This window comes from Oncorhynchus kisutch, linkage group LG4 (genome assembly GCF_002021735.2).
Source record: "Oncorhynchus kisutch isolate 150728-3 linkage group LG4, Okis_V2, whole genome shotgun sequence".
NCBI lineage: Eukaryota > Metazoa > Chordata > Actinopteri > Salmoniformes > Salmonidae > Oncorhynchus > Oncorhynchus kisutch.
In genome coordinates this window covers 50,550,616-50,838,973 of record NC_034177.2, presented here as the reverse complement: position 1 = coordinate 50,838,973, position 288,358 = coordinate 50,550,616, and the positions used below count along the sequence as shown (strand labels likewise).

The following is a 288,358-nucleotide window of genomic DNA, read 5'->3' as shown; positions in this document are numbered from 1 at the left end:
GACATGTTGATAAGAAGAAAACGTAAATCGGTGCCAGCGGTAAACTTCCTGGAATTCTTCCAAGAGAAGTTTCCCTCGACCAGCTAAGATGAGGGTAAATTTAGCAGGAAAATTGTTATTTTTTGTTGTTGATTGCATTGCTTTCTCTTAGTAACGTGTAAACAAACCTCTCGTTGCAGTTTGATGTCATTATAGTGGAGATTTCTGTGCCCTCTTTGTTTTACCGTTTCGTTCACATTCAGTCACAAGTGTCAGAATCCATTCCATAGACTTCCATACAGAACCAATTCCTCATGCCTCAATGGCAATTGGATTTCAAATTTGAATAATCCAAATATGTAAACTGTCAAAAACATATTGTGGACAGGGCATGACAGATTGATAACACATCGGTTGGAATCATCCAAACCAGGTTATGAAAAAATACTGAATATGAATGTAAATGTATGTAAATAGGTAATAACACTTCAAGAACTATCGGAGTGAAACGGATATAAGATGGACAATAAAAAGGTGTGATAAGATCTATGGAGAAGGAAGGAGACATTATGTTATTGAGGCTCTCTGGGGGAACCCAAGCGTATACAAGCAGTTGACTCCCACCTCTCAACCAGTCTTTTTCTAACATAAATGTTGTCAATTGTGGCTCCAACCATGAAGCGAAAGTCCACTCATGGATGACATGAATCTGCCTTGATGCGTGCACTGCAGATTACCATACATACTATAATATTTTAAGATGTTACAATTAGAAGTCTGTATCTTCTCACATTGTGTTAGATATTAACTCACGGAATCAAAAAAGCATCACGATCATCCTCATCTAAGACCAGGAAGTCCATCCAGTTTTTCCTTATTTTCAGAGTCAGCGGGGGGACAAACATAGACATACATTTACATATATATTCATACATATATTCATTCAGTGCTTGTATACATTAGGGACAACAGCTGTATAATCTTAGTTGAGATCTAATGAAGAACTCATATTATATTGGACTTTTACCATTAAACATTGACGCTCCCTGTGCGGTATTATAATACTTCTAAACCTCCTACACCATTCCCATCTGCGGCATGTTGTATTGCTGCCCTGGATGCCACAACACCGTGTCGGGGCTAGTCTAGGCTAATGAAATGCATCCAGCAAAATAAAAGTAATGAATCCTATTTCTCAGTGTGACAATCTGAACATGAGGGGTGATATAGGACAGCCCTGGCCTATCTCCATACCTGCATCCCAAATGGCACCTTAATCCCTATGTAGTGCACTACTTTCGAATGACACCCTATGGTCTGTGGACAAAAGAGGTGAGCTAAAATAGAGAATAGGGTGCCATTTGGGACACAGGCCCTCGCTGCATGGTGACCTTCTGCTACACTGAGGTTGTGTTTGACATGGCTAATACATCACGAAGCAGTCAGGAGCTATTTGCATGTGGCCTCGCCGCTACTCCAACACATGGGTAAGCATCCCAAATTGCATCGCCTGGTCAATAGTAGTGCACTATATAGAGGATAGGGTGCCATTTGGGCTGCAGCCATGGTGATATGTTAACTGCAACCGCTAACTCAAAAAGGGCTTACACATTTCAGCTGGCTGTCACATACTATTAACATTACCACCACAGCCTCAGAGAATGGAGCGTTTATTTATTTTTATTTTTTTCAGCCGTGGTGTCTATTTCCGCCGGTTAGGATAGCGATGGGGTTGTCAAACACAGCTCATCCCCCACGGGAGGCGAAAACAAACATGTTAACACGGCTCCTCCTGTCTTCTGTGACACCTTTTGGGGTTTCTCTTAAACACTGGCATGCTAAGTTTGTCTGCGAGAGACATTTTTAAAGATTCAACAGGGTCATATACTCTCAGCTGGAGCTCCCCGTCTGGTCTGGGGATGCAGGGGAGACAGCGAATGCTGTCATATCGCTCCGAAAAAAAATCAAAACACATTTGGAGCTAAACGAGCAAAGCTTGCAAATGACATTCACCTGCCCATCCAGTTGTGTTTGATCCTATGTGACTGTCAACCTGAATGACAGGGCTCGTCATAATAATTAGGGTCCTGTTGTCTTTGGTGTAGCTCGGGAGGCTGGTTACTGTGTTTGAGTTGTGCCCTTAGCTTTTTACCGATGCTAGTAACGTATTTATTTATTGCCTTTATTAACCAGGTAAGTTACTGAGAACGCGTGATCTTTTACAATAATGAGCTTACCAGGAGGGATGATATGGTGAACTACCCTTTTGGGTTAAAAGCCAAATCCATGGCTCAGTGTTCTCATTTGGCCCACTTGTACTTGGGAAGTCAATCAAGCATACTGACGTGAAATCATTGAAAACAAAAAGTCTCCTCGTCGACTGTCCTTTACACACAGGATACCACGAAGAGCCATTCTCAACCTTCAATTACTGTACGGTCTTCCCTTGGCTTCTTAGCGTCTTGCGTGATAGGCTATCATCTTGCCATGTCTGGAAAATGAAAGGAACAGAGTTTCGGTGACAAACACGGTTCAGCGATTGGTTCAAAATATAGAAAAATAGGTTCAGATGGGGAAGAAGTCAAATGCAGAAAGTAATATAGGTCATTGTATCTCCACATCAATAGTTGTGTTTCCCCTCTCTCCATAGGGGGTTTTCTCGCTCATTATCTGGTGAAATAGATCCTGGCACATGCCTACCATACATAACACAGTTTTGTCTACACTTTATAAAGTCAAGTACGTCATGAAAAGAAAAGATTCCTTCTTGTGGCTCTTTGATGGAAGGACATAAAATATGAATTTCACAACAGCTGCCTGCATTGGCACTCTTTGGTATTATGGCGTGGGTTGCTTCCCTGTCTGTCTGTAGGTCTTCTAATAATCTTCCTGGGTTGGTCTCATTTTGTGACACACACGCACACTCACACACATCCCTGTCGAGGTGTCTGTGTAATCTCCTTCATTATTAATCTCGCGCCGCGGAAATGTCATGTCGTCGTCTCGGCTCCGGCAGCCTCCTCCACGGCAATGGCAGCTTCCTCAGCGGCATCATTTAATTCTTGTTTACCATCTTCCTCTTTTGGCCTGGGTAAGCTGCCGCACAGCACACGCTTTCCCCTAAAGAATAGTATTTTCATTCTGTCAGGAGACAGAGGGAAATTTGCATTGAGATCTACAGGCTTCCCTCTACCAGACATCCCTCTCATCATTCCCCTAATGGATCACAACAGCCTTTGTGTGTGTGTGTGTGTGTGTGTGTGTGGTGGAGGTGTCAAGTGATTGTGAGGAGATATCTACAGTACAGGAGCAGCCCTTGAGAAAAGCTGACTTTTCTCTCTTGCCCTACTTCCCTACTGACCCTCTGTGTCTGCGCCTTTTCCTGTCAATCAGGCCTTAATGTGATACCACAGGGATTTCAAATAAAAATGTATTGACATTTTATTTTTCAGATGGTTCGCAAACAGTAAAATGCTTACTTATGGACCCTTCACAATAATGCAGAGAGAAACAAATAAAAAATAATAGCACAAGGAATAAATACACAATGAGTGAAGATAACTTGTCTTATATACAGTAAACAGGGAACCAGTATAGAGTCGATGTGCAGGGGTACGAGGTAATTGAGTTAGATATGTATGTACATATAGGTAGAGATAAAGTGGCTGGGCAGCAGGATAGATAATGAACAGTAACAGCAGCGTATGTGATGAGTCAGAGTTAGTGCAAAAAAGGCCAATGCAGATACAGTGCATTCGGGAATTATTCAGACCCCTTGACTTTTTCAACAAACAAAAAATATGTTACAGCCTTATTCTAAAATATATTAGTGTTTTTTACCCCCCTCATCAAACTACACACAATACCCCGTCATTTGTAGAAATGTTAGCAAATGTATCATTTAAACAAAACTGGAAATGTTACATTTACATAAGTATTCAGACCCTTTACTCAGTATTTTGTTGAAGCACCTTCGGCAGCGATTCCAGCCTGGAGTCTTCTTGGGTATGACGTTACAAGCTTAGCACACCTCTATTTGGGGAGTTTTAGCCCTTCTTCTCTGCAGATCCTCTCAAGATCTGTCAGGTTGGATGTGTCACTGCACAACACATTTTTTAGGTCTCTCCAGAGATGTTCGATTGGGTTCAAGTCCGGGCTCTGGCTGGGCCCCTCAAGGACATTCCGAGCCTTATCCCAAAACCACTCCTGCATTGTATTGGCTGTGTGCTTAGGGTCGTTGTCCTGTTGGAAGGTGAACCTTCGCCCTAGTCTGAGGTCCTGAGCACTCTGGAGTAGGTTTTCATCAAGGATCTCTCTTTACTTTACTCCATTCATCTTTCCCTCGATCCTGACTACTCTTCCAGTCCCCGCCACTGAAAAACATCCCCACAGCATGATGCTGCCACCACCATGCTTCACCGTAGGGATGGTGTCAGGTTTCCTCCAGACGTGACACTTGGCATTCAGACCAAAGAGTTCAATCTTGGTTTCATCAGACCAGAGAATCTGATCTCTCACGGTCTGAGAGTCCTTATGTTTTTGCAACTCCAAGTGGGCTGTCGTGCCTTTTACTGAGGAGTGGCATCCGTCTGTCTACGCTATCATAAAGGCCTGAATGGTGGAGTGCTACAGTGATAATTGTCCTTCTGGAAGGCTTATAAATCTCCACAGAGGAACTCTGGAGCTCTGTTAGAGTGATCATCGGGTTCACCTCCCTGACCAAGGCCCTTCTCCCCCGATTGCTCAGTTTGGACGGGCGGCCAACTTTAGGAAGAGTCTTGGTGGTTCCAAACTTCTCCAATGTGGATGTGGAAAATGTGGAAAAAGGGAAGGGGTCTGAATACTTTCCAAATGCATTGTAGTCCGGTTTGCTATTTGGTTAATTATTTAACAAACTATTTAGCAGTCTTATGGCTTGGGAGTAGAAGCTGTTCAAGGTCCTGTTGGTTCCAGACTTGGTGCATCAGTACCGCTTGCCGTGTGATAGCAGAGAGAACAGTCTATGATTTGGGTGGCTGGAGTCTGACAGGTTGTAGGGCCTTCCTCTGTCACAGCCTGGTATAGAGGTCCTGGATTGCAGGGAGCTCGGTCCCAGTGATGTACTGGTCTGTACGCACTACCATCTGTAGCCACCATGAGGTCGGATGCCAAGCAGTTGCCATACCAAGTGGTGATGCAGCCAGTCAAGATGCTCTCAGTCAAGATACTCTCAACAGTGCAGCTGTAAAACTTTCTGAGGATCTGAGGTCCCATAACAAATCTTTTCAACCTCCTGCGGGGGAAGAGGCATTGTTGTGCCCTCTTCACGACTGTGTTTGTGTGTGTGGACCATGATAAATTCTTAGTGATGTGGACACTGAGGAACTTAAAGCTCTTGACCTGCTGCACTACAGCCCCGTCAATGTGGATGGGGGCATGCTCGGCCCTCCATTTCCTGTAGTCTACGATCAGCTCTTTTGTCTTGCTGACTTTGAGAGAGAGGTTGTTGTCCTGGCACCACACTGCCAGGTATCTGACCTCCTCCCTGTAGGCATTCTCATTGTCGTTGATGATCAGGCCTATCGCCGTTGTGTAGTCGGAAAAGTTAGTCGTGCACAGCCTCACAATCGTGGGAGAACAAGTAGTACAGAAGGAGACTAAGCATGCACACCTGAAGGGCCCCCATGTTGAGGGTCAGCATGGCAGATGTGTTGTTGCCTACCCTCACCACCTGGGGTTGTTTTACCAATCATTTAATGGTTACAGATGTGAGTGCTACGGGGCTATAGTAATTTAGTCAGGTTACCTTGGTGTTCTTGGACACAGGGACTATGGTGGTCTGCTTGAAACATCTAGGTATTAATGACTGAGTCAAGGAGAGGTTGAAAATGTAATTGAAGACACTTGCCAGCTGGCAAGTGCATGCTCTGTGCACGCGTCCTGGTAATACTTCTGGCAATGCGGCCTTGTGAATGTTTAACCTCGTGAACCTTGTGAACCTGTTTAAAGGTCTTACTCACATCGGCCATGGAGAGTGTGATCAGTCGTCTGGAACAGCTGGTGCACTCATGCACGGTTCAGTGTTGGTAGCCTCGAAACGAGACCAGAACGTATTTAGTTCATCTGGTAGGCTTGCGTCATTGTACAGCGCACAGCTGGGTTTCCCTTTGTAATCCGTGGTAGTTTGCATCCCTACCACATCCGACCAGGGTCAGAGCCGGTGTAGTAGGATTCGATCTTGATCCTGTATTGACGCTTTGCCTTTTCGATGGTTTGTCAGAGGGCGTAGCAGGATTTCTTTTAAGCGTCCGGATGAAAGCGGCAGCTGTAGCCTTTATGTCAGTGCAGATGTTGCCTGTAATCCATGGCTTTTGGTTGGGATATGTACGAATTGTCACCGTAAGGACGATGACGTCAATGTACTTATAAATGAAGCAGGTGACAGATGTGGTAAACTCCTCAATGTCATCTGATGAATCCCAGAACATATTCCAGTCTGTGTTAGCGAAATAGTCCTGCAGCTTAGCATCCGCTTCACTGGATCACTTTTGTAATGAGCGTGTGACTGGTACTTCATGTTTGAGTATTTGCTTGTAAGCAGGAATCAGGAAAATAGAGTTATGGTCAGATTTGCCAAATGGAGGGTGAGGGAGAGCTTTGTATGCGTCTCTGTGTGTGGAGTAAAGATGATCTAGAGGTTTTTTTTTTCCGCCTCCAGTTGCACAGGTGACATGCTGGCAGTGGTGTAAAGTAAGTCGTCTTTTTTTACACATTTTGCTTTTACTTCACTACATTCCTAAAGAATATAATGTGCTTTTTACTCCATACACTTCCCTTGACACCCAAAAGTACTCATTACACTTTGAATGCTTTGCAGGATAGGAAAATGGTCCAATTCACACACTTCTCAAGTGAACATCCCTGATCATCCCTACTGCCTCTGATCTGGCAGACTCACTAAACACAAATGCTTTGTATTTAAATTATTAGTGTTGGAGAGTGCCCCTGGCTATTCGTAAACAAATAAGAAAATTGTTCCATCTGGTTTGCTTAATATAAGGAATTTTAAATGATTTATACTTTTACTTTTGATACTCCAGTATATTTTGGCAATTACATTTACTTTTGATACTTAAGTATATTTGAAACCAAATACTTTTAGACTTTTACTCAAGTAGTATTTTACTGGGTGACTTTCTTTTTTTATAACTAACCCAAGATAGGCCAGAGCCTGTCATTTATAATGGGAGCAAATTTGTCAGTGGGCAGAACAAGCAAGGAGGTGGGCAGAGCCAAGCACGAGCTGGTGAGATCCTATTGGCGAGTTCTTGTATTTATTTGCATATTTCCGTTAGGGAACAGCTACACTGTGAAGTGGGCGTGTGCAATAACTCAATTCACCTTTGCACTCTAATTTTAAAAAAAACTTTGGCAAAGAGTAAAGTCTACAAAATGCAGTCCACTCTGTTACAGATTCTGGTTTTGGAAACAGAAAACTGCATGGAAATCGAATGTTTAAATCGATGACAAAATGTGTAGAATGTTTCCAAAATCCATCTCACTCCATCTCCTCCCACTGCAGACCACTGGGCTTCCTCTCATCACCATATATGGTAGTGAGTGGAAACGCCAAGCGGATGCTTCACATTTATACATCCGGTGAAACATCTGGCTCATTGTTCTTTAACATTACTTTGTTACCTGGTTTCTACCTGGACTGGCCACCAATGGTGTTGGCTGCAGGTCTGAGATGTTGGGGGGGGGGGGATGTCTGAAGCTGTGTCTGTGGATGAGGATGAGAAAGAACCAGAGGCAGTGGCTGTGGTGGTGGCTGTGTCTCTGCCTCTGTGTCTATGGCAGAGGTTGTAGCGTGTGCCATCGGGGCTCTGGGTGGGCTGTTCTGTGGGCCTGTAGTTCGGCACATGCCAGCTGTGCTATACGCTGCTCCTGTGTTTACTCTGTTTACTGACAAGGCCCTCTGCAGATGGAGCACAGGGACAGGGAACGACACCAGTCAGAATTATACATGTGGCTACACAGCTCTGCAAACAACCTGGAGACAGATGGAGGCTGCTTGAATACATGAATTGGGTTCTTTCACTGCTACACTGGGTAGCACTTTGCCCTTTGTTTCTTTCTACATGACCTTGTGGCAAAATACTTTGGGTAAGACTTTCCATGACGCCCATATTAATAGTACATCAAATGCATTTCTTTTTTTCTTTTTTTTTTTTACATATGAGGGCATGAAAGTTAGCCTCAGGTAAATGGGCCTTTTCTGAAGATAAATGATTGAAAGCATGATGGACAGAAGTGTAAACTTAGTTCTCTCTCATAATTGACAGTTTAGATCATGTGTCAAACTCATTCCACGGAGTGCCGAGTGCCTTCGCTCCTCCCTTGTACTTAATGATATGAGTTAAGGTCACTAATTAGTAAAGAACTCCCCTCACCTGGTTGTATATTTTTTAATTGAAAACAACAAAAAAAACACCTGCAGACACTAGACCCTCCACGGAATGAGTTTGACAGCCCTGGTGTAGATATTACTTTAGACTTAATATATTCCTCTGCTGGTGAACACTAGAAAACACCCATCACTCAACGGCATATCCACCGACTAACAAGTAAACATTTATTTACATCAGGGATAAATTATTCACTTACATTACGGTTTTACAATATGTATTTCTGTCACCTTTTCCACCGCATCAACCTCTGCGTTGTTACATTAAAGCACATTGAGACCAATGTGTGTTTTTACTCACAAAAGTGCCTTTATGTACCATTTATAACAAGTTCCTCAATAGATCTTCTGTTCGGCGGTCTGTCTGAGTGATCCGCAGCCAGTGTTAGTACAGTGTGTAAGGTCCATCACAACCTCATTATCCCATTAACAACCTCTCTGAACTGGATTTACCAACTGGAAAATGAAAGAGAAATATTAAAACTCTCATGAATAGGCCTACATGTTCCACTAATTTAAGTGACTGTCAGACAGCCAAAATATACATTCTGAATAAGGAATAAGCAGGGAGAGATGAAGAAAAGTAAAGCATCTGGCAAATAATGAGCCCATTGTGAGCCTATCGAAATTCCGACGAGACAGGAGCTTTCATTTGTTGTCAGCTGAGGCCCAGTGAAGGAGAATGAGGCTGGATTCAGAGATATCATCATTTAATTCAACCGGTCGATTCTTATTCAGAAAACCTCAGGAGTGGAAGAAAGGATACGTACATGTGTTGGAGGAGGGAAATTACAGAAGCCTCGTCCAAAAACCATATTGGTATTTTCTGTCAAATTACATTTATACCACAATAAGATAGATACAGTGCCTTCAGAAAGTATTCACACCCCTTGACTTTCCTCATTTTGTTGTGTTACAGACTGAATTTTAAAAAGTATTACATTTAGATTTTGTGTCACTGCCACACACCCCATGTCAAAGTACATATATTTTTTTCAAATATTTTTACTAATGAACTAAAAATGAAAAGCTGATCTGTCTTGAGTCAATAAGTAGTCAGACCCTTTGTTATAGCAACCCTAAATAAGTTATAGCAACCCTAAATATGCTAAACAAGACACATACTAAGTTGCATGGACTCACTCTGTGCGCAATAACATAGTTTATCATGATTTTTGAATGACTACCTCATGTCTGTACTCCACACTATCTGTAAGGTCCCTCAGTCGAGCAGCGGAAACACAGATTCAACCACAAAGACCAGGGAGGTTTTCCAAGGCTTCACAAAGAGCACCTATTGATAGATGGATAAAAATAAAACAGACAATGAATATCCCTTTGAGTATGGTAAAGTTATTAATTACACTTTCGATGGTGTGTCAATACACCCAGTCACTACAAATATTCAGACGGCCTTCCTAACTCAGTTGCCGGAGGGGATGAAGCCAATAGTATCTTTTAAACTGTTTCAGAGTTTAATGACTGTTTTGGAAAAAACTGAGGATGGATCAACAACATTGTAGTCACTCCATAATACTAATCTAAATGACAGAGTGAAAAGAAGGAAGCCTGTACAAAATAAAAGTATTCCAAAACATGCATCCTGTTGCAAAAAGGCACTAAAGTAAAACTGTAAAAAATGTGGCAAAGAAATGTATATCCTGAATACTTTGGGGCAAATCCAACACAGCACATCACTGAGTACCAGTCTTCATATTTTCAAGCATAGTGGTGGCGGCATAGTGTTATGGGTATGCTTGTAATCTGCAAGGACTTGGGAGTTTTTTGGGGGGATAAAAATGAATGGAATAGGGCTAAGCACAGGCAGAATCCTAGAGGAAAATATGGTTCAGTCTGCTTTCTTTTGAAATGTTATTCTTATTTAACCTTTATTTAACCAGGTAGGCTAGTTGAGAACACCTTTATTTAACCAGGTAGGCTAGTTGAGAACAAGTTCTCATTTACAACTGCGACCTGGCCAAGATAAAGCATAGCAGTGTGAACAGACAACACAGAGTGTTCTAACAGGTACTGGGAGACAAATTCACCTTTCAGCAGGACAATAACATAAAACACAAGGCCAAATATACACTGGAGTTTCTTACAAGTACATGGAATGTTCCTGAGTGGCCTAGTTACAGTTTTGACTTAAATCAGCTTGAAAATCTATGGCAAAACTTGAAAATGGCGGTCTAGCAATGATTAACAATCAATTTGACAGAGCTTGAAGAATTTTAAAAAGAATAATGTGCAAATATTGTAAAATCCAGGTGTGCAAAGCTCTTAGACTTACCCAGAAAGACTCACAGCTGTAATCACTGCCAATGGTGATTCTAACATGTAATGACTCAGGGGTGTGAATACTTTTGTAAATGAGATTTCTACATTTCATTTTCAATACAATTGCTAAAATTTCTAAAACATGTTTTGACTTTTTCTAAACAGGGTATTGTCTGTAGATGGGTGAGAAAAATGTAATCTATTTTGAATTCAGCTGTAACACATTAAAATGTGGAATAAGTGAAGTGGTATGAATCCTTTCTGAAGGCACTGTATTACCTGTGACTGAAATGGTTTACTATGTTTTAATTAAGATACAAGCTTTTTCATGTGTTGGTTTTTACATTTCACAGCAAAATCAACAACACCCTTCAAAATGTTAAGCACATTTTTTTTTTGAATGTTGATGCATTTAATGAATTGGTCTTAGATTCAGTTGGGTTTGCTCATACATAAACCAAGCCCTAAGCTCTGGAGAGAGGGGTTACAGATGATCTCACAGAGCCTCACAGATGGTCTGTTGCTCCCCTCAATCACCATGAAGCCATAAGACGTGAGTGGCTAATGAAAATGAATGGCTGAGTCTACTCACCCTGATTGACCAACCGTTTCTCATCGATAGGTATAATCAAGGAGCAAAACCTCCAGGAAGAAGGCCAGAATGGAATGAAGGCTCCATGGTGCCAGAAGAATACAGCAGGCAGGGCTAACTATAATAAAAACATTGAATACAGGGGTGGAATTAAGAAAAGGTCATTTTCCTAAGTGATGCAATTGAATAAGCGATGTGATTGGAAGGTAAAAACCACCTGGGAACACACCAATGTAAAATCCTAGAATTCACCAAAATGATTTTCTCTCTAACATGTTCTGAAGACACAATGAACACAATGAAAGTCAAGGAGCTGCACCACACAGTAACAATAGGATGGCAGTTGCAACCCCTCTGGAATAAACACATCAATATGACAGTTGATATGACCTTCGATAAAAAAAAAAAAAAGATTTTACATGTTTATTCTCACCAACACTCCTTTTGATTGTGTGGAATAGCAGAACTATACATCTGTACTAACGTACAGTAACACTTCTATTGCAATGAGATACCTAGCACTAAAACACATTTGATCCATGAGAGAACACTAGACTATACATTTCCTGAAGCCTTTTGAAGCTAAAAATGTGCAATTTAAGTACAGAACATCCAGCTATGTAGGTTGAGTCTTTGGAGAAGACTCCATACATGTCATGCCTATAAGCCTGCAGCATTCCCCGCTATTGTCTCTCTTTCCTTGTGAGATAGTCTAAAAGACAGTATAAATGTAGGTATTACCATGAATACAATCATCCACTTTGACATGAACCTAACAGAAAAACACCAAAGAAGTCCATTCATGTGTCAGTGTAAAGAGGTGTAATCTAAATGCAAATGGTGAATTATCATCCATCCTCGTCTTAGGCTATGTCCCAAATGGCACTGTGTTCCATAGATAGTTATTGACTAGAGCCCTATGGGGCAATACATAGAGAGTAGTGTGCCATGTGGGTTGCTAGTGCTGTCCTTTGGCACTATTCCTTTCAGCATAATAGCTTGCATGTTGTTATTAGGCATTGGGAATGAGATAATGATGAGCCATGATCAAATAGTATAAATTGCGTTACATCCACCAAGCCTGTTATTATTGTCACTTAGTGCCTCTGGGGTTGGTGGGACTGGGAGGTAGGATCACCCTGTCATGTCTGGCTTGAATGTAGGTGAAGTCTGGGAATGAATGAAGCCGTTGACTCTGCTTATGGCACTCAATTCCATACATAGGGCTCTGGTCAAAAGTAGTGCACTATGGGCCCTGGTCAAAAGTAGTGCACCAATATAGGGAATATGGTGCCATTTGGGATGTAGCCACTGTCGAGACTGTGACCATGTTCTTGTTTGATTGGACTGATCAGTCCTGTGATTTTATCAAAGTCCTTCACTGAACTGGTTCCACAGCCATTTATATTTTTTTTTAGCTTACTCAACATTCCTGTCAAAGTGTGACTTGAACTTAACATTTTAAGTTGGCCCAAATTTAGCCCAAATTTAGCTCCAACTTGAAAGACCAAAATTCTGTCAACTTAAAATGTGTTGGCTCAAATGGTCTCATATGTTCATCACTAGAAATTATTATTTGGGCATTGTTTTACACACAAAAAAAAGGTGTTGGAACTAGTTACACACACACACACACGGTACATTTGTTTTCAATTTACAGATTTGACACATGTTGACATATATGATTACATTGTTCTAGGTTTTTCTGTACAGTTGTCTGTTGTTGGGGCATAACACTTTTTAATTTGACTCCTTAATCACAATGATAAATAAAAGTACACTCAAGTAAAACTACTTTAACAGAACTGAGATTTGCTTGGAAGTGCAAGGTGAAGCGAAAGAGGTCAAATCAGTCATTGACACAGACATGGTGGCGTAGCAGAAAGATCGCTACGTCCTGAACCAGATTATTTTGTGTCCAATAGAAATGAATGGTAAATAGGGTATTGTGTCATTTTGGAGTAACTTTTACTGTAAATAAGGATAGAATATGTTTCTAAACACTTCTACATGAATGTGGATAACAGGATTACAGATCATCCTGAAATGAATCGTGAATAATGAGTGAAAACATTAGACGCACAAATATCATACCCCCCCAAAAAATATTATAACCTCCCGTTATTGTTTATTTTCGTTGTTTTTATTTAACCTTTGTTTAACTAGGCAAGTCAGTTAAGAAAAAATTCTTATTTACAATGATGGCCTACCGGAGGAACAGTGGGTTAACTGCCTTGTTCAGGGGCAGAACGACAGATCTTTACATTGTCAGCTCAGGGATTCGAAACCAGTAATCTTTCGGTTACTTGTAATAGAGAGGTTAGCATGTCTTGTAATAGAGAGGTTAGCATGTCTTGTAATAGAGAGGTTAGCATGTCTTGTAATAGAGAGGTTAGCATGTCTTGTAATAGAGAGGTTAGCATGTCTTGTAATAGAGAGGTTAGCATGTCTTGTAATAGAGAGGTTAGCATGTCTTGTAATAGAGAGGTTAGCATGTCTTGTAATAGAGAGGTTAGCATGTCTTGTAATAGAGAGGTTAGCATGTCTTGTAATAGAGAGGTTAGCATGTCTTGGGAGTATGATATTTGTTTATCTGTAACGTTCCCACTCATTATAATTCTCAATTCATGCAGGATTATCTGACAGTCTGCACTTGAACGTCAATGTCATTGTTTGATTTTAAATCCAAACTTTTTGGAATATAGAGCCAAAAGAAAAAAAAATGCTTCACTGTCCCAATAATTAAGGAGGACACTGTGTAAGACAAGTTGAGCAAACACATCATTTTAAATTGACTGAACTTTTTTCTCAAATTGAAGCTAAATTTGGGCCAATTTAACAAGTTAAATTCAGTTAACACATTGATCGAAAGGTTCAGTAAATTTAAAAAAAAGGCTGTGGAACCAGTTACTTAAAAGTGCAATATGGAGAACACGCTCGGCCATTTCCTGGCTGCTAAAATTACAATAGTTTGCCGAATTTAAGTTTGCGAGACAAAAACAAGCACTCAGAGTATAGAGAATCATTGTACCGTCTAAACCCTTGTGAAATATCTTTACAACTAAACATATTGTATTTCAGCTGTTTCAAGATGTACATTTTAAAAGCTACTTCGCCCCTTAGGGCATCTGTATGTAGTTGAGATCCACCAAGCAGCAGAGCAGAACCCATGTGGGAGGATGATCATGTACCACAGTTCCCATAATCCCATTGGAGATGTAAAAAGTTCAGAAGTTGCAGCTGGCCCAGTTATCAAAGTGCCTGAAAACTTCACTACTGATCTGATTGAACTTTTTCTTGACAGGAACAGGAAATCGTGTTCAGTACAGACTGGTCATGGGAGTACACAGTTAGTTAGCGACAAAACTTCCCTTCGTGTCATCATTTACATACCATCAGAGATCCTTAGCCACAGTAGACCAGTCAGGTTCACTTTTAAATCAGTTTTTTAAATTCAAAAACAAACCTCAAGATCTCTGCTCAGAGCCTGTAGGGTTTTAATGACAATACCCCTGTGCTAAAATGTAAGGCATTTACCAAAGTCAGAGTGCCTTTCATAATGATCAAAGTGCTCAAAAAAAAGGGGGGTCCTTGAAGAGTAGATCTTTTTTTTTCCAAGTTGAGAGAGGTAAGAAACATGATAATTCTCAGTTATTTTAAGGGTTCCAACATCCATTAGTTGGTCCTATCACATAGTAGAAATACGGATGAGAGAAATGGTTTACTGACATTGTCTTGTGCTTATTTTCAATAAGTGCTACAATGTCCCCAAAGTGAATATGTATGCCACTTTCTTCTCTCAAGCAGTATTTTGCCCCACATAAGAATTTAACCAATATAACATTCTGCGTAACAATGCCTTGAGTGGATCCAAAACACACTATATATTGTAGAGCTATTAGGACATTGACTGAATACAGTTCTTCTAAGATAATATAGCATTTTGAATTGAACATTTCCTTTCCTGAGTATCATTCTCAGAATTACCTTATTGAGGCAGCAAGCTGGGAACGTGTTTGTGCCTAAGATAATGTATGTGTGATTGGGGGAAAAAAAGGTGTACCTGTATAGGATAGGACTAATCCACACCAACATACTGTGTATATACTGTACAGTATCCCCTCAACCCTTAGGGTGCTGATTCTGGGCATTTTTTCTCACCGCTCAAACCTTGGAGTGCTGATGTAGGATATAGCTTTATGAATACAGGCCCTGGTCTCAGGATTGCTCTTGGTTGGATCAGGCCTGCTCTTTACAGCACTTAGCACTCAGACAGCAAATTGGCCAATGTAAATTTTTCAGTGTAACATTTGGAGTGTTGATTCAGGAGTTCAATTCACGCTAAGAGTGAAAATAACACTCAATGGTGTAAAACAACCTCCACTGTTGGTGTTAATAACCAGAGTTATTGTTTTACAAACAGCAAATCATCCAGTGTTAGCGCAACTCTGAGTGTTACATTTAACACTCGTCCAGTGTCTATACAGCAATTAACAAACTGCTTAGTGTAAATGCTTATTTGCATATTTCCCAGAGTGCCTTGCCTTTCGAGTGAATTGTAGAGTTACCACCCATGACTGTATTTGTTAGTGACAGAGACATGGTTGTTGCATTCATCAATTTTCAGCCCCCTGACTTTCATCAAGTGAGATCCTAAGCAAATACACAACGGGTGCAATAAGTAACATATGGATTTGTTTAGAAAAAGGTGTTATTTATATTTGAGCAGTATAATATTAATAAATCAATGTACATGCAAAAACAAAGATTAAAACAAACAATTCTAAAAATCAATCTGCAATAGAGCATGCTGGGAAATATGATAATGATGGGCATGGTTTTGGTTTAACACTGGTTATTAACACCAACACCAGGGATCTTTTACACCAATGAGTGTTAATGTAACACCTGAATCAACACTAGAAGTGTTACATTGAAAAATCTACACCTAAGTAACACAGGCCACTTTGCTGTGCCATCAAGACCATGCCCATAATTTTCATATTTTCCAGCATGCTCTACTGCAAATAGATATTTTAGAATATTTAATATCTGTGTTTTTGCATGTACAGTGGCAAGAAAAAGTAAGTGAACCATTTGGAATTACCTGGATTTCTGCATAAATTGGTCATCAAATTTGATCTGATCTTCATCTCAATCACAACAATAGATAAACAGTGCACTTAAACCAATAACACACAAATTATTGTATTTTTCTTGTCTATATTGAATACAGAATTTAAACATTCACAGTGTAGGTTGGAAAAAGTGTGAGAACCCCTGGGCTAAGGACTTCTCCAAATGCTAATTGGTGTCAGGAGTCAGCTAACCTGGAGATGTTGGTTAGAGCTGCCTTGCCCTATAAAAAACGATCGCAAAATTTGAGTTTGCTATTCACAAGAAGCATTGCCTGGTGTGAACCATGCCTCAAACAAAAGAGATCTCAGAAGACCTAAGATTAAGATGTGTTGACTTGTATAAAGCTGGGAAGTGTTACAAAAGTATCTCTAAAAGCCTTTATGTTCATCAGTCCATGGTAAGACAAATTGTCTATAAATGGAGAAAGTTCTGCACTGTTGCTACTCTCCCTAGGAGTGGCCGTCCTGCAAAGATGACTGCAAGAGCACAGCGCGGAATGCTCACTGAGGTTAAGAAGAATCCTAGAGTCAGCTAAAGACTTACAGAAATCTCTGGAACATGCTAACATCTCTGTTGACGAGTCTAATATACGTAAAACCCTTAACAAGAATGGTGTTCATGGGAGGACACCACGGAAGAAGCCACTGCTGTCCAAAAAAAACATTGCATGTCTGAAGTTTGCAAAAGTGCACCTGGATTTTCCACAGCTCTACTGGCAAAATATACCTTGGACAGATGAAACTACAGTTGAGTTGTTTGGAAGGAACACACAAAACTGTGTGTGGAGAAAAAAAGGCACAGCACACCAACATCAAAACCTCATCCCAAAACTTTGTGACGTCGGCTGATGTAAAAAGGGATTTATAAATACATTTTATGGATTACATTTGATTGATCCCAACTGTAAAGTATGGGGGAGGGAGCATCATGGTTTGGGGCTGCTTTGCTGCCTCAGGGCCTGGGCAGCTGGCTATCAGACAGAAAAATGAATTCCCAAATTTATCAAAAGATTTTGCAGGAGAATGTTAGACTGTCCACCAATTGAAGCTCAACAGAAGTTGGCTGATGCAACAGGACAAAGCACAGAATTAAATCAACAACAGAATGGCTTCAACAGAAGAAAATACAGTGGCTTGCGAAGGTAATTACCCCCCTGGTATTTTTCCTATTTTGTTGCCTTACAACCTGGAATTAAAATGGATTTGGGGGGATTTGTATCATTTGATTTACACAACACGGCTCCCACTTTGAAGATGCAAAATATGTTCTATTGCAAAACAAACCAGAAATAAGACAAAAAAAACTGAACTTGAGCGTGCATAACTATTCATCCCCCTAAAGTCAATACTTTGTAGAGCCACCTTTTGCAGCAATTTCAGCTGCAAGTCCCTTGGGGTATGTCTCTATAAGCTTGGCACATCTAGCCACTGGGATTTTTGCCCATTCGTCAAGGCAAAACTGCTCCAGCTCCTTCAAGTTGGATGGGTTCCGTTGGTATACTTAAGTCATACCACAGATTCTCAGTTGGAGTCTCCCAAACCAAACGTGTTTGCTTATTTTTTTCTTTAAGCAATGTTTTCTTTCTGGCCACTCTTCCGTAAAGCCCAGCTCTGTGGAGTGTACGGCTTAAAACTTCTTGACGCTACCCATCCCTTTAGCGGGATAATTGTCATCAACAACCGCTGAATTGCATAGCGCCACATTCAAATAATATTACTAAAAATACTTATATTCATGAAATCCTAAGTGCAATATAGAAAAACACAGTTTAGCCTTTTGTTAATCCACCTGTCCTGTCAGATTCTGAAAATATGCTTTACAGCGAAAGCAATCCAAGCGTTTGTGTAAGTTTATCGATCGCTCGACAAAACATTATGAACACCTAGCATCAAGTAGCTTGGTCGCGAAAATCAGAAAAGCAATCAAATTAATCGTTTACCTTTGATGATCTTCAGATGTTTTCACTCATGAGACTCCCAGTTACACAATAAAATGTTCCTTTTGTTCCATAAAGATTATTTTTATATCCAAAATACCTTATGTTCAGAAATCCACAGGAAAGAGCGGTCACAACAACGCAGACAAATTCCAAATAGTATCCGTAATGTCCACAGAAACATGTCAAACGTTTTTTATAATCAATCCTCAGGTTGTTTTAAAAATATATAATCAATAATATATCAACCGCAACTGTCTTTTTCAGTAGGAGAGGGAAACGCAATGGCTGCCCAAACTCTGTTGCGCCAAGCAAAACGCTGCTGGCACCCGGCCATACAATGACGCAATGTTATCTTTCTCGCTCATTTTTCAAAATAAAAGCCTGAAACTATGTCTAAAGACTGACACCTTGAGGAACCGATAGGAAAACGAATCTGGTTGATATCCCTTTAATTGGAGCAAAGGCAGGCTATGGAACATGTAGTTTTCAAAATAGAGCCACTTCCTGGTTTGATTTTCCTCAGGGTTTCGCCTGCAATATCAGTTCTGTTATACTCACAGACAATATTTTGACAGTTTCGGAAACTTTAGAGTGTTTTCTATGTCAATGTTATGCATATTCTAGCATCTGGTCCTGAGAAATGGGCTGTTTACTTTGGGAACATTATTTTTCCAAACATAAAAATAGTGCCCCCTAGCTTCAAGAGGTTAAAGTGGTCCTATGGACAGATACTCCAGTCTCTGATGTGGAGCTTTGCAGCTCCTTCAGGGTTATCTTTGGTCTCTTTGTTGCCTCTCTGATTAATGCCCTCCTTGCCTGGTTAATGAGTTTCGGTGGGCAGCCCTCTCTTGGCAGGTTTGTTGTGGTGCCATATTCTTTCCATTTTTTAATAATGGCTTTAATGGTGCTCCGTGGGATGTTCAAAGTTTCCGATATTTTAACCCAACCCTGATCTGTACTTCTCCACAACTTTGTCCCTGACCTGTTTGGAGAGCTCCTTGGTCTTCATGGTGCCCCTTGCTTGGTGGTGCCCCTTGCTTAGTTGTGTTGCAGACTCTGTGGCCTTTCAGAACAGAACATACTGAGATCATGTGACAGCTCATGGGACACTTAAATAAAGTCCACCTGTGTGCAATCTAACTAATTATGTGACTTCTGAAGGTAATTGGTTGCACCAGATCTTATTTAGGGGCTTCATAGCAAAGGGGGTGCCTAGTGGTTAGAGTGTTGGACTAGTAACCGGAAGGTTGCAAGTTCAAACCCCCGAGCTGACAAGGTACAAATCTGTCGTTCTGCCCCTGAACAGGCAGTTAACCCACTGTTCCTAGGCCGTCATTGAAAATAAGAATTTGTTCTTAACTGACTTGCCTAGTTAAATAAAGGTACAAAAATATAAAAAATATGCACGCACCGCTTTCCATTTAAAAAAAAAAGTTATGTTTTTCATTTCACTTCACCAAATTTGGACTATTATGTGCATGTCCATGACATGAAATCCAAATAAAAATCCATTTCAATTACAGGTTGTAATCAACAAAATAGGAAAAACTCCAAGGGGGATGAATACTTTTGCAAGACACTGTATGCCTTCTGGAGTGGCCCAGTCTGATCCTGACCTCAACCCGATTGAGATGTTGTGGCATGACCTCAAGAGAGCAGTTCACACCAGACATCCCAAGAATATTGCTGAACTGAAACAGTTTAGCAAAGAGGAATGGTCCAAAATTCCTCCTGACCGTTGTGCAAGTCTGATCGGCAACTACAGAAAAAGTTTGGTTGAGGTCATTTCTTCCAAAAGGATGGTCAACCAGTTATTAAATCCAAGGGTTCACATACTTTTCCCACCCTGCATTGTGAATGTTTACACAGTGTGTTCAATAAAAACATGAAAATGTATAATTGTTTGTGTGTTATTAGTTTAAGTAGACTATGTTTGTCTATTGTTGTGACCTAGATGAAGATCAGATAAAATTGTATTTCCAATTTATACAGAAATCCAGGTATTTCCAAAGGGTTCACATACTTTTTCTTGCCACTGTCATGACGTTGCCCTCTTTGGGTACAGCGAGCTCCATCCCCCTCTCACTGCCTCCTACAACCAGGCAGCTGTGGTCAGAGAGGTCGTAAATTCCTAGGGAAGATCCTGCCTCATGGCCACACAGTATAGAGACAGAGTGAAGTTTCATAGAGAACAAAGGAATTTCTTCCACCTCACAGAACTTGAGGTCCGAACAACATTTATGTTCCGGAGAAGGTATAAAAGATCGGTGAGGAATCCAGCTACGAATTGGTCCGTTTGGTAATCTTGGTGAAGCTCATGGGAGACGGTGCGGCCACATTACCATAACGCTGTTTATATAATAGCCCCAGATATGAGGTTTACATCTAATTGTATAAGATGTATGAGTGAGGATGATACGGTTTATAAAATTGTGTAATGTGATTTTTGGACTGTTTAATGAAGGAAACTCCAATTCCCTTTTGAGTTTAACTAAATCAGAGGACCGCCCATGAGCCCAGTTAGGGTCGGGCATCCTGGGACAGGCCCTTTTCTGCAACTCCCGAATAAAACCCTAACTTTGAGAAGTTCTCACTAGACCATGTTTTTCTCCATTACGAGAAGACAAAGGTTACAGACCATGTTTTCTCTTTTAACCATACCACGTGGTTAAACTCTTAGACTATCGATAATGACAGAATAAGAACAAGTCTTTGATATTAATTACTTGTCTGCAGCTAGGAATTCGGTATCATTGAACGCGAAGAACGAAGATCGCCGAAACATCTATAATGAAATGAATCAATGTCACTCTGAACAATCCATTCTAACCACGACAGAAAGAGAGCGAGGACATAAACTCTCCAACAGAAACTCTCCAACAGAAACTAACTTTCCGCAGGGATCCCGACGACACACTGAGCGTACATATATTGATTGGAATTGTTCCTGAATGAGTGAGCATTCATGTGCAAAGGATTAGCATTTCAATTGTTATAATTATCAACTCTGTAGTGACTTCTCAGCTGACCCCCACTCCCCTTTTGTCTAACAAGCCGCCATGCCGGTTTAGCCCACTAGGGCACATTCTCCTATAATTTTTTGTAACCATATTTATTTTGTTTGTTTGTGTGTGCACTTCTGTAATTGTTTAGTCCGTTAATAAATAAATAACTTAAGACAATTGATGACTCATAATGAAGACTGGATTTGTGCAGATAACCAACAATTTACGACGTTTGGAATGAGACTAACGTGAGGTAAAGTAAATAATTCATTAATTTGAAGACTAATTGATCAGATATTTTATATCTGATAAGTTATATTAGGAAATTATAACTTTGTAATCTGAATATTTTCCTTGATGCCCCGACTTCCTAGTTAATTACAGTTAGATGATTAATCAGTTTAATCGCGTAATACTAATTACAGAGAATCTTTGATAAAAAAACTAAAAGTCTTAATTAACTTAATGATAGTAAAGACACCACACCACTGTACATTGATAACTAACATACATTTTTCTAAACTGATCCAACCAGTTAGTTAGATTTATTGCACCATTACTGAAATGGTTGTTCCAGTTTAGATAGTCTTCCTATCCAATTTCCTAACCTTGACAATCATTCCGAATGCAGGTTGCGGGTGAATACAAATTCCAAATGTTGGATATTCTAAATCTGTCTGGATTCCAATAGGTATAGGTAGTGATGTTACATTAGATACCGGAGCTCCGAGGCAGGAGTCAAAATTGTTAAGCAGCTAACATTCGAAAGCAGTTTGCTGATGTGTGTATCACTATCAGAAGTACGTCATCATTGATATCCGAAGTCTTGTTTGATCATGTGCTTTTTCAAACCGTGTGTTGCAAAATGAGAGATCCCACTGATTTCAGCGTTGTTCCGGTGCTTTCTTTGATTCCAAGCTCCTTTCAAACTCTGACCTCTACTGGACACTGTACTTACAAATATAGTTAGGTGAAACTACATGTTCGAAATCCTTACTGGTAGTTTAGCAGGTCGAGTAAGGAACTATGGAACATTCAGGGACGTGCGGGTATGAGGTTGAATCCCATTGAAGACACAATAATTTGAAAATAGTTCTGTGAAACCACACTTTGCACTCCTGTTGAAATCATTTGTTTTATTTTATATTGTATAAGCTTCTGTCTTTATAAGCATCCTAAATAATGCCATAGATTCCGTTTTTGAAAAATAGTCAACTTGAAGACAAAAAAAAGGGAAGGATGATGCAAACATGGTATTCCAACTAATTATGGGCTAAAAAAAAGTCACCGACTTACTGTTGCGCCACAGTTTTGATGAAACATTGGAGAGAAAAAACCCCATCTCTGATCATCACACGCTGCTATTTATTGCTGACCAGCAAATGTCTCTATTGTGCATTGTGAGCAGATAATTAAGTGCCGAGTAATGAACCGGTTTTAGGCACATTTTGGTGAAAGCGCCGAAAGCCTTTAGAAAGCCTTGGTTTCCCATCACTACCAATAGGAATTACATATCACTTTGCAAGCCAGCATAATGTGACTTGCAGGCCTGATGCGGCCTGTAAACCAGGAGTTTCCTGACACCACTGTGTTAAAGTAAAACTAGACCATCAATGTAAGGCCTTATGATAAATGTATGGTATTTTCAGAGTTAAATTTCAATGATAGCATTTGCCTAGGTATTCACTTGGTTAAATCCACAGACCTTTAAAAGGAAAGAATTCAATAACAAGGTCTCTGTCACTAACAAATAAAGTCATGGGTGGTAAGTCTACAATTAACCCAAAGAAAGGGCACCGTGGGAAATATGCAAATTAGGCTTCACATCATACATTGTTAAAACAAGACCCCAAAATGATTTACAGTAACACTACAGGTGTTACAGTACTGTAACACTACAGCATCAGCACTAAGTAAGGTGAGTTCAGTTTACTTTAAGTCAAGTGTTATGTTTTACACTGCAGGTGTTGCGTATTACTCTACAGTAGAGCTATGCAAACACCACAATCAAATTAATTTGAACACTTTAAGAGTTGAATGGGGAACACTGCAACATCGTTAAACACTTATGTGTTATGTTAACACCAGTATGGTGGGACTCATATGTTCACTGAAAATAGTGTACATTTTTACACTCCCAGAGTTAAATGTACACCATTGATTTGCCTGTGCAGTGATCAATTTGCATCTTGTCTATCTGGTGGACAACTTTAAAAAGACATGAATGTAAGACGTCAGCTATGTCTGGAACCTTATTTTAAATCTACCGACTCAGAACTATGTTAGCTAAGCTTAGAACTAGCATTTAACCCTTTGGTAAGCTGCTGGTCTGTGGACAAAAAGATACCTTTAATGATCACATACTGTTGCGCTGAACAAAAATAGCATGGATAAGATGTTGGGTGTGCAGTGTGTCTATGACATTGTATATAAGACTTCCTGGTAAGATGAAAGAGTTGGCTTCCTACTGGAAATGCTTTTTCTGCACATTTTTGGGTGTCCAGTGGAGAATTGGGTTAGGGGATTTGGGAATGGGAATTGGGCGGGGAAAGCCGATTTGGTTAAGATGCTGAGGAGAGGAGACATGGGATAAGTGGTGGATTGGGAGGTCCAGAGGTACAGACCACCTAGTGAAAGAGATGACATTGTGAATTGGTGTGTTTGGCAGATATTGGGACAACCAGTAACCCTTAACTCTCAATTATACAATTTTAAGATGTTTAAGGGAGTTTTTTTGTTAGGTTTTACCAAAAACACCAATACTGTACAATGAGAGATTATGTTTTTGGTGAAAATGTCCTAATTGGGAGCATATCGGTAATACTTTGAATATCGTTTCATTAGGTTTTTACTTTATTTTAATGTATGCAAAAATGCCCAGAACCTTGTTCCCTTAACTGCATAATATATGCCTTTTATTAGTACTTAAACACCTGCCTGGTGGTATACATCCTTCCTTTAAATTATCTAGAACTATAAATATTAATATGTCTGCCCCGGGTCAGGGAGGGAATAGGATAGAGGAGGGAAATCGGAGAGTGGGTGGTTGATGGGGTTCAATGTTGAATTGAATCCAATCTGAAAATAGAAAGATTATAAATATATCTTGCAAAAATAAAAGTTGTAACTCACACTTTGCAAAAGTATTCTATCTAATAACAATTTGTTTTTTTAGTTGGATCAAAATCAAATCAAAGTTAATTTGTCACAGAAGAAGCCATATCAGAATGAGCAATGTCAGAGTCCGGGATATACAGTGCCTTCGGAAAGTATTCAGACCTCTTGACTTTTCCACATTTTGATACGTTACAGCCTTATTCTAAAACTGATTAAATAAAAATAAATCCTCAGCAAATCTACACACAATACCCCATAATAACAAAGTGAGAACAGGTTTTTAGTTACTTTTGCACATCTTAAAAATAAAAATAAAAAACGTATTTACATAGGTATTCAGAGCCTTTGCAATGAGACTAGAAATGGAGCTCGGGTGCATCCGGTTTCCATTGATCTTCCTTGAGATGTTTCTACAACTTGATTGGAGTAAACCTGTGGTAAATTCATCTGATTGGTCCTGATTTGAAAAGGCACACGTCTTTCTATATAAGGTCCCACAGTTGACAGTACATGTCAGAGCAAAAAAAAGGCATGAGGTCGAAGGAATGTCTGTAGAGCCCCGAGACAGGATTGTGTCGAGGCATAGATCTGAGGAAGGGTACCAAAACATTTCTGCAGCATTGAAGGTCCCCAAGAACACAGTTGGCTCCATCATTCTTAAATGGAAGAAGTTTGGAACAACCATGACTCTTCCTAGAGCTGGCCGCCTGGCCAAACTGAGCAATCGGGGGAGAAGGGAGGTGACCAAGAACCCCATGGTCACTTTGACAGAGCTCTAGTTCCTCTGTGGAGATGGGAGGACCTTCCAGAAGGACAACCATCTCTGCAGCCCTCCACCAATCAGGCCTTTATTGTAGAGTGGCCAGGCAGAAGCCACTCCTCAGTAAAAAGAACATGACAGCCTGCTTGGAGTTTGCCAAAAGGCACCTAAAGAACTCTTAGACCATGAGACAAGATTCTCTGGACTAATGAAACCAAAATTGAACTCTGGCCTGAATGCCAAGTGTCACGTCTGGAGGTCCCCCTAGTGGCAGGGGACTTTACTGCAGGGAAACTCAAATCAGTTTTACCTAATTTCTATCAGCATGTTAAATGTGCAACCAGAGGGAAAACAATTCTAGACGATTTTTACTGCACACACAGAGATGCATTCAAAGCTCTCCCTCGCTCTCCATTTGGCAAATCTGACCATAATTCTATCCTCATGATTCCTTCTGACAAACTAAAATTAAAACAGGAAGCACCAGTGACTCGGTCTATAAAAAAGTGGTAAGATGAAGCAGATACTAAACTACAGGACTGTTTTGCTAGCACAGACTGGAATTTGTTCCCGGGATTCTTCCGATGGCATTAAGTACACCACATCAGTCGCTGGATTTATCAATAAGTGCATAGAGGTCGTCATCCCCACAGTGGCAGTACGTACATAGCCCAACCAAAATCCATGTATTACAGGCAACATTCGCACTGAGCTAAAGGGTAGACCTGCCACTTTCAAGAAGCGGGACTCTAACCTGGAAGCTTATAAGAAACTCCGCTATGCCCTCCAACGAACCATCAAACAGGCAAATCGTCAATATAGGACTACGGTCGACTCGTACTACACCGGCTCCAATGCTCATCGGATGTGGCAGGGCTTGCAAACTATTACAGACTACAAAGGGAAGCACAGCCGAGAGCTGCCCAGTGACACGAGCCTTCCAGACGAGCTAAATAACTTCTACGCTCGCCCCCATAGACCACCATAGTCCCTGTGCCCAAGAACATTAAGGTAACCTGCCTAAATGACTAGCGACCTGCAGCACTCATGTCTGTAGGCATGAAGTGCTTTGAAAGGCTGGTCATGGCTCACAACAGCATTATCCCAGAAACCCTAGACCCACTCCAATTTCCATACCGCACCAACAGATCCACAGATGATGGAATCTCTATTGCACTCCACACTGCCCTTTCACACCTGGACAAAAGGAACACCTATGTGAGAATGCTATTCATTGACTACAGCTCAGCATTCAACACCATAGTGCCCTCAAAGCTCATCACTAAGCAAAGGACCCTGGGACTAAACACCTCCCTCTGCAACTGGATCCAAGTCTTCCTTGACGGGCCAGCCCCTTGGTGGTAAGGGTAGGTAACAACACATCCGCCACGCTGATCCTCAACACGGTGGCCCCTCCCGGGTGCGTGCTCAGTCGCCTCCTGTACTCCCTGTTCACCCAAGACTGCATGTCCAAGCATGACTCCAACACCATCATTAAGTTTGCTGATGACACAACAGTGGTAGGCCTGATCACCGAACAATGATGAGACAGCCTATAGGTAGGAGGTCAGAGACCACCACCAACATGTGGTGCACCAACAACCTCTCCCTCAACATGATCAAGACAAAGGAGATGATTGTGGACTACAGGAAATGGAGGACCGAGCACACCTCTATTGATGGGGCTGTAGTGGAGCAGGTTGAGAGCTTCAAGTTCCTTGGTGTCCACATCACCAACAAACTAACATGGTCCAAGCACACCAAGACAGTCGTGAAGAGGGCACGACAAAACCTATTCCCCCTCAGGAGACTGAAAAGATTTGGCATGGGTCCTCAGATCCTCAAAAGGTTTTACAGCTGCACAGTTGAAAGCATCCTGACGGATTTTATCACTGCCTGGTATGGCAACTGCTCGGCCTCCGACCGCAAGGCACTACAGAGGGTAATGCGTACAGCCCAGTAGATCACCGGGGCCAAGCTTCCTGCCATCCAGGACCTCTATACCAGGCGGTGTCAGAGGAACCCCCTAAAAATGGTAAGGTCTACACCTGTTGTATTCGGCACATGTGACAAATACAATTTGACTTGATGAAACCTGGCACCATCCCTACGGTGAAGCATGGTGGTGGCAGTATCATGTTGTGGGGATGTTTTAGCGGCAGGGATTGGAAGACTAGTCATGATTGAGGAAAAGATGAACGGAGGAAAGTACAGAAAGATCCTTGATGAAAACCTGCTCCAGAGCACTCAGGACCTCAGACTGGGGCGTAGGTTCACCTTCCAACAGGACAATGACCCTAAGCACACAGCCAAGACAATGCATGAGTGGCTTTGGGACAAGTCTTTGAATGTCCTTGAGTGGCCAAGCCAGAGCCCGGAGAGACCTAACATCTCTGGAGAGACCTGAAAATAGCTGTGCAGCAACGCTCCCTATCCAACCTAAGGATTTGCAGATAAGAATAGGAGAAATACAGGTGTGCCAAGGTTGTAGCGTCATACCCAAGAAGACCCGATGCTGTAATCGCTGCCAAAGGTGCTTCAACAAACAAAGTACTGAATAAAGGGTCTGAATACTTATGTAAATGTAATATTTCCATTTTCTTTCCCTAAAAAACTATTTTTGCTTTGTCATTATGGTGTGTAGATTAATGAGGGGGAAAACCATTTCAGAATAAGGCTGTAACTTTACAAGATGTGGAAAAAGTCAAGGGGTCTGAATATTTTCTTGAATGCACTGTAAATATGTGGTGTGCATAGACAGTATGGACAATATATACTGTAAGTAGGAAAAAAGGTATGTAAAGCAGTAGTTATATAGCATGGGCTATTTCGAGAATACCGTATAGATAAAGTAATCAAAGTTGAATCCTTCAAAGATCAACCTACATATAAAAATAACAATGTTGCAGGAATGGTAATCTTATCTGTTCCCAACAACAGAAATGACTTCAGAACAATAAACATTTTTTAAGTGACCCGTGTTCAATGACTATGTATATAGGGCAGCAGTCTAAGCTGCAGGGTAGAGTACTGGGTGGTAGCCTTCCTGTAACACCTGATTCTGTAGATGTCCTGGGACGGGAGACATTGTGCCCTCAGTGATGCGTTGGGCTGACCGCGCCACCCACTGGAGCCCTGTGGTTGCGGGCGGTGCAGTTGCCGTACCAGGCAGTGAACAGCCCGGCAGAATGCTCTCGATGGTGCATTTGTAGAGGTTTGTGAGGATCTGAGGGGTGAAGCCAAAATTCTTTAGCCTCCTGAGGTTGAAGAGGCGCTGTTGCGCCTTCTTCACAGGTCCTCAGTGATGTGCACACCGAGGAGCTTTTAATCCTCTCCACTGCAGCCCCATCTATGTGGATGGGGGATTTCTCTCTCTGCATTCTCCTGTCGTCCCCGAACAGCTCTATCGTTTTGTTTGACGTTGAGGGAGAGGTTATTTTCCTGGCACCAATCTGCCAAGGCTCTCACCTCCTCCCTGTAGGCTGTCTAGTCATTGTTGATGATTGAGTTGGAGATGTGCGTAGCCACGCAGTCATGGGTAAATAGAGAGTACAGGAGGAGGCTGAGCACGCACCCGTTGGGCCCCATGTTGCCTTCCTTCACCATCTGGGGTCGGCCTGCCAGGAAGTTGAGGACCCAGTTTCACAGGGAGGGGTTCAGAGCCAGGGTCCTGAGCTTAAGAGTGGTGAGCTCGGAGTGCACTACAATGTTGAAGGCTGGGCTGTAGTCGATGGCCAGCATTCTCACATAGGTATTCCTCTTGTCCAGGTGGGATAGGGGAGAGTGCAGTGCAATGGCGATTGCGTCGTCTGTGGATCTGTTGGGGGGGGTATGCAAATTGTAGTGGATCTAGGATGATGGGTAAGGTGGAGGTGATATGGTCCTTAACCAGCCTCTCAAAGCACTTCATGATGAAAGTAATTTAGTTCAGTTACCTTCGCTTTCTTGGGTACAGGAACAATGGTGAACATCTTGAAGCAAGTGGGGATAACAGACTGGTATAGGGAGAGATTGAATATGTCCGTAAACATTCCAGTCAGATGGTCTGCATATGCTCTGAGGACGCAGCTTGGGATGTTGTCTGGGCCAGCAGCCTTGAGAGGGTTAACATGCTTGAATGTCTTACGTTGGCCACGGAGATCGGGAGGACACAGTTTTCGTAAACGGCGGGGCCCAATTTGGCGGCTCAGTGTTGTTTTCCTCAAAGCAGGCAAAGGAATTTAGCTTGTGCGGGAGTGAGGTGTTGGTGTCCGCGACGTGGCCATCTTTCCCTTTATTATCAGTGATTGTCTGGAGTCCCTGCCACATGAGTCTCCACTTTGTTCCTGTACTGTTGTTTTTGCCTCTGACTGCCTTGCAGAAGTCAAAGCTGGTCTGTTTGTACATGTCCGTGTTCCCAGTCACCTTGCCGTGGTTAAATGTGGTGGCTTTGTGCTTTCAGTTTTGCGTGAATGCTGCCATCTATCCATGGTTTTTGGTTTGGGTAAGTTGTAATCATCACAGTAGAAACAACATCCTCTATGCACTTCCTGATGAACCCAGTCACTGACTCGATGTATACGTCGATACTATTCCAAAAGACAACCCGGAAAATTTCCCAGTCCGCGTGATCAAAACAATCCTGAAGCATGAATTCTAATTGGTCAGATCAACGTTGAACAGTCCTCACTACATATAGATGGTGGATTCATGCTTATAAAAGTGTTCCTAAAGATTTATACAAGTTAATTACTTTCAAATCAATAAGAGACTTTAACCTTTTGTGACCTCCAAGTTGTTGATTCCATTTAAGACCAACTCCAGGGAATAAAACCTACTCATAAGAGGAAGTGTAATTATTTTCTTAATAAAGGAGGAAATTGATTTCTTAAGTCACAATTTAAATGGAACTAATGTAAATAAATTACTTATAGCAGGACATTGCAATGTGTTTTTCAAGACTACATCGACAGTCATTACTTGACTGATGTATTGAGTTGACTCACTTCCTGTATCTCTGACCTTTCTACACCCACTCAAACAAACATAGAATTGAATTGGTTGAGAAAACCACAACTGCATTACAGAAAAACTATGACAGAAGTTGTGTCTTAAGTTGCTGTTATAAAGGCATTACGAATGTATAAACATGGGGATTACAGTACCCCAAAAATGAAGGCATCGTATGGTAAGGTACTCAATTCTAAATTCTGTCAAAGGAGGATTAAATGTTTTCATCACAGAACAAAGATTAGAAGGTGGCTTGATAATAAATTATTCGGATTGTTTAATGCCAAATCTTGTGATATTAGATTGTGAATTACTCTTCATGCTGGAATGGAAAAGCTCAAGGGGCAATTAATATTAATCCGAATTAATCAGTTGGAGGTGCAGAACAAATTCATGTGATTTTGGAGAAGAGGCACCATGCAGCATCAGGACCCATATTCATAAAGAGTCTCAGAGTCGTAGGAGTACTGATCTAGGAATAGGTCCCCCACTGTCCATATAATCCTGTTCCTTATGATCTAAATGGCAAAAAAATGAATATAGATCAGCAGTCCTACTCTGAGATGCTTTAGGAATATGAGCCCAGACTTTTGGTCAACATGACCCAGAAAAGGTTTCTTTGCCAAAACTCTTTTCTGCTGCTACTCTTCCTACCAACTCTCTTTAGCAAAACATTATTTTGGACGCACTTGCAAGTTTATAGTTAATAATTTAAGGTCTTGGCAGTTAGCAAAACAAATCTGAAAACATCAACATGTCAAACGCTGAAGATGATTTTTACTTGTTAGGTCAAGTTTTGCTATTCAAAAGACCTTTGTTGATATAAAATAAACCAAGCATAGATATACATTATTTCCACAAAATTCCTCCGTTGAGTCAATTCCAATAAATAGCCAATAGGAGAAAGGCAAGGCAATAAAGTATAAATTCCATGTAGGCATACTACATAATTAGTTGGGTTATTGATTTGACTTACAGGCTTATTTTCAGGTGTCACTCATTCCACTCCAAATGTAAATCGGCCAGGCAGCTTAATCAAGCATAGAAACTCTGTACATGGCAACTCAGTCGCGAGTCAAGTTCATGTGCATAGCATGACTTCATTGTAAACAAATCAGCCAAAGTGTGACATGCACAAGCAGGGGGAATTACAAACCTGATGTGTGCTGTCGCCCAAAACCAAACCATCATGATCTCCAGGCTCCGAAATATTGGATTTGGAAGATTTTTGCTAGCCTATGCTAGGCATATAGGTTCTGTTGTACTCTGCCTGGAGATTTCCCCAGTACAGGGGTTTAACGACTGAACGAGGCATTGTGGTAAAGTCACTGTGTGTGTGGTACTGGCTCTGTCTAAATCTAAATGAATGGTTGTCAACATAACGGTTGGTATTTGTTTACCACGCCAACAGCCATTCAAAAAGCCATTGTTACGTAGCCCAGACACTTTTTGGCAAACGGTCGTCTTTTGGCATGACAGTCGCTCTGTCTAACTCAGAGGCTGTCAAAATAGAAGTTGTTTTTTGTTAATGTTGTTTGCTTAAATGTAGCCCAGTGTACAGACTGAGGGTGCTCTGAACTCCACTGAATGGCTGAGGCAATGATGGAGCGATCCAGCGATGGGTTAAATAATCAATGAAATGTGGCTGTCTGGTTTATGCAGCTCTTTACAATTAAATTAGCCTCTGCTGTGCTCTTGAAATATGACGATGGGGGTAGTCCATTTTTCATAGCGCCAAAACTTTATGGTTAAATCATTAAAATGTATTCTAAAGGGGATCTAATTAACACACATTTGCAAGTACATTTTAAGAAAAATCATCTGGGCACACAAACAAAATAGGCACTGTATCGGTATGCATATATTTGGAAAGGAAGGAATCAACTTTAGTGGCAGACAAAATATGCTATTTAGTCTAATAATAATTTATTACATTTAAATAGCGTTTTTCATTACAGAAATAATCTAAGAGTTCAGTATCTGGTTTATTGTGTGCTATTGATGCTGAGAATGTTGCATTTCTGCATTTCATTGCCTTCCCATCTTTTCAACTAAAAAAGCCTATGGGCTGAAAAGCTGAAGATAACTATTTCAGTGAGGAATACATTGATGAAACAGGATCTACCTTGAGCATTGCAGTCTAGTCTAGCATCCTAGTGCAGAGTGGGGTTTTCTCTTTGTGCATTTCATGTTTAATAGACTCTCCCCAGATAACCTACAGTATATTCCAGAAGTCTGTTTGTCTAAAATATCAGTTGTCTTTTCTTAGGGATTTTTCCAAAATGTATCCTCCACACTCCTATCCCCAACGGAGCATCAAAGTCGGAGAGACGAAAACCTCATGGCTTGCAGGCATCTTTACATGAATAACTATTTCCTTTCAATAGCTTGTAACACTTTCTGGTTAAACTATTGTAAAGAGGGGTTTTTGAGGAGGGAGTCAGACGTGTAAGTGTTGTACTTTTACGCTGCGAGGTGATCGTCATTGATGATCACCAAACTCACTGGCCAGTGGAGGGGAGAAACGATTCTCTTGGATCAAAACATCTGCTGCCAAAGATGCAGATCAGTATTGGTTCCTCATGGGACCTTGTCTGAGCACAAAGAAACTCATGTCCCATTGCCGGTGCTCTACAGTTTTGAAATGATACATCATTTAAGAGCACTAAAAGTGTGGTTTTTGCTTCACTTATTTTACGTGCCTCCTCCACTAGATATGAGTCATAAACATGTTATAGAGCAGAAACAAACCAAAACATTGAGCCAGAATACATGAGCCGCAGCCTTGACAGCGGGCAAAACAATGTACTATACAGTAGCTTCAGGTAGGTGGGGGGGTTTAGCTATTCGCTTACCACTCTTCTCCCAACGGAGGACTGTAATACATCCACTGTTCTCGTCTCTCAGTAAAGTCCCCAGTGACAACAAGACCGCAAAGCTGAGAAAGCCCTTTCATTTTTACCCAACGACTACACCGTCTGAGACATCAGCACATGCGAGAGCATTAGAGCAGGCAGCGCTTGGTATTCCTCGTCATTGAAAATACAATCGGGGGGGAAATCAGTGTTGCAAAGAACTGCGAGAGATTTGTCAACATATTACGACGTAGAATAAACATGGAATAGACAGCCATCAATCAGTACTGTTTTCATCTCATTTCAACCAACGCTGTAAACATGAGCGTGTGTAAAAATGTCAACTGAAACACATTGACTTAACCTGACTAACAGGTTGTTACATCAAATTTGAACAATCACCACAACTATGGATACGTTGACATATTTTTATTTTTTCATCCTGCGTTCAATTGGCTGGCGAAAATTACATAGAATTTTAGATTTGATTAGCCATATTTATTTGACCTTGTTTCAATGTTAACAGTAAAATTGTATGTTTTCCAAGTACATCGTTTCAACGGCATGCTACCAACCTAAATAAAATAGTTAAATTAAAATAAAACACGAAGCCACCGTCCAGTGTTTTCTGCCTGAATAGTGACTCCTATTGGTATATGAGGGGTAACGCTCTTCAGTGAGAACGAGTCTTCCATCCAGCTGCCTACCTCTATGTACCCTGCTTAGCTTTGGAAACATGCTGTATATCATGTCAACACATTTAGACACTGACCAGCTTCCATACTAATTTCCATAGACTACATAAATAACATTAAATACACTACATGACCAAAAGTATGTGTGTTCGACTGCTCGTCGAACATCTCATTCCAAATTCATGGGCATTAATACGGAGTTGGTCCTCCCTTTGCTCCTATAACAGCCTCCACTCTTCTGGGAAGGCTTTTCCCCTTTCCACTAGATGTTGCAACATTGCTGTGGGGTCTTGCATCCATTCGGCCAAAAGCGCATTAGCGAGGTCGAGCACTGACGTTGAGTGATTAGGCCTGGCTCGCAGTCGGCATTCCAATTCATCCCAAAGATGTTTTATGGGGTTGAGGTCAGGGCTCTGTGCAGGCCAGTCAAGTTCTTCCACACCGATCTCGACAAACGATTTCTGTATGGACCGCACTTGTCATGCTGAAACAGGAAAGGGGCTTCCACCAAACTGTTTCCACAAAGTTGGAAGCACAGAATCATCTAGAATGTCATTGTATGCTGTAGCATTAAGATTTCCGTTCACTGGAACTAAAGGGCCTAGCCCGAACCATGAAAAACAGCCTAGACCATTATTCCTCCTCCACCAAACTTTACAGTTGGCACTATGTATTGGGGCAGGTAGCGTTCTCCTGGCATCCGCCAAACCCAGATGACGGTGCCAAGTTGAACGTCACTGAGCTCTTCTGTAAGGCCATTCTACTGCCAATTTTTATCTATGGAAATTGTATGGTTGTGTGCTCGATTTTATACACCCGTCAGTAACGGTGTGGTTGAAATAGCTGAATATACTAATTTGAAGGGATGTCCACATACTTTTGTATATATATATAGTGTAACTGAAAGGACCTAACTAACATGTCTTACACACGCTGTATATGAAAGTAAATTCGGCATGAGATTGGGATTGTGTACGCGACATTGACATCTGATTTTCCCAAAAAAGGAAACCATAATTTCAATGTGTAGCTAGGTCTACTATCAATTATCCATGGTTGATTGGATCTTTGGAAGTTTAGAAGTAGTTACCTTTTTCCCTTCATGATATTAATAATAAACTTTTAGCTTTGGATAGTCTTTATGTTGTTAATATGATTCATAATATGTAGTAGTATATATTCTATCCAAGCAGAACATCCATCTCCTTCAAATGTTGTCATTTGTTTGCATTCGCAGTTCAATATCTAGTTTGTTTACAAATTAATTATTGATATGTTGGATTCAAGTCTCCATCTCAACCCAAAATCTAGGTTATAGAATTGCAAGAAATGGACTTCACTAAATAAACTTGAGCAAATAAAGTTTGATTTGATTTAGTCTTATTCTTCAACTTAGATTTTTCGTTAAAATGGAGATGTGAATTTGACATAATATCTTGTAGATTAAATTTGAAATCAACCAACCATCTTTCATATACAAGACAATATATCCAAAGGTAAAAGTGTGTTATTAGTATCATGAATTTGGCATCATATTTATAGGGCTAAAAAAGTTACAGTGACTACTTCTAAACTTCAAAAGATACAATCAACCATGGTCGAATGATAGCATACCTAGCTTCACGTTGAAATGATGGTGTCCTTTGGGCAAATCAGATGTCAACGTAGCCTACATAAACCCAACCTCACTCCAAATGAACATGACGCTTCTGTAAGAAACCAAGGTTTCCATTGTGGTTATCAAATTAAACTATTTGTCACGTGCGCCAAATAAAACAAGTGTAGACCTTACTGTGAAATGCTTACTTAACTCTTCTTGAACGGCACTGTTGGTTAAGAAAATATTTACCAAATAAACTAAAGTAAAAAATAATAAAAAGTAACAATAACATAATAAAGAGGTTATATACAGGGGGTACTGGTAGCGAGTCATTGTGCGGGGGTACAAGTTAGTTGAGGTAATTTGTACATGTAGGTAGGGGTGAAGTGACTATGCGTAGATAATAAACAGCGAGTAGCAGCAGTGTACAAAACAAATCAATGTAATAGTCTGGTGGCCATTTGGTTAATTGTTCAGCGGTCTTTTGGCTTGGGGGCAGAAGCTGTTAAGGAGCCTTTTGGTCCTAGACCTGGCGCTCCGGTACTGCTTGCCGTGCTGTAGCAGAGAAAACAGTCTGACTTAGGTGACTGGAGTCCCAGACAATTTTATGGGATTTGCACTGACACCGCCTATTATATAGGTCCTAGATTGCAGGAAGCTTGGCCCCAGTGATGTACTAGGCCATACGCACTACCCTCTGTAGCGGCTTACGATCGGATGGCGAGCAGTTGCCATGCCAGGCGGTGATGCTCTCGATGGTGCAGCTACAGAACTTTTTGAGGATCTGGGGACCCATGCCAAATCTTTTCAGTCTCCTGAGGAGGAAAAGGTTTTGTCGTGCCCTCTTCATGACTGTCTTGGTGTGTTTGGACCATGATCGTTCGTTGGTGATGTGGACACAAAGGAGCTTGAAACTCTTGACCCACTCCACTAGAGCCCCGTTTATGTTAATAGGGGCCTGTTTGGCCCGCTTTTCCTGTAGTCCACTATCAGCTCCTTTGTCTTGCTCACATTGGGGGAAGAGGTTGATGTCCTGGCACCACACTGCCAGTTCTCTGACCTCCCTATAGGCTGTCTCAACGTTGTCTGTGATCAGGCCTAACACTTTTGTGTCGTCAGCAAACTTTTCCTTTTGTCCAGGTGAGAAAGGGCAGTGTGGAGTGCGATTGACATTGCGTCATCTGTGGATCTGTTGGGAATTGGAGTGGGTCGAGGGTATCCTGGAGGATGCTGTTAATGTGAGCCATGACCAGCCTTTCAAAGCACTTCATGGATACCGATGCGAGTGCTACGGGGCGGGAATCATTGTGGCAAGTTACCTTCACTTCCTTGGGCACAGGGACTATGGTGGTCCGCTTGAAATATGTTGGTATTATAGACTCCGTCAGGGAGAGGTTGAAAATGTCAGTGAAGAAACTTGCCAGTTTGTCCGCGCATGCTCTGAGTACACATCCTGGTAATCCATCTGGCCCCCAGGCTTGGTGAATGTTGACCTGTTAAAAAAGGTCTTGCTCACATCGGTTAGCAAGAGCATTATCACACAGTCATCCAGAACAGCTGGTGCTCTCATGCATGCTTCAGTGTTGGTTTTAGGCTACAACCGAGGTGTCCATGTAACGGTTCTCTTGTGGTGAAGGAGAGTCGGACCAAAATGCAGCGTGTAGATTGTGATCCATGTTTATTAAACTGAAGTAACACGAATCTAAATACAAACACTACAAAACAATAAACGTAATGAAAACCGAAACAGCCTAATACTGGTGCACATACACACAGAACAAGGACATCAAGACAATCACCCACGACACACAAAGAATATGGCTGCCTAAATATGGTTCCCAATCAGAGACAACGATAAACACCTGCCTCTGATTGAGAACCACTTCAGACAGCCATAGACTTAACTAGAACACCCCACTAAGCTACAATCCCAATACATACACACCACATACAAAAACCCATGCCACACCCTGGCCTGACCAAATAAATGAAGATAAACACAAAAATACTTTGACCAGGGCGTGACAGTCCATTGTGGTTATAGGCTACAACCAAGGTTTCCATTGTGGTACTCCAAGTGAACTGAAATACTTGAAGAAAGGAAAGAATTTAGATTCAGTAAAGACACTTTTGACCACAGATATAGTCATCTGATTTAACACACTTTATAGTGAAGAATCACAAAATGGTTGCATGCATCTCATGACTAAATACTCTAAATGTTGAGGAATACGATTTATAAGCGGAGGTCACCAGCTTAGGGTCCCATTGACCTTTTGGTATGTTTACATCACATGTAGATCAATGTGTCCCTCCTCAACTGACAATTTAACTGGTACGCTGAAATGACCGCTAATTATTGCCATCAGTTTGTCTTCGCATGTATAGTTCTGAGCCTATTTTTTTTGTTACTGTGCTGTAGTAGCAACATTAGAGAGAGCTAGGATTTCACATGGAACTAAACCTCTGATAAGTGACAGTCATTATCTAACGCTCTGCTTATCAGCTCTGTACCACTCAACCTGACCGCTGGAGTTGCACCTTTAATCCTGCTGATAGAGAGAAGAATCACACTCCATCCCCTTTAACTTCACACTCAATCAGACATATCCTCTTTAAAACTGTTCCCGAAGCACTTTCATAAGCCTGCTGTACAGCTGCCGATTAAACTGGGCATTGAACTTTACAGCTATGCCATGATACCCTTGTAACTGCCAGGTTCTATAATCATGGTGAGGGAGGAAGCGACTTCCCCCTTAAATGTTAATTGAATTGGAAAATTTGTCTGGAGTCATGATAAACTCGATGCTAAATGGGTGTGGTGGTTTGGTGTATGACTATGAGGGAGGGAGGACATGGTGGATTTAATTTGATTTGAATGTGAAGAACATTAAGTAGATGGCTCTGTTGAGTTACTCTATTTCCTTTCACCATCCTCATTTCTAAATGAAATTAAGAGGATGAACACCGTCGATGAGGGCTATTCAAAATGGAAACAAATTTCAAATGATGCTTTCATGGCTTTCCACTGTGATGCTGGAAATGCTCTCCTGTTCATTAGGGGTCTGTGACCAGACAGCGTGAGTAGGACTGGAAACTAAAGGACGATCAACTGTTGCTGCATTGTAATGCGGAATTAGGGAATGTGTATTAACTTTACAAACATGCACACCATTGCTGGACTCCTGATTACTGCAACACTTCTGTCGAAACCAATCTTCAAAGCAAACATACGCAAGTTGAAATTTTTTTCTACAATTTGCCACAAAATGAAAAACAGTTTTGTGCTGAAACAGCACATAGGAGGTCAGGCAACCATTTAAACTCTTGTGAATACCCTTCTCAGTGAGAATAATAAAATGAGTGGCCCCAACATTATAGGGGGAGTGATGAGCTCTACAGCAGAGTCTCACAACTCAATCGCTGGTTGAAAACTGTTTTCTGCCCCTCCCAAAAGTTAGAATTTGTAGATAATTGGCCCTCTTTCTGGGACTCACCCACAAACAGGACCAAGCCTGACCTGCTGAGGAGTGACGGACTCCATCCTAGCTGGAGGGGTGCTCTCATCTTATCTACCAACATAGACAGGGCTCTAACTCCTCTAGCTCCACAATGAAATAGGGTGCAGGCCAGGCAGCAGGCTGTTAGCCAGCCTGCCAGCATAGTGGAGTCTGCCATTAGCACAGTCAGTGTAGTCAGCTCAGCTATCACCATTGAGACAGTGTCTGTGCCTCGACCTAGGTTGGGCAAAACTAAACATGGCGGTGTTCGCCTTAGCAATCTCACTAGGATAAAGACCACCTCCATTCCTGTCATTACTGAAAGAGATCATGATACCTCACATCTCAAAATAGGGCTACTTAATGTTAGATCCCTTACTTCAAAGGCAATTATAGTCAATGAACTAATCACTGATCATAATCTTGATGTGATTGGCCTGACTGAAACATGGCTTAAGCCTGATGAATTTACTGTTTTAAATGAGGCCTCACCTCCTGGCTACACTAGTGACCATATCCCCCGTGCATCCCGCAAAGGTGGAGGTGTTGCTAACATTTACGATAGCAAATTTCAATTTACAAAAAAAAAAATGACATTTTCGTCTTTTGAGCTTCTAGTCATGAAATCTATGCAGCCTACTCAATCACTTTTTATAGCTACTGTTTACAGGCCTCCTGGGCCATATACAGCGTTTCTCACTGAGTTCCCTGAATTCCTATCGGACCTTGTAGTCATAGCAGATAATATTCTAATCTTTGGTGACTTTAATATTCACATGGAAAAGTCCACAGACCCACTCCAAAAGGCTTTCGGAGCCATCATCGACTCAGTGGGTTTTGTCCAACATGTCTCTGGACCCACTCACTGTCACAGTCATACGCTGGACCTAGTTTTGTCCCATGGAATAAATGTGGTGGATCTTAATGTTTTTCCTCATAATCCTGGACTATCGGACCACCATTTTATTACGTTTGCAATTGCAACAAATAATCTGCTTAGACCCCAACCAAGGAACATCAAAAGTCGTGCTATAAATTCACAGACAACACAAAGATTCCTTGATGCCCTTCCAGACTCCCTCTGCCTACCCAAGGACGCCAGAGGACAAAAATCAGTTAACCACCTAACTGAGGATCTCAATTTAACCTTGCGCAATACCCTAGATGCAGTTGCACCCCTAAAAACAAAAAAAATGTCTCATAAGAAACTAGCTCCCTGGTACACAGAAAATACCCGAGCTCTGAAGCAAGCTTCCAGAAAATTGGAACGGAAATGGCGCCACACCAAACTGGAAGTCTTCCGACTAGCTTGGAAGGACGGTACCGTGCAGTACCGTAGAGCCCTTACTGCTGCTCGATCATCCTATTTTTCTAACTTAATTGAGGAAAATAAGAACAATCCGAAATTCCTTTTTAATACTGTCGCAAAGCTAACTAAAAAGCAGCATTCCCCAAGAGAGGATGACTTTCACTTTAGCAGTGATAAATTCATGAACTTCTTTGAGGAAAAGATTATGATTATTAGAAAGCAAATTACGGACTCCTCTTTAAACCTGCGTATTCCTCCAAACCTCAGTTGTCCTGAGTCTGCACAACTCTGCCAGGACTCTGAGAGACGCTCAAGTGTTTTAGTACTATATCTCTTGACACAATGATGAAAATAATCATGGCCTCTAAACCTTCAAGCTGCATACTGGACCCTATTCCAACTAAACTACTGAAAGAGCTGCTTCCTGTGCTTGGCCCTCCTATGTTGAACATAATAAACGGCTCTCTATCCACTAGATGTGTACCAAACTCACTAAAAGTGGCAGTAATAAAGCCTCTCTTGAAAAAGCCAAACCTTGACCCAGAAAATATAAAAAACTATCGGCCTATATCAAATCTTCCATCCCTCTCAAAAATTTTAGAGAAGGCTGTTGCGCAGCAACTCACTGCCTTCCTGAAGACAAACAATGTATACGAAATGCTTCAGTCTGGTTTTAGACCCCATCATAGCACTGAGACGGCACTTGTGAAGGTGGTAAATGACATTTTAATGGCATCGGACCGAGGCTCTGCATCTGTCCTCGTGCTCCTAGACCTTAGTGCTGCTTTTGATACCATCGATCACCACATTCTTTTGGAGAGATTGGAAACCCAAATTGGTCTACACGGACATGTTCTGGCCTGGTTTAGATCTTATCTGTCGGAAAGATATCAGTTTGTCTCTGTGAATGGTTTGTCCTCTGACAAATCAACTGTAAATTTCGGTGTTCCTCAAGGTTCCGTTTTAGGACCACTATTGTTTTCACTATATATTTTACCTCTTGGGGATGTTATTCGAAAACATAATGTAAACTTTCACTGCTATGCGGATGACACACAGCTGTACATTTCAGAAGAGATCTTCTGTTGAATCTGACAATTAATCTTAATGGTTGTACAGTCGTCTCAAATAAAACTGTGAAGGACCTCGGCGTTACTCTGGACCCTGATCTCTCTTTTGAAGAACATATCAAGACCATTTCAAGGACAGCTTTTTTCCATCTACGTAACATTGCAAAAATCTGAAACTTTCTGTCCAAAAATGTAGAAAAATTAATCCATGCTTTTGTCACTTCTAGGTTAGACTACTGCAATGCTCTATTTTCCGGCTACCCGGATAAAGCACTAAATAAACTTCAGTTAGTGCTAAATACGGCTGCTAGAATCCTGACTAGAACCAAAAAATTTGATCATATTACTCCAGTGCTAGCCTCTCTACACTGGCTTCCTGTCAAAGCAAGGGCTGATTTCAAGGTTTTACTGCTAACCTACAAAGCATTACATGGGCTTGCTCCTACCTATCTCTCTGATTTGGTCCTGCCGTACATACCTACACGTACGCTACGGTCACAAGACGCAGGCCTCCTAATTGTCCCTAGAATTTCTAAGCAAACAGCTGGAGGCAGGGTTTTCTCCTATAGAGCTCCATTTTTATGGAACGGTCTGCCTACCCATGTCAGAGACGCAAACTCGGTCTCAACCTTTAAGTCTTTACTGAAGACTCATCTCTTCAGTGGGTCATATGATTGAGTGTAGTCTGGCCCAGGAGTGGGAAGGTGAACGGAAAGGCTCTGGAGCAACGAACCGCCCTTGCTGTCTCTGCCTGGCCGGTTCCCCTCTTTCCACTGGGATTCTCTGCCTCTAACCCTATTACAGGGGCTGAGTCACTGGCTTGCTGGGGCTCTCTCATGCCGTCCCTGGAGGGGGTGCGTCACCTGAGTGGGTTGATTCACTGTTGTGGTCATCCTGTCTGGGTTGGCGCCCCCCCCTTGGGTTGTGCCGTGGCGGAGATCTTTGTGGGCTATACTCAGCCTTGTCTCAGGATGGTAAGTTCGTGGTTGAAGATATCCCTCTAGTGGTGTGGGGGCTGTGCTTTGGCAAAGTGGGTGGGGTTATATCCTTCCTGTTTGGCCCTGTCCGGGGGTGTCCTCGGATGGGTCCACAGTGTCTCCTGACCCCTCCTGTCTCAGCCTCCAGTATTTATGCTGCAGTAGTTTATGTGTCGGGGGGCTGGGGTCAGTTTGTTATATCTGGAGTACTTCTCCTGTCCTATTCGGTGTCCTGTGTGAATCTAAGTGTGTGTTCTCTAATTCTCTCCTTCTCTCTTTCTTTCTCTCTCTCGGAGGACCTGAGCCCTAGGACCATGCCCCAGGACTACCTGACATGATGACTCCTTGCTGTCCCCAGTCCACCTGGCCATGCTGCTGTTCCAGTTTCAACTGACCTGAGCCCTAGGACCATGCCCCAGGACTACCTGACATGATGACTCCTTGCTGTCCCCAGTCCACCTGGCCATGCTGCTGCTCCAGTTTCAACTTCCACCTGACTGTGCTGCTGCTCCAGTTTCAACTGTTCTGCCTTATTATTATTCGACCATGCTGGTCATTTATGAACATTTGAACATCTTGGCCATGTTCTGTTATAATCTCCACCCGGCACAGCCAGAAGAGGACTGGCCACCCCACATAGCCTGGTTCCTCTCTAGGTTTCTTCCTAGGTATTGGCCTTTCTAGGGAGTTTTTCCTAGCCACCGTGCTTCTACACCTGCATTGCTTGCTGTTTGGGGTTTTAGGCTGGGTTTCTGTATAGCACTTTGAGATATCAGCTGATGTACGAAGGGCTATATAAATAAATTTGATTTGATTAATTGGTTTTCCTTTGGCAGCCATCAGTGTCCCCATGGTGACGCTATGTGTCAACAGGTATCGCATCTCACGCCGTCTTATAGATCCTTCAACTCTTCAAAAGATCACGTCTCTTTACTTTTTTACTTCAAAACATGGTTCTCCCAGACTACAGAGCCTTATATTTAGATATCAATATATTTGCCTATGCCGGACTCCATTCCTTAGGACTGTGTTATTTGAGCAACATCTACACAAGATGTCAGGACTGGGGACTTGGTTTACTTACAGATCAAAGTTCAGCGAGACTAAAGGAGGCTATAAGGAGATCTCCTCTGAAGTGAGGGGGACCTTAAATCAACTTCATTGAAATTCCGTGGAAACAACGTTGATTCAACCAGTGTGTGCCAAGTGGGATGTAGGTCTTCTCACATACGAAAGGTGTAGCGTCACAAGTAACCGTTTGAGGACATCAATCATCAATCACATCAAACATCTAAAAAGGTCAACTGTTTATTTCCACTTATTCCATTTTTCACCGTTAATCACCAGTTTTGTGAAAATAGAGAGGAGCTGAGAGGAGTTTTTCGACTTTGTGTTTAAACTCGGGATAATTCAGTTATGGGAACTTGGTAACAAACATTTTCCATAGTGTTTATTAGGAACGCACGATATAAATCGGTGAGCATATCGAAATCGGCCGATATCGGCTAAAAACGCCAACATCGGAATCATGTCTAGTTTAAGAGCGATGTGCAAAACCAATGTCAAAGCTGACGTGCTTACGTATATAATGTAATGACGTCACGAAAAATACAGTGACACACAAAACAAAAGCAGAAAAATACTAAGCACACACTTCCAACCTCTTGTTGGAAAGGTGGCATCCTATGATGGTGCCACGTTGAAAATGGGACTGGCTGAAATAGACAAATCCACTCATTTGAAGGGGTGTCCACATACTTTTGTATATATATATAATGTATTACACCTGAGCTTTAAAGAAATACTGCTTGAGATATTACAAAAGTAGCTCAAAAGATCATTTGACTTCAGACCAGGAGCATGGATGGATCCTTCAAAAGGTGATTAAATACCCTGGCGTTATGAACACTGAATTTTCTGGTGAAGTCATGCATGACTTAGCGCTTTACCTTAACACACAATCCATGAATTAAAATGAGGAGCATAGGTAAAAGAAACATTTAAAAGCTTCAGAAATGTCCTTGAAAAGGAGTTGAGATAGTAAGTGAAAAGTGGTGCATCAGCATCTCTATAGAGAATCTATGAATGACAAATTTTGGAAAGTCACAAGGTCCATGTTTTAATCCAGTTTATGAATTGATGAGAACTGGAGGACAATCAGGTCAACATTTATAAAAGGAGTCAGGTATTTGTTGTATTCCTTGTTTACATTCCTGGATAAAATAGTTTAAGGAAAACAGTGGGCTAAAACGGTTTGTCCAACCTGGAAGGCTTTGGGTTGGCTAATTCCGTCCGACGGTGATTTGTGCCAGCGCAGTGGCGTGTATTCAAGGATGCCAAGGGGAGCCAGGCTTCCCAAATATTTGACCAATAAATGTTTTTAAATGTGTTTTCATAATTTTCCGGCAATTCGCAAGTGGCTGAATCTAACCGGAGAAATCATCAGAGCAAGCCCACAGAGCTGTCATCAAGGCAAAAGGTGGCTACTTTGAAGAATCTCAAATATAAAATATACTTAGATTTGTTTAACACTTTGTTACTATAGGATTCCATGTGTGTTATTTCATAGTTTTGATGTCTTCATTCTACAATGTAGAAAAGAGTAAAAATAAAGAAAAACCCTAGAATGAGTAGGTGTGTCCAAACTTCTGACTGGTACTGTGTGTGTGTGTGTGTGTGTGTGTGTGTGTGTGTGTGTGTGTGTGTGTGTGTGTGTGTGTGTGTGTGTGTGTGTGTGTGCATACAGTTGAAGTCAGAAGTTTACATACACCTTAGCCAAATAAATGTCAACTCAGTTTTTCACAATTCCTGACATTTAATTCTAGTAAAAATGCCCCGTTTTAGGTCAGTTAGGATCACCACTTAAATTTTAAGAAAATTAAATGTCAGAATAATAGTAGAGAGAATGTATGACTTATTTCAGCTTTTATTTATTTTATCACATAACCAGTGGGTCAGAAGTTTACATACTCTCAATTAGTATTTGGTACCAATAAATTGTTTAACTTGGGTCAAACATTTTGGGCAGCCTTCCACAAGCTTCCCACAATAAGTTGGGTGAATTTTGGCCAATTCCTCGTGGCCGAGCTGGTGTAACTGAGTCAGGTTTGTTGGCCTCCTTGCTCACATACACTTGTTCCGTTCTGCCCACACATTTTCTATGGGATTGAGGTCAAGGCTTTGTGATGGCTACTCCAAAACCATGACTTTGTTGTCCCTTAAGCCATTTTGCCACAACTTTGGAAGTATGGTTGGGGTCATTGTCCATGTGGAAGACCCATTTGCGACCAAGCATTAACATCCTGCTGATGTCTTGAGATGTTGCTTCAACATATCCACAATTTTCCATCCTCATGATGCCATATATTTTGTGAAGTGCACCAGTCCCTCCTACAGCAAAGCACCCCCACAACATGATGCTGCCACCCCCGTGCTTCATGGTTGGGATGGTGTTCTTCGGCTTGCAAGTCTCCCCCTTTTTCCTCCAAACATAACGATGGTCATTATGGCCAAACAGTTCTATTTTTGTTTAATCAGACCAGAGGACATTTCTCCAAAAAGTACGATCTTTGTCCCCATGTGCAGTTGCAAACCGTAGTCTGGCTTTTTATGGCGGTTTTGGAGCAGTGGCATCTTCCTTGCTGAGCAGCCTTTCAGGTTATGTCAATATAGGACTCGTTTTACTGTGGATATAGATACTTTTGTACCCGTTTCCTCCAGCATCTTCACAGGGTCCTTTGCAGTTGTTCTGGGATTGATTTGTAGTTTTCGCACCAAAGTACGTTAATCTCTAGGAGACAAAACGCGTCTCCCTCCTGAGCGGTATGACGGCTGCGTGGTCCCATGGTGTTTATACTTGTTTATCTGTACAAACAGTAGTACGCATGGTACCTTCAGGCGTTTGTAAATTACTCTCAAGGATGAACCAGACTTCCAGTGGTTTACAAAGGTCTTGGCTGATTTCTTTTGATTTTCCTATGATGTCAAGCAAAAAGAGGCACTGAGTTTGATGGTCTGCCTCGAAATACATCCACAGGTACACCTCCAATTGACTCAAATGATGTCAATTAGCCTATCAGAAGCTTCTAAAGCCCTGACATAATTTTCATGAATTTTCCAAGCTGTTTAAAGGCACAGTTAACCTGGTGAATATAAACTTCTGACACACTGGAATTGTGATACAGTGAATTATAAGTGAAATAACCTGTCTAAAAACAATTGTTGGGAAAATTAGATGTCCTAAACTACTTGCCAAAACTATAGTTTGTTAAACAAGACATTTGTGGAGTGGTTGAAAAACAAGTTTTAATGACTCCAACCTAAGTGCATGTAAACTTCCGACTTCAACTGTATATAAACTCAGCAAAAAGAAATGTCCTCTTACTGTCAACTGCGTTTATTTTCAGCAACCTTAACATGTGTAAATATTTGTATGAACATAGCATTCAACAACTGGAGACATAAACTGAACAAGTTCCAGACAGGTGACTAACAGAAACGGAATAATGTGTCCCTGAAAAATGGTGGGGGGCGGGGTCAAAATCAAAAGTAAGTCCGTATCTGGTGTGGCCACCAGCTGCATTAAGTACTGCAGTGCACCTCCTCCTCGTGGACTGCACCAGTCTGTATACTTCTGTATACTTCCGGCCCTTCTTTGGACACTGTGTTAACAACCCTCCAGGCAAGCTTCAATGCCATACAACTCTCCTTCCGTGGCCTCCAATTGCTCTTAAATACAAGTAAAACTAAATGCATGCTCTTCAACCGATCGCTACCTGCACCTACCAGCCTGTCCAACATCACTACTCTGGACGGCTCTGACTTAGAATACGTGGACAACTACAAATACTTAGGTGTCTGGTTAGACTGTAAACTCTCCTTCCAGACCCATATCAAACATCTCCAATCCAAAGTTAAATCTAGAATTGGCTTCCTATTTCGCAACAAAGCATCCTTCACTCATGCTGCCAAACATACCCTTGTAAAACTGACCATCCTACCAGTCCTCGACTTTGGCGATGTCATTTACAAAATAGCCTCCAATACCCTACTCAACAAATTGGATGCAGTCTATCACAGTGCAATCCGTTTTATCACCAAAGCCCCATATACTACCAACCATTGCGACCTGTACGCTCTCGTTGGCTGGCCCTCGCTTCATACTCGTCGCCAAACCCACTGGCTCCATGTCATCTACAAGACCCTGCTAGGTAAAGTCCCCCCTTATCTCAGCTCGCTGGTCACCATAGCATCTCCCACCTGTAGCACACGCTCCAGCAGGTATATCTCTCTAGTCACCCCCAAAACCAATTCTTTCTTTGGCCGCCTCTCCTTCAGTTCTCTGCTGCCAATGACTGGAACGAACTACAAAAATCTCTGAAACTGGAAACACTTCTCCCTCACTAGCTTTAAGCATCAACTGTCAGAGCAGCTCACAGATTACTGCACCTGTACATAGCCCACCTATAATTTAGCCCAAACAACTACCTCTTTCTCAACTGTATTTAATTTTTATTTATTTATTTATTTTGCTCCTTTGCACCCCATTATTTTTATTTCTACTTTGCACATTCTTCCATTGCAAAACTACCATTCCAGTGTTTTACTTGCTATATTGTATTTACTTTGCCACCATGGCCTTTTTTGCCTTTACCTCCCTTCTCACCTCATTTGCTCACATTGTATATAGACTTGTTTATACTGTATTATTGACTGTATGTTTGTTTTACTCCATGTGTAACTCTGTGTCGTTGTATCTGTCGAACTGCTTTGCTTTATCTTGGCCAGGTCGCAATTGTAAATGAGAACTTGTTTGAGATCCGGATTGAGATCCGGGCTCTTCGCTGGCCATGGCAGAACACTGACATTCCTGTCTTGCAGGAAATCACGCACAGAACGAGCAGTGTGGCTGGTGGCATTGTCATGCTGTAGGGTCATGTCAGAATGAGCCTGCAGGAAGGGTACCACATGAGGGAGGAGTATGTCTTCCCTGTAACACACAGTGTTGAGATTGCCTGGAATGACAACAAGCTAAGTCCAATGATGCTGTGATACACCGCCACAGACCATGACGGACCTTCCACCTCCAAATCAATCTCGCTCCAGAGTACATGCCTCGGAGTAACGCTCATTCCTTCGATGATAAACGCAAATCCGACCATCACCCATGGTGAGACAAAACCATGACTCATCAGTGAAGAGCACTTCTTGCCAGTCCTGTCTGGTCCAGCGCAGGTGGGTTTGTGCTCATAGGCAACATTGTTGCCAGTGATGTAAGGCAGGTCATCACCAGACAACAGGCCTACAAGCCCTCAGTCCAGCCTCTCTCAGCCTATTGCGGACAGTCTGAGCACTAATGGCGGGATTGTGCGTTCCTGGTGTAACTCGGGAAGTTGTTGTTGCCATCCTGTACCTGTCCTGCAGATGTGTTCGGATGTACCGACCCTGTGCAAGTGTTGTTACACGTGGTCTGCCACTGCGAGGATGATCAGCTGTCCGTCCTGTCTCCCTGTAGCGCTGTCTTAGGAATCTCACAGTATTGGCATTGCAATTTATTGCCCTGGCCACATCTGCAGTCCTCATGCCTCCTTGTAGCATGCCTAAGGCACGTTCACACAAATGAGCACGGACCCTGGGCATCTTTCTTTTGGTGTTTTTCCAGAGTCAATAGAAAGGCCTCTTTAGTGTCCTAAATGTTCACAACTGTGACCTTAATTGGCTACCGTCTGTAAGCTGTTAGTGTCTTAATGACTGTTCCACAGGTGCATGTTCATTAATTGTTTATGGCTCATTGAACAAGCATGGGAAACAGTGCTTAAACCCTTTACAATGAAGATCTGATTTTTACGAATTATCTTAGAAAGACAGGGTCCTGAAAAAGGGACTTTTTTTAATCATACACACACACACACACACACACACATTAGACATTATGGACAGTATGTGGATAGAATGTAGTATATCTGAAGAATACATACTGTAGGATAGAATTGTGTACAGTAATAGTTCAATATGATGGCCTTGACTAGAACACAGTTTAAACATATGAAATGGGGAAAAGAACTACGTAAACATTAGTCGAGTGACCAGTGTTCCACCAGATGTATGTACTTGAGACGATTATTTTAAAATCGCACACAGAAAAGGTTAAGTATAAGTTAGTTGCTAATGGTAGCATGCAGTACCCTGATCGGCCTTCAAATGGAGGTACTCAATGAGAGAGGGCAGCTAGCCTGCAATGTCACTTCCTGGAGTAGCTCAAACTGCACATGTTATGTCTCCATGAGAGGCCATCGTAACCAACTTCATTTGGCTTCAATGTGCTATTGAGTCTTTACATAGGAATGATTGGTGTCACGGGATTAATGTCCATTCATATATGCAGTCATTGCGAAGACCACAGGACCCCGGGAGACTGTAAAGAGTTCCAGTGCCTTGCCCGTTTCTTGTACAGAGCCCGAGAACAGCTCTCTTTCTGTGTGTGTGTGTGTGTGTGTGTGTGTGTGTGTGTGGGTGTGCCTATTGTAGAGGATTCCATGCCACCCGGTAGACTGCCATAATGACTGTGGGGTGATTATGCTACCAGTTCAGGTCAGCCACAGAGCACCGCAGGGGTTTCACTGAAATCACTTAAAATGGTCTTGGACTCTGTTCCTCCAGCCATAATAGAACAAGCAGATGGCATTCATTAGGTCACACAGTAGCAAAACAGTTCTCACCGGTACAGGAAAACAATGGTTTTTATATACTACGATTAAGGAAAATATTGAGAAAAATATCTTGAAATAAGATAAACTACTGGTATTAGGCCTATTTAGGTTAAAATAAGCAAAATGATCTACCAGTTACATTAGATCGTTTAGCTTGGTACGGAAAAACAAGAAATACACCAGTTAAGTGAATCATCACTCAGATATTTACACTTGCTTAGATTTCACTTTTTGCAGTGTACTGCCTCACCTCACAGCTACCACCACTCAAGCATCCCGAAATGTCTCATTTTAATGTAAATATTGTTCTAGGTATCCAGGAGATTGTCCTTTCGGAGCATCTGAGATGAGTATTGAGGCCAATCCATCATGTTCAGACAGCTGTCAGGCTCACAGGAAAAACAATTAAAGGTTCCACATACAGGTCGAGCTCCACGGATAGTCAATGAAGCAACAGTTGGTTGCCTGCGTCCTAAATGGCACTCTATCGCCTACATAGCACACTACTTTTGACCAGAGCCCTATGGGCACTGGTCAAAAGTAGTGCCCTATATCGGCAATAGGGTGCCATTTGGAAAGCAGTGTCTGTGTGCGGTGCTGTGAACAATGGATTCATTAAAAGTTGCCAGGGACGAAGGAGAGGGATGGATGTGTGGTAGACTAGACACAATTAAAATGACCTATATTAGAAGGTTGAGGACTCACGGGACTATGTTGGAAGAGCGGGGAGATATTGAGCTGTATCTAATATGTTTCCAATTTGGATTGGCAAAAACATATGGTGAAGGTGGTGTGCTGGGTTTATCTTCCTATCTCCACAGATAGACACAAAAAGAGTGTCTCAGAATTTATGAAATCATTATATGGTAAGGAACCTGTGTGCTCAGATAATAGGGAGAGTCTCCACTCTAGGTTGTCTGTATTGGCTAGCCCATGATCCAGTCATAGTCCAGTCTGGCTCGAGGGAGAGTGTTCACATTCATGGTCCAGACCTATAAGATTCTGCACTCTGGCTAGCCATATAGTCTACACTCTGGCTAGCCATATAGTCTACACTCTGGCTTGCCCATGGTGAATCTTCACTCCTGGCCAGCTCAACCACAGCACACATCATCCAAAGCCACCAGCCATCATGTTTGGCTGAAATGTCGAGCAAACTAAAAACAGGCATGTGGGCCAAAACCACAGCTCAAAACACAGACACACATGGTCACATGTATGCATGCAGTACACACACACACATTCTGTAAAATCAAAGTGCTATAACATAATAAACCCAGTTGGCATTTTGACAAGTCAATACAATTTCTATCTCCTTCTGCTGCCAACTCTGCCAGACACTGGGGTATAAAACACATCAGGCTATCTGTAACATGTGAGAGGCATACATCACACACAGTCATCTCAAGTTATTCATATATTTGTGTTGTATTTCAGTACAAGTCTGCAATGACAATGCAATCAAGACAGTAGCAAGTATTGAATCATGGAGCATATTGTTCTCTAACAGCACTTGACAAGCCATTGATTCCAGTCAATAGTCTCTACCCCACAGGCTCTGGGATTGGGGGTGGCTTATTGACAAGCCACTTCGTCAGTAAAAAAAAGAAGAAAGAAAAATAGTCAATTGAAGTGATTGATAACCTCGTATGTGTGGTAATAGACAGTGCATTACTTGGTGCATTCTGTATGATGAATCAGGCTGACGTGTGGTACAATTGGACCATAAAACCCAAAGTGTGAGAGTGCAGTTATGTCCCCAATGGCACCCTATTCCCTATATAGTGTTCTACTTTTGACCATTGGGCTGCGGTCAAAAGTAGTGCACTATATAGGGTATAGAGCAGGGGTACTCAAGTACTATTTGAGAAGGTCCGGTAACACAAAATTCCTAGGTGGCAAAGGTCCGGATGGATATGGTCATTTTTCGTCATAGTAACAAACGCCCACCTTGCAACCCCCACACTGTTCACGCCCTCTAGTTTTGCTGTTTTAAAGCTAATTACCTGCAATTCCACAACATTATCCATGTCTTGTGTGTGTTTAAATGATACCAGGGGCCAACCAAAGCAAGGGAGAGAGAGAGACTGGTGCCCCCAGGTAGCCTATGGATAGATTATTTGCTGCTGTTGAACAATTTGTCATTCATCTATCCCACCAATGTTCTTTCAGGAATAAATTAATAGAACTTGCACATTGATGAAAACATTGAATGCAAGGACTCCAGTCGATAGGTGACAACTTGTGTTAAGTGAAAAAGACTGGCCATTAACCCTTATGAAGAAGAATTGAACACGCCAGGACAAGAGGTGAGGTAAAACTAAACTCAATACAGATACAACATGGGCAGGGGATCCCTGTTTTGTTCACAAACCAGTGCTCATGGTGAGATGAGATCTGCACGACCTCCATGCTTGTCACTGAACTGGCCATTTCATCACATTTGCATTATGCATATTTCAAACATGTCCTTGCTTACTGTAGGAGATTCCCAGATCAACATTACAGAAGAATAAGCCATGGATAGCTAATGCTTAAATGGTAAATAACCGATATGTCCTAAATGGCTCCTACTTCCTATGTAATGCACTACTTTTGACCAGGGCCCGGTTTCCCAAAAGCATCTTAAGGCGAAGATCCTCATTAGAACCTTCGTAGCAGCATCAATAAATCTCGGAGCTGTTTCCAAAAAGCATTCTTACTAAAGCCGCACTTGAAAACGCTCATTATTTACCAAATGCCTTAGACCACAACAGCTACAGTGCCTTCAGAAAGTATTCACACCCCTTGAGTTACACGTTTTTTGTGGCTTTACAGCCCTGAATTCAAAATGTGAAAACATGTTCTTAGAAATGTTAGCAAATTTATTGAAAATGAAATACAGAAATATCTCATTTACATGAGTATTCACACCCCTTTGCCATGACCCCGCCAAATTGAGCTCAGGTGCATCTAATTTCCTTTTATCATCTTTGAGATGTCGCTACAACTTCAATGGAGTCCACCTGTGACCAATTCAATTGGTTGGACATGATTTAGAAAGACCCACAGCTGTCTAGATAAGGTCCCACAGCTGTCTCGATAAGGTCCCACAGCTGTCTCGATAAGGTCCCACAGCTGTCTCGATAAGGTCCCACAGCTGTCTCGATAAGGTCCCACAGCTGTCTCGATAAGGTCCCACAGCTGTCTCGATAAGGTCCCACAGCTGTCTCGATAAGGTCCCACAGCTGTCTTGATAAGGTCCCACAGCTGACAGTGCACGTCAGAGCAGAAACCATAAGCTATAAAAAAATTAATAATAATTGGCTAAACCACCACCATTTTGGCATCACTGTGCCTTCTTCTGCTCTACACCATAACGTCCAAGGAACTGTCTGTAGATCTCCGAGATTGGGATGAGGCATGCAGTTGAAGTCGGAAGTTTACATACACCTTAGCCAAATACATTTCAACTCAGTTTTTCACAATTCCTAACATTTAATTCAAGTAAAAATTCCCCGTCTTAGGTCAGTTAGGATCACCACTTTATTTTAAGAATGTGAAATGTAGGATCACCACTTTATTTTAAGGATGTGAAATGTCAGAATAATAGTAGAGAGAGATTTATTTCCGCTTTCATTTCTTTCATCACATTCCCAGTGGGTCAGAAGTTTACATACACTCAATTAGTATTTGGTAGCATAAGTTGTTTAACTTGGGTCAAACATTTCGGGTAGCCTTCCACAAGCTTCCCACAATAAGTTGGGTGAATTTTGGCCCATTCCTCGTGACAGAGCTGGTGTAACGGAGTCAGGTTTGTAGGCCTCTTTGCTCGCTCACACTTTTTCAGTTCTGCCCACAAATTTTCTATAGGATTGAGGTCAGGGCTTTGTGATGACCAATCCAATACCTTGACTTTGTTGTCCTTAAGCTATTTTGCCACAACTTTGGAAGTATGCTTGGGGTCATTGTCCATTTGGAAGACCCATTTGCGACCAAGCTTTAACATCCTGACTGATGTCTTGAGATGTTGCTTCAATATATCCACATCGTTTTCCAGCCTCATGATTCAATCTATTTTGTGAAGTGCACCAGTCTCTCCTGCAGCAAAGCACCCCTACAACATGATGCTACCACCTCCGTGCTTCACGGTTGGGATGGTGTTCTTAGGCTTGCTCCCCCCCTTTCCTCCCAACATAACGATGGTCATTATGGCCCAACAGTTTTTATTTCATCAGACCAGAGGACATTTCTCCAAAAAGTATGAACTGATCCACGAGCAGTTGCAAACTGTAGTCTGGCTTTTTTTATGCCGGTTTTGGAGCAGTGGCTTCTTCCTTGCTGAGTGGCATCTTCACAAGGTCCTTTGCTGTTGTTCTGGGATTGATTTGCACTTTTCGCACCAGTACATTCATCTCTAGGAAACAGAACGCGTCTCCTGCCTGAGCGGTATGACGGCTGCGTGGTCCCATGGTGTTTATACTTGCGTACTATTGTTTGTATAGATGAACGTGGTGGTACCTTCAGGCATTTGAAAATTGCTTCCAAGGATAAACCAGACTTGTGGAGGTCTTGGCTGACATACTTTGATTTTGACATGATGTCAAGCAAAGAGGCACCAAGTTTGAAGGTAGGCCTTGAAATACATCAACAGGTACACATCCAATTGACTCAAATGATGTAAATTAGCCTATCGGAAGCTTCTAAAGCCACAACATCATTTTCTGGAATTTTCCAAGATGTTTAAAGCCACAGTCAACTTAGTTTATGTAAACTTCTGACACACTGGAATTGTGATACAGTAAATTATAAGTGAAATAATCTGTCTGTAAACAATTGTTGGAAAATTACTTGTGTCATGCACAAAGTAGATGTCCTAACCGACTTGCCAAAATCATAGTTTGTTAACAAGACATTTGTGGAGTGGTTGAAAAATTAGTTTTAATGACTCCAACCTAAGTGTATGTCAACTTTCGACCTCCACTGTATATCTGGGGAAGGGTATAAAACAACATTTCGAGAAAGATACGTTAAAAACAAAGAGCACAGTGATCGCCATCATTGGGAAATTGAAAACAATACAGAACCACAGACTCTGCCTAGAGCTGGCCATCCGACCAAAATGAGCAACCGGGCAAGAATGACCACTCTTACAGAACTACAGGGTTACTTGCCTGAGATGGGAGAACCTGCCAAAAGGACAACAATCTGGGCTTTATGAGAGAGTGGCCAGGTGGAAGCCACTCTTGAGAAAAGGGCACATGACAGCACGTCTAGTTTGCAAAAAAGACTCAGATCATAAGGCAAAATATTCAGTGGTCTGATGAGACAAAAATGCAACATTTGGACTGAATGCAAAGCGCTATGTCTTCAGAAAACCAGGCACAGCTCATCACCCGTCTAACGCCATCCCTACCGTGAAGCATGGTGGTTGGCAGCATCCTGCTATGGGGATGCTTTTCAGCAGCAGGAACTGGGAGACTGGTAAGTATAGAGGGAACAATGAATGAAGCCAAATACTTGAATCCCATTGAAAATCTGTGGAAAGACTTAAGATCATTGTTCACTGCCGCTCCCCATTTAACTGACTCCCCTAGTAGTCAATGTCCGGAAAGGAAACACTTTGAAGTTTGAGGATAAGTGAAATTATAGATCTGGTAAAAGATTTAAACAAATATGCGTTCGATTTTTATCGCATCATCTTTGAAATGCAAAAAAAAGGCCACTGAGACAGGAAGCTGTGGATTATTTAGATGATGTCCACAAGAGGGCAACAGTGGTGTGCAAAGTTTCAGACTGATACATTCAAGAATGAGAGGGCTACATAATACTTCTCCCAGGTATCCCTCACAAGTTTTCCCAAATGTACCCAAGTGGCTGAATTGATCAATCAATACATTTTTAAGTACATAACTATAGAGAACATACAAAATAAAAAATTTCAGTTTACACACTCCCAGGAATGTCATACATGACGGATCATTAGCCTCCCTACATAAAAGGTACTAACCTTCACACCTCTAGATGGCCGGGCGGAGGTGGGTGTGGAGCCAGAGACAGCAGAGGGGTCAGACTGGAGGAACCTGTTCCCACGTTTGAATGAGAGGGGGTTGGAGGACTTGAAAATGGTCTCTTTGGGGCTCCCAGATGTCATCTGTCTCTATCACTATTGAGTTTTTTATTTTTTATTCAGTTGGAACAAGTTTACTTTATTTATTTCATTTAACCTTTATTTTAGCAGGGGATGAGCCCTGCATCAGTACATAAAATACCCATCACTTATCTATAAACATACAGTACCAGTCAAAAGTTTGGACACACCTACTCATTCAAGGGGTTTTCTAAATTGTACAATAAAAGTGAAGACATCAAAACTATGAAATAACACATATGGAATCATGTAGTAACCAAAAACGTGTTCAACAAATCAGATTCTTCAAAGTAGCCACCCTTTGCCTTGATGACAGCTTTGCACAGGGTTACTTGGCATTCTCTCAACCAACTTCACCTGGAATGCTTTTCCAAGGAGTTCCCACATATGCTGAGCACTTGTTGGCTGCTTTTCCTTCACTCTGCGGTCCAACTTACCCCAAACCATGTCAATTGGGTTGAGGTCGGGTGATTGTGGAGGCCAGGTCATCTGATGCAGCACTCCATCACTCCCCTTCTTGGTCAAAAAGCCCTTAACTCACTTCCAGGCTGTGTTGAGTCATTGTCCTGTTGAAAAACAAATGATAGTCCCACTAAGCACAAACCAGATGGGATGGCATATCGCTGAAGAATGCTGTGGTAGTCATGCTGGTTAAGTGTGCATTGAATTCTAAATAAATCACTGAGTGTCATCAGAAAATCATCCCCACACCATCACACCACCTCCTCCATGCTTCACAGTGGGAACCAAAAAGGCACATGGAGATCATCCGTTCACCTACTAAAAGACACGGCGGTTGGAACCCAAAAATCTAAAATTCGGATTCATTAGAACAAAATACAGATTTCAACTGGTCTAATGTCCATTGCTCATGTTTCTTTGCCCAAGCAAATTTCTTCATCTTACTGGTTTCCTTTAGCAGTGGTTTCTTTGCAGCAATTCGAAAATGAAGGCCTGATTCACACAGTCTCCTCTGGAGGGTTGATGTTGAGATGCGTCTGTTACTTAAACTCTGTGAAGCATTTATTTGGGCTACAATCGGAGGTGCAGTTAGCTCTGCTGCAGAGGATTAGAGTGAACTCGGTCTTCCTTTCCTGTGGCGGTCCTCATGAGGACCAGTTTCATCATAGCGCTTGATGGTTTTTGTGACTGCACATGAAGAAACTTTTCAAAGTTCTTGAAATCTTCCAGATTGACTAACCTTCATGTCTTAAAGTAATGATGGACTATCATTTGTCTTTGCTTATTTGAGCTGTTCTTGCCAAATATGGACTTGGTCTTTTACCAAATAGCGCTATCTTCCGTATACTAGCCCTACCTTGTCACAACACAACTGGTTGGCTCAAATGCATTATGGAATGAAATTCCACAAATTAGCAAGACACACATGTTAATTGAAATTAATTCCAGGTGACTACCTCATGAATCTGGTTGAGGGAATGCCAAGAGTGTGCAAAGCTGCAATCAAGGCAAAGGGTGGCTACTTTGAAGAATCTCATATATAAAATATATTTGGATTTGTTTAACACTTTTTGGGTTACTACATGATTTCATGTGTTATTTCATAGTTTCGATGTCTTCACTACTATTCTACAATGTAGAAAATAGTTAAAATAAAGAAAAACATTGGAAAGAGTAGTTGTGTCCAAACTTTTGACTGGTAGTGTATATGATAGAGTATGGGGAACACAACCATAATGAAATATGTAGACCAATAGGCAATAAGACTATTGGTCTATCATAGCCAACATAACATACACTAATACATTGTATGCCTCAGGTCTATATGCCTCAGGTCTATATATATATATATATATATATATATATAAAAATCTAAGAAAAATCTTAAATGAATATGCAACCATTTAAACAACTGCATTAGCATGAGAAGCAAAAAAGGTATTTTAATTACTGATCTAAAAGTATCATCCTCCAAAAATCTTTCTTGCGTGTTGAACTCATCCTTTGTTCTGTGTCACTCTCCTGGTCTATTTCTGCAATAATCTCATCCAAATGTGTATACTTGGACTTATCCACTCTAAGTAGCCATGTTGTACTTTTTCCATTTTTAGAAAAGTTTGTAGAAGAAAGCGAACCACTGCGTAACGCAAACATTCCCTGCGTCCTGTCGATTTTCAATTGAGAATTAATTGTCTTATGCAGAGCTCCAGCATTACAGCCATTTCTCTTACAAAGGGCGATCACATACTCTTGGAAAGACCAGCTCATTGGCTATCTAGCTAGCTATGTTTCAAAACATTGGACCAAGACACTGTCAATCCAGTGAACAACGCTCATCTCATTGGTGCGTAATAATAGCTGACCTTCATGGGCTAATTGACATGTTGTGTAGCCAATATGTAGAATGATGAAACACGGTTTGGTTGCCTTCTAGAGTGTCTGAGGATTGCATAGAAACTGAACTTGACCTGGTGAGACAAGGTTTAGCGGATTTAGATTTCTTCATTTCTTTTGTTGCAAATTGAAAGAGTCGGATTTCATGTGAAACGCTGTATACAACATGAATTGTGTTAGGATATAAAAATAGATTTTATGAAACTACCCAACATTTTATCTCTGGGACCCAGAGATAAAATGTTTACAATGCCATTCTAGTCAAATATCGCATATTAGCAGCAACTGTCCGGATTTTGGGACACTGATCCAGTAGAGATTTTAAACTAGGCGGCCTTCCGCATCTGCGGTGGAAGGGGGCCGTGCTACAGCGGTATGTGTCAGAACATGAGACATCAGGAAAAATGGTCTTCTAACGAAAAGGTCTGTGGAGTCCGAACGGTTTGGCCTACAAAGTAATATGACCACTCTATGGAAAGGTGAGACTCTCACGAACACGTCGGCTTTGCTCTAGGATGCCCACAAGACTAGTCTGAAGGTAGCCCAGTACCAGTTTAAAGAAAATAAAATGGGTGTATATAAGTAGTTTAGTGCCCTTAACAAAATTGGTTAAAAATGGGTCAAACTAATTATAATAACCCTGATATTTCTTATCTCTCTCAGATATAGGACAGACACTTTAAAACAAATGTATTTGGTGTATTTTATGACTGTGTTTCTATGGGCTAATAAGCAGTAAAGCCAAATTCAATGTTTCAAATAATTTTTGTATATATATATATATATATATATATTATTATTTTTTTGACCTAAAAGGGGTCCTAACATTTAAACACAAATAGCTAAACGATCCTTGGTATGACCATCTTAATAACAATTCCATAGGTTAGTTTAGTAGAATCCTCCCCTCCTGGCTTAGACTCAGAGCTTGAGAAAAGCTGCAAGGAAGAAAATCCCTGAATCCAGATGTGAAAAGCCGACACAGACGTAGCCAAGACTGCTCAAAGCCGACACAGACGTAGCCAAGACGGCTCAAAGCCGACACAGACGTAGCCAAGACGGCTCAAAGCCGACACAGACGTAGCCAAGACGGCTCAAAGCCGACACAGACGTAGCCAAGACGGCTCAAAGCCGACACAGACGTAGCCAAGACGGCTCAAAGCCGACACAGACATAGCCAAGACGGCTCAAAGCCGACACAGACGTAGCCAAGACGGCTCAAAGCCGACACAGACGTAGCCAAGACGGCTCAAAGCCGACACAGACGTAGCCAAGACGGCTCAAAGCCGACACAGACGTAGCCAAGACGGCTCAAAGCAGACACAGACGTAGCCAAGACGGCTCAAAGCCGACACAGACGTAGCCAAGACGGCTCAAAGCCGACACAGACGTAGCCAAGACGGCTCAAAGCCGACACAGACGTAGCCAAGACGGCTCAAAGCCGACACAGACGTAGCCAAGACGGCTCAAAGCCGACACAGACGTAGCCAAGACGGCTCAAAGCCTATACAGACGTAGCCAAGACGGCTCAAAGCCTATACAGACGTAGCCAAGACGGCTCAAAGCCTATACAGACGTAGCCAAGACGGCTCAAAGCCTATACAGACGTACCAAAGACAACTCAAAGATGTATTTGCCGCCAAAGGTGCTTTTATAAAGTATTGGACTCAGGGGTGTGAATACTTATGTAAATGAGACATTTCTGTATTTCATTTTTAATACGTTTTCAAAAATATATGTTAACATTATGAGGTATTTTGTGTAGATTGGGGGGGGGGGGGGGGGGGGATACATATTTTATCCATTTTGAATTCAGGCTGTAACAATTCAATACTAGGAAGCTGTTCCATTTGATTTATGTTACCTTTATTTAACCAGGTAGGCAAGTTGAGAACAAGTTCTCATTCAAATGTTTGGTATCCTCAGTGTATTTGAATAAAATTGAAATACATGTAATTGTTGAATCAATTGAGATCTATTTAGCTAATTGTAGACTAGCGTACTATCATTTTTGCCTCAACACATTTCATTATGTTTAACGTGTGCATTGCTGTGCCAAATCTGTGATTTTGTGCATTATTATTGGGTTAGCATTGGAATAAGCTGCCTCAATATAGGTGGTAATATCTCTCTAGGAGCTGATCCATCGTCAGCATTGTGTAATAATTATAATGTTAAAAGGTAAGATTTGAATGGAGAAAGCTGAGCCGACAGCAGCGATATCATTCTTTCGATCCTATCAGTATGCTCCAACGACACACTTAGTGAACGTTATCTATGCATGGTGTTTTGGGAAACGCACGAAGCTTATTAAGTTCCATCGCTATCGGGAAACCGGGCCCAGGGCTATTGTCAAAAGTAGTGCTCTACATAGGAAATAGGCAGTCATTTGGGACACAACCCATGCATAGCTAATGTACAATAGTAAATTATATTAATTGTTCTAAGCCCTGACATATCAGCACAATTATACCTGCTCTCAGCAGCGCGATAGTAATGTATTATTGATCAAAACGTCTCTCTCTTCAAAAAAAAATGATATCCTACTACGCCTGGAGCAGGAAGGAAAGAAGGGAAAGAGGGAGACGGATGTGCTGCGGAGAAAACAAAATGTCCTCTTCCCGGGCCTGGCTGTGACAAAGTTTCTGTGTTTCCTCATCTCCAGTTTGTCACTTCAGCTCGTTGACACCGCAACAAGACACATGGCTGGCAGGGAGCTCTCTGTCTCTCTCAGCTAACAAGACTCCTCATCCTCCGAGAAAGAAAAGGTGTTTGGTGGGTGGATGGATGGATGGGGGAAGGTGTTTTCACATTACAGGAGGTCTGCTCTGTGACTCTCAAAGACAATTTTTTTTTTTTTTACTGACATTACATCCAACATCTCATCAACACTTTCTTGACCTTCCCATTTGATCCCAAACATCTTCTCTAAAAGATTCAAAGATCCTTTCACAGTAGTGTGCAGTCTTTTCTTGTAAAAGGTCAAATGAACCACAGTCCTTGTTGTGTACCCAATTGGTAACTAATAGCATGCATGACGATTCATTATTATATCCTTTTGTTAGGTTCTGGGCGGCAGGTAGCCTAGTGGTTAGAGCGTTGGGCCAGTAACCGAAAGGTTGCTGGATTGAATCCCGGAGCTGACGGGGTAAAAATCTGTCCTTCTGCCACTGAACAAGACAGTTAAACCCACTTAGGCCGTCATTGTAAATAAGAATTTGTTCCTAACTGACTTGCCTAGTCAAATAAAAAGAGAGAGAAGATCCTGTATCTAACCCTGTGAATGATAGATATAGTTTATTACATACCAGCTGACATTGAGGCCCCAGCCCCCACCCCTTTTACTTTACTGTGTTAGGCCATTTACCTCATACTTAACGTCTGGGCTTTTAAAGTGCTATTGAGCAGAAGGAAGGCAGGCAGGCTTCCAGAGCAGCTGGGGGCGGACCACAACGTGGTGTCTCTGGGCAATTGTGCCTCGTTGGCAAAAGCGGGCATAAGTAATCCATACCCAACAATCAAGTAAGTCGTGACGAACTAATTTACAAAACGCTGTTTTGGAAGAGACTGACATTACAATCAAAATGATTTTGTAGTCAATTATGACACTAGAATTCGAATGTTACGGGAATCATATTGATGCGACAGTCTTTTTAAAACCAGAGAAGTTGGTTCTGAAGGGGCAGTTGACCTTTAAACCCTTTATACTGGTACTCGTATACATACGGGTTGAAAATTGCAGATTTGGGCACTGATAAGTGCCTAAAATTGGAACGTAGTGGCTTTACAGGATAGACATGACGTCAGAGCTCTGGCTCTGTGCTTCAAAGCGGCGGTAATTGGAAAACTCTTGCACATGTTGTTGTCTTGAGTGAGGAAAATGCTGTAAATGAAGAAGACTCACTATATTTTGAAAGATGAAACATTGAGGATTATAATAAATACTGCTTTGATGTCATATAAGCAAGCCAAACACCCATAAGTCTTTTAACATCAATTATCTTTTTCATATTCACATAATGTTTCCCACAGTTGTGTTAAGTTGGCTGGATGTCCGTTGGGTGGTGGACCATTCTTGATGCACACGGGAAACGTTTGTGACACAAACTACCACACCCCATTCAAAGGCACTAAAACTTTTGTCTTGCCCATTCACCTTCTGAATAGCACACACACACACACACACAATCCAGGTATCAATTGTCTCAAGGCATAAAAATCCTTGTTTAACCCATCGCCTCCCCTTCATCTACACTGATTGACATTAACAAGGGATCATAGCTTTCACCTGGTAAGAAAAAGTATATGTGAACCCTTTGGAATTACCTGGATTTCTGCATAAATTGGCCATTAAATTTGATCTGATCTTCATCTAAGTCACAACAATAGACAAACGGTGTGCTTAAACTAATAACACACAACTTATTGTATTTCTCTTGTCTATATTGAATACATCATTTTAAACATTCACAGTGTAGGTTGGAAAAAGTATGTGAACCCCTAGGCTAATGACTTCTCTAAAAGCTAATTGGAGTCAGGAGTCAGCTAATCTGGAGTCAAATCAACAACAAGATTGGAGATGTTGGTTAGAGCTGCCTTGCCCTATAAAAAGAAACCTCACAAAATTTGAGAGTTTGCTATTCACAAGAAGCATTGCCAGATGTGAACCACGCCTCAAACAAAAGAGATCTCAGAAGACCTAAGATTAAGAATGGTTGACTTGCATAAAGCTGGAAAGGGTTACAAAAGTGGCCATCCTGCAAAGATGACTGCAAGAGAACAGTGCAGAATGTTCACGGAGGCTAAGAAGAATCCTAGAGTGTCAGCTAAAGACTTACAGAAATCTCTGGAACATGCTAACATCTCTGTTGACGAGTCTACAATACGCAAAACACTAAACAAGAATGTTGTTCATGGGAGGACACCACGGAAGAAGCCACTACTGTCCCCCAAAAAATAAAACATTGCTGCACGTCTAAAGTTAGCAAAAGAGCACCTGGATATTCCAAAGTACTACTGCCAAAATATTCTGTGGACAGATTAAACTAAAGTTGAGTTGTTTGGAAGGAAAGTACAGCACTGTGTGTGGAGGGAAAAAAAGGCACAGCACAGCAACATCAAAACCTCATCCCAACTGTAAAGTATGGTGGAGGGAGCGTCATGGTTTGGGGCTGCTTTGCTGCCTCAGGGCCTGGACAGCTTGCTATTGTCGACGGAAAAATGAATTCCCAAGTTTATCAAGCCATTTTGCTGGAGAATGTAAGGCTATCTATCCGTCAATTAAAGCGCAACAGAAGTTGGGTGATGCAAAACGACAACGACCCAGAACAGAAGTAAATCAACAACAGAATGGCTTCAACAGAGGAAAATACACCTTCTGGAGTGGCCCAGTCTGATCCTGACCTCAACCCGATTGAGATGCTGTGGCATGACCTCAAGAGAGCAGTTCACACCAGCAATATTCTTGGGAAGTCTGAACTGAAACAGTTTTGTAAAGAGGAATGGTCCAAAATTCCTCCTGACCGTTGTGCAGGTCTGATTCCCGACTACAGAAAACGTTTGGTTGTGGTTATTGCTGTCAAAGGAGGGTCAACCAGTTATTAAATCCAAGGGTTCACATACTTTTCCCACCCTGCACTGTAAATGTTTATAAGGTGTTCAATAAAAAAGACCTGAAAACCTATAATTGTTTGTGTGTTATTAGTTTAAGCAGACTGTGTATTGTTGTGACTTAGATGAAGATCAGATGAAATTATATGACCAATTTTTTACAGAAATCCAGGTAATTCCAAAGGGTTTACAATTTTTCGTTCCACTGTATATACTCCATATAATGATTGTAGCCTATAGACATGATATCAACTTTGAGGTAGACTTAATTAACAAAAATACCATGTCTATACCATAGACCATATTATATAACTAATTATCTCCCTCCATCTGTTTGCGAAACCCCAAGAAAACTACAAAAAAAAGACTGCTTAATTCCACCAACACTGTTCTATCGATTGTAGCCTTTTATATATGAAATATTGCACATTTACTGGTCGGTCAAGCAGCACAACCAAGTTCACAACCAGGTGTAATATTTATTATAAACAATATATGGCTATAACATCACAATGAACAAACTTGTTTTACCATAGATTGGCTATACTCAATAAAACATGTCATACACGGTCAGATTTTAACATTGATATTTTAAGACGTAATCCATGATCTGTACAATCAGTAGTGCAAAATCTGTGTTTAGCATCAGTTAGAAATGGAGGGAAAGAAAGAAAAAATCACTTCTTAATACAGTTTGGTTGTGTCAAGTCAATGTACAATTGGAGAAAATGTATGTTATTTCAGAATATATTCAATACATATTAAAAAAGGTATTTTCAGTATGTTTGCTTCTTTCGTACCTATAAGATTCACATGTGAATCCAAAAACATTAAGTTATAATGAAGTACAGTACGTACTTTTCAGATACAGCATAAACCTGGGGGATAAGTTCAATGCCCAGAGCATAACAACCTATCGCATGTCAACTTTAGCTAAAACCAAACATGTTATGATTAAATCTCTTTAGTAAACCTTCATGCCTAATTCCACACAAACATTGATTAATGGCTATTATAGAATTCTATCTATGTTTACATGGAGACTATGGACGTATTCTTGGATCATTTACTCAGTAGTTATAATCATTAGAGTTATAATATGGCAGACATTAAAAGTGCATTCTGTTGATAGATGTAATCTCATTTACAGTGCATTCGGAAAGTATTCAGACGCCTTCCCCTTTTCGCCATTTTGTTACGTTACAGCCTTATTCTAAAATTGAATGAATACATCTTCAATCTACACACAATACCCCATAATGACAAAGCAAAAACAGATTATTTTTTATTTTCCCGTTGATCATCCTTTCTTATGTTTCTACAACTTGATTGGAGTCCACCTGTGGTAAATTCAATTGATTGGACAAGATTTGGAAAGGCACACACCAGTCTATATAAGGTCCCATAGTTGGCAGTGCATGTCAGAGCAAAAACCAAGCCACGAGGTTGAAGGAATAGTCCGTAGAGCTCCGAGAGGATTGTGTCGAGAAACATCTGGGAAAGGGTACCAAAAAATGTCTGCAGCATTGAAGGTCCCCAAAAATACAACGGCCTCACACATTCTTAAATGGAAGAAGTTTGGAACCACCGAGACTATTCCGGCCAAACTGAGCAATCTGGGGAGAAGGACCTTGGTCAGGGAGGTGGCCAAGAACCCGATGGTCACTCTGACAGAGCTCCAGAGTTCCTCGTCGGAGATGGTAGAAACTTCCAGAAGGATAACCAGCTCTGCAGGACTCCACCAATCAGGCCTTTATGGTAGTGGCCAGACAGAAGCCACTCCTCAGTAAAAAGCACATGACAGCCAACATGGAGTTTGCCAAAAGGCACCTAAAGGACTCTGAGACCATGAGAAATACAATTCTCTGGACTAATGAAACCAAGATTGAACTCTTTAGCCTGACTCCCAAGCATCACATCTGGAGGAAACCTGGCACCATCCCTACGGTGAAGCATGGTGGTGGCAGCATCATGTTGTGGGGATGTTTTTCAGCGGCAGGGACTGGGAGACTGGTCAGGATCGAGGGAAAGATGAACAGAGAAAAGTACAGAGAGATAACTGATGAAAACCTGCTCCAGAGCGCTCAGGACCTCAGTCTGGGGCGAAGATTCACCTTCCAACAGGACGACCCTAAGAACATAGCCAAGACAACGCAGGAGTGGTCTTGGGACAAGTTTCTGAATGTTCTTGAGTGGCCCAGCCAGAGTACGGACTTGAACATGATCTAACATCACTGGAGAGACCTGAAAATATCTGTGCAGTGATGCTCCCCATCCAACCTGACAGAGCTTGAAAGGATCTGCAGAGATGAATGGGAGAAACTCCCCAAATACAGGTGTGCCAAGCTTGTAGTGTCATACCCAAGAAGTCAAGGCTGTAATTGCTGCCAAAGGTGTTTCAAGAAACTACTGAATAAAGGGCTTGAATACTTATGTAAATGTGATTATTATTTTTTATAAATTTGCCCCCCAAAATGTAAAAACCTGCTCTCTCATTATGGGGTATTGTGTGTAGATTGATGAGGAAAAAAACTATTGAATCCATTTTAGAATAAGGCTGTAACGTAACAAAATTTGAAAAAATTCAAGGTGTCTGAATACTTTCCGAATGCACCGTATAACACCAATATTGATATCCTCAGATTCTAACCTCAAAATACTTCCCTTTAGCATTTGTTTACAATCAAGTTTTGTACCAACAAAACTGCATTCATGGAATAGTTATGACAAACTTTAACCGGTGTGTTGTCATTCTTCATGACACTGCAGGTGTATATTTCAATCTAATTCTAACATTTAAATCTAATTGATATAATATTAACATATACTTTAAATAAAATATATACTTTTGGATCATGCAGGGCATATAAAGAACCGTGATGGGTTCTCTTCCTTGAATACTTCTGAGGATTGCAATGCGATCGTCAGACTGACATTCTCATCACAGGTGAAAAACATACAGCAACCCGATTGTGAAGTGTACCATTTTTGCAGTCAGATGATAGAAATGTCAAATTCTGTAGAGGGGAAAGAGATTTAATTTCAGCGCTTTCCCACACGTTTTGACTGCAGTTCCCTAACCTGATGATTATCACGTTCACGGGACAAAGTTTTTTGAGGAACAACGGCTCCACAGGAAAACAGACACGGTGTTACACTGATCATCTTCCCCTCGAAATTGTCTTTGGAGCAGTGTCGACGCGCCGGTAGCTGTTGCCCGTTTGTAAACAGAAGACGGATTCATCTAACTTTGGGCATGGACGGTTGAGGAAAGAGCGTGGGCTAAATCCCGCCCCGGGATCATATACACATGCCAGTAATGCATGCTCTTCCCTATACTCCTGGGGGCATAGTTTCGAGGTGTGCCACAGAGTGTCCGTCAGCCATCGATGGTAGTAGGAGAGTGGTAGGCTAGTGGTATACGTCACCTTCCCTCTATGGTTTCCTGTTGAAGTATGCCGATGCTCCGTTTTAACCTCTTAGTAAACATGTGGCTGGCTCTTCCACAGTAGGTGTGTTTGGTCTCCTGAAGCTTTGCCTCCAGGGGGAGGAGTAGGGACTGGACTAGGTTGTCCCCAAATGTGTACTGTGGAGAAGAAAACAAAATGTATATGATTACATGTCAGTGCAGGAATTTGGTCTAGTGGTAGCACTGCTGCGGTCAACTCTGGACGACCACAAATTGCCCCCAAAAGATCAGGCTTCGACCCTCGCTTTGGTTACTCATCACGGCATCTCCGACCTCATCTCTCAGTCACTGCAGACCCAATCTCTTCAGTCATAGCCATGAATAAAGAATCAAGCTTTTTTATGTTCCGTGGGTGAGCCGCACTTTTACAGCAGGCACAGTAGAGAGGAAATGACCTTTTTACGAGGGCTCATTGGAACCCAGTTTGGCTAAGCATTAGGTCACTCAAAGGATGCACACACACTTGCTTTATCATCTATCATACACAACAGCAGGCCATAAAGCAGCATTAACTGTCTCTTATTGATTTTTATGTGGATGCTGTTGGGTGGTGATGGCGGTCTTCTTGGTGTGTGTGTGCGTGTGTGTGTTTCGTGTTCCTTGTCCACAACATCCCATCATTGTGTCTCAACATAGCATCATCAGCACTAACCTTTTTACAACTCTTCTGTGGATTTGGCTCATATCAGTAATGGTGAGCCCGGGTTTATTGCCAAGCAGCCTCAGTGCAAGCTGGGATAGGTCGTCTAGGGAGAGACACTGACTGAGTTCTTTGTGTGCTGAGAATGAGAGTGTTCTCCAGAAATGCCTGCTACAGTATGGGCTTCAGGCCTGCTGTCCTCAAAGGACTTGGAGGGGAGGGAATGGGGGAGCAGGGAGAGAGGAAACTGAAAGAGGTGTAAAGGAAGAGAATGAAAGACAGAGCGGCAGCAAAGGAAGAACTGGTAAGAGCTTCTTCCAAATGCTCAACAGACGGAACACAAGCTGTTGAAAGGCTGGTTAAATACTAAACACAGCTTCAACTATAAGAAAACGGATAAATAATTCTCAACCTAAAGAGCACTATTGGCTTAAGTTAACACACAGCAAGTTTCAATAACAAACTATTTCCTTCTCAGTTGTTCGTGAGTGGACTCTGGGTTAGAATGCACCTGGGCATCCCCGCTGTAGGAGTGAGTGTGTGCTGTGTGTGTGTGTGTGTGTATTATTATAATCAATTATAATCACATGGAGCTGATTTGCTGGTGTTTTTACATTTTGTTTTTGCTCAGAAAACTTTGGGGCTAAATAAAAATCACCCATGGACCGCCAGTTAGGGAACCCTGCTCGAAAAATGCCAGTACTAGGAGTGATTGGTGAGTGGACACAGGTCTGGTTAGTAGGTAGGTAGGGATTAGCCTGGCTTTGGGAGAGCGGAGGCAGAATTACAGAGACGTTAAAGGGACTATCAATTTAGCATTTTCATCTGGATGGATGGAAGTCCACCAAATAAAAAGCAATGACCCGGAGTGCCCTGATGATGTAATCGAGCAAATGTTAAGAGGATAGGTTGTTTATTAAAAAAAGGTCCAACGCAGCACTTTTTTTTATCTCAATTTCAAATCATTTTTTAAATTAAAGTACCTTGCTGTGATTCTTATTTTGGACCATTTTAATGAAAATAAACAAAAATAGCTTATTTAAGAAGCTATATCTCAAGCCAGAAATTTTGAGTGGTTCGGAACTATTTCTTATTGGTCTATTGGCTACAGCCTGGTGATGTCACTAGGCAGGCCAAAACTCTATCGCACCAAATCAGGATGAAACTTCAGGCAGTCTTTTCAAACAGCTCATACACAAAAAAGGTATTATTAACTTTCTCAATTTCAAAGTAGTATTTCAACCTCAGTGTGGAAATGTATATAAAGACATAGGAAAATCATGTTTGACAGCACTGGGCCTAGAGGACAGAAAGACAGGAGAGGAAATGTTAACTCCCACACTAAGGGTATTTGACAAACAGCCCGACTGATCTCAACGCTGTGCGTTACAGGGAAGACATCCTCCTCCCCTCATGCGGTACCCTTCCTGCAGGCTCATCCTGACATGACCCTCCAGCATGACAATGCCACCAGCCATACTGCTCGTTCTGTGCGTGATTTCCTGCAAGACAGGAATGTCAGTGTTCTGCCATGGCCAGCGAAGAGCCCGGGTCTCAATCCCATTGAGCATGTCTGGGACCTGTTGGATCGGGGATGGAGGGCTAGGGCCATTCCCCCCCAGAAATGTCCAGGAACTTGCAGGTGCCTTGGTGGGAGAGCGGGGTAACATCTCACAGCAATAACTGGCAAATCTGGTTACTGCAGTACTTAATGCAGCTGGTGGCCACACCAGATACTGACTGTTACTTTTGATTATGACCCACCTTGTTCAGGGACATATTACTCCACTTCTGTTAGTCACATGTCAGTGGAACTTGTTCAGTTTATGTCTCAGTTGTTTAATGTTATGTTCATACAAATATTTACACATGTCAAGTTTGCTGAAAATAAACACAGTTGACAGTGAGATTACGTTTCTTTTTTTGCTGAGTTTAGTTAAATGCATCAGGAAGCACATCCTCCCTCAGGTCTGATGTTCTTTACTTCAATATCCCCCCCTGTCTGAATTCCCAGGTTACAGGCATAGCTGAGGATGTCGTTACCTTCTGGATGGCTTCATAGACGGCCCGGAACGCTGGCTGCTTGTCGTCATGGTAAACACCTCGATTTCCGTGGAGAATGAAGACGCCCTCTTGTTCGGCCTCGAGACAGTTGCTACCGTAGATACAGTGGTCTGGACGGTAGTTCCATTGGCACGGGAACACATACAGGCTCTCTGCACAAGGGAATACAGGAGGAAGAGAGGTAGCTGAGGGTTTCTGTTACACCATTGCGTGAGTTGTATACTTACAGAAAAACAGTTATTCCTCTAGAGGAAGAAGAATAGATTGTTTCAACAATAAAGCAATGTGTCTGTCTGGGTCATGTTCACTTGAATTAAACTAACTAAAAAGATCAGAAACATGGAAGTACTAGCTGCACCCGTCCAATAAGAAATGCACATTTTTGTTTTGGTTGCACAACGGTATGAGGCGGTGGGACCTAATGAAGGTGAGTTTCACCTGGGTTATGATGGAATATGATGTTGAGCAGGTCCTGGTCTCCCCAGGTGATGTTGAGTTTATATTTCTGGAGAAGTGGCATCAGCAGCTCCACCCATTTGAGGGGGACTGACGTCATGTCATTCTGTCATAACAAGTCATAGTAAAGAAAGAACCAAAAATATGTTAAATGACAGTGTGAACCACATTCATTCTGGGTAATGTGACACAATATAAATGGCAAGCTAAAAAAACAGCCAAACTCCTGACTGACACCAAACAATTAATACATTATTTCATCCTTTCTGTGTCTGAGGCATGGCAATATGTTTATAACAGTACACCAGCGTTTCCCAAACTTGGTCCTGAGGACACCAAGTGATTTTGGTTCTTGCCTTAACCCTACACAGCTCATTCAAAGCTTGATGATTAGCTGATAGGGGTCCCAAAGACCGAGTTGAGTTTGGGAAACCCTACAGTACACAGTTGGTGAGCCACAGCTGGTGAGCTACGCAGAAGAATGGCAACAGTGACCTCCTCTGGTCAATAATGGGGGTGCAGAAGACTTACAGAAAATGCCTTAGCCAACATTACAAATTGAAGAACACAACTACGATCATTTACAAATGACAGTACCAGTCAAAGGTTTAGACACACCTACTCATTCAAGAGTTTAATTGTACTATTTTATACATTGTAGAATAATAGCTAAGACATCCAAACTATGAAGTAACACATGGAATCAGGTAGTAACCAAAAAAGTGTTTTATACATTTTTGATTCTTAAAAGTAGCCACCCTCTGCCTTGATGACAGCTTTGCACACTCCTGGGATTCTCTCAACCAGCTTCACCTTGAATCAGTCTTGACGGAATTCCCACATATGTTGAGCACTTGTAGGCTGCTTTTCCTCGGTGGTCCAACTCATCCCAAACCATCTCATTTAGGTTGAGGTCGGGTGATTGAGGAGGTCAGGTCATAGAATGCAAAGCTCCATCACTCTCCTTCTTGATCAAATAGCCCTTACACAGCCTGGAGGTGTGTTGGGTCATTGTCCTGTTGAAAAACAAATGATAGTCCCACTAAGCACAACCCAGATGGGATGGCGTATCACTGCAGAACGCTGTGGTAGCCATGCTGGTTAAGTGTGGCTTGAATTCTAAATAAAAGCACTGACAGTGTCACCAGCAAAGTACCCCCACACCATCACGCCTCCTTTTACGGTGGGAACCACACATGCGGAGATCATCCGTTCACCTACTGTGTGACACAGCGGTTGGAACCAAAAATCTCGAATTTGGACTCAGACCATCCACTGGTCTAAATGCCCATTGCTCGTGTTTCTTGGCCCAAGCCGGCTTGGGCCCTATCTCTTTTCCTTATCGGTGTCCTTTAGTAGTGGTTTCTTTACAGCAATTCGACCATGAAGACCTGATTCACACAGTCTCCTCTTAACAGTTGATGTTGAGATGTGTCTGTTACTTGAACTCCGTGAAGCATTTATTTTGTCTGCAATTTCTGAGGCTGGTAACTCTAATGAACGTATCCTCTGCAGCAGAGGTAATTCTGGGTCTTCCTTTCCTGTGGCGGTCCTCATAAGAGCCAATTTCATCATAGGGCTTGATGGTTTTTGCGAAAGCACTTTTTTTGTTGTTGAAATTTTCCGTATTGACTGACCTTCACGTCTTAAAGTAATGATGGATTGTCATTTCTCTCTGCTTATTTGAGCTGTTCTAGCCATAATATGGCTTTTAAAAAAAAAAAAAAATACGGCTATCTTCTGTATACCACGCCTACCTTGTCACAACACAACTGATGGCTCAAACGCATTAAGGAGGAAAATCCACAAATAAACTTTTTAAAAGGCACACCTGTTAATTGAAATGCATTCCAGGTGACTACGTCATGAAGCTGGTTGAGAGAATGCCAAGAGTGTGCAAAGCTGTCATCAAGGCAAAGGGTGGCTACTTTGAAGAATCTGATTTGTTAAACACTTTTTTGGTTACTACATGATTCCATGTGTTATTTAATGGTTTTCACTATTATTCTACAATGTAGAAATAGTAAAAATAAATGTCTTGAATGAGTAGGTGTCCAAACTTTTGACTGCTACTGTACCTTCAACAGTTTGGCCTTTCTAGACACAAAATGCTTTAACAGAACATACAAAAAAATAAGCTGAGAAAGTTCAAGAGATCCTGACAACCTCTTCTCAAGCATATACACCTACACACAAAGACACTCATTCTCACTGACACAATCACCTTGAAGTATTTCTCTCTTATCCGGGTCATGTTCATGAGCATGACGCCAGAGTTGACCCCGGTCTTTCCATAGTAAGGGTGACGTGCGAAGCGGTTGTACCAGGCGATGCGTGGCTCCTCATGCTCAGGGGCCATGGCTGCCAGATGGGTGGAGTTGAAGAGGGAGAGCAGGGACCAGATCTCCTCTACAGGCTGGAGGAACAAGATATCCGTGTCCACGTACAGCAGAGAGTCTACGTCTTTTAGGATCAACTGGGAGAGGAGGCAAAAAAAAGGTTAGAATGCCCAAGAACATAATCAAACATTACACACATTACTCTGACAGCACGCCATTTTCCTGATTCCCTGACCCAGATTTCAAATGGAGAATCTTCAATGAAAGTTGTTGAGGTCCAGGAATGGGCTTAATCTGGGTCCAATATCTCATGAACAAACGTGTATTGTTCTCAGCAAGGGGGACACTGAACAGTTTAATTGAGTTTTTTTTTATTATGGCCAGTCTCATCAAACCCTGAGGACTCACCGGAAGGAAGAGCCTTTGAGAAGCACAGGGTTTGAAGAGTTTCTTCCACTCCTTGGCGTTCTCACTGGGGAAGGTGATGGGGTACGTGGTGTAGTTAAACCTGGTCTGGAAGACACTGGGCCACAAGTCCAGCTGAGGGAAAATACGCAGGGAACAGACACAAGTGAACTGGTTCGCTTTGACAGAGACAACCACACACCGGCACAGGTACAGACATATAGTTCAACAGCTTCTCTCTTCTTCTTCTAGTTCCATCCTCTTAACTGCTAGGGCCATATCACTTAGTACCAAAATTCATCCTGCCACTAATTCCTGTTCTCCATACTTACAGACTCTCCAAAGCTGCCATGCAGATGGTCCTCTGCGAAAATGTGAAAATGTAGCGGTTTGGCGCTGAAGAGGAGCGCAGACTTTAACATGGTAAGAGTCTCCTCTAGTCTGGGACCACAGGCCACTACAGCCAGATGGAGCCGCTCATCTCTAGTGGCCTCCTGGACGCTGGCGGAGGCTGGCTTCTCCCTGAGATAGTAAGAGATAAGAAAAGAGAGGAGGGCAGCATCTTAGGGCACTTTAGAAGGGCACCACTTGCACAGTCCCCGTCATGGATTTAAAAGCATTGGATTGTGGGAAGTATTGGATGGTGGGAATTCACAACATATTACTCTTTTGAGCTCTATGAACTTTATCCAACATGTTACTGAGCCCACCCATACTCTGGACCTGGTTATTACCAAGGGGTTTTCTACTGGGCCCACCCACAATCACACCCATACTCTGGACCTGGTTATTACCAAGGGGTTTTCTACTGGGCCCACCCACAATCACACCCATACTCTGGACCTGGTTATTACCAAGGGGCTTTCTATTGACATATCCTCTAATGTTGAAGTTGCTTTATCTGATCACCACTGTGGAGTTTTTTACTACCTCGTTGCCTATTGCACAGGGTAATACTGATCGCATTATTAAGAAACACTATCTTACCTCTGATGTTGCTACAGATTTTATTGAACTGTATGAACAATACTCCACCTATTCTGCCGATTTAGTTGATAACTTTAATAGCTAATTAAAGGGCAACCATTGATGCCATAGCTCCAGTAAAGCTGAAAAGGGCCTCATCCAAATGGAGTGAGGAAACTCCCTTGGATGAGTGAGGAAACTATAATCAATTAAAAATAAAAATTGCAGAAAGGCAGAGCGGAACTTGAGAAAATCAAAGTTGCAGGTCCTTTATGATATTTCATGGCAATAAGACATGCCAGGCGAGCTCATTTTTCTAACTCGATCACTATTAAAAAAAAATCTGAATAATTTGAGTGCTCCTCGACCATTGACTGCCTGATAGTTTTGCCAGGGTACCAATTTATGTGGACTTCCCTCATCTAAATGTGATGAGTTCGCAGCATATTTCAGAGATAAGATAACCAACATTAGGCTGGGTATCATTCAAGCAAGACCTGATGAGAAGAATGATGATATGTGCCCTAGACTACCACACAAAGGCACTATGGATTTATTTTCCTTGGTTGACATGCTCAGGAAAGTGAGATCACAACTTAAGCTGTGTACCTGCCTTCTCGATCCTATCCCCACCACCTTCATCAAAACTGTTTTTAAATTGTATATCTGAAGAAGTGCAAGCTATTATTAAAAATCACTCATTGTTCACAGGCACTTTCCCCACTGCACTAAAAACTGCTATGGTGAAACCCCTTCTGAACCAAAGTAATCTAGATTTTTTGGGGGAAACCCCCACCTTTCATTCTTAAGCTAAATTCCAGAGAAATAAAGCAAAATTCTGGAGAAATTGGTGTTCAAAACAAAATATTTGTTTAAGTGGCAACATTTTTAAAAACATTTCAAATCTGCTTTTTGTCCACACCACAGCACATAGACAGCCTTAGTTAAAGTTGCATTTGACACTGTTAACCATGATGTCCTTCTGGACAGACTGGAGAAGTGGGTTGGCCTCTCCGGTCCAGTTCTAAATGAGTTCAGGACGCATTTAACCGGTCGAGAGTTTGTCAAACTTTGAAGAACATAACTTAGAGAGAGAAACTACATATTACATGTGGCGTCCCACGTTGTTCGATTTTGGGTCCGGTACTGTTCAGTTTATATATGTAACCTCTTGGCAGCGTTATCAGGAAGCACTGCATTGATTTTCACGGCTACGCAGACGATACACAACTTTACATTTCTGTGTGACTGGAGGATTTTTAGCTCCACGGATAAATGAGACTGTATTGGGGATTTAAATACTTGGGATGGCTCACAACTTCCTCCAGCTAAATCAAGACAAGACCGAGGTACTTGTTGTTCGAGCCAAAGCAATGAGAGAGAATCTAGCTGCAAATTTTAATTCACAGGCCATAAAAAAAGAGAAAACAGCAGGCAAAACACCTAGGTGTTGTTTTAGATTCTGAACAAAATCTTGAATCACACATCAGGAATGTGACCAAAATAGCTTTTTAACCGCCTGAGGAACTTTGCCAAGGTGCGGCCGTTTCTCTCTCGGCTAATCCAGAGACTCATCCGTGCGTTTATTACAAACAGGCTTGACTGCTGTAATGCTCTGCTGTCTGGTCTACCCAGGAAAGCCGTTGGTCAACTGAAAAAAACATACAGAATGCTGCAGCACGGGTACTGACCGAGACCAGAGCACACATTACACCGCTTTCAATGTCTCTGCATTGGCTGCCTGTGAGTTTTTGAATACATATTTTTTTTTTTTTAAAGAGTCTTCTATTGGTTTTTAAAATCAATCCAGGATTGTGTACCCCAATACATGTCAGACATGCTTTTAAGTTATGCACCCAGTGGGTGCCTCAGGTCCTCTGGCACTGGTATTTTAGCCAAAGCCTAGGACCAAGAGGCATGGAGAGGCAGCCTTTAGGTATTATGCATCCAGCCTCTGGAATAACCTGCCAGAGAACCCGAGGGAGGCTGAAACGGTAGACATAATTAAAACGGATCTTCAAACACATTTTTAGCTTTGATTTTCCTGATTTTTAGTTCTCTTTTGTTTGTTTATCTTATGTTTGTTGTGTAGTAAATATTTCAGCTTTTATTTTTTATTTTATCTGTAAAGCATATTGCGTTGCATTCCATGTCAAAAACGTGCTGTATAAATAAAGGTTGATTTGATATGCTATCTTGCAAACTACTAACGGTCACTGTTTGTCACCCCGTTGACCATAGGAGTTGGCAAACTGAGACCAGGATCCGGTTTCCCAAAAGCATCGTTCATCGTTAGAACCTTTGTAGGTACATTGTTTAATCTAAACAACTCTTGAAGCAATTATCAGCAGACAAAAAATAAATCACTAAAAACAGAGATTACCCAAGAATAAATATTCGATATTGTTAAAATATTTGCACGGAAAAAAGTACCAGGAATGAGCGGCTTTCCCATAGAATTCCATTCAAGAGCAAGTTTCAGTTTAATACAATATGCAAATATATATATATATATATATATATATATCTCAAAAATGGCTGTTGATGCCAAAAAGGCTTGACCATCTTGAATGTCCTTTTCTACTAAAGACTTTGGAAGCTTTCAACTTTCCAGATGAAATAACACATTTTCCAAAAATATTGTATACATTTTCCTAAAGCTAATATGTACACAAACAATATCTGATTAAATTGCTTTACAAAGACGCACAAGACTGTGATGTCCCCTCACCCTCCTCCTGTTTGCACTGTCAATTCTACCGCATGCAGAAAGAACTAGACAGGACCCAAAACATAACAGGTATCAGTATTGGTAAAACATGAATATAAACTTAACCGTTTTGCAGTTGATCTCCAGATATACCTGACCAATATTGAAAACTCAATGCCCCCCTTGCTAAAATTATTTTCAGAATACTCAAAAATCTCAGGATATAAAATGAACGTGGGGGGGATCCTTTAAGTGGACCACAACAAATATTTAATTCTTAGGATGATTCATTTGACAAACAAATATATAAAGACGACTATATTCTAAACTCAGCAAAAAAAGAAATGTCCCTTTTTCAGGACCCTGTCTTTCAAAGATAATTTGTAAAAGCCAAATAACTTCACAGATCTTCATTGTAAAGGGTTTAAACACTGTTTCCCATGCGGTTCAATGAACCATAAACAATTAATGAACATGCACCTGTGCAATGGTCGTTAAGACACTAACAGCTTACAGACGGTAGGAAATTAAGGTCACAGTTATGAAAACTTAGGACACTAAAGAGGCCTTTCTACTGACTTTAAAAAACATCAAAAGAAAGATGCCCAGGGTCCCTGCTCATCTGCGTGAACGCACCTTAGGCACGCTGCAACAAGGCATGAGGACTGCAGATGTGGCCAGGGCAATAAATTGCAATGTCCATACTGTGAGACACCTAAGACAGCGCTATAGGGAGACAGAACGAACAACTGATCGTCCTCGCAGTGGCAGACCACGTGTAACAACACCTGCATAGGATTGGTACATCTGAACATCACCTGCGGGACAGGTACTGGATGGCAACGACAACTGCCCGAGTTACACCAGGGACACACAATCCCTCCATCAGTGCTCAGACTTTCCGCAATAGGCTGGACTGAGGGCTTGTAGGCCTGTTGTAAGGCAGGTCCTCACCAGACATCACCTGACAAGTCACAGTTTTGTCTCACCAGGGGTGATGGTCGGATTCATGCTTATCGTTGAAGGAATGAGCGTTACACCGAGGCCTGTACTCTGGAGCGGGATCAATTTGGAGGTGGAGGGTCCGTCATGGTCTGGGGCGGTGTGTCAGAGCATCATCGGACTGAGCTTGTTGTCATTCTCAACGCTGTGCGTTACAGGGAAGACATCCTCCTCCCTCATGTGGTACCCTTCCTGCAGACTCATCCTGACATGACCCTCCAGCATGACAATGCCACCAGCCATACTGCTCGTTCTGTACGTGATTTCCTGCAAGACAGGAATGTCAGTGTTCTGCCATGGCCAGCGAAGAGCCCAGATCTCAATCCCATTGAGCGCGTCTGGGACCTGTTGGATCAGAGGGTGAGGGCTATGGCCATTCCCCCCAGAAATGTCCAGGAACTTGCAGGTGCCTTGGTGGAAGAGTGGGGTAACATCTCACAGCAAGAACTGACAAATCTGGTGCAGTCCATGAGGAGGAGATGCACTGCAGTACTTAATGCAGCTGGTGGCCACAACAGATACTGACTGTTACTTTTGATTTGGACCCCCCTTGTTCAGGGACACATTATTCCATTTGTTAGTCACCTGTCTGTGGAACTTGTTCAGTTTATGTCTCAGTTGTTGAATCGTATGTTCATACAAATATTTACACATGTTAAGTTTGTTGAAAATAAACGCAGTTGACAGTGAGAGGACGTTTCTTTTTTTGCTGTATTCATTACTCAACGATATGAAAGCAGATCTAATTAAATTGAATAATCTTCCCATAAATCGTACAGGTAGAACAAACCTCTTTAGAATGGCATGACTGCCAAATCCAATACCAATTACCCCACCGAAGACATTCTTTAAAATTAAAAAAATTAAAAAACTATACTCTGTCATAACAGACATAAAAAAATGCTGCACATATTCCCGAAGTCTGAAGTGGTTGCTACACTTGACACTTACAATGCGACTTCTGCTATCAGAATACGAAGATCATATTGAAAACGCGGGTCTAGCACAAAAAAATCGCTTCGTGGACTGATTGTGTTTAGATCAGGAAGACCAGATTTCTCCTGTCTGGACGCAAATCAGGCTACCTACCGAAAGCGCACAGTGGGTGACGTGGGAGGAAAGTGTTTGCTGGCCTCATAAATGCTAACCAGTTAGCTAATGCTAACCCAGTTACAATCCCTTTAGCATCGCTTGCTAGCTAGCGAGGTTAGCTGGCTAGTTTGCCACAGTAGTTACCATCAGTGGTTGTGTTATCATATTTAGCCTATTACACCATTTGTTGAATGCATTCTAGGCATTTGAATATGGCGCGAGGAAAAGGGAATCTGGACAAGGTAGACACATTTAAATGTAGGTGTCGATGCAAGACGCGCTCAGAATTCCATTATCAGACCTCTATGATCAGAATACTAAAGCTGCATGAACTGTCAAGTCTAGACACGGCCTGAAGGTGATTTTAACCTTCCAGACTTGGAATTGTAGCAACTCGCTACCCAGGGCTTTTATTTGCGACACACAGTGCATTCGGAAAGTATTCAGACCCCTTACAGCCTTATTCTAAAATGGATTTAAAAAAATAAAATCTTCAATTTACACACAATAACCCATAATGACAAAGCGAAAAAAAAGAAAAAAAAATACCTTTATTTACATACGTTTTCAGACCCTTTGCAATGACTCTAATGAGACTCGAAACTGAGCTCAGGTGCATCCTGTTTCCATTGCTCATCGTTGAGATGTTTCTACAACTTGATTGGAGAACGCCTGTGACAAATTCAATTAACTAGCCAGCTAGATTGTTGCTTTATAAAAGGCCAAAGAAAGCTAGAAATCGTTTTTAAGAATTCCTCAAGCATTTAAATGGCTAGACAAAAATGGCTAATGTAGCCATCCAGCCAGGAGAATGTTGCTAACGTAGCCAGGATAACCTTGCTAAATAGCTAACCATGAGCTAGCTAGCTAACAGGCATTTTCCGTTTAAAAAAAAACTTGCTCAAGACAGTTAACAGAATTGTCCATTTAAACAACTTTAGCCAATTGACTAATTACTACATTTTTTCTAACATTAGATAGTTAATCCAGAGACTCTTACCTTTGCCTCGATTTGTCAGTCTCGTCCAGATCATCATAGCCCTGGTGAGTGATGTGAAGCTTGAGACAGGCATTTGTAGTTCTGTGTGATAGCCACATTAGCATTTCAATTTCGGGGATTAATACAGACAAATATTTATTTTTAAAAAGTCACAGTCAGAGAGATTTACACGGTTTTCAAAACGAACGAGAAACAGACCTTGTTTTGAAGTGTTTCTAAAAATCCACAATGGATCAAATGAATGGTGGAAAAAATTATTGGAACCATTTCTGTGTTTGACCGCTAGGTTTAATGGGTATTATGACTCCTACTGTGGTAGACTACACTACAAAGCCAGGTTTCCCGATGGAAAAATGGAATGGATGGAATTTACCAATGTTTTAATGATGCATCGTAAAAACAACGGGCCGAAAATGACACACCCGTTTCCAAAAACACCATGCTGTGCACTCGATACAAAGTTACATTTAACTGTCGTTACAGGAGCTGTCACGTTGAAAATTACTCCAGAATTTTGCCTATTATGTATTCATGTTTTTGTGTTATGTTTGCCGTGTATTCTGTTTTCTCCTGATCTTTTGTATGCAATGTTTGACTTTAGTAAATTATGTATTTCTTGAGTGTGTGCAAACTGGGAGCAAGCATGAATAAAGCCAAATTCAAATCGCTCGTTCCCTCGTTGCTATAGAAAATATCAACGTGACCTAAAAAATAAAATGACAATTGTTTTCGCAATTGCTGAACAAATCATTGTAGTCTAACGGCAGGCAGGAATTGGGCTTCAAGTAGGCCTACAGATATTAAACATTAAGTGCCAAGTCAAGCGACATTGGCATAGACCTAACATGGTAACCTTTAGATTTACAGTGTAATTTGTGAGCTTTTTGATGGTTGTAGCCTATAGGCCTAATAGATATAAATATTAACGCAGCTCAGATGTAGTCTAATTACAGGCTGAAAATGGCCAGAAACAAAGAACTTTCTTTAAATTCATTAGTCTATTCTTGTTCTGAGAAATGAAGGCTATTCCATGCGAGAAATTGCCAAGAAAATGAAGATCTCGTACAACGCTGCGTACTACTCCCTTCACAGAGTGCAAACTGGCCCTAACCAAAATAGAAAGAGTGGGGTGCACAACTGAGCAAGAGGACAAGTACATTAGTGTCACGTTTGAGAAACAGACACCTCATAAGTCCTCAACTGGCAGATACGTTAAATAGTACCCGCAAAAGACCAGTCTCAACATCAACAGTGAAGAAGCGACTCCGGGATGCTGGCCTTCTTGGCAGAGTTCCATTTTAATAATTTTTTGGGGGCCAGTCTGAGATATGGCTTTTTCTTTGCAACTCTGCCTAGAAGGCCAGCATCCCAGAGTCGCCTCTTCACTGTTGACGTTGAGATGGGTGTTTTGCGGGTACTATTTAATGAAGCTGCCAGTTGAGGACTTGTGAGGTGTCTGTTTCTCAAACGTGACACTAATGTACTTGTCCTCTTGTTCAGTTGTGCACCGGGGTCTCCCACTCCTCTTTTCTAACGATGCCTTTGCCTTAAGATGCTTTTGGGAAACCGTGTCCAGGTTGCAGTGGTGTGTATTCATGGACGCCAAGGGAAGCCAGGCTTCCAAAACATTTACCAAGAAAAAACAGAAAAATATATAATTCATCTTTCAACAGTGTTTCATAATTTTCCTTTAATTCGCAAGAGGCTGAATGTATCTCACCGGAGAAAGCATCAGAGCAAGCGAAACCGTGCCCCTCTGTCTCTGTTTGTGTAGCCCATCTATCTGATGCTGTCTGGTCAAAAAGAGTAGGACATTGTTGCAGCATGTATAATTAAATGCAATGGAAGCCAGCGAGCATTTGGCCTCCCTTGATACATTTTTAAAAAAAGTATAAAATAGTCAATCAGCGTTGAGCTAAACTGTGTGTGCGCTCAACTGTGAAATGGTGTCGAGGGAAGACTGTTTGGATTTGGCATCACACCAATCCCACCGAGAGCAAAATGTTATTTACAGAAAAAACTTGAATTGTTGCATCTCGTTGTGTTGTTGCTAGCTAAAATTAGGCCCTTTCCTAAACTAGCTGGCTCATTGTTGCCCATGAAAGGAAGTTAGACTACCTGGATAAAATTCTTGCTCGCTAGCCTATGACAAAAACTAAAAGCGTACTGTATGATGAACTCATAGACTGTTTAGTCAACATGAAAGAGGAAGGCATTGACATTTCTCATGATTCCCACAAGCAACTACAGCCCCTCAGGAGTTTTGAATTTTGTAGCCCCCACCAAAGTTTCCCATCCCTGCTCTACAAGTAGGGTGAGTCAAAATGTTGATCTACTTGCACAAACACACACAGACAAATCAGAACCATAGACAGCCAAATCATATTTAGCTTACATTGATTGGACTACATTATTTTTGGTATCTTTTAGTTTTAGACTAAGCATCTGTGATTTGATGGTGATGAAACGGTGCAGCTCCTGTTCTTTGCGATTTGCAGTTACTCTTCGTGTTTCTAACTCAACAGTTGTTTAGTAGTATTTTTTTTAAATGCCTTCCTAACCATCTTAAATAAACATGCCCCATTCAAGAAATTTAGAACCAGGAACAGATATAGCCCTTGATTCTCCCCAGAACTGACTGCCCTTAACCAACACAAAAACATCCTATGGCGTTCTGCATTAGCATCAAACAGCCCCCGTGATATGCAGCTGTTCAGGGAAGCTAGAAACCATTATACACAGGCAGTTAGAAAAGCCAAGGCTAGCTTTTTCAAGCAGAAATTTGCTTCCTGCAACACTAACTCTAAAAAGTTCTGGGACACTGTAAAGTCCATGGAGAATAAGAACACCTCCTCCCAGCTGCCCACTGCACTAAAGATAGGAAACACTGTCACCACTGATAAATCCACCATAATTGAGAATTTCAATAAGCATTTTTCTACAGCTGGCCATGCTTTCCACCTGGCTACTCCTACCCCGGTCAACAGCACTGCACCCCCCACAGCAACTCACCCAAGCCTTCCCCATTTCTCCTTCTCCCAAATCCGTTCAGCTGATGTTCTGAAAGAGCTGCAAAATCTGGACCCCTACAAATCAGCCGGGCTAGACAATCTGGACCCTTTCTTTCTAAAAAATTATCTGCTGAAATTGTTGCCACCCCTATTACTAGCCTGTTCAACCTCTCTTTCGTGTCATCTGAGATTCCCAAAGATTGGAAAGCAGCTGCGGTCATCCCCCTCTTCAAAGGGGGGGACACTCTTGACCCAAACTGCTACAGACCTATATCTATCCTACCATGCCTTTCTAAGGTCTTCGAAAGCCAAGTCAACAAACAGATTACCGACCATTTCGAATCTCACCATACCTTCTCTGCTATGCAATCTGGTTTCAGAGCTGGTCATGGGTGCACCTCAGCCACGCTCAAGGTCCTAAACGATATCTTAATCGCCATCGATAAGAAACAATACTGTGCAGCCGTATTCATTGACCTGGCCAAGGCTTTCGACTCTGTCAATCACCACATCCTCATCGGCAGACTCGATAGCCTTGGTTTCTCAAATAATTGCCTCGCCTGGTTCACCAACTACTTCTCTGATAGAGTTCAGTGTGTCAAATCGGAGGGTCTGCTGTCCGGACCTCTGGCAGTCTATGGGGGTGCCACAGGGTTCAATTCTTGGACCGACTCTCTTCTCTGTATACATCAATGAGGTCGCTCTTGCTGCTGGTGAGTCTCTGATCCACCTCTACGCAGACGACACCATTCTGTATACTTCTGGCCCTTCTTTGGACACTGTGTTTAACAACCCTCCAGGCAAGCTTCAATGCCATACCAACTCTCCTTCCGTGGCCTCCAATTGCTCTTAAATACAAGTAAAGCTAAATGCATGCTCTTCAACCGATCGCTACCTGCACCAGCCCGCCTGTCCAACATCACTACTCTGGACGGCTCTGACTTAGAATACGTGGACAACTACAAATACTTAGGTGTCTGGTTAGACTGTGAACTCTCCTTCCAGACCCATATCAAACATCTCCAATCCAAAGTTAAATCTAGAATTGGCTTCCTATTTCGCAACAAAGCATCCTTCACTCATGCTGCCAAACATACCCTTGTAAAACTGACCATCCTACCAATCCTCGACTTTGGCGATGTCATTTACAAAATAGCCTCCAATACCCTACTCAACAAATTGGATGCAGTCTCTCACAGTGCAATCTGTTTTGTCACCAAAGCCCCATATACTACCCACCATTGCGACCTGTACGCTCTCGTTGGCTGGCCCTCGCTTCATACTCGTCGCCAAACTCACTGGCTCCATGTCATCTACAAGACCCTGCTAGGTAAAGTCCCCCCTTATCTCAGCTCACTGGTCACCATAGCATCTCCCACCTGTAGCACACGCTCCAGCAGGTATATCTCTCTAGTCACCCCCAAAACCAATTCTTTCTTTGGCCCCGCCTCTCCTTCCAGTTCTCTGCTGCCAATGACTGGAACGAACTACAAAAATCTCAAACTGGAAACACTTATCTCCCTCACTAGCTTTAAGCACCAACTGTCAGAGCAGCTCACAGATTACTGCACCTGTACATAAGCCCACCTATAATTTAGCCCAAACAACTACCTCTTTCCCTACTGTATTTAATTTATTTATTTTGCTCCTTTGCACCCCATTATTTTTATTTCTACTTTGCACATTCTTCCATTGCACATCTACCATTCCAGTGTTTTAGTTGCTATATTGTATTTACTTTGCTACCATGGCCTTTTTTTGCCTTTGCCTCCCTTATCTCACCTCATTTGCTCACATCGTATATAGACTTGTTTATACTGTATTAATGACTGTATGTTTGTTTTACTCCATGTGTAACTCTGTGTCGTTGTATGTGTCGAACTGCTTTGCTTCATCTTGGCCAGGTCGCAATTGTAAATGAGAACTTGTTCTCAACTTGCCTACCTGGTTAAATAAAGGTGAAACAAATAAAAAATAAGTAGTCCAAAAATGTTAAAAACATTAACTTGCTGTACATAACATAACTGTTTGTTACATGCAATATGGTTTGTGGACTTCGCCGGACAGAGCTCGCTCACCGGTTTTGTTATGAAACAACATTTATTCTGCCACTGTCTTATTGTCTCGTCCTTTATATATCACGGTTTCAAGGCATATGAACTAACAGGTTATAGAGCAAACACCACAACTAGGTTGTAACATGGCTTTTTTTTCTGGCTTCGCTTCCCCAGTGATTTTACCCAAGCACAGCTACTGCCAGGTTTTAAAATGAATAAAGTGGCCACTGTCTGCCTTTTAAGGGGTTGCCCCAGCCATGCATACATGGGTCCCAATAATCAGTTCATTCCACAAACATCAGGAGGCAGTCTACAACAGGGATTTCAGTAAGACACTGACAATGCCTTACATAAGACTGAACAACAAGTTGAATGCCTTTTGGTTCCATGCTGATTTAATCATGATAGGGGCAGATTAGAGAGCTACTTGGTTATCGAGCAAACTGCTTGAGTTTCTCTAATATTTGCAGAAATAGATAACTAGTTAGGTAAGAACCCATCTTCTTGAACTAAGCAGGACATCTAATGATAGTTAACGTTACCTAACAGGGGGAAAAAAACTGAAATTGCAATGTGGATAATTGTGAATTAGCAAATTAACGGATTTATAGCAGGCAATGATGATCAACATCCTCCCCATGGCATTATGACTTTGGTTAGTTAACCCACTAGCTCATTGATCTGTGGTTGTACATCGTCATCCTTACGGTACGGGGCAATGTTTTATCTGTGAAGTCAACAGATTAGCTGGTTAGCTAACGTTAGCTAGTAATCCTGCTAGCGAAGAGTTGTGGCTATTATTTTACAAGTGTGGCTAGCTTTAGCGTGTTAGCTAGTTACTTGGCTGACTTCTGTAGCCAACTAACTACCTAGTTGGCTAATCAATTGTTATTTTACCTGGTCCTGTCATGTTCTTGGTGGGCAAAAAGGCTTGGCATTCCTCCACCATTCCTGACTATGTGCCCAGTGTCTTGGGCCCCAAATTGGGGTTGCCTGCCACTGGATTTTTTTGTTCTTCTGTCGGTCCATCCGTCCTCGTATTGCGACTCAAAAGACGAGGCTACCGGTAGTTGATTAAAAACATACAGCACCGAAAAGACAGCAAAGACCATGCACAGTAGAAGTGCATGAAGATAACATCGCATTTTGTGAATTAAAAAAAATGCACTTAACCGTGCTACCGTAACATTCTTTCAGATATGGATTTACATTGACTAACTAGGGTTGTGTTTACGTCAACTTTGAGCTCCACCTTCTGTCAAGAAACCAAAGCACAGGGGTGTATTCATTACGTCTTGCAAAGGAAATCGTTTACAGTTTAACCAAACGGAAGCAAACGGGACGAAACGGAGGGACTTACCTGCATTTGTCCAATAGAAACTGTAGTCTTCGTTGTAACACGTTTTCGGTTTGGAGTAAACCGTTTATTGCAAACGTTTTGCAACAGAATCAGCGTGATGAATACACCCCTAATTACTGTTCCAGATATTATTTAATACACACACGGTCAAAAGTATGTGGACACTTGCCCATAGAACATCTCATTCCAAAATCATGGGCATGAATATGGAGTTGGTCCCCCCTTTGCTCCTATAACAGCCTTCACTCTTTTTGGAAGGCTTTCCACTAGATGTTGGAACATTGTTGTCAGGATGTTCAGCCACAAGAGCATTAGTGAGGTCGGGCATTGATGTTGGGCGATTTGGCCCGACACGCAGTCGGCGCTCCAATTCATCCCAAAGTTGTTGCCACGAAGTTGGAAGCATAGAATCGTCTAGCATTAAGATTTCCCTGCACTGGAGCTAAGGGGCCTAGCCCAAACCATGAAAAACAGCCCCAGACCATAATTCCTCCTCCACCAGTCTTTACAGTTGGCACTATGCAGTCGGGCAGGTAGCATTCTCCTGGCATCCGCCAAACCTAGATTCGTCTGTCGGACTGCCAGATGGCGAAGCATGATTCATCACTCCAGAAAATGTGTTTCTACTGCTCCAGAGTCCCATGGCAGCGAGCTTTACACAACTCCACCCAAAGCTTGGCATTGAGCATGGTGATCTTAGGTTTGTGTGTGGCTGCTCGGACATGGAAACCCATTTCTTGAAGCTTCCGACATACAGTTCTTGTGCTGACTTTGCTTCCAGAGGGACTCAGTAGTGAGTGTTGCAACCCAAGGACAGTCAATTTTTACACACTTCAGCACTCGGCGGGCCCGTTCTGTGAGCTTGTGTGGCCTACCTCTTCGTGGTGAGCAGTTGTTGCTCCTAGACATTTCCACTTCACAATAGCAGCACCTACAGTTGACCAGGGCAGCTCTAGCAGGGCAGACATTTTACAAAGTGACTAATTGGAAAGGTGGCATCCTATGATGTTGCCACGTTAAAAGTCACCGAGTTCTTCAGTACGGGCCATTTTTACTGCCAATGTTTGTCTATGGAGATTGCATGGCTGTGTGCTCGACTTTATACACCCGTCAGCAAAGGGTGTGGCTGAAATAGCCGAGTCCACTCATTTGAAGGGGTGTCCAAAAACACACACAAAAAAAGTATGGCCAAAAGTATGTGTGTGTATCTGGGTGTCTGGAAAGCAGGTTCAACTTGCAGGACAAGTTGAACTATGATCAAATAGCTTCCTACTAGATACTAGCTAGCTAAATACCTTAGTAATTAGATATGAAGGAAAGATTAGCCTTATAAACATCTGCAATACAATACCACCATGTATACCAGTGTACACATTTCTAACATACATGAACTAAAATAAATACCTATTTATTATATAGTTTTAAAACATTTTATTTTACCCCCTTTTTCGATCTTGTCTCATCGCTGCAATTCCAACAGGCTTGGGAGAGGCATGCGTCGTCTGAAACATTACCCGCCAAACCGCTCTTCTTAATAACCCGGCCGCTTAACCCAGAAGCATCAGTGTCAGAGAAAACACTGTTCAACTAACGACAGAAGTCAGCCTGCAAGCGCCCAGCCCGCCACAAGGAGTCGCTAGAGCGCGATGAGCCAAACAAAGCCCCCCCGGGCCATACCGTCCCCTAAACCAGACAACGCTGGGCTAATTCTGTGCCGCCCTTTGGGACTCCCGGTCAAGGCCTGTTGTGACCCAGCATGGGATCGAACCCGGGTCTGTAGTGACGCCTCAAGCACTGCGACGCAGTGAATCATAGACCGCTGCGCCACTCAGCAGGCCCATAAAGACCCATTTCTAACAAAATTCCCAAGCATGTCAAGTTATCCAGACTCTAGCAGATACAGTACTTGTAAATAGGTTATAAAATGAGGGCTACCCATGAATATCCCGAATAGTCTCCTGTGTGAGGAGCTTAGGCTGCATTGAAGTAGGCAGCCCAATTCAGATGTTTCTTCCACAAATGTTTTTATACATCTGATATACATTTTTCAGAGCTGATCTGATTGGTCAAAAGACCAATTAATGGAAAAAAATATCAGAAATTGGTTACCCATGTAAACACAGCCATAAAAGTATATGGTTAAGACCCATCTGCCATCCACTGAGCACAAATGGAAGAAACTCAAGTCTGACTGATGAACCTATCAGTTTAGTTTTATTTAATATTTTCTATATAAACCACTGTTGGATGACAGCATGCTTGACTCTACAAACTGTGGAAGAGAAGCATACTTCTTAACAATATTCTCAATTTTGAATCAAACATTAAATAGTAACGCAATAATTGAGATGCTCATTGATGTACATATGACAACATGGCTGGCTATAACCAGTAACATAAAGCAGTGATATGATTCAGTAACATGTGCAGTAAAATTTTGGCCAAACTGAAATGCTTTATAAAACAATGGGCCTGTTTCCCAGACACAGATTCAGCCGACTGTTGGACTAAGAAGAATGAATGGAGAATCTCCATTGAACAAAGTGATTAGTCAAGGACTACTCTGTATCTGGGAAACTGGTCCAATATCTTCTCATTAATTAATGCACACCATATGCCAGCAGGTGCAATCTGCTGCTAACAAAATTAATCTTTGTCAATCTACAATCAAGAAATGGACCACTCGCTTCACATTTATTCTCTCATAATTAGGGTTGTTGCAAATGTTGGTAACTTTGCCAGAATTCCCAGGTTTTCCAGTTCTCTCAGTTGGAGGAATCCTGAATTTCCTACTTATTCTGAGTCGGGGAATCATCCAGGTGATTTCTGGAAAACCTATGGATTTTGGGTAAGTTACCAGAATTTTGCAACCCTACTCATAATGCATATTCGTATTCCTCTGTAGCTAAAGCACTCTCTTATTCTGCATTAGTCCACATTGGTAAGAGACAGAAACCAACCAACCACTAAGTGTGTGATGAGGGATGACACGATAACACTGAGGTGTTGTAAGTAAATACCATCAGATCCCGTGGCATCACTCAGCTAGCTGTGCATGCAAGGCAGGGTTCATTCAACACAGTCAAGACCCAGCTTCAGTTCAGTTCACTCAGGCCATGGTCGTTTTCATTAGGGCACACCATAACAAAATGTTTTCAAACTTTGTGCAACAGAAAACAAACATGATCATTTCTTATTTATTGGATAAGTCCAGTTATTACCTTCCAGTTTCAGTCAATTTTCTTCTGCTTGCTGCCGACTGAACACGACCCAGATATTGGCTGAAACCAATTCGTTGATGATACACAGCGTCCTCCCAGCACCAGCCTCATAATACATACGTTTTATTTGATTATTATTTCTTTTTTTACAATGTGTGCATGTTGAAATGTTGGGTTGGAGTGTGGGGTGATGGATATGGGGGACACATAAGTGTGTATGTAGCGTTGGGTGTAATCTTGCATGCCAGACTTGTATGCAATATTCAGAGACACACTTGTCTGGTTCCACAAGACTATGTTAGGTGAGGGAGGAAATGGGAGAGAGAGGGAGATTAGTGACTCTCGCTGTTAACTGAGGACCCCTCCCCCCGCGGCGAGGACGACCGGGACACCCCCCTTTCAGTGTTGTCAGAACTGGTGTTGCCGCTCTGGCTGTGCTGGTCTGCCGAGGCGGCACTGGAAGGAGTGGAGGCGGGCTTGGTTTTCTCCTTAAAGTCTGTGATTATGACCGTCAGGTCACCCACCGTTACCTCTAGGTGCTGGGCACTGCTCCGGTCCACGTTTTTTAACCTGGGCCTGGGATGGGGACAGAGAAGTATGGATGGATGGATATATAGTAGGTATCGTAAGTGTTCATCCCCTTGGATTTAGTCACATTTTACTGTCTTACAAAGTGGGAATGGAATGTATTTAATTGTAAAAGAACTACACAAAACTCTCAAAATATTAAAAACATCTTCCTAATACGGAGTTGCCTGCACGCACCCCACTAGGTATTTCAAAATAGTTTCCATGGCAAAAAACAAATACGAGGCAGACCAATCTTGGGTGGGTCCTTAAAAACCTGCTGTAAAATAGTGTGCTATAGCTTGGAAAATAAATCAAACGTGACTCTGGATGACAACATAATGAGGTTTGTTTCCAACATTAGGGCTGTTTTCTAAAGAAGTTTCAGCCTTAGTAAAATCGGTGCACAAATTACAAATCAGAGGTGCACCATCGTCAGCTATCGTGCATAGATTTATTTTGTCCCCCTACACCAAAGGCGATCACCACACGCAGGTTAAAATATCATGTATGGCATTTTAGCTAGTTAGCTTGCTAGCTAATTTGTCCTGGGATATAAACATTGAGTTGTTATTTTACCTAAAATGCACAAGGTCCTCTACTCCGACAATTAATCCACAAATAAAACGGCCAACCGAATCATTTCTAGTCATCTCTCCTCCTTCCAGGTTTTTTCATCTTTGAACTTATATGGTGATCGGCATCTAAACTTTCATAGTATTACCACGACGACCGGCAAAACAGTTCGTCTTTCAATCACCCACGTGGGTATAACCAATGAGGAGATGTACCTGCTTCTATAAACCAATGAGAGATGGGAGAGGCAGGACTTGAAGCGCAATCTGCGTCAGAAATAGGAGTTCTATTTTAGCCCTTGGCATCGTAGATGCTCGTTGGCGCAATAATTGAATAACATGGATTTCTACATGTATTTTGCGGCGCACGCGACGTGTCCGGTCTGGTCAGCATGTGAGCCCTAAATCTAAGACATTTTCACAATATTTATGCTCTGCCAAGGTGTTGGTGATCATAGCTAGACAGCCATTTTTAAGTATTGACATTATAGCAGATTTAAGTCAAAACTGTCTGAGCAGTGTCCTTCCTGTCCTGTCCTGTAGCTCAGTTCGATTGCATCTTTGATTTGTCTGGGTGGCTTAATACATCATCCACGCTTAGAGATATTCAGTGTCTGATTTGTTATTGTTACCCATCTACCAATCACTGCCCTTCATTGAGGCTTTTGAATAGCTCCCTGGTATTTTAGTTTAATCTTTGCTTGAAATGCAATGAGGGACCTTAGATGTACACTACCGTTCAAAAGTTTAAGGTCACTTAGAAATGTCCTTGTTACATTTTTTTTTTTTTAAACACGTTTTTTAGTCCATTAAAATATCATCAAATTGACCAGACATACAGTGTAGACATTGTTAACGTTGTAAATTACTATTGTAGCTGGTAACTGCTGATTTTTAATGGCTTACCTACATACGTGTACAAAGGCCCATTATCAGCAACCATCACTCCTGTGTTCCAATGGCACATTGTGTTAGCTAATCCAAGGTTATCATTTTAAAAAGGCTAAGTGATCATTAGAAAACCCTTTTGCAATTATGTTAGCACAGCTAAAAACTGTTGTTCTGATTAAAGAAGCAATACAACTGGCCTTCTTTAGACTAGTTGAGTATCTGGAGCATCAACATTTGTGGTTTTGATTACAGGCTCAAAATGGCCAGAAACAAGACCTTTCTTCTGAAACTCGTCAGTCTATTCTTGTTCTGAGAAATGAAGGCTATTCCATGCGAGAAGTTGCCAAGAAACTGAGGATCTCGTACAGACACCTCACAAGTCCTCAACTTTGAGCTTCATTAAATAGTACACGCAAAACACCAGTCTCAACGTCAACAGTGAAGAGGTGACTCCAGGCTGAGTTGCAAGGCAAAAGACATATCTCAGACTGGCCAATAAAAAGAAAAGATGGGCAAAAGAACAGACACTGGACAGAGGAACTCTGCCTGGAAGTCACCTCTTCACTGTTGACATTGAGACTGGTGTTTTGCGTGTACTATTTAACGAAGCTGCCAGTTGAGGACTTGTGACGTATCCATTTCTCAAACTAGACACTGAAATGTACTTGTCCTCTTGCTCAGTTGTGCACCGGGGCCTCCCACTCCTCTTTCTATTCCGGTTAGAGCCAGTTTGCGCTGTTGTGAAGGGTGTAGTACACAGCGTTGTACGAGATCTTCATTTTCTTGGCAATTTCTCGCATGGAATAGCCTTCATTTCTCAGAACAAGAATAGACTGACGAGTTTCAGAAGAAAGTACCTTGTTTCTGGCCATTTTGAGCCTGTAATCGAAACAATGATGCTGCAGATTCTCATCTAGTCTAAAGAAGGACAGTTTTATTACTTCTTTAATCAAAACACTTTTCAGTTGTGCTAACATAATTGCAAAAGGGTTTTATAATGATCAATTAGCCTTTAAAAATTATAAACTTGGATTAGCTAACACAACGTGCCATTGGAACACAGAAGTGATGGTTGCTGGTAATGAGCCTCTACGCCTATGTAGATATTCCATTAAAGAAATTCTGCCGTTTCCAGCTACAATAGTCATTTACAACATGAACAACGTCTACACTGTATTTCTGATCAATTTTCTGTTGTTAATGGACCCCCCCCCCCCAAAAAAAAGAGGGGATTTTCTTTCAAAAACAAAGACATTTCTAAGTGACCCCAAACTTTTGAACAGTAGCTTATGTATCGGGATGTCATTTGTTTAATCCGGATCTAATTTAGGCTTGCCTGAACAAAGAGGGTGAATACTTAAGCAAAGTCTATATAGCTGTTATAAAAAATAAATAAATATTAGTACACACTTTGAATGTTCTTTTCACTTCAACATTAGTGTATCTTGTGGAGATAGATCAATAAATAAATAAAAACAATTAAATATTTCAATCCCACTTTGTAACGCAACAAAATGTGAAAAAAATACAGAGGGGGTGAATACTGATACCCACTGTAAGGATACCCACTGTATATTGTCATTAATAGAACAGGATGAGAGTCAATAGTATGGCTAGTAGGATAGTCACTTGGAAGCTGTAAATGATTTTGATAGAATGTAATAATCATAATAAAATGAGATGGTTAAAATATTCGCCAACCTTCATAGTATCTTTGCGAATATTTTGTTCAAACAGTTCCCTCCTTACCTCGTCTTCTTGTGGCTGTTCTTTTTCTGTGTTGGTTCCTTTTCACTCTTTTCTTTCTCCGATTTCTCCTTCTTCTCTTTTTTGGGTTGTGTGGGTGAAGCAAACTGTGCAGTGACTTGCTGGGCAACCATTTGGGAGACAGGGCGAGGCTTCCTAGAAACAGATGAGTGATTATTAACATTGGATATTAGGCCATAAGCAGCAGGTACATACATATATGCACTGCATATTTATGCACACTGACTCATTTTTCTAGATTTCTAGTGTATGATGAATTGTATGTATGGGGAAAAACTATCATAAGGAAGCACACTGCACATAGACAAATGCTGCATAGCGACAACATATTGAGGGTACAGGAACGCATACACCTGACATTTGTGCTCAGTGGGTTAAGTTCTGTGCATGGTTCCGGACATCTTGAGAAATTTTACTTTTAGATGGGTTCAAACTTGTTGTTTTATCCCTTTATTGATAAAAACAACCAATTTGACACAATCTGTCAGACGAACTACACCATAGAATCTGTCAAATAATGTCCCCATAATAGAAATGTCTCACTCAAAATAACCACTTGAATTTAGGCAACAATTAGAATGATTTATGAATAATCTGCACAATAAGTTTACATCCAAAAGTCAAACTGTCTGGACATCATCTTTGATCTTCTTCCCAGTCATCACTAGTTACAACAGCCACAAAGTTATAAACCAGCATATTTCTTTAATACGTTCTTAAAATGTGATTTTAAACCTAATCTCAACCACACTGCTAACCTTTAAATTAAGACCAAAAAGCAAATGTTCATTTTCATAAATTGTTAAGATATAGACTATTTAGACTTGTGGCTGTGGTATCTAGTGGAAACCCTTCTTACCGTGTTGACGTTCCCTTTCTGACATCGCACATCATACACTTGAAAGCTTCGGCGGTGTTCCTGAAAGTACATACGCTACAGTCCCAGTAGGCATCGTCAGAAGAGGGCTTGGGTTGCCGCTTCGGCCTTCAAAACACACACACACACACACACACACACACACACACACACACACACACGATAAGGGGAGCGACACTGTCAGCATAGCCATTTTAGGTAACATTCATTTATGTGTATTTGTACAAAAACACAACAATACAAATGACTCTCATTTGAGCCGGATGGTCAGATTTACGAGGTAAAACTCTTCTATTTGACACACGGTGGCCCCGGCATAAAAGAGCCAGTCAGCCGCCATGAAGCTACAATGTAGCTAGCGCTACGCATCCATTGGTCGTACCCTATGTTTACAAGTGTTCATCACATTTTCTGGTCATTTTTCTAGATAAATATGTAATTTTACCTTGTGGGGCTCTTCTTGTCTCCCATCGTATAAAACCTTTATTTGTTTGAACTCAATATAGATTAATTTGACGGGGAAATGACCAACGCCGCTCTCTGCTGTCGTAGAACTCCAGTGGAAGGATGATGATCACGTGGCAACGCCTACCCAATCACTCTCTCAAGGCACTCAAAGTACCCCTCACCGACGCACTCTAAACGGACCAGTCCCGCCCATCACACGTTTTTATTGGTTGAGGTGCATTCGCATTTACCCACGCTCGACACAACGTAACCTGTTTGTGCAGCGTTCACAAAAACGGGGAACTCAGAAACATCTGATTTCCGACTTCAAATTGTTGAAGACACCTGGGAACTCGAAAAAAAAAAACAGTTCCGACTGGGAAAATTCGATTCAAATGGTCATCCATCTCGGAATTCCAACTCCGGACCTCGGGCCTCTTTCTCGAGCTCCAACCTGAAAATCACAGAAGTCATGATTTCACCTCGTATTTCCCGGTTATCTTGAACGAATGAGTTATGTACTTTGCTAAATATGAATTTCGAACGTATAATTACAATTCCATATATTTTTAAACACTTTTAAAAGTTTCATAAAATAAGAAAAAAAGTATCAGCTTTGCCACACTAACTAGCTAATTAGCAGTCTAACATTACATCACAGGTTTACAGAATAACGTATAACAATACACACAATTGTTTTCTAATCTATTTTGGGGTAAATCATTTTTGTTGACTGTAAAAACGTTTTATACATGCTTTTCACACGTTGAAATGTTTTGTTTACTCCGTTGCCATGGTCACGGTGATCGTCGTCCTCGGTGTTGAGTTTGCGGTTTGCCTTCAAAATAAAAGTCCCCAATTGAAAGCGTCGCAAACCGACACATACAGCGTAATCGTGCCATATTTGGACTAGACAAATTGTTGTTACATCATTTTTTTATAATTACATACAGTAATTAATTAGTTTGACAATGGACAGTCATCTGTCATTGGCTGTTTGGGAACTGACGGAAACATTGTATTGACGCTTACAATGAGTCTGAACAAAATGTATGGAGTTTATTCTTTTAATTTCTTCAAAACAGCAAAACTATTTACTGGGATTGCATAGGATACTATAAATAGCAAGAGACTAAACAAAAAAGAAATGTGTGTGTCAGTGAGTGAGTGAGAGTGAGAGTGAGACTGTGTGTAACATGACAGTGTTCATGATGTGGCCTTACTTTAAAAAGCACATGCTGTCCTTTACTTGGTTTTGTGACAGCAACCCTCCAAATGACTCCTGAGTCTTGCGTCTTCTGTAGCCACTCTTTAAATTGACTTACTCCTTCATTACGTACATTAAAATGATCAACAACAATATATTTATTAACTACAACTAAAACATTGTACAACTAAAAGTACAATTAAAACATTCAGCATTCCATTAATCAGTTGGTGTGTGTGTGTGTGTGTGTGTGTGTGTGTGGGGGGGGGGGGGGGGGGGGGGGGGGGGGGGGTTCTTTTTGACGGTACCAAAGATGTTTATAACTAACCCAAGACAGTTCATCTGTGTCGTTTACAGTGGGAGCAAATAAAGCATACTGGGCAGAACAAGCAAGGAGGTGGGTAAAGCCAAGCACAAGCTAGCGAGGTCCTTTTTGGGCTTTTTAGCATGTATTTGCATATTTCCGTTAGGGAACGCCACCTCTGTGAAGTATCTGTGTGGACAAACTCAATTCGACCTTCTAGTCTTTCTAAACAACGCAATTTTATAAAACGGTGTAGAATGCCTCTCCCATTGGACTTCCTCTCACTACCACATAGTCCCTGTGATGTATCTGGGTTAAAGCCCTTCTGTCTGTTAACCTGCTTTTGACCGCACACGCCTGGCTGAGGCTCTCTGACTCTATCCAATCACCACACTCAATGCTGTTGACCAATGACTAAATGGGGTTTCGGCTAACTCGTTTCGGGGGAAAAGACGAATTCTGGAACGAATGGCGGTTTGAGTTTTGAAGTTGAGTCTTTGCCCGGCAAAGGATATATAAGTTATCATGTACGAGCTTTTGTGCCGAATACATTGCAGTTGTCAAGCTTATGGGCATGTGGCAGCAGTGTGTAGGAGGCAATCTGCTAGGTGTGAGAAGTGTGCAGAAGATATTGATATGCCATGCATGAGACAAAGGAATGTGTAGCGGTATGTGTTAATTGTAGGGGTGCCCATGGGGCTGGGGATCACAAATGTTCAGTGCGAGAGGCAGGTTCAGGTTTCCAGGGTTAGAGTAGTGCAGAAGTTGTCAAATGCTGAGGCAATGAAGAATGTAGAGGGAGATGGGAGGGATCCTGCAAAGATTTCTACCAGTACAGAAGGATAAACCAACAAGTGATTAAAAAAAAAAACTTTATTTAACTAGTCAGTTAAGAACAAATTATTATGTACAATGACAGCCTACCAGGGAACAGTGGGTTAACGGCCTTGTTCATGGGCAGAACGACAGATTTTTACCTTGTCAGCTCAGGGATTCGATCCAGCAACTTTTCAGTTACTGGCCCAAGGCTCTACCTGCCACCCCAATATATGTTTCAGTCAGATTGGATTTTTAGCTTTAATAGCAATGGTTAGAGTCTCTGAAAATTGAGGTTGTGGTGGCAGCTGCAGAGGTATTTGGTTGTGCGAGACGAAGAGTGTGTTAAGTGGTGGTATCCCATCCTTTAAGGCTGTTGGCCCGAAGTAGGCAAAAAATATTTTGAAATTGTGGAGTATGATGTTTATTTATTTATTATTAAAAATAAAATAAAAATGTGAGTATAGTGTTAGATGGTAGGTTATTTTATTATTATATATATTTTTATTCAAGCTAAGTATAAGAGTGTTAAACTTTGGACACCAACCGCCGCCGAAGACAAAAAGGTCGAAGAAGAAGATAGGCGGCGGTAAACTCCGCGTAACATACTGCACTCCGCCAATCAAACACCGACGAGGAAGAGGTTGAATTTTACTCGTGGTGTTTGTTGTCAAATGTTGCACATGCAGAAAGGGTTGGAACTGTATAAAAAAAATCAACCACTTTATCGCAAAAAGTGCAAAACTACCTTTTAATACACAGAGCACGTTCAGCTGGTAAGTTCGTTTTTCCTAGCAACAACAGCTTCAGTGTACGCTAGCTAGCATTGGCCAGCATCTCTTTGCAAGCTAGCTAGGCTAACTTCAGTATCTATCCAATTGTTTGTACATTACTAGCTAGAGACACTATCATTGCAATTGACTTGGGATGTTCATATAGAAACATTATTAATCGTCAGGGTCGTATTCATTACACAGACTCTGTTGCGAAACGTTTCTTAAACGGAATCAAACGTAATTAAACGGAGGGCCCTAGCTGCCTGAATTCTGTCGTTAGAAATTGTGGTCCGTAATTATTAACGTTACACCCCATCGGTAATTCAGGTAGGTCCTTCTGTTTAAGAGACGTCGGTAATGAATATGCCCCAGTTGATTTTGTTTTACATGTGCAATTTTTCGTTCTGTGTCTTGTATCCTAGTTTTTGAATATCAACCACATTTGTGTCAATACACTCTATAGACAACTCAATAATTCCTAAATATTCATCAATATTTGCAGGTTTTACATTCTCCAAGTCCCACATCGAGGAGCCCTTCAGCAACTTGGAGTAAGTTAGCTACAGCTCTTCCACACTCCACTACAGTAACTGAAAAATCTGTGTGCACAATATGAAGGGACAGTCATACTGTAACCCTGATGCCTAGCTCAGATACTTTCATAGTTTGTCAGAGTATAAACGTTACTTAAGTCTCCCTAGTGCACACACTACACTGCCTGTACACACTGCACAAAGTTACTATCTAATGAGGCATTCATGTGCTTGTGGGAAACTGGGTATTCCGACATGATTGTGTTTAGTTGCTTTTGAAGTCGGACCAATTCTTCAACCAATAGGATTTTAGCTAGCTTGATCTCAGTGCAAACTCGGTCTCCAATTTAACAGTTCACAGGTGAAACGTCAAGGATTTAGTTGCCGACCTTAGGATTACAGCTTCTTGTCACACAAGTAGGGCTGTCGTGGTGACCGTATTACCGTATTCATGATCAAACATTGAATAAGTGAATCTTTTAAAGTTTTTTTTTTAATGAGAGATACAAATCTAACGAGAAATTTGAACAAACCTTACAGTTGAGCAAAGTATTTAAACAAATGATGCATGCATTCAAGTATGGGAAAAAAATCCCTCCTTGCCATTACGACCCAAACGACTAAAAGCCTAATCCTAATATATATCTGATATATCTTAAAAGCATTAAGACAAATTAAAGTTATGAAGAGTATTTTCCAAATTATTCCTATAAAGTGTTTATTGTCCTAAAGTTGCAGCTTTCTATGGGAATAATTATAAAAGTTGGATTCTATGCTATACTCATTCACAGATTTATATTGAGTGACAAATACAGTTGAAGTCAGAAGTTTACATACACTTAGGTTGGAGATATTTCACTTATAATTCACTGTATCACAATTCCAGTGGGTCAGAAGTTAACATACACTAAGTTGACTGTGCCTTTAAACAGCTTGGAAAATTCCAGAAAATGATGTAACCCTGATCCATTTGAGTCAATTGGAGGTGTACCTGTGGATGTATTTCAAGGCCTACCTTCAAACTCAGTGCCTCTTTGCTTGACATCATGGGAAAATCAAAAGAAATCAGCCAAGACCTCAGAAAAAAAAATGTAGACCTCCAAGTCTGGTTCATCCTTGGGAGCAATTTCCAAACGCCTGAAGGTACCACGTTCATCTGTGCAAACAATAGTACGCAAGTATAAACACCATGGGACCACTCAGCTGTGATACCGCTCAGGAAGGAGACACGTTCTGTCTCCTAGAGATGAATGTACTTTGGTGCGAAAAGTGCAAATCAATCCCAAAACAACAGAAAATGACCTTGTGAAGATGCTGGAGGAAACAGGTACAAAAGTATCTATTTCCACTGTAAAACGAGTTCTATATCGACATAACTTGAAAGGCCGCTCAGCAAGGAAGAAGCCGCTGCTCCAAAACCGCCATTAAAAAAGCCAGACTACGGTTTTCAACTGCACATGGGGACAAAGTTCATACTTTTTGGAGAAATGTCACCTGGTCTGATGAAACAAAAATAGAACTGTTTGGCCATAATGACCATCGTTATGTTTGGAGGATAAAGGGGGAGGCTTGAAGCACAGGGGTGGCAGCATCCTGTTGTGTGGGTGCCTTGCTGCAGGAGGGGGGACTGGTGCACTTCACAAAATAGTTGGCATCATGAGGGAGGAAATTTATGTGGATATATTGAAGCAATATCTCAAGACATCAGTCAGGAATTTAAAGCTTGGTTGCAAATGGGTCTTCCACATGGACAATGACCGCAAGCATACTTCTAATATTGTGGCAAAATGGCTTAAGGACAACAAAGTCGAGGTATTGGAATGGCCATCACAAAGCCATGACCTCAATTCTATAGAAAATGTGTGGGCAGAACTGAAAAAGCGTGTGAGAGCAAGGAGGCCTACAAACCTGACTCAGTTACACCAGCTCTGTCAGGTGGAATGGGCCAAAATTCACCCGCCTTATTGTGGGAAGCTTGTGGAAGGCTACCTGAAATGTTTGACCCAAGTTAAACAATTTATAGGCAATGCTACCGAAATTCTAATGAGGAGAAGAAAATAAAACTTTGGCTACAGCTGAGTAAAGCTTGTGAAAAAGATTATGCGTTGTTGGCTTAGGCCTATATCCATATTATTCTAGCAACATGCAACCTACCTACAACACCTATAGTAGCCTAAGCCTAATAAGGGAGGAGGCGCAAATGTGAATCAGTTTATAATGATCCAGTTCTGAGGACAGCCGAGTTGCTCTGCAGCCAATGATTTTTACAACCCATCATAAGAGCACAGTCAGTGAGGTTCGTTGACTGCGTTACTCGTTCCAGACTTCCTGGATGCTCCTGTGGAGCCCAAATAACTGTTTTGACTAGCAGTCGCTGCCATACGAAGGAGGAATGAGAAGTTTTTTTTAGTTTTACCTGCTCCTCAAACCCGTTTTGTTGTCTTTTGGTCAAAAAATTTGAAAGGTCAGCAGCGAAACGTCACAACTTGACAACTCTTGTAACAACATTTTCTTTGAGTTTCCCCACTTGTAATTATGACTTGGAGGGTCGTTCAAGTTAAACTTCCCAGTCGGAACGCAGAACTTGTGATTACTCCGTCATTATGTGAACGCCGCATTAGTTTACATACTTGTTTGAAATGACAGCTACTTGTGGACAATTAACACATTTTAGTTTGTGTCCCCTTGTGTTAATTATTGTCATGGCTGTGATTGTATGCTTGTTGTCCCTTACTTGCAGTGGCGTACAGGCGAGACCGAAGCCGAATCAGAGAGGCCACCGATGAGCATATTTCAGAGAGAGCGGTAAGTGACTGGTCATTCTAGCACTTTGCACAATGCACTCTTTGGGCAGACGGTGATGATTATTTTCACGTATGTATTGTCATCACATGAGTGTTTATTAGGCCATCGACCATCCTTCATGGAGTTGTCAATGTAAATAGATGTACAACTTATTCGATCATGCATAGAGTAGATTGTCTCTCTGCACTTGTGTTTTGAAATAAACTAATCAATGTTGTAATGCTTCTTGTTTAGGGAACGTACCAGAGAGTTGTGAATGTTGTCGAGAGGAGGACTGCTGTGACAAGACCGGAGCAAGAATATGACAGAGAATTTGAATATGAAACCAAGCGGTATGGTGGTGTTCAAAGTTACCATGACGATGACCAGATAGGATACCCTAGCGACAACATTCACACAGGAAGTGATCGTGGATACCATGGTGACGTGGTAGGCAGCATCCGAGGGAGGAACTCCCCATCTCCCCGACAGGTCGGTAAAGCTTTAACATGACCATTATCATATTGATCTCAGAAAAGTACGATTTAGTTTACTTTCTTTGCAGTTGGACTAATATAAAACGGACCATTTAGGTGGTAGCCTAGCTGTTGAATGTATGTTGATTATAAGTAGATTGTCTTTTTCAGCAGTCTGTATTATTCACACGTTTCAACACATGCTCTATCTTTGTATGCAGGAGGACTACAGGGATCCATACTACAGGGGATCCAGAGTTGATTCTCAGATGGGCCGTCAAGGAGGGATGAGGTAAATCCGGCTTGACCACATCTATAAGATTGAGAGACGTTGAGTAATACTTTGTTATTGACCTGTTTAAAATACTGTGGTGGTTCTATTCTATGAACCACCAGATGGCAGCAGAGTTCTACATTTCTGAAGCCACCATAATGATTAAGATTAGGATCACTTTATTGGTCAATTGCACACGAGGTCCCCTCCGAAAGACACAAGTATATACAGGTTTTGGAGTGGTGCGGGGGCCTGCCACACTGGGCAGCATTTTGAGCAGCATTTTTCAAATCATGTATGTGTCTTCGTTTATAGCACAACTTCTAGCATTGATTAAACTCTCAATGTTTTGCTTTTTAATTATTGCAGCTCGTTAGGCAGTGAAAACGTTCCACAGGATTGCTGGCCCATGTTGACTCTAATACTTCCCACGGTTGTGTCAAGTTGGCTGGATGTCCTTTGGGTGGTGGACCGTTCTTGATACACATGGGAAACTGTTGAGTGTGAAACCCAGCAGCGTTGCAGTTCTTGACACAAACCGGTGCCCCTGGCACCTTATACCATACCCTGGTCAAAACCACTTACATTTTTTGTCTTGCCCATTCACCCTCTGAATAGCACACATATGCAATCCATGTCTCAAGACTTAAAAATCCTTATTTAACTTGTCTCCTCCCCTTCATCTTCACTGGTTTGAAGTGGATTTAACAAGTGACACCAATAAGGGATCATAGCTTTCACCTGGTCAATCTGTCATGGAAAGAGCTAGTGTTATTAAGGTTTTGTATACTCAGTGTAAATCCCCACTCAAGATATTACATTTGACATATATCGCACAGTCACTGATTTTGAAGAGGGATTGAAAACACACTGAAGCTAATTTGCCAACCTGTCTCTGAGGTATTGGGTGGGAAAGACTGAGAGGAGGTTCTTGGCTCTCGTTTCATACCATATTCCACTTATCAACCACCAGATTCCTTGCCTTGGGGAGCTTGTCAGCCTGACCCCACACAGAGCACAGCTAAAGCCTGTGGATCTCCTCTGCCCCTGTGCTGCCGAGACAGCCGTCTAGCAGTGACCCAATACAGAGTGCCAACAGTTCACAGGCCAAGACCCACCCCTCCCCATTCACTCCTACCCAAGTGTCATACCAGACTCCAGACAGGGACAAAGGGCACCAGTGTCAACTCATTGAGCCAACAAGGCTAAACCCCCACAGGAAAACCATCTGGGCCACCAGCCACTCCCTCTCCAGCCAGACAACCTCCACCAGACTCTCGGCTCTCTTCAGACTCTCTGTACAGCGTACACGCTCTCTATGCTGTCTTCTGTGGGAGAGCAAGCTAACTATGGTCTAGTTTCTCACCTCTTCCTTCATTACTGCCACCAGTCCAGTTATTTTCACGGTCCATAGTATGACACCTCACACATTTATCACCGACATTTGCAATTCTGTCTCCCACGTTGGTTCTAGTTGGTTCACCATTGTCATTCAGCTCCCTTGATTTGTTGGCAATGGAGCCTAAAAGAGACTCGTGGTGTGGTTTTGACAGGGCAGCAGACGGGCATCTGGGTCCATTTTTCCACCATTAGTGTGGTAAGGAGGTTGACTGGAGGCCTCACCCTTGCAGTGTAGTCCACAAGAAGCAGCGGTCAGGAACTCTTTGTTGGGTCTCTCTCACCTGGCCGGAGGTGTTGAAGACTGAGGTGGCCAGACACCAGACAAACAGCAAGGCCTCTCCAGCACCACACCCTTATCCCTTTCCCCTCAACACAAGACAGAGTCCCGGGCCTGGGGGCTGCTGTTCATGGGCCTTCACTTGACTCCGACACATTTTGAGGGGGGGGGTGCACACTGCAGGTATGCCTTTGCAATAGAGGCAGGTGGGCGGCGGCGGGTGGATTGCTCAATCTGCTCCGTTGTGGAGCTCTTGACCTCATGCGATGATAGCAGATGAGTGAAATGGGAAGCCCATTAAGTGCACTCATATTATATTTGTGCACAGGGCTGATTGCAATGATATATTATTGATTTCACTATTCAGGAAGATGAGAGGGAGGCATTGGCTGTAATAACCTTATGACTAAAACCAATTACCTAGATTGATATTTGGGTTTATGTTATTTGTTTTCAAAATGAGTTAATTTCATGTTTAATTTGTTTGTGTAACACTTTCAATGTAATGGATTGGCTTTAATGGCATGACCTTGTAGAGGGAGGCTACGTATTCCCTGTGTAGAGTCTTTGGTCAAAGGTAGTGCACTATAGGGAATAGGGTGTCATTTAGGATGCTGACCTTGTAGAGAGACACATTCTCTCAGAACCTCTTGAATACTTTCTAGCTTAGTCAGGCCAGGGTCTCCTTTTCCCCCTCTGGTATTCTGCAGTTGTCTTTCTTTCTGGACCTGAAAGAGCTTGTGTTTAGTTTTCCTGTTATTGCAGGTGGGACTATGACACCCAGTTGCTTCGACTCTTGTTTTTTTTTTGGTTACTTTTGCTCTCAGATCAGCGTTTTCTTCTCTTTGGTTTGTAAGGATATAACCTGCGTTTAGAGAACCTGTTCTTATGCTTGGAAGAACAACTTTGAAGATGCAGCTATAGACATACTTAATCAACAATTACAACTAGGACTTTTCTTTAAGATTACATTTTATATATATAGCGACCACAGAATTCCTTTTTCATAGCTTTCTTATGGAAAGACGCGAGGTGAGTTTTTAAGGTGGAATCAATCACATTTATTTATTAAGCCCTTTTTACATCGGCAGAAGTCACGAAGTGCTAAACAGAGACCCAGCCTAAAACCCCAAACAGCAAGCAATGCAGATGTAGAAGCACTGCAGATGTAGGATCACTCACTGCAACGGTGGTAATAAACTTTATTTGGCAGGCTGAACCTTGGCTACTTCAAACGGGCCTGGGGGCGTAAATGCTGGAGGCCTTGTTAGGCCTGATCTTTGTTTGGGACATGGCCCTCGAAGTTCAAGCAGGGGTCATGAAAACCAGGTGCCGCTGATTGGTTAATTTATACAGTTGCGGCCAAATATATTAGCGTCTTTGCACTTTTCTTAAAGGCAGTGTATTAGCTATTTCTTAATTCCAGAAACGCATATAATAGTAACTTCCTGCACCCCAAGAAAACATTCCTAAATTACTTACTCTAAAATCAACAAAATGTATGACATCCTAAACCTGTGTTTACCACAGACCTTATTTGCGCCGTTCATCCTAAACCCCTACAAAGCCTCCCTTCTCTCATAGGCTTTGTCCAACGAACCGTGGCAGAGTTACAAAAAGACACCATTTACTATTGCTCTCTGTGTCTATGTTGTGAATATTGTATAAAAATCCTCACAGCCGTTTCCCATACCAAGTGCCTCTTGGTGCGCACCTGCTTACCATGTACAGTAGGCTACAGACAATATGATCCTCCACCTTGTGAATCATATAAATTACTATCTTGCATTCAAGGCTTTCTTTGTGGTTTTTATATGTGGGGAGCATAAATTGTACATTTGTAAATTAACAGACTTTTTCAAGTTAGAACCAAGTAAGGTCCATTATCTGCTACCTGGACATGAAATAATTCCCCATTTCTTGAAAAATAAGTTGAAATTGAGTCTCCACACCTTTTACATTTTCAACATTGCTGAACCAAATGTATTTTAGTAAATTTTGAAGTTTGCAATTTATTATTTAGAAAATAAAGACAGACGTCATGGGCAGAATTATTGGTGCCCCCGTACTAGTATTTGGTTGCATAGGCTTTGGCAAAGAGAACTACAGACAAACGGTTCTTGTACCCATCACTGTGCTTACTGCACCTTTTTATTGGCAGTTTGGCCAAGTTTTCAGCAGCAAACTGCTCTAATTCTTCAACGTTTGAGGAGTGCCCTCCGCCAACTGCTGTTTTCAGCTCTTGCCATAGTGTTTGGATGTGATTCAGATTTGGACTCTTCGCTGGCCACTGGTTATGAAAGTTATTTTATGCTCCGGGCATTTTTTCCCAATCCCACAAAAATCACAATAACGAGCCTTTGCAAAGCTTTCACTCTGTCACTCAAACTTATTCCAGCGTCTGCCTGCCAGCTGGAAATCTTTGCCAGTGTGTGTGTGTGTAGTCAACCTATGCTTCAGAGGGGAGGAGTAGGTCAACTGTAGCCTACTGACAACGTTACAAGTGTAATTCAGAAATTAGGGAGAGATTTTTTAATTAGAAGAAAGAGAAGAAGGAATTAGACTTTTTCAATGCTAGGTAGGGATACTATAGTTATCACGTTTTCACATTGGATTTATTAACTACAAAAAGGTAAGATGTGTTTTTAATTATAGTGCTGCTCTGCACACACAAGCTTGTTAGCTTGCTCTGGTCTAATGTTAAAACCAACTCGGAAGTTCGGAAGACATAAAAAAAATCCTCCATAGAAGCCGTTCCTCCGTAGGTATGACTCTGGCCTAATTCAGATAATGCATGTCATACAGTGCCTTCAGAAAGTATTCACACCCCTTTTTTTCTCCACATTTTAGTTGTTACAGCCTGAATTTAAAATTTATTGTAATTGAGATGTTTTGGTCAGTGGCCTACAAAAAAACATAATTCCACTTTGATAATATGGGGTATTGTATACCCCATATTATCAAAGTGGAATTATGTTTTTTTGTAATTTCCAAATGAATTAAAAATGAAAAGCTGAAATCTCTTGGGTGAATAAGTATTCAAATAAGTATTTAAGTCTAGCCTATATAAGCAGGAGTAAACATCTGTGTGCAATAGTAGTGTTTAACATAATTTTTTTGAATGACTACCTCATCTCTAACCCAAACATAAAAATAATTGTAAGGTTGAGCACTGAGTTCATATTCAACCACAAAGACCAGAGGTTTTCCAATGCCTCGCAAAGAAGAGCACCTATTGGGTAAAAAAAAGACATACAGTACAAGTCAAAAGTTTGGACACACCTACTTATTCAACGTTTTTCTTTATTTGTACCATTTTCTACATTGTAGAATAATAGTGAAGACATTAACTCTGAAATAACACACATGGAATAATGTAGTAACCAAAGAACTGTTAAACAAATCAAAATATGTTTTAGATTCTTCAAAGTACCCACCCTTTGCCTGGATGACAGTTTTGCAACGCTCTTGACATTCTCTCAACCAGCGTCATGAGGAATGCTTTTCCAACCGTCTTGAAGGATTTCCGACATATGCTGAGCACTTGTTGGCTGCCTTTTCTTCACTTTGCGGTCCAACTCATCCCAAACCATCTCAATTGGGTAGAGGTCGGGTGATTGTGGAGGCCTGGTCATCTGATACAGCACTCCATCACTCTCCTTGGTCAAATAGCCATTAGCTGACAAGGTAGAAATCTGTCGTCCTGCCCCTGAGCAAGGCCGTTAACCCTATGTTTCCCAGACGCCGAAGACGTGGATGTCGATTTATGGCAGCCCCCTCGCACCTCTCTGATTGAGGGGTTAGGTTAAATGCCAAAGACACATTTCAGTTGAATGCATTCAGTTGTACAACTGACTAGGTATTCCCCTTTCCATTATACAGCCTGGAGGTGTGTTGGGTCATTCTCCTGTTGAAAAACATGATAGATCCACTAAGCGCAAACCAGATGGGATGGCGTATCGCTGAAGAATGCTGTGGTAGCCATGCAGTTAAGTGTACCTTGCATTCTAAATAAATCACAGACAGTGTCAACAGCAAAGCACACCCACACATCACACTACCTCCATGCTTCACGGTGGGAACCACACATGCAGAGATCATCCGTTTACCTACTCTGTCTCACAAAGACACAGTGGTTGGAACCAAAACGCCTGATTCATGCAGTCTCCTCTGAACAGTTGTTGAGATGAACCGTCAGGGTGCCATAAATAAGGGAAGTGTATACCACAAGGAGAAAGAAGAGGCACTGTTGCACTGCAAACGGTTAACCATGACCTCTGTAGTTGGTCCCTGTATGGTGACAAAGTGTCTGCTGAACCAAGTGTGTACACGGGGAAAGAAGAAACGCACCCTTGCGCTGCAAACGGTCTGCCCCCATCTGGTCCCTGTACTGTCACCAAAGAGTGTCTAGCAGATCCCAGTCTGACCTTTGATGTGCCTGTACTGCACTCCAGCGCACCGGGACACTTTAGAGAAGACGCACCGCAGATACTGCCTAAGAAGTTCTAGCTAGCTGTAAAAGAGGATCAGTTCTCCACTGTAATGTCCATGGAGAGGGAGAGAAGTGAGACATCGCCAGATCTTCCTCCCGCTGTCCTAACCAGAAAGGACAGTGTTTACCTCGAACCCCCATTGCAAAGGCAATCCCTGGGCCCTTAGCCCTCCCTCCCTGACCTCCATGAGGTAACCAGAAGCTCCTGGGATCGTCCATAGTGCCTGTATGGTCATGGACAAAAAGACAGAGGAAGGATACATAGCCAGAGGAAAGTGAACACCCTCCAAAACCAAATGACAAGGACACTGGTATTAAGATCGTCAAACCTATCGACCAGGACATGATCATTGAGTTCAGCAAGGCCACAGAGAAAGCGATGATAGGCTCCCAGTTGATAGCTGAGGACCTGGGATGTGCCATGGGAGCAGCAGAGCGCCACCTTTGGCTCGCTGACTGAGCTGCCAAACTAGGAGAGGTTGGGCCTTCTGGATGCCCCGGTCAGCCTTAAGGGACTGTTTGGAGAAGATCCACCCAGATCCTGATCAACAAGTTCTAGCCTACAGAGGAAGAGGCCTAGGAGTTAGAGAAAGAGGACGTGGAGGAGCCCATAGCCTGGACGACAATGGTTCCCCGCAGGCATAGATGCTGTAGGCAGAAGAATACTACTTACTTACACACGCACACACAAGTGCCTGGTTTGGAATACATTTTTGAAGTTGTTTGTCCCTACAATTGATTGTGGATGCTATTAGTTTTATCTAGTCCTAACAGTTTATAGGATGCTCTCGGCCTCAAGTTATCATTCAATCTTTGCAAAGGGTTTTACAACTGCATAAGTATCACAGCCTACTTCAACTTCGCCAAACAGGTGATTTAACAAAAGCTCATTTGCGAAAAAAGCACAATCGTTGCACAAATGTATCTAACCATGAACATCAATGCCTTTCTTAAAATCAGTATACAAGTATATTATTTTCAAATAAATGAATGTTAATAGGCAATAATAACTAAGGAAATTGTCACTTCTCTTGCATTGAGTGCAAGCAGAGTAAGGGTATATGCAGCAGTTTGGGCCGCCTAGCTCGTTGCGAACTGTGTGAAGCCCATTTTTTCCTAACAAAGACCGCAATTAATTTACCAGAATTTTACATAATTATGACGGTTGTGCAATGTAACAGCAATATTTAGACTTAGGGTTCACACCCGGTCGATAAAACACTGAACGGTTCCGTATTTCACTGAAAATAAACGTTTTGTTTTCTAAATGATAGTTTCCGGATTTGACCATATTAATGACCAAAGGGCTCGTATTTCTGTGTGTTCCAAATACTAAATGAGTGTATGTAAACTTTTGACCCACTGGGAATGTGTGAAAGAAATAACAGCTGCATTTTTACTTGGATTAAATGTCAGAAATTGTGAAACTGAGTTTAAATGTATTTGGCTATGGGGTATGTAAACTCCTGATTTTCAACTGTGTGTATATTTAAAATCGGCCAATTTTTAATTTTTTTAATTTTTTTAATCATTATAGGCTTTTTTTGGTCCTCCAATTATCTGTATCGTGTTGAAAAATCATAATTGGTCCACCTCTAATACAGTGCATTTGGAAAGTATTCATATAAAATAATATAATTTTTTGCAAATGTATTAAAAAACTAAATTTTTATTTTAGTACTTTGTTGAAGCACCTTTGGCAGCAATTACAGCCTTGAGTCTTCTTGGGTATGACGATACAAGCTTGGCACACCTGTATTTGTGGAGGCCTCTCCAACATAATCCAGGTAGAATCAGGAATTCCCCAGGGCAGCTGTCTAGGCCCCTTGAAAAAGGTAAATCTTTACTAACGACATGCCACTGGCTTTGAGTAAATTATACATGTCAGCTACTACAGCAACTGAAATGACTGCAACACATAACAAATAGCTGTAGTTAATTTCAGAATTGGTGGCAAGGAATAAGTCAGTCCTAAATATTTAAAAAACTAAAACTATTTGGGACAAATTCAATAAACCCTAAACCCCAACTAAATATGTTAAATAATGTGGAAATTGAACAAGTTGTCATGGTCTTAACATATTGATACAACAGTAGCTAAGAGGGGGAGAACTCTGTCCATAATAATGCGCTGCTCTACCTTCTGAACAGCACTATCAACAAGGCAGGACCTACAGGCTCTAGTTTTGTCACACCTGTAATACTGTTCAGTCGTGTGGTTAGGTGCCACAAAGAGGGACTTAGGAAAATTGCAATTGGCTCAGAACAGGGCAGCACGGCTGGCCCTTGGATGTACAAAGAGAGCTAATATTAATAATATGTATGTCAATCTCTCCTGGCTCAGGAGGAGATATTGACTTCATCACTACTTGTATTTGTGAGAGGTATTGACATGTTGACAGCACCGAGCTGTCTGTTTAAACGACTAGCACACAGATTAGACACCCATTCATATACCCCACAAGACATTCCACCAGAGGTCTCTTCACAGTCCCGAAGTCCAGAACAGGTTATGGGAGGCGCACAGTACTACATAGAGCCATGACTACATGGAACTGTATTCCACTTCAGGTAACTCATGCAAGCAGTAGAATGAGATTATTATTTTTACTGATAAAAATACACTTTATGGAACAGCAGGGAATGTGAAGAAACACAGACACAGACACATGCATACACACATGATAACATACACACTATACACTCACGTACACATGGATTTTGTGTTGTAAATATGTGGTAGTGGAGTGTGGGCCTGAAGGCGCACACTTAGTGTGTTGTGAATTCTGTAATGAATGTATTGTAATGTTTTTTAAAATTGTTTAACTACCTTCATTAAGCCAAACCCCAGGAAGAGTAGCTGCTGCCAAAGCAGCAGCTAATGGGGAACCATAATAAATACAAATAACCTGTCATAACACTCTCATGATCAGTATATTTACAGCTGTTACATATAGTTTTTTTTATGGCTGATAATGACACGTACATAAGTGTCAACCCACATTTATTCAAATGGATTTTTTTCCTTGCCAATAAGTTTTGTTTCATTTTGAAAGTTTGTTTCTTAAGTCTGTTGTTGTAATGAATTCTTTTGTCATGTTTTTTTCATCATATTTTAATTAACTTGCAGAAAATATACTTTGTTACACTGTCATGAAGCGTTATGACGGTTCTGTCACTCGGACTGTGAAAATACACTGACACTGTCGGGAAGCATTATGACCATCCTATGTCACTTTACTTGGACTAAGAAAATACACTTTGACACTGTCATGAAGCATTATGACAAATTTAATCAAATATGCCGGATATGCCTATCACATACATGTCCTTATGTCAGTCATCAATCAGGAGGGTGTCTTGTCCTGTACCTGAAATCTGCTCCTGAGTTCAACACAGTTATCAGCAACAGAGCATTGGATTCGGTGCATGTCTGACCTAACCTGTAATGCACAATTACAATGATGATTTAATATGGCCCATTTAAGAAAACGTTATTTAACAGCCTACTTGTCAACAGTATGTTCATCGTGTAATGAAATGCCTGGTGTGGTTTTGTGGGTTTTGACACTCTTATGTAGGTGTCTTTTAACCAGCCATAAAATAATGCGATCAATGTCACAACCGGTCTAAATGTGTTATCAAATTGTATTGGTCACATGCATGTGTTTAGCAGATTATTGCGGATGTAGCGGTGGAATGACACTGCACTTCAGTTGTATACCGTTTTTCAAGATAAAAGGCACTACTTATTTTGTTCTAAGTCCAGCAATGACAGGTTATGTCAGCTGTTGACACATTATGACATGGTTGTGACGCAGGGTGTCAAGTAAAGTGTTCCCAAAGTCTATTTTATTTTGAAATTTTAGGAATAGCAGCAGAGTGGGCTCCCATCCCAGCAGCAGAGTTCAAGTGATAGCTCCTCTCTCGAGGACCATGTCTCCAGCCTACCCCAACCTGAGGTAGGCCCTCATGTACTTTGGCTGAGGGTAGGCCCATTCTTTCTAGTGCACTTAGTTAATAGACCAAAGTGGGACATGGTGACTTCAGTTGTTGTATACTGTTTTTCAAGATCCAAGGCACTACTTATTTTGTTCTAAGTCCAGCAACTTCATTATTTCATATCAAGTGGTTTTCTTCTTTCACACTACACTTAGGTAATTAGAATCCAGGCTCTCATCGTGTAGAGCCGTGGCTTTAGTTCTGTCATTGAGTGGACCTGAATGGATGGGCCCTTGAATCCCCTTCTCTCTGTTTTCTCAGGGAGAACCCTGAGGGTATCAGGCGGAGAGTCCAGGGCCCCTACCCTGCAAACCCTGCCGGGGACTCCTACACTAGATTACGGGACCGCTCTCCTATCAGAAGGGATACTCCACCAATAACAGGCTCCGTTCTCATGCGCTCCGGGTCCAACACCAGCAGAAGGAGCTACTCCCCAGACAGGGACCAGACGGGCTTCCCCTACCATCAGAAGAGTAATTTTGCATCCCAAATGACACCATATTCCCTATGTAGTGCACTTATTTTGACCAGGTCTCATAGGGAAGCATCCTAAGTTTCCTTTTGTTTCTCTACTGAGGCATTTAGTTCAGCTGTCAATGATTTAATAATATCACATTTAATCAGTCACTTTAGAGTCTGGCTCTGATCCAGTGTCCATTGTAGCATATCACTTGGAATGATGCAATGTAAAGGACATGCATCCACTAGTGTGGATACTGTAACCTTGGTGTTTGTATCTGCTGTCAGTCATTTTGGTGACCTTTTTCTTTCTCGCCCCTCTCCAGGGTATAAAGAAGAGCCTCACAGCCAGAGCAGAGAGCCTGGTAAGTCTACACTTCATATCCCTAAAAGAAAATTGGCATGTTTTGAAGTGATGCTTAAACTAATATGTAGAGGCCCGGCCGCTCTCTGAGAGGAGCATCTGTTTTCAGTGGAGGTGTGTATTAAATGGAGGTGCTGGAACATTTTTAATTACACACACACACACACACGCAGGTTCTATAAGGCTGGGAAAAGAATAGCCTTGTTTTATTGAGGTGATTTGGCTTTTGATTCAAGGTCTAACCTTTGCTTGGCTTGCGCACTGAGCCAGCAGATGTCTTCAAGATCAAACCAGCACTCACTCCCAGTCCCATTACCTTCCCCTTTGAGTGGCGCATGCATACCATTATATTGTAGCCTAACTTTTTTTATGAGCTTCAAAATGATTCAGTCTTGCCAGGTCTCCCTTGTCATAGAGGTCTTCTGACCTCAATGGACAACCTGGGTAAGTAAAAAGACAGCTATTACCTTTTCTCTGTGTGGATTTACCAGGAATCTGCGTAGGTTAAGTTAGGCATACCTTCAATTGAATTAAGAATATTGGGATAGTAGGAGAATAAAGGAAATTAACACGGAGTGTCCTTAAATATCCCTATGTCTAATTCAGCCATTTCACATTGTTTTTTGACTTAAGAAGTCCTTTCTCATAATCACTGCAAAGGAGTTTTAAAGCCCTTATTTTTCTCCGTTATGCTACGGTGTAAAGAGAGCACAGAGGAAGCCTTCAGTTTAGCCTGAATAACCCCCCACCCCTATGTTTGGGCTGCATATTCTATCCCCTTTTGAAGTTGCAGTAAAACAGGTAGAAAACAGTTGTCCCTCCACCCCTGTCTGGAACACTAATTTGGCTAGGTCAACACATCAAAGTGCACAGAAAGAAACTGTTTGGGAGGGACGATAAGGAAGGCACACCACACAGGGTCTAGTTGTAGGCCTAGTTTTACTGTAGAGAATCCTGTACAATGTCTCTGAGTGAGCATTTGGAATACAATGGCTTAGAGAAAGCCTGCTGCCTATAGGTTATGGTTCAGGTTTTTAGTTCCCAAATAGTATTTTTTTTAAGTACCTCTTGAAGAAGACTATTTATTCTACACTATATATACGAAAGTATGTGGAAAAATGTGTGGATTCAGCTATTTCAACCACACCCGTTGCTGGCAGGTGTATAAAATCTAGCACACAGCCATGCAATCTCCAAAGACGAACATTGGTAGTGGAATGGCCTTACTGAAGAGCTCAGTGACTTTCAACGTGGCACCGTCATAGGATGCCATCTTTCCAACAAGTCAGTTTGTCAAATGTATGCCCTGCTAGAGCTGCCCTGGTCAAAGGTAAGTGCTGTTATTGTGAAGTGGAAAACGTCTAGGAGCAACAACAGATCAGCCATGAAGTGGTAAGCCACACAAGCTCACAGAACGAGACCGCCAAGTGCTGGAGCATGTAAAAATCAACACACTACCAAGTTCCAAGCTGCCTCTGGAAGCGACTTCAGCACAAGACCCAGCATCACTAATGCTCTTGTGACTGAATGGAAGGATGTCCTCGCAGCAGTGTTCCAACATCTAGTGGAAAGGGAAAGCCTTTCAAGAAGAGTGGAGGGTGTTATAGCAGCAAAGTGGGGACCAACTCCATATTAATGCCCTTGATTTTGGAATGAGATGTTCTGAAGAGCATGTGTCCACAATGTTTTGGTGAAGTATAGCCTAGCTTTCATGATTAGTAGTGGAGGGGGATAAACTGAATATATTTACAATATTATTTTGGTCAAATATTATATTGATACTTTGACTCCAAGTATCGATTTGTAAAATAACAAGTGGGTTTGTATGCTGAACCTGTGCAACGCCTAGTATTTAACATTCTATAGCTTGTTCTGCATCTTCTTATGAAATAGTGAGCCAATATGTTTTTAGCACTTTTTAAGAAACTTCCATTACTGATTTTAAAGCTCATTTTTCTCACGGTCCCTTTCTCTCTGCAGCAGACTTATAGTCTTATAGACTATAGACTTATAGTAAGCAATGTATTTGGAGCATCAAATCGCAATAAAATTGCGGTCTCGAACCGCAATTACATATAGTATCGTGATAATATCATACCGCGACGTCCCTGGCAATTCCCTGCCCTAATGATTAGACTGTACAATATATCCTAACTTTTCTTTGTTTGGCTTGATAACACACACGAACAATTAGCCAATTGGAGTTGGCAGAAATACCCTGCTCTAGCACATTGACTGTTGGTAGGGATTAGTCTTCTTATCCGCAGGGTTCTGTTTCTGACTTTCATTCATTCATTACCCGTTAGTGAGGTTTGATGTTTAATCTGCTTAGATTCCTTTGCTGCTGTTTAACTAATGCCATTACGTGTCTCTTTGATGGAACACACACAATCTTCTGGATGCTCCTCTTCTGGATTTGCAATTCACGAGCATCTGTCACTAATCATTTAAGTTAAAACAGCAGCCTAGTTTCTTCTCCACAGATTCAAGTGTGTCTGGCGAGTGAGTGTCTTTCCAAGTTAACCAGGTTTTCCTCAAAATGCAAAGGCCTGGTCTGTCATAGACAGAGAGTTCTATGTCTGTGCTACTCTGTTCTTTTAATATGGCAAATATCAATTTTATTATAAATTCAGGCTACAGACATTTTTGCCTAAGTAAACATCTCTCATTCAAAGAATCATCTGTTAATAGTATCATAGGAAATCCAGCACTCAATCAATTTTGAATTTTGCTGCATTTTGAACTAACAAACTACTTTTTCATGGTTTACTTGGATTTTTTTTCATAACTTCCTGGAATAAGTGTGTTTTTAATTTCACTTTGGCTCAGTCTCATCGCCATGGGAATAAAAACAAACATTTCCACCCAGCCATATTTGTTTTTTTTATAGACATATTGGAGCCGGCAGAGCACAATATTTCAATTTAGTCACAGCTGAACTTGTCGACCTCTATTGTGCAAGCTATTCCAACAAGAACGTAAAATTAACAGCGATTTGTCTGGGCTCTGCTTGTCGTCAGTCCCACAGCATCTTGTCCTATCCATTGTTCACTGTACGAGTGCAATGAGTGATTGCACTGTGGATGACAATATAGAATAAGTGGTGGTAGTTCCCCAGTGTGTTTTTAATACTGAGAGGATTTAAATGGAATTGTACTGGCCCTGATTTTATTTTGAGTGCCCTCCTTTTTCTTAAATGTTTCCTTATTGTTTTACAATGCTTCTTAGTTTACTGTGTATGCATGAGTTGCGAGTGTTTCTCTTTCTCCTTCTGTCCCCCGTCTCTTTCTTCATTCCTCTTCTCCTTCAATTCACAGATAAGCCCAGGTTGCTAGGCCACACAAAGACTGCCTCCATAGACGGTTCTCCACACAGCGCTGTCTCAATCAAGGTACGGCTGCGTAACTGTCAGACATAGCTCACTGCTCCTGATTCAGTTCAGCCTCTCAGTTGATACGATCATTTATTCATTAGGCCTATATCAAAATGATAGGCTACCTGTCATAGTAATAGCATACCCTTTACTAGCGTTGTACTAGTCCTAAAAGGTAGAAAAGACCTGCACAACTGTTTTACATCACTTGGTTGGATTATGGAATTCCGTGAGACTCAATGCATAGTCGAAATCCGATTTGTTATCATACAGACTCTTTTTTTTTTTGTTTTTTTGTCATCGTTTCAACATTGTCTGACCATCACATTTTACCTACCTTCCTATGGATACACAGTTTATCAACACAATTCATTGCCCTGTCATGGTGTGTGGAATCTGTTGCAAATCCCTGTTCATGTCATTCATTCTAGAACCCACATCGCAGAGGAACTGTCTCTTTCTTGTGGTCTGATGAGGTCACGATAGATGAAGACTGCGTTCACCATGCGTGACCCATTTCCTTGCCATGGATGAAAGCTTTCTGGATTTCTGTAAACTAAAAGTAATGGGCGTTTCAAAAAGTTGTTTGTTTTCAATGCTAACACGGTCACAAAAGGCCTCCTCTTGTTCAATTTGACAGTCAGAGATGTAATGTTTTGTGTCTCATTTCCCTTTTAACACTAAATGATGCAGTATGATGCGCTGACGTCAGTGGGCGTGGGCCTTCATCTTCAGCTGTCGACGGTCTTTGATCAAAGATGTTGAAGGAAAAACATTCTAGATCGTTGTTGAGATGCTGCATGCATATTAAAGCGTTTGATGTGCTGAAAAAAAATGACAGCAACAACAACCTCGTTGACTCTAATCAGTGTTGCCCTCACACGCTTTGAATTTGAAACCTGAATCAGTTAAGCCATTTGAACTGCTGTGTCCTGCCTGGCGCGCTAACCCATTAGCTGTAACCTTTACCCTCCCAGGAGGAACTTGACCCCACCCCAGCCCTGCTAGCAGAGCCTGAGGACACAGTGCCGGCCAAGGATGAGACCGACCAGACACAGAAGGCCAACTTCAAGACACAGCGCTCTCAAGCCATCGCAGCTAAAGCCCTCGAAATTGAGAAGGTAATAGAGGTCCCACTATCCAACAACACTCAACTGCTAGCTAGTCATTCTCTGAGGCTGTGTGGTAGTCCTGCATAGGGCTGGATACCAACGGTTCCCAGCGGTTGACCCTCAAAAAAAATCACCTGGTTTGGAAGGATTTTTGTGTCATTGTGGACAAGGACAACAAGCCGGTAGATGGCTATACAGCCAGCAAAAAGTGCAAGCAGGTATTTGTTTACGATAGGTAAATTCAGTTTAATATCAGTTAATTGTTAGGTTAATTCAGGCTTTTGTGCATTTAGACCATATGCAGGCCATATGTCTAAAAACGGTATGCTGGTAAAGGTAGCCTTTTATCCAAATGTAGACATGCAGACAAATTAATTCATGCAGGAAGGGGAATAATAGCCTACTACTCTGGAATCATAAAAACAATGAATGAAATTTGTTATTTGGCGGGTCACTGATCGGCTCTCGGGAGCAATTCTATGCAGATGGGTCAGGTTGCGTAGAAAAATGTGTCCTGATTTAGGGATGCTAACTGTTAATCGGTTAGCTGCTGAAAATACATTTGACCGGTCATCCTTATCAGTCTATAGGAGCATTTGCATAATTTTGTGGAATTCAATTGGCGCGTTTGTATTTTCGTTACTGGCCATGCATCTAATTTATCACACAGCATACAGAGCCTAGTTTGAGGAGTGGAATAGCCTACAAACTGTCAGACAGTGTGAGAGTAGCTCCTCAGTCTGTTGGCTACTGGAGTGAAACCTGCTTTTGCATGCCTAGTCATTGCGCAACAAATAACAATTCTGAATGCAATCGCGTGTTAACTTTGGTGGCCACGATTTTAAAAGGAGCTATTTTTGTTTCTCAATCTCAACTCGTAATTAAAGCTCGCCTCCCATTCGGGTGTGTAGGCTATAGCCTGCCTAGCGTTGACTACCAGCACGTCACCCACCACTTTGCAATGTGTGCTTGAGGCAGTGGAATTGTTTGAAACAATTTACTTTACTTCAAATAATGAGGCATGTCTTACTTTGCTTCAAAGTAGCCTTGCGAAAAATCCACCTGTAGAAACATGGAGGCAATTATTTTATAAAGACTTCCTCGTGCCATTTAACCAGCATTTCTCTCCTGTTCTATTGATTTTCATATCAACTTCATTTTGTTGTCCAGAAGCCAAAGCTACAACCCTCGAACGTATTAGCAACCCATCACTGCAACAACCATTAGATTTCCCCTCTTTCTCCATTTCTAACAGAGATGATTTATCTCTGTCACAACTGTTCGCATTAGGTTAAGAGCGGTGTTTCCCGCAAATTGCGTTTTGGAAAATGTTTTATTAGCTGCTTCATCACAGAGGTTGCATGTTCAACAATGGACTATAGCCTTTTGAACTGTTATACGATAAGGCTTGCTATTGTTGCATGTTCCCAGTAAGCTCTTAATGAAAAATGTCCTGTCCGTGTATGCATGCATAGTATCAGTGAGGAAGAGGCAAAGCCAGAGGTTTTTCTTTTGCCAAAATCTGTCCAAAATAAGCCCAATACGTTTCTATGGGCTTGTTTTGGGCCTAAGCTTGTCGCCTGCCTTCTCGCCTAGGGCCGCCTTCCCACTGTTAGCGCGGAAACATAAGCATCGCGTCATTATATACAGATCTCAAATAGTACTTTTCTGTTGGTCACGTCATTTTACTGTTTTACATTTGACTGAAAAAATGTAACCGTTTATTGACCGGCAGCAAAATTAGTCGGCAGCCAAATTAGTCGGCAGCCAAATTTACACATTTGCAGCCATTGTCCTGATGTCGGATATCGGGTGGGGCTTGGAATTGATGTGGCCGGCGTGTGGCGGGTGTGACTCCAAAGAACTGACCCGTGCAAGAATGCTATGTCTCGTCCAACTCCTAGGCCTGAACCTTCCCTCCATTTGGATTAGTGGCTCTCTGAAGCCCTATTGCCTGCATATGGCGGCTTGGGAAACATGTCATTTTGATTTGAGAGAGCGAGCACAGGGAGGGAGGATGAGTTGGCAGGAAGGACTTAAGTATCTCAGGTTGTGACGCTCTACACAGGGCATGCTATTTGAGTCTGCCTGCCCTGCCCGGCCCTTCCCTACACACACACACACACTGCGCTACACTACCACTTATCTGTTCCCGTTAAACCAGGGCAGGAATTGCCCTGCAGGGTTCTGGGGGGGCCACCCACAGTGTGGGTACTTCTCTTGGCATTACAAACATGCTTACGCACACATAGCACACATGCTTACCCTGCCATTTCCTAACCAGTTCACAGCAGCAGTTGTGTGGAGAGGCACTGGCTTGTAACATCGATATTGACCTTAGCCAAATGCATTCTGATCCCCATCCCTGTACAGTGGAGGGCCAAGCCAAACTCACCAGACCAAATGGAAACCACGATGCATGGGGATGGAGCTGGGTTTGCATGGGGATGTGGCTGGGGGTACAGGGCTACGGCTGGGGATGGGAATAGAGATGTGGCTAACACCAGGGATGTGGTTGGGGCAGAAAGTCTGGAGCTGGGCATGGGGATAGTGTTTGGGATAGAACTGGTGCTAGGTGGCTGGGGCTGGGCGTTGGCACGAGGTTCATACCTCCATTGAGGCTGATTTAGTGTGATGGCTCCTGTCAATAGCTGTTTATTCAACTCTACTTGGAGGGAGGAGACTGTCCTTTACCACCCTTGAGCCATGAGCACTCACTCCTCTATCCAATACTGATCTTCAGAGGAGGCTGGTTTGAATGAGCACGTTTGCAGTAATGCTGAAGGATGAGGACTAGAAATATACACAACTCTCCATATTATTTGGATACTCAGTGGGGTCAGTCAGGTCGGGAGCTGTTTGTCTGGTTCATGTTCTAAAAATACCTTACTGTAGAGCTACCGTACCCATTTAATATGGGGCCGATTACGGGCTAGGAAAGCAAATGAGAAAGCCAAGACATTTATTAATGCTATGTTCCAGTAACTTCCTCTTGAAAGGCTCCTGTGTTACATTAGAGGAATTACTCTTGAAAACGACAATCAAATTAATCAGAAAACAAGCAAGCAGCAACCCTTGAACCTGTAAGCCTGTATCCCATCTTCTCCGATTTGGTTGATGGTACTACACTGTAAAGCATTAGCCTACATGTTTTTCTCCGATTTTTGGAGGATGGATGTACGACTGTTTACATTTTTGGTTAGAAACCTAGATTAAGTATCAGAGAAACTATTTAACGTAATGGGAGTATCGAAAAGTTGCTGGCAGTGATTTTCTGAGGAGTCCCTCCATTCATCATTTCAATCAGTGTAAGCTAAACTTTTCCATTTCTTCCCTATTAGTCCATTACATGAAGTCTGCTTCCCATATGGCACCTTATTCCCTTTACAGTGCCCTACTTTTTACCAGAGTAGTACACTATAAAGGAAATAGTGTGCCATTTGGAACCTAGACTAAGCGGTCCGGTCTGCATCCAGTCCAGGCTGAATGATTAAATGGCTGTTTTAATGATATCCTCTGTCTACCAGGCCCTCCAGTCATTACATCCACTCATTACTCCACTTCCCTTATTAACTCAGGACCCCTGCCTCTCTGCCTACATCAGGGCTCTTTTGAGCAGAGCTCCAGTATAGAATCACAGCTTTGTATGTATAATCTCCTAAAGACGAAACCCCCAACTCTGTATCCGTTACGCTTACACGCATGCAGTCACACAAGCAAGCAGACACACAAGCAAGCAGACACACACCCACTGTACCCCTCTAATTCAGACCTCCATGTCCGCTCCAAACGCCCCCTCATTCCTTCTTCCCTTTTCTCAACCATGGCTTTTTAACCCGTCCTGTGTGGCCCTACCTCTCTCTAGTATCAGGTCTGGAGATCTGTCCCTGGCTCCCTCCGCTGGGAGATAGGGAGGGAACCCAGGGGAGAGAAAAAACACACACACACACACACACACAGAGCAGGTTCAGGTCAAACCACCCTTCCTGTTTGATTAAGTAACCAGGGACCGGTTCTGTCTTGAGAGTTCACAGTACAGTTTGAGGAAACACTACTCCCTAAATACTCTCTATTGTTACAAATCCAGCGTGACACTTCCTCACACATGCATTGAAACGCTCACTCCCAACTGTGTGTGCGTCCTTAAGAAACAGTATTTTTGAAACTCTAGTGATGTCGAGGGAAATTATTTAGTTTTGAGACCCTTTTTTCACTCATTCCCACTTCTTCCTCAAAGCTTCAAAGCGTGTGTGTGTGTGTATATATATATGGACATGTCAGGATTTTTGGTGGCCTCTTCCTAAGCCAGGATTTAGACACGGCTATGACATCAGGATTGGCAGAGTGTGCTTAAGCAGTGAATAAAACAAACTTAGGGAGGAGGCTTCTAATGTTAACATGCATAATGTTAACGCCATGAGTAGTTAATCATGAAACATACACCCCTGCATTTCTTGTTCTCATATAGTTCTTTATCCCTGTCTGCGTAATGTACTGAGAACCCAGCTGGCTGTATGGACGGTGACAGTATATCCAGAGAGAGCCATGATTCTGTGAAACAGAGTATGTTAGTCCCTGATGTCTCTGGAAGGAGATCCTCGCCCTGAGCTTGTATACTTTATTGTCCAGAGACTGAACATTAGCGAGTAATATGGTCTGACGCGGTAGATGGTGTGCACGCCTCCTCAGTCAGACTACTAGTCGCCTCCGAATACCTCTGCCGGCGGCGTCTTGGAGCAGCGTTTGGGATAAGTTCAATTGGGGGGTACGAACAAAGGATACAATTCGAGAGAGTCTTATTCCTGGTCGTAATGCTGCTGAGTTACCACCGCTCTGATATCCAAAAGTTATTTCCGGCTGTATGTAATAACACAAAAAACTTCTCTAATAATGTAAGAAATAACATACAACAAAGTTGCTTAGGAGCTAGAAGCAGAGCTGTCATGTCTGTCGGCAGTTATTTGCTTGACAATCACCGCCCTAATGGTGAGTAGTGGGTACTATGAGACGTGACCCTGCGCTGCATGCCTTTGTCTTGTTAATGTTACTGGTTTCTTCATGCACCTTTAAACATGGCACCAATTCTCTCTCTTCAAGGTTATGCTTATTCGTGCTGAGTTAAACGAGGAAAGCTTTCAATATTAGGAAGGTGTTCCCAATGTTTTGTAAACTGTGCATATTCCATGTTTTGGTAAAAATTGTTCCAAATGAAGTAGAAATGATTTATCCCTCTTTAACTTGCAGGAGAAAGTTGTTTGAAGAGGAACTTGACCCGGGGCTTCCTTGGCCACACAGTGTGTTCCTGGTCTCTCACTTCTCTGTGGTTGGTGCCTGTCCAACACTGTCATTATGTGGCCCAGTGGCTACGGTTGACATGATGGGATACAGACATTAAAGCATCGGGCTCTCAGGCCAACATATGCCACATTATGTCCATTTTTTGTTGTTGGTACTTTGTGCGCAGGTTTTACTCGACAATCGTGTCGAATTTTCTCTCTAGAATTTAACCCGGTTCTTTGTTCTAGATCCTTGTCTACATCAGCAAACACCTCTGCAGGTCATAGCAGTTCGAAGAGCAGTCTACAGGGAGGAGAATGTGGGTTAGAGATGCGGGAATGAGCAGATAGCTGTGTCTGTGTTAACTACCTCAACATGCTGCAGCTAGTTGAGCTGAGCTGGGGGTATTTTCAGGGTGGAGGAGAGACTCAGACAAGAGAGAGAGCGAGAAGTCTACTGGAGACCTTGAGACATTTGGAGTCATTGATTCTCTTTTCATTTAGTTAGTTGGCAGGTAGAGCAGAGGAGACCCCTCATTTAGTCTCTCTGGAGAGTATGGTGGAGTGTATGTCATTTCACCTAACCATCTTCATCTAGTTTGCCCCACTTTGCGATTCCCCCACCCTACCCTAAAGAATCCCTCAGGTGGTAGTTGTGACAGTTCATGAACAGGAATCTTAAGTAGCATATGGCTCAAGATGCGCTTAAACCACAATGTAGACCAAATGGTCAGTTAACGAGCAGTATGACTTATTTCTGTGCTTTTGTAGTTACTCTACCTGGAATGTGCTTGTTATGCGTTCTATACAACAGAGGGTTTTTTCCCTTTCATCTAGCTTGGTTTATTGTCATATACTTATTGTTTCACGGTTCCCCTGACCTTTGAAAGTACTGTAGTTCTGTATGGCTTTGCTTGGCCCACCCAGCAGGAAGTCTCTCTGTGTCAGAGTTTGTCCTTCTGAGAACCTTGTGGTTGTTTGCGAGTGACCATGGGGCAGTTCATGTTTCATCCAGGATGCAGTATGACAGGCTCTGTCCTGTGCCGAACCTGTGAGTTACAGCATCTTAAACATCACATCCTCCTCTTTATCTGTACCGCATTGTCAGTCTCGCCTCCCACACAGACAGAGACACACACACACACCCACACAGACACTGTTTTGCTCCTAGCTGAAAGTGTCCTGCAACAAGGCCAGTTTTTTATATATATATATATATATATATATATATTTTTTTTTTGTATGGTCAAGTCCATTTGTCCTTAGACCACTCAACAACTCCTCTTTATGCCGCAAACACACTAATATATTTAGTCTGCACAGTCAGAAGATAACGAATCTGCTTAGCTGTTCTAAAGTAGGAAAAAATACTACTAAAGCCCAGATTCCCAAAATGGCTACAGGGTCTTAACATGACACACTTTTACCTCCTTAAGGAAGCTTCCTGGGACTTCTTGATTAGAACACTACTCTAAAGAAATAGGTCACAGGAATCTCTTGCTGTTTCGTGAAATTGATGCGGAGAATGGCACTGTCTGACGACAAAGTAATTGAAGTCTGTTCCTGTGATGAAACAGCTTTTACCACTGGGGGGAAAACAGTTTGCCACTGACTAAAAATAGTTTGAGACTGTTGCAGCTCAGTGTTTTGTAGTCACTATCTCCATAATGTTTAATGAAGCTAGCATACAGTTATTGTGATTATTTTAGAGAGACTAAATCGTAGAGACTTGAATTCGGTACAAAGAGTTTATTGGTGGTAAAAAGGAACAGTAAAGCTCAACTTGGCACCAGCCAGCTCCAGTGAACTTTCATCAAGCGTTTTCGCTATGGTGAGGATGGTGGAAACTTGGCAGGATTAGATTAGCTGAACCCTTGAGTGCCCTGTGCCATCTTTTGGAAGAGCACTCCATAGGGCACTTTCATAGTACACTTCAGAGGTTTGTTAGAATCCACTGAACCCAGACTGCTCCCTGCTCCCCGTGCCCTCCCTTTGTTAGGGCACTTTATAGGGCACTTCAGAGAAAGATTGGCAGTACTCGTTGAACCCTGGAGCTGAACCCTTGTCCCAGGCTGCTCCCTTTCTAAGGGCACTTCATAAGGCACTTTGGTGTGAAAGCCAGGGCCAGACCTACTGAGTGCTGACCTCCAGGAAGGATCAAATTAGGGTGTATGTATGTATGTATGTATGTGTGTGTGTGTATATATGTATATATATATATGTATACATACATACATACATACATACATACATACATACATACATACATACATACATACATACATACATACATACATACATACATACATACATACATACATACATACATACATACATACATACATACATACATACATACATACACATAGTGGGTCTGTTCACGTCAACCCCCGGGTGTTAAAGACCTAGTGCCCAATGGGCGAGCACCTGGCTGGGACCCCAGCCCTGCTTTAACCTCTATTAACAGCCCTTTTTCTAGTGTGGTAGTAAAACCAGAGCTGCCTCCTGGACCTGAGGGCCTGTTTTGTTACCATGTGGTGTGAAAGAACTGAGCAGCTAATGCTAACAGCCTGTTAATATAACACCTTCACTCCCTTCTGTTCCAATGGAATAGTTGGACACACACAGGCTCGCTCGCACACCTGTTTTGTTGAATACACCTACTTGCCAGAAATGTGGGTTCATGAAGTTCACAGTGAAGTGTTGGAGCAAGGACTAAGTCTGAACCCATAACTGTGTTACAGATATTAAATACACTTTGAAGCAAAGGTGTCACTGCACAACTTCATCTTCAGTTCTATTTGTGTAGGACGCCGGCTTCCCCTGCTTCTAATAGTGCACGTGTTGATTTGTTTTATTCATAGTTCGATGTGTTTATCATTTAGTATTGATTGATGTCTGTCTTTGTACTTCGTATTGTCGATTCTGTGGTGGCGATCAGGCAATTTCCTTTCTTGATATTAATGGAGTTATTTTACTAATACTAACTACTACTATGTTTCAGAACAGTGTTCACTTTATGGTTTGTACACATTTCTAATTTAATGACTTTTTTGCCGTGTGTGTGTGTCTATAGCTATACAAGCAGGACTGCGAGACGTTTGGAACGGTTGTCAAGATGCTGGTGGTCAAGGAGCCCAGTCTGGAGAAGCTGCTCCAAAACCCTCTGAAGGACAACCTGATTGAGATCAGGGAGCTTTGCCTTGACGACCTCCGACACTTTATCATAGAGCTGGACCAGGTCATGAAGCCAGAACCGTCAACATGAGGGGGAACCACAAAGCCCTTATTACGTGCAGGTATTGATGGACCAGAGGTGGCGTTTGTGTGGTGGCATAGAAGACTGTGAGAGGAGGCAACCTAGTATGGCATCCTCTCCACACTGATTAAGAAGAAATCATATTCATAGAAAAAAAATGGTACCCCTTTTTTCTCCCCAATTTCGTGATATTCAATTGATAGTTAGTCTTGTCGCCATCGCTGCAACTCCCGTACGGACTCGGGAGAGGCAAAGGTCGAGAGCCATGCATCCTCTGAAACACGACCCTGCCAAGATATTCAAGTACATTTTCAAGAAAAAACACTAACAATTGTTCACTAAAATATTTTATTATTGGAAACATGCTTATTTTTGAGGTCACTTTATGGTGTTAATATTTGAAAGAATTTTTTTTTTTTTCATGCTGTTTATATAGATTTCAGGTGTCGTTCCTTTAAACCTCATGTCCAGCGGTAATTTCTTCACTCCTTAGTTAGACACATTGCAAGAACTCCACTTCTGGCTTTCTGACCAACTGTTAAACAACCAAATCACACAGATTTTTTAAAAGGTACACTGTGTGTGTGTGTGTGTGTGTGTGTGTACACAGAAGGAATGGAAAAAATACGCTTTTTGGAGTTCAGTCATCAACATTTGTGTACCGTAATGAAGAGTTTTGAGTTGTTTCAATACCGTTTAGTTCTCTCCAGAAAACTTGTCCGAAAACCAATGTTTTGCATATTTTATGGTGTTTACTGTCATACAGTACCAGTCAAAAGTTTGGACACACCTACTCATTCAAGGGTTTTTCTTTATTTTTACTATTTTCTACATTATAGAATAATAGTGAAGAGAAACTATGGAATCATGTAGTAAACAAGAAAGTGTTAAACAGATCAAAATATATTTTCTATTTGAGATTCTTCAAAGTAGCCACCCTTTGCATTGACAGTTTTGCACACTCTTGGCATTCTCTCAAACGGCTTCACCTGGAATGCTTTTCCAATCGTCTTGAAGGAGTTCCCTGGGTCATTGTCCTGTTGAAAAACAAATGATAGTCCCACTAAGCGCAAACCAAACTTTTGACTGGTACTGTATATGTTCTCTTTGTTTAACTTTTATTACCTAACAGAAAAAGTATTTAACAAGCTTTCTGGAGTTTCTGTTCCTCTACACTATATTCATTCTTCATACACATTCTCGTTCTGTACAAACTTTTGGGGGACATTGCTCTCCTTTTAAAATAAACAAAAAACCTGACATGTTATGTTTTTTTTTATTACAATTATTATCTTAGCCTTTTATATTCCAGTTTTTACATTTATACAGATGACTGTGCTCTGTTTACAATATAATATGACCCATAAATAAAATAGTCGCCCAACCAGGCCCTTTATAGTACATATGCTATCCCCACTTGTCAGGGCTGCAAATGCATACTGGTAAGCCTAAATACAAAAGAAGCACATACATGGAAATAGCTGATGTCATCCTACTGTATTCTATAATACCTTTGCTGGCAGAAACTATCATACTTTCATTTTTAAAACCCTGGTTAGCAAAATAGTAGATCGTTTAATAACTGGGGCTTCCGAGTGGTGCCGCGGTCCAAGGCACTGCATCTCAGTGCTAAAGGCGTCACTACAGACCTTGGTTTGATTCCAGGCTGTATCACAACCGGACGTGATTGGGAGTCCCATAGTGCGGTGCACAATTGGCCCAGCGTTGTTAGGGTTTGGCCATCATTGTAAATGAGAACTTGTTCTTAACTGACTTGCCTACTTAAGTAAAGGATAAAAAAAAAAAATGCAATCTGTTTAGTCTTTCAATGCCATTCCACTGACAAACATGTCTGTTGGCAAAATAATTTGGGCATTTGTTGCAAGCAGGCAGGCCATTTCCATATTCCGAACAGTGGCAACGAGAGATCTAGAGGGGGGTTGCAATGCAGACAGAGTATAATTTAAAAGGGTACTCCACAAAAAAAGTATTATGAAATTATACAGTTTTTCCCCTTGTGCCCCTTCTTTTTTTTGGACTTAGTCCGCGGGACTCCCCCGTAAGGCGGGGAGGGCAGGCCTGCCACGTGGCTAGGGCTGGGCAGGTTATCATAGTAGTGTCTGTGTGGCTGGGGGATGGGCTGCCCCAGGAAAAAGCCTTCCTCCTCAGACTCAGACTCTGAGGAGGAAGACGAGCAGGTGGAGCACCAGTCATCCTCGCCCCTGTCCCCACACATCCCCAGGAACCTCTCCATGGCTGGGCCCTGCTGGAGCCCGTAATCTGAGGTGGTGTGGTGGGGATGGGGGTGACCAGGTTGGCCCTGGCCATACCTCTGCTGGTTGGGCAGGAAGGTCTGCTGCTGGGGACCCTTGTGGCCGTGGCTCCTATGGCTTCTATGGTCCTCTCTGAAGTACATGCGGTTGGCCCTCTCCTTGGGCACCAGGTGGAGAGCGTTGTCGGAGCGGGACTTGCGGCTGCGGCGCCTCCTGTGGTGATGGTGGTGGTTGTGATGGCGGCCGGAGCTTGAACCAAGAAGCTCCGGGTCCTGCTCTTCAAAGTGATAGGCACGCCGCCGCGTCCGCTCGCTCATGGGGGGCTGGCGCACTGGCAGGTCACCATAGTGACTGTTGTCAATGACGTCTGGGGAGAACTTGACCTGTTGGGGTCGGGACTGGGAGCGAGTCCTCCTCAACTCCGGGACGTGAGGTGGCTTTGGGGGAGAGGGAAGAGGAGCCGCCTCTTCCTCTGGTACATTCTCCTCCACCTGCTCCAGCTCGGATGTAAGGCTCTTCAGGGAATTGGCACTGCAGTGTAATGTGGAGGAATTGAGCGTTCCCATGTTGCTTGTGTTCTCACAGTTCTCTGCCTCAAGCTCCTGGAAGTTCTGTAAGGAGTAGACCAGAGGGTGCTCTTTACTGTCTCCGTTTACTGATGCTGCTGTAAGAAGAAGAAGAAGAAGAAAAGGAGAGAGAATGAGAAAATATGTTTGTACAAGGTGTCTATTCACCACAATGCTGTTTCAAATAGCAATCTGCCATCACAGGACATTGAAAGGTAGTATGCTACACAGATCAAAACCTGGTTAAGCCTAGTCCTGGACTAAAAGGCTATTCCAATAGAGATGTAACATGTCTTACCGGTGATGTTGGACAGTGCCAGTGAGTCCATCGAGTCCCTGACGCTCTGATCCGTCTGTTTCAGCCCATCTGTGATACACTCCAGAGAGTCATCATACCACTGTTTTTCCTCCCTCTGGAAGCCTTTATCCCTGATGCTACCAGCTCTGTGCTCCATCTCCAGCTCCTGGAGCTTTCTGCTGCTAGCAGGGCCTGGGTGGCTACCGTAGGCTGAATCCCCTAACCCATCCTGGGACTGAGCCCAGTACATATCTGCCTGGTACTTCTTACTGGCCAGGCTTTGGCTGCCTGACCCTCCTCCACCTCTCCCAGCCCTTGAGCCCTGAGGCTCACACTGTTTCATCTTGACCTCTGCCTCGGTCATCCACAGATCTGTTGGGGGTCTGGAGTCGACTGTCTCACCCTGCTGGAAGATACCTTGCTCCCCAAACTTGAGCAGCAGCTGTGTCATGTAGTCCTCGTGCTCGGCCCACTCCTCTTCCTCCCGGTCCTCGGGGGCCTCAGTGCCCTCCCTCCCCTTCCAAAATTGCTCCTCGTTGGTTATACCCAGGTGGGCCAGCTTGTTGGTGAGGGTGTCTGTGTTGCCGGAATCACCGGTGAACCCAGGGAACTTGTAGTTGACGGAGGGCGAGAAGAGGAGTGACTGGCGGCACTGGTCAGCCGAGCGGCTGCTCTTGCCCATGCGGACGCTGCGGCGGGATTCGCGGGAGCGAGCAGACTGGAAGGCGGAGTCGGAGGAGTCCGAGGTGTGGACATCCTCTCCCAGACTGCAGGCCTTGGAGCAGTAAATGCGGCCCTGCTTGGGCAGGAAGGGACAGCCCAGTAGAGAGCTCTTACACTGGGCACAGCAGAAACAACCCTCGGTGGCATGCCAGTGGAGACCGTCATACGTCATCTGGGGATTGTCCACCCCTAGCGGAGAGGAAAATTTGTGTATTTTTTAAACGCTTTTGTGGTGCGATTCCCTGGATCATTGTCAAGTTCCTCCTAGGCATATGTCATATAACATGTTTATACTGGCTGAGAATAATGACATGTTACCTTACTTGGATCTTTTGCATTGGATGACTAACATGATTTCAGTTTGTAGTTTCTGGCATTTATTTTACAATGGCAGAAGCAGGTCTGTCTGCAGTGGTCAGGGCTTACCGATGTGTTCTCTGCAGGCCTCGCAGTACTCGGCGAAGAGCGAGCCGAAGCAGCCGCAGCAATATGGCCGCCCGTCCTTCATGATATAACGCTGTCCCCCCAGCACCGTCTCACACTCGAAACAGGAGAAGTGCTTCATGTGCCAATGACGCCCCTCCGCCTCTGTGCACTCATCAGAGAAGATAACCTGAAGACAGACACACAAACAAGTAGCTTGAGAAGTGCGGCTTGGTTTGGTCTAGCGGTTATTGCCGTTGCCTTCAGAGAACATATGTCAGTGTTGGTGTGAGTTCAATTCCGACCCAGCATGGTTTTTAGGAACAATGCTTGGTGTGCTGCCACAATGGCTCTTCACACCCCACACACAAACGTCTCACCTCGTCGCAGGCTGAGCAACGTGGTTTGAGCAGTTCAGCATGGTGTCGGCCACAGTGGATCTTTCCGTCCTGGTAGAAGTAGATGAGGTCCACCAGCAGTTCGCTACACATGGAGCACGCAAAGCATGCTGGGTGCCAGACCAGCCCAGGACCCGCTCTGGAGGCAAACACCGCCATTTCTCCACCGTTGACGCTCTCCCCACACTGTAATGAAAACAACAACAACACGGACAGGAACAGAGTTTCACACTAGTATTTTACTAAGCTCATAAAATATTTATACATTCATTTTAGTTTAGAATTAATCGGTATACAGTACCAGTCAATATTTTGGACACACCTACTCATTCAAGAGTTTTTCTTCATTTTGACTTTGTTACATTGTAGAATAATAGTGAAGACATCAACACATATGGACTCATGTAGTAACCAAAAAAGTGTTAAACAAATCAAAATATAGTTTATTTGAGATTCTTCAAAGTAGCCACCCTTTGTCTTGATTGCAGCTTTCCACACTCTTGGCATTCTCTGAACCAGCTTTGAGGTAGTCACCTGGAATGCTTTTCAATTAACAGGGGTGCCTTTTTAAAAGTACATTTGTGGAATTTATTTCCTTAATGCGTTTGAGCCAATCACTTGTGTTATGGCAAGGTAGGTGTGGTATTCAGAAGATGGCCCTATTTGGTAAAAGACCAAGTCCATATTATGACAAGAACAGTTTAAATAAGCAAAGAGAAACAAAACAGTCCATTACTTTAAGACATTCTGGGAAAATGTCAAGAACTTTGAAAGTTTCTTCAAGTACAATTGCAAAAACCATCAAGCCCTATGATGAAACTGTCTCTCATGAGGACCGCCACAGGAAAGGAAGACCCAGAGTTACCTCTGCTGCAGAGGATAAGTTCATTAGAGTTACCAGCCTCAGAAATTGCAGCCCAAATAAATGCTTCACAGAGTTCATGTAACAGACATCTCAACATCAAGGCAAAGGGTGGCTACTTCTGAAGAATCTCAAATATATTTAGATTGGTTTTACACTTTTTTTTGTTACATGATTCCATATGTGTTATTTCCTAGTTTTGATGTCTTCACTCTTACCTTTTCAAAGTAACTTTAGCTAAGTAAAATATATTTTTCTGAAGGGTAGCTTTAGTGTAGCTTGTTAAACTATACAGTGTTGTCAGAGTAGCTTCCATGCCCTACTGAGGAGAAAAGGGGGAGACGTGGCCAATTCCCTTCCATCTGTGTTGAGAACATGGCATCTGGTGTTGTTATGGGAATTATGACTGTGAGGCTAACTGTGGTCCACTACGGTCCCACTGCGGTCAGGTTGTCAGGCTCTTGTTTGTTTGTCTCTGTATGCCATGTGGGGACACACAGGCCTTGCTTTTAACATGCACTCTCGCTCTCGCTCTCACACGGCAAAAGCTAAAGCGGGCAGTGAACAAGCATCAGCGTTGATGAGAAAACAGCCTTTATCTTGGAGTGGAGTGAGTGATGTTGACTGGAGGGAGAGCCACCAGAGAGCTATGTTTTGACAAGAGGGCTCCCGAGTGGCGCAGCGGTCTAAGGCACTGCATCTCAGTGCAAGAGGCATCACTACAGTCCTTGGTTCGAATCCAGGCTGTATCACATCTGGCCCTGATTGGGAGTCCCATAGGGCGGCGCACAATTGGCCCAGCGTCGGCCGGGGTAGGCCGTCATTGTAAATAGGAATTTGTCATTCACTGACTTGCCTAGTTAAATAAAGGTTCAATTGAAAGAAATTAAATAAAAATGGTGGTCAACCCCAGGCTGCTCAGGACACGTTTGTAAATTCACTAAATAAAACACTGAATGTGGAGCACAGCACAGTCCGCCAACCTTCTAACGACTCTCCAAGCCACTGAGAGGCTTTTTAGATTATCGACTGCATGGCTGAAAATCCAGCATATGTTTAGGGATCTCTGGCATGGCATGGTTGACATGGAGCTTCTTGTCTGGGTTTTAGCCTTCTATTCACAATGGGATAAACAAAAAGGCTACATCTCTCTGTAATCGGTTTCTCAATAGTATACATAAGTTACTTGAGTAATGTGGATCAGTGTGTCCTGTTAGGGACTGAGGTAAGGTGAGAGAGGCAGAGCGGGGACGTACATGTTCACAGACACTGTGTAGCAGGGCCCGGGGCAACAGTTTGAGGGAGCCCCTCCCCAGTGCCTCCTTCTTCCTCTGGACACTGAACATGTGGAGCTCCTTCTTCTCCTCCTCACTGAGAGACTGGCAGTACCGTACCTGGGGGGAGGGAGGGAGAGGGATAGAAGAAACAGTCAAACACAGGGAAAGTGGACTTTTTATTGTACAACCACAAACGGAGCAAAGAGTGACAACCAATATTTTAGTGTTTTAGTAAAACGCACACAGGTCAATCCTTCAATCATCATAAGACAGAGAGAAAGTTGAGCTGCATACCAGGGCATGTTCAACAAAGCCTCTTGCCCTCCCACCTCCGTCATCCCCACTCCAATCCTCCACCCTAAACCTAAGCCTGGCTTAGCTCTGACAGAACTATTTTAACACCCCCTTTTTGATGTCTCCCTCCTAAACCGCTAACTAGGGAAGGCAGACATTAACAGTTTACACAAACAAGGGTTGTGTTTAGAGTGAAATCACGAGAGGGCGAGCAACAAAGAGACAGAGTAGGCAGCTCGGGCAGTGGTGCCACTGTTAGTGGCGGTGGCATAAAGAAAGACTTTCTCTTTCAGCAGCGTCCCCCGTCCCACAGTTCCGTCCCAATAATACCTCACCGTCCCACAGTTCTGTCCCCATAAAGACCACATCTAGGACAGGAATCCTGCTAGTGGGGGCTCCCAGCACATCATTAAGTCAAAAGACGTATTGTGCCCACGCCATTTCAGTCTGTGACCCAGTGTGGGACCAAGGGACTAAACTCTGTGACGCCGGCAACGTGAATGTATTGTCCTCCCACACATGACCAGAATGGCGTGGAGATATAGGTGACTGGGATGGCGTGAATTCCATTTCAACTTAAATCAACTGGAAGTCTAAGTTGTTGTTGTTGCTTGGAGAATTGGACTTGGAAGTTTATTTTTAGTCTGAATTTAAATGGAATTGACACCAACCCTGGTAAGTAGTAAGGTGGTGTTAAACAGAGGTTCACTGAAAGGCAGTGAAGGACAAGGGTTGGACACAGCCCTTCAAACAACATTGAGTCCAAAAAAAGGGGATGGGAGGGATGGATTTGGGGGAAATGGGTGCTATCCTTCTGTGAGACCTGCCCTGTTACGATGCCTTTAATGAGAGGGCTCACTGGGATGCATTTTATGACACATGCATAAACACACACACACTCACACACTAGAGACACACACACACAGTTTATGAACTACACACACCCATGCATGCACATACACATACAAACTCTTTGGAGTCTTACCTCATTGTCATGTGGAGGCAGTTGATACAGGAGTTGTTTGATTCTGAACTTCTCTCCGGGACTGTTAACATAAGGGACCTTGTCCTCTGGCAGACAGGAGAAGTACAGCTGGACCTGGACCATAGACAGCAAAAGAGAGATGTTTAGAGACAGTAACAAATTCATCTTTCTTTTAGTATGTGTATTTGATCCTTGCGAGAATTGAACCTTGGCGTTGGTAGCGCCATGCTTCCAACTACCACACAAACAAATTAGCCCGGAGGGTTGCCTATACTGTGAAGTAACAACGGAAATTAAAGGTTGGTTAAGAACATGAAAACAGCCCTGACCTTTTTCTAGCTCCCTGTTGAAAGAAGAGCACCTTCACAGATTTATCTTAACCTATTTCACTGTCCCAGATTAGATGTTATTCAGTACACTAGGAATAATAATATACCTACCCAGACTGCCCCTGGATAATGGGCTGCATGCGTTTGTGTGTCCCTACCCTAAAAGTTAGCACATCGCGGGCTCCTTTCTTGTGAGACAGACAGACTTGTCAAGCACCACCCCAAAGCCACTTAGAGACAGGATGTGTATATTTTTATTTACACACTCGGGCATGGAAAAGTCTGCTAGTGATTAGTAGAAATCTTGGCAGATCAGAGAAGGCTGGAGAAGGCCTTTAGTCGTGGATCAGGACCCCATTGCTCACCCCGTCCTGCTGGTTGCTGGCAACACCAGGCTCGGCTCGGAGCGGGCATCGCCACGGCTGCCTTTTACAGGCCTGTCACAAACAGAGTCCACTTGTGCTATGTGGCACTCTCCCAAGTACCGGGGAGGCCTCCTTCCCTTCCTTCTCTCATCGGTCTCACTCTCTCCCTCCCTTCCCTTACTCCCCTCACCCTATCCCCCTCTCCCTCCCTTTTAAAAAGCACACATGGAAGCAATGAAGGGTGATCAGGGGAGAGAAAGATAAAGGGGAGAGAAGGGACTGAAGCAACAGGGAGAACCCTGCCTCTAAAGCCTCCCCTTTGTGTGTAAATGCATGGGTTAACTGTAATGCCTTTACAGCAGCTATTCTGTGGAATGGCCCTGTAGTGCACATTATGGGGTGATCACTACAGTGGAGAAACACACAGCCCCGGAGGAAGGGCGTCTGTCAGTGTACTGTTCTGTAACCCTTGGCCTGGGGAGGTGGATATAGGGGGCAATAGAGCAGCAGGAAGCCCCCTCTAAACAGGAGACAAGAACATCCCACCTTTTTATCTGGTGTCTGTAATGACCCTTCCCCGTAAAGTAGCTTTCAGTGGTGGTCAACGGCCCAGAGGGGCAAAGTAGTAACCAGCCCAGTCGCCCCAAGGGTCAAAGTGCCACGGTGACAGTTAAACAGTTAGACAGGCAGCTTTGTCCTGCTTCAGGTTGACAAGCCCTCCCGCTGCACTGCCCACCACCACAAAAACCTGAGGAGGCCTGGTCATTTACCTAATGGAGTTATGACAAGGAGAATAATGACAGAGAAAGCTACTGTGGTATTTTTCAGCTCTTATCTAAACAAGCAAACCTGCTTCTGGGCTTTTGCGCAGGTAGCCTAGTGGTTGGAGCGTTGGACTAGTAACCGAAAGGTTGCAAGATCGAATCCCCGAGCTGACAAGGTAAAAATCTGTCGTTCTGCCCCGAACAAGGCAGTTAACCCACTGTTCCCTGGTAGGCTGTCATTGAAAATAAGAATTTGTTCTTAACTGACTTGCCTAGTTAAATAAAGGTCAAATTAAAATAAAAAGTTGGTAACAGCATGACCCTAGAAACGGCAAGGTCGGTGGGTTCAATTCCCACATGTAATCATCACATACTGCTTTGTCATTTTGTGGAACAGGGGAACAGCGGTTGTATTCCATATGTGGCATATAGTGTTGAATTTAAGGGGCATGCATTAGAACTGGGGGGTGCTGTGTAGATTTTGGCGTGTCTCACCTGTTCGGGTCTGAGGCCGGGCGGCACCCAGGCATACTCCTCCAGGGCACATCCGGAGTCGTCATCTGACGTGGAGCTCCTCTGGAAGCCATAGTTCAGTCGACTTTTGACCTTCTGTTCCATCACAGACCGTGGGCCCCGCACCCCGACCTGGTAACCACACGCACTCTCCGGGTTCATCACACACCACGCCTTCTACTGCAGAGAGAAAGAAGGAGAGCGGGAGAGAGAGAGGGATGTGTTACTTCAGGGCGAAAGTATTAAGCTTTTCACACTACTGAGTCGAGCCGAACCAAGCTGTGCTGATATGGACTGGTAACCCATCCACGATAGTTGCTATAAAACACGCTGAACCCCCCCCCCCCCCTTATCGTTCCAGGAATCTCAGTCTCAGAGTCACTATACCACCACTTTCATGTGGGATGTTTTCCCCGAAAGGCACTGAGAAGGGATCTGGGTAACACTTAAGTTCTTCTGGTGAAGATTTGCCTTTACGATTCACAAATCACAATGGTACTATTTTTTTGCCATTGTGGCAGTGTTTCATCATGATGGGTCCCCCTCATGTGGCTTGGGTCGAAAACCATTATAAAACTCCCCCAGTTTCGCAAGTTCATTTTACGAGGTGATGTCTTGACTTGTTGTGAGACCTTTACAGACTGCTTGTATTACAGTACCTGAATTCTACATCGACTTCAACAACGGACTGCACATTCCACCTTCATACTGTAATTACTTTTCCTTTCAGCACAGACGTGAGAGCAAAACCAGGCCGAGCAGACTCACACTTTAAAATTTCACCTTATCACCTTATCTGTACAGCACATGCTTCAGAGACCGATGAGTTATACACTGAGTGTACATAACATTAAGAACACCTGCTCTTTCCGTGGCATAGTCTGACAGGGTGAATCAATGTGAAAGCTATGATCCCTTATTGATGACGCTTATTAAATCCACTTCAATCAGTGTAGATGAAGGGGAGGAGATAGGTTAAAGAAGGATTTTAAAGCCTTGAGACAATTGAGACATGGATTGTGTATGTGTGCCACTCAGAGGGTGAACAGGCAAGACCACAGATATACAGTCGTGGCCAAAAGATTTGAGAATGACACAAATATACATTTCCACAAAGTTTGCTGCTTCAGTGTCTTTAGATATTTTTGTCAGATGTTACTATGGAATACTGAAGTATAATTACAAGCATTTCATAAGTGTCAAAGGCTTTTATTGACAATTACATGAAGTTGATGCAAAGAGTCATTATTTGCAGTGTTGACCCTTCTTTTTCAAGACCTCTGCAATCCTCCCTGGCATGCTGTCAATTAACTTCTGGGCCACACCCTGACTGATGGCAGCTCATTCTTGCATAATCAATGCTTAGAGTTTTGTTTGTCCACCTGCCTCTTGAGGACTGACCACATATTCTCAATGGGATTAAGGTCTCGGGAGATTCCTGGCCATGGACTCAAAATATCGATGTTTTGTTCCCCGAGCCACTTAGTTATCACTTTTGCCTTATGGCAAGGTGCTCCATCATGCTGGAAAATGCATTGTTTGTCACCAAACTGTTCCTGGATGGTTGGGAGAAGTTGATCTCGGAGAATGTGTTGGTACCATTCTTTATTCATGGCTGTGTTCTTAGGCAAAATTGTGAGTGAGCCCACTCCCTTGGCTGAGAACCAACCTCACACATGAATAGTCTCAGGATGCTTTACTGTTGGCATGACACAGGACTGATGGTAGAGCTCACCTTGTCTTCTCCGGACAAGCTTTTTTCCGGTTGCCCCAAACAATCGGAAAGGGGAATCAACAGTGAAAATGACTTTACCCCAGTCCTCAGCAGTCCAATCCCTGTACCTATTGTAGAATATCAGTCTGTCCCTGATGTTTTTCCTGGAGAGAAGTGGCTTCTTTGCTGCCCTTCTTGACACCAGGCCATCCTCCAAAAGTATTCGCCTCACTATGCGTGAAGATGCACTCACTCCTGCCTGCTGCCATTCCTGAGAAAGCTCTGGTGGGGTCCCGATCCCACAGCTGAATCAAGTTTAGGAGATGGTCCTGGCGCTTGCTGGACTTTCTTGGAGCCTTCTTCACAACAATTGAACCGCCCCCCTTGAAGTTCTTGATGATCCGATAAATGGTTGATTTAGGTGCAATCTTACTGGTAGCAATATCCTTGCCTCTGAAGAACTTTTTGTGCAAAGCAATGATGACGGCACGTGTTTCCTTGCAGGTAACCATGGTTGACAGAGGAAGAACAATGATTCCAAGCACAACCCTCCTTTTGAAGCTTCCAGTCTGTTATTCGAACTCAATCAGCATGACAGAGTGATCTCCAGCCTTGTCCTCGTCAACACTCACACCTGTGTTAAAAAGAGAATCACTGACATGATGTCAGCTGGTCCTTTTGTGGCAGGGCTGAAATGCAGTGCAAATTATTTTTGGGGATTCAGTTCATTTGCATGGCGAAGAGGGACTTTTTAATTAATTGCAATTCATCTGATCACTCTTCATAACATTCTGGAGTATATGCAAATTGCCATCATACAAACTGAGGCAGCAGACTTTGAAAATTAATAATTGTGTCATTCTCAACTTTTGGCCACGACTGCACAGTGCATTCGGAATGCATTCAGATCCGTTGACTTTTTCCACATTTTGTTATGTTACAGCGTTATTGTAAAATGTATACAAATTTTTTTCCCTCATCAAACTACACACACTACCCCATAATGACAAAGCAAAAACAGTTTTAGGATTTTTTTTGCCCCATGTAATAAAAAAAATCTACTGAAATATCACATTTACATAAATATTTAAACCTTTTCCTCAGAACTTTGTTAAGGCTGTAATCACTGCCAAAGATGCTTTGAGTCTTCTTGGGTATGATGCTACAAGCTTGGCACACCTGTATGTGGGGAGTTTCTCCCATTCTTCTCTGCAGATCCCATCAAGCTCTTTCAGGTTGGATGGGGAGTGTCGCTGCACAGCTATTTTCAGGTCTCTCCAGAGATGTTGGATTGGGTTAAAGTCCGGGCTCTGGCTGGGCCACTCAAGGACATTGAGAGACTTGTCCCGAAGCCACTCCTGCGTTGTCTTGGCTATGTGCTTAGGGTCGCTGTTGGAAGGAGAAGCTTTACCCCAGTCTGAGGTCCAGAGCACTCTGAAGCAGGTTTTCATCAAGGATCTCTCAGTGCTTTCCTCCGTTCATCTTTCCCTCGATTCTGACTAGTCTCCCAGTCCCTGCCACTGAAAAACATCCCCACAGCATGATGCTGCCACCACCAAGCTTCACCGTAGGGATGGTGCCAGGTTACCTTGTCATTCAGGCCAAAGAGTTCAATCTTGGTTTCATCAGACCAGAGAATCTTGTTTCTCATGGTCTAAGAGTCCTTTAAGTGCCTTTTGGCAAATTCCAAGCGGGCTGTCATGTATTTTACTGAGGAGTGGCTTCCGTCTGGCCACTCTACCATAAAGGCCTGATTTGTGGAGTGCTGCAGAGATGGCTCTCCTTCTGGAAGATTCTCCCATCTCCACAGAGAAACTCTGGAGCAATGTCAAAGTGACCATCGGGTTCTTGGTCACCTCCCTGACCAAGGCCCTTCTCCCCTGATTGCTTAGTTTGGCCAGGCGGCCAGCTCTAGGAAGAGTCTTGGTGGTTCTAATCTTCTTCCATTTAAGAATGATGGAGGCCACTGTGTTCTTGGGGACCTTCAATACTGCATAATTACATTTAACAAATGTTAGGCTAAAGCAATGGTTACATCCCACATGGCACCCTAGAGTATATAGTGTAGTACTTTTGACCAAAGCTCTATGTTTAAAAGTAGTGCACTATATAGGGGATATTCTCTACAGCTGAAGAATGGAGCTGGAGGGAATAGTGTCAGTTTTACGGGCTCCTGACCAATTGTTCTATTTTGCCGATCTCAACTTTTTTGTACGTAATGTTTCCGCCATCGTTTCCTATGACCGAAAAGAGCTTCTGGAGTCTCGAGGTTCTGCTCGACGGAGTTAAAATACCTCATGATAAGTTGTGGACCATGTTATTTACCCAAATTTTTTACACCACAAACCGATGCTAAGACCGCACTCAACGAGCTGTATAGGGCCAAAAGCAAACAAGAAAATGCTCACCTAGAGGCAGTGCTCCGAGTGGCCGGTGACTTTAAAATCCGTTTTACCTCATTTCTACCAGCATGACACCTGTGCAACTAGAGGCAAAACAACTAGATCACCTTTACTCCACACACAGAGACATTCAATGCTCTCCCTGACCCTTAATTTGGCAAATCTGACCATAACTATATCCTCCTTATTCCTGCTTACAAGCAAAAACTCAAACAGGATGTACCAGTACCAGATGACTGAAGCGGTCAGATGAAGCAGATGCTTAGCTACAGGACTGTTTCGCTATCACCATTAAGGCACATCAGTCACCGGCTTCATTAATAAGTGCATTGACGATGTCATCCCTACAGTGTGCGTACGTCCATATCCCAACAAGACCCATGGATTACAGGCAACATCCGCATCCGCTTTCAAGAAGCGGGAAACTAATCCGGAAGCCTCTAAGAAATCACGCTACACCTTCTGACGAACCATCAAACAGGCCAAGCATCAATACAGCACCAAGATTGAATCCTATTACACTGGCTCTCATGCTTGCGGATGTGGCAGGGTTTGCAAACTATCACGGATTACAAGCTGTGAAGCGAGTTTAGAAGACGAGCTAAATTCCTTATGCTTGCTTTGAGGCTAGCGACGTTGAACCATGCATGAGGGCACAAGCTGTTCGGGACGACTCTGTGATCACGCTCTCCGTAGCTGATGTGAGTAAGACCTTTAAACAGGTTAACATTCACAAGGCCGCAGGGCCAGATGGATTACCAGGAAGCGTACTCAGAGCATGCACTTACCAGCTGGCAAGTGTCTTCACTGACATTTTCAACCTTCCCCTGACCCAGACTGTAATATCTACATGTTTCAAGCCGACTCCCATAGTCCCTTTGCCCAAGAACGCTAAGGTAACCTGTTTAAATGTCTATCGCCCTGTAGCACTCGCATTTGTAGCCATGAAATGCTTTGAAAGGCTGGTCATGGTTCACATCAACAACATCATCCCAGACACTGTGGACCCACTCCAATACCATCCCAACAGATCCATAGATGATGTAATCTATATTGCACTCCACACCGCCCTTTCCCACCTGGACAAAAGGAACACCTACGTGGAAATTCTGATCATTGACTACAGCTCAGTGTTCAACGCCATAGTTCCCTTCCAAACTCATCGCTAAGTAAAGGACCCTGGGATTAAACAACTCCCTCTGCAACTGGATCCTGGACTTCCTAACTGGCCACCCCCAGGGGGTGAGGGTAGGCAACCACACATCCGCCACACTGACCCTTAACATGGGGGCCCCTCAGGGGTCTGCTTAGTCCACTCCTGTACTCCTTGTTCACTTACGACTGTGTGGCCGTGCACGACTCCAACACCATCATTACATTTTCAGACGACACTATGGTGGTAGGCCTGATCACTGACGCGATGAGACAGCCTACAGGGAGGAGGTCAGAGACCTGGCAGTGTGGTGCCAGGACAACAACCTCTACCTCAACGTCAGCAAGACAAAGGAGCTGATCGCTGACTACTGGAAATGGAGGTCAGAGCACGCCCCCATCCACATCGACGGGGCTGTAGTGGAGCAGGTTGAGCGCTTCAAGTTCCTAGGTGTCCACATCATTCAGAAATGATCATGGTCCACCCACATCAACACAGTTGTCTCTTCCCCTCCCAGGATGCTGAAAATATTTAGCATGGGCCCTCAGATCTTCAACACGTTTTACAACTGCACCATTGAGAGCAACTTAACTGGCTGCATCCCCGCTTGGTATGGCAACTTCTTGGCATCCAACCGCAAGGCGCTACAGAGGGTAGTGCGTAAAGCCAAGTACATCACTGGGGCCAAGCTCACTGCCATCCAGGACCTCTATACCAGGCGGTGTCAGAGGAAGGCCCTAAAAACTCTTCATTCTGCTACCGCACGGCAAGCGGTACCGATGCACCAAGTCTGGAACCAACAGGACCCTCAACAGCTTCAACCCCCAACCCATAAGAAAACCAATAGCTACCCGGACAAACTATTTAGTAAACTACTTAACAATCTGCATTGACCTTTTTTGCACTAACTCTCTTTTGACTCATCACACACACTGCTGCTACTGTTTATTATCAATCCTGTTGCCCTAGTCACTTTATCCCTACACATATGTAAATATCTACCCCAATTACCTCGTACCACTGCACAATGACTCTACTGGTACCCTGTGTATATAGACAAGCTATCGTTCCTCATTTCTTATTTATTCCTTGTGTTATTGTTTGTCTATTATTTCTTTTTTTCCCTCTCCACATTGTTGGGAAGGGCCCGTAAAGTAAGCATTTCACCGGTAGCCTACACCGGTTGTTGACAAAGCATGTCACAAATCAAATTGGATCTCTCTATATGAGGCTAATGAATAGGATGTAAGATCTCAAGATAAAAGGGTTCCCTCACTGCAGCTCTGTATAAACAACAGTACCCTGGCCTTAGGAGGCACAAATCCCTGTGGATCCCAGAGCCATATGGGGAACGTCCAAAGCCCCTGCTCTTTTCCCCCTCACTCTCCTTTTTCTTTCCTTCCCTCTCTCTTCTTCTCCTCGGCTGTTTTGTTTTTCAACCTGCCACAGCGAGAGGGGGAAGACGGGTGTCTGTCTGTCTCTCTGATCATCCTTTATTCTTTGGAATGGATATAGGGAAGAGACAGAGGGGACTCGGGGGAGGAAGCCAGGGTGAGGAAGTCAGGGATGGATGGAAAGATGGGCATGACAGAGTGGACCCTGACACGGAGAGACACAAATAGGGCAGATGGATCAAAGAATGACTCGCCACAACGCTGACCCACCACACGCACGCAGGCTTGCACCCGCATGCACAAACCTACCCACACTCACCCACACAGCTGACCGGGCCACACAGGAGAGCAGTGTGTGTCCAGGGAGATACATTGAGAAGTGGAAAAGCAAGGGGACTAATCTGTCTTGTCACTGAAATCACTGAGCTGAGGCAGCAGAAGGTTTCAGGGCCTCCTCAGTTCTTTGCGTGTAGCCTACATTTCAAGAGAGCAATGACAAAACAGCTTTGACATACAAGACATTTTTGCTCTGTGAGGATGGAAGGAAAACACATTCATACAACGCTCAAGTAGCAGTAGTACAGTTCTGCCAATACTACTACTGCTGCAGAGGTGGAGGCGACTACAACTACTACATACTATACAAATGCTACTCTGAGCTGTACAAGTCATGCTGAAAGGCCTTGTATGACATATAGGCATGGAGTAAATGAATAGGCTGTTGTGGCCATTTCTCAAATGAAGGGCCACAGCTCTACAGCTCTGACTGTGAGACTCCACATCCCTCCCCAGCCAGTGGTCAGCACACCCCCCTTGTACCCTTGCTTCCACCCCCCCACGGCTGGGCAGGCACACAGGGCTGTGGAGGGCCGTGGGGACACAGCTGAGAAAACCAGCCACACTTGACTGGTGCCTTTGAAGAAGTCAGGCATGACAGTAGTGGGCCAGAATTCACTCTCAATTAAATTCAATTCAATTCAATGGCTTTAATGGCAAATTTAACATGTGTTTCATATGTTAACATGTTAACATTGCCAAAGCAAGTGAAGTAGATCATAATTAAAATTAACAGTAAACATTACACTCACAGATGTTCCAAAAGAATAAAGACATTTCAAATGTCATATATAGTCTCTCTCTCAGAATGGCATATATGAGTGTGGTTCTTGCACACAAAGATAGATATGCAGGCAGGCAAGCAGTCACACACACCCCTCCTCTGACAAGAGGCCAAACTGTTTAAGTGTCAGCTGTATGCCCTGCATCCTGTTTCTCGTTTAGTTACGACTCTTTGTGAGATAGCAGCAGCAGAACACACACACACACACACAGAGCAGCACAGTCCGCATGCCTAGTGCCTGGACCTCCTGAGGAATGAGTGATTAACTGCCCAACACAGGGCAGGCAGACAGCCAGACAGGCAGCTACCAAACAGCTATTCATACCCACAGAACAGCACTCCACTTAAGGACAGCCTGCCTGCCTGAACACCCTTCCTTCCAATAACCCATATCTCACTCATGCCAACACCTGGCATGCCTGCCCTCCACAAGGCTGCTCACACACAACAAGACACACAGTGCATCCACTCAGACACGAGCATGATGGATGACGCCTGTAGAAGTGGATGCTTCAGCGTTGTACCATGATGCATGTCTGCCTTGTGCTAGGAGGTGTCAAGTCAGGCAGATGGGGTTGGTACGATAGACACCTCCCACTTTAAAACACCTTGCGAAGCAGCTTCAGCCTTCAACAATAGAGCCTTTCATAGTGAATCAACTGTGGAAGGCATGTTCCATCAAGAGCCTGGTTCTCTCTACAGTCTCTCTTTCTGTGTCTCGCTCTCTCTCTCTGTCTGTTGATCTCTGTTATCTCTGCTGCATTCATGGCGGTTGGAGTCTTTCAAAACCAAGATAACTTGTCAGAGTCAGAGGTGCGAAATAAGACACTTCTTGTTCTATTCACATCTATTGACTTGCAAATGAGACTGCAAATAACTTTAAAGTATGTGGCCTTGTTGGAGGAGCGAGAGTGCAGTGGGTTGGGGAGATAGAGGCTAACTGTAGAGAAAGTTCAGCCAGAGCGTAGAGCAGAGTAGAGAGAGAACATGACTAGCAGCATGGGCTTTGCTTTATGAGGGGGGGGGGGGTTACATATGACTTTCATTAGAGAGAAAGAGAGGGAACGAGAGAGATGTTTGCTTTCACATGTCAGAGACGAAGCCTCTCTTCACTGATCTCTCAGAGCAGAACCTCCCTCAGCAGAATGTCAAGTCGGAGATATTTTTTTACATTTTTTTATTTTACCCTTATTTAACCAGGTAGGCAAGTTGAGAACAAGTTCTCATTTACAATTGCGACCTGGCCAAGATAAAGCAAAGCAGTTCGACAGATAAAACGACACAGAGTTACACATGGAGTAAAAACAAACATACAGTCAATAATGCAGTATAAACAAGTCTATATACAATGTGAGCAAATGAGGTGAGAAGGGAGGTAAAGGCAAAAAAGGCCATGATGGCAAAGTAAATACAATATAGCAAGTAAAATACTGGAATGGTAGTTTTGCAATGGAAGATATATAGCCAGATCCAGATAGGTGAAACATGAATACAGGATACTGAGACAATACCTCATGTGTTTAGCAATGCCATTCCTTGAACCACATCGGCAAGTATGCTAATTCTCACCTCAGATGTCATCCAACTTTGTTTCAATCTACTGACTGACTGTACAAGCCATCGTACACACACAGAATTCTGACAAACTCTCAAACCTTTACGGGCTGATTTGAAAAGATAGCTCCCACAAGGGACTTGTGGTTAGTTCCTGTTGCCCTCTCTCGCCCACCCCCCACCCAGTCCCTCCCGGCTAGGGGCTACAAGGTCTCTACAAGGTTTTGGCAAATCAGTCAGAAATGCATCCGAGGCTAAAAAAAAGTAAAGCCCTGTTAACAAGCATCTTTACAAAGGCTGTTAAACATTCAAGACTGCAGGGGTCTGGGTAGCATGGGAGGAGGGGGAATTGGCAGGTTAGAGGTAGACCATGCTGGGGTAACAAGTGACTATTGACTTTAGCATGGAAATGCTAAATGCGCTATGAATTACAATGAAGAGTAATCTTCCGTCATGGTATGAGGAAAATGACAGGGGCTGTGCTACTGCCATACAGCCAGCATAGAGAGGCGATACCACCTGACAGTGACAGTCCCGCAAGATCATTTAAACCACGAGTCATGATTGGCAGCCACTCACTTCAATGACATCCCCCTGTCTAAACTCATCGGTTGAAAAGGTGTCCTCCAAATAAGGAAACTATTGTGTTACCATACCGACTAAAATAGTCGACTACGTTAGATAAACAACCCTTTGTGAGCTGAAGAGGGAAGATAACCAGCTGCTGGTCTGAATTACTGTCATAATTCCTCAAAGAGACGTGTGACGGACAAGCCCACAACCCAACAAGCACACTGATCACATGTGTCTCTGTCAGCGGGTCTGGACTGTACATGTCTGATTTGACGCAGGCTCACCCACAGACTCACCCACAGACTCACCCACAGACTCATTCTGGATAGGGTCTACCCGTGCGTCCCAAATGACACTCTATTACCTATTTAGTGCACTACTTTTGACCAGGGCCAATAAAAGTAGTGCACTATGGTGTCAGTAAGGATGGACCCTTGGTCTACTTGCAGAGAAAACAATATATTCCGTTCAAAGGTCTCAGGTTCTCCAGTTCATATTCAGACAAGTCTCTTTTTTTCCCCCTCTGTCTGTCGAACAAGATGTTTCTCTAGTCAAGATGTGCAGAACAGATGATTTCAAATCAAATGAGCACGTGTACTCAGATTACGACTTGTCACCTGTTGGCACTTGATAAAACCAGCCCCTTGTACGATACCTGGCACTTAAATAAAGAAACACTAGCCTACATATAAACCATTTGGAAAAGGTACAAGTATTTCAGATTTGAAACAATGGGATCTTTGGGAATCGACTCCGCAATTCTTTCACATGAATGAAATAAAAACGCGTCATCCAATACATCCATTATCCAACTATCCAATGTACGGAAAACATGAGTAGAAAGAACTGTCCAAATGATTTGACAAGTTTCTCACAACTCTGTCTGTCCCATATCAAAGAGTTGCCGGCAGGCTACAGTTTGGCTGACCTCTGTGCTTCCCGCCATCGCAGGGGGGTGTTATTCCAAGATCAAATGGGTGTGAGAGAGGGAACTCCTAACCCTCAGAACTTCTAACCCTGCCTGCCATGGACTGAGAGAAGGACCACCTGCACGCGACAGCCCTGCCTGGCCTGCACCCGGTTCTCAACACACATGCAGCTGTCACACAGCTAGCTCAACATCAACCACACTACTGATCAAATACATATAGCATTACAGGACCCAAAATCTCAGACTCAGTAAGCCTAAATTCTGATTACCAATGTCCATACTAGCACACCACTTAGATAGAATGCATTCACATTCAATATTTCTTTCCTTAAAAAGAAGGGACTGAGTACAAAACAAAAAATAAATGTGACCATCTTACCAATAAAACAGTTAAAATCACTATTTAAATCCAGTTTAAACCTAAAAGTCACTGCTAAGTGTGAGACATTTAAAAATGTCAAAATGTCCCATTTTAAATGTAATTTTTTTTCTTTCTACCATACCGGTACAACTAGGATACATGCCATTGAAAATCAGCTTTTTTTTAAATCCACTACTGTAAAGTTCCTTTGGCGGAGCCCTTAGTGGTCTTACCTCTGTGCAGAAAGCTCTCCTGAGCAGGCTCTTATCACTACTAAATCCTGTCCGTTATTCTCCACTGGCTCTGGGCTACATGGCTCTCGGCTCAGCCTCTCCTCTTTCAATCTCCCTCTACGGTAGCTCAAAGATCCAGGACAGCAACCTCTCCTCCTTCAGCTTCTGCTGGCTCAGCCTCCTCTACAGTCTCCCTCTACTGTAACTCACAATCCAAGACAGGAGCCTCCTCTCCTCTCTCCAGTTTCCCTCTACTGTAGCTCTACTAAATCCAGGACAGTAACAGGCTCACAGCAGCCTAGCCCCCCCTCCTCTGCCTTCTCTCCCTCTTCCAGAGCTGTCAGCACAGCCACATTCCATATCAAAGTAGGGAAAGAGTGTAAAACCAGAGAGGTGTGTGTTCTGTGTGTGTAAACTGAATGTTTGAGGGTGTGTGTGGAGGACTGTTCAACCAGATGATCATCCCACTACTCCCACACTCTTCCACCTCCGTAAATCCCCGTATCCCACCCCCTAACCACTCTTCCCACCCCCTAACCCAGCCACTCAGAGGCAGGGCCAGGCTCAGGGTGTCTCCGCCCTTTGGTGACCCTCCTCTCACACTTCAAACACACATCAAATGAGAACCACCAGTGAGCCTTCCCCACAGGAACTCTTTCACTGACGAGCGCATCACATCACATCAGCGACAAATGCCACAGCTTGGGTTACCACCAGACTGATGGTGGTCAACCCCACTACGACAATGGCTCTCACATGACATTCCTCTCTCCTTCCCCTATTAAACTGTTGCAGGAACTGTGGGAAGTGTTCAGTGTTGTTAATCTTCTTTTATTAGAACCTCACGTCTTGTATTTCCTGATGTGATACAATGTGACCTATGCTTCTTTAAGGAGGGTAGTCTTGTAAGATGCAGGCAGTCTCAGTTTGAGTGTACTAAGAAAACATTTTCCATCACATGACCATTGACCACTTCTTCCTGTCCCCTACGATACTGAACTGCCTGCTGAAAGTCCTCCCTTACGTTCCCAGTCAACAATGACGTCAGCAAGACCGCATCACAGAGAAAGAATAATACAACTCTGGATTCAATCCACAGGGGTGCTTTACATAACAATAACAGAAGTAGTCTCTATAGTCTCAATACAAATGAACCACTTCCACAAGGAAGCTCTATTATCAGCTAGTCTCAGGGGGTAGGAGGTCAGACATTTTAGACAGAGAGAGGATAATAAACTTTTCTAAGTATCATAAACTTACAATTTCATCTCTGAAATCTGTGTAGGGTTGAAAGGTCACATTGGCACCAGTTCACTGACAAACGTGCTGGAACCATTGTACCGAATTTATGATGTGTTGAGTATTGTGTATTGCCCCTGTTCAGTGGCCTTTGACTAAGGAACTACTGACAGAAACTCCCCCCGATATGAGCAAGCAGGACAGCAGGTCTGGAGTCAATTCCATTTTAATTCAGTCAATTCAGGAAGTAAAATTAAATTCCAAACTCACTGACTGGGCTGAATTGAATTGAAATGAAATTGAACCCAACTTCACAGGACAGTTGACCTCCCCGTCTCTTTCCTGTCCCGAGGAAAGGAATGTGTAAAAGGTGTAGAAGTTCTTCCTGTTGTCTATTGCCTCAGGCTGAGGCTGAGGTTGTGGAGACTGTCACCCTGTGCTTCCTCTGTGGTGGCTGGAAGTCTGTCCATGTCTAAACAAATTTCCTAGCTACTCTGGGGACATCATTATGGGGGACACCACGTGCCTAGCCACCTCAGAGTTAGGGAAATATCAGGCTTTATCCTAATATGGATGCTTGTTGATTTCACTGAACATAATATTGTGTGTATGCTTTTGTTTGAGTGTGTGTACTGTGTGTGTGTGTCTGTGGACAATGCCATTGTTGCAGCCAAGGCCGGGGAGCCCCACTGACACACCACATAGCAGGTCCCAGTGCAGGCCACAGCCCTTTGTACCGACCCAAATGACCTTCTGCCCCTGCCTCATTAGCAAGTCATAGAGGGAGGGACAACTCTTCATCCTGCCTACAGGCTATTCAGGCCAAGACAAGGTTGAATTGGAAAAACATCAGTTACAGAAATTCTATAGAATAGCGATAAGAAACAGATACAAATTGTTAAGTGGTTTTAACAGAAAGTCACTAAACGGGATGTAGTATCTACAAACTATGGAAATCTGACTGTAGATTTCTACGTTGGCTATGTGGTGATATTGAAATTGTCAGACTTCCTTCTCATCGTGATTGGAAGAAAGTTGACTAACTGGTTCAAAGGGCCAATGCGGATCTGAAATGTGCCTGAATCCATATACATTCAATTGAATCTTATCCCACACATTTAAATTTTTACATTTTTTATTGAACCTTTATTTAACTAGGTAAGTCAGTTAAGAACAAATTCTTATTTATAATGACGGCCTACCCCGGCTAAAACCGGACTACGCTGGGAAAATTGTGTGACGCCCTATGGGAATTCCAATCACGGCCAGTTGTGATACAGCCTGGAATCGAACCAGGGTCTGTAGTGATGCCTCCAGCAATGAGATGCAGTGCCTTAGACCTCTGTGTCACTCGTGAGCCCAATCTTTCATCAATTATACAACTCTTTTAAGTTTGATGACTGAATCTATCAATACATCATTTCAAGTCAATGTCAAAAGACGTCAACCATTTCGGCCATGTGTTCATCATGTGTTTCATGCATATGTTTCTTATTCCACTCTACCAGACACATAAACAAGAAAAACATTGTCTTCCATTCTGAAGCTGGCTGCGGTACAACTCTATTGTTAGAAAGGGGTCTCTGACAATTTCACAGTTCAAGGTTTGACCACAAGACAAGCCCAACATCCCTCACTTGTGTATGTGTTCCACACACCCCTGACCTGTGACCCTTAGGGGTCATCCATAAATGTCTACCACCGGGGGCTTTACAGCCCCAGACACACAGACACACACACACACACGACCAAGCTGCACCTCACACCTGGTCTCTGGTCCGTATCACCTTCTAATGCAGTTAAACGAAACCCCACAAGCTCACCTCGCTGTCGTTGCCCTCCAGTTAGAGTCTAGCTATAGCATGCCTTGACAATGACAGGACAGGACTAACGACAAGAGTCAGGAGGCGGGACCAACACCAAACAATAATAAAACAACACACAACATTCTTCAGTGGTCAAACTGGCCTCGCCCTTGAACACGGACTCGCAAAACCAAAAAGTCTGGAGTAGCAAGCACAATCCCACGGGGTTATAAGATGCCCAGTAAAATATTTCACAACTGTGCAGTTGTATGAGTTCATGGCCTACGTATCGCAATTCATGTCATCACACTAGTGGTCATGTGCGGCTCAGTTGGTAAAGTCGTGGGTTCAATTCCCGCAGGGATCACATACTAACAACGTGCACTGCTTTTCTTGCAGGCTTCTTTTGATAGAAACGTCTGCTAAGTGGCATATAGCCTATCATATATCCTCAACTCTACCCCATCACCGAGGCTATAAAGCGGAAACAGTGTAGGGGCAACGAGAAGGTCATGACAATCTCGGCTATGGGACTCCTCTCCCCCGCAGTGCACAGCACAGTGTAATATGCCCTGGCAGTTTAGGGTTAGGGTTAGTTTACAGTTTACTGTCGTCGTTCAGGGCCCATTGTTGAGAATAGCACCCAGTGATGTGTGAGTTACCTTATCATAAAAGCTAGAAGCCTGACTGTCTCATTCTCGAGGCTTTTAATGACCTGCCAATGCACCTAGGATATCACCAGGAGAGGAGCCTGACACAAAGCCCCAGAGTCATAAAGATAAATAAACCCCATAAACCCCTATCACTCTACTGTAATAACAATCCATTTGACGCACTGAAAGAGGGGGAGAAAAGGGGTCAGAAAGAGGGGGGGAGAAAAAGGTCAACTGGTAGTGGTGGTGGAGCTACAGTAGCAGAACAGTCATTGGTGGAACAGGCAGCGTTGATATTGACTTAGCTAGATTGGTGCTGACAAACCCAGGTCAGACAGACCATGGTGGGATGGGGCTTAGAGGCTCGTTAGCCTTCTAACCCTCAGATAACCCATTTGAACAGTTTTCACACAGCTGGGCAGGCACGTCGCCAGTGCATTTGAATACAGAGCATTGAGAACAGTGAGAACACATCGCTGCCTGGCTATTTTAATGTCAAACTACATTGGTATTAATGTCATGTTGGGATTGGGCATTTGGTTAAGTAATCGTTATAAATGTGTTATACACTTAACCTTTCTGAAAGGGATTATTGTGTGATTCATCACTCCAGCAAGCGTCATTAATCATAATGAAAAATATTAGAAAATCATTTTTTATTTCTATTTTGCAATAGCTGCATCTGAACTTTTAAACCTTGACTGCAAATGGATTACGCTCCATAATGGTATTAAGTTATACAAGCAAAATAAGGTTTCTAGTATATGATGTCAGACAGTGTGAGGGAATATGTAACAAATTCATTTGCAAGTATGTAAAGGAATGGAATGTACAGGTATATTCTATTCCATTATATTTAGATGTAACTGGAGTACCAGGATATTGTTCCAATCATGGAACTCCTCCATGCATTGCATTGAATGGCATTGTATTGCATCGCAAAAGCAATGCCCACATAACACATCCGTGAGTGGCCTGTCAAAACATCTCGGGGCAATATACATAGTCTAGATGTGCCGCCACTTTATAACGACAACACTCCTGTCTAACTGCATCACCAACACTGTTACAGTACAATCTAGGTATGCATCCCAAATGGCACTCTATTCCCTATATAGTGCACTAATTGTTGGGCCCTGGTCAAAAGCAGTGCACTAAATAGGGAATAGGGTGCCATTCGGGATGTATCCTAGGATAGTCAGGGATAGGTTGGTCATCGTATTTCACCCTCAATTTGACACCCTCTCACCCAGTTGTAAAGTGGGGAGCTCATTGGATACAATGGGAAGTATAGAGCGACAGAGCTCCTCAGGGCTGTTAAAGGGAGGAATAACCTTTATTTGAGGACACTATCACTGAACAAAGGACCATGGCAGTCTACACACAGCAGAGACTAGGGCTGAAAAGGAAATGTCTTATACTACACACAGCAGAGACTAAAGCTAAATGGGAAGTATACTACACACTTACTAGCATAAAAGCTGCTGCCATAGTAACAGAACAAAGCCTGTCATGTGTGGTCCTGCTCTTGTTAACTTTAAAATGACAGTTCAACAGTTTGGTTAAGGTTAAGCTGAGATCTCTGGTGAGTTTCTGAGAACTCTGGTGAGTAAAAATGTATACAGTATTACACATAGCAAGTGAACTTGAAACTTTGTTCAATTCGAATGTCTTTCTTTTGAAAAAGGCTATTTCTTTCCGTATCTGAGAGACAACTTTTAATTTTCCTGCTTCTGTTCCTGTTGGAACAGCACTCAGTAGGTCAACATCCAGGTTCAGGATGTGACTCCTGCTCTCTGAGAATGACCTCTAACCTCTGACCAGGCTTCTAGCTGAACTCAGCGTCAGAAGGATACACCACCCGCAACATTTTGACACACAAAAAGACACCAAAAAAAATGCAACTAAACACATCTGGGACTTACTTTTCCCTCCAGCTCTCCTCAGAGTTAAACACTTTATCCACTTGCATGGTGAGGGACACACACACACACACCACACACCAAGGAGGAGGGAAACCATTTCCTGTTCGTTTCTAGCCCAAAGCTAAACTGGCACATTTTCTGGACCGCCTAGTTGAACCCGCCAGGGTGTGAGCGCTCCGTGGCTAGTTGTTGTAACGAAGGAGGCCATGAAATAAATAACTCAAATCCATTCCCTTCCTTCCCACACATGGAAACGTTTCCCCGACGACCCACAAGGCCTTCAAAAGGCAAACTATGGCATTCGACAATACTCTTGAGTGAAACAGTTAAACACTTCTTCTCTCAGCACAGTCAGGGATCCCATCTAACGCACAAATAAAATACAATAAAATTGCATTTGTCACATGCTGAATATAACAGGTGTATTAAAAAAAAGTAAGTAAGAAAAATGTGCTAAATAAACTACAAGTAAAATAGTAACACAATAAAATAACAATAACGAGGCTATATACAAGTACCGAGTCAATGGGAAGGGGTACGGGTTAGTCTACAGTACCAGTCAAAAGTTTGGACACACCTACTCATTCCAGGGTTTTTCTTTATTTTTTACTATTTTCTACATTGTAGAATAATCAAACTATGAAATAACAGATATGGACTCATGTAGTAACCAAAAAAGTGCTAAACAAATCAAAATATAGTTTATATTTGAAGATCTTCAAAGTAGCCACCCTTTGTCTTGATGACAGCTTTACACACTCTTGGCATTCTCTGGGCAGCTCTAGTCTTTAGCTTAGTGAGGATGTTTCCAGAAATCTATGGCTTCTGGTTGGGATATGTACGTACGGTGGGTACGATGTCGTCGATGAACTTATTAATGAAACCGGTGACCATGTGGTATTACTCCTCAATGCCATCGATTGAATCCCGGAACATATTCCATTCTGTGCTAGTGAAACAGCCCTGTTTGCTTAGCATCCACTTCATCTGACCACTTCCGTATAGAGCGCATCACTGTTACTTCCTGTTTGAGTTTTGCTTGAAAGTAGTAATCAGGAGGATAGAGTGATGGTCAGATTTGCCAAAGGGAGGGCGAGGTAGAGCTTTGTACACGTCTCTGTGTGTGGAGTAAAGGTGATCTAGATTTTTTTTCTTTCTAGTTGCACATGTAACATGATGGTAGAAATAACTTAAAATGGATTTCTGTTTTCCTGCATTAAGGTCCCTGTCTACTAGGAGCGCCGCCTCTGGTTGAGCATTTTCTTGTTTTCTTATGGCCTTATACAGCTCATTGAGTGTGCTCATTGAGTGTGATCAGCATCGATTTGTGGTGGTAAATAGACAGCTGCAAAGAATATAGATGAAAACTCTCTTGGTAAATAGTGTGGCCTACAGCTTATCATGAGGTACTCTACCTCAGGCGAGCAAAACCTTGAGGCTTCCTTAAAATTTGAGATTGCGCACCAGCTGTTGTTGACAATGAAACACACACCACCCTCGGAGACTGCTGTACTGTCTTGCTGATGCACAGAAAACCCTGCTAACTGTATATTATCCATGTTCTTGTTCAGCCACGACTCTGTGAAACATAGGATATTACTGTTTTTCATTGATTGGATAGTCTCGAATGGAGCTCATCCAGTTTATTTTCCAGTTATTACACGTTCGCCAGTAGATTGGAGGGTAAAGGCGGATTATCCACTCGTCAATGCAGTCTCACCAGGCATCCGGCTCTTCGACCTCTGTAACAGCGTCTCCTCTTCATACGAATGTCAGGGATATGGGCCTGGTTTGGGAAGAGCAGTATTTCCTTCGCGCCCAACACATTAAAGAAAAATCATTGTCCAGTTAGAGGTGAGTAATTGCTGTTCTGATGTCCAGAAGCTCCTTTCCGTTATATGAAACGATGGCAGATAAATTATGTTACAACATTTCTTTTAAACTGTGCAAAAAACACACATAATAGTACAATTGGTCGGGAGCCCATAAAGCGGCGGTCATCCCCTCCGGCGCTATTCTGTTTTTTAACAACATATTTATTGTCATTTTTTACAATCATCAGCAAAAATAGGACACAGATAATGCCCTGTTATTCCTTCCATCTACACAGCATGCTACATGGGAGCACATCGTGCAAAACCCTTCCCTCCCCAACACACGCTTCAATGATTAACAAGAAAAAATGAGACAGAATGACCTTCACATCCAATGCTAGAAAATAAATTATTCAACGCAAAAACAAATAATAATAACAATGCATTAATGAAGAAAATAATAATGAGGCAGCTAAGGCGACGTCTCTAGAAACTGCAGAAAGTCCCCCCCAGACATCAGTAAGTTCAAAGGGTTTATTATGTAAATTGTATGTATTTATTTCAGATGGAATATAGGAATTTAGCTATTTTAGCCACATCTGCTTGCTTGGCGGAGTGTTACTCTTCCATATAATAGCTCCGGCGCCATTCTTAACACAATCATTAACATTCCTGGAGGAACACTGGCTCTGTTAGCTACAGTATTTTATAACAGGCTAATTTAACATGCTCCAGTACCACTGCACAGAGGGAACTCTGACACAGTCAGTAAGGATGCTTCATTCTCATTAAGGTGGTAGTAAAAAAAAACAGAACAGAAAGAAGAAGGGAAAGGAAAAGAGGCTGAATTATACTCCTCCTTCCATAGCCCCCATGGCCTTCCTCCCCTGGCTCTGATGTTGACCTCTTCACCCCTAAATGTGGATGGCTAGCTAGCGGTCACAGGTAGCCTAGAGTTAAGCTTCAGGGGACATAGAAGTCCCAGACCCCATTATTAGACTTCTGTCCAGGGGCCAGGGGTGAAGTATGAGACGTCCATCGTCACCAGACAGTTTGCGCTGATTGAGTAGACAGCTATGTTTGACCATGGCCCTGGGCTGGGCTCGGGGGACCAGTGTCCAGGCCTGTCTGTAGCTGGGGGTCGCATTGTGGACAACAGAAGAGGTCAGAGGTTGCCACAGAGGGGAAATTCATGAAACACACCAAGAATCTCACTGCCGATAGACTGCTGATGGGTACTTATCACAGGGGGAGGCCGTTCCTTCTCTTACTATAACAAAAGCGGTACCTGCTGTGTTCCGACCCGGTAGCGATCTACCGATTATACTTGTAGAATCGCAATGCTCATCAGTGGCCAACAACTTGACTTTGAGCCAATCAGAGAGCACAAACCCCCACATGGGGGAGCAATTACATACATGTTCTACGTATATATCCACCAGTGTAAGCTCCTCCTCAGAAGAAGGGGAAGACCATCCTCAGAGAATTTAATAAAAATAAAAATAGTGAAACATTAAAAAAGTGATCCTTTTTAGATAACACTATACTAAATATGTTCATGTAATCAAATAATAGATAAAAAAACACTATTTTGCAATGAAGGTCTACCATAGCCTCAGCAGCACTCTGTAGGGTAGCACCATGATGTAACCGGAGGAGAGCTAGCTTCTGTCCTCCTCTGTGTACATTCCTCAATACAAAACCTTCAATCCCCCTCTTCAAATGGGGGGGGCACTCTTGACCCAAACTGCTACAGACCTATATCTATCCTACCCTGCCTTTCTAAGGTCTTCGAAAGCCAAGTTAACAAACAGATCACCGACTATTTCGAATCCCACCATACCTTCTCCGCTATGCAATCTGGTTTCAGAGCTGGTCATGGGTGCACCTCAGCCACGCTCAAGGTTCTAAACGATATCTTAACCGCCATCGATAAGAAACAATACTGTGCAGGTGTATTCTTTGACCTGGCCAAGGCTTTCGACTCTGTCAATCACCACATCCTCATCGGCAGTGTCAACAGCCTTGGTTTCTCAAATTATTGCCTCGCCTGGTTCACCAACTACTTCTCCGACAGACTTCAGTGTCAAATCTGAGGGCCTGTTGTCCGGGCCTCTGGCAGTCTCTATGGGGTGCCACAGGGTTCAATTCTTGGACCGACTCTCTTCTCTGTATATATTAATGATGTCGCTCTTGCTGCTGGTGAGTCTCTGATCCACCTCTACGAAGACGACACCATTCTGTATACTTCTGGCCCTTCTTTGGACACTGTATTAACAACCCTCCAGACGAGCTTCAATGCCATACAACACTCCTTCTGTGGCCTCCAATTGCTCTTAAATACAAGTAAAACTAAATGCATGCTCTTCAACAGATCGCTGCCTGCACCTGCCCGCCCGTCCAGCATCACTACTCTGGATGGTTCTGACTCTGGATGGTTCTGAATATGTGGACAATTACAAATAGCTAGGTGTCTGGTTAGACTGTAAACTCTCCTTCCAGACTCACATAAAACATCTCCAATCCAAAGTAAAATCTAGAATTAGCTTCATATTTTGCAACAAAGCATCCTTCACTCATGCTGCCAAACATACCCTCGTAAAACTGCCCATCTTACCGATCCTCGACTTCGGCGATGTCATTTACAAAATCGCCTCCCACACCCCACTCAACAAATTGGATGCAGTCTATCACAGTGCCATCCATTTTGTCACCAAAGCCCATATACTACCCACCACTGCGACCTGCACACTCTTGTTGGCTGGCCCTCGCTTCATACTCGTCGCCAAATCCACTGGCTCCAGATCATCTACAAGACCCTACTAGGTAAAGTCCCGCCCATAGCTGCCCCTACCCGTAGCACGCGTTCCAGCAGGTATATCTCACTTGTCACCCCCAAAGCCTCCTTTGGCCGCCTCTCCTTCCAGTTATCTGCTGCCAATGACTGGAACGAACTACTAAATCTCTGAAACTGGAAACACTTATCTCCCTCACTAGCTTTAAGCACCAGCTGTCAGAGCAGCTCACATATCACTGCACCTGTACATAGACCAGCTATAAATAGCCCAAACAACTACCTCTTCCCCTACTGTATTTATTATTTATTTATTTTGCTCCTTTGCACCCCGGTCACCCCAGTATTTCTACTTTGCACACTCATCTACAGTCAAATCTACCATTCCAGTGTTTTAATTGCTATATTGTATTTACTTCGCCACCATTTATTGCCTTTACCTCCCTTAGCTCACCTCATTTGCTCACATTGTATATAGAGTTATTTTTCTACTGTATTTTTATTTTTTTTACCTTTATTTAACCAGGCAAGTCAGTTAAGAACAAATTCTTATTTTCAATGACGGCCTAGGAACAGTGGGTTAACTGCCTTGTTCAGGGGCAGAATGACAGATTTGTACCTTGTCAGCTCGGGGATTTGAACTTGCAACCTTCCGGTTACTAGCCCAACGCTCTAACCACTAGGCTACACTGCCGCCCCATTATTGACTGTATGTTTGTTTTACTCCATGTGTAACTCTGTGTTGTTGTATGTGTCGAACTGCTTTGCTTTATCTTGGCCAGGTCGCAGTTGTAAATGAGAACTTGTTGCCTACCTGGTTAAATAAAGGTGAAATCAAATAAATAAATAAAATACAAAACCTAGGAGGCTCATGGTTCTCACCTCTTCCATAGACTTACACAGTAATTATGACTAGAGGTCGACCGATTAATCAGAATGGCCGATTAATCGGAAATAGGAAATCTGTATTTTTTTTTACACCTTTATTTAATCTTTATTTAACTAGGCAAGTCAGTTAAGAACACACTCTTATATTCAATGACGGCCTAGGGTTAACTGCCTCGTTCAGGAGCAGAACGACAGATTTTCACCTTGTCAGCTCGGGGGATTCAATCTTGCAATCTTACAGTTAACTAGTCCAATGCTCTAACCACCTGCCTCTCATTGTACTCCACGAGGAGCCTGCCTGTTACGCGAATGCAGTAAAGCCAAGGTAAGTTGCTAGCTAGCATTAAACTTATCTTATAAAAAACAATCAATCAATCAATCATAATCACTAGTTAACTACACATGGTTGATGATATTACTCGTTTATCTAGCGTGTCCTGCATTGCATATAATCGATGCGTATCGTTGCTCCAATGTGTACATAACCATGAACATCAATGCCTTTCTTAAAATCAATACACAGAAGTATATATTTTTAAACCTTCATATTTAGCTAAAAGAAATCCAGGTTAGCAGGCAATATTAACCAGGTGAAATTGTGTCACTTCTCTTGCGTTCATTGCACGCAGAGTCAGTGTATATGCAACAGTTTTGGCCGCCTAATTTGCCAGAATTTTACGTAATATGACATAACATTGAAGGTTGTGCAATGTAACAGGAATATTTAGACTAATGGATGCCACCCCTTAGATAAAATACGGAACGGTTCCGTATCACTGAAAGAATAAACGTCGTGTTTTTGAGATGATAGTTTCCGGATTCGACCATATTAATGACCTAAAGCTCGTATTTCTGTGTGTTATTATGTTATAACTAAGTCTATGATTTGATAGAGCAGTCTAACTGAGCGGTGGTAGGCAGCAGCAAGCTCGTAAGCATTCATTCAAACAGCACTTTCGTGCGTTTTGCCAGCAGCTCTTCGTTGTGCGTCAATCATTGCACTGTTTATGACTTCAAGCCTATCAACTCCCGAGATTAGACTGGTGTAACCGATGTGAAATGGCTAGCTAGTTAGCTGGGTGCGCGCTAATAGGGTTTCGTCACTCGCTCTGAGACTTGGAGTGGTTGTTCCCCCTGCTCTGCATGGGTAACGCTGCTTCGAGGGTGGCTGTTGTCGATGTGTTCCTGGTTCGAGCCCAGGTAGGGGCGAGGAGAGGGACGGAAGCTATACTGTTACATTGGCAATACTAAAGTGCCTATAAGAACATCCAGTAGTCAAAGGTTAATGAAATACAAATGGTATCGAGAGAAAAAGTCCTATAATTCCTATAATAACTACAACCTAAAACTTCTTACCTGGGAATATTGAAGACTCATGTTAAAAGGAACCACCAGCTTTCATGTTCTCATGTTCTGATCAAGGAACTTAAACGTTAGCTTTCTTACATGGCACATATTGCACTTTTACTTTCTTCTCCAACACTTTGTTTTTGCATTATTTAAACCAAATTGAACGTGTTTCATTATTTATTTGAGGCTAAATTGATTTCATTGATGTATTATATTAAGTTCAAATAAGTATTCATTCAGTACTGTTGTAATTGTCATTATTACAAATACTTTTATTTTTTTTAAATCGTCCGATTAATCGGTATCGGCTTTTTTGGTCCTACAATAATCGGTATCGGTTTTGAAAAATCATAACATCAAAGAGAGAGAAAGACAATAGTTGAACAGATTTGAACAAATTCATTTATTCCCAAATTAAGGAGAAGCAAGAGAGAGAGAGAGAGAGAGCTATATTTCATAGTATGAGTATTTTTCTAACTTTTATTTTCACTTACTTAGCTACAGAATGCAGCTAGCTAGTTTAGAATACTCAAACACCTGGTTTAAACAGAGAGGGATGCTATGTTAGCTAGCTGGCTATGGCTATCCAACACTGGAACTCTTCCAAGTAAGATAAGCTTTTGGTTTTATTAATTTATTGCCATCGGGGCCCGTCGGTGTAACTGCTAAACTGCTTGCTGTACACTGTACTGCATGATTGTAGTTGGTTTAGGGCGGTCCCCGACTAAAAAAAATCTTGTTCGACCGAAAGTTGTCTACTCTTTCGATCAATTTCCATATATAGACACACCCTACGTGTTTTAATGAAATCAACTATATGTATTGAGCTTGTCTGATGCTTCAAGCTTACGGTTTGATGAAATAACACACAAATGACTCAAGAGGGAGCCAGAGATCTAGATCAGAGACCTGAAGAAAAACACTCCTGCTGGCTTTTGCAGATTCTGCAATTACTCTCCAGAAGTTGCCAGTGATAGATTACAGTAGTCTCAACCTTTCTCATGTGGAATGCCAATTTATCTTGCCATTTCTACTGATCTGTGTGCCAGTTATGGTTTTCATATGCACATTTTCATGGAACATTTTAATTTAATTTATAATAATGTCTTCATATCTCAAAATCATTGTCATGTAGATAATCAAGATTCTATCCAAATCTAAATGAAAATGATTCAAACCTTAAAAGTTACTTCTATTGCCATTGCCAACTATGTAAAAAATAGCCTACATAAAGCCAACAAATAAAAACATTGCAGCCTGCAGGTCGATAATATCCTGATTTTTTAAAATCCTACAAATCACATGCGTATGGCATGTCTGCAACAAACTTGAAACATTTGATCAACTATTAACTTGGGTCCAGCCTGAAGTGAAGTTTCTGCTGGGGAACTTGCAACATTGTATTAAATATTCTAGGCCCTCAGAGTTTCCTGTGCCAGTGAGCTCGGGACAGACACAGCTGTAGGCTATTTGTGCAAGGGATAAGAAGCAGTGCTTGACTTGGGCAGGAGCTCACCTGAGCTGAGTACCAGCACCTAAAATGTTCTACTGCTTAAGCTCCTGTTCCTCTTATAGAATATTAGCTCAAAAGTATTGTGGAGCTCCTGCACCTAAATATAAACAGTAGCAGCACCCAAAATGAGTACTGGAACCTATTTCAGTCCAAGTCAAGCACTGATAAGTAAATCAGGTAGGCCTATTTTATGACGTTTCCACTGGATCAGAGCATGACATCTTTCACTTTCACACTGAATTGTTATCGAAAGGAAGAGAGCTGGAAAGATTTTTCAAATACATCGAGGAACTATTGTCATTCTCAACAGATGTAAAAACAGACTTTGTTGCTTGCTTTTTGAGGTGAAGAAAACATAACTTTGAGAATCTCCACAGTTCATTAGTGGTGGTGCATTATACCAATCAGAAATACTATCAGATCCACAAATGGGCACATTTGTGCCTGTATTTGCACGCTGGCCAGGTAGCCTATACGTTCTCAGGTGTGAGTCCTTACTCAACATTGCAAATAATGTGTCCACTCTGACAATAAGAAAGGTAAGACTGGAATAATAATATATTGAATGCATTAACAGAAATTACCATAACCAAACAAACATTGTAGATTAGAAATTACAGGGATTAACGGTAAATGTACTACTGGCGATGTATTTAATAGGGAAGTGATATTGACCAGTCGACTAATTGGGGTCAGTCCTAAAGAAGCAGCTTTTTATGAAGCTATAGTTCTATTAGCTATGTTGACTATGACGTTAATATGGTGAAAACTATGTAGGCTGTGTTTAACAGTTAACGTCATGGTATGAAAGTTTGGCTTCGTAAGGTTTTTTCACCTGGTCACATACAGCTGTTGTATTGTGCACGGAAGTCCACAAGTGAAGGGAAAAGGTGAGAGGAGGAGAGAGCGTAGATGCGAGAAGGAATTATATATATACAACGAGCAAAGTTATCATGCGGTTTATATGTGGCGGCTAGTTCTGTGTTTGCTTGCGATCAGGGGTCTAATCATTCTGCCGATTCTGTTGAAAAACATTTCTTAAACGGAATTAAATGGGGCGAAACGGGGATAAACATACCTGGCTTTATCCAATAGAAACTCTTGTTTGCAACTGTTGTACTAATGATTAAAACCTAGATCAGCAGCTAGATGTCACTGCCTATCACCTTGATTACTCTTATTTATCTTGACCTGTGCACCTGCGTTGTAAACTTTCATTCGTTGGCTAGGCTGTATCAACCTCGTGGTGGGTTATAGGGAACATTTTAGTATCATGTAGTAGCCTAAACCTGTCAATGTTACATTGAGCTAGGTGAATGGAATATGCTGTAATAGAAATAAGGCCATGCTCATAAAAATGTATTTGTCCTCCCTCATCTTAAATGGGACCGGCTGCCAGTGATATCCACGGATGAGCCAGTAACATTTCAGATGTATTGTAGGCTATGGGTTGGTAGCTAGCACAAACGCAATGCACACAACACTAAATACTTCCTCCAAGGTAGCTAACCACTGTAGCTAGTATTGACATTATAATTAAATGACAATGGATTATCTAGTTTCCATGAAACAGTTGTCTGTGTTAGCTTCTGAGTTAGTGCAGTCCTTAGCTAGCGATGTTGTGCTGACTAGCAAATATGCTAATGTTAGCTTGTTAAACATTTGGCTATGGGCTGGCACTGGCAGTATGGGATTATGGAGACTGAATTAAATGGTTTCCTCATCATCTTGCTAGGTAGTTATCTAGCTGTGGCCATCTGTCTAGTATCAACACAGGCTTTCTACAAAATAGCAACATTTGCGTAGATACACTACATAACCAAAAGTATGTAGACACCTGCTTGTCGAAAAAAATCACATTTCAAAATCATGGGCATTAATATGTAGTTGGTCCATCCTTTGCTGCCATAACAGCCTCCACTCTTCTGGAAAGGCTTTCCACTAGATGTTGGAACATTGCTGTGGGGATTTGCTACCATTCAAAAACAAGAGCATTAGTGAGGTTGGGGATTGATGTTGGGCGATTAGGCCTGGCTCGCAGTCGGTGTTCCAATTCATCCCAAAGCTGTTCGATGGGGTTGAGGTCAGGGACCTGTGCAGGCAAGTCAAATTATTCCACACCGATCTCGACAAAACAATTTCTGTATGGACCTCGCTTTGTGCACAGGGGCATTGCCATGCTGGAACAGGAAAGGGCCTTCCCCAAACTATTGCCATGAAGTTGGAAGCACAGAATCGTCTAGAATGTCATTGTATGTTGTAGCGTTAAGATTTCCCTTCACTGGAACTAAGGGGCCTAGCCTGAACCATGGCAAACAGCCCCAAACCATTATTCCTTATCCACCAAACTTTACAGTTGGCACTACGCATTCGGGCAGGTAGCATTCGCCTGGCATCCACCAAACCCAGATTACTCTGTCAGACTGCCAGATGGTGAAGCGTGACTCGTCACTCCAGAGAACACGTTTCCACTGCTCCAGAGTCCAATGGCGGCAACCTTTACACCACTCCAGCTGACGCTTGGCATTGTGAGTGGTGATCTTAGGCTTGTGTGCGGCTGCTCGGCCATGTAAACCCATTTCTTGAAGCTCTCGGCGAACAGTTATTGTGCTGACGTTGCTTCTAGAGGGAGTTTGGAAATTGGTAGTGAGTGTTGCAATCAAGTACAGACGATACGCGCTGCGCGCTTCAGCACTCGACGGTCCAGTTCTGTGAGCTTGGGTGGCCTACCACTTTGCGGCTGAGCCATTGTTGCACCTAGACAGTTCCATTTCACAATAATAACACTTACAGTTGACCAGGGCAGCTCTAGCAGGGCAGTAATTTGACGAACTGACTTATTGGAAAGTTCACTGAGCTCTTCAGTAAGACCATTTACTGCCAATGTTTGTCTATTGAGATTGCATGGTTGTGTGCTTGACCTGTCAGCAACGGGTGTGACTGAAATAGCCGAATCCATTAATTTGAAGGGCTGTCCACATACTTTTGTACGGTCGACAGGCAAACGTTGGACAATCCTACCGGTGTGTCTGAGCTTTAAGAGAGATCCATTCAGAGAGCCATTCTGAAGTCTGCTGAAAGACCACAGAACCCTGAGTCAGAAGAACATTACGGACTGTTAAAATAAATATTATGCTGACTCAAAGTGTGTAGCTAGCTAGTTAGTGCACACAAGATTTAGATTCTGGGAGATTACAGAGGAACAGACATAGCCAACGGAGGCCAAGCTATAACCATTATAGTGCCCTGGGCCCGGGAGGTTAAACTGAACGCACAGCTTTAACAGTGTGCAGGCTAGGCTATGTGAGGAATGGAAAACAGGACACCAGCCCCTGTCTTATCACCTCACAGATTACACATGTCATTCCCATGGCACGGGGCTTCTTATTCTTAGAACCCAGGCCACTATGACTGCATCCCAAATGGCACCTTATTCCCCTTTAGAATGAACTACGTAGGGAATAGGGTGCCATTTGGGACACCGGCTATGTATGTTTTCTTCTGTCAGCGTCTCTGTGTTATTGTTGGAACGGCTACCTTCTAAGGTCACTAATGACATCTAAACGTTTCAATCAACTTTAAGGAATGACATGGTCTACCATGTGGGAATGTGCTTTGTGGACACATGCTGAAGGATTTCGTAACATTTTAATGGCAATTCGATTAAAAACAAACTGTTATTCATTTGCCTTCAACAAATGTTATTATGTTGTTTGCTTTGTTGAGTCATCTTCTGAGCTGATTGTACTGTGGTTGTGCAAATGCACGCGTGCACATACACACAACCACACATACATACACACACACCCCACGCATTACATCTACATCTGGAGCTAGTGCCACTGCCACCACCCTAACAGTCAGAACAGGAAGACAGTGTGAGCACACCAAACAAAGCCTCAGCTCTTTGAACTCCTCTCTCTCTCTCTCTCTCTCGCTCTTCTACACTCTAGGAGCTGCCATGGAAGTCGTAGCAGGGCAAACAAACCTCTCTTTGTCATCTGGCTGGGGCTATTGTGGCCCTGGGGTTTACTCTGCTAGGTATGTCATCCTCGGTTAGTCTCGCGTCAATATTGACCCACCTCTAGGTTAGCCTCCAGCCCACCTTCAACTGTGGCTTATAGTCACTTCCACCAGATGACAAAAGATAAGTCTACTCACAACATGGGTGTAAACACTAGTTAGCACACAAAGGAAAATACACGTGGAGGATGAAGCCTACTGCAATGAGATGATTCATGTCCTGCAGAAATGATCAACTGGAAGGCAAGATGTTAGCTCCACAACAAGTGTTAGGGAGCCCTGAATGGGCTGCTATTGATAATTCACACAGAGAGAGCGAGAGAGCGCGAGATCTTACACAGGCCTTCCCTTGTTCCATCTCACTGTCCGTCAACTACTTTGAAGGGGAAGGCAGGGAGGGGATGGACTATACCGTCGCTCTCGCCCTGGATCAGCTGACACCCTGAATGGTGTCATGCTCTTTGATTCGGGAGGAAATGACCCGTAACAGAAAGAAAGTGAGAGAGCAAGCTACTTAATCGATGTGCAGTGAGAGATAGAGAACTCACTTATGTCAGGAGGATATGGGACCATGCAAGACATTAAGGAAGGAAGTAAGGGACAGTTTTCTGTCTTTGTATCATTCATCTTCTCCTCCCGTGCAGGGCCTGTGAGAACCTCTCCTCAGTCACTACTGTTCTATGTTTGTTTATCCACGCAACACACATCAGTGAACCACACTTCTGGACTGTAATCTAATTCAGAGGTTCACATGGAGAATGGTGAATGTCAAGTGGCTATATAAGCATGCTATGGCCTTCTGGCGCTGGAGGCTAGACACACACACACACACTTGAGGCTATCAGCAGGCGTGTGCTTGAAGATCACACTAGAGAATTATCTCTGGACCAGGAGATAGAGATGATCTCCCATGAGTAGCAGTATTAGACCTTGGAGGAATGCATGAGAAGAGGCCGCTTTAAATCTTGAAGAAGGAGAATTTATCTGAGTCTGCTCATTTTAGGGCTTTAATCTAATTATTCTTTCTCAGAACCATTTAGAATTACTGAATATCATTACATTCTATGCCTTACCATTTTTGGCATTTGTGGTTATGCGTTTTAGCTAAATAATGACAATGTGACCAGACCACTATGTATGTTACCAGCCACTGAAGACACATCAACACTTACTTTAGGCCTATAGGCAAAATGAATGTCTCACATAAGTTCTAATAACACCCAAATTCTAGATAAAGTATTGTATTGTCTACTAGAGCTCGTAATCTAGTAAATCCCAGAAAATACATTCACTGCAGCATGTATAAACCCCCACACCCAATAGAATCCATTAAATACCTGACCTTTTCCATATCATCAATTCTCCCTGGCATGACCTCTCCTGACAATGACAACAGATTGGGGGCTGGACTACAGGCCGGCGGGTCTGGAATGAGAAACACAGGAAGGACCAGGGGAGGGGAAGAGTGTTTTGCATACTTCCAGCCAGGGGTCCGGCAGGGACAGAAGGCTCTAGATTACTTTCCTGTTGGGGTCCAGGTAAACAAGCTGTGTTCTTTAATGACTGTCTCAGGGTGATGTTTTCTTTTCTCCTCTCCTATCCTTGTGATGCTACTGTGATTACTAGTAGGAACCCCATAACCTCTGAAGCCCAGGCTTCTCACATATCAAGACAAGATTTGTAAGGATGGCCACGTAAGACTCAGAACCCCATAGATGAGGAGAAGGGAAAACAGGCCCTCCTATGGGGCTAGTACACTCTTAGAAAAAAGGGTTCCAAAAAGGTTCTTCGGCTGTCCCCATAGGAGAACCCTTTTGGGTTCCATGTAGAACCCTATGTAGAAAAATCTCTACATTGAACCAAAAGGGTTCTTCTACCTGCAACCAAAAAGTGTTCTTCTATGGGGCGGCAGGGTAGTCTAGTGGTTAGAGCATTGGACTCGTAACCGGAAGGTTGCAAGTTCAAACCCCCGAGCTGGCAAGGTACAAATCTGTCGTTCTGCCCCTGAACAGGCAGTTCATTGAAAATAAGAATTAGTTCTTAACTGACTTGCCTAGTTAAATAAAGGTCAAATTTAAATAGGGACAGCCAAAGGACCATTTAATGTTCTAGATAGCACCGTTTTGTCTAAGTGTGTAGTCTGTGTCTGGATCAGGTTGGACAGGGCCAACTTTCCATCTAAGTTTATGCGCAAATGCTCCATTGCAATCAACACATGATTTATGCTATCATCAACTTAAGTGTGCGCATATCAGGTTAACATTTTCACATGTGAGTTCCAAATCTCTCATACCGTTGCCCCAACGTGAGTTTTTTCATGTGCAGAATGCGCTCACTGTTCCAAAATGTGATTGTTATGCAACAGGACAGTTACCAGCCCTGCCCTTAACCTCTCTTGGGTAGAGGGCAGTATTTTCACATCTGGATGAAAAGCGTGCCCAAAGTAAACTGCCTGTTACTCAGGCCCAGAAGCAAGGATATGCATATAATTGGTTAATTTGGACAGAAAACATTCTAAAGTTTCTAAAACTGTTAAAATGATGTATAGAACAGAACTGATATGGCAGGAGAAACCCTGAGGACAAACCATCCCTCCCAAAAAATGTTTTAGCCTTCCACTGTTTTCAATGGCTGACACTTTTATTATAAGGCGAAATCCTCCCAGATTGCAGTTCCTAGGGCTTCCACTAAATGTCAAACGTCTTTAGAAAGAGTTTCAGGCTGGTTTTTGGAGAAAATGTAACGTTTTTCTAGGTGGCTCCCATTTGGCTGTAGTGTTTCCAAGCGCGTGGAAGAGAGTGCGGTCTTTGGTATTTTTCTCCGGTAAAGACTAACGATTCTCCGACTTAAATTGTATTGTTTATTTACGTATTAGTGTACCTAAGGTTTGATTATAAACGTTGTTTGAAAAAATGTATTAGTAACGTTTTGGATTCATTTTGTATGCATTTTGGTGGATTATGGTGGATTATTAACTGAAGCGCCCCAGCTAAACTGAGTTTTTATAGATATAAAGGAGGACATTATCGAAAAAGAGGACCATTTGTGATGTATCTGGGACCTTTTGGAGTGCCAACAGAAGATCATCAAAGGTAAGGCATTTATTATATCGCTAATTCTGACTTTGGTGGCGCACCTGCCTGGTTGAAATATGTTTTTCATGCATTTGTATGCGGGCGCTGTCCTCAGATAATCGCATGGTGTGCTTTCGCCATAAAGCCTTTTTGAAATCTGACACAGTGGCTGGATTAACAAGAAGTTAAGCTTTATTTTGATGTATTACACTTGTGATTTTATGAAAGTTAAATATTTATAATTCTGTAGTTTGAATTTAGCACTTTGCAATTTCACCAGATGTTGGCCAGGTGGGACGCTACCGTCCATAAGAAGTTAAAGCAAGGCAAGCTGCCTGCTAATTATCTATAGGCTATGTTTTAACTTGTCAATTTGAAATGATTTTCGAACAAGTTTTATTTTCTAACAACAGTTTGAATTGAGGTGTGTTCCGCCTCCTCAATAATTCACATAAGAAGTAGCCCATTTCACTGTTGCATACAATTTATTTTTGAGGCTTTACTGAGCCGGACAAACTTCTCTCTTCAATGAGAGTCCAAACACTTCCCTAGTGTTTCCCCAGATCAAGTATGAAGACATTGCGCATCTCTAGTCAGAACAGAACAACGTTTTGCCCCAGCACATTTTCTGGCTGGCTCCCGCATTGCCTTCCTGGTTGTTTTCCCTACAAATTGTGTGTATTCCTATCAGGGTTTGTGCCTTATTTTCTGTATATCGTGTTGTCATTTCTGCTGTAGTACACCATATGTATGTATGGATCATAATGCATTTACTGTTTTATTCACATGTTTTCAAGTTCTGGTGACAAATCATGCATTCCGATTATTGAATAGATTTTAAATGGACACATATGTGATGTGTGTAAGATGCTTTTTTTGATAGGCCTCCCGACTAGCGCAGCGGTCTAAGGCACTGCATCACAGTGCTAGCTGTGGCACTAGAGATCCTGGTTTGAGTCCAGGCTCTGTCGCAGCTGGCCGCGACCCGGGAGACCCATGGGGCGGTGCACAATTGGCCCAGCGGCATCTGGGTTAGGGGAGGGTTTGGCCGGCAGGGATGTTCTTGTCCCATCGCGCACTAGCGACTCTTGTGGCGGGCCAGGTTGTCACGTAAGCGTCTGTCAGACCAAAGATGTTATAACAAGGGATAGTTCACTCTAATGACTTATGGTGCTTTCAAGACAACTGTGAACTCTGAAAGAAACTTGGTAAAATCATGACGTCAATGATCTTCAGGTCGGAAAGTCAGAGCTGTAGAAAGAGACCATAGTTCCCGAGTTGGAATCCGAGTTGGATGACCGTTTCTTCCAGTTGCCAGCTGTCTTGAATGCACTGAAGTCGGAGATTTCCCAGTTCTTTGAAAGCGGCATCAGATTGTAACTTTGGTACCTCAGGGTTGCCAGCTCAGACCCCCCTTTCCAGGGGTTGTATTTTTATTTAGCATATAAACTTCTGTGTTTGCCCTCCATTTATTGATAAATCCCCCATCATAGTAATATTTCCTGCATCATATCCCCCTCTGATACCTTCCCCCATTTCTACCCCCTATGGACTTGAAAAACCCCACAAATGAAATTACCCCCCCCCCCCCCACACGCACACACACACACACAAACCCCCCTAAAATGTTTTCATCCCTGTTTATCTTTCGCACTACAGTTAGGCTAGGCAGCAGGCTTGTATTTGGTGTGATGATCTGCGAGGTGAAAAAATGTATTTGCTTTGTGATTTGTCAAAAACAGTAAACGACTTGTCAAGTCATGTGCTCCGGTTCTTGTATACAATGTAGCAAGTACATTGACGCTTTGTAATATGCTAAAAAGTGGCAAAACTAAGTTAATATTTTCAGGCAATGAGCGCAGCCATCTTTGACTTTGTTTATTTGTGTTTTATAGTGAATCGCATTCTGGAACTAGGGAGTTTTTGCCAAGTCAAACATAAACAAACATGGCTGCCATCATGAAGAATTTAGCTGCTGTTAGCTTAGCTGACACGCATTTATTTTCTAAACAACATTACATTAGTCTCTTGTGCTCAACAGAGATGTGGTACATTGTAAACTAGTCTCGCTGTTAGGTCGCTAACTTATGTTTTGTTATTTAAATTGGATTATGGAATGAGTTTGGCTGTGGATGTGTTCCGTGTGATGCTTGGATGATGAAGTTCGCTTTTATCTTTTACAATAAAAGGTCAAATTGAGGAATAAAGTTAAGATCTTTATTTTCCATCGGTACAAAATATATAAAAATGCTGTTCAGACAACAATGGTGTTTTAGATTTTGCTGCGTCATACGTTCCATTGTTACTGCTCCAATCACATATTTGAGATCGTACGCTGCAGGGACCACTCAACAATGATCACAAATACATGATTGTACGCGTCAAAGGGTTAAGATTCCACCCTCAGAGCTGGGCATCTTGAGTATGTATAGGGAAATAATGAAATATGTGTGTGTGGGCTGGAGTATGACTTTCATCATCGTGGTGGTCTGATGTTTATACCCACAATTACTCTGGGTGTGTGGTTCTAGCAGCAATAGATGATCTGGTAGGGCATTAAACTTTGTGTGTGTGGTTAGAGCACCACAGATCTGGTAGGGCATAAAACTCCAATGTGTGTGCCAGGTCTCTTTTTTCCCCCCCACATCATCCTGCAACTCCTAATAAACAGAGTTGTGTCTGGAAGTGCTAAATCACTAACTACCTTTAATCACTTTACAAAAATGCTAAGCATGTCAATTCAATGTGGGGCACAGCTTAGGCAGGCAGATCTCACATGGCCTTAGCTTTAGCAGGTTGGGAGATGAAAGTTTGAGAAAGAAACGCAAAGAAAACAACATACATTTATGATAAAACTCCTATAGAGGACCTTGTGCTAGTGTAACTGTTTGAGTTCAAAGTTAAAGTAGAACATCTTCAGCACAAACAAAACATGAGGCAAACCTGTGATTAAACTACTACAGAAGATCGGTGATAATAGTGTATCTTAATCGCCTCTCTTCGAACGAGCACACTCTGGCTGCACTGCCCTAAAATATGATAACTCAAGCAGTTTACATGGAGTGAGTTTGTGAGTGACCGTGTGTGTAGGGACCACCAGCGTTTAAACAAGTCACAATTCATTCAGCTCCCCGCCATCCTACCACAAACTGTTTATGGCCGAGGCCACCGACGGGCTCTGCAGTCACTCTGCAGTATTGACTGCCATGGTTTGACTTCCACCTCTCCCTAGTCTGGCCATGAAATACTGGGTTATTCCCCACAGATCACAGCCTATCGCTCTCTCTCTCTCAGGGCCGTAGCTACATATGAGGACACCGGGGTCCGGACCTCTGCATTTCTTTCACATTTGACAAGGTTTTGCACCATTTTTTTTTATTAATAATGTTTTTAAGACTAAAATAAATAAATTGCGAGTCAACATCTAAATATTGCTGCTCTATCTAGTACCTCCTTTCTCTTCCCTGTTGATGGTCCCTCTTTCCAAAATAAGAGATTACATGAACTGGAGATAGAGAAGGGACAGGGAGAGAGAGAGGGAGGGGTTGTCCAGACTGTTTTCACACTCTTGCTTTGACCACCATGCAACAGAAAGAGAAAGAAAACCGTTATGATTTGGCTACAGAATGATGCATTTTTAATCATTTAATAAATCCTAAACCAAATTGTTATCAGTAAAAACACTAACTAATTGGTAGGTCTCCCTTTACTTGTTACTTCTGTGAACTTGCGTTATATCCTTTCTCTTCACGAGGGAGAGACATTTGGAATATATCTTAAACATATGTGGGGTTTTGGTAACAGAATGACAAGACACTAGGCAATATTTATTAAACTTAAAGATGGCAAATCATTTCTCCCAAGCTAAATGTAAATGTTGATATTAGCTGGCAAGAGTCTTTACTTCAACATTATTGTGTTTTGATGTATTTCTACCTTTTAAGACGTTTTCTGCTAGATGTTTATCGAAGACCAATTTGCCATATGTTTTACCAGAAATCAAAACCATTGCGTATTACACATTTTTTGGATGGAAAATGGTTGAACAACTTATATATATATGGCTCAATTTCTCACAAATATTGACTCTCAGATTTCATTTGACACCAAATGTGATGAACCTATGAACTTCACATGTTAGTGCTCATGGGGATTTTTACATGGAAATACCCTACTGCTTTTAGGCCATTCGACAGGCATGCAGAGAGCTGGCCGAGCCCACACACACAGACACACACAGACACACACACTCTGTCTGGGGATAAAAGCCTGCCAGCCCAGTGCCAGAGTGTTTGGCTTGAGAGCGATTTACATGGACGTGAGGGTGATTCATTCAGTCCTGCACAAACACAGCTCTGTGTACATTTCACTGCTAGGGGTATTAAATCAACAGAGGAAACGTATACACATACAGGCACCGGGGCTTTACATTTCTGCTCTTTCGCACTCGGCTAGACGTCAGCCGCACACACACGTGAGCAGCACACTCGCACCCACACACACACAAACAAACGTGCACAAACACACTTTTCTGTGGGTCTGTCACACACACACATGTGCACACACACACGCCGACGTGTCTGACTTTATGTCTAAGATTGGATTCATGTCTGTGATCAGTCCTCAGTTCTCCACACCTCTAGCTGATGACACACTAATGCACTGGCACACCACAGCACTAATGTTATGGAACCAGTCACTTTCACAGGATGAAAGGTCTACTTGAGTTGAGTAGCCTGGTCCCAGATCTGTCTGTGCTGTATAGCCAACTCCTACTGGCATTGACAACGACTTTAAGAATTGGTTATACTAGCCTAATATACTGTAATTTGGGGTATTCGTATGAGAATAAGCAGGCAGGGTTATAAACTACACAATCCTGATCCTGTGAGGACTGAACAATACACTGCTGCATATAAAAATCTAATGAAGAACCATCTATTCTACAAACTTAAGATTTATTGAGCTGGCACTCAGTTGGCCATGGTGCATCTACAATGTTTCCAAGGCCATGTCCATGAGAATTTATAACAGACCCAAACTTTTATTTTCCTTCTTGGATTATATTCTGATTCATATTAGATGGAAAAATGAAAAAATAAATACATTCATGGTATTCAGCTAAATCTTCCAAAATGAGACATTCAAACATTACTAGACGTTTGGGGCTGGTCCAGAAACCCTTTCCTGGGCCTTTTCTTAGTTAATCTTTTCTCCATAAATAATGACATATTCATGAGAGGATTTGCACCCTCTGCAAACCATTGTAAGCAAGCCTGGTTGCTACAGATTTAATTTCTCCTCCTAGATGATCTAAACAGCTAAATGAACCCTGCTGTTCAGTCTAGGCCTAAAGAGATGTGCTTGTGAGGAAATGTATAGAATACTTCATATATAAGCAACTTAGAATATTATATCACAGGAAATCACAACAACATTCGTTGGTGTATGGTGTTACAGTTGAAGTCGGAGGTTTACATACACTTAGGTTGGAGTCATTAAAACTTGTTTTTCAACCACTCCACAAATGTCTTGTTAATAACAAACTATAGTTTTGGCAAGTCGGTTAGGACATATACTTTGTGCATGACACAAGTAATTTTTTACAGATTACAGACAGATTATTTCACTTATAATTCACTGTATCACAATTCCAGTGGGTCAGAAGTGTACACACTGTGCCTTTTAAACAACTTGGAAAATTCCATAATGCCCATCGTTATGTTTGGAGGAAAAAGGGGGAGGCTTGCAAGCAGAAGGACACCATCCCAACCATGAAGCACGGGGGTGGCAGCATCATGTTGTGGGGGTGCTTTGCTGCAGGAGGGACTGGTGCACTTCACAAAATAGATGGCTTCATGAGGAGGGAAAATGATGTGGATATATTGCAGCAACATCTCAAGACGTCATTCTGACATTTCACATTCTTAAAATAAATTGGTGATCCTAACTGACCTAAGACATATTTTTGTTCAGTGTAGTTATGTCATAGTTAAATGCCATTGATGAGCTGACCAAAAAGCTGCCAACCAAAGCAGTGAGTGGCTCTTCTGGCCACTAGGTGACACCCCTACCTTGATTTCTGCTCTGAGCCCTCCCTGCCCTATTTTACCCAAGAAACACATACATACACACACACACACACAGCATGCCATAGTGTTTTAAACACACATGTTTCTGCTCTCAGATTCACTAATAACTTTCACATGGACAGAGATTACACTAACTCAACACCAAATGGATTGTACCCCATCACTGACTGACCAAGTGTCCAATAAGACCTTCAGTTAAAACTGCTCATGCATAACACTGTGAGACACCAATCTGAAGTGTGAGAACTGGTACGTCTTTTCTCACCTCTCCGAGCTGACAGGGTTTAAACAGGGCTGTGCTAGGGGATCAGCAGATGGATCGAGAGAGCGAGAGACTGTACATAGCCATAATATGACATTTGAAATGTCTCTCTTATTTTGAAAGGTATGTGAATGTAATGTTTAGTGTTCATTTCTGATGGTTCATTTGACTTTTGTTTTTATCTATTTCATTTTTTGGGGGGGCAATGTAAACACATGTTTCCCAGGCCAATAAAGCTAACTGTGTTTTTCTTTCCCCCATGCAGCCTACCAGCTGTGGTCACAGTGACAGATTTCAAGCCAGTCTGCCTGGGTCCGTTCATGTCAGTGTGCTTGCCCACACGTGCGTGTGTCGTCCTGCTCTCCCTCTGGCAGAAACTGAACCCAGGGATTGCCACACTAGGCTCCATACACTACAAGCCTCCAGAGAGAGCATACATACAGGGCTTAGTGGCTTATGTTGATGTTGACTGTCTCCCGTTGGGAGCAAATATTATTTAAGGAACGCTTTTGTCAATTAAATACAACATAAACGTCCATGTGTTGGTGCCTTTGGCTACCATAAAATATTGTGATGAGTGTGTGCGTGTGTCAGCATTCCCTCATTGAGAGAGTCTAGTTTAACAGTATATCCATCCACCAAGAATGTCAAACACACGAAACCACAGAAAAGGACTGAAAAGTGACACTGTGAACAGAGCGCGAACACAATCTCCCTTCACTAGTTGAGCAGAGCGCACGGCGGCTCGCTTCGAGTCGGGGATGGAATTGCGCGAGGAGAGACGGACAGACAGCGCAGCAGCGGTCACAGTGCCTGGCCGAGCAGTTGTCACGAAAGTGACAGGCAACAGCTGAGTCCATACATCTGGAACCCAGGGGGCCTCCACACCTCGAAGCTCGACACATACACACACTATATTTTAGACCGCATAGCCACAAGTACATACAGAAAGGGTTTGTTCCTAAGACCACCGCTGAGAAGGAAAGTATTTGTGATCTTATTAAGCGGTTAGACTAGGCTATTTCAATTCTGGAAAGCATTCATAATGATTAACAGACCATGGGGATTCTGAAAACATTATGAATGACATATCTGATATGTAAAATAGGATATAGAAAGCCCTCGCTCAGACCCTTGCTAAAAAAAAAAGCCCGGCAAGCGTGCATAGCCAACAGCAGTGCATTTAAATATGATAGAGCATCTGATCGAAAATTCACTTCTCTAGAGGAAAAATTGCCCAATGGTTCTTGTGAATAGTAGCCTAATAAAGCGATGCTACTCGTGATAAATAATTAAATAAACACATTTCACCGGGGAGCTCAATTCAGGCTCTTAAAAGTTCAACGAAATGGCAATATAAAAACAGTTGCCATTATGCCATCTATAGGCGATCATTTGATACTTGAAATACACTGATACAAGGACGCAATATAAATGGTACCCTTACCCCCAAAGAGTTCAGAACCAATATTCCTTGAGTTGTAGAAACGATTCACGTTACGTCGCATTGGCATAGGATGAAATGTCCAGAAAGCGCACCGCTGTCCGATAGACTTGTCCCGAACTGAGCGGTTAGATTCGTCCAAATGTTGGCGACTGCATGTTGTAGGCAAAACGAGTGAAGGGTCTACTTTGTAAAGTTCACCTACGAATGTCACCGTATCTCCGGTTCGTAATGATCTCAGCTCACGACCAACACCGATATGACATTAGCGTTGCTCTCTGCCAATTGGCTTAAACAAGCAACCCCCACCAATTCTAGAGAGAGAGAGAGAAACGGATGGAATTCTTGGTAGTCTGGAAAACATTGAAGGTTTAACCGCGAGTTTACCCTGTTTCCATTTACTGGGACTCTTCCAGAGTGTTTGTTATTGCATATCATAAACGGTTAGTCATTCGAAATGTAGGCTGTTTATTTGATTAAATCGTTTAATCTATGAATTGGCCTGCAATTAAGTTAAAAAATAATCTTCCTCTCTCTGTCTCTCTCTCCCTCACTCTCTTATGAAACCCGCAGGACAGTTCTTTCTTGGTAAGTGAACTCACTCCCACTACTGCCCATCCTTTTCCAGCATTCTCCACCCCGTTGACTAGCATCTGCAAAAGCACTGCATACGTGCAATATGTTATAATTGATTGTTATCACTTAGCATACACCAAAATGACTGGAGCTAGGCTGACTCTAAAATAACGCCCAAAAGGTCAAACGTTAGGTCAGCATTAAGGTCTTTGTGACCACATCGCTTTTCCAAAATGGGACATCAAAGCTAAAAGCTAGATGTGTATTATACGTGTGACAAATGGTTGATTCTGATTGGAGGACCTTTGACCCTAACATTGGAATAAGGAGCTCCGTCATTGTTTGACCCAGGTCATGACCCACTGACCGTCACGTCTCGGCCCGTGTGAAAGCATCATAAGTGAGACCAGGTTCTGCAAGCCGAAACCTGTCAATCAATCTCGACCAGTGTGCACACACAGTGTGCAGATTTCAATGACGGGAGGGCATCGCTCTGACAGATTTCATCTGGACGAGATGGATGTGTAGCCTATTTCTCCATGGCATTGCACTTCAATGAAATCTATTTTCTCTGTGTGTTTCTTTTCCCCATTTCTCTTCCTCTGAAAAACAACAGCGAGACATACTAAAGAGCTCCACCCAACCATGTTCAAAGTATTTTAGTGTGGACTGGGAGGTAAATGAACAAACAGTGGAACAAGTTCCACATAACTATTATTTCTACAGTGTCTTGAAGTTAAGAAACTGTTGAGTTCGACCAGTGAAGGTTGTAAATTAGTCACACAGATCCTCTTAATGTTCTGTGTTGCTTGGCCATGCATGCTGTCTCCAGAAAGGTCACTGAAGAAGATACCATATGATTTACAACTGCCCTAACGCTCTACGATGGGTTCGACCAGAATGTCAAACTCTACGACGGGTTCGATCAGAATGTCATACCCTTTTTCCTAACATTTATCTTGTCCCTCTCTTAATGCTTATCTTTGGCTTATCTAATGCGATATTTATGGCAGTGTTGTAAAAAAAAAAGGCTCTCACAACGCAGCATCACTGGGCTGTCAACCATTAGGATGGATTACATAGTTTGCAGTGTTTCACGGTGTGTGAATGTCGGCGAGACTTCTTCACTGCTACATACAGGTTTTCACATAAACAAATAAAGCCTTGGACTAAAATGCTCCATTGCAATCACTCATATCCAAGCTAAGCAGTTCCAATATATACGGCTGGTTTTGAAATGACTTGATCAGTGAGTGGACAGCGCTATGGAGAGGCATAATTTCATTTGATGAAAAAAAAACACTTTCCATTGCAGCTGTGTATTGTGTTTGTTGGGTTTTGTGACAGAACAGAAGTGAACACTTTTATTGGGCTAAATCTTTAATCCTTTTAACAAGATTGGGAGCTTTAGGGCAGTCCCCCGCAGAGATGATTCTCTCTCTCTCTTTCCAGCAAACCTGGTCCAATTAGAAGGAAGATATCGTTTTCCTCGGGAACACTTCCTATTGGAGCTCTGAGCCTCAGACACAAGCCCTCAATAAGAACTCTGTGACAATGCTACTCCCTCCCTCTCTCTATGTCACTGGGCAGGCTTTGCCCTTCAAGCAAAGAGCTCTCCATCGCTCTCTCTCTCTCTCTCTCTGTGTGTGTTTCCATTATTCATTGAGAGAAAGTTTCCGGTGTGAGTCTAGCTACGACAATAGCTGAGCTTCATCGTGCCTTAAAGTCAAGCCTGCAACAATGGATTCAGTCTGGACCCAGATACAGTGGTGGTGGGAATGGAGCATTCATCAACACTGAATCTCCCCTCTGCATATTTCATAGATATGATGTACAACTATATTATATATTGCATAGTGCATACCGTAACAATAAACAGATGAGAACATCAAGCTGTTACCGTGCACTGTGGTTGTTTTCACCTGGTTTAGAACCTCCATCTGATTATTCTAATCTGACAGTTAAGGTAGATGAGCACACTTGGTTATTAACTTGGTGGTGGGAATGCTTCTGGTTGCCGGGTTACGTAGGGTATTTGCTAGTATGGTCTTTAACAAGGGACTTCTACCCATTTGCTCTCCTTTTTATTTGTGGCTGTATGTTGACTCAGTCTCTGTACAGGAAGGGTGAGCATGGACCTGTGTTGCCCAGCCTGTTGAGTCAAGATGGTCCGCTTCATTCATTTTATTGTGTTGGCATGGTTTTGCTTCCGCTCGCACGCCATTTTGTGCGATTGACACACAAGATTGTTAAATGCAGACTATATAGTATTCTATCATAGCTTATCTGATGAAATGTCTTGAAATAATTAGAATGTAGCTAACCTCGAGTTGACATTATGACATTACGTTCTCTGAAGGGGTGTCTGATGTGCAATTACATCCGAGACATTACAGTCAGTAAGTTGTGTTTTGTTCTGGTACAGTGCTGACTGAGAAAATGGAGAGAGAGAACAAGATATGTACTGTACACAGAGAGAGAGAGAGAGAGGTAGAGAGAGAGAGAGAGAGAGAGACTCCAAGCCAGAAAGAAAATACATTTGTATTACGATTCCAAACATAATTGAGGGGCTTCTTCTTCCAAAGAGAAGGATCTTGTTGCTGCGTGAGTTTACACAGGAAATCTCTAGCACAAACAAAGGCAGGAAGACAAACAAATGACCAGGGCAGCCTGAGCCAAGCAGCTGTATGTTGCCAGTCCACCAGTCACCTGGCTTTTCTCCACAGCTCAAACACTGGTCTGACCAATTAGAACACACTGCCCCGAGCCAAAGCCCCAAAAGGCCTGCAGGGCTTTCATCTTTCAGCCAGTTGACTGACTTGGTTTGTTGTTGGGCTGGAGTGCTTGTCACACAGAATGACAAATGGGAGCACATTACTGAAACAAACAAGGCTAATGCTGTGTTGGAGGAGATACAATGGGGGAAAGGGCTTGATTGGTTTTCACTCAATTATCTCAAATAAAACCCATGGAAACAGCGGAGTAATAGATTCTTGTGTTTCTGGATGAAGTACAACAACAATAGGCAAATTTGGCCCTTTTGGTCCAACATGTAGCATGATGCCAGGCAATTAATTGATATGTTACACTTTGGCCTTTGTGGTCTATAATTGGATTTTGGTTTCAGCTTGTTGAAGTAGCCATAGACTGCTACTGAAACGCGACAGCTACAATATACAGCATAGTTGTGCCAGGATTGCTGCTAGTTGTGGTTCTCCCACTTCATATAGAGTAGGTCTATCGGAGCAACTCTGGTTCTCCTCTCCTTTGCCAGTTTTGCAGGCTCAAAGGAGAACCTTTCAACAGTCATTCTAAATTAATGGGTTTTCCTGGAATCCTCACTCCTGTCTGCAATCAGTCTTCAACATGCTCCCCCCAACAGACATCTCTGCTGTGCTGCACCGTTGAAAGTGACTTAACATATTTTCGAATGGAATGAGTGCTCCCCTTTGATTTTTCAGTGTAACTTGGAGGGAGTATACATATTCAGTTAGTATCCGCTTCCCTGAAGGCCATATCGGATCACGGAGAGTCTTTGCCAGAGCAATGTAGTCAAATATATGACAAGATTATAAAAAATAATGTTGAAGAAATATGTATGTGGTGCAGGGAAGGAGTGGTTGGAGAGTTTGCCATTGACAGCACCACACTTTCCCAATATGAAGAAAATACAGTATCTTCAAAAAATTCTTTGCACATTGATATATTCCACAGTTCCTCATATTATCAGGCACTTTCACAGACAACAGTCAAACACACAGTGTTAAAATGGTCTAAGGTGCTGCTCCAACCTCCAACATTAACATATTTCCCTTTTGATCTTCATCCAGCTTTGGGGCTTTCAGCCTGGTAATATCTAGAGCTCTACGTGCCGTGGTAGACAACCTGGGACCAGGGGATCATGCTGTCCTCCACCTCTCCTCCTTTCCTAACCTGGTGACACACAATGCTTCCCCTATCCCAGAAGACCCAGGTCGGAATGGCCCCCAGCCAGGCGAAAGGAGCGGGGGGGTGGAGGAGACTGGGGTGTTGGGGATCTGGGGAAAGACAAATATGCTTTTTTTTACTCTCACATAGAAATGTGTAGTCAGCACTGTGTATGTCTACTGGATGTCTGATACCACCAAAACTCTACCAATAGTTTTATCACAAAAAAAACTTGTGTTAAATAGCAAATGTTCCTACTCCGGTCTAGGCACGTGCGCTCTAGCCAACAGCTCGCAGATGCAGTGCGAGTAGGCAAGTCTTTATGATGACAGTACTACGGATATGAGCAAGAATATTTGTATTTGTCCAACAACAGTTTAAGCATCGATCACCATGTCACCAGAATATTTGTATTTGTCCGTTAAGCATCGGTCACCAGAATAACACCTTTTGGTTTTTGTTTGAAAGGAGCATCAAGATCACGGTGCACTTTCACCACCCTGTGAAGTTCATCGTAACTCATTTCATCTGTAGCCTAATAGCCTGCATGGTTTCCCGAGTCATAGTGGGATGACCGCACACCATTTCGTGACTCCAAGTCAACTTCAATATGGGCACGTGTCCAGGGCCCTGACCTCCAGAACCAAACAATTATGTCCTGCAGTTAGACATTCCAACCTGTCTGTTGCAGGCATGTTGCGCTTATTTAAAAAAAATATATATTTTTTAAAATATTTATTCATTTAACTAGGCAAGTCAGTTAAGAACAAATTCTTATTTACAATGACGGCCTACACCGGCCAAACCCGGGCGACGCTGAGCCGATTGTGCCATGCACTATGGGACTCCCAATCACGGCCGGTTGTGATACAGCCTGGATTCAAACCAGGGTGTCTGTAGTGACGCCTCTAGCGCTGAGATGCAGTGCCTTAGATTGCTGCGCCACTCAGGAAAATATATAAATCATAAGGATGTGGTACTGGTGATGTGGATGTGATAAGGATGAGGATGTGATAAGGATGTGGTACTGGTTAACACTTCTCCAATCGTTGTTAAGATCTGATATTCGGCACAGCGCAAGACGAGAAGTAGGCCAATGTCATAGGCCCATCATCAACCAATCACATTTCTCAAATCCCTCCGGGCTAAATAAAATACCAGCTAAATTTGGAGAGGACAGTTAGAATACTGCGTAGGCTTTGGCGAATAATCTGTGTAAGCTTGGACACGCGAGGTTCGACTTCAAACAAGGAAGCGAAATAGCGGGGCCATCGTTCAATATTGTGGTAGGTGGTTTCAGCAACAGCTGTGCTGCACTGTGGTCGACATGGATGATAGCTCTGATGGTATGGGATGGGATGATGAAAGTCATGGACCTGGATGGTCTGTGGTGAAAAGGAAAATAAAAAAGAATGGCCCTGCTATAAGCGCTGCGGACAGCGGTGGCACTTGTTGTGTTGAGAACGTGAAGAGGGTGAAGGTAGTGAAAAACAAAAGTAATGATGTGTCAGAGTGGAAAGTTGTAATCCTGTTTGATGCGACCACGGGGCCTCATCTACACCCTATTTGATTAACCAATGCAGTTAAGAAAGAGAGACGGAAATCACACTAGCCCGGTTCTTCGGTAATGGTGGACTGTTAATATTCTGTGCTGACCATGTTCAGCAAGGGCAGATTCTGAAAATGAAAACTCTCAATAGGAAGAAAATCACAAGTCATTTCCCTGGAGCTTCGGCTAGGCTGAGGGGGATCATTTCTGGGGTTCCACTATCTATGTGCATATATTATATCAAATAAAATGTAGAGAGGGGGGCATACTGGTTGAAGCCAAAAGGCTGTTCAGTAAGAAAGAGGGGCAGAGAAGTGAAAGCCTGTCAGTATTATTCATGTTTGAGAAGGTTGTACTTAAGAAAGTACAGATGGGCCTCCTGGCTTTCACTGTTAGAGAGTTTTTCCCACTTCCATTAATAAGGTGTTTTAAATGCCAAAGAATGGGACATGTAGTGGCTTTCTACAAATGAAAAAAAAGATGTGCCAAATGTGGAGGGGAACGTGGGTGGGGGGGGTGGGGGGGACAAAGAGCAGCATTTGGTGGATACCAGATGCAGAAAGAGGCTAGAGAGGCCCAAAGATAATCACTCATAATATCTATAATGCAGAGGCCGCAAGGCAGATTGGTGGAACTATTACGCAGACAATAGGGACGGTCCTGGAATAGGTTGACCTATTGTAAGAAATGTTGCTTATGTTGGTCCAGACACAGATACCAGATCTGTTCAGAAACCTGCCTGCGTTTGTTGGAAAGAAGAAATGCCAAGTTGAAGATCATTGTGGAAGCAGCAACAGAGTTTTTAGGAGAAACAGATGTTGCTGTCGCCATGATTGTTGATATGGGGTGGTGAAATTGTTGACTCCTAATAATACTAATGATGGAATGTCTCAGTATGATGATAATTAGAGTTATGGTTTTTGTTATCCTTCAGTGGAATGCCAGAAGCCTTGTAGCCAACGGTCAGGAGTTTTAAGAAATATGCATTAGATTTAGAGATCAAACCTGATGTGATATGTGTTCAAGAAAAATGGCTTATACCACATCTTGATTGTATTATTCCTGGTTATTGTTCAATCAGATGTGATAGGTCAACTGGACAGGGTAGTGGTTGTGCTACGCTCATAAGAGATGGTCTTGTATATCGTAAGAAGATCCAAATGCGTATTATGTCTTATTCAAGTAGGCCACATGAATGTCCTGCAAAGTCATCCTGTTGTCCCCCATTTGGGTATTTTAAATGTAGTCCACTCCAATTAGCTAGTAGGAATGTTGTTAACTAAATGTTATACAATCTGAGACCACTACAGTTTAGATGTGCTGCCACTGCTACAAGGCTTCTATGGAATGGGGTGCTCATCTGGGTAAAGTAAAAAATGTCTAGAAAAAAACGTGTTTCTATGTAATGTCACATGTAAACTTATAGAAGGTATTTCCCCCCAAAAATGTATAAAATTCCACCCAAAGTCTACGATCCAGTTACGTTAAAGTCATTCCACAAGCACAGGGCTGTAATTTGATGTGTCTGTGGAATTCAGCGCTGGGTCACATTGCTTTCGAAATACCATCAACGGCTTTGTTACGCCGCAGAAATAGTTTCAACTTCAAATGAGGTCACCCACCGCCATGTACTGAAGCTTCTAGTTCAACACTTTATGTATCACACGTTACATTTTACAGACCGGTAAGGAGGGTTGGAAACACCAAATAACTGGATTTATGGTTCCGTGTTCACCTCGTTTGGCGTATCAGAACTTGCAGGAGGACACATTTCCTACATTTCCCCTTACACACACACTAACACACCCCTGCACGCACGCACAAACTCACACACACGACTGTCTATTATGCATTTCTACATTGCCCCTTGTTCCACTTAAAGTGGCGGCAGTGTGGTTGTCGGAATGTGTACAGGGATGAAACGTGTCTTTCCATGCAGGGTCTTTGGCTCGTTCTTGTAGATCAGGATCATCACCCCGGACGTATGCCAGGAAGGTTCTGTCTGCACGTCTACAGGGCGGCGAGTGTTGTCATCACAAGGGATGGAAGGAGGGAGGAGAGGGGTAGAGAAAGGTAGTCTGGAGTTAACAGCCCCTCTGAGGAATCTGCCCCATTCCCAACATTCCAGACCAGGTGGCCTTCTAGTGGCCTTCCAGATCTGAGCAGAGTGTTTTCTATGGAGGACCATGGTCGCTGCCCCATAGCTCAGCTACGCGGCTTTGGAAAACGTTATTTGAAATCAATGAAATGCTTTGGAGCATTTGCTTTAGCCTGCCTGGGGCTTTAATGGGAGGGGTTTCTAGTGTGCAACTTTTCGATTTGGTTCCATTGCAACAGGCAAGCACAGATAAAGTATTTGAAACCATTTCAAATAGTGTTTGAACACAGCTCTGACTGGGCCCCTGCCCCTCCTACCCCAGCTTCTCCCATTACCCAGAAAGCCATGGCATTAACAGATATTTATCAATAATCCGGTCCCTGTACAGACACTCTCCTTTTATTTTATTTCAGCTACCAAAGAGCCGAGGCCAAAGTAGGATTTACATGGGGCTAACACAGCAATACACTGTGACGTTGCTACAATATGTAATAGATGCCACTTAGCAAACATATTTATCCTAGGCATCTCGCAGCACGGAGTGCATACATTTTGTGATCCCTGTATGTGTTCACTGCGGGGAACCCCCGACTTTGGCATTGCTCCATGCCTTTACATATGTTTCTCTGAGTGATAGTGATAGTGCGGTCCAATTGATTGAATGTGGTCATGGTACAGAGCAAGAGCATCATGTTGTGGTCGAGAACCACATTAATACTTATGCTCGTAGAGGAGAAAGTAAACAGGGAAAATATCAAAACGGCTTTCTAAGAGAGCGAGAGACAGAGCGAGAGAGAGAGAGAGAGAGAGAGAGAGCGAAAGAGGACCACGGAGAGAGTAGAATAGTTTGTCCTCAGAGGATCGTTCTGGCCCCGCCCTTCGGTTCCTGATGTGGGAGAGAGCGAGAAAGACAGGCAGGGAAAGAGAGAGCGGAAGACGGAGTGAAAATAGGAGACAGATTTAGAAAGAAAGAGAAGCGGAGTGAGATGGAGAGTGAAAGAGAGAGAGAGACAGAGCCACAGAAAGAGAGAGCAAGAGTGAGAAACAACAGAACAGTTCGTCCTCAGAGGATCACTCTGGCCCTGCCCTGCTCTAACTGTTTCTGTTGCTGCAGCAGCTACGGCAGCCAGTGTGCTGAATGGAAAGTATGTCAGAGATATATAAAACTATGGGTGGAAGCTGGGAGGTGTGGTGTTTCACACAAGGTTGGGGACAGACAGGCAGTAATGTAATGAGGCTGGATGAGTCTCTGGAGAGGTCTGATACGGCAATACCACTCAGCTTTGATTAGACCGTAACGTCACATTAGTACTATACGGTATCGTACAGGCCAGGGCCAGGCTAGCTAGGCCCTCCCAAGGTGAGCAGCGTGCCTCTGGGACGCCGTGTACGTACGTCTCCAACTGAGCGCTAATGACCAGATGTGTCAAATGGTACAGGGAGCAGAGTGAGTGAACCCTGGATAGAGGCAGGTGGCACACACCGGTGCTCTCCTCCCTCCCATGACACCTCTCTCTTTGGGAGTCTCCGTCTGCCTCTCTCTCTTTCTCTCTGGGGTCTCCTCTCTCGGTCTATCCCTCTCTTTCTGCCACACGCAGCCTGTGTGTCGTCATCTAAATCGGTCTCTTTCTCACTCCTCACTTCCCATAGGCCATTGTGCCTCAACACTCAATGGACTTGGTGTAGCCTGGAAGTCTTTGCTTTTAAAACCGCTCATGCTTGTCTCTCATTTTGCATGATTGAATGAGGGACAATACAAACATATGGGTGGTGTGTTTACTAAACGAAGAGAACAGTTAATATTGCAATATCACATACCACCTTTGTGCGATTGACCTTTTACTCTCATTAAAGGTTCTCCTTTGTTAATCTTCGCCATGGGAATCAGATACTGTACAGGTCTCCTCAGTGTCTTCGAGGATATCGCTAATTGGCCACAGAGAAGACTGACTCTCCCCGGGGATCAAACCCACCCAAAACATTGCTTCAACCCAACCAGGAATCAAACCAACCAACACCTGCGCCAATTAAGGAATAACTGAAATCTAATACACCAACTAACAAGCATATCCCTTAATCTGGGTTTTGTCTGGTGGCTGCCACTGTTACTCACTGATGACAGGGAGCCAGATGAGTGTGTGTAGGTGCCAGGTCCCTAGGAGCATGTTCTGTATTCAGTAAATACAGAACATGCTAATGGAGTATATAGAGGGACTTGTACAGCTCCGGCTGACTAGTCTCATTGTCCAGATCATACACAGCATGGTATGCACACACACACACACGCACCCACGCACGCACACATGGGCGTACACACACACACACAGCAGGGTCACGGTGTAGCCCCATTACCCACCAGTCTCCTGTGACATCTGGAGCCAAACATTATTATCATATTTATGAGTCATTCACAAAACCCTGGCACATGGAGTAAACCAGATGAATGTTTTGGAGGAAACAGACGTGGGTGTTCTGATGGAGGAAACACTGATGGATAGTGTCCACTGATGAAATGCATTGCTCAAAGTGGATTTTTAAACGGAACGCATACTTGTAATACTTAAATAGGATGAGTCCTAAATTACACCCTATTCACTATACAGTGCACTACTTTTGACAACAGGGAATACAGATGTAGAATCTTAATTTGAACCTGTTTGCTACAGCAGGAAAATAACCCTGCCCCAACAGGGAATGTTAATTATTATGTGGATTATAATTCATGGACCATTTTGTAGGGGGTGATACATTTTTCATTAGGGCAAATCAAGTCTGAGCGGATGTGGAAATTACAAACTTTAGAATCCTTTTTAAAACTCAAATGCACTACATGTTTGCATTTCCTGTTGTGCAGGAAAATACTCAACAACAAAAGAGTGATCCAATTAAGATCCTACATCTGTAGGGTGCCATTTGGCACACAGTCTTGGAATAGATTTGCAAATGGAACACATACTATGATATACTTATTTATATCCTCTCTGTTCCTACTGGCTCATAAAGGCAGACACAAGACCTCTCCACTTCTGATGATCCAAAAGCTTGTTTGGCAGTCTGGCTCTGGTTATGATATAGTGGCAGCCTGAAGCTGTGGGGTGGATGCCATACATCAAAAGTCAGTGTTGGATTCAATGTTATAAACTATTACTCACCAGTAACTATTAACAAAGAACCAACCTTGGTTGAGCTTTTCAGTTTGCCTCACAATGGTGTCAGAGAACACTTTGAGATCAGTTATGAGGAGCTCTGAAACCCTGTGCGTGGTACAATACAGATGTAGGATCTTAATGTGAGCCAGTTTGCTACAACAAGAAAATAACCCCGCAGCAAACGAAAATGTGTTATTACGTGGATTATAATTGATGGACATTTTTGTAGGGGTTGATAAATTTTTTCATCAGGGCAAATCAAGTCTTGCATTTTAAAGTGAACGTCTTTTTAAACCTCGGAATCCACTGCAAGCTAGCGTTTCCCATTTCCTGTGCAGGAAAATTCTCAGCAACAAGAGTGATCAAATAAAGGTCCTACATCTGTGGGTGTTGCCGCTCAAGTGGTGTAGCATAACGGCTGTGTGTAGATTCCTGCCAAATGATTTGTTTCTCCTCCTGTCTTCTTTCTCTCTCTTCTCAAAGTGTCCATCCATCATGCTAACAAAACACACCCTGTGCTGTCTCACACATTTCAGGACCATGTGGAGTGATCCTCCTGAGCTCAGCAATAATGCACAGCCATGATGTGGGTGTGTTTGTGTGTGTGTTGTTGTTGTTGTTGTTGTTGTGTGTGTGTGTGTGTGTGTGTGTGTGTGTGTGTGTGTGTGTGTGTGTGTATATTTGGGACTACGTTACCCTCTTGTGTGCCCCTCCAGGGACAAGCACTTGAGACTCTCAGCTGTGCATGACTTCTTTTACACATCCACACACAGATGCACGCACACACACCAAAAGCAATACAGCAATTGGGGGCTGTTACAACTGCGTTAGTCACCCGGGATACAGCCTGTCAACATCATAATGGGATGGGGTTTATAACTATGCTTGGAAGAAAAACCCCACCAAGCAACAAAACTCCCAAAGGAGAAGACTTGTGTAAGCAAATCCTACTGTTCACATTCTCTGCTGCTCTGCTCACATTCTCTGCTGCTCTGTTCTTTCATGCACACAGTTATTCTCTCAACACGTGCGCGCACACACACATACACACACACACACTATTTAAAACCTCGGCACAGAAATAGAGGTGGACAATAGGCCTAATGAGCACTGGAGATATGAATGTAGGGTGGACCAGCGGCCTGGAAATATAATTCGATGTCAAATCATACACATTGATCTGGGCTACGTTTGGACACGGACGTTTTGCTCTAGTGTGTTCAGTCTCACAATCAGAGATGAGACCCTACAGAGAACCACAGATGAAGTCTTTGACTGGTCCACTTCCCTGTTCAAACTGTTCCAAAGACAGAAGGCCTCCTCACAGGAGGAGGGCTAGATAGCACTTATTAGAGAACTAAAACGTATTAATAAAGAAATCAAGTCAAGGAATGTTCTACGGACTCTTTAATCTGCGTCGAATAGAGGAGAGATATATAGATAGTTTGTGCATCCCAAATGGAGCCCTATTCCCTGTGTAGATCACAACCTTTGACAAACTTTTGAAAAAAGGAGTGCACTATACAGGGAACAGGGTGCCATTCGGGTGATGGATGGGCTTGTAGTTGTAGCGTGACCTTCGTAACAGAATGAACCAATATACTATAGCCAGTGTTGAGACGAATTCTTATGACTATTACTCACTGTACATGCAATGGTAAACATGGTTAATAAACATTAAGTTACAGTGCTGTATTTTATTAAAGTACTAGATGCCATATCGTCAGCAATATCTTAAGAACAGCAGTACTGCCTTCATGTGGAATGGTAAACATGCTTAAGATACTGTTCTGTGCATTGTGGTCATTCAGTAGACACTTTTCCAAAGCGACTTACAGAACTGTCAGCGTTAAAAGCTCGTCTCATATTTGGCTTCCGTACGTTGACTTGCGTTCCATTGCATTACAGTATGTAGTACAGTACATTCCATCACAACAATATATTTGGAAGACAACAGCAATATGAAACATGACCTTCGAACGACAGTCTGAATTTTTATGAATAGAAGAAAAAGCAGGCATGTGTACCGTTCTGTAGGCTGTCACGGAGCTGTGCAATACAATTCCAGGGCTTACGTCACTCTGAATGAGACTTGCTATGAATAGTAGAGTGAAGCAGTGATTGGACAGAGCAGAAAGGAGAGTGAGTCACACTAACCGTGGACTGTGACTCCCGACTGCTCCTCTCCAGTCTCCGCTGACTCAAAATTTAGCCAGCAGGGCTGTGGAGAAGTTGAGCTACACAGTGCCTAGTCTTCACACCAATTGGACAGTCTTCACATTTTGATGCCTTATGATCCCTTTTTAGATGTAATTTTATTTTATTTGTTTCCTTCTGATCGACACAACCTGCTCCACATTTTCCAAGTGAAAGAAAGATAATAGAATGTTTTCAAAATGAATACAAATTTAAAAAATAAAAGCCATTATAGCTGTGAATAATTTTGAATAAGATTCTATCAAGTTTGCACAACTTTTAGGGCAACGTATCCATTGTTTTTGTCAAAATTGCTCAAGCTCTGTAAATTTGGTTGGGAATCATTGATGGACAGCCATATTCAAACCATGTCTCAGACTTTTAAGCAGCTTCAAGTCAGGACTGAGACTGGACCACTCAGCAACACTCAACACGTGAAAGCCATTCTGGTGTGTCTTTGGCATTAACATTTGTACAGCTGAAAAATGAGACTGAGGGAGATTTTTCTCTAACTTTTTGTCTGTGGTAGCAGAGAGAACAATCTATGACTAGGGTGGCTATTTGGCAATTTTTAGGCCCTTCCTCTGACACCGCCTGGTATAGAGGTCCTGGATGGCATGGGGCCCTCTGTAGTTCTTTGCGGTCGGAGGCCAAGCAGTTGCCATACCAGGCAGGGACGCAACCAGTCGATGGTGCAGCTGTAGAACCTTTTGAGGATCTGAGGACCCATGCCAAATCTTTTCAGCCTCCTGAAGGAGAATAGGTTTTGTTGTGTCCACTTCACGACTGTGTTGGTGTGCTTGGACCATGTTAGTTTGTTGGTGTTGTGGACGCGAAAGAACTTGAAGCTCTCAACCTGCTCCACTGCAGCCGCATCAATGAGAATGGGGGTGTGCTCGGTCCTCTTTTTGCTGTAGTCCAAGATCATCTCCTTTGTCTTGATCACGTTGAGGGAGAGGTTATTATCTATGCATGGTCACCTTACCCATACCTACATGTACATAATATCTCAATTAGCTCAACTAACCTGTACCCACGCACATTGACTGTACCGGTACCCCCTGTATATAGTGTTGTTATTGTTATTTTATTGTTGCTCTTTTATTTTGTAGTTTAGTTTATTCAGTCCATATTTTTTCTTCACTTTTATTTTTCTTAACTGCATTGTTGGTTAAGGGGTAAGGTCTACAACAGTAGTATTGGGCGCATGTGACAAATACAATTTGATTTGGTTTGACTGACAGCTAAGATAGTGCACCACATGGTGTAATTAAAATGTCAAGCAATAGAGTCATTCTGTGACAGCTAAGATGCGGCGCCTAATGGTGTAATTAAAACATCAAGCCATGACGTAATTCCATTGCTGCATTTTATTTGGAGATTGGGTCCCAATTTCTGATCCTGGAGAAAGTTTCACGAGGCAGAGGTGTGTGTGTGTGTGTGTGTGTGCGTGTGAGTGAGTGTGTGTGTGTGTGAGTGAATTAATTTTCGTGTCAAATTTCCAGTCATCCCTTACGAGAGTAATTGACACATAAACAAACATTACAATGATTTACAGTGTACCCAGTCTGGCACAAAGAGAAGATTTGAGTGTGAAAGTGTTTCCACACGTTGTTGTGTTACAGCCTGAATGATTTTCATTAAATTTGGGTGTTTTATTTAACTTTTGTACTTTTGTTCCCGGACAAAAATGACCGGTCATTAGAAATGAATGGGTGATACTACAATTAGTGTATAAAAGTGAGTTCAAGCAAATGACCATTCATCAGATGGACCCACTTTCTCTCCCAGACCCCCACATGCATGTGTGTTTGAGCACACACACACACCTCACTCCCCTTCTTGGCTTCCATGGCAACCCCCACAGGAACCTTTCCCCAATAGAATTTTCCCCCCACGGGAACCACACCTGTTGGCATTCTCACAAACAATCGTAACATTGTTTCAATAATATATAGAACTTTTCTCACAGCTCTGGTATATAAAGCTTTTTTGAGGCCTCGATCGCAATTCATTCTGTGGCAGCACAATGACCAAACGATATACTGTATGTGAGGCACTTGATCATATCTTTTATCATGACACTGGTGAGGAGGAGAGAGTCCTTGTTAAACTTTAACACAAAGTAGTCTGTGATAAATAGCACAATATGTTTCATCTGAGTATTTGTTATAGTCAAAATAATCCATACATTAAGCTTTTAATTTTTTTAACGAGTTGTATGAGCTCAGGTCAATGAGGCCTACAGGCCATAAATAGAAAATATAAGTTATAAACGTGTAATGTTCACAAGAACTTAAGTTGATAAAAAGATGTAACACAACATTAGGTGATAATATATGTATTATTATGGATTTATAATCAGCTGTAATGGGGCGGTCATTTTGGGCCGGGAACACAGAATTAATTAACATGAAATGAACACAACAGGAGGGTTAATAAATGTTCAACCCCTTTGTTATTTCAAGCCTAAATAAGTTCAGGTGTAAAAATGTGCGTAACAAGTCATGTAATAAGTTGCATGGACTCACTCTGTGTGCAATAATAGTGTTTGACTACCTCATCTCTGTACCCGACATATACAATTATCTGTAAGGTCCCCCTGGTCGAGCAGTGAATTTCAAACACAGATTCAACCACAAAGACACCTATTGGTAGATTGGTAAAAAATAAAAATAAACATACATTGAATATCCCTTTGAGTATGGTGAAGTTATCAATAACACTTTGGTTTCACCTTTCAGCAGGGCAATAACCTAAAGCACCAAGATGACATTGAATGTTCCTTGAGTGCTTTAGTTACAGTTTTGACTTAAATCGGCTTAAAATTATTCCGCAAGACTTGAAAATAGCTGTCTAGCAATGATCGACAACCAACTTGACAGAGCTTGAAGAATGTTTTAAAGAACAATGTGCAAATATTGTACAATCCAGGTGTGCAAAGCTCTTAGAGATTTACCCAGAAAGACACAGCTGTAATCACTGCCAAAGGTGATTCAAACATGTATTGACTCAGGGGTGTGAATACTTATATAAATTAGATATTTCTCTATTTCATTTTCAATACATTTGCAAACATATCTAACGGAAATACACTGTCACGACCTCCGCCAAAGTCGGCTCCTCTCCTTGTTCCGGCGGCGTTCGGCGGTCGACGTCACCGGCCTTCTAGCCATCGCCGCTCCACTTTTCATTGTTCCATGCGTTTTGTCTTGTTTCCCCGCACACCTGTTTTACATTCCCTAATCACACTACATATATATTCCCTCTGCCCCCCCCCCCATGTCTTTGTGTGGAATTGTTTTTGTTACGTGTTTTGTGTGACGCGCCAGGCTGGTTTTTCTCCGGGTACCATGTTCAACCCGCAGTGTGTTTAATTGTTAAACATTTTGCATCTTTGTGACGCTGTTGCACTTTTCACTTTTACCTTTGGCTGGAGGTTTGTTTGACGCAGTTGCGTCCGTCTGTTGTTTGCTTCGGCCAAAGAAAGTGTGTGCCTGATCACAACTCTTTGCTCTCCTGCACCTGAATTCTACACCAGTAGCGCACCATGTTGAAATACACAATGGACAAAAAAAAAACATTTAAGGTTCTCCTCCTCGCTCAGCTACATAATGCCAGGGTATATCTGTTGGGCTTTCTGGAATAAGGGGAAGCGAATATTGTGGTTGAAAGGGCAATAGAGGATAAAATGAATTGAATTCTCTCTCTGTCCAGAGTGTGTTTGTGTGTGTGTGTGGATGATGAGGATGGGTTCTAAAGTGTTGTACATAAAATGTAATGATTGAAGCGAATAGTTAAATGAATAGCAGTAAAGCAATACTACACTGGCTGTTAAAAAAAGACAACATCTTTTCAGTAGAGGCTGTATTTCAAAGTGACTTGGCATCAATAATCAATAGGATTCGGGCTGTTTACAAGTCATTGTTCTTTGAACTGCCTCAGTGCAGTTTACCATTTCAAATCGTCCCATTGCTCATTTCATCAATTAGGCCTAATCAGCTGTTCATTCATTGTGTAAGTGGTAACCTACCCCTTCCGAATTGTTTTCCATTTTTCATTTAGAAATAACTGTTATTATGAAAGGTAGAGCCTAAAGGGAAACCCTTTAGGGAAGAAGGCATGCTCAGATGTCTGGCTTTATGACAGGATCGTATATTCTGGACTTATGCATGTTTATGAACATAAAACACTGCTGAAATAACTTTCCTCGACTCTCCAAACCCCTCAAGCAATCAGTGACTAATTTCTGAACTCTTGTATAGTAATAAGTGACATGAATTACAGCCAACCGTTTATTGCATTACTGAGAATGCGTTGGAATTTGGAAACAAAAGCGATTATGTTTTAGGATGGCCTGGGGCTGAAGCTGGGGGTTTGGAGATGGGGATAGAGCTAAGGCTGGAGCTGGAGTTGCGAGTGTGAGGCTGGGGATAGTGGGCTGTGGTTATGGCTGGGGATGAAGAGAGTGCGGGAAACCTGGACTGGAGTTTGGGACTTGAGCCTGTGGAGTAGGGCAGTAGATGGCTTTGGTGCTGGGGCTGGGTATAGTGGAGCTGTGACTGAGGCTGCAGCTGGGAGGAGAGAGGTCAGCTGGGGTATAGCCCACAGAGCCCTCTCCCTCTCCACACTACTCTAATCTCTGCCGTTGACATGTGCAGGTCCATGACCCGTCCGTTTTCCCTCTGACAAGTAAGGCCCTCTGATGCAGGCATGGAGGCAGGCAGGGAGGCAGAGACTGACTGAAAAGGCTAGTGAGGGTTAGTCCCTGGTCCCTTCTTTGTGGTGTGGCTGTGGTGTGGATCCCTGGATTGACCAGCTGATTTGGTGTCTCACAGTCAACTGTATTAGTCAGTTTTTCATAGTTCTTGTTTTTGAGTAATACATGTAAAGTTGATTTGTGTCTACCATTGTTATTGGACACTATAACTTTATGGTTCCGTTTATACAGTTTATAATGTTTTGTCATTTAGCAGACATTCTTATCCGGAGTGACATACAATAGTGAGTGCATTCGGGTCCCCCGTGGGAATCAAACCCATGACCATGGCATTGCAAACATCATGCTCTACCAACTGAGCCACATCAACGTGATTTTGATATTATGTCAGAAATGTAGAGACGGAGAGAGCGAGATTGCGAGAGACAGAGATGAGAGACAGAGATAGAGAGGCAGAGAGAAAATGAAATACAAAAGCACAAGGAAAAAAGGTATAGCATAACATAGAGATGTTCCTGTGTCAGAATGGTGTACGCCCAGGGGCCCTCTGGTAGCATCTGGTTTGGTCTGGATCCAGACATCCAGACATTAATAGATGAGTCAGAGTGACTATGACAAATTGAATATCACCAATGAATAATGACAGGGAGGTTCTGTTGGAATGGAGACCTATGGAAACAATTGTCTCAGAGAGAATTGATGCATGGGTGCTCTAAATTGGTAAAGAGATTACACACAAATACTCTAAATGTAAAACACCCCAGTGGAGATCTAGTGGATCTTGTAACGGTTTTCCTCCTCTCCTGAGGAGGAGTAGGAAGGATCGGACCAATATGCAGCGTGGTAAGTGTTCGTCATTTTATTAAACTGAACTGAACACTACAATACAAAGTAAACAAAAATAACAACCGAAACAGTTCCGTCTGGTAACTAATACAAAGTCAGAAAAAAAATGAAACAGTCCTATTAGGTGACAAAACACAAAACAGGAAACAACTACCCACAACCCATAGTGGGAAAACAGGCTGCCTAGGTATGGTTCTCAATCAGAGACAACGATAAACAGCTGCCTCTGATTGGGAACCATACCAGGCCAAACACAGAAATACAAAAACATAGAACAACACATATCATGCCCACCCCAACTCACGCCCTGACCAAACTAAAATAGAGACATAAAAAAGGAACTAAGGTCAGGACGTGACAGATCTACAGTATCTTTCTTACTCAGTAGAGAATGGTTGACTGACTGCTCTGATTCTGTATGTTTAGTAGAGTTCTACAGCTGACAACAAGTTAACCATGCTTTTATGTAGATTAGTTAATTAAAATATACATGATATGTAGTATTTTGGTAACATTGAATAATGTTAATGTAAGTCTCAGTTAGTTGTCTTAATAAGATATAAATCTGGCTAACATAATAATAAGAGTTGGGACCAGCATAGCTTTTCTTCTACACAGAGATATGATACGCAAATGCCTGAGGGGTATCGTCAGACGTTTTCTGCATCCCAAATGACACCCTATTCCCTATATAGTGCACTAATTTTGACCAGGGCCCATAGGGGTCAAAAGTAGTACACTTTGTCGGGAATAGAGTGCCATTTGGGACACAGATTTTGAGTTCGCATGGAACCATGTAGTACTCCTAACTCCCCCGGTCATGCCATAGCTGAACCTACATGGTGGCTTCACATGGCTGTGTCTTTTGACAGCAATCTGTCAACGAACAAATGCAAGTATGTAAACGGAGCAGCCAGAAGGGTGATGGTGAAACGTGGAGGGATGTAATCTCTGCTCTCTTTGTGGTTGAGGAACATCACATTAATAGCCACAGAGAGAGAGAGAGGCTAATCTAAGCTCTTACAAATGTGAGAAGATCATTGTAAACTTGTGGTCCATAACAGTTTCAAAATTATAACAGACCCGTAGCACAGCATGTGGTGTCGGGGGGTTGGGGAAAGTAATAAGACTGCAAAAAGACACTACCGTTTCACAATGAATAAGTGAAGTTGTATTGCAATTCTATTATTATTGTAGTTAGGTGAATGGTAGACTCGATGCTGAGACTTGAGACTCCCTAACCATCAATGGTATGTTACAGAGGAAGACATATAGCAGGGAGAATGAACATACATACAGCGCCTTCAGAAAGTATTCAGACTCCTTGACTTTTTCCACATTTTGTTACATTACAGCCTTATTCTAAAACGCATTAAAAAAAACTATAATCCTCAGCAATCTAAACACAAGACCCCACAATGACAAAGTGAAAACAGTTTAAAAAAAATACATTTTTGCAAATTTATAAAACATAAAAAACAGAAATACCTTATTTACAGAAGTTTTCAGACCCTTTGCTCTGAGACTCGAATTTGAGCTCATGTGCATCCTGTTTCAATAATTATGTTTCTAGCACCCAACCATGCAGCTAAATGTCAAACAACTAAAATGTAAAGAAAAATTCATTAAAAAGGTAAGAAATCAAGAACAACGGAACAAATCTATTTAACGACCCAAACAGCACTGTACCAGTATCAAAATGCAATTTACACAAGATATACTAAGAATGATAATGTACAGCAGTAGGTATACCCTTACAAAAATACATTTGTTGCTGAGCAAGTTTGTGGGAAATGTGCTGTAAACTAAATAGTCTGCCACAAAATGTTGCCAGAAGTTTGCAAACGTTTGCCATTTGCGGTAAATTCGGCAACAATCATTTTATTGCCACTATTTGCAAACAGTTTACCAGAAGCTGTTTCTGGTGAACACATGAGTTCCAAGACCAGTAACCGTTGATGACAAATGGTTAGAAACATCTGTTGGAAAATGGAAACGAAGCTACCTAGCTAGCTACCGTACCTAACAGTTGTCTGGTGAGTGTCTTACTTATTAAACTTCTTGGCGCACCCATCCCGTTAGAGGGATAATTTTCATCATCATCCACTGAATTGCAGAGCGCCAAATTCAAATTAAATTACAAAAAATATTTAATTGTCATAAAATCACAAGTGCAATATAGCAAAACACAGCTTAGCTTGTTGTTAATCCACCTGGCATGTCAGATTTCAAAAAAGCTTTACAGCGAAATCAAATCAAGCGTTTATGTGAGGACATCTGTCTCAGCAGACATAACATTACAAACAGCTAGCAGCAAAGTACATTAGCAATATTTTTTTTTTTTAAAAGCAATAAATGAATCGCTTACCTTTGATGATATTTGGATGTTTGCACTCACAAGACTTTGTATCCGTAAAGTTCGTAGAAACATGTCAAGCGTTTTTTTATAATCAATCCTCAGGTTGTTTTTACAATAAATAATCGATAATATTTCAACCGGACTGTATTTTTTTCAATAGGAGAGCGAGAGAGAAAATGTCTGCTCCAAGCTGTTGCGCATGCAAAACTCTGGGGACACACAGCCATCCCCTGACGCGATGTGATCGTTCTCATTTTTCAGAATAAAAGGCTGAAACTATGTCTAAAGACTGTTCACACCAAGTGGAAGCCATAGGGAAAGGAATCTGGTTGATATCCCTTTAAATAGAGGGAAGGCATGCAATGGAACAGGGAGCTTTCAAAATAAGAGGCACTTCCTGGTTGGATTTTCCTCAGGTTTTCGCCTGCAATATCAGTTCTGTTATACTCACAGACAATATTTTGACAGTTTTGGAAACTTTAGAGTGTTTTTTATCCTAATCTGACAATTATATGCATATTCTAGCTTCTGGGCCTGAGAAATAGGCAGTTTCATTTGGGTATGTTTTTCATCCAAACGTCAAAATACTGCCCCCTACACTCAACAGGTTAACTAATCTTCAACATTTATTAGCTAAATGATGCCTAGTTAGCCATGTCATTTTTTTATGGGATAGAGTGAAAGACATTTTGTTGATACCAGTGTCATTCTGTCAGCACCACTGACTGACTGGCTAGCGCTTGGCTAGCTAACGTTAGCTATCATATTTTTGCCCAATTCATGTAAAAGGTAGCTAGCTAACTAATGATTTGCTTAAACACTTATATTTGTAGGTGAATACGTTGCTGTATTTTAATATCAATATGCTAGTGTCACTGTTCAGTAGCATGTTAGCTAGCACAACTGCTGAAAGTGCAGCAAGTGAGTGATAATGAATGGAAAATAGTGAAATCAAAGAATGGAACCTAACTAGGAAAGTAGAAGACAAGGACCTGCCCAATAATGAATTTGTTATTGGACTGCGTTTTTTGGACGAGGTTCATTTGGGAAATCCATTTGTAATATCTAGGACTGTGAAGAAAGCAGTGGAAAAGGTGACTAGAAGTGGTCATGTTTTGGTTATTGTCGCTAGGAATTCTCCCGACCTCACAGGAATCTTCTGAACCTGTGTTGGGAGTTGATTAGACCTCTTATTCTTTTTACAGAAAAGCAGGTTGATTTTGTTTAATACATTTTTTGATAGTCGGTATGATATATACAGTACCAGTCAAAACAGACCTACTCATTCACATATGGAATCATGTAGTAACCAAAAAAGTGTTAAACAAATCAACATATAGTTTATGTTTGAGATTCTTCAAAGTAGGCACCCTTTGCACACAGCTTTGCACACTCTTGGCATTCTCTCAACCAGCTTCATGAGGTAGCCTCCTGGAATGCATTTCAATACAATTTAGAAAATAGTACAAATAATGAAAAACCCTTGAATGAGTAGGTGTGTCCAAACCTTTTACTGGTACTATATTTATTTTTTACCCACATTATTTACTTTTTGGGATCCTTATTATACACCCGCACAGTAAGTGGTGGAATACATATCCAATTGTTGCGAAAGCTCTTATACCATAGAAGAAAAAGAGGACTGACGAGTGGAAAATGGCTAATGTTATTTTGACAGACTAAAGTTGACTGAAAATGGCAACAAACGTTATGAATTATGAATTTGATGGATGTTCAAGTTAAATGGGTTTTCCTATCATATTTAGGTAGCTAGATAACGTTAACTTGAGAAATAGCTAGTTAAGCGTTAGCTAGCTAGCCATTTACTGTGCTAATATCTCTGGCTGTGGTAACGTTACAGTAGCTAGCTAACGTTAGCCTCGTGACCATACTGAAGTGTTGTCGCGGAATATAACTAAAATGTATGGATGTTGTCGACTTTTGGCTAGCTAACTATGTCAGTGTCTGTAATGGCAGCTAGCTAAGTCTGACGCTACTTCTGGACGGTCTCGGACACTGTTTCACTTGTTAGCTAAGTGAGCTGGCTAGTGACACCTTTAGTCAGACTTGAGGAGGATGGATGTAAATTATGTTAGCTAGCTAACAGAGTTTAAGTTAAATTTGATGTAGCCAATTTAGTTTAGCTAGCTAGTTATGTTTCTAACATTTCTTTATTTCTGTACTTAAATGCAGATGTCAAGGCCAATAAAGTGACAGCTTTGTAAAAATACGCTGAATGAGTGGAACCTGGCCTCTTTGATTCCAAAGTTTGAGGGTAAGTAAAACTGAGAAATTCCTTTTTGTGAGTGGGGACAGAGCTTTGGGGGGAGAAAACATTGATTTTCATTGACCCTGTGTAAAGCGGCATTGATAACCAATAGTACAACCTTAATGGGAAGTTGAAAGACTTAACTTCACCAGAGCCTCTTAGAACCATGCAGCCACGCATGCATACATGCACAGCTGCCATAGATAATCTGGCATTCCTTTTACCATACCTGCTATATTGGTCATTTGCACAGATATTCTGTCAGTGACACACAACACACACATCACAGGCTGGGAGCAGCTCATGGGCACTTAGGGATAAAGTGCCTTGTTCAAGGGCACCCCAGCAGTAGGTAGTATACAGATACAGTGTAGCTGGTAACCCTCTGACTGACGGATCACTCCCTGCAGATTTCCCCGCAGCAGCTTGGGCGTTTGAATATCGGTCTGCCTTTCTAACCTTTAAGCTACTGCCGCCCCTATTCGTTTAGCTCTTTCTTCATTCCCTTGCCTTTGTTCAACCATTTGACCTGGCTTGTCAACCTTTCCCTCAACGTATTTAATTTCTAAATGTGGGTGAAGCTGTCCCTTAAAAGTGGTTAAGGGCATTGGGCCAGTAACTGATAAGTCGCTGGTTCGAATCCCAGAAACAGCAAGGTGGAAAAATCTGCCATTCTGCCCTTGAGCAAGGCAGTTAACCTCCATCAACAACTGGTCCCTGGATGCCGAAGACGAGGATGTCAATTAAGGCAGCCCTCCGCACCTCTGATTCAGAAGGCTTGGGTTAAATGTGGAAGACACATATCGGTTTAATGCATTCAGTTGTGCAACTGATTATTTACACCCTTTACTCTCTCTTTTGCAGCTGAAGAGATGTACCAGGAAACACTCTTGCTTTTGGAAGACTCTACTATAGCCTGAAGTTATGAAGAACATAGTGAGTATTCTGTAAGCACCACCGATTTTATACACGAGGGTAGGTCCTCTGGACACATGCATGAATACACAGGACTGTGGACACACCAAGCGACTTACCAAGCTTGAGCAGTAGCCAGGTGTTGCTTGTGTACATGTTGAAAGATTTTGTTGTGTATTTTGAAAACTGATTGTTGAAAGGAATTTATAATTAATTTAATAGTTTATGCTCCAAACAGAGTCAAATGTGTGAGGCAGCCCAGACGACCAAGTGGCTGAACATCTGGCTGGGAAACCAGGTTGCAGACTGCATGAAGGAGACCGCGATACAGAGGGCTTATTGGACCAGCCAGAATAGTCTCTGTTCCATGCATGGTGGGTTACATTTTTTACAAAAACATTAGACATGAATTTGATTATATGTACTGTGATTAACTAGCCTGGCTGACATGATACACGTGACTCACACTGCGAGAGCTATGACCACACTGGTCTGGAAAGGAAGTTGTTTGTTTACACCTGCAAATTTAAGCCATGGGTTACGTTACAGTCTTATTATAAAATGGATGAAATAGTTATTTTTTTTCTCCACAATCTACACACAATACCCCATAATGACAATGTATACAAATGTATTAAACCTTTAAAAAAAAGTAAATATCACATTTACATAAGTATTCAGAGCCTTTACTCAGCACTTTGTTGAAGCACCTTTGGTAGCGATTACAGCCTCGGGTCTTCTTGGGTATGACGCAACAAGCTTGACACACCTGTATTTGGGGAGTTTCTCCCATTCTTCTCTGCAGATCCTCAATCAGGTTGGATGGGGAGCGTCGCTGAACAGCTGTTTTCAGGTCTGTCCAGAGATGTTCGATTGGGTTCAAGTCCGGTCTCTGTCTGGGCCCCTCAAGGACATTCAGAGACTTGTCCTGAAGCCACTCTTACGTTGTCTCACTGTGTGCTTAGAGTCGTTGTCCTGTTGGAAGGTGAACCTTCACCCCAGTCTGAGGTCCTGAGCACTCTTGAGCAGGTTTTCATCAAGGATCTCGCTGTACTTTGCTCCGTTCATCTTTCACTCGATCCTGGCTAGTCTTCCAGTCCCTGCCTTTGAAAAACCTCCCCACAGCATGATGCTGCCACCACTATGCTTCAGCGTAGGGATGGTGCCAGGTTTCCTCCAGATGTGACGCTTGGCATTCAGGCCAAATATTTAAATCTTGGTTTCATTAGACCAGAGAATCTTGTTTCTCATGGTCTGAGTCCTTTTGGTGCCTTTTGGCAAACTACAAGCAGACTGTCATGTGCCTTTTACTGAGGAGTGGCTTCCTTCTGACCACTCTACCATAAAGGCCTGGTGGTGGAGTGCTGCAGAGATGGTTGCCCTTCTGGAAGGTTCTCCCATCTCCTCAGAGAAACTATTGAGCTCTTTCTGAGTGATCATCGGGTTCTTGGTCACCTCCCTGACCAAGGCCCTTCTCCCATGATTGCTCAGTTAGGCCTGGTGGCCAGCTCTAGGAAGAATACAAACTTCTTCCATTTAAGAATGGTGGAGGGCGTTGTGTTCTTGGGGACTTTCAATGCTGCAGACATTTTTTGATACCCTTCCCCAGATCTGGGCCTCGACACAATCCTGTCTTGGAGCTCTACGGACAATTCCTGGCTTGGTTTTTGCCCTGACATGCACTGTCAACTGTGGGACCTTATTTCGATAGATGTGTGCCTTTCCAAATCGTGTCCAATCATTTTTACCACAGGTGGACTCCAATGAAGTTGTGGAATCATCAAGGATGATCAATGGAAACAGGATGCACCTGAACTCAATTTCGAGTCTCATATCAAAGGGTCTGAACACTTCTGTAAATACGGTATTTCTGTTTTTTATTTGCAAAAATGTCTAAAAACCTCTTTTCCCTTTGTCATTATGGGTTATCGTGTGTAAGTGGATTAAATATGTTTTTTTGTTCATCAATTTTAGAATACGGCTGTAACGTAACAAAATGTGGAAAAGGTGAAGGGGTCTGAATACTTTCCGAATGCACTGTATAAAATAAAATACGTTTTTTTTCTCTTAAAATATAGAATTTGGCCTTTACTACTACAGCCCAGAGAAACGCATTGAATAACACCATAAGAAACACGTTTTTGAACTGTCTGTCCTATATCTAGGTTCTATAAGAAAGATCAGGAAATATGTACTATATTTATGTAGTATATTCTTGGCTTTGGTGCACCTCTCGTTCTTGGCTTTAATGCACCTGTACTGTCTCCGTCTGTCGGACAGTAGCCGAGTGAACAGTCCGTGGCTTGGGTGACTGAGGACCTTGATGATCTTCTTGGCCTTCCTTTGACACCGGGTGCTGTAGATATTCTGGAGGGAAGGCAGTTTGACCCCGGTGATCCGTTGGGCTGTCTGCACCACCCTCTGGCAGTGATGCAGCCCAACAGAATTCTCTCAATGATGTATCTGTAGAAGTTGTTGAGGATCATACGGGCCATGCCAAATGTCTCCAGCTGCCTTAGGTAGTAGAAGCGCTGTTGCGCTTTTTTCACCACGATGTAGGTTTCCCGAGACCCTTTGTGACTGACCGCCTTGATTCGGTCTTATGTAGTAAAATTTGGAATTGTGTTTTTTTTACATTGGATAAAGGCAGAGACACAGAGCTACACGATGGCATATCATACACTGCATTGGAGGAACAATGGGAAAGTAATTCTGCTTTGAAAGTTGATAACCTTGTAACCTCACTTTTGAGAAAATGGCCTTTGAATGTTTTGGTACCTACTAGAGAGCTCTTCTTTGTCTACACCCATTCAGGACCCATTGCTAGCTACTTCCACACAAATGAGAGAACAGCTTACTGACCATTTTACTCGCCCAACAGAGCTGGTTAGGCTGTTTTTATGTTACCCAGAGCATTGATGACTGCAACTGTGATGCTGGCAAAAATGTACGCTTTTTTGCCAAAGTTTACTGACACTGGCCATATTCAACAGGTGCTAAGAGTTTGTACATGTGTCAGTTATTCGGCGCTCTGGCACACTCAGATGAGTGCTCTGAAATCGGGAGTAGAAACGTGTAATATCTGAAAATCTTACCAGTGCTTTGAAGGTAGCCAGAGTTAATTTACCAGCTACGTCTATCAACAGTTGTCACATTGACATTCTATTGAAATGGATACTTGCATAGTGGAATCTTTTGTTAAGATATGTAGTTAGTTTGCTAGCTAAACAATTAACCATAATCCCAACTCATAACGTTACTACCCTGCACAAACTTTCGGGTAGCTAACCAAGCAGGTTCAATGTTAGCTAGCTAACATTAGATTATAACTATCAAAGCAAATGGCTCTGAGATATGAATAATAAGATCATACATGTAATGTTAGCTAGCAAGCCAGCAGGCTAACATTAGCTACTCTTTAACTTAAAATGAAAAATACTTTCTGTCAAAATTAGAAACGTGTCATTTTTGAAAACGAAGCTAGCTAGACTATCAAACCTGTATACATCATGAACGGAAGCTTCTCCCTGTCACGGATGCCATGGTTGCCCTTAGTTTGAAGATGTAATCTGGAGACAGGTGTTTTCTCCATCTCCTTAGCTGTCATACTCTAATTTCACTGATTTCAAAACTCGATCCTCCAGAAAGTGGAGGGCAACACTTATGTAGTTCTACTACGCGATATATACTTTAAAAAGCCGCGTTAGACAGGATTAGCAACACATACTGACCAGCTCAAATAGACTGAAGCGTGCTATATAGCAGACCAATCCGAACTCATCTCTCGGCATGTCCATCCCACTAATTATCTCAGCCAATCATGGCTAGCGTGAACGTTGCTGTCTTTTCTGTGGCTAAAACAACTAGGCTCGTAATTTAACAAATGTATTCATATTTACAGATGTCATGCAAGTTTATTATTAAGGCACATGAATGCTCACATATTCCAGAAGGCATTTCTGCCGAAAAAATGCATTTTGATTAAAAATGAAGTAGTCACCCGCAACATATGCCTAGTTTCCTGAAACTAGTCTTATTTCAGGTCCTCAGTGATTTGCACGCAGACAAACTTGAATCTGTTGACCCTATCCACTGCGGGCCCCGTCGATGATGATTTATATATTTGACATTTGCACTTAAAAGTATAATTGAGAAATAATTCATGAAAGATGGCATATACTCCTTTGAGACTCCATGATGTTTAATCTGTAGTTGCTAAGAAGTGCAATGAACTGCAAAGGAATTGAGAAGGGAGAGTCTGCTTATATTTACGACTGTTAAAACCCCCTCAGTGTGTGAACAAGTAAAGTAACCACACAGGATAACCAACTGATATGTGTTCCAGAAATAAATACTTCAGATTATAATGACATTTCAAATCAACACTTTAGGGAAACGTGAAAATCTCTATTTCAAAATATGAAAGACGTGTAAAAATGTGGATCTAGCTAGATCATGATTTCCTACCAGCTAACATGGCAGCAAATGGCTGCATAAAAGCAGTGCAAACGTAGTGTACTGTACTGTAGGTTCATCTACATGCAGGGTTTAAGAGTTTTTAAAGTCATTTTGCTTAAGGGAGGCATCTCTTCCAGAGCAGAGTGTATGTGTAAGTGATGTATGGAGACGTCGAAAGGATGTGTGGTACATGAGTTAGAGGCAGAATCGCTGTTGTATAAAGAGGATGGTTTATGTCTTTCTAGTCCTGACCACTGTACCACACACACACACACACACACACACACACACACACACACACACACACACACACACACCACAGGCTGTAGCTTATTCCCGACAGCCAGACTGGTTTTGTCACACAGAGACAGGCTGTCCCAGTCCAGGTCCGGTGAGACCAGTGGTCGGTCTCATTCAAAGAATGGCTGGTTTGGGAGACACAGAAGGCCTTGGAACTTACTTTCAGACCACATGTTGACTCACTTTGAGTTTTAACAGTAGTGTCTGTCTGCTTTGGGTTCCTCTTCCTCCTCTTCTGTCTTCTACCTTAGACAGAGGGAGTGAGAGAGAGGGGCTGGAGGAGAGTGAGATGGAGGGATCGGATCACTGGAACTAGTATATACAACTAGTATATGTATGTAGATACTGTACTTGGGAAGGGGAATACCTAGTCAGTTGCGCAACTGAATGCATTCAACCGAAATGTGTCTTCCACATTTAACCCAACCCCTCTGAATCGGAAAGGTGCAGGCGGCTACCTTAGTCAACATCAAGGGAGCAGTTGTTTGGGGATAACTGTCTTGCTCAAGGGCAGAGGGCAGAACAGCAGATTATAACCACTTTAACGGCTCGGGTAGTCGAACCAGCAGCCTTTTGGTTACTGGTCCAACACTCTTATCCTCTAGACTACCTGCTGCCAGAGACAAGATGCTCTGTGCTGGCCTGGTTACCCATCACCACAGTTGCTGGATGGTGCTGGAAAGGACAATGTGAAAAATACCTGAGCCAGTTCATTGTCCTTTCCAGCACCATTCTAGCAACTGTGGTGGATCGGTAACCAGGCCAGCACAGTGCATCTTGTCTCTGCTGAGTAGTGTGAAAAGGGAACTAGGCATGGTCTCCATAAAGCCCACATTTACTGTGGATCAGAGCAAGAGGTCTTCACGGTTCCAACTCACTGATCCGAATACCCGAGTCTCATAAATAATGTCACGGGTCGGATCTGATATGATTGTCACAGGTCTCGGATATGTGTAATTTAAACGGAAGGACCCTTACACGACTGCTGCAGTAGATAGAGCGAAATCATTTATGCTGCTGCACTTACTTTTCACAAGGATAGCGCGTGACAAGGTGACCCCGACAGAGAGGGCTGCCTCGTTTCTAGTCCTTAGGAAACTTTGCAGTATTTTGTTTTTTTATGTATTATTTTTTACATTGTTAGCCCAGAAAATCTTAAGTGTTTTTACATACAGCCGGGAAGAACTATTGTATATCAGAGCGACATCACCTTACCAGCTTACGACCAGGAATACAACTTTCCTGAAGCGGATCATTTGTCCGAACCACCCAGAGCATTTGAACTGATTCCAGAGGCTGACCCAAAACAATGCCTGCCGGAGAAAAGGAAGACTGAATGGTCTTCTGGTCAGACTTCGGAGGCGGGCACACCACCCACCACTTCCGAGTATATTACTCGCTAATGTCCAGTCTCTAGATAACAAGGTCGACGAAATCAGGGTAAGGGTTGCATTCCAGAGAGACATCAGCGATTGTAACATACTGTTTCACGGAAACATGGCTCTCTGGATATGCTGTCGGAGTTGGTACAGCCACCTGGATTCTTTGTCCGTCGCGCTGACAGTAATAAACCTCTCCCCGGGAAGAAGAAGGGCGGAGGTGTATGTTAGGTGGTGTATGCTACCAATGACTGTAGGCTCTCCTTCTCCGTGGCCAACTTGAGTAAGACATTTAAATGTGTTAACCCTCGCAAGGCTGCCTGCCCAGACGGCATCCCTAGCCTCGTCATCAGAGCATGCGCAGACCAGCTGGCCGGTGTGTTTACGGACATATTCAATCTCTCCCTAACCCAGTCTGCTGTCCCCACATGCTTGAAGAATGCCACCATTGTTCCTGTCATCATAAAGTGCTTTGAGAGACTTGTCAAGGATCATACCTATCACCCTAGACCCACTTCAATTTGCTTACCGCCCAAATAGGTCCATAGACGATGCAATCGCCATCACCCTATCCCATCTGGACAAGAGGAATACCTATGTAAGAACGCTGTTCATTGACTATAGCTCAGCATTCAACACCGTAGTACCCTCAAAGCTCATCATTAAACTTGAGGCCCCGGGTCTCAATCCCACCCAGTGCAACTGGGTCCTGGACTTCCTGACGGGCCACCCCCAGGTGGTGAAGGTAGGAAACAACACCTCCACTTCGCTGATTGTGACGTAGAAATCCGTCACTGGCCGCGAGCAGCATTTGGTTCTTTAACGCATACACATATTCATCACTCCTCCCTGCGCCATTATACCATAAGTTAAATTGTGTGTCGACCCACATTGTTAACTTATGGTATAATGGCGCAGGGAGGAGTGATGAATATGTGTATGCGTTAAAGAACCAAATGCTGCTCGCGGCCAGTGACGGACACCCCCAGGTGGTGAAGGTAGGAAACAACACCCCCCCTTCGAAGTGAGGTTGGTCAGAGGGACAGCGATGGTCGAAAACTGTGGAATGAATCTCCGGTACCACCCTGCCAGACCTAGGAAGGACTTCACCTGTGTCTTGGTTCTGGGTTGAGGGCTATTCCTGATGGACTCCACTTTCTCCACCTGAGGCCGAACTTCACCCTTACCCAGCTGGTAACCCAGGTACTTTGTCTCCTGTTTCGCCCACTCACACTTCAGGAGGTTAAGCGTGAGGCCTGCTTCATGGATCTTCCCCAGGACGCTGCTAAGATGCTGTATGTGCTCCTCCCAGGAGTGGCTGTAGATCACCACGTCATCCAAGTAAGCAGCACAGTAATCGTCACAGTCCTGGAGGACCTTGTCCATCAGCCTCTGGAAAGTCGCAGGGGCCCCATGAAGGCCAAACGGCATGACCTTGAACTGGAACAGGCCCATTGGCGTCCGGAATGCAGTGTAGGCCTTGGATTGTTCATCCAGGGGCACCTGCCAGTACCCTTTGCAGAGATCCAATGTGGTGATGTAATGAGCTCTACCTATTCTCTCCAGTAAGTCATCAATGCGGGGCATGGGATAGGCATCAAACTGGGAGATGGCATTCACCTTACGGAAGTCCATGCAGACGCGCAAAGAGCCATCCTTCTTTGGGACAATGACAATAGGGCTATGCTCATTCCCTGTTCTCCAGACCCCTGATTTTAAGAAGAGATTTCTTGTGCAGGTGGACGCTTCGGCTGTAGGAATTGGAGCTGTACTGGCCCAAGGGGAGCCAAGAGAAGAGCTTCCTGTGCTGTACCTGAGTCGGAAGCTGTTGCCCAGGGAAACCAGGTATTCTACAATCGAAAAGGAGTGCCTGGCTATAAAGTGGGCCCTAGATAGCCTCCGTTACTACCTTCTTGGGAGGGAATTTGACCTGCACACGGACCACAGAGCACTGACCTGGATCCAGACCATGAAGGACCGGAATTCTCGTGTGACCAGGTGGTATCTGGAGCTCCAGCCCTTCAGGTTCTGTGTCCGTCACAAGGCAGGAAAAGAGAACGTTACTGCGGACTACCTATCAAGGCTCCCGAACATGGTCGCTTCAGGAGAGGAGGAAGGTAATGTGACGTAGAAATCCGTCACTGGCCGCGAGCAGCATTTGGTTCTTTAACGCATACACATATTCATCACTCCTCCCTGCGCCATTATACCATAAGTTAACAATGTGGGTCGACACACAATTTAACTTCTGTCTTGGTGCATGCATTTCATACTTATCAATGTTGTGGATGAGCGCATTGTTTGTTTGTTCTGTTCCTCTCTCTCCATCTCTGTAGCTTCTGGGTATGCTGGAAAAGGACCCGAGCTAAGGGAATTGGGTTGGCTTTATAGTGCCTGTCCCAAATGGCTCATTAATGCATATGGGCATATTGAAAGATATTGTCAGTAGTGATGTAATGTTGTAAATGTTATGTTGTGATATTGTTTAAAACCGTGTTGCAATGTATATCCTTTAGTATGTTTAGTTCATGGAAAATGTAGGTTTGTATTGTTAATTGATTAATTAATTAGGGTTAATTGTTCTGAGGGGAGGGGCTAGCCCTACAAAAGGAGCCTCTCTCCAGTCTCTAAGGGGGATTTTTGGGATTGAGCTGTGGATGGGGCAGCATTGTTGTTAAGCTGTCCCATAAGGTAGACGTTGATGGCAGTACTGTTGTTTTCTGTTCCGGAATCACTTGTAAATAAACACCTTTGCAAAGAAGAACTTTTGCGGTTCCGCCATCTTTTTATTTTTATAGAGGTTAGGATATCCAGTTTAGCCATCTGGCCTACTCTACGTGACACTGATCCTCAACACGGGCTCCCCACAAGGGTGCGTGCTCAGCCCCCTCCTGTACTCCCTGTTCACCCATGACTGCGTGGCCATGCATGCCTCAAACTCAATCATCAAGTTTGCAGACGACACAACAGTAGTAGGCTTGATTAACAAAAAAAACGTCGAGACAGCCTACAGGGAGGGGGTGAGGGAACTCGGAGTGTGGTGTCAGGAAAACAACCTCTCAACGTCAACAAAACAAAGAATATGATTGTGGACTTCAGGAAACAGCAGAGGGAGCACCACTCCATCCACATCGACGGGACAGTAGTGGAGAAGTGGGAAGTTTTAAGTTCCTCAGCATACACATCACAGACAAACTGAAATGGTCCACCCACACAGCCAGTATGGTGAAGAAACCTCAGGAGGTTGAAGGAATGTGGCTTGTCACCTAAAACCCTCACAAACGTTTTTTATTTTAATAAAAATTTTACCCCCTTTTCTCCCCAATTTCGTGGTATCCAATTGTTAGTAGTTACTATCTTGTCTCATCGCTACAACACCCGTACGGGCTCGGGAGAGACGAAGGTCGAAAGCCATGCGTCCTCCGAAACACAACCCAACCAAGCCGCACTGCTTCTTAACACAGCGCCCATCCAACCCGGAAGCCAGCCGCACCAATGTGTCGAAGGAAACACTGTGCACCTGGTGACCTGGTTAGTGCGCACTGCGCCCGGCCCGCCACAGGAGTCGCAGGTGCGTGATGAGACAAGGATATCACTTCTGGCCAAACCCTCCCGGCCAAACCCTCCCTAGCCCGGACGACGCTAGGCCAATTGTGCGTCGCCCCAAGGACCTCCCGGTCGTGACCGGCTGCGACAGAGCCTGGGCTCGAACGATGTTCTTTATTTTTTATATTTTCTATATTGTAGAATAAAAGTGAAGGCATTAAAACTATGAAATAACACAAATGGAATTATGTAGTAATCAAAAAAGTGTTAAACATATTTTTGATTCTTCAAAGTAGCCACCCTTTGAATTGATGACAGCTCTGCACACTCTTGGCATTCTCTCAACCAGCTTCACCTGGAATGCTTTTCCAACAGTCTTAAATGTGTTCCCACATTTGCTGAGCACTTGTTGGCTACTTTTCCTTCACTCTGCGGTCCAAAACATCCTAAACCATCTCAATTGGGTTGAGGTCAGGTGATTGTGGAGGACATGTCATCTGATGCAGCACTCCATCACTTTCCTTCTTGGTCAAATAGCCCTCACACAGCCTGGAGGTGTGTTGGGTAATTGTCCTGTTGAAAAACAAATGATAATGCCAAAAAGTGCAAACCAGATGGGATGGCGTATTGCTGCAGAATGCTGTGGTAGCCATGCTGGTTAAGTGCGCCTTGAACTCTAAATGAATCACGGATAGTGTAACCAGCAAAGCACCCCCACACATCGCACCTCCTCCTCCATGCTTCACGGTGGGAACCACACATGCAGAGATCATCGTTCACCTACTCCGCGTCTCACAAAGACACGGCGGTTGCAACCAAAAATCTAATTTGGACAGATTTCCACCAGTCTAATTGCAGCAATTCGACCAGGAACGCGTAATTCACACAGTCTCCTCTGAACAGTTGATGTTGAGATGTGTCTGTTACCTGAACTCTGAAGCATTTATTTAGGCTGCAATTTCTCAGGCTGGTAACTCTAACTTAGCCTCTGTAGCAGAGGTAACTCTGGGTCTTCCTTTCCTGTGTCGGTCCTCATGAAAGCTAGTTTCATCATAGTGCTTGATGGTTTTTGCTACTGTACAAAAATCTTGAAATTTTCCACATTGACTGGCCATTTCTCTTTACTTATTTGAGCTGTACTTGCTGTAATATGGACTTAGTGTTTTACCCAAAATAGCGCTCTCTTTTTATTTTTTTATATATATTTTTTACCTTTATTTAACCAGGCAAGTCAGTTAAGAACACATTCTTATTTTCAATGACGGCCTAGGAACAGTGGGTTAACTGCCTGTTCAGGGGCAGAACGACAGATTTGTACCTTGTTAGCTCGGGGATTTGAACTTGCAACCTTTCGGTTACTAGTCCAACGCTCTAACCACTAGGCTACCCTGTCACAACACAACTGATTAGCTCAAACGCACTAAGGATAGAAATTCCACAAATGTACTTATAGCAGGGCAAACCTTTTAATTTAAATGCATTCCAGGTGAGTACCTCATGAAGCCAGTTGAGAGAATTCCAAGAGTGTGCAAAGCTGTCATCATTTCAAAGGGTAGCTACTTTGAAGAATCTTAAATATAAAATATATTTTTTGAACACTTTTTTTTGGTTACTACACAACTCCAGAAATGTTATTTCATAGTTTTGATGTCTTCACTATTATTCTACAATGTAGAAAATATAAAAAATAAAGAAAAACCCTTGAATGAGTAGGTGTGTCCAAACTTTTGACTGGTACTGTATGAAGAAAATTATGCATATCGGGTCCGGATGGGAAAGGCCCAGGTCAATTTCGGAATGGGTACAACATTTTTGACCCGTGAAGGCCTCTAATCAGAGCTGGCTGGTTTCTGACTCTTCTCTCTCTCTGAGACCCTGCATTCATACCAAGTTGTTTTCATTCCCCCACCTTCGCTTCACAGCTACCTAGCTGTTTTCTCAAGCCACAGCATTCCTGAAAAAAAGTGTTTGCTTATACACACCTGGATCACGGCCGTTCATTCGATACTCTGCATTTTTCAATTATACAGCAGCAGCACGTTGCCAAAGAATATGCACTTTCTCGCTCTATGCAATACGAAGTGTAAAGCGATTTGGCACAGATCTGAGCAAAGAGACAGGGGGGGGGGAACTGTATTAAACTCATGCTTCCTAATCCTTCACTTACTATAAAAATGCAAGTGTATCTTTGACACACACATGCACATTGGTGAAACTTTACTACAGCACTGTAAGTTAGTTAGATAACTTTCCCAACAAGGTTTTGAAACACACTGGGGCACTTTCTGTTAGTGCTGTAAACGAGCCAAGGATATATCACAGCCCTTTAATTAAAGGTAAGTACAGACGGCAAGGAAGTGAACCGGCATTCCTGATCACAGCAAGATGCTGTACAGGCAATGACACAGGGGATTGTCTACACATGTTAATGGACATTTACAGTCTAATTGATCTAATCCCAATTTCAACTATGCTGTTCAGACTTTGGCCTGGTTTCCCAGACACAGAATAAGCTTAGTCTTAGACTAAAATTAATGTTCAATGGAATTTCGCTTCTTCATTGCAAGTGCTTTTTAGACCTGGACAGTCATTTAATTTCAGCTTCTTGGTTTTATTAAGGAATTTGTCTGGCATCTATCACGTCATTGTTTTGTCTTGACTTACTCCTTTTTTTCCCCCATGTATCATACGAACGATCCCTCAGATGTTCTTAACCGTTGATCATCACTATACTGCCGATGACATTCAATGATCTGAGGGACTTACTGGGTGTTCATGGAAACAGTTGGCATGCTGTTGCACGTCCGTCCATCTATCCTGCCTGTGTTTTGGCCTGCCGATAGATCTCCAGATGGTTGAGCTGAATGTACTGCAGCCTAATGTGTCATCACCATCACAGCACTTACAGGAACTAATGATGGCTTGGCTGAATGTCTCACGCCACAGGGCAAACTAACTCTGCCATCATGGTCACATAGAAATAGAATTAGAATGGATAAAAGCCTATCATCACAGAACATCAACTTGAATGGGATTGTCCAATCCAGTTATTCTAATTTCTATGCGCTGGACTGCCTGTCTCTTGTACATTTGTCCCAGAGCATACCTACAGTCAGCTCAGGTCAGACGAATGCCAGGTAAAAGTACTGAATGTCCCATTCTAACTGGATTCTTAGAGAGAACAGGAGTTGCGCGAAGCTTGAAGCCATGCATTGATGACATCAGCCATTGCAGTCAATTGAGGTGATGTTGCATGCATGTAAAAGCAATCAGAGAATAAAGGGAGGTCAAGTGAATGTAGGTTTTTGCCATAATCTCACTCAAACAAGTTGATTGTATAGTGACAAAATTGTCTTTGTGAACAAGTAGAATACATTAAATATACAAACAAACAAGTACTTCTCAGAACCCCATAACTGTCTTCTCGTCAGAACAGTGAGGACATCCATAGATCAAGCTTATAAAACGGTACATTTTGATCCTCATTAATTAACAGAAATGCCTTGATGCCATAATGACATTTCACGTATCAATGTGCATCCACTGTCCCGCAGCCCAGCCAGGCATTCATAAACTTAATCTCCCCTTGTAAAAAAGTCTAGACATTATTTCCCCATGCTTCTTGCCTAACATTTGGTTTGTTACAGCGGGGGTAATATAAGCCTCGCTGTCTGTCTATCTGACCTGTGCAACATGTAGCATTTTATTTCATTTTTTATCTCCACCATGTCATACATATGAACGTGACGAGATTGACAGGTTGTCTGATCCAGGCAAATTCATTGATCAGGATCATTATAATGTTATATCCAAGGAATTGGCAATAGAAACCAAGGTAAAACTAATGAAAATGCACATAGTTCTCTGTCATTTCAGCCGCATGATGTGATTGTGTCTTAGCTTAAATTGGCTAGCTAGGTGGCAAACGAGCAGTAACGTTAGCCTAGCTATCCTCCATAACTACTGTATCATATTGACTTGACAATCAGCTGGTTGTTGCCTATTTATAAATTATTTGTTAAATCATTATTTGCTGAAGTTCTTGTTTACTATTTATTGAACTTCTTGTCTCTCGTCATCATTAAAACTCTGCTAGATAGCTACATGCCAATGATTTATTTAGCATGGCAACGTGGAATAAATGGAATGAACGATTAGGTCAAAACATGAGAATATAATTTACGACCAGCCGGTATGGTTAGCAACTTCAGAACCAACAAATGGCTTTTGTCCATACTATATCGTCTGGTGGAAGGATGAAATGAAACTAATTTACCAATTAAAATGATGTTTTATTTGTTATGTGTTGGCAACCGTTTCATAAAATCAATAAGGCCCTCGAACCTGGGGATTATCGTGTGCTAACTCCCTCCTAAGGGCTGTTTTCCAGCCCTTTGCTTCGCCTCGGGTCTCAGAACAGCTCTTAATTGGGAGTTATCGCACGATAATCCCTGGGTTCTCATGCCTTATTGCTTAATTAATGGGTCATTTGTTTGTATTTCACCACTAGCATGTAGTGATGACATTTACATTTATCACTGTCAGCAGACTGGGTAGTCTCTTCTCCCTATCTCTATGCTCTCACTGTGAGCATGGATATCTGTGTTGGTGTCTAACATAGCCTAGGAACACCCCTATGTGGACATGCATGCCAGTATCGACCATGCTCCTGGGCCTGGGGTCGCCCCGATGGGAGCAGGGATCACAGTATACACCTCCATGCCAGAGAGATATGCTGTACGCCTGTACTGACGGCAGGTGGGGGTGAGATTCAGGCGCCACATAGGCAACCCTGACGTGGGCCAGGTTTCAAAACAACTCTCCTTTCTTCCGTTGGCACTTTTGTCTCTAGATGTTCTCGATGATTCTCACGCAGCAGAAGTGAAATAAATACTTCTATGTTGTTCTCTCAGCGGTTTACCGGAGGCCACTGTTTGAGTCTAGCAGTCTTACAGTAACACTGTGTACTGTAGCTACTAGCCCAAGTCTCTACATGGCGGGCATATATTTTTTCCTAGATGGCCTGATTCACGGGTCTGATTCATAAAGTATGTAGCGAGAAATATTTTATATCCTCTAAGTTGTTATATCTGCAGGTTACCGGAGTCCGCTATTCATGCATTCTTACAGTAACACTGTGTACTGTAGCCATATCTCTCTATGGCAGACATACTACACAGCTCTGTTTTTCATTCTCTCTCTCTCTCTCTCTTTCGCTCCCTCTTTCTCTCTCTCTATCTCTGTGACTTCAGCAGTCGTGCTTACCCATCCACAGAACATTGGAAAAGCTAGATGTGGAATGTCTGAAATCCATTTCATTACATTCCCCTCTCGCAGGATCTTGATATGATTCACAGCTCCATTACCAGTGGATGTCTGGCTCTAGCTCAGTAAAGCTCCCAGAGTCTTGGCCTGGAATCGAAGGGGGACCCTCCCATGGTGCTTCACTTTGTTGTGGTGGGAAGCAGTGCTGCTATCCCACCAGGGATCTCTGGAGCATGGCATGCGTAACCAAATTGCATCCTATTCCCTACTAGTGGCCCTATTGGCCCTGGCCAAAAGTAGTGCCTGAAATTGGTAATATAGAGTGCAATTTGGGACACAGACATTGAAAGTGCCCACAATTAAAGACGGTTAGAAAACTGTTGCTGAAATTTTAAAGACATCCAAAACAACATTTAAACCTGTGGAGTTTCTGGAGGGTGTGCTTAGGCTGAGACTAAGCTGACGCAAAAGCCAATTTGGAGTGAGAGTGGAAAAAAAAAAGATTACAACCACAGACTTTGGTTTGGACGCTGCAAGTTGTTTACTGCCAAGAACAGCAACTTGGTGCAGGAAACAAGATCATTCTAACACTACGAATAGGTTCAAAGCTCATGTAGAAACATTACATTCATTGTCTACATTTGATTAAATACAAATAGCTTTTTAATTCTAAAAGTCTTTAACCTCACATAATTTGCCTGCATGTGATATTGCATAGAACATCAATCAAGAGAGGAGAGACGTTTTCAGAGTTATAGCCAAACCCCAGAGGACTTTCTCCCTTACATTTAACATGTCAGGTAAAACGGCCGTTGGTTTTGTCAGTTGGAGTCTACTGGAGGTAGTATAAATCTGAAACTGACAGGAGCTCAGGGGCCCAGGAGTGAGGGAAGGGGCTGGAAGAAGAAGAGAGCTGATGTGTTTCCCTATTCTGCATGTCAGAGAGGCATGTGTGTTCTGCATTATATATGGCCTATTACTATTCTCACTCACACGGAAACTCGACAAAACAAAAAAGTTAAACCACTATTAAATGACTGTGTTAACCACAAGGCTCAACAGACTCCCTGATGGCAAGGCTAGGGCTTGTGGTTTCTGCATTGAGAGCTGTGAACCCAATTTTGGTTTTGTTGTGGCGGGTAGTTTGTCTCCAACATGCCCTAGGGGTGTCTGGGTAGTTCACAGCCAGCCAGGAAGGGAGGGCAGGAAGGCGTGCCCTCATTTCAGAGACCCACGGTTCACCACAGACTGAACTCAGAGCCTGGGGGTCATCAGAGGTCAGAGGTCAGCTGCCTCAGCCCACTGGGCACACACTGGTTGAATCAACGTAGAATAGACATTTAATTAATGTCTGTGCCCAGTGGGAGGGCATGGTGGGAAAGAACACGACAAACAACAACATCAACAGTTAGATATAAGGTAGACATTTTATTTTATTTTATTAGGACCCCCATAGCTGACGCCATGACGAGAGCTAGTTTTCCTGCGGTCATAACATTCACAACCCGAATTCTAATGTTAATTAATGAGCAGGATCCTCATCTTCATTGTATGACCAGCATGTTGATCAGTTGATCCTGGTGTTATACATAATTTACAGCATATTGTTATGCCATGACTAGAATGCAGCTGAGATGTGTTGAATGCTAGATGAGAACTATAGCTCAGGACTTTCAGTCAATAATTCTGATGGTTCTAATAAAGACCTTAAGGGCCAAAACGTTCCACTACTAATCTACAAAGAATAGCACAATTGTCAGCTTCAATTGTGAGTCTTGCATTTTTTTCTATGACTTGTAAGAGTCAATCGGTGAGTCTGACAGACATACCAGCTAAATGGACTCCTCTTTGCTTTAAAGGGGAATTTCGCCCTGGCGGAATCTGGGCTTGTTTTCATCATGTTTGAAGCATTTATAGGACAGTGAGATGTGTTTCACACATAATTGCCCACGAGGAAGGCAGGTCAGGGCTTCACACGCTGAATGATATACCCTATGACAGCTTCCTGTGTATTGTTTCTCATGGTCTTAGGTGCCTTTTGGCAAACTACAAGCGGGAGTTTACTGAGGAATGGCTTCCACCTGGCCACTTTACCATAAATTCCTGCTTAGTGGAGTGCTGCAGAAATGGATTTCCTTCTGGAAGGTTCTCCCATCTCCACAGAGGAACTCTTGAGCTCTGTCAGAGTGACCATCGGGTTCTTGGTCACCTCCCTGACCAAGGCCCTTCTCCCCCGATTGCTCAGTTTGACTGGGCCAGCTATAGTAAGATTCTTGGTGGTTCCAAACTTTACCAGCAAACGTTAGCACATGACTGGAGTTGGCTAGCTAGTTATAGCCTGGCTAACTTCTTATGCGCCACGCCTCACATTAGTAACTTGTTAGCAAACGTGTAACATTAGCAACTGTAAATCATTTTACTAGCTAGCAATGAAACATCATTGATGAGGGTTGACATTGGTTTTGATTATGACCTTGGATGAAATAGACACGAAGCTGGTTTGACTATCAAAATATTTGCCTAAGCATGCCTGATAGACATGGCTGTAGGTAGATACTGTCTGCCTGCCTACCTGGTTACTGTGCAAAGGTTAAGGGTTATGCCATGTTTTTAACTATTAGGCTAGATACTGTTGCTAATGTAATATCTGTGCCTGTGCACATATTTGCATGTTCAAATAGTCTACTCTAATATTGATGTTATGCTTGCACAGTTCAACTGTCATTCAAACTGTACAGTAGAGTATAATACCGTGTGCTGCCTGGGCTTCTTGCTGGAGTGGATTCTAGATACAGAATTCCTTTGCATGCGTGTGTCATTGTAGCAGAACTGCATCCCATGAACTAATCCCTCGAGGTATTCGATATTTCGCTGGATTTCAGGCAGATGACTCATGAGGAGCTGAATGGCAGTTTGATCAGGACAACACTCCTCCCACAGCCTTACAAGTATTCCCTGAACTTACTGTATGTTTATTTGGTAAGGCAATTTCATCATGACCACCTCTCCCATCATCTGCTCATTACCAGTTCTCTTAGCGACAGATCGTAACACTAGATAATGTGATTTAACCAACGATTTTTGGTATTCATTACAAGGAGTTACAGGATAGGTACTGTTTGTTGCAGCACAGAGAATTTTCTACCAACCTTAGCAATGCCGTCTTCGTCCTCAATTCGGGGAAAAAGGAGTCTCATAAAATGTCTTCAGTTGCAGAGGGTCGGTTTGAATTTAGAAAATGCTTTGTTTTTAAAATAAATACTTTTTTTGCTCCATAAAGCAATACTAAAATAAGGACAATGCCCTCGTGTCTATTTCAAGTCTTCTCACTTATTGATTGAGAAAGGTCTGTCATCATGACATGCAGCACTTTGGGGTGGACACCCACCTATCTCGATCAATGAGAGAAGACTTGAAATAGACAAGATGTTCACAAAAATATTTGGGTAAATCACATTATCTGTTACTACAGTTCTCTGCACTTGTGTGTCTCTACACCTGAGACACACAGAACTGTATCACACTGATAATACAATATTTTTTGGGTATGTTGCTTTTACCATATTTGTTGTTGAATACCCAGTTGTCCCGAGTTAGCATTAAATAGTGTACACTCCTGTATTTTAGATTTGAGATCTGAATCTGAAGCGTCTGTTTGATGCTACAGAGCCGTGTACAGTTTATATAAATATCTTCTGTGATTTTGATCAAAGACCAATTAGTGAAAAAAAGATTTGGTGATAATGCACATCTCCTGGAAAGTCATGGTTGTGGTCTTAGCATTTTACTCATTTTTTGTGGAAGGGATGTAGGGCAACATGCTTTTGTTGGTATAGGTATCAACCGAGTGGGAATGGCAAGCATATTGTTTAGGGACAATGAGTGGACATTGGGAGTTGCTTTTAAGAGGAAAGATCACTCAACTACAGTAAGTGAAGAAGGTGTGAAAAGTCTTAGGAGGGCAGTTCTTACACAGTATGAATTGTTGTGTATGGAAGATCGAGGAGAAATGGCACCTCAATCGTTCTCAACTCGATTTACTAAGCACAACCCTGCACAACAAAAAAGTACTGTCTGTAAACCTCCCCCAGCCCACTGACTTTGACAGATCATTATTGTCAACAGTCACCCTTTGCAGGGGAATTTTGTAGACATTTCTTTGTATTTTGTTTTGAGAATTTGCAGAGAGAATACTGAGGTGGCTGTGTCATTACTGTTGTAGTCAGTTTTTATATCTTTCAGTGTCCCTTGCTGGTTTCTGTCCCACAACCTTGTTGTGCTCCATAACTGCATGTCTACTCCCTCATGCTTGTGTACCCAAAATATCCCCGCATTGGGGTATTTTTCTGTGGAATGACTCCAAATAACCTGAGTTTTACAAAGATAAAAGGTTAAAAGAGAAGAGGGGCAGATTGATTACATGGTCTGGAAGGTACTCTATGGTCCTTAGGCTACGTCTAGGCTACGTCAAACCCCATAACACAGAAACTATGCAAACACTGCCCAATTCATATTTATAGCATACTATAAATTGAGGTAACTTAGCCGTCAGCTTGAAATATTTTGGCCAAATTAGCGCTTGTTGGTGGAGAATGGGTGAGAACCAATCATACATGATTTCTAGACATTCATCGTTGCTATCAACACACAAACAGAGTGCGTTAGCTATATCAACAATTATATTTTTGGTAACAGAGTGTTTTCCAGATAAGGGTGGAATAGATGGATACTAAATTGAGAGACTCTTTATTTGGTAGCATTAGCTAGCTTGTGTTAGCTTACGTCAGTTAAAGGTAGACCGAACAAACAACATGTTTTACTCTGCTGAAGGGAACTAGCTACCAGTTTAGCATTGACTACCATGGCATCGGTGAAATTGATTGACAGTGTGTATACCAAAAGATAGCTATATGATTTACAGTGGGGCAAAAAAGTATTTAGTCAGACACCAAAAGTTCTCCCACTTAAAAATATGAGAGAGGCCTGTAATTTTCATCATAGGTACACTTCAACTATGACAGACAAAATGAGGAGAAAAAATCCAGAAAATCACATTGTAGGATTTTTTATGAATTTATTTGCAAATTATGGTGGAAAATAAGTATTTGGTCACCTACAAACAAGCAAGATTTCTGGCTCTCACAGACCTGGAACTTCTTCTTTAAGAGTCTCCTCTGTCCTCCAATCATTACCTGTATTAATGGCACCTGTTTGAACTTGTTATCAGTATAAAAGACACCTGTCCACAACCTCAAACAGTCACACTCCAAACTCCACCATGGCCAAGACCAAAGAGCTGTCAAAGGACACCAGAAACAAAATTGTAGACCTGCACCAGGCTGGGAAGACTGAATCTGCAATAGGTAAGCAGCTTGGTTTGAAGAAATCAGCTGTGGGAGCAATTATTAGGAAATGGAAGACATACAAGACCACTGATAATCTCCCTCGATCTGGGGCTCCACGCAAGACCTTACCCCGTGGGGTCAAAATTATCACAAGAACAGTGAGCAAAAATCCCAGAACCACATGGGGGGACCTAGTGAATTACTTGCAGAGAGCTGGGACCAAAGTAACAAAGCCTACCATCAGTAACACACTACACTGCCAAGGACTCAAATCCTGCAGTGCCAGACGTGTCCCCCTACTTAAGCCAGTACATGTCCAGGCCCGTCTGAAGTTTGCTAGAGAGCATATGGATGATCCAGAAGAAGATTGGGAGAATGTCATATGGTCAGATGAAACCAAAATAGAACTTTTTGGTAAAAACTCAACTCATCGTGTTTGGAGGACAAAGAATGCTGAGTTGCATCCAAAGAACACCATACCTACTGTGAAGCATGGGGGTGGAAACATCATGCTTTGGGGCTGTTTTTCTACAAAGGGACCAGGACGACTGATCCGTGTAAAGGAAAGAATGAATGGGGCCATGTATCGTGAGATTTTGAGTGAAAACCGCCTTCCATCAGCAAGGGCATTGAAGATGAAACATGGCTGGGTCTTTCAGCATGACAATGATCCCAAACACACCGCCCGGGCAATGAAGGAGTGGCTTCGTAAGAAGCATTTCAAGGTCCTGGAGTGGCCTAGCCAGTCTCCAGATCTCAACCCCCATAGAAAATCTTTGGAGGGAGTTGAAAGTCCATTTTTCCCAGCAACAGCCCCAAAACATCCCTGCTCTAGAGGAGATCTGCATGGAGTAATGGGCCAAAATACCAGCAACAGTGTGTGAAAACCTTGTGAAGACTTACAGAAAACATTTGACCTCTGTCATTGCCAACAAAGGGTATATAACAAAGTATTGAGATAAACTTTTGTTATTGACCAAATACTTATTTTCCACCATAATTTGCAAATAAATTCATAAAAAATCCTGCAATGTGATTTTCTGGATTTTTTTTCTCATTTTGTCTGTCATAGTTGGTAGTGTACCTATGATGAAAATTACAGGCCTCTCTCATCTTTTTAAGTGGGAGAACTTGCACGATTGGTGGCTGACTAAATACTTTTTTGCCCCACTGTAGTTGATGGCTTTCAGAGTTCATTGCAGGACAGTAACATTAGCTAGCTAACTTACCCAGCTAGGCTAGCAAGCTAGAAAATGTTTGGTTACCTCTAATAGAGAATCTTCTGTTTTGTTGTGAAGGCGGAAAACATGTATGATATCGCATCACTTCTCAGCTGTCGTCGAAATGGATTTGCGGTGAATCTGTGGTAGGTAGAATGGTGAAGGATATCTAATTTACACACTTGTTTGTAATTAGTACAGCCAGGCATTCGCTATGAATGCCGGACTTTCTGGTTCACTATGAGCAGACGAATACACAGGGTGTCGAAACTTCCCGATTCTAGAAGTGAAATTAAAATGTGCTTGTGCTAGCTGATGGTTTAGATAATTGTGATGTTTATACAAAAACTTGAATGTTGTTTAATATAGTAATTACTGTATGCCATGGCAGAGCCAGGGTGAATTTCCCCTTTAACATGACACCCTCTCTTAGACTACTCAGTGGCAATGATAGCCTCTACAAGCTATATAAACATGGACATGTACTGGAGGCATTAAATGGGGATACGGTGAAAGGCTAATTAGCTTTTAAAGCGGGATAACAAAAACAGAGTGGGCCCCACTGCAAATCTTCAGGAGCTTTTGGAGAGTGCCCAGCTAGCAACAATCGTTCCCACAACTTTAGAGAACATTCATTTAATCGTCCCGGGTCATTAGCTAACAATGTCACAGGAATGTTCCCGTGATGTGCAAGGAATGTTTCCAAAAGACTATCCCTTTAATGTCAAATAGAACTTACACAGAACATGGTTGCCATGTTCTCAGAACATAATATATTAATGTTCTTGACACGTTTCATGAATGTTGCAAGAACATTAATATGTCCAGTTTCTGTGGGTTAGGAGAATATTGTTCCATCAATGTCAAACTAAACATATACAGAACATGGTCGCCATTTTCTCAGAATATAAGATTTTAATGCTCCAGACATATTTCATGTTATCAAGAAACGTATCTGAGAACATGGCGACCATGTTCTGTGTATTTTATTTTATTGTTATTTAACCTTTATTTAACTAGGCAAAGCGTATGTTGGTGGGATGTTGATAGAATATTCTCCTAACCCACAGAAAACTGGACACCTGAATGTTCTTGCAACGTCCCACGAAACGTGTCTAGAACATTAATATTGCATATTCTGAGAACATGGTAACCACGTTCTGGGTGTGTTTTGTTTGACAGTAAGGGAATGTTCTCCTAAATCTTATGCCAACACATACTAAAAAGGTTCTCAGAAGAACTAACAGAAATGTGTTAGCTGGGTGGTGCTCATCACGCTAGTGTGTGCGCGCACATGATGCTGGTGACCCCAGGGTAGTGTAAACATTCTATTTGCCCTTTATGACTCGCCAGCAATTACCAAGACACCCCCAGGGCGCCCGCCCTGCTGTATGCATTTAACTGGCTTGCCTAGACTGACTGCCCCGACCACCACTCTGCACAAAGAAACAAGCTCTCATTTTCTCTCTCTCCAGTCCACCTTCCACCCCAGCCACCCAATCAAAGAACATCAGCATGGGGCTCGTGAATCCAGCTTCGTAAAAATGGATGAGAGGAATTCTCCTTTGCCTAATGGAGATCTGTCTTTGAATGATTTGTTCGCCTTCACTTTTGTTATTCACGTGAAATTACCTTAGTGTTGTTGTCGCTTGTGAGAATGGGAAAAGCCATAACCTCGATTGCATTAGTAAATAGCCTACAGTCCAATCTGATTGTGATAAACAAAAGGCCCATCTGTGAAATCAAACTAATATTGAATCAATATCATATTTATCACAATACAATGACAGATCCCTGTAATATCAAATAACACATATTGAGAATGGTCTTGAGAAACTGAACCTCCAGGCCAGACATAGCAGGGGATATACTTTTGCATAGTCTGAGATGCATCATCTATAGTCACCATGGCTCTGTCTACATTTGTCAAAATGTGTTGACTTTGTAAAGGTCTGCTCTGCTAATTGGTGCCTTGGCCCTCACTGTCTGTCTGGCAGCAATGACCCTCCACTGACACATGCCACTGATGACGTTATTGTCTGTCTGAAGCCCTGGCTCACACACGTGTAGGCACGGCTTGAATGAATGTTCTCTCTGTTACCTGGAGCTTCATGGAAAATGGTCCAATTGGACAATGCCTAAGGACTAGTCAGCCCTTCCCCCTCTGAAGGGCCAAAATGTATGTCCATGTGACATTATCCAGAGCACTGACTATGGTGATAGGTCATATAGCATTGTTCTATGTTTGGTATCTACAGCATCCAGAGCACTGACTATTGTGATAGAACAATGCTATATGACCTATATTTGGTACCTACTATAAGAGGTGCGTAGCTGGCTGCAGGGAAGTCAGGCGCAGGAGAGCAGACATGGGTAACAACCGGAGCAGTTTATTTAGGCAAAACAAACTGCACCCAGAAACAACAAAATATGGGTCGAAATAACCTGTCGCAAACCAGTTAGAAATGCACAATCACTTTACAACAAACAATTCCACACACAGATATGGGGGGAACAGAGGGTATTATACACGTCACATAATGAGGGAATGTAAACCAGGTGTGTGGGAAAACAAGACAAAACAATTGGAAAATGAAAGGTGGATCGGCGATGGCTAGAAGTCCGGTGACGTCGACCGCTGAACGCCGCCCGAACAAGGAGAGGAACCGACTTCGGCGGAAGTCGTGACATCTACAGTATCCAGAGTACTGACTATTGTGATAGAACAATGCTATATGACCTATGTTTGGTATCTACAGTATCCAGAGCACTGACTATTGTGATAGACAATGCTATATGACCTATGTTTGTTATCTACAGTATCCAGAGTACTGACTATTGTGATAGAACAATGCTATATGACCTATGTTTGGTATCTACAGCATCCAGAGCACTGACTATTGTGATAGATACCAAACATAGAACAATGCTATATGATCTATCTGAAACTTGTTGACTGAGGATAACTCTGATGCTATCTATATGGATGTATGACCTCTGTGGTTACATGTATCTGTACAGGGTGAACTCTATATAGAGAGATTTTATTGTCTTCTCAGTCTTCTCAGTAATTATTTCTTATTTATTTTGGTCTCATCCCCCACACAAGCTTTTAGATGCTGGTTACACTGTAAACTTGGTATCGTTTGGTTGATCAATGGTGGTAGGTTATGGGTTGAAAGGTTACACCTTCAGATGTTATAAATGGAATTAAAGGCCTTTGCTCTCTCTCTTATCTTCTATTCAGTCCATGGAGGAAGGTTGCATGATCAAGTTTCATTTCCTATGCTTCTAGGCCTCTGGCCTAATAGGCATCTCTTTGTTAATGCTTTGTATCTTTGTTTGCTTTGTAAGTTAAGCTTCATGCCTTGTATGTGAATACATTCATTGTACAATGTTAATTAAATATCTGCTTGTGATTTAGACAGTTCTCAGACCAATTTTTGCTAGTCAATGCCAACTCATTGACAAATGCTTCCTTGTACGGTATATCTTAGTTATCTTTATGAAGTCAGAAAAACATTTTAATAGGCTAATTGCTCAGTCTTATTGAGAGTCGAATGTGATGTGTATATATACAGTGCATTCGGAAAGTATTCAGACCCCCTGACTTTTACAGTACCAGTCAAAAGTTTGGACACACCTACTCATTCAAGGGTTTTTCTTAATGTTTTATGTTTTTGCACTGTAGAATAATAGTGAAGACATCAAAACTATGAAATAACACACATGGAATCATGTAGTAATCCAAATATATTTTAGATTTTAGATTCTTCAAAGTAGCCACCCTATGCCTTGATGACAGCTTTGCACACTTTTGGCATTCTCTCAACCAGCTTCATGAGGAATGCTTTTCCAACAATCTTGAAGCAGTTCCCACATATGCTGAGCACTTATTGGCTGCTTTTCCTTCACTCTGCGGTCCAACTCCTCCCAAATCATCTCAATTGGGTTGAGTTCGGGTGATTGTGGGGGCCACGTCATCTTATGCAGCACTCCATCACTCTCCTTCTTGGTCAAATAGCCCTTACACAGCCTGGAGGTGTGTTTTGGGTCAATTTCCTGTTGTAACAAAAGATAGTCCCACTAAGCACAAACTAGATGGGATGGTGTATCACCTCAGAATGCTGTGGTAGCCATGCTGGTTAAATGTACCTTGAATTCAAAATAAATCACCGACAGTATCACCAGCAAAGCACCCCCAAACTATCACACCTTATCCTCCATACATCACGGTGGGTACCACACATGCGGAGATCATCCGTTCACCTACTTGGTTGGAACTGAAAATCAAACATTTAGAAAATGGACTTGGTCTTTTACCAAATAGAGGATATCTTCTGTTTGATTATGGGCGGGGGGGGACTAAGCTTTTTATTGGGTTTTATAAACATCCTTAAACAGCTCTAGAGAGAACCTCTCAGGCTCCTAGAGGTTTGTATATCCATCCATATGTATGTCTAATTGATATAATGCAGAACATAGTAATTATTTAACACAGTATATTACAGTCTGATTATGGGCCTATTTATGGCTGTTTTTAACTTTTAACTGTTTACATCAAACATGTATGTTGTTCTGTATATCACTCACCGTTGTTACCAGATGGAAATGACGGCTCCCTGACGTTTGTGGCCCATGCATTGGGGAAGGCCTGTGTTCAGGGACACAGTGCTAAGCTAGGCTGCATTCAGCATGATGTGTTCCTCCTGCACTGATGATTGTCAACTGCAACACTTTTCCATTGTGTCATCTGAAGAGTTACATGATTGTGTGTCTCTTGCTGCAGGTTTAGTGTTTGAAGTGCTGGCCCCTCTCTTCTCCTCCTGCACACGCTCAGACATGGTGTGCTGGAAGCTGCTGGAGAACGTCCCGGGGGTGCTGGCTGGAAGGAGTGCTCACTGGGCCGGTGCAGGCTGTCATCAGGTAAGGGATGGGGAGATAACTTCTAGCTATCAAAAGGTGTCAAAAACAGCCTGTGTCTTTGTCCCATCTCTTTCTCTTGTAAAGCAAGTCTTCTTTTTCCTCCGGGACTGACAAAGCTCAAGGATCATGAGGAACCTGGTTTTGAAGAACAAAAAGGCCCAGTTTGTCATCACCCATAAACTGCTGCTGCTCCAATACAAGTATGAGGTGAGACAGTGAACTGATGGTGAACTGGGCAGTCAGTCATTCATTCTGTACTATGAGTGTAGTCAGTCTATCATTGTTTGAATTGAAAAAGCCTCTGTTATAGCTGAAGTCTTCAACTTCATTCCCAGACTTGTGTTTGGAGGATTATTCTAGGCTACCTGGCTCAGGACAGAGAGAGGCCACTACTGATACAGGTGAGTGTTGTGATGATGTGCATTTATTTACAATGTTGTTGACACCGTGTGTGACTGTGTGCGTGCGTGTGGGCCAACCCCCTCTGGAGCATCAGCTCTATGTGAACCAGGCTCTGATGCTGTACGTGGGGCTACTGTGAGATGCAGAGCTACAGTACAGGAGCTACGCTCAAGTAACACCCCCAACACTACGCCACAGTATTATGTCACACGATCAGAGACCTGTCCATTTGTTAATTTGAGAAATGGAAAAAAAACAACAATGAGAGTTTTGTTATGGGACGTGTCCATATAGCCCCGCCTTGTAGAAGTCAGTTTTCTTCTGTTTGGTGCCTAATGATCACGACTCTGATGTCCTTCCTCCTGTCAGAGCTACTGCAATGTATGCTGGGAGGATTGCATAGACACCTGGAGAGCACCATAGTGCGTGTGGGGCGCATGGTGGGGGAGTGTCTCAATATCAGTATGTTGATGCCAGTGATTAAAGGAGTAAGAATAAGATACAATGCCCAACCCAAAATATAACCTTGTACTAATCAAATCTCTGTTGGTTGCATAAATAATAATGATTACTAAATGTTACATGAAATGTTCATATCAAAACTCAACACAATTAAATTAATAGTGAGGCATGTAGTAATAAAAAATGTATCTTTGCCATACAGATTGCAAAATAGTTGGGAAGAGATTTTTGATGTCCCGATTCCATGGTACAGAGGGTGTATGAGTTGATATATAAAACAACGCAAGATTCAAGACTGTGCTTTTCAGCTAAAATTAGAATTAGAATTCTTGCCAAAGCAAATTGTTGAATATTTGGGGCATAAAATCATCTAAGCGCTGCAGATTTTGTTGTGAGGATACAGAATCAATAGACCATTTATTTTGGTATTGCCCTCAGGTAGCCTGTTTCTGGTCTCAGGTTCAGGAATGGCTGAAAATGCATAGCATTGATCTAAAATTGACCCTAGAAATAGTACTGTTAGGAGATCTGGAGAGACCGGGTCAGTCAATTAGTAATATACTAATCCTCTTAGTAAAAGTATTTATCTTCAACTCGCAATCTGTGGATTCTATTCGATTAGATAGATTGAAATAGTACATTAAACATCACAGCACAGTTGAAAGATACGTGCTGCGTAGAAACCCGAAGTGGGTGGCCAGCAGAGATAGATGGGATGGGCTGAGGGAAGCTGAGGGTTGGTATGTGGAATTGGAGACAATTGCATTGTTCTTTGCTGTTTTCTTCTGTCTTTTTCTCTTTAGTTCAGTTTCTCTTTAGTTCCTTTTTTCTCTTTAGTTCAGTTTCTCTTTAGTTCCTTTTTTCTCTTTAGTTCAGTTTCTCTTTAGTTCCCTTTTTCTCTTTAGTTCAGTTTCTCTTTAGTTCCCTTTTTCTCTTTAGTTCAGTTTCTCTTTAGTTCCCTTTTTCTCTTTAGTTCAGTTTCTCTTTAGTTCCTTTTTTCTCTTTAGTTCAGTTTCTCTTTAGTTCCCTTTTTCTCTTTAGTTCAGTTTCTCTTTAGTTCCTTTTTTCTCTTTAGTTCATTATCTTGGTTGTTAGTGCATTGGGGGGTTCTTTGGGGGTGAGGATTGGAATTAATTGTAAAAATAAATAAATAAATAAAAATACTGGGGGGGACTGTGGGAGGGGTCTCGATTGGTTGAGGGGCAGCTATTGGGGAACTGTGGGGTGGATCTTGGAGGGTTCGTTTTTTGGCCTGGTGGTAGATCGGTCAACATGCCATTGAGCAGGGCATTGACCCTGGATGCTTCTGTGTGTCGCTCTGAATGGGAATCTGTTGGATAACTGGTATGATGTGGTTGTTGGATAACTGGTATGATGTAGTTATAGAGTGGCTTCACTGCAAGTATATTGTATGTTTCGAATAGTCAATAAATAATAGATAAATAATAATAAAAAATATATTTTGTCATGCTGGATTTTAATTGTAAGAATAAATTCTTATTTTCAATGACGGCCTAGGAACACTGGGTTAACTGCCTGTTCAGGGGCAGAACGACAGATTTGTACCTTGTCTGCTCGGGGGTTTGAACTTGCAACCTTCCGGTTACTAGTCCAACGCTCTAACCACTAGGCTACCCTGCCGCCCCCAGATGTCCAAAATATGAAATATGAATAAGTAGGATGATTTGATTCATGCTTCTTCAGTAGTGGAATAAAGAGAATTAGCACTTGGATGTTCAAAGAAATACTGTATGTAAATACTGGAGTGATACTGTAGACAGTGTATGATTGTTAAATGGCTACCCAGACTATTTGCAATTGTCAAAGACCCCAGCCACCCTAGTCATAGGCTGTTCTCTCTGCTACTGCACGGCAAGCGGTACCGGAGTGCCAAGTCTAGGTTCAAGAGGCTTCTAAACAGCTTCTACCTCCAAGCCATAAGACTCTTGAACATCTAATCAAATGGCTACCCAGACTATTTGCATTGACCCCCCCCCCCCCAACCCCCCCTCTTTTACACTGCTGCTACTCTCTGTTTTTATCATCTATGCATAGTCACTTTAATAACTCTACCTTCATGTACATATTACCTTGAACTAACCGGTGCCTACGCACATTGACTCTGTACCGGTACCCCCTGTATGTAGTCTCGCTATTGTTATTTTACTGCTGCTCTTTAAGTACACGTTACTTTTATTTCTTATTCTTACTCTTATTTTTTTTAAACTGCATTGTTGATTAGGGGCTCGTAAGTAAGCATTTCCCTGTAAGGTCTACCTACACCTGTTGTATTCGGCGTGTGACTAATACAATTTGATTAATGAACATTTTACTTTTTTAATACTGCATCCATGTGTATTGGCTGCAAGTACATTGAAAATAAGTTGTTTTGAAGTCTTTGGAAAATAGGTATTTTCAACTTTCACGGTCAAACAAAACCTGATCATAGATTGGACTTCAGGCATAGTTGTCTTTTCAATGACATGAAAAATGCGTGTTTTAACTTCCACTTTCAACCAAAACCTGATCATAGATTGGACTTCAGGCATAGTCGTCTTTTCAACATCGTTTCATCAAAACTTTTCTAGGTGAGAAGGCCTTACCATAATACAGAATACTCATTCCATTCACACTAGTACTTCAGTTTAAAGTTGTTCTTAGCAGCATTCAGTGTCAAACAATCAGATTACTCAGTGAGTCCTGTAGTGTTTTGTCAAGAGCCTAAATGGACAGGGTTGTTAGTTTGATAGATGTGAGTTTCCTGCGACCACACACACACACACACACACACACACACACACACACACACACACACACACACACACACACACACACACACACACACTTGAGAGCACTAATTTCTACAGAAAACCATACAGAATTTTTAATTGACCCAGGCTAGACTGGTCTGGGAACTGTGAGTGATAATTAAAACCCCTAAAAGCCTCTGAAATGAGCTGCTACTGAAAAACGGAACCACAATCCTGTTACCTTTAAGTTCCCATTAGTGTTGCACTTATAAAGTAAGCTTTTAATCATGTTATATTGTCTCTGGGAGACTTATAAAAATGGCTAAGTGTACTTTGTGCATGTCCAGAAATACAATATGTGTGATTCATTTTGTCAAATAATCAAATAATGGATTATTATATCCTCCTGAGACCTGAAAAAAAAGTTTGGGATTTTGTATTTATTTTTATATAATGTAAGTGTTTGGGGTGAACAAAATATGTTACCGAGATTTTGTTTAAAAAAAAAAAATTTGTTATTTATCTTTAATTGTAAGTGCAAAATTGTCCTCTGTAGTGGCCATTAGGATGTAAATGTGAGAGAAAAAATTGCATTACAGTCAATGGGTACAGTAAGTGAGAAAGATAGTTACGGCATCCGGGTGTCCACTACAGAGGACATTTCTTGATAAGCTCTTATTTAGTTATGATGTCATGTGAAAAAAAATATTACACAGTCTTTGACGACTTAACTATTCCTGAGATATTCACTTACTAGAAACAATTTGAATATCAAACTCTGAAAAAAATGATCATTCATAATTACACACACTTATTCACTGCTAATTTTGACGGCAGCCATTTTTTTAAAGAACCAGGAAGAAAAAGTTGTCAAGGTCACACCCCCACAAGTGATACTGCATCATTGAAAAGCCCAGAATATCCTCTCAAAGGGACAACAATACTTATTACAGTGGATTGTATGGCCTCAGAGATACTGAACAAGAATTGATGTTCACTAGAGAGGACAAAAATGAATTGCTGGGTCTCAGGAAGATATGGAACCTTGTTCATGAATACACAATGAGCAAAGTGATATAGAAAACTCAAGACACAGAGCAATATATGTAGGTAGGATCAAAGGACATGTTCTGTTGAGTTGTAGAGATACATTTAAAGGGATGACTAGGCTAGGGGAGACTGCTGAGTCTGCTGCCCTAGTGTTGCTGCTGGTCTGAATAAGGGTTCTGTTCTTACAACCGCTCCTCTAAATACATGTTTGCTCAAGTGGTCACATGGCCAAATCTGAAGAGAAAATCCCCCAGGACCAGGAGTACGGTGTCCATATTAGGACTCCTACTTCAAGCGTTAATGACACCAAGTCCAAACTGCCAGTGACTCGGACCCAACTTCCATGGATGTGTGACTGTCTTAATATGGACACCGTATCGAAAATGATTATTTCACATGGCTGGTACATACTAAATGAAATGCTAGATACAAAACATTGACTTGATAAAAAAAACAGACAAAACTGAACAAATCAGCTGCTGTGTATGCTATGTGAGATTGCCTACGATGCTAGAAAGAGGAGAAGCATGGCTTTATGGGAATTATAGTTTGATAAAACAGTTCCATTAAACAATGACAGTTCTAACAACACATTTCTCACAATACCACCCAGGTTATGAGAAAAATATATAAAATGGGGCAAATCATAGCTCATATTTGACTGCTGCTGCTACTGTTGCTGCTGCCTGACTTCAGTTAGTCTCAGCACAGATGACATGATAAATCAAGATGGCTGTCTGTGAGACAGTAGAGACAGTCAAAGTATCTGGACTTTATAGTATATCCCTGGAGCATATATCAAAGCAGCAACTCTGATAGCCAGGGTAGATTTTCCACAGTGGTGCCCGCCACACACACAAACAGACACACACACACACACAGTCATGCATGCACACACGAACATGTAAATAAAAGGGACAGGTTTAGTAGGTCTTGGTTATACAGGCTCTGCTGCTCGCCCTGCTCGAGCCCATATAAGGAAGACTAGTGATGTCCCACTCCCTGGCCTGGGACATCTGATCCACAGAGACAAATGGAACACACAGACACACATACACTAGTCGCCTAACACAGGGCTGTGCTGGCAGGGGGCTGAGATACTTTATGAGCATGCTATTGAAGTTGAATTGATGCAGGTTGAAGCAATTCATTTAAATGTGTTATTTTATAGATTGCCATGTAGCCTACACTCATTAATGCATTAGGCATATTGATCGTCTTTCTGCGGTGTATGATCATTACACCACAGAAAGATGTTTTATCACATAAACCGCCACTTCGGTTTACGTGACAAAACGAGCAAAAATGGGAGAGCAAAGGTAGAGAGCGGAGGTTTTCAAAGTGTGAGGCACGCCTTCTAGTGGTCAGCTGTTTGTTGATCCGCAGCCGCCCACAATTATTAATAACCCAGCCGCAACCGCCCGACTATATGGTATAAAATACACATCTGAGGCCTGCACTCAAACCTAATCCGCAAATATAGAAAATACGCTCTAGAGTCGGGTCACAAATTGTTGACACCCTTGATAAAGACCAACAATGACTGTATAAAATAAATACAATTCCAATATTGAGCTACAGTTTGTATGCAAAAAAGGGGGAAATTATATTATTTTACACTTGTACAATTGCTCAGAGAAAAGATTTTGATTGAACATAAAATTAAAAATGAATTTCAAAGGTAGGGGTCAAAATGAATGACACCCCTAAAGATTCTTATAAATAAAGTAGTCAAGTTTAGTATTTGGTTCCATATTCCCAGCACACAATGACTACATCAAGCATGTGACGCTTCAAACTTGTTGAATTATTTGCTATTTGTTTTGGTTGTGTTTCAGATCATTTTGTGCCCAATGGAAATGAATGGTAAATAATGTATTGTGTCATTTTGAGTCACTTTAATTATAAATAAGATTAGCATATGTTTTTAAACACTTCCACATTAATGTGGATGCTACCATGATTATGGATAATCCTGAATGAATTATGAATAATGATGAGTGACAAAGTTACAGAGGGTCAAAATTATACCCCCAAAACATGCTAACCTCCACTACTATTGGTAGTGGTGAGAGGTTAGCATGTCTTAGGCCTAAGTTTCTGCTTATGTTTCCGGCATTATGGCAGGCTATTTGTTAGTCAACATCTCTATAATTAGATAAAGTGCCAGTCAAAAGTTTGGATACGCCTACTCATTCAAGGTTTTTTCTTTATTTGTACTATTTTCTACATTGTAGAATAATAGTGAAGACATCAAACTATGAAATAACACATATGGAATCATGTAGTAACCAAAAAAGTGTAAAACAAATCAAAATGTATGTTTTGTATTTGAGATTCTTCAAAGTAGCCACCCTTTGCCTTGATGACAGCTTTGCATACAGTTGGCATTCTCTCAACCAGCTCTATGGAATGCATTTCAATTAACATGTGTGCCTTGTTAAAAGTTCATTTGTGGAATTTCTTTCCTTCTTAATGCGTTTGAGCCAATCAGTTGTGTTGTAACAAGGTAGGGTTGGTATTCAGAAGATAGCCCTATTTGGTTAAAGACAAAGTCCATATTATGGCAAGAAGAGCTCAAATAAGCAAAGAGAAATGGCATTCCATCAATACTTTAAGACATGAAGGTCAGTCAATGCAGAAAATGTCAAATGCAGTCACAAAAACCATCAAGCGCTATGATCAATCTGGCTCTCATGAGGACTGCCACAGGAAAGGAAGACCCAGAGTTACCTTTGCTTCAGAGCATAAGTTCATTAGAGATACCAGCCTGAGAAATTGCAGCCCAAATAAATGCTTCATAGAGTTCAAGAAACAGACACATCTCAACATCAACTGTTCAGAGGAGACTGTGTGAATCAGGCCTTCATGGTCGAATTTCTGCAAAGAAACCACTACTAAAGGACACCAATAAGAAGAATAGACTTGATTGGGCCAATAAACACAAGCAATCAACATTAGACTGGTGGAAATCTGTAATTTGGTCTGATGAGTCCAAATGATAGATTTTTGGTTCCAACCGCCGTGTGAGATGCAGAGTAAGTGAATGGATGATCTCCGCATGTGTGGTTCCCATTGTGAAGCACGGAGGAGGAGGTGTGAAGGTGGGGGATCTTTGCTGGTGACACTGTTGGTGATTTATTTAGAATTCAAGGCATACTTAAGCAGCATGGCTACCACAGTATTCTGCAGTGATACGCCACCCCATCTAGTTTGCGCTTAGTGGGACTATCGTTTGTTTTTCATCAGGACAATGACCCAAAAAGGCATAGGGTGGCTACTTTGAAGAAACACATTTTTGTATAATATATTTAGAGTTGTTTATCACTTTTTTGGGTTACTACATGATTCCATATGTGTTATTTCATAGTTTGATGTCTTCACTATTATTCTACAATGTAGAAAATAGTACAAATAAAGAAAAAACCTTGAATGAGTAGGCGTGTCCAAACTTTTGACTGGCACTTTATCTAATTATAGAGATGTTGACTAACAAATAGCCTGCCATAATGCCGGAAACATAAGCAGAACCTTAGGCCTAAGACATGCTAACCTCTCACCACTACCAATAGGAGGTTAATTTCCATCAGATGTGTCCAGCATCCTTGAATTTGTCATAAACCATCATCAATTGAAAAGGCACAATAGCCATTGAAGTAGCATGATACGTTCAATGTGTCCCACGACCAACCATTGCTCCTTGACTAAGAGTTGATTGTAAAGTGGGTGGAGAGGTGGAGCCGGGAATGCTCTCCCAGTCTTCCCCGACCTCCGAGTCGTCATCCCAGGATGAAAGGGTAGGATCCGGCCACTCACAGAAGCTGCTGACAGTATAACTCACTTCCAGGTAGGGAGGGGTGTGGACAACATCCCCTGGGCCACAGGGCTTAGACCGAGACAGACCTCTTTGGTGACCACAGTCGGGAGAACAGGTGGCCATGGACACCCCCTCCAACCCCTAACCACTCGAGGTGAGTCAACCACATCATGACATCCACCACACATTACTAACACATAGTTCAGCCTACTATGATGAAATGTAAAATCTAAATGTAGATTGTGCCCCCTCAAGCGTCTGTTTGTCCGAGCCAGTCACATATGTGGAATTAGTTCCACACCTGAAAAAAAGGATCTCTATTGCCATCAATCAGCTCCAACATTAGCCTTATCAGCAATGTGTTTTGATCGCCCGCTTTAGCCTAACTCCACAAGGCTATGGCATACAGCTGACATTACCTGCCCGGGGCCAAACCGCACAAATACCTTTCATGCAGTGATACTGTTAAAGCATGGGTGTTAAACGATGTCAGACCCAGCTCTAAATATCAGCCCTGCTATTGTGCTGCAGCTGCTCTGCTCAGCACAGCGTGGTGAAGGCCCGGTTATCCACATTCAAGCAGGTGTGTGTGGGGAACGGGACCACCTACAGAACAGTCCTCTACAGCTGTGAGAAGAATGAGCTCTGTGAAGAGGCTCTGTTGTTGCCGTCCCCTCTCAGTCTCTCATAAAAAAAGTACAGGTGTAGTGAGTCTAAACGAGATAGCTAGCGGTGGCCCCCAGCCAGCTCCTCTCTCACTCTCCCTGTCTCTCTCTCTCTCCATCTTTGGAGGCCTGCCATAAGGTACATGATTAATGAACATATTATGTTCTCCATATATTCTCCTAGGACCCTGGGACTAAACACCTCCCTCTGCAACTGGATCCTAAACTTCCTGACGGGCCGCCCCTAGGTGGTTCAGGTAGGCAACAACACATCTGCCACGCTGCTCCTCAACACGGGGGTCCCTCAGGGGTGCGTGCTCAGTCCCCTCCTGTACTCCCTGTTCACCAACGACTGCATGGCCAAGCACGACTCCAACAGCATCATTACGTTTGCTGACAACATAACGGTGGTAGGCCTGAGAACTGACAATGATGAGACAGCCTATAGGGAGGAGGTCAGAGATCTGACAGTGTGGTGCTAGGAAAACAACATCTCCCTCAATGTGATCAAGACAAAGGAGAAGGTTGTGGACTACAGGAAAAGCAGGGCCCCCATTCACATCGACGGGGCTGTAGTGGAGCGGGTTGAGAGTTCCAAGTTCCTTGGTGTCCACATCACCAACAAACTGTCATGGTCCAAACACACCAATAAAGTCATCAAGAGTACACAACAACATATTTTCCCCCTCAGGAGACTGAAAAGATTTGGCCTTGGTACAGATCACCAAAAGTCCTACAGCTGCACCATCGAGAGCATCCTGACCAGTTGCATCACTGCCTGGTATGGCAACTGCACGGCACTACAGAGCACAGTACATCAGCTTCCAGCTGTTTATTATCTATGCATAGTCACTTTACTCCTACTTACATGTACAAATTACCTTGACTTCTGCACCCCCGCACATTGATTCAGTACCGGTACCCCCTGTATACAGCTTCATTATTATTATTTTATTGTGATACTTTATTTCTAAATGTTTTACTTTTGTTCATTTAGTAAATATTTTCTTAACTCTATTTTCTTAAAACTGAATTGTTGGTTATGGGCTTGTAAGTAAGCATTTCACGGTAAGGTCTATAACTGTTCTATTCGGCGCATGTGACAAATGCAATTTGATTTGATATACATATTCTCTTCTTGTAATTCAAAAAGTGGATTATGCTGTCCGATCGAATAATTAGAGGGCAGATTCTCAGATTCTTCTGTTGTTGTGAATTAGCTATCTCACAGCGGTTTACATGATAGTGTCAGATTTTGCTCTATTCTGAAATCCACACCAGCAAACCACGCAGTATGAAGTGTGAAGTGGTATGAAGTGGTATGCTGGTATGGATATTGGAACGTAGCCAATATCTACACAAGTCAGTTGGTTCTATACAGATCCATGCCCGTAGCTCTACTGACCTCGCCTGACCTGCCTATGGAAAACATGGCTTTTTCACAAAAGAGCTGTTAGTGTTCAGTTCTCTTTCGCTTGGCTAGTCTGTTAATGGTCCACCCTGGCGTCGTTGCACTGCATTAACACCCATTGGTATTGAACCTGTAATCAATGTGACCAAGATCACTTAGCTAAGTACGACGCAATAGTTAAACACGTTATACACGTTGACATGCACTTGCTTACTAATGTTTGTCAATGGCCCATGCTTAGTCATGTTTGCCAATGGCCCATGCTTAGTCATGTTTGCCAATGGGCCATGCTTAGTCATGTTTGCCAATGGGCCATGCTTAGTCATGTTTGCCAATGGGCCATGCTTAGTCATGTTTGTCAATGGGCCATGCTTAGTCATGTTTGTCAATGGGCCATGCTTAGTCATGTTTGTCAATGGGCCATGCTTAGTCATGTTTGTCAATGGGCCATGCTTAGTCATGTTTGTCAATGGGCCATGCTTAGTCATGTCAATGCCTGAGTTTCCCTGTCTTATGTCTTATCTACATTTTTTGAACAAAGTCAGTCATGGCTGTAAGATAACAAATCTGAATCAAGACTAATTGCATCTCATTTAGATGTGATAAAGCCATTTGATCGCCCATTTGATCCCCCTTAGATCCCCAACTTAGACCCCCCTTATTGCCCTGAAGTCATTTGAGTTCCACAGTGAGGGGGTCCATCTCTTTAAAACACACCGGGAGCTGACAGACACAGATGGATGCACCCGTCAATGGTTAATTTTCCTCCTTTACCCCTTCATCCTCCTGAGGACAATGACAGCTGGCCTTCGTGATGGGACAATGAAGAAGAGGGGATCCCCAACAGAGAGAGAGAGAGAGAGAGAGAGAGAGAGAGAGAGAGGGCAAGGCTGTTCCCATTCTTCCCCAATCCAACATGGGGTTTCTTTAGAAAGGGACCGTCCTCAGGGAGGCTAGGGTTAAACTCTTCAGTGAAGGACCATGGGTTAATCCCTCTTTTCCATTCTCTACGGCATTGGGATTAACTAGCCAAACATCCACACACCACAGTCACACCTTTGGTTGGAGTTCGAGTAGAGCTCCCATTGCTGCTGCCACGCACAGCCAGGCAGCTTTCTGTTGACACGGCATACGGCCCTTTCAGCAGTCCCTCACTGAAGCATTTTCAAAGGCCTTTTATTTCTGACCCAACAGACTGGTCTCTGGTCTCTTTTGTGGCATTTTGTTCCCTTTCGGGTTTGGCCGTTATTGAACAAAAAACAACAACAATCGATCCATTTTCAAACCGATATCGTAACAGATATACAAACAAATGCATCAATAGAGCTTGTGCTTCAGGGCTCACCACTGAGTGCAGCATTCAGACTGATTTAACCAGGAGAGCAGTATCACTATTGAGTGCAGCATCCAAATCAAATCAAATCAAATGTATTTATATAGCCCTTCGTACATCAGCTGATATCTCAAAGTGCTGTACAGAAACCCAGCCTAAAACCCCAAACAGCAAGCAATGCAGGTGTAGAAGCACGTTCAGACTGGTTAAACTGGACTACCAGCATCACCAATGATGGGGCATTCAGTGTGGTGGTTTAACCAGGCTAGCAGTGCTAACCCTATCCTATAAAATGGGGTTTTGTTTGCCACCGCTGAGCAGAGCGTCAGTCTAGTATATAAATATTTCATTTCCTCAGTCTCGGCTGGCAATAATCCTCACGCTCCTCCCTGCCAACGCGCACACACACACACACACACACACACACACACACACACACACACACACACACACACGCGCTCTTCCCTGCCAACACAGAACCCACTGTGGGCAGCTGGATAGTACATCAGAATAAATATAGCGGGTGGTTGTCTGCCTTTTGTTTCAGCTGTGCTAATGGTCGTGACAGGGGGCTCGTGAGTTAGGCCTAAACCCCAGCCAGAACCCCAGACTTGGGATGGGCACATTGGGGAGCCCATGTTCTAGTCAGGTGGGGATGAAAGCAACGTGTCACTCATAAGAGGAACTATGAGCATTCAGGGATGTAGGCCTAGTTGTGTTTCAGGCAAACTCGTCGTGTTCGCAGCGTGTTTGTCATTGGCTTCTTTTTGCTAATTGTTTGGGTCGTGCCCTGATACAGTTGCCTGGTTTCAGATCTTGCTCTTAAAATGGGAACTGAGTCACTGGGAACAGTAATGGCAATGGGAAATCTCATCTTTATGATCTAGAGATGTCTGAACGTTAGCGTACATCTTTATTGATGTAGGCGATTATACTTAGAGAAATATGAGAAAAGAGGGCAAGTAAGGAATTCATTGATACATTTTCCTAAAACAGTGGTATTCCTTCACTCATTGCAGTCAGATAGGCCTGCATATGCTTACACATATTCATATGAAGTCCTTTTAACTGTTGCTCATCAAAGAGAACCCAAATAGAAGTTTGTTGTTGTGAAAGACTACACATTTTCACTTTCTAAAATCACTCAACACAGAGTGGAAAATGATTAACATTCTTGAACTTAGGAGGGACAGTTGTGAGCTGATAGCTTATACATTTACAGTACAATATTTCAAACAGAATACGAGTGTCTATTGGCTTAAGTAAGTAAGATTCTGGTGTGTAAGTGAACACAGGTGTGTGTTCAGTGCTCTTGTGGTGGGTTACAGTACAGTATAGACACACTACTACAGTATCCGTTTGCCTATAGATACACCCAGTGTATATCTTCCAGGATACGTGTGCAAAGGGGCAGGGGGGGTCGGAACGTAGAAAAAAGATGTTAACTTTTTTTTGGTGCTCAGAAAACTTGGGGGGACAGGTAAAACCACCCGCGGGCCAGTTGGGGAACCCCGTTCTATAATATCGCAGTTCACTGAACTGAGCAGGGGAAATGGATAGAAAGAGAAAAAGGAACATGTTTTTCACCATCACTAGGGAGATTGAGTTTTGTGCACGTGTTGGGTGGACTGTTAAGACCACACATGCCAGACAGAGACACAGTGGTGACACAGAATGTGTGGGCATATTTGTGTGACACACAGAGTCATAAATTAACTCACACCACCACTGTCTATCATAATGGAGGCCTCTGTGCGTGTGCTTGTTTCTGTGTGTTTGCGTGCATGCACACACACACATGCTCAGTTTATTTCAAACTAAATTATTCATATTAGCTGTATATATAGAAGCTTTTTTTTCTTCTCACAAATACAGGCAACACTTCATGAAAACTTTCAATCGCAAGAAGCAGCTTGGTGTTCAGCTGAATCTAAGATATTGTCTGAGGGGCTCCCGAGTGGTGCGGTGGTCTAAGACACTGCATCGCAGTGCTAGTGATCGATTGTCCCATCGGGCGGTTCACAATTGGTCCAGCATCGTCTGGGTTAGGGAAGGGTTTGGCCAGTGGGGCTTAACTTGGCTCATTGCTCTTTAGGGACTCCTTGTGGCGATCCAGGCCGGGCGCCTGCATTCTGACCTCGGTCGTCAGTTGAACAGTGTTTCCTCCGACACATTGGTGCGGCTGGCTTCCTGGTTAAATGGGCAGGTGTTAAGAAGCGCGGTTTGGCGGGTCATGTTTCGGAGGACGCATGACTTGACCTTCGCCTCTTGAGCCCGTTGGGGAGTTGCAGCGATGAGACAAGATCGAAATTGGGGAGAAAAAGGCATGGTCTGAAATGACAGTTGGACAACCTAATAAAATATATATTTTTGATTTTAAAATGCCATCCAATATTAGCCTATTTAGAGTTCACATCAAAGCACCTTACTTCCTATTATGACCATATTGCGCAATGTTTCGACCTCCATCGACCTCCATTTGTGTAGTTCTGTTTGTTCAGATAGCCTTCAGCTATAGCAGAGCTGGAGGGCTGATGCTCATCAGAGCTTGTGGACAGAAAAAGCCTTTTTGTGAAAGAATCAATTTGTGTCCCACCCTGGGTGGACGTTTTCTTTGCCCCAGGACTACACAGCTGTTGCAAATAATCCAAGCTTAATTATGAGTTGCTTATTTGAATCAGCTGTGTTGTGCCTGGGCAAAAAACTAAACGTGGACTGAGGACCGAGTTTGTGAAACCCTGCTGTACTAAAGCAACCTAATGTAAAGTGTTGCCAAGAACCTAAATGAAGGTCAGTTTTTCGCTTCAAATACCTTTCTTTCCACATCACCTTGACATGCCTCTTGGTATCTAGCAGTGGAATCTTTGGGATGGCTGGGGCAGCTTGTGCATTTTATTCTCTCCAGATTGTCTTAGATCTTCCTCTAATCCGACAAAGATAAGGTGTGTCTTACAGTATATCTTCTAATAAATGGAACAGCTCAATCCTCCCCAATGAACAAACTGTATTGTATGATGTGTTAGTGCTGCCGTGAACATCAGTCATCAGAGATCATAGCTAAGTCTGCATGACAGCCAACATCTGCACAGACACAGAGCCAGGTCTAGGCTGAGGTAAACCTAAATGCCCGTGTTATGTCCAACTTAAAAGAGCAAGCTTTACACACACACACACACACACACACACACACACACACACACACACACACACACACACACACACACACACACACACACACACACACACACACACACACACACACACACACACACACACACACACACACACACACACACACACACACACACACACACACAAAGACCTTCTGAAACCAGAGCCTTGTTTATTAGCTAGCGGATTAAGAACAACTTTGATCATGACTCCTGCCTCTTGGAACACCACAAAGGGCTTGAGTCTAAGGCTGTAAGCCAAGGCAACAATTACCAGCCAGGGGAGAGCAAGGAAGAAGTGTCATTAGCCTGAGAGGTGCTGCCCACTGCCCTAGTTCCAGACTCCCCTGTCGGGACGGACCAGCCGATAACATCTCCCCTCCAACAGTGTAGTCACACTAGGCCAAGGGCATAGTGGCAGCTCACTCCTGCCTCATCCCAGGCCAGGTCACACACCTACCCCCCACATCCTCCTCAGTTCTCCACATTCTCCCTAGCCAGGTCCCAGATCTGTTTCTGCAATCTTGCCAATTTCTATGTTCACTGTCACAGAAGACAGCACAAACAGATCTCGGATTCGTCTTACTTTCACCCCGGGCCAGCAACATGCTACAGGAGATCAGCCATCCACAGGAAGTGGCCAGGGTGGGCCTTGCTAAGTGGGCGGCTTTAGACCTTTAAACCTCTGGGTGGATACTTGGCCCAGAGAGAAAGAACATTCAGATCTGCACTGGTAAATGTGGAGATGTGATTGTATCTCAAAGGGTTTGGCGTGCTCCGCTCTGCTCCCCTCTGTTCTGCTCTCAAAGGGCTATTTTCTGCTTTTTACCCTAGGCACATTTTTGTCAACTAACAGATTCAGTTTGAATTGTGGATTAAAGTATGGGGCTTTTAAGCATTTTAAATGCAGGGCTAAAGGTTGTAAGGACGTCACCTAACAAATTGATCATAATTGGGATACATTGAATTCTTGTCAAACTGATTTGTTGAATTCAAATGACATAATTAGCCAGCTGGGTTAAGAAGAACTTTGATCATCATTGCTCTGTCTTGGAAACCAGACATGATTTACTGACTTTGAGCAAATCCCCTTGACAACAGAAATATACTGCGGGACAGAAAGTTCACGGAAAGTCATCAACAAAGTCTTGCTTGATTTAGAATAAGTAGGAGGATGAAAATGGAGTTTGGGCTGGGTGTTCATATTAACCACAAACAATATTTCAAATAATGGTTTACTATGAATTATATGGAATGTGGTAATAACTGTATGATGATGATTTTTCAAGGGAATGTTCTTTTAAATCTCTCCGAAATGTATAGTCTGTCTGAAGCATAGGCTAATTATACTGCCATCCTCCTCCTACCTTCATTCCTGGATGGTGTACCCACATGTAGTTTATCATACATGTAGGTGCTGTTAGATTACTTGGCTTGGCATCTCCCTTTGGTAAGCCCCACACCCTGGGCCTAGAGTTGTGGTCCTCACCCCCTCACACATCTTCTAGAAGATCTGCATCGAGGATCATGCATCACCATGCTTTGGAGGAAACTCCGCTATGGTTGGCCATAAAGGTTAAGAAGCATTTTGTATCTGAAACTGATACCATAAAGTTTTTAAAGACCTACTAAACCTATAGTGCCTTGCAAAATTATTCACCCCCTTGGCGTTTTTCCTATTTTGTTGCATTACAACCTGTAATTTAAATGGATTTTTATTTGGATTTCATGTAATGGACATACACAAAATAGTCCAAATTGTTGAAGTGGAAAAAAAAACGTGTTTAATAATTACAAACGGAAAAGTGGTGCGTGCATATGTATTCACCCCCTTTGTTATGAAGCCCCTAAATAAGATCTGGTGCAACCAATTACCGTCAGAAGTCACATAATTTGTTGAATAAAGTCCACCTGTGTGCAATACAAGTGTCACATGATCTCAGTATATATACACCTGTTCTGAAAGGCCCCAGATTCTGCAACACCACTAAGCAAGGGGCACCACCAAGCAAGTGGCAGCATAAAGACCAAGGACTCTCCAAACAGGTCAGGGACAAAGTTGTGGAGAAGTACAGATCAGGGTTGGGTTATAAACAAATATCAGAAACTTTGAACATCCCAGTGGAGCGCCATTAAACCCATTATTAAAAAATGGAAAGAATATGGCACTACAACAAACCTGCCAAGAGAGGGCCGCCCACCAAAACTCACAGGCAGGAAGGGCATTAATCAGAAAGGCAACAAAGAGACCAAAGACAACCCTGAAGGAGCTGCAAAGCTCACATCAGGGATTGGAGTATCTGTCCAAAGGACCACTTTAAGCCATACACTCCACAGAGCTGTGCTTTACAGAAGAGTGGCCAGAAAAAAAGCCATTGCTTAAAGAAAAAAATAACCAAACACTTTCGGTGTTCGCCAAAAGGCATGTGGAAGACTCCCCAAACATACGGGAGAAGGTACTCTGGTCAGATGAGACTAAAATTGAGCTTTTTGGCCATCAAGATAAACGCTATGTCTGGTGCAAACCCAACACCTTTCATCAGCCCGAGAACACCAGTGAAGCATGGTGGTGGCAGCATCATGCTGTCTGTATTTTTCATCGGCAGGGACTGGGAAACTGGTCAGAATTGAAGGAATGATGGATGGCGCTAAATATAGGGATATTCTTGATGGAAACCTGAGATTTTGGACTGGGACGGAGGTTCACCTTCCAGCAGGACAATGACCCTAAGCCCACTGCTAAAAGGAACAACACTCAAGTGGTTTAAGGGGACACATTTAAATGTCTTGGAATGGCCTAGTCAAAACCCAGACCTCACTCCAATTATAAATTATTGCTGTACACCAGCAGAACCCATCCAACTTGAAGGATACTAGAGCAGTTTTGCCTTGAAGAATGGGCAAAAATCCCAGTGGCTTGATGCGCCAAGCTTATAGAGACATACCCCAAGAGACTTGCAGCTGTAATTGCTGCAAAAGGTGGCTCTACAAAGTATTGACTTTGGGGGGTGAAGAGTTATGTTTTTTGTCTTATTTCTTGTTTGTTTCACAATAAAAAATATTTTGCATCTTCAAAGTGGTCGGCATGTTGTGTAAATCAAATGATACAACCCCCCCCCCCCTCCACAAAAAAAACCAATGTTAATTCTAGGTTGTAAGGCAACAAAATAGGAAAAATGCCAAGGGGGTGAATACTTTCACAAGCCACGGCAACCCTAATCCTTATCCTAACCCTAAAGTTAATAACGTGTAACCTAAAAAATAAAGCAAGAACTGAAACCCCAAGTCAACTGAACTGAAACATTGTTTGTAGAGTTTTTTGAATAGTTGCGGCGATGAGATATGGTATGTTCAATGAACTACCAACCTTTCTCAAATGGAACCGATGACATAATTACTTTGCTAGCTTTGCATGCTGTAATTACGTACAATGACGACTTGTCCAAGGGTCATGAACGATACATACCCTGAGATTTTTAAAAACCATGTTAGGAAAAACCTGGCAAAGTCAGCATCGTTCTAGGTTGACTTACTTGGGTTGACTCAGAGTTCTCCATCTCCTGTGGTAATCTAGAGCATGACAGTCCAAATTAAAGCATGAAATCTGTCAGGCTTGACCTCTGAGCCTGACCAATCCTTGATGCACCCTTAACCCCGGTCCTTGACTTAGCCCCGGCTTACAGACCTGGCTCCTGTTCATTAGGGCACACAATGGAAAACATTTTTAAAGATTTCGCAACAGAAAACAAAAATGTGTGTTTCTTATTGGACAAGTTGGGTAGTAGTCCCTCCCTGTTTTTGGGTAATTTTCTTCTGTTTGGTGCCTAGTGAACAAGATCCGATATCTGCAAGGTCAGGGCTAGGTAAATGCACTTGTTAACAGGGAAGTAGAGTGGATTGCAGGGCGAAGGTTTTGTCCATAGTGAGATAACATTTGGAACTGATTAGAGAGAAGGTCAGGTGATGTCAATGTATTACAGTTCATCTTGTTCACCAGCCTCACAGTTTGAACCCATACACATATTTAGCAGATTATATTGCGGGTGTAGCGAAATGCTTGTGCTCCTAGCTCCAACAGTGCAGTAGTATTCACAACAATTCACAACAATACACAAAAATAGTAAAAGAATGGAATTAAGAAATATATAAATATTAGAATGAGCAATGTCGACGTGGCATTGACTAGAATACAGTATATACATATGAGATGAGTAAAGGAGTATGTAAACATTATTAAAGTCACTAGTGTTCCATTATTAAAGTGGCCAGTGATTCCATGTCTATGTATGTAGGGCAGCAGCCTCTAAGGTGCAGGGTTGAGTAACCGGGTGGTAGCCAGCTAGAGATGGCTATTTAACAGTCTCTCAGTCCAAGCTTTGATGCACCTGTACTGACCGTGCCTTCTGGATGATAGCGGGGTGAACAGGCCGTGGCACGGGTGGTTGATGTCTTTGATGATGTTTTTTGACTTCCTGTGACATTGGGTGCTGTAGGTGTCCTGGAGGGCAGGCAGTGTGCCCCCGGTGATGCTTTGGGCAGAAAACTACAGTGGGAGTGAAAATGTTCAAGTCAGAGAATTCTTACTGTTTGTAATTATCTTTCTTCAAATAGACTGCCCTGGTCCCAGGTCTGTTTGAGCTATAGGCTATAGCCAACTCGTATGGCCGTTTTCATGCCAAACATGGAGAGATTTGGGAACAAGCTGGGTTGGTCCAATGAGGTTTTATGAAAAGAGGAGTGGATTGGATCACACATCTGGATCAGTTTGATCCAGCTCGTCACACTCTCTGGAATCTCTGTGAGAAAATCTGAGACATCAGATTTTTCCAATGATATGCCTATCAACTTGTGTTCAGAAAAATATACTTGTTAGGTTCTGGATGTACTGGTGACTAAGGGTGTTTGTGGCAGCGTCTAGGTGTAGTGCCCTCAAACCCAACTCTGGACCTCGAAGCCAGTTCCACTGCTTTTGTTCATTGTTCCCCCCTAATCACGGACCAATTTAGACCTGGGACACCAGACACCAGGTGAGTGCAATTAAGTATCAGCAAGAACAGAAAACAAGCAGGCTCCAGACCTCGTAGGAAAAGAGTTGAATACCCCTGGTGCATCAACATTTAACTGAAATGCACCGATACCGATCCAGCATCACCCTCCAGTTATATATCTGTCCTGTCAGATCATATAAATCATTGCTTTGCCCAATAGAAATGACATACTTTTTTTCAAGACAATAAAACACCCAAAACATAATCAACAACATAACATTCCCTTCCCTTTGTCCCCACTCGGCTAAAACACCACATAGTTACTCACTACTTGTTATGTTTTCCACTCCATTCGCATTACAATTACCATGTCCAGCTGCCCTATAAGATATATTCAGGATCCTATGTATGGCAGACTATCTCCTGTGTTATAAAATAAATATGTCACGTTGAATGACTTATAGCTACTATGGTTAAATGTCAACATGCTGACATATTTCTAACGAGATGGGCTTATGTCTATGTATGGATACTTATTCAGCTCATCAACAACAGGAAGCATTTCTACTGCACAACAGAACTACTGCACCGTGGTCTCAGTAGTCTGTACACTCAAAGACTATTGCAAAGCAATAAAAAGTGAGATGACAGAGGGATAGGAAATATGCACCCAAAAATCTGTTCTATTTTTTGCCATACTTTCCCAAAGAGAGTCACCACAGAAGCTGACAGATTCTGATGAAATTGAAAGCAAATAAAGACAGTCCTCAGTGACAATCGGATCATCGCAGCCCATAATGCTGCTGTAAACAGCTTGCAGGAGTTAAGTGTTGCCACACAGACCGGGTAGCATTGGAATTTGTGCTGGAGATGACTAAACATGAGCAATGACACATTGTATCTCTACAGAGTAGCACACAAAGAAGACAGACTAAATCAAATCTGTCAAGACAGTTCCTCAGGCTAGGGTATCAGCTCATACTGTATCCAAGATATGGTACAGAAAGTACCATCTCCACAATGCAATCTGGTTTCCAAGCTGGTCATGGGTGCACCTCAGCCACGCTCAAGGTCCTAAACGTTATCATAACCGCCATCGATAAAAGACAATACTGTGCAGCCGTATTCATCGACCTGGCAAAGGCTTTCGACTGTCAATCACCACATTCTTATTGGCAGACTTAACCGCCTTGGTTTTTCAAATGACTGCCTCGCCTGGTTCACCAACTACTTCTCAGACAGAGTTCAGTGTGTCAAATCGGAGGGCCGGTTGTACGGACCCATGGCAGTCTCTTTTGGGGTGCCACAGGGTTCAATTCTCGGACCGACTCTTTTCTCTGTATGTGTCAGTGATGTCGCTCTTGCTGCTGGTGATTCTCTGATCCACCTCTACGCAGACGACACCATTCTGTATACTTCTGCCCTTCTTTGGACACTGTGTTAACTAACCTCCAGATGAGCTTCAATGCCATACAACTCTCCTTCTGTGGCCTCCAACTGCTCATAAATGCAAGTAAAACTAAATGCATGCTCTTCAACCGATCGCTGCCCGCACCTCCCCGCCGGTCCAGCATCACTACTCTGGACGGTTCTGACTTAAAATATGTGGTCAATTACAAATACCTAGGTATGTAAACTCTCCTTCCAGACTCGCATTAAGCATCTTCAATCCAAAGTTAAATCTAGAATCGGCTTCCTATTTTGCAAAAAAGCATCCTACACTCATGCTGCCAAACAAACCCTCGTAAAACTGACTGTCCTACCTATCCTTGACTTCGGCGATGTCATTTATAAAATAGCCTCCAACACTCTACTCAGCAAATTGGATGCAGTCTATCACAATGCCATCCGTTTTGTCACCAAGCCCCATATACTACCCACCACTGCGACCTGTATGATCTCTTTGGCTGGCCTTCATATTCATTGCCAAACCCACTGGCTCCAGGTCATCTGTAAGTCTTTGCTAGGTATAGCCCCACCTATCTCAGCTCACTGGTCACCATAGCAGCACCCACCCGTAGCACGCACTCCAGCAGGTATTTCACTGTTCACCCCCAAAGCCTATTCCTTCTTTGGATGCCTTTCCTTCCAGTTCTCTGCTGCCAATGACTGGAACAAATTGCAAAAATCACTGAAGCTGGAGACTCATATCTCCCTCACTAACTTTAAGCATCAGCTGTCAAAGCAGCTCACAGATCACTACACCTGTACATAGCCCATCTGTAAATTGCCCATCCAACTACCTCATCCCCATATTGTTATTTATTTATTTTTGCTCCAGTAGCTCTACTTGCACATTAATCTTCTGCACATCTATTACTCCAGTGTTTAATTGCTAAATTGTAATTACTTTGCCACTACCACCTATTCATTGCCTTACCTCCCTAATCTTACCTCATTTGCACACACTGTATATAGATTTTTTTCCTATTGTATGTTTGTTTATTCCATGTGTAACTCTGTTGTTGTTTGTGTCACACTGCTTTGCTTTATCTTGGCCAGGTTGCAGTTGTAAATGAGAACTTGTTCTCAACTGGCCTACCTGGTTAAATAAAGGTGAAATAAACATGTAAAATGTTTTTACCGTAGTGAGTGGATTCAGCACAATTGGAGCAAACTTGCATTATTTTTGGAGAAACCCAGATAAATGGTTCGAAGACAAAACATCCTAAGATTTGAAGCAGAATGTTTATGCTGCTAGCAATCTTAACATATGTTTAAACTGTTCAGTAACAGAAATCATAACATGAAAAAAAAAAAATATTTAGAATGGGGCATATTTAGAATGTAGAATGGGGCAAGCTGAAGCTAATTAGTCCTACCATTAATGGCAATTCCATTCAGACAGTGACTTTTGGAGGGAGTTCAAGCAAACTTGTACTGTGGGCAGAGAATTTAAGTGACAGGAATTTATTCATGCGGAGACAATGAAGAAGAGAAAAGGAAGCCAGGTAGGAAGGGAAACAGAAGCAGCAATTGAATCAATAACGTCACCTGAGGGCTAGGAGTGTCTCGAGAGGGAATGCATGAAGTTTGTAGAGTCGTCATACTGTACGTAGATGTAACATTGTCTGAAAGTGATCTCACATGGATTTACAGATTTGTGCACGCACGCACGCACGCACACACAAACACACACACACACGCACACACACACTTGCTCTTTCAATAGGCCAGACAGACGCGTAAAAAAATCTGCCCCACCAAATCACTGCTCTGCACTGCATGACGTCCTGTTTTGGAAGCCTATGTGATATTTAGCAAGGGCTTTAGGGAATGTTTTCATAAACACAGCCGGCGGTGGGTGGATTTGCACACACAGGGAGTGTGTAAGGCCCTGGCTATCCCTGGATAATCCCTGACCTCTAGTTTACCTGCCTGCCTGACAGGACAGGGGGTGTCTGGGGTTGTGTGTGTGCGTGTGCGTGTGCGCGTGTGTGTGGATGAGTGTGTAGACCCAAGGAAAGGGCTATATGTCAAACATTGCTGACTTGTATGCCATTATTATGGCAGATTAAAGAGGCATTTGACATTTTCCCCTAATTTATTTGATTTTGCTATAAATGGTCCTTGTCAAAACTAGCCATCTCGCATCACGTTGGCTAGGGCCTACTCACATTGAATACTAGCAGTGCAGATTGAACCACAGCGCTTATCTGCATCAGCTGTGGATCCCAACTGAGGGCTTTTATTCAATTTAATTAAGGAATTTTGAAAAATAGCTATATTAGAGCTTTGCTGCCATTCTACAAAATAACACTCTACTGTATTTTTAAGTTTGTTGGTGCCGTCAAACATTATTTTACCCAAACACATAATGTCCATATTAAAATGGCATATGCACTAAAGGGGATTTCTAAAATGTTTCTCTCATTTTTCACTTTCTCTGTCCTTTTTGGCAGCAGTGCAGATAAGAGACAAAGTGCAAACTGCAGAGTCCCTCTGCCAACCCACGTTCAGGCTTCACTCACAGAGACCTTTCTATAGTGTTGGTACGAGACCTCCCACTACTGTCATCTGTGACGAAAGCACATGTCACAAGTGGGCAAACGGAGGCACATTTACCAGCTTTCTCAGTAGAATCACTAATGCCCTGTATTCTCTCCATGATTTCTAGACACACACCTGACTTTGAAATTCCCCCAACATTTTCCCATGTGTTTCTTTTAGGCGTCATAGAAAACTAAAATATAGCCTAGATGTGAAACACAGGAAGCATCATGTTCATGACTGCCTATAAGGGATCTGACGATGCATTAGCCTTCATATTTTATTATTTTGATTTAATACAAAATGTTGCCTTTCTTTAACTAGGCAAGTCAGTTCAGAACAAATACTTATTTACAATGACGGCCTACCCCGGCCAAACTCGGACAACGCTCGGCCGATTGTGCTCTGCCCTGTGGGACTCCCAATCACAGCGGATGTGATTCACCCTGGATTCAAACCAGAGACTGTGGTGACGCCTCTTGCACTGAGATGCAGTGCCTTAGACCGCTGCGCCACTCGGGAGCCCCCTTCATAAAAGTGGCCTAAAAGTCAAGGGTTACCTTGTTCACTATGGATCCCACAGTGTTCCTCTACTACTGGATGTTAATACTCTATCCATCTGTATGTCTGGGTTTATTGGGCTCTGAAAAGTTGGGCCTCTCCCAGAGCTCTGTTCTGTTAGCCAGCTAGCTATGGGCTTCCACCACTGTTAATCTTCTGACACCATAGTACTGTAGAGGTCTGCGCCGGACTGATTTCTTCATACCGCAGCCGCCCTCTCCCGCTGGCTTTCTGGCCGTCTCCCTTCAGCTCCCGCCATAACTGGTGCCAAACCCAATCGCAGTCCCTCAATGTTATTTTAGGCAATCGCAGCTGATTTGCCATGGAATCACTGAAATACTACTAGATGAAGGATCATGAACATGTCCCTTCATCTACTCTCCTAGATACGGGTCTCAAACTTGTAAAACATAATAAAAAATAAAAAATAGACGTTCAGAGGCTGAGCATCACTGATTTGAAGTTGAACTAAAACTGTGTTTTGACAAATTATGATTTACAACGTTGGATCACCGACAATCTGATGGATTTATGACGTTTTCCATTTGAACGGTTGGGGCTATCAACCCAGGGAAAAGAGCATCTGAAAGAGGACATTCTCAGAAATATTTAGAGAACTGGACTTGCTTTGCTTATTGCTGTCTGTGTTTACTATACTGACTGTACCGGCTCAACTTGATCCGGAACATAACTCCTGTATAGCCGAATCAAACATAAAGTAAGGGATATCAAAAATGCGCAAAAATAACCTAAGAAATAGGTTAAATTACCAGAGATTCACGTGGCCCATTATATTAGACTATCGGTATTACGTTTCATAGCCTAACTATTAGGAGTGGGACGAACTTCTGACGGAGACAAAGAAATGGGTAATCAATATTTATTCATTGATGGTAAAATATTTTTTATTGCACCTCGACTCACGTTGGTTGAGCGCCCTTCTTTCCATGACCAATATCAGTGCTGATTTTAGCATGTAAATCTTGGTGGGGCAACAAAAAAGAATGCCAGCAAAGCCACTACACAACACAACACTAATCAATTCATTAATAGCACTATAACGGTGACAAACGGTGTCCACAAACTGTTAGGGCCTACATAAAGCTGTCCCAACAGCAGTCCCAACACCTTACCACTGCTACACCTGGCTGTCAGCGGAGCCTTGTCTGGCAGCGAAACAGTTCATTCAGCCTCATTTACTGCCTTTAAAAAAAACATTGCTGATATGGCTGACTTGCTTAAACAAATGTGGTTTCTACTAACAATTGAGATTTGTACAAACTATGGCATAAGGGGACGACAAGCGAATAAGAGGCGATACGTACTTTCGATTAAGACATTACTGAGCACCCTAGTAAGGACGTAGTTAATATAACTATTTGTTCAGCACTTTTGAAATGTACAGCAACAGAATTCATGGTCCGTTCTTACAGTGTTCTCCCTGTACACCAAGTCAGAACCGTAGGATAAATAAAGGGGGCATATAAGCAGACAATAAAAGCTCTTACAATATCAAGTCAGAACAGTAGGTAAAATAAAGAGGGGAAAATAGACCAAATTATTAGGGTGAGGCATATGGGCTACTAACAGCTTACTACACAACATACGCATAGTATTACTTTCTTAGATACAGTATACATATCTCCCAGGCATATTACATCATTTATGCAGCAGCATACAAGACATTTTTGGACAAAACTTGTTGTGCTGTGCTCACTTGAACAGTAAGGTGGCTTGGCGGTCCTTCATGGGCAAATTTTGTCATCACATTTTGTCATGAAAGTCTGGCATTCTCTGGATTTAGGGTGCTTTCAAGACAACTGGGAACTCTGGAAAAACAAGGTTGAATCAAGATGACATCAGTGATCTTCAGGTTGTAGCTCTAGAAAGAGGCCTGCGTTCCTGACTTACAATTCTGAGTTGGATGACCGTTAAAAATGTATTTTCCCCGTCAGAGCTTGTTTTTTCCAGAGTTCCCAGCTGTCTTGAACTCACTGAAATCAAATTTCCCAGTTCCGAGTTAACAGTTGTTTTCAGTGTGGCAGAAGTCATGCTGGATTGACAGCATAGCCAATGTTAAATGTTTCTAATTTTAAGCTTGTAAAAGAGAACCTTAAAACCAGACTTGGGACCACACACCCACTCCACTGAATAGCAGGCTAGTGATTGCTTTGCAATGCTTGCAGTTAGCCACTGATTCCTTCTAAACCACTCATTGTTGAATTTTCCAACTTGTTATGTCCAATGGCCGATGAGCACTGATACGTTTTGTCTGTAATTTCTCTTCATATGACAAGGATTAAAAAGGATTTTCCAGTAGATTCTCGACTTGATTCATGATGATGACTGCTAGCTAAGATTTAGAAAGTCGGATGTTGACAGTCCAATCTAAGCTACTGTAGATATAACGTGATTTAACATAATTTTATCTGCGGCCAAAGATCTTGAGCCTTCTTGCATTGGCACTTCCAATGTAACTCTATGCCAGCACCCAATGGGCTTGAATTTTCTAGCTCTACCTTTTAGATTTGGCGGTGACGTAGTGTCCCCATGAATGACAGAACACTGAGCCAATCACTGCGCAACTAGAGAACATTACCACTTATTTACAGCTGGCTGCCCCACCACCACAGAAAGCACTGAGCTAGGCTGAAACACCTACATTTTGGAGCTGCCTTACGAGAGAAAGCAAAAAAGTAAGTCAATGATTTTTGTTTTTTGTTTACATTGTTTGCAAGCTGATATGCCAAAGTAAAACAGGCAACCCAACATCATCATCTTGTCATCCAGAGTCCAATCTATAGCACACAATATTTTACAAACAGCAAGTTTGCTTCGTGTTTTCATTTTTGGCATGGCAAAAATATTGCGATTCTGGTATAGTAACAGTCCAAATTTTGAGTGAGGCAACTATGTAGATTGTGCTCTTTATACATACGTTTATACGTTTTTGGGCTGTCTGTCAGCGTTTGGTCCCAGGGCCCACCTTGGGTGCACATTTAGTTTTTTTTGCCCTAGCAGTACACAGCTGATTCAAATAATCAAAGCTGGATGATAAGTTGGTTATTTGAATCAGCTGTGTGGTGCTAGGCCAAAAACCAAAATGTGCACCCAGGGGGGCAATTTCGTCTGTGTCAATTTCAACCAGCCCAACCAACTAAACAATTGTCCAGCCCTTCTAGCATTTGCCAGAACTCCCAGATGGACAATCTGTCCCTGCAGCCCTCTACACCATAGCATCAGTCTGTGTGGGTGCTGGGTGCTTATATATTTGTCCTATTTTGGATGTGTGTTTTTGCATATCCCAACTGCCCTTGAGATACCCTCGGAGAGTGGGGTCATGGCCAGGGTCAGCCATTATCAACGGCGGAGAGTATGTGTGTGCGTGTGTACGTGTTTGTGTGTGTGCGTGTGTGCGTGTGCTCGTGCTCGTGCACGTGCAGTCATCCGTGTGAAGACTTGCAGCATATCGCAGACATTTTTCACAAGATGGTTTGGCATTGAGAATGTTTTTTTTCTAACAAAGCAATGGATACCAAGCACTCGATTATGGCCTTTTTATTAAAGCCATATTCATGTCTCCTTGTAAATGTCTGTTTTGTCCTGAGAGGAACTGTGGATGTCTTCATTAGTTCTGGTCCCATGCTTTCTCCATCTGAGAGGTCCCTGTTCCATCCTCTCAATGAAAGACATGGGCGGATTTGACAGATTTAACAGATTTTCACTGTAAGTCACTTTAACCCTAAAGGAACAATGACATACTGTATTATATACAGTATTATATTCTCCTATAGCGGATGTATCCAGAATAAGAAGTGGTTGGAGAAAAAATACGAGGAAAGGCTCATGTATCCAATTATAAGAGATGCCCAGTTACAAAGCAGTGGATGATGTCACTGTTTACTCTCTTCAGTTTCTCAGCATAACATTGCTCTCTGTATTGCCTTATCTCGGTAGTCTGATCAGCAGCTTGCTTTGATTTCAACAGAGCCAGCACGGATATAGTGGTGTCCATGTCCGGAGGAAAGAGCGCAATCTACATGTATTTATTTCTGACATGATATTACCCTCTTTGCCTGCTCTCACTCTTTTCTATTTCTGGGTTGCCGGCCAACGTCCATCTAGTGTCGGACTAGTTCCATTTTCTCACTTCCACCACTCTGATGTATATCGTTCTCGGATTACTGTAAGGTGCTGACTGACGCCTTCTTGGAATTTGCACCGGCTTAGAAGGATTTGCCTCGGTCAGTAGTCCACAACATGTGAATTGTTGATCTATTAAGTGGAATTAGGATCTAAGTAGTGTCAATTGTTCACAACGTTACAGCTATTTAGCTCAATTCCTCTTTGATTTGTAACATTTTAAGATCTGGTTCCCTTTCCCCGCTAACTTACAGAAGCTAAGTGTCTGAAACATCACCCCGGACAACGTAAAAATGATTAAGACTGTATGCCAGACTGCATGCCAGGAATGTGAGACAAGGGGGACGACTCCACAGAGACCAATTAGATTTACAGCCCCACGAGCAACATGATTATCAGGCCAACAGAAACCAGAGCGCATGGCCTTCGGTCTGCATTGAGCCCTCCATTCCTCAGACCCTTTGTGTCTCCACAGTGCTGAGACAGAGCTGACCCATGACCCACGGCTGCCAAAGGGGCAGGGCACAATCTCCACAGGGCTTGCTGAGCCACAGCTCCAGCATAGGGCACCATACACAACGTGCACGGTACTCTCCACAGGGCTGAGACAGGGCTGATCCGCCATGGCTACGCAGGGCCACAGGGCACCGCCACACCATACACAGTGCGCTGCAGCCTGCCGGCGGTAAGCTGTTTAACTCCCAGCTAAATGTACTCAGACTGAGTGAGAGAGGATGAGAGGATGACCTCTATCCATGCCGGTCATCACATCCCCCTTTCTTTAGATCCCTTTGGAAATCATTTTGAGCTTAGCTTCTATATTAGCTGAACCTCTGCACAGACAAGATAAGATTTCCTTCATAGGAGGTGTCCCGTCATTCCAGGGCCATTCTCCTTATATGGGCACGTAGATAATAAGATGAAAGCAATAAGTACCTTGAGGTATTATTTGTTTTTTTATATTTTTTTATATAGAAAGGTCTTTATGAATATTCATGTAAGGCACAGATACATATTCTTGGATCTGAATCTTGTATCATTTACTTGGACATTCTGGCAGCACTATGGCCAAACAAATAGCTTTTCTTTTGGCATTGAACATTGGACGGAATCAACTCCAGTGCTCTACCAATGTCCCGTAATCGGTACTGGGGCAGATTTCCAGAGTCAGGTTCCAACCTTCATGCAGGCACTGCATTCGCTTCTTGTTTTCGTAAGAGAAATGAATGTGTTGGAAATTCCAAATGGTTTGCGTTGTCAACTTACACGCACAGCACTGACACACACAGTTACCCCACCAGGCATGCCACCTGGGGTCTTTTCCCAGTCCCCAGGTCCAGAACGGGTTCAAGGAAATGTGGCGTGTTATACAGAGCCATGATTACACGGAACTCTCTTCCATCTCATAAACAGAAAAACTGGTTTTCAAAAAACAAATCAAGCAACACCCCGCGGCACAACGCCTCTCCCTTATGTGACCTACTTATTGTTTGTATATACTGACATGTACTGCATGTGTAACTTGATACACACACACACACACAAACACACACACACACACACACACACACACACACACACACACACACACACACACACACACACACACACACACACACACACTACATGTTCATGTTTTTAATTGTATGTACTGTAAATTGTCAAGTCTTTCGTCTTTAATTTATCTTTCTAGTGTCGGACCCCAGTAACACTAGCTGTCGCCATTGGCATCGGCTAATGGGGATCCTAATAAAATCTAAACATCTGAAATCAATCACCCACGAAAGAAAAGACAGTTTTAAGGTTTTCTTTCAGCTCTTAGAATAACAGTTACTGTGGAGGCCAAAGCAATAATGAGCTTTGTAGTCAATTCAAGATAATTAAGGTAGTTAATGGAACCGTATTTATAGTCAGGAAAATAACCCTGCAAGTGATCTGAAATGAACTCTAATCACACATTGGGGTTAAAAAGAAATGCTGAGAAACAAACCTAATGACTAACATTTGATCACTTGGTCTCTTTTTGAGATTTGAATGTATTTCAAAGAAATGGAAGAAATAGACATGGCAGGCAGACTTGGCATCCTCTATTCCTGTGAGCTAATCAAACACAGGGAGAAGAAGAGAAATGTCTGTGTTACAGATAGAATCTCGCAGTATTTTCCTTGCCTCGCCAACAGCCCCCAGCTTACTAATCAGCTGCACCCACAACGACACCCGGCTACAGGACCAGCTGTACACACTTGGCAAAGGGGATAAAGTAATGGTTTCCTTTAATATTGAAACAGTTCCTTAACACAAAACCAACAACCGTACTTTCAGGACACTAAAAGTGTCTGGTACTGATTTGACGAAGGGAAAGTTAGAGAGGTGTTACAAGCAGAAGGGAATGAGGATACGGCCATTCTAAAATGGATAAAAAAAAAAAAATAGATTTCTCAATCTACACACAATACCCCATAATGACAAAGCAAAAACAAGTTTTTAGAAATGTTAGCAAATGTATTACAAATAAAAAACAGAAATAGGTATTCGGAAACGTTGCTATGAGACGTTGCCTTGAGATGTTTCTACAGCTTGATTGGAGTCCACCTGTGGTAAATACAATTGATTGGACATGATTTGGAAGGCACAAACCTGTCTATACAAGGTCCCGCAGTTGACTGTGCATGTCAGAGCAAAAACCAAGCCATGAGATCCAAGGAATTGTCTGTAGAGCTCCAAGACAGGATTGTGTTGAGGCACAGATCTGGGGAAAGGTACCAAACAATGTATTTAGTGTTGAATGACCCAGGAACACAGTGGCCTCCATCATTCTTAAATGGAAGACGTTTGGAACCACCAAGAATCTTCCTAGAGCTGGCCGCCAGGCCAAACAGGAAGCCACTCCTCAGTAAAAGGCACATGACAGCCCACTTGGAGTTTGCCAAAAGGCACCTAAAGGACTCTCAGACCATGAGAAACAAGATTCTCTGGTCTGATGAATACAGGATTGAACTCTTTGGCCTGAATGCCAAGCGTCACTTCTGGAGGATTCCTGGCACCATCCCTACGGTGAAGCATGGATGGCAGCATCATGCTGTGGGGATGTTGGGAGACTAGTAAGGAATGGGAGACTAGTCAGGGTTGAGGGAAAGATGAATGGAGCAAAGTACAGAGAGATCCTTGATGAAAACCTGCTCCAGGACCTCAGACTGTGTCAAAGGTTTACCTTCCAACAAGACAACAACCCTAAGCACACGGCCAAGACAATGCAGGAGTGGCTTCAGGACAAGTCTCTGAATGTCCTTGAGTGGCTCAGCTAGAGCCTGGACTTGAACCCGATCGAACATCTCTGGAGAGACCTGAAAATATCTGTGCAGCAACGCTCCCCATCCAGCCTGACAGAGCTTGAGAGGATCTGCAGAGAAGAATGGGAGAAACTCCCCAAATACAGATGTGCCAAGCTTGTAGCGTCATACCCAAGAAGACTCAAGGCTGTAATCACTGCCAAAGGTGCTTCAACAAAGTACTGAGTAAAGGGTCTGAATACTTATGTAAATGTTATATTTCCATTTTTTATTTTAATACATTTGCAGAAATGTCTAAAAAACGGTTTTTGCTTTGTCATTAGAGGTATTGTGTGAGGATTGATGAGGGGGGGAAAAAACAATTTAATCAATTTTAGAATAAGGATGTAACGTAACAAAATGTGGAAAAGCCAAGGGGTCTGAATAATTTCCGAACGCTCTGTATGTCAGTGATGAGAGTTGGAATGAATATGTTTTAGTCTGCTCGAGTATTATAAACTGTTGTAATCCTTACTTCGGCCTAAATCACATTGACTTTAAATGACATTTTAAGTTGCAAGAAAGCGACTGTAGCATACACAATGCCGCTAAACATAGTACATCGTATATGAACTGTGTTTCACATGGTGTTCCTGGTGATGTACGCATTATAAACTGTAGCTGGATCTGGTAGAATCATTCAATGATAAGGTTTAGAAGTCAGGGAATGTTGAGAAGTCTAGTTAGCGTTATAAAACCCTCTCCTGCAGCCGAGCAGAACTAACAGAAATAGTGAATGATTTTTAACAAGGTTTCTTTCGCCTGTCGTCATGGTCAAGTTCTCCGTTCATCATTGCCTACCATGTTTCTCTGACACAAGTCAAAAGGTTGTTTTTCCTTATTTGTACTATGTTCTACATTATAGAATAACAGTAAAGACATCAAAACTATGAAATAACACACGTGGAATCATGTAGACAGTCCATCATTACTTTAAGACATGAAGGTCGGTCAAATCGGAAACATTTCAAGAATGTTGAAAGTTTCTTCAAGTGCAGTTGCAAAAACCATCAAGTTTTGATGTCTTCACTCTTATTCTACAATTTAGAAAATAGTACAAATTTAAAAAAACCTGGAATGAGTTTGTGTGTCCAAACTTTTGACTGATACTGTAGGTCTGCTTCTCACCTACAGCTGTGTGATGATATATGACCTTCTAGTCTGTCTGTTTTGACCAAGATTGTCGTATACTGTGTGTAGTCTGTTATAGACTGTGTGTAGTATGTCATAGGCAGTTTGTAGTCTGTATTATAGACTGTGTGTAGTCTGCCATATACTGTTTGTAATCTGTCATATAGACTGTGTGTAGTCTGTCATATACTGTGCGTAGTCAGTCTGTCATATAGACTGTGTGTAGTGTTTCATATACTGTGCGGAGTCTGTCATATAGACTGTGTGTAGTCTGTCATATACTGTGTGGAGTCTGTCATAGACTGTGTGTAGTCTGTCATAGACTGTGTGTAGTCTGACATGGACTGTTTGTAGTCTGTCATATACTGTGTGGAGTCTGACATAGACTGTTTGTAGTCTGTCATATAGACTGTGTGTAGTCTGTAATAGACTGTGTAGTCTGTATTATAGACTCTGTATAGTCTGTCATAGACTGTGTAGTCTGTAATTGATTGTATGTAGTCTGTCATATTCTGTGTGTAGTCAGTCATATAGACTGTGTGTAGTCAGTCATATAGACTGTGTGTAGTCTGTCATATAGACTGTGTGTAGTCTGTTGAATACTGTGTGCTGCCTGTCATATACTGTGTGTAGTCTGTCAGACTGTTTGTAGTCTGTCATATAGACTGTGTGTAATCTGTAATCGAGTGTATGTAGTCTTTCATTGACTGCTTGTAATCTGTCATAGACTGTGTGTAATCTGTAGATTGTGTGTAGTCTGTCATAGACTTTGTGTAATCTGTAATCGAGTGTATGTAGTCTTTCATTGACTGCTTGTAGTCTGTCATAGACTGTGTGTAGTCTGTCCTATAGACTGTGTTTAGTCTGTCATGGACTGTGTGCAGTCTGTCATAGACTGTATATAGTCTGTCATAGACTGTGTGTAGTCTGTCTGTTTTGACCCATCTTAAGTCAGTTTGACCAGTCCGTCACAGACCGAGTGTATTGAGCTACTTTACGGTACGCACAAGTGTTACATCTCAGACGTGTAGCCCCCAGCTGTCTACTCCCCACCTCCCCAGGACCAGCTCCTCCTCTAATTCCTCTAGGCCAGGGAAAGAACTCCCTCTCGACCCTGTTCCAGAGAACAAAATCATATAATGAAGAAAATGATCTGGGATGGATTCAACTTTATGAGTTCATGATGATCCCTGCTCTCAAATCCTCATGAATGGCAGAGAAGACAAATGAAGTGAACCTGACGAGCATTAGACAAAAACAAAAAAAAGTATGATGGTGGAGGGAGGAAAGGAGGGGGGGGGGGAATGAAATGAGGGTCTGAAACAAAAGCCACAGTCATTCCAATAGAATAACAGTCTTTATTGTTAAACGAAAGCTTGGCAGCATTGTTAGCGCAATCGAAAAGAGGGGGAAATGCTGGAACGAGTTGAGCGGTTCATCTGTGGAAGATTAAGTGTACATTAGTCATAAAAGGCAGAGCGGAGGGAGACCATGGAATAACCTTCAGGCAGGGAACCATGACATAATCATTTGTGATGCCTGAGAAACTAGTGTTTGCTCGTTCTCTCCAAACCGTCGCCATGACAGACCTCTCAAAGCTTGTTTCGCTTCGATTGTTGATTGATCCCAAGCTCGTGTTTTGAAAGAAGCGTTGGAAATAATCGCCGTGGCGTTTGAATTAATCATTATGAGGATCCTTTGGTATTTAACCGTCCTTGTAACTGGGGATACTTCGGGTCGCTGACTGCTCTTTAGGCGAACGAAGATCCAAATCGGTCACAACAGGCAGTAACTCACTCGAGAGCCATTGTTCGATGACTAGGATGAATGGAAAACATCTTCTTTAGATCTGGAGAGAAAACGTCTCCATTAGCTTTTATTAGTCAAAACTGAGTCAAGAGGAAACAAGACAGATGGTCTGCTGTCCTGTGTCACAAAGAAAAGCCCAGTCCTTCACATTTGTTTAAACTTGAACTCAAACAGACTAATTCGGGGTCACTGGTGCCAGAGTGATTCCCCTTGACGCTGCGCCTCTCTGCAGCATCTCTGCGCTCTTCACATCAAAGGCGATCAGCATCAGCAGATAGCTGGATAACCCGGAGAGCTGAAACAGCTGGGCCCGGAGCAAAACAGAGATGATATAAGCAGCTTCCTCTCTCAGACCTGGCTTCAAATAGTATATATATATATTTTTAAAATACTTTTGCTTCCCTTGATTGAGCTTGCCCGACGCAACGGAACCAAAGGAATAGTCCCAGAAGTTCAAAATCCGTCCCGTTTTGCATTCCAGGCAGGCTCAGTCAAACACTTAAAGTATATGAAAGAAAACAAACACTTTTTGAACCTGATCTGTTCCTCAGCGGTGGCGGCACCAGAGCAGCAGTCTGTGATAAGACCCGCTCCCGAACTACAACTGTATCGTAGAGGAAACATGGACTGTGATCTCTGAAACTGGAAAACAATGGCCTGGAGTTTGTCTTCTTCACTACCTTTCTGGGAAGCAGCAGAGTGACTTTGGGTGAGTCCCAAATAGCACCCTGTTACCTATATAGTGCACTACATGTGACCAGGGCCCAGAGCTCTGGTCACAAGTAGTCCACTACAGAAGGAATAGGGTACCATTTGGGACACATACATTGACTTCTGTTGACTCACTGGGAAGGGTTTTGAAAAACATCAAACACACTTGTTTTGCCAGTGAAGAAAATGGAGGAAGTACAATGGAAGTGAAGGGGATACGATCAGACATCCAAAGTCCTATTCAGGGAGCTGGAAGTGTGAAATATCGTTTCCTCTTCTCGCAGCCTGCTGAAAGTGTTGGAGAAGGTCCATTGAGGGATGAAGTGAAATCAGTTATATTGAGTCGACAGCCTCCCACTGTGTCTTAGAGAGTGTGCAGTGAGATACTGTGGTAATCCACCACCACAATCACACACCTCCACCTCTCCCTGTGACAACAACGTGGAGACACACACACACACACACACACACACACACACACACACACACACACACACACACACACACACACACACACACACACACACACAGCAGTGGTTCGTCTCACGTATCCTCATAAAACCCTGTTGTTACACACACACAGGAACATACAAAGAAACACACACACACACAGGAACACACACACGCACACTGTCATACAACCCATATCTCACTCAGACATAATTCGATTACACCAATATTTCCTACACTCTTTGGCATATTTCAATATACAGTAGGACAGGCTGATGCTGAATTCATTATTATGTTATGGCAGTAATGAATATCAACCACTGGGCTGTGTGTTGTTCTGAGACACAATAGAAACGAAACCTGCATTACTCTGTAAAGTAGGGCAGATACAAATTATACAGTATTCTCGCTAATGCTAAGCTTTGAAAAGAGGGATGAGGACAGCAACACCCAAAGATGGACAGTAATTGCCTTTAATTAACCAGGGAAGTAAGTGAGAATGCATTCTCTTTTACAATAACAACCAGACCAAGAGGGAGCAGTGAGTCAGAACCATAATTATGAATACATAGTGCTCTTTTATACAAAAAAGCTCACGTTTCGACAGTAGTCTTTGTCTAAGTTTTTCCCTAGTTTAATCGCAGACCTGCTATATGGGTACAAAATGCAGACACAGAAATGTTTCTTGTCCCGACTGTATTTTCCTGGCTGTTGCCCAAGGTAGAGGTACTGTAGATATTTGGGAGGATGGGGGATGGATGCTCAATTTCCCCTCGGCGTTAGCTTGACAGTGCTCCCAGCCTGGATGTCACAGCCTATAAACCTGACTACTCTCTCTCCGGCTCAATTCTCTTTACCTCCTGTTTCTGCATTTTCAGAAAGGACTTTTGAGAACAATCATTTGAGAAGAGAATCTAAACCGATGGTAGTATTCTTCAGAGGAAAACTCTTTTGAAACTCTAAAGGCACCAAAGTTAGTTCAATACCATGAAGTGGCTATTTAGTAGTCGATCGTCTACAGCGTTTACATCTCACAAGGGAAAGGGTTTATAGAGGCTAGCAACACCAGCGTCCCTGACGGGGTATAAGGCTATCAAGATAGAGCAAGCGTGTGAGGGATTACCAATTATTATGTAAATAAACGGGCTAATGTGATTATAGCAGTGTGTAAATAGTAGTAGTATACTGTAGACTGATGGATTACTACTGTGTGTATATGAATGGTAGAAATATTTACGTAATAATCCAAAACCATTTTGTATTAGAATACGTGCTTGTTTTCACATTTATAATTGACTTTGACCTGTATCTGGACCCTTGGCCTTGTATCAAAAGACCTCAAGCAACCCCATTTTCTCTCCAATTAGCCATGCTTTCTCTGGAGACTCGCACCATGTAGCCTATTAGATACACAGAACCCACCCAAATGACCAATTTATTCAGTATTCAGTTAATAAAATAACAATGTGGTGAATGAGATAGAGATCCTTCCTTTCCCTTTGAAAACATCCTAACACGCACGCACACACACACACACACACACACACACACAGCACCCACCCCCCATACACATACGCACTTTTGGAGAACAAGAGGTCCGTCTGTGGTGATAATGTCCCAGCTAGGCCCCAGACAAAGGGAGGACAGGAGGCAGCAGCCGGTAGGCCGGGTCAGCCGGTTGGAACGGAGGACCAGGGCCAGACAGCGGAGGTCCGTGGGGAGGTGTTGACTCTGTTGCTTGGCCACTGGGCCAGGGGCATTAACTGGGCTTCCGTCCCCCCCGGCCACTCAGCCAAGGTACCCAGGCCTGGGCTTGGCTAGGGTGGGTGACATCATCACGGTCCCCAATGCAAACCAAAGGGAGCTTGTGTGTGTGTGTGTGTGTGTGTGTATGTATGTGTGTGTGTGTGTGTGTGCCTGCGTGTGTATGTGTGGCTTAGTCCCTGCTGGCCCCAGGGCTAGTAGACTCAGACACACAGGCCTGGTCTGGTGGCAGTGTGTGTGTGTGCGTGTGGGTGCTTCAGGGATTACGTCCTCTCACAGCCGGCCTGAAACCCCCTCCATCTGGGGTCCTGAATAAATAAATAATTTAACATCAGGCAAGCATAAGGGCACCCTGCCCAGACCTTTAGGCTACCTGAGATTGTAGGCAATTAACCCTATCCCTGCTTCAGTCAGACCTTGCCTTGTGCCCAATTAAGATTCGGTATTAGAAAAGGGGATCAAAAGATAATAAGGGGATTGGGGTCTGATGGCTCGGTGAAGTTGGGTTTGAATCATACTATAGCCTTGGGATTGGAGTTGCAGTCATTGTAGTCATTGTACCTTCGTACATTCAGACCTTAATTTATGTCCAATTAAGAGGCTGTATTGGCTAAAGGATTAAATAGAGATTATAATGGGGGGGTTGGGTCTGATGTAGGGACATTTTGTATGGGTTGAACCAGTACAGTCAACACAGTAACACTTGTCACTGCAATCCAGGCAGGGTGACGAGGGTGAGGATTTGGAGTGAATCTTAGCCTTGAGACTGGAGTGGGAAAAGATTGCAATCGTTATCAAGGGCATTTAAAGGTAAACCACTGAAGAGAGATCACTCTGGATAATTACAGCATGGAAATTAAAATAGCTTTGTTCTTCTTGAAATGTTATTTTCTATAGAGCTTCCAAGAATGAATGCAAAAATTGTTCAATTATCTATTGATGCGAGTTAAAATAGGTAGAACAACAAGAAACCTTCATTCATAAAAGGATAGTGAGTAACGTAAAGTGTGCAGCCTTTACATTTCATAGTTTATTTTCCATTGAACTGTACCACACCAACATTTTATGGTGTGTGTATCCTCAGCTATCACCTAAATATTGAATCGCATTCATTTAAACACTTCTTGACCAGTTCTTCTGGGAAATCACATTCATTTAAACACTCCTTGACCAGTTCTTCTGAGAAACCACATTCATTTAAACACACCTTGACCAGTTCTTCTGAGAAATCACGTTCATTTAAACACACCTTGACCAGTTCTTCTGAGAAATCACATTCATTTAAACACCTTGACCAGTTCTTCTGAGAAACCACATTCATTTAAACACCTTGACCAGTTCTTCTGAGAAACCACATTCATTTAAACACACCTTGACCAGTTCTTCTGAGAAATCACATTCATTTAAACACACCTTGACCAGTTCTTCTGAGAAATCACGTTCATTTAAACACACCTTAACCAGTTCTTCTGAGAAATCCCATTCTGTGACACTAATGTAATCCTCTGGCTACTGCTATAGGGAAGGAGGACTAGGTCACCATGATAGTCAGAAGTGATGGGGGGGAGGGGCTGAGACTAAATAAAATAAAATCAAATCAAACATTGAAAGAAGTGTAGACCTTACTGTGAAATGCCAGTGCAGTTCAGGAAGAGCACAGGGCCTTCCGATCTCACACAATCCCACATGAGCCCAAATGAGAGAACAAACTGTGTGCGCATGTACTTTTTTTTTGTCTCTCATTGAACACTTTTTTCCCTAATGGGCAGTAACTCATCAGCACAATGTTTGTTTGTGGGAGGCAGGCTAGTCTAGGGCAATCCATCTACAAAGCCATGAATTAATCGCACCCAGATGGATCATTATTTCATTATATAATGGCATTAACTGAAAGGAAATTGTGAACCGTGACCATGTTTTTGTTGTTGAACTTGTGACAACTTGCTGATGTAAAAAACGGCTTTTTAAAATACATTTGAATTTGATTAAAGGGTGTCTGTAGCTGGTGGGAGTTGCTGACAGGACTGAAGTGGATATCAAGAGTTATAACAATGTAAAAAGCTTGGCCATGAAACTCTGTCAACTTGCAGATTTATGTTGGTTTGCACTTTATGGGGTACATTTGAGGAAATCCCTGGAGTAATTTATTGACATGTATAGTACTGTAGATAGAGAATGTGAGGTGAGATGAAAGATATAGAGCACTGGGAGCAAGAAACTAATCTGGCACAGTCTGTCAACTATAAAACAAGAACATGCATCTGATTGTCAGGTGCAGTCCCCAATGAACCTGGCACTCCATGCTCGGCTATGAAACTCCTTAAAATACAGACCCATGCACACACTCTCACATATACAGACACACACACACACACACAAATCAAATCAAATCAAATTTATTTATATAGCCCTTCGTACATCAGCTGATATCTCAAAGTGCTGTACAGAAACCCAGCCTAAAACCCCAAACAGCAAACAATGCAGGTGTAGAAGCACGGTGGCTAGGAAAAACTCCCTAGAAAGGCCAAAACCTAGGAAGAAACCTAGAGAGGAACCAGGCTATGTGGAGTGGCCAGTTCTCTTCTGGCTGTGCCGGGTGGAGATTATAACAGAACATGGCCAAGATGTTCAAATGTTCATAAATGACCAGCATGGTCGTATAATAATAAGGCAGAACAGTTGAAACTGGAGCAGCAGCACGGTCAGATGGACTGGGGACAGCAAGGAGTCATCATGTCAGGTAGTCCTGGGGCATGGTCCTAGGGCTCAGGTCCTCCGAGAGAGAGAAAAAAAGAGAGAATTAGAGAGAGCATATTTGGGGTGGCCAGTCCTCTTCTGGCTGTGCTGGGTGGAGATTATAACAGAACATGGCCAAGATGTTCAAATGTTCATAAATGATCAGCATGTTCGAATAATAAGAAGGCAGAACAGTTGAAACTGGAGCAGCAGCACGGCCAGGTGGACTGGGGACAGCAAGGAGTCATCATGTCAGGTAATCCTGGGGCATGGTCCTAGGGCTCAGGTCCTCCGAGAGAGAGAAGGAGAGAATTAGAGAACGCACACTTAGATTCACACAGGACACCGAATAGGACAGGAGAAGTACTCCAGATATAACAAACTGACCCTAGCCCCCCGACACATAAACTACTGCAGCATAAATACTGGAGGCTGAGACAGGAGGGGTCAGGAGACACTGTGGACCCATCCGAGGACACCCCCGGACAGGGCCAAACAGGAAGGATATAACCCCACCCACTTTGCCAAAGCACAGCCCCCACACCACACACACGTGCACACACACACACGCTCACACACACACAAATACACACACACACACACGTGCACACACACACACACGCTCACACACACACACACAAATTATTTATTCTAGAAGAGCAAATTCCTACAGATATAGGGTTCTATCTTCAGCTGGCGTAAAGCCGCTCGTTTGACAACTGTTGGACTGTTGGAAAAGTATTCCAGGTGAAGCTGGTTGAGATAATGCCAAGCTTGTGCAAAGCTGTTGTCACGACTTCCGCCGAAGTTGGTCCCTCTCCTTGTTCGGGCGGCGTTCTGAGGTCGAAGTCACCTTTTCATTTTCTATTAGTTTTGTCTTGTCTTGTATCACACCTGGTTCCAATCCCATCATTTATATGTTGTGTATTTAACCCTCTGTTTCCCCTCATGTCCTTGTCGGTGATTGTTATTTGTAAGTGTTTGTGCACGTTTGTCCTGGCTTGCGTAGGGTTATTTACCCATGTTATTATTGTTATGTTTCCCGGTGGGTTTTTGTTTAAATAAACTGCCCCGTTGGAAACACAGTTTTTCTCTCCTGCGGCTGACTTCTCTGCCGCCAGTACACACCCCCTTACAGCTGTCATCAAGGCAAAGGGTGGCTACTTAATATAGTTCTGATTTGTTTAAAACCTCTACAGGATTGGTGGGTCCCCTGCGGGATGGTTGAGCTAACATATGCTAATGTGATTAGCATGAGGTTGTAAGTTACAACAAAATTTCCCAGGACATAGACATATATGATATTGGCAGAAGGCTTAAATTCTTGTTAATCAAACTGCACTGTTCAATTTACAGTAGCTATTACAGTGTAATAATACCATTCTATTGTTTGAGAATAGTGCAGCGTTATGAACTTGAAAATATATGTATAAAACAATTAGGCACATTTGGGCAGTCTTGATACAGCAGCATTTGAACAGAAACGGTCCATTGGATCAGACTTAAACGTTGCACATACACTGCTGCCATCTAGTGGCCAAGGTTTAAATTGCGCATGGGCTGGAATAATACATTATGGCCTTTCTCTTGCATTCCAAAGATGATGGTACAAAAAACAAAAACGTCATCTTTTACCATATCTAATGTGTTATATTCTCCTACATTGGATTTTAATGTGTTATATTCTCCTACATTAATTTCACATTTCCACAAACTTCAAAGTGTTTTTTAGGAACACAAGCATTTTGACCAATGCAATTTTATTTACCAGATGTGCTGAGGGTGCTACAACACCACTTGATCAATAAAAAATAGATACAAAAAATGTATATAAAAACTGAATCTTAAAAATAACAAAATCTACCAAATGAATGCACTAGGCCTTTATTACTCCTGTACGATCAGAGAAAAATACTTGTCAGCAGAGCAGAGAAAAATACTCCTCAGCACCCCACCACCACCTATGCAGACACCCTCCACCTTACAGCACCCCTGACAGCACGCACCCCCACTCCAAACAATCTTTCTGTGGCAATGAAACCATCAGATAGAATTCATAGAGCTAGCACTGGAATGACATTCACTCTCATGGCATGGGTGGCCCAAAAAAATTCTGACTGAAAGCCACGCCTCCAAAATGCCACAACTATGACGGCATTGAGGCATGTGTCACTGTGCTTCTATGGCTATACGCTCCATGACACTACCTACTTCATTTGTACATTTAGCAAACAGCTCATAATCCAGTTTCTTTATCACAGTAAACAGACATATATTTGAGCTTTAATTAGCTTTAAAAGTTGCTAAATTTTCACAGCCTCTTGGCAAAATGTGTAGAACAGTATAAGATTACCAGTAAAACTTCACATCATTCTCTGCCCACACTTTCTTGAGCTGGGGAGGGTTAACCTTTCTGCAGGCCTACCCACCAACAAATTTCTGGCTACGCTACTGGTAAAGGCCTATATTCATTGAAGTCAATTAAAACAATGTTGACTGTCAACGCTCCTAACATATTGATATAACACTGGATTTTCTTTTTACTGTTGCTATTACTCACTAGTGTAGCCTATGCTATTTAATAAACTGGAGAATAAATCCACAATGGACTAGGAAAAGCCGAATTGGAGTTGATGACAAATATAAAGCCATGGGATGCCTTGATTGGCCAGTGAGTGGCCAAGCCCTCGTCACACCTACAACTTTCATCAAAACCCAGCCCTTTCGCACTACGGCCAGTTATTGCGCTCATAATAACTGCTGTGAAAATAGCAAAAATATTTCTGTCACACCCCCGGACCTATAGTGCTCCTGCCAGCGCTTAGATTTACCATTGCGCTAGGTTTGTTAAAAAAGATCCCAGAATCTTTACAACATTTTGTAACTAGGAAATCATTGCATACAGCTGTCACAAACGCCCCTTTAGAATAGCTAAGATTCTACATCAACACCCCCCCCCCTCGGGGCAAACAAGAGTATAATGATGGTGAAACCAAGGGAAACAGGTGTTCCCATGGCTGCGTCCCGTGTCTTTGAAGGTCCTGGAGGATATGGAAAGATTGTGGATCGCTGCTAATTGCATGAAATTATGCTTCAGAGGTGCAACATGAACTAAATTCCAAAAAGAATTGCACAAGGAAATCATAGGCATACGTGCACTGTTGGGAGCTGTTGAAATCATAAGCAATGACAAGGGTATTTTTAATGTTAGGTTTACATACCAATGAGACGAGGAGAGAAGCAAAGGTATAATACAAATGTACATTCTGTAACTCTTCCATTTCATTCATTTGGTTTAAACTGCCTAACCTGTTGTTGGTGAAACTTTGAAGTATGATGGACAGCTAAGAAGCTTTGCAGACAATCAAAACCCCTTTAAGAAATGGAGGGAGGACAGTTTCGGAGAAATAACACTGCTTATGTTCCACCCCTTTGGATTCGTGACGTTCAATGAAGAAGACTATTTGATGTGACGTCTGGTGCTGTCTCCACATGCGGTTACATGAGGAGCGGATGGATGGAAACACACAGTGAGAGAGGGAGGAGGAGGGACGAGCAGGGAGGAAACGGTTGCTTAGAGGAAGGGGTGGCTGTGCTTTTCATTTAGTTGGCATTACAGGACTACATGCACACACACACATATGTGCACACACACACACACACACACACACACACACACACACACAAAGAAGAGTCCATAGTTAAAGTGGAGGCTTAGCTACTTAACTTTATCTCAAGACATTCACAATCATATTTACACAGTACTCCCTCTCTGCATTATCTCCGTAATACCTGTCTTGTCTTGTCTGGCTGACTGGCCACTGTTCTATATCTTTGTCATGATACTGTAATATGACTGCACCATGCAGATATGTACTCAGCACACTTATGAAGGAGACATCTAAGTAAATCTCTTCTGATTTACTGTAATGCATCAAGGCATTTTCAGTGAACAACTTCAGTGAAATCGTTGTTGCTCGTAAATCCTTTAAAGGGATGTACCGTACGCCAGAAAGACATGGAATTCTTCGAGACAGACATGATACGGCAGTCCCACTAAGCCTTCTGCTCCTCCCACCTGATTGTGTCATCATGATACTGTCATGTAAGGTGATTCCCCCTGGTCGACCTATTCATTTATGGTATGGTATTTCATTAAGAGACTAAAAGTCAATGAAGTCACTGAAGAGAAAGTTAAGTTGCCAAACGTTTTCATCAAAGGGAGAAAGTCAAAAAAAAAAAGAAAGGAGAAAAAAAAGAAAAGTGAGGTGTAGCCATCTCCAAATCTCCATTCATGGTAGTATTTGGGTTATATTAAGATCTGGAAATAACCCTCCACTGATTCTCCCCAAAGGAGTTCTAGTCCAGTTCACAGGCCTACTGCGTATACACAGTTTATACAGTGTTTAAACACTAGAATCCACGCATGGGATGTATACAAATGTCTTAATTACAATCAAATACACCAATTTCTTTCGATCTATATGCATGCGTTTTTGCCTTGAAACATATTAAACCAAAAACGAAATAATCATATTGAAATTCATATTTGATATATCAATATATGGAAAAATAAAATAAGCTGCTTATCTTTGTCAAACAGAGCAAACCCTTTGTTCCCCAACATCTTAGATGTCAGCATTCTTGCTCTTATTAAAATGTGCCTTGCTTGCAAGAAGTTATTAAAGGGGTTGAAAAAAATCAATAGGGGGAATGGATTTGCGAAAGCAAATATCTATTATCTGGCAATGGGTGAACGTTAATCCACACATGAAAGTGTTTGGTGTCTCGCCTAACTCTGTGTGACTTGCCGCATAATAGAATCCCCCTGAGCGTGATTGCCTAAAACATACAAGCCAATGTCATCTATTGTGAAGCCGTGCTCCGCTCCTGCTCGCTTTACATGGCTGAAATTTCAGTCTGGGCCGGTGGGGATTTGGAGAGCTAAAGCTGGTATCTGCTTTTGGAACAATGCCATATCCCCAGTTTTCTCTTCTTGTAAGACTGAGACTCATCTGGCTACACGCCACATCACTTCCAACAGAACCCGTCTGTCTCCTCACAAACACCGTATACTGTAGTCTATACACATGCTTATGTACTGTACATGCGCCACGGACATAGCGCTCACGCATACGCACTCCACAGTGCAGCTTAATGAAACACATCACGTTGGCTCTGGCCGGATTTGCCCAGGAAATAAAAAGAAAATACTTCTGAAATGTGTTTAATCAGTGGGTTTAGGAGTCTAGAGGATACAGCCTTTTGATCTGGTAGAGTGTGTGGGTGTGTGCGTGAACGTGCGTCCAGGAAAGAGGTCAATTACGCATGGAAACTATTTATACTCGAGCAGGATAAAATCCCATTCTAGTTATCTTCCCCAGTAACTGTCAAGTCTCAGAAAAGTGTCGCAAGTCAGAGAATCAGAAAGCTCGGCCAGCAATAATCAAAGTGGCCTTTTCCATCTGATTGGTTCAACTTCTGAAACCTCTGAGAAATGATGATTAACTATTAGCATGCTTTAGCCCACTTATGCACTCCATTCATAATCCATAGCCTAGACATTTTAACCCACTTTAAGACATTAAGGTTGAAATAATCCGTTTGTCAATTCATTGAAAAAACATGGAGGCTACTGTATAACCTTGTAATAAGTGTGGTCGCTATTACAGCTCATTTGCCATCTGTATAGGACCCATCTAGTAATGTCAGCAAAGAACCTGAACTTGATTCTCGTAAGTAGGCAATGAAGTGAGCTGGTAGTGGAGCTGTTAACAGAGTGCATACCGTTGTGATTGGAACGCCTAACCTTACTAAAGTGCAGTTGATGTGTGGTAGACATAAAGAACAGCCAGCCTAATGGAAAGAAAACAGGCATTAGGTTTCAGCCATGTGTGTTTTTTTTTCTCTCCCGACACCTCACGCGTTGTTATTCACACAATACCTGCTTAACCTAACTTGCACACCGGCTCTGCAGTGTCTGCGGTTGGCTGCGACAACGCGCCAAATCAATTTCAACAATTATCTGAGTAATCAGACTGATTTTGTTTTTTAGTGGAGGAAAAAAAGTACTTTCCAGACCTCATCAAGAATTAGCACCTCTGTCTGAAGTGAGGGAAACGCTGTCATGGTGTACATTTTAGGACATTCCTACGCCCTATGGAATAAGTCCTTTGCTCCCTATAACACATATGACATGTACCTGCTGTCTTAAAATGTACACTGTACATGCTCTCAGTGGGAGGCTCATACTGTGTTGTGAAAGTAAAGACTGGAAAGTTACCAAATCATCAGTTCTATACTTGTGTAATGTACTGGGTCAAGTATCTTGAAAACAGTCTATCTATCCCACCATGCCTGTGTTTTTAGATGGAGCATGCACGGTAAGCCAGTACAGAAAAGCCTCCATAACAGACTACTGATAAAAGACGGTTGGAGGAGATATGCGTGCAAAAAGCTTCCATAATGCAATTCCCAGGTAATGCTGGACTCTGTGTGTGTGTGTATGTGTGTGTCTCTGTCATGGCAACTTGGGGTTGGATTGTTAAATCCCTGTTTATAACAAGATTATCTCTCTCTGTTTCGCCTGCTCTCTACTCCACAGCCACAGTTTCTCCTTCAACTCCTCCCCCAGGAGTAGCATGGAGACCTGCCAAGCCTTTCTGTCTCTCCGTCTGGTTTGACACGCACATGCACGCACATGCACGCACACACACACACACACACACACACACACACACACACACACACACACACACACACACACACACACACACACACACACACACACACACACACACACACACGAAGCCCTCCGTCTCTACCTGGTTTGACACGGTAGAGGAGGCCCCTGCTGAGGCTGAGGCTCCATGAGAATCCATGACAAACATGCTTCTTCTTCCTCTCTGATCTGGAGGCTAGCAGTTTTGTTTTTTGTCATGGATGTCTTGAAGCAGAAAGGTGGCGATGCATAGATCCTTTTGAGACAGAATAAGAGAGCAAGAAATAAACACTACTGTACTTTTACTTTTGAAAAGTGTTCAAGATTTTGAAAGTCTAACTTTGTTTTGCTCCCCAGTGATTTCCTAAGACGGGCATACAGTACCAGACAAACATTTGGACACACCTACTCATTCAAGGGTTTTTCTTTATTTTATTAACTATTTTATACATTGTAGAATAATAGTGAAGTCATAAAAAATATGAAATAACACATGGAATCATGTCGTAATCAAAAAGGTGTTTTCTTTCACTCTGTGGTCCAACTCATCCCAAACCATCTCAATTGGGGTGAGGTCGGTGATTGTGGAGGCCAGGTCATCTGATGCGGCACTCTATCACTCTCCTTGGTAAAATAGCCCTTACACAGCATGGAGGTATGTTGGGTCATTGTCCTGTTGAAAAACAAATGATAGTCCCACTAAGTGCAAACCAGATGGGATGATGTATCGCTACAGAATGCTGTGGTAGCCATGCTGGTTAGGTGTGCATTGAATTATTAATAAATCCCTGACAGTGTCACCAGCAAAGCACCTCCACACCATCACACCTCCTCCTCCATGCTTCATGGTGGGAACCACACATTTGGAGATCATCCGTTCACCTACTCTGACTCTCACACATTGGTTGGAAACAAAAATCTCAAATTTGGACTCATCAGACCAAAGGACAGATTTCCACCGGTTTAATGGCCAGGTCGCAATTGTAAATGAGAACTTGTTCTCAACTTGCCTACCTGGTTAAATAAAGGTAAAATAAAAATAAATAAAAAAATGTACATTGCTCATGTTTTTTTGGCCCAAGCAAGTATCTTCTTATTATTGGTGTCCTTTTGTAGTGGTTTCTTTGCAGCAATTCAACCATGAAGGCCTGATTCACACATTCTCCTCTGAAAAGTTGATGTTGAGATGTCTGTTACATGAACTCTGTGAAGCATTTATTTGGGCTGCTATCTGAGGTGCAGCTGCTATGAGACTCACAGCAGACTTTTTACAACGTGATTGGAGTCCACTTGTGGTAATTTCAATTGATTGGACATAAGTTGGAAAGGCACACACCTGTCTATATGAGGTCCCACAGTTGACAGAGCATATCAGAGCAAAAACCAAGCCATGAGATCGGAGGAATTGTTCGTACAGCTCCGAGACAGGATTGTGTCGAGGTACAGATCTGGGGAAGAGTACCAAAACATTTCTGCAGCATTGAAGGTACGCAAGAACACAGTGGCCTCCATCATTCTTAAATGGAACAGTCTGGAAGCACCAAGACTCTTCCTAGAGCTGGTCGCAAGGCCAAACTGACCAATTGGGGTAGAAGGGTCTTGGCTAGGGAGGTGACCAAGAACCCGAAGGTAGAACCTACAAGAAGGACAACCATCTCTGCAGTACTCCACCAATCAGTCCTTTATGGTAGAGTGACCAGACGGAAGCCACTCCTCAGTAAAAGGCACATGACAGCCCGCTTGGAGATTGCCAAAAGGCACCTAAAGATTCTCAGACCATGGATGCCAAGTGTCACATCTGAAGGAAACCTGACACCATCCCTATGGTGAAGCATGGTGGTGGCAGCATCATGCTGTGGGGGTATTCTTCAGCGGCAGGGACTGGGAGACTAGTCAGGATCAAGGCAAAGATGAATGGAGCAAAGTACATAACTATGCTGGCTCCAGAGCGCTCAGGACCTCAGACTTGGGCGAAGGTTCACCTTCCAACAGGAAAATTACCCTAAGCACACAGCCAAGAAAATGCAGGAGTGGCTTCGGGACAAGTTTCTGAATATCCTTGAGTGGCCCAGCCAGAGCCCCGACTTGAACCCGATCGAACATCCCTGGAGAGTCCTGATAATAGCTGTGCAGTAACACTCCCCATCTAACTTGACAGAGCTTGAGAGGATCTGCAGAGATGAATGGGAGAAACTCCCCAAATACAGGTGTGCCAAGCTTGTAGCCTCATACCCAAGAAGACTCAAGGCTGTAATCACTGCCAAATGTGCTTCAACAAAGTGAAGTAAAGGGTCTGAATATTTATGTAAATGTGATACGTATTTCAATTTTCTAAAAAAATGTTTTTGCTTTGTCATTTTGGGGTATTGTGTACAATTGAATCACTTTTAGAATGAGGCTATAACCTAACAAAATATGAATAAAGTCAAGGGGTCTGGGTACTTTCTGATGGCACTGTATACAGCGCCTTCAGGTAGTATTTATACCCCTTGACATATTCGACATTTTGTTGTGTTATATCCTGAACTAAACATGGATGAACTAAAAAAAAATCCTCACCCATCTACACACAACCATTAATGACAAAGTGAAAACATGTTTTTAGAAATACTTGCAAATTTATAAAAAATTAAATACAGTAATATCTTATTTACATAAGTATTCACACCTCCGAGTCAATACTTTGTAGAAGCCCCTCTGGCAGTGATTACAGCTGTAAGTATTTTGGGGTCTTTAAGTCTCTAAGAGCTTTGCACACTTGGATTCTACAATATTTGCCCAAGTAATTCTTCTTCAAGCTCTGTCAAGTTGGCTGTTAATTTTGCCTTGTGTTTTAGGTTATTAACCTGCTGAAAGGTGAAATCGTCTCCCAGTGTCTGTTGGAAAGCAGACTGAACCAGGTTTTCCTCTAGGATTTCGCCTGTGCCTATAGCTGAACAAAAAAATGATGACAAGCATACCCATAACATGATGCAGCCACCAGCTTGCTTGAAAATATGAAGAGTGGTACTCAGTGATGAGTTGTGTTTGGATTTGCCTCAAACATAATGTATTCAGGATAAAAAGTAAATTGCCGCATTTTTTGAAGTATTACTTGTTACAAACAGGACGCATGTTTTGGGATATTTTTTTATTCTGGTCAGGTTTCCTTCTGTTCACTGTTATTTAGGTCAGTAATGTGGAGTAACTACAATGTTGTTGCTACATCCTCAGTTCTCATAACTTAACCACTCAACTGTTTTATTAAACACATGTTTACTCCTGAACTCAGTTAGGCTTGCCATAACAAAGGTGTTGAATACTTATCAAGACATATCAGCTTTAAATTTTACATTAAAAACAAAAATATTATATTAACAAAATTCCGCTTTGACATTATTGGGTATTGTGTGTAGATCAGTGACACAATCTCAATTTAATAAAACATTTTTTTAGGCTGTAACACAACAAAATGTGGAAAAAGTAAAGGGGTGTGAATACTTTCTCAAGGCACTGTATAACCTACACTCCAGGGGTGGGTTCCAAATTTGGCAAGTGTAGTGGTCAGGAATTTATGAATCATGCCCTTTGATACCGTATCATATGTCCAGGAAATGAGAATCAGAGGTTAAAGAGGAAAGACGGGATGGACAGAAGCAATGTCCAGTGATTGATAGAGTGATTGATAGAGTCGAAAGCCTTGGCCAGGTCGATGAAGACGGTTGCACAGTACTGTCTTTTATCGATGGCGGTTATGATATCGTTTAGGACCTTGAGCGTGGCTGAGCTGCACCTATGACCAGCTCGGAAACCAGATTGCATAGTGGAGAAGGTATGGTGGGATTCGAAATGGTCGGTGATCTGTTTCTTAGCTTTCCTAACTGACTGAGGATATCGGTTCCTCACTTCCATGAAAAGTTGCATATCGTGGGGGCTATTTGATGCTAATGCAGAATGCCATAGGATGATTTGTGCTGGTCAAGGGCAGTCAAGTCTGGGGTGAACCCATTTTTTGAATGGGGCATGCTTATTTAAGATGGTGAGGAAAGCACTTTTAAAGAGCAACCAGGCATCCTCTACTGACGGGATGAGGTCAATATCCTTCCAGGATACCCGGGCCAGGTCGATTAGAAAGGCCTGCTCGCTGAGTGTTTGACAGTGATAAGGGGTGATCGTTTGACCGCGGACCCATTACACAATCATTGCCTCATTGCCTGTCAATGAGGCAATGATTGCTGAGATCCTGGTTGAAGACAGCAGAGGTGTATTTAGAGGGCAAGTTGGTCAGGATGATATCTAAGAGGGTGCCTATGGTTATGGATTTTGGGTTATACCTGGTAGGTTCCTTGATAATTTGTGTGAGATTGAGGGCATCAAGATTAGATTGTGGGACGGCCGGGGTTTTAAGCATGTCCCAGTTTAGGACACCTAACAGTACGAAATCTGAAGATAGATGGGGGGCAATCAATTCACATATGGTGTCCAGGGTGCAGCAGAGGGCTGACGGGAGTCTATATCAAGCTGCGCGGTGAGAGACATGTTTCTGGAAATGTAGATTTTTTAAAGTAGAAGCTCAAATGGTTTGGCACAGACCTGGATAGTATGACACAACTCTGCAGGCTATCTCTGAAGTAGATTGCAACTCCGCCCCCTTTGGCAGTTTTCTCTTGTTGGAAAATGTAGTTAGGGATGTACATTTCAGGATTTTTGGTGGGCATCCTCATCCAGGATTCAGACACGGCTAGGACATATGGGTTGGCGGAGTGTGCTAAAGCAGTGAATAAAACAAACTTAGGGAGGAGGCTTCTAAATGCTAATATGCATGAATCCAAGGCTTTTAAGGTTACAGAAGTTAACAAATGAGAGCGCCTGGGGATTGGGAGTGGAGCTAGGGGCTGCAGGGCCTGGGTTAGCCTCTACATCGCCAGAGGAACAGAAGAGGAGTAGGATAAGGGTATGGCTAAAGGCTATAAGAACTGGTCGTCTAGTGCATTTGGAACAGAGAGTGAAAGGAGCAGATTACTGGGCGCGGAATAACAGATTTAAGGCATAATGTACAGACAGGGTATGGTAGGATGTGAATACAGTGGAGGTAAACCTAGGCATTGAGTGACGACAATAAGTGACGACAATAATCACTAACAAAAACAGCAATAGACAAGGCATATTGACATTAGTGAGAGGCATGTGTAGCCGAGTGATCATAGCGTCCAGTGAGTAGGTAGGCGAGCTGGAGACATGGCGATTCGGACAGCTAGCGGGCCGGGGCTAGCAGGCTAGCAGATGGGCCTTCGGAGGACGTCACAACGGGAGAGCCTGTTGGAACCCCCTCAGACGGTTACGTCGGCAGACCAGTCGTGATGGATCGGCGGGGCTCCGTGTCGGCAGTAAAAGGGTCCAGGCCAATTGGCAAAATAGGTATTGTAGCCCAAAAATAGATGGGCCTAGCTCGAGGCTAGCTCCAGGCTAACTGGGGCTTGCTTCGGGACAGAGACGTTAGCCAGGAGTAGCCACTCAGATAGCTAGCTAGCTGCCATGATCCGGTGTAAAGGTTCAGAGCTTGCGGTTGGAATCCGGAGATGTGGTAGAGAAAAAGCAGTCAGATATGCTCTGGATTAATATCGCGCTGTGCAGACTGGCTGGAATTGACCAGGCTGAGACTGGCTGATGTCCGAGTTAACGGTGTTGACCCCTAGCAGTGGCTAACTGACCACTGGCTAGCAGCTAGTTAGCGGGCTAGCTTCTGATGGGGGTTCCAGTTCTATAGTGTAATAGGATCCGCACCACATTGGATGAGGCGGGTTGCAGGAGAGTATGTTCCAACCGTAGATGGAAATTGCTATACATTTTTTTAATATGTTTTTTATAAATATACGAAGAAAAATATATATACACAGGATGGGACAAGACAAACAAGCAAGACGTCCGACTGCTACACCATCTTGGACTGTCCCTGTCTATCTGTAAACAGTACCATAGGCTACAAAATCATACTATGGAATGTTGAAATGTAGCTAAATGACTTTAAATCTAAATCTTAGGTGACTTAAGAAGAAGAAATACCAGAAGAAGAAGAAGACGAACCAGCAGAAGAAGACAAACGACAAGAAGCAGAAGAAATAGAACAACAAGAAGAAGACGAACAACCAGAAGAAGACGAGCCAAAAGAACAACAAGAATAACAAGAAAAAAATGACGAACCAGCAGAAGACAAACCAAAAGAAGAAGAACTATAATAACAACAACAAGAAGACAAACCAGCAGACGAAGATGAACCAAATAAAGCAGAAGAATCAGAATACTGTACTTTGGATACTGTTAAAGTTTCAGATGTCCCATAGTCTCTGCATGTAGAATGAGAACAGTAGAGTTATGCTTCTAGGAGAACATTCTGCTTGGCTCTGTGACCCTCGGATTCCCCTCAACTATTCCAGGCGCATCTCTGTGTGTGTTTTGATTTGTGTTCCTCCTTCCCGCTCCGAAGTCAAGGTGAAAAATTCCGGGCGAATCTCCCATCCTGTGGATCATGAGCCTAAACAAACATTCTATGGAATCATCTCTCGAAAAATGGGCAAACTCCAGTAAACAAATAAGCAGGTCTGTCATTTGGGCTAACACCAGAGCTTGCTCTGTAATAATAAATTGCCTCCATCATCAGTGAAACTACCTATAGTACCTGTCTATCCATGATCTTCTTGCACCCTGACGTAAATCAGGTAGGGAAAAATTCTACCTTGCGCAGTAATAAGTATCCTCTCCACTCATAACTCCACATTATGCAAAAGATCAAACATTTAGTCCCACATTCTTTGTGCCATACACCACATGCCGTGCCAACTCAAAATTACACACAGACCCAAAATATACACCCTGTATTATCGCCTTGCCTATGATGTGATTCTGTTTCATAGAATGAAGACCTTGCATTTGCTTTGACATTCAGGGAAAAAGAGCATTTAAGAGCTATAATAGCTATAATAGCTTTTTTGAGGAACACCCAGTTAGCAGCTAGATATACTTTGGATAGTTGTGAAGTGTCTGGCACGTTAATATGGGCCTATGAGAGAAAACGATCCCAACCGTCATTGTCCGTGTGGATTCATGCAGGAAGAACAGCATGTCAAAGATTCAATGGAGGTGTGTGTAACAATGGTGGAAGATGAGACAGGTGTTGAGGTGGGACATTGGAGGGAATAACAGAGCATATTGCTATGGCTATGGCCACACTTATCTGGCAAAGCATCAACAGCTCTATGAGTTCTCAATTTCCTCATTCTTCCTGTTTCAATGGCACTCATTCTAACTCGTCATAATGTGCTCTTATTGGTAAATAAAACAACCCCGGAGAGAACAATATGTCAGTGACATTATGTCACAAAAACAAAGATAAGGACACATTTTAAGTGTATGTTTTGTACTGTTTTTGCTGTCATGGAAACGGTATGGGTTGAAGTTCTTGTCATAGGCTTTGTATGAAGTGAATAGTTAAAGTGAAGTTAACCCACAAACAAACATTCTAGTGTCTTTATATACTGTATTCTATTGGTACTGTATATAAAGTAAAAGTCAATGGCCGTGTCCAAATAACCATGCTAGTGTACTAAACAGTATGTGAAAAAATAACACGTGAAAATTCGAAAATAGTTCCCCCGAATGCGTCATTAATTGCGCGATTGTGTTGACTCCCGTCATTCGTTCATTTTGGCACAGCTCGTCAATTTATCTGATTATCAGCTGTTGTCAAACACGTGAGTCCGACAAGACACGTGAGTTCTACTAGATGAGTACACCGTTTTGAGTACGCAGTTTAAGTATGTAGTATGCAAGTATGTTTATTCGGACTCATCCAGTATCCCAGCTTTTCAAAAGTGCACTGACACCAATGACTCAGGATGTATCCGAAAGCATCTACTGTAATGTTATTGTATCAGGCATATTCCAGTATGCTGACACCTTAGTTTTTCTTTCATCTTTTATAGTCAGTAATTCCCTTTTGATCAAAGAGAGAAACACAGGATGTAAATAGAAATACTGTACATCCCCCATCAAGAAACAAACCTGTGATTTGGCAGAATTCTCTATGACTGTATGTGTGACTCACGCTCACACAGTAGTCTTCTTGGGATATATTTTCAGACCCTGTCTGTGCCTGACAGAATTGTACACCTGAGTAGCAGTCAGGGAGGACAAACACACTGCAAAATTGTGAAACGCTATTTCCTATAAGCCATAAATTGTACAGTCATATATAGCCACAGATTGACTATTATAGCCGGTAACACTTATCCTTTTACGTATGTAACTACACAGTAATAACTGTAGTTACAAAGCATCAGAGCGGTTTGAAAATCTAGTACACACTTCAGTAATTAGAGTGGGTTACACCCAGTGTCTTGCAAGTGAAACACACCAATTAAATCCAGTCACATTTTTTCTCCTTATGGCGACTATATGACAGACAGTCGGGTCAACGCGGTCAACAATTCTGAGCTCAGTGCCAATTCGGTTGTCACAGGCAACCGGGGTGTATGTGCCACGTTGAATTGTGGTGACATATGGGGTGCGAAAATGAAGTGAAATTCAGATGGTTATAAAAGACGTGAAAACCCTATGAATCTCTCTGCTGTGTAGCAAAACACAACTATCGTACATCACACGAAATGGAACAATGGGTGTCGTCTGTGTTTCTGTCAGGAGGCTTGCGTGAGTTTAAGGTTCCTTTGAAAACAAAGGCCCTTCAGCTGTTAAAAGGGTGGGGACTACACAGGAGGATCAAAACCCAAGGTTGTATGTCCACTTGAAACTGTCAGCACAACGATTGATATGCGGTGTCTAACAACGAGAGTTAGAATGGAAGACAGTTCTGTCACATAATATCAAGGTATTATATCAAGGTACAATCATATTATGGTATGATTTGACAGAGAACATTTTGGGATGAGGTACAGAACAAATAATGTCAAGTTGTGGTGAAAAATTTGGTTGGGATTTGGTGAGTGTGTGGAGGTTGTTTTAAGAGGGGGAGATTTGTACATTAAGTGATTAAAATGGGTGTATTATTTTGGGGAACGGTATGGCAGGTATGTATGTAGAGGTATTGCCTTTAACTTTTTTTTACTGCAGTGGGCTAAATCACACAGAATGTTTCTTGGTCATCTTGAACAAATCTACTTTGAAACCAAAGTACACATCTCTTGCTCTTACAAAAATGAGACACCTGTACCATGTCCGATATAGAGTGAAAATGTTGAGTTTGCATCCCAATATTACACTTTATATACATCACAGAAGACTGAAACATAACAAAACCATTTGACATAGAAACACCAGATTTTCTTTGTTTCATATTTTTGTATTCATTCTGAATAATATGAATAACATTGCAGCCATGAGGCCACTAGAGGGCGATTTGGTCATTTGACTGCAGGAAAGGGTTGTAAAACACAGAGATTTAATTTAGTCTGTGTTTCATTTTGATTAAGAGGTATGTCTTGACCCAGACATAGTACATGATGTTGCACTTTCCTCAATGGTGTATCTGCATTGTGGTATTAATCCATCGCAACTGGCTGTATCCTAAACTGGATTCAGCTCTCAGATTACGTGACATCCAGAAAAGATGCATCTGGTGATGAAACAAACAGAAATGTGTATCTGTAACCTTACCTAGATTGATCCTTGGGGACCACATCTATATGACCTGGATGACATGTTGAACCTTTGTTGACCTGGTTTCTCAGTTGGAACAAGAAACAAAGACAGTGGTACAGGATGTAAAACTTGAATTCGTGTTCGGCTAGCTGAAGGTCATTTCTTCCTCTACTTCTACTTGTTTCTTCCAACAAACAAAAATGTCTGCAATTTGTTCAGAGTTTTTTTTACATTTTTTAAATCTAGGCTTGACAGACAGGGACGAACAGTGTCAGTCTCATAGTGCCTCATAGTCCCCGACCAAACAAAACCTATTGTTTGGTCAAAGCGGGGAGGAGGAAGGAGGCCCCCGTTCAGGACTCGTGATTGATCGACGTTAACCGTGCCAGGGTGAGGGTTATGGATTGGCGCTAGAGGGACGTAAAACCAATTCCAAATACTCTTTATGTAACCGTCTTAGATGGAACTGGTATACTGTAAGTAGTTGTGGTTTTTCCTTTTGTCGCTTCTGTTATTTCTGTGCATAATATATCTTCCTTTAAGACTCCACTCCAAAGCAGCCTTTGAAAAGCCATGTATGAGAAAGAAACGCACGCAGCAAATCCTGTTATAGACTTACTGAGGACAACAGTGCCATCCTTTGCTCGTATGAAGCAAAGGGCAACATAACCATTACGTGGCCCTGATCTACTACACTGTCTGGCAAACTGGTTGAAGTCTATGACAGAACTGGTTGAGCTCAGATTATTTCATTGTTGACAGTAATCCCCCTGTGTGACAGCTAACAGTATCTTTAGGACAATTTTGGCAAGGAACAAATGTTTACCGCAAATACGGCAGACATATGTTGCTTTGTCTTCCTTCCCGACATTTGACCAAAGAAAGAACCACATTGTGAGGAACAGAGTCACAGAGAGAAAGGTGCTATTGTTCGTCGCCATGACTCGTGTTCAGTTGCTTGTTTGTCCCGGTTTCTGTGTCATCCCCAGGGCTGTGGGTGTGTGATTGACTGGCTTGGAGGGTCCACAGACTCCACACCACAGGCCTCTTGTTAGTTTCACTGCAGCAGAAACAAAGACATCATTCTGTTTAGGGCCTTAATATGCCCCAATGACGTGGGCTACAACAGTGTTGTGTGTTAAAGTGTCCAGATAGCTAAACCATTCCATGGGAGTGTTAACCCATTAAAAATAATGAGCTTCTTTCCTCTCCTCCAACTAGAACCACTTCCATGATGATGAAACGTCTCTCACGTGTGCGTGTGTGTGTGCGTTTGTGTGTGTGTTACTCTTGGGTGAAACAATGGTTTGGTCACAGGTCTGTCAGTGCTGAATTTGACCAGTTTAACTACATGGACCAGGTCACATTTTTCCCGGACGTCTTAATTGCCTCGTGTTTTACTATCCGCAAATAAAGTACAATTGTAAATGGTCGTTAATGAGTACTTTTTTCTTTTTGTGTATATTTCTTTTCATTGATTCCAGTCATAAGAATATACCATGGAAAAGTTTGGTTAATTGTTTAAGGTTACAAATGGTACAATTTTGACATGGTAACGTGTGAAAAGGATATGCAAGACCATAAGAACCCCTTTCCCTTCCTCCTCCCACAATCCCAGGTCCCCGTACAGCTGACCCTCCCAACCTATCCCCCCCCCCCCAACCAGCTTCCAATGGCCAGGAAGATAGTGAGACCTCTCCTAGCTGTCACACCAGTCTCAACCCCCCTATTGGTCTAAAGCTGAAAAATAAAGGAAATTCATGATCACCACAATGGCTATTCCACCTATGCTCTCCCAAGGTTTTCCAGCGCACAGCTTTGACCTACTAAAGTAGCTATGTTGGTATTGCACTTCAAACTATGTGTAGGCAGGTTGTTTAGGATTCAAACCTTCTCAAACAGCCTAATTCATCATCTTAGAGGGGGTGCTTCCACAATAATGGGATTTGCACCACATACAAGGTGAAGTATTGGATTCTTCACACAACACAGTAAGACATTATTCCATTACGAGACCTTTTCATGCTTTTTTTAATTAAAAGAAAGCTTTACTTTTATACTTACTTACAGACCATCAGGCTTGATTGAGCTGCTTTTTCTTGAGCTGCCTGTACTTCCTTAAACCTTAATTTGATAAAAACCATTGACAAAAATGTATCATAATAACATCCTTTTTTTGGTCAGTAGGTACCCAACATAACAACAGGTGATGGTCTGTTGGACAAAGTAGATCAGATAGATAGAGCTTGTCTGCCTTCCTGATTTCTGTAACTGTTAGCTGACCTGTGTAATATTGACAGAAGCTCAGAACCACTTGTATGGCCACTCTGACAGAGCTCTAGAGTTCCTCTGTGGAGATGGGAGAACCTTCCAGAAGGACAATCATCACTCCAACACTCCACCAAATCAAAATCAAATCAAATTGTATTGGTCACATACACATGGTTAGCAGATGTTATCGCGACTGGAGCGAAAGGCTTATGCTTCTAGATCCAATCAGGCATTTAGGCCAGATGGAAGCCACTCCTCAGTAAAAGGCACATGGCAGCCCGCTTGGAGTTTGCCAAAAGGCATTTAAAGACTCTCAGACCATTAGAAGCAATATTCTCTTGTCTGATGAAACCAAGATTGAACTCTTTGGCCTGAATTCCAAGCGTCACGTCTGGAGGAAACCTGGTACCATCCCTACGTTGAATCATGCTGGTGTCAGCATCATGCTGTTGGGATGTTTTTTCAGCGACGGGGACTGGGAGATGAGTCAGGATCGAGGCAAAGATGAACAACAAATTACAGAGAGATCCTTGATGAACCTCAGACTGGGGTGAAGGTTCACCTTCCAAAAGGAAAACGACCCTAAGCACACAGCCAAGACAATGCAGGAGTGGCTTCGGGACAAGTCTCTGAATGTCCTTGAGTGGCCCAGCCAGAGCCTGGACTAGAACCCGATCGAACATCTCTGGAGAGACCTGAAAATAGCTGTACAACAACACTCCCCATTCAACCTGACAGAGCTTGAGAGGATCTGCAGAGAAGAATGGCTAAAACTCCCCAAATACAGGTGTGCCAGGCTTGTAGCGTCATACCCAAGAAGACTCGATGCTGTAGTCGCTGCAAAAGGGGCTTCAACAAAGTACTGAGTAAAGGGTCTGAATACTTATGTAAATGTAACATTTTGTATATTTTTTATACATTTGTAAATATATATATTTAAAAAACCGTTTTTGCTTTGTCATTATGGGGCACCATACCTCCTCGGGCTTTATTGATTAAATATAAAATGTACAACCAAATGTACATGCCGCCCTTGCTGTCTCTGCCTGGCCGGTTCCCCTCTCTCCACTGGGATTCTCTTTCTCTAACCCAATTACAGGGGCTGAGTCACTGGCTTACTGGTGCTCTTTCATGCCGTCCCTAGGAGGGGTGCATCACTTGAGTGGGTTGAGTCACTGACGTGATCTTCCTGTCTGGGTTGGCGCCCCTCCTTGGGTTGTGCCGTGACGGAGATCTTTGTGGGCTATACTCCGGCTTGTTGGTGGTTGAAGATATCCCTCTAGTGGTGCGGGGGCTGTGCTTTGGCAAAGTGGGTGGGGTTATATCCTGCCTGTTTGGCCCTGTCCGGGGGTATCATCAGATGGGGCTACAGTGTCTAAAGACCCCTCCTGTCTCAGCCTCCAGTATTTATGCTGCTGTAGTTTGTGTCGGGGGCTAGGGTCAGTTTGTTATATCTGGAGTATTTCTCCTGTCTTATCTGGTG

General features: G+C 42.5%; 4 protein-coding genes across 8 annotated transcripts; 1 reads left to right on the top strand and 3 right to left on the bottom strand.

Moving 5' to 3' along the window:
• Nucleotides 1–64,515: 64,515 nt before the first annotated feature.
• Nucleotides 64,516–86,518, bottom strand: LOC109889649 (glucoside xylosyltransferase 1). 2 transcript variants are annotated; one of them, XM_020481233.2, is made up of 8 exons: nt 86,165–86,518; nt 80,200–80,280; nt 73,762–73,951; nt 73,433–73,564; nt 72,910–73,161; nt 70,668–70,791; nt 70,209–70,381; nt 64,516–67,642 (listed from the first exon to the last, which is right to left on the bottom strand). In XM_020481233.2, the coding sequence occupies exons 1-8, from the start codon at nt 86,410–86,412 to the stop codon at nt 67,481–67,483; spliced, it is 1,362 nt and encodes a 453-aa protein (XP_020336822.1). In that variant the 5' UTR covers nt 86,413–86,518; the 3' UTR covers nt 64,516–67,480. The 2 variants fall into 2 exon arrangements, with proteins under 2 accessions (XP_020336822.1, XP_020336823.1); XM_020481234.2 differs by lacking the exon at nt 80,200–80,280.
• A 2,301-nt stretch (nt 86,519–88,819) lies between these two features.
• On the bottom strand, nt 88,820–95,136 carry LOC109889648 (YY1-associated factor 2). The gene is made up of 4 exons (XM_020481232.2): nt 94,971–95,136; nt 94,508–94,633; nt 93,631–93,783; nt 88,820–90,424 (listed from the first exon to the last, which is right to left on the bottom strand). The coding sequence occupies exons 1-4, from the start codon at nt 94,994–94,996 to the stop codon at nt 90,181–90,183; spliced, it is 549 nt and encodes a 182-aa protein (XP_020336821.1). The 5' UTR covers nt 94,997–95,136; the 3' UTR covers nt 88,820–90,180.
• A 2,756-nt stretch (nt 95,137–97,892) lies between these two features.
• On the top strand, nt 97,893–127,422 carry LOC109889647 (periphilin-1). 2 transcript variants are annotated; one of them, XM_020481230.2, is made up of 11 exons: nt 97,893–98,075; nt 98,578–98,626; nt 101,349–101,413; nt 101,648–101,884; nt 102,090–102,160; nt 112,182–112,274; nt 112,576–112,787; nt 113,100–113,138; nt 116,455–116,528; nt 117,488–117,631; nt 125,975–127,422. In XM_020481230.2, coding segments are annotated over exons 2-11 (1,128 nt in total). In that variant the 5' UTR covers nt 97,893–98,075; nt 98,578–98,625; the 3' UTR covers nt 126,167–127,422. The 2 variants fall into 2 exon arrangements, with proteins under 2 accessions (XP_020336819.1, XP_020336820.1); XM_020481231.2 differs by lacking the exon at nt 112,182–112,274.
• Nucleotides 126,546–176,919, bottom strand: LOC109889646 (prickle-like protein 1). 3 transcript variants are annotated; one of them, XM_020481229.2, is made up of 8 exons: nt 176,542–176,919; nt 136,210–136,407; nt 134,257–134,370; nt 132,957–133,094; nt 130,821–131,024; nt 130,444–130,630; nt 129,295–130,206; nt 126,546–129,094 (listed from the first exon to the last, which is right to left on the bottom strand). In XM_020481229.2, exons 2-8 carry the CDS (start codon nt 136,387–136,389, stop codon nt 128,148–128,150), a joined length of 2,682 nt encoding a protein of 893 aa, XP_020336818.1. In that variant the 5' UTR covers nt 136,390–136,407; nt 176,542–176,919; the 3' UTR covers nt 126,546–128,147. The 3 variants fall into 3 exon arrangements, with proteins under 3 accessions (XP_020336818.1, XP_020336816.1, XP_031679010.1); XM_020481227.2 differs by lacking the exon at nt 176,542–176,919 and adding an exon at nt 147,663–148,099 and having other exon boundaries at nt 127,415–129,094; XM_031823150.1 differs by lacking the exon at nt 176,542–176,919 and adding an exon at nt 147,663–148,100 and having other exon boundaries at nt 127,418–129,091.
• Nucleotides 176,920–288,358: the final 111,439 nt, after the last annotated feature.

Coding starts and splice junctions, on each gene's coding strand:
- LOC109889649 (XM_020481233.2), bottom strand. CDS start 86,412: ATGCGATGTTATCTTCATGCACTTCTACTGTGCATGGTCTTTGCTGTC. Junction 73,952..80,199: donor ACTGACAAATCGAGGCAAAG/GTAAGAGTCTCT, acceptor TTACTATCTCAG/GGAGAAGCCAGCCTCCGCCA. Junction 73,565..73,761: donor ATGGCAGCTTTGGAGAGTCT/GTAAGTATGGAG, acceptor ATTTTCCCTCAG/CTGGACTTGTGGCCCAGTGT.
- LOC109889648 (XM_020481232.2), bottom strand. CDS start 94,996: ATGGGAGACAAGAAGAGCCCCACAAG. Junction 93,784..94,507: donor AGAAAGGGAACGTCAACACG/GTAAGAAGGGTT, acceptor ATCTGTTTCTAG/GAAGCCTCGCCCTGTCTCCC. Junction 90,425..93,630: donor AACAGCCACAAGAAGACGAG/GTAAGGAGGGAA, acceptor TCCCCATCCCAG/GCCCAGGTTAAAAAACGTGG.
- LOC109889647 (XM_020481230.2), top strand. Junction 112,788..113,099: donor CTTCCCCTACCATCAGAAGA/GTAATTTTGCAT, acceptor GCCCCTCTCCAG/GGTATAAAGAAGAGCCTCAC. Junction 117,632..125,974: donor AAGCCCTCGAAATTGAGAAG/GTAATAGAGGTC, acceptor GTGTGTCTATAG/CTATACAAGCAGGACTGCGA.
- LOC109889646 (XM_020481229.2), bottom strand. CDS start 136,389: ATGAACCCGGAGAGTGCGTGTGGTTACCAGGTCGGGGTGCGGGGCCCA. Junction 134,371..136,209: donor CCGGCCTCAGACCCGAACAG/GTGAGACACGCC, acceptor TCTATGGTCCAG/GTCCAGCTGTACTTCTCCTG. Junction 131,025..132,956: donor TACACAGTGTCTGTGAACAT/GTACGTCCCCGC, acceptor TTTTCATTACAG/TGTGGGGAGAGCGTCAACGG.